This window comes from Rattus norvegicus, chromosome 17, assembly GCF_036323735.1.
Source record: "Rattus norvegicus strain BN/NHsdMcwi chromosome 17, GRCr8, whole genome shotgun sequence".
In the NCBI taxonomy this organism is placed as follows: Eukaryota; Metazoa; Chordata; class Mammalia; order Rodentia; family Muridae; genus Rattus; species Rattus norvegicus.
Window position 1 is genome coordinate 2,338,785 of NC_086035.1, and position 240,514 is coordinate 2,579,298.

At 41.3% G+C, this 240,514-nt stretch overlaps 2 protein-coding genes and 2 pseudogenes across 15 annotated transcripts; all 4 read left to right on the top strand.

Moving 5' to 3' along the window:
- Window positions 1-19,045: 19,045 nt before the first annotated feature.
- Window positions 19,046-47,570, top strand: Zfp715-ps4 (zinc finger protein 715, pseudogene 4; annotated as a pseudogene).
- Window positions 47,571-70,485: 22,915 nt separating this feature from the next.
- Window positions 70,486-130,356, top strand: LOC134478814 (zinc finger protein 431-like). 9 transcript variants are annotated; one of them, XM_063276861.1, is made up of 5 exons: window positions 84,148-84,286; window positions 88,090-88,897; window positions 119,368-119,494; window positions 119,894-119,954; window positions 121,579-130,356. In XM_063276861.1, the coding sequence occupies exons 2-5, from the start codon at window positions 88,832-88,834 to the stop codon at window positions 123,092-123,094; spliced, it is 1,770 nt and encodes a 589-aa protein (XP_063132931.1). In that variant the 5' UTR covers window positions 84,148-84,286; window positions 88,090-88,831; the 3' UTR covers window positions 123,095-130,356. The 9 variants fall into 9 exon arrangements, with proteins under 9 accessions (XP_038952211.1, XP_038952212.1, XP_038952209.1 ...); XM_063276862.1 differs by having other exon boundaries at window positions 119,371-119,494; XM_039096285.2 differs by lacking the exon at window positions 88,090-88,897 and adding an exon at window positions 84,612-84,681 and having other exon boundaries at window positions 84,154-84,286.
- Window positions 130,357-141,471: 11,115 nt separating this feature from the next.
- Window positions 141,472-142,495, top strand: Nus1-ps1 (NUS1 dehydrodolichyl diphosphate synthase subunit, pseudogene 1; annotated as a pseudogene).
- Window positions 142,496-145,193: 2,698 nt separating this feature from the next.
- Zfp808l2 (zinc finger protein 808 like 2) lies at window positions 145,194-223,972 on the top strand. 6 transcript variants are annotated; one of them, XR_010059026.1, is made up of 5 exons: window positions 145,194-150,025; window positions 217,935-218,058; window positions 218,254-218,314; window positions 219,546-221,519; window positions 223,666-223,972. XR_010059026.1 is itself a non-coding variant. In XM_039096280.2 (5 exons), coding segments are annotated over exons 1-5 (2,241 nt in total). In that variant the 5' UTR covers window positions 145,194-149,947; the 3' UTR covers window positions 182,271-201,557. The 6 variants fall into 6 exon arrangements, 5 of the variants coding, with proteins under 5 accessions (XP_038952208.1, XP_063132927.1, XP_038952203.1 ...); XM_039096280.2 differs by lacking the exons at window positions 217,935-218,058; window positions 218,254-218,314; window positions 219,546-221,519; window positions 223,666-223,972 and adding exons at window positions 172,312-172,435; window positions 172,631-172,691; window positions 173,922-175,897; window positions 182,269-201,557; XM_063276857.1 differs by lacking the exon at window positions 223,666-223,972 and having other exon boundaries at window positions 219,546-221,673.
- The last annotated feature ends 16,542 nt before the right edge of the window (window positions 223,973-240,514 follow it).

A 240,514-nucleotide genomic window follows, 5' to 3' on the forward strand; every position in this document is an offset into this window, starting at 1 on the left:
GAGAAAATTGCTCCCCAAAATGGCTTGCGTGGGCTGAAATGGCTGGGTGAGGCCATGTGTATGCATATCTACAGACTGTGTATGCGGAGCTTAAGACCTGTCTCAGTGCACCAGTACCCGATGCTGGGAGATGAATGGCTTAGTGCTGTTCTACTTGGAACATATCACTGCTGCCAGCTGGGCACTAACAATTATCACCCAATCCAGGACTTAAACTGTGATAGAGTGGCTGATGTCTTGCCTTTGAATAGTGTCCCAAAAGATGGGACCACTGGTCAGCTGCCATGGACTAGATTCTCTACCGGTTGGGGACAATCTGGTCACCTTGCTGCCCAATCCGGATCTGGAGTCACTGCAACACGAGTGTCAAGCACTGGCAGAAGCCCATGGGTGGAGGAAAGACCTCTGCGACTGGCTGATTGACCCCTGCTGAAAGCCGAGGCTACCTTGTCCACAGACGGGAACAGTTCTCTTCATGAAGGTCAGAGATAAGTGGGTGCTGCCATGGTGGACAACACAATGTCATCTAGGATGGCTGAACCTCAACCCCCCAGTACATCAGTGCCACAGATGCCTTTGCCATCTCTTAGATAACCTGGTGAAGCCAACAACTATGAGTACTATTCATTGCTCAGGATATCAGGAGGGAAGAGATTCAGTGGCATTGGGCAGTAACAAAGCAGATAAAGTGGCTTGGGAAATGGCTATGCAGGAGCCTATCCTGGTTGAAGGCCTGCAAGAGACAGCCACTGAGAACTAGGATCGGACTAAGGGATGGCCTCACTTAGAATGTAAAACAGAAGAAAAGGCCCAAATTGCTTAAACGAAAAAAAAAAAAAGACAATGACGCACTTGAGGGGAAAGCTATACTCCCCAGAGAACAAAAAAAGACTCACTTTACCAAATACAGAAATGGACTCATTTAGGAGATAAAAAGTTTGTCCAAGTAGTTAAGTGTATGTAATAGACTTTAAGATTTTAGCCAGAGAGGCAGTAGAAAGTATAAGGTATGACAATAAGTGAATGCTTAGCAAGCAAACAGGGCAAAGAGACCTAGAGAGTTTAGTGAAAAGTCGAAGTGAACTTCATTGAGATAAAACCAGAAAAATATAATCACAAGTATCTCCTAGTGCTTGTAGATACTTTTTCAGGAATAGATAGAAGCTTTCCTCACCAAACGAGAGACAGCCTCTGCAATCATCAAGAAGATACTGGAAGAAATCTTCCCCAGGTCTGGAATGCCCAAGGTAATCTGGTCAGACAACGGCCCTACTTTCGTTGCCAAGGTAAGCCAGGGTGTGGCCAAGTATTTAGAGGTCGATTGGAAATTACATTGTATTTACAGACCTCAAAGTTCAGAACAGGTAGAGTAAATAAATAGAACTCTAAAAGAGACCCTGACCAAATTGACCATGGAGACTGGCACAGACTGGGTGGCACTCCTTCCTTCTTGCTCTCTTCAGAGCAAGAAATACCCCTTCCAGATTCAGCCTTACCCCCTTTGAGATCTTTTATGGGCCCTCAGCCCCCCTGACTGTATTAGATGATGTTACTGAACCAACATGTCATAGTGCCATAGTAATAATGATTTGTGTGCCAGGCTAAAAGACCTACAGGTGATACAGAAAGAAATCTGCTCACAGCTGACAGCAGCCTATGCCCCGGAGACCCCTGAGACATCTCATCAGTTCCAGGTCGGAAGCAGCTACACTGAGCCCAGACACTTGAGCATCGCTGGAAAGGACTGTACCTGGTGCTACTGACCACCCTGACAGCCGTCAATTCTCAGCCCTCACCAGCCACATACTAGCTGTTGGGGCTGAGAGCTGAGACCTAGAGGGACACTCAGATCTTCAAAAAGCTCCCTAGATTACACATCAGATAAGTGGATACATCAGAAACTGACTGGGAGGTTGCTATAATGCTCACTTGAGGAGTGTGCTTTAGAAACAAGAATTTCATGTTTGCCCTCGTTCCATCGGGATAGGTGTGGAAATAGGCTTGATTTCTATTGCAAATGATGTAACATTGCATATGTTAGTACTCCTAACACTTCTTGGGACTGTGCCTCAGGGATCACAACCTGTATGAGTTTAGAAGTTCTGAAAGACAGTCATGACCTTGGTGTATAGATTCAGATAGTGTCCAGATTGGAATCCTGATGCTAAAGACTTAGTAAGACACAAAAAGAAGGAGTTGAGAATTACTTAGGGCTAAGGCTATCTAGGTGCTGCAAGGGCAGCACAAGGACATCTGCTGTTGCAATGCAAGGCTTATAGAGAATTCAGAACTGCCATTCAGGAGTGATTAAAGACTCCATGAATAAATTTAGAGAAAGGTTAGATAAAAGACAGAAAGACAGAGAAGCACATCAGGAATGGTTCGAGAGCTGGGTTAGTAGATCTCCTTGGATAACTACTCTGATATCTTCCCCTATGGGACCCTTCTTAGTTTTGCTTCTGCTCCTGATTATAGGTCCATGTATGTTAAAGAAACTAGTTAATAGGCTTGACTCCTACAAAAAGATAGAGACGCTTAACAAGGTTGGTTTGAGTCTTGGTTCACTCAGTCTCCCTGGATGACTACCCTACTCTCTGCTACAGCTGGGCCATTATTAATAATTTTCTTGGTTTTAGTTTTTGGACCCTGTGTGACTGAGACAACAGTACCAGTCAGTTAGGACAACTGGGGAGGCCAAATACAAGACTTGATATCAAAATTCTAAGATTAGAATTATTTAGTAGAAGGAGAAGGGAATGAAAGGAGAATTATACGAATTCTAGGTTTGGAGATACAAAATTAAAAGAATAAACCCCAAAAGGCCACAGATACAAAATTAAAAGAATAAACCCCAAAAGGTCACAGACCGAGGGCTAAGCCCTACAGCCAGGACTAGCAGGCCATAAAGATAAAGGAGCACAGGAAACACTGTCTAGGCAGGACTGGCAAGCCATAAAGATAAGGAAAGAATGCAGAACAGACCAGGAGTACCGGATCTGACTCACAGGCCACCTGGCAGGAAGAGATAAGCCCCCAGCCCCCGACATCCAGGACGCCCCAAACCTGCCAATGTGTGTAGCTATGCCTTATTACCTCATCATGTGAAATAGCCAATCATATGTGAACATGTCTATGTGCCTCGTTTGAATCCACCAATCCCTGTAACTATGCATCTGCTTCTGTACGCCCGCTTCTGCTTCCCCAATCCCTATAAAAGCCCCATGCTGGAGCTGCTGGGCGCGCAAGTCCTCCGAAGAGACTGTGTGCCCGCAGGTACCTGTGTTTTCCAATAAACCCTCTTGCTGATTGCATCCGAGTGGACTCGGCTCGGTCATTGGGCGCTTGGGACTCCTCCTGAGGGAAAGGTCCTCTTTGGGGGTCTTTCACCAATAATTCCTACCACGTGGGGCTGATGTAGTCAGTTGCAAACCACTGTAGTCATGGTCAGTAATTTTGATGAAATTACTCTGTTCTCAGTGTGCAGAATTGTTTGATAGAGCCCTCTTTCTTTTGTTCATTGTATGGTAGTTCCTGCTGACTTCATGGGAGTGTTGCATTTCTTTCCATTTTTCCCTGTAGGTAGTCTACAGCTGCTGTTCTTCAGAAACTTCCCTTAGCATCCGCCTTAGCCCCTCAGTACCCCACCCGAGGTTTTATACTTTCTACCTCCTTTTTTTTTTTTTAATTAACTTCAGTATTTCTTATTTACATTTTGAATGCTATTCCGTTTCCCGGTTTCCGGGTAAACATCCCCCAAATCCCTCCCCTTCTCTATGGGTGTTCCCCTCCCCATCCTCCCCCCATTGCCGCCCTCCCCCCAACAATCACGTTCACTGGGGGTTCAGTCTTAGCAGGACCCAGGGCTTCCCCTTACACTGGTGCCCTTACTAGGATATTAATTGCTACCTATGAGGTCAGAGTCCAGGGTCAGTCCATGTATAGTCTTTAGGTAGTGGCTTAGTCCCTGGAAGCTCTAGTTGCTTGGCATTGTTGTTCATATGGGGTCTCAAGCCCCTTCAAGCTCTTCCAGTTCTTTCTCTGATTCCTTCAACGGTGGTCCTATTCTCAGTTCAGTGGTTTGCTGCTGGCATTCGCTTCTGTATTTGCTGTATTCTGGCTGTGTCTCTCAGGAGAGATCTATATCCAGCTCCTGTCAGCCTGCACTTCTTTGCTTCATCCATCTTGTCTAATTGGGTGGCTGTATATGTATGGGCCACATGTGGGGCAGGCTCTGAATGGGTGTTCCTTCTGTCTCTGTTTCAATCTTTGCCTCTCTATTCCCTGCCAAGGGTATTCTTGTTCCCCTTTTAAAGGAGTGAAGCATTCACATTTTGATCATCTGTCTTGAGTTTCATGTGTTCTATGCATGTAGGGTAATTCAAGCATTTGGGCTAATAGCCACTTATCAATGAGTGCATACCATGTGAGTTTTTCTGTGATTGGGTTACCTCACTCAGGATGATATTTTCCAGTTCCAACCATTTGTCTATGAATTTCATAAAGGCATTGTTTTTGATAGCTGAGTAATATTCCATTGTGTAGATGTACCACATTTTCTGTATCCATTCCTCTGTTGAAGGGCATCTGGGTTCTTTCCAGCTTCTGGCTATCAAAAATAAGGCTGCTATGAACATAGTGGAGCATGTGTCTTTTTTATATGTTGGGGCATCTTTTGGGTATATGCCCAGGAGAGGTATAGCTGGATCCTCAAGTAGTTCAATGTCCCATTTTCTGAGGAACCTCCAGACAGATTTCGAGAATGGTTGTACCAGTCTGCAATCCCACCAACAATGGAGAAGTGTTCTTCTTTCTCCACATCCTCGCCAGCATTTGTTGTCACCTGAGTTTTTGATCTTAGCCATTCTCACTGGTGTGAGGTGAAATCTCAGGGTTGTTTTGATTTGCATTTCCCTTATGACTGAAGATGTTGAACATTTCTTTAGGTATTTCTCAGCCATTCGGCATTCCTCAGCTGTGAATTCTTTGTTTAGTTCTGAACCCCATTTTTTAGTAGGGTTATTTGGCTCCCTGCGGTGTAACTTCTTGAGTTCTATGTATATTTTGGATACAAGCCCTCTATCTGTTGTAGGATTGGTAAAGATCTTTTCCCAATCTGTTGGTTGCCATTTTGTCCTAACCACAGTGTCCTTTGCCTTACAGAAGTTTTGCAGTTTTATGAGATCCCATTTGTCGATTCTTGATCTTAGAGCATAAGCCATTGGTGTTTTGTTCAGGGAATTTTTTCCAGTGCCCATGTGTTCAAGGTGCTGTCCTAGTTTTTCTTCTATAAGTTTGAGTGTATCTGGTTTGATGTGGAGGTCCTTGATCCACTTGGACTTAAGCTTTGTACAGGGTGATAAGCATGGATTGATCTGCATTCTTCTACATGTTGCCCTCCAGTTGAACCAGCACCATTTGCTAAAAATGCTATCTTTTTTCCATTGGATGGTTTTGGCTCCTTTGTCAAAAATCAAGTGCCCATAGGTGTGTGGGTTCATTTCTGGGTCTTCAATTCTGTTCCATTGGTCTAGCTGTCTGTTTCTGTACCAGTACCATGCAGTTTTTGATCACTATTGCTCTGTAATACTGCTTGAGTTCAGGGATAGTGATTCCCCCTGAAGTCCTTTCATTGTTGAGAATAGTTTTAGCTATCCTGGGTTTTTTGTTATTCCAGATGAATTTGCAAATTGTTCTGTCTAACTCTTTGAAGAATTGGATTGGTATTTTGGTGGGGATTGCATTGAATCTGTAGATCACTTTTGGTAAAATGGCCATTTTTACTATATTAATCCTGCCAATCCATGAGCATGGGAGATCTTTCCATCTTCTGAGGTCTTCTTCAATTTCTTTCTTCAGAGTCTTGAAGTTCTTATTGTACAGATCTTTTACTTGCTTGGTTAAAGTCACACCGAGGTACTTTATATTGTTTCGGTCTATTATGAAGGGTGTCATTTCCCTAATTTCTTTCTCGGCTTATTTCTCTTTTGTGTAGAGGAAGGCTACTGATTTATTTGAGAAAATTTTAAACCCAGCCACTTTACTGAAGTTGTTTATCAGCTTTAGTAGTTCTCTGGTGGAACTTTTGGGATCACTTAAATATACTATCATATCATCTGCAAATAGTGATATTTTGACTTCTTCTTTTCCAATCTGTATCCCCTTGATTTCCTTTTGTTGTCTGATTGCTCTGGCTAGAACTTCAAGAACTATATTGAATAAGTAGGGAGAAAGTGGGCAGCCTTGTTTAGTCCCTGATTTTAGTGGGATTGCTTCAAGTTTCTCTCCATTTAGTTTAATGTTAACAACTGGTTTGCTGTATATAGCTTTTACTATGTTTAGGTATGGGCCTTGAGTTCCTATTCTTTCGAGGAGTTTTATCATGAAGGGGTGTTGAATTTTGTCAAATGCTTTCTCAGCATCTAATGAAATGATCATGTGGTTTTGTTCTTTCAGTTTGTTTACATATTGGACCACGTTGATGGTTTTCCGTATATTAAACCATCCATGCATGCCTGGGATGAAGCCTACTTGATCATGGTGGATGATTGTTTTGATGTGCTCTTTGATTCGGTTTGCCAGAATTTTATTGAGTATTTTTGTGTCGATATTCATAAGGGAAATTGGTCTGAAGTTCTCTTTCTATGAAGGTCTGATAGAATGCTGCACTAAACCCGTCTGGACCTGGGCTCTTTTTGGTTGGGAGACCTTTAATGACTGCTTCTATTTCCTTAGGAGTAATGGGGTTGTTTAACTGGTTTATCTGTTCCTGATTTAACTTCCATACCTGGTATCTGTCTAGGAAATTGTCCATTTCCTGCAGATTTTCAAGTTTTTTGAATGTAGGCTTTTATAGTAAGATCTGATGATTTTTTGAATTTCCTCTGAATCTTTAGTTATGTCTCCCTTTTCATTTCTGATTTTGTTAATTTGGACACACTCTCTGTGTCCTCTCATTAGTCTGGCTGAGAGTTTATCTATCTTGTTGATTTTCCAAAGAACCAGCTTTTGGTTCTGTTGATTCTTTCTATGGTCCTTTTTGTTTCTACTTGGCTGATTTCAGCTCTGAGTTTGATTATTTCCTGTCTTCTACTCCTCCTGGGTGTATTTGCTTCTTTTTGTTCTAGAGCTTTTAGGTGTGCTGTCAAGCTGCTGACATATGCTCTCTCCTGTTTCTTTCTGCAGGCACTCAGAGCTATGAGTTTTCCTCTTAGCACAGCTTTCATTGTGTCCCATAAGTTTGGGTATGTTGTACTTTCCTTTTCATTAAATTCTAGGAACTCTTTAATTTCTTTCTTTATTTCTTCCATGACCAGGTTATCGTTGAGTAGAGCATTGTTCAATTTCCACGTATATGTGGGCATTCTTCCCTTATTGTTATTGAAGAGCAGCTTTAGGCCGTGGTGGTCTGATAGCACGCATGGGATTATTTCTATCTTTCTGTACCTGTTGAGGCCCGTTTTTGACCAATTATATGGTCAGTTTTGGAGAAAGTACCATGAGGAGCTGAGAAGAAGGTATATCCTTTTGCTTCAGGATAGAATATTGTATAAATATCTGTTAAGTCCATTTGGTTCATGACTTCTCTTAGTCTGTCTACGTCTCTGTTTAATTTCTGTTTCCATGATCTGTCCATTGATGAGAGTGGGGTGTTGAAATCTCCTACTGTTATTATGTGAGGTGCAATGTGTGTTTTGAGCTTTAGTAAGGTTTCTTTTCCGTATGTAGGTGTCCTTGTATGTGGGGCATAGATATTTAGTTTTGAGAGTTCATCTTGGTGGATTTTTTCTTTGAATATGAAGTGTCCTTCCTTATCTTTTTTGATGACTTTTAGTTGAAAATTGATTTTATTTGATATTAGAATGGCTACTCCAGCTTGCTTCTTCCGACCATTTGCTTGGAAAGTTGTTTTCCAGCCTTTCACTCTGAGGTAGTGTCTGTCTTTGTCTCTGAGGTGCGTTTCCTGTAGGCTGCAGAATTCAGGGTCCTCATTGCGTATCCAGTTTGTTAATCTATGTCTTTTTATTGGGGAGTTGAGACCATTGATGTTGAGAGATATTAAGGAATAGTGATTATTGCTTCCTGTTATAATCATATTTGGATGTGAGGTTATGTTTGTGTGCTCTTCTTCTCTTTGTTTTGTTGCCAAGACGATTAGTTTCTTGCTTTTTCTAGGGTGTAGCTTGCCTCCTTATGTTGGGCTTTACCATTTTTATCCTTTGTAGTGCTGGATTTGTAGAAAGATATTGTGTAAATTTGGTTTTGTCATGGAATATCTTGGTTTCTCCATCTATGTTAATTGAGAGTTTTACAGGATACAGTAACCTGGGCTGGCATTTGTGTTCTCTTAGGGTCTGTATGACATCTGTCCAGGATCTTCTGGCTTTCATAGTCTCTGTCGAAAAGTCTGGTGTGATTCTGATAGGTCTGCCTTTATATGTTACTTGACCTTTTTCCCTTACTGCTTTTAATATTCTTTCTTTATTTTGTGCATTTGGTGTTTTGACTACTATGTGTCGGGAGGTGTTTCTTTTCTGGTCCAATCTATTTGGAGTTTGTAGGCTTCTTGTATGCCTATGGGTATCTCTTTTTTTAGGTTAGGGAAGTTTTCTTCTATGATTTTGTTGAAGATATTTACTGGTCCTTTGAGCTGGGAGTCTTCACTCTCTTCTATACCTATTATCCTTAGGTTTGATCTTCTCATTGAGTCCTGGATTTCCTGTATGTTTTGGACCAATAGCTTTTTCCACCTTACATTATCTTTGACAGTTGAGTCGATGATTTCTATGGAATCTTCTGCTCCTGAGATTCTCTCTTCTATCTCTGGTATTCTATTGGTGATGCTTGTATCTATGGTTCCTTGTCTCTTTGTTTGGTTTTCTATATCCAGGGTTGTTTCCATGTGTTCTTTCTACATTGCTTCTCTTTCCATTTTTAATTCCTTCAATTGTTTGATTGTGTTTTGCTGGAATTCTTTCAAGGATATTTGTGATTCCTCTCTGTAGGCTTCTACTTGTTTATTTATGTTTTCCTATGTTTCTCTAAGGCAGTTCTTCATGTCTTTCTTGAAGTCCTCCAGCATCATGATCAAATATGATTTTGAAACTAGATTTTGTTTTTCTGGTGTGTTTGGATATTCCGTGTTTGCTTTGGTGGGAGAATTGGGCTCCGATGATCCCATGTAGTCTTGGTTTCTGTTGCCAGGGTTCCTGCGCTTGCCTCTCGCCATCAGATTATCTCTAGTGTTACTTTGTTCTGCTATTTCTGACAGTGACTAGACTGTCCTAGAAGCCTGTATTTTAGGAGTGCTGTAGACCTGTTTTCCTGTTTCCTTTCAGCCAGATATGGGGACAGAGTGTTCTGCTTTCGGGCGTGTAGTTTTTCCTATCTACAGGTCTTCAGCTGTTCCTGTGGGCCTGTGTCTTGAATTGACCAAGCAGGTCGCCAAGTTTGTCTTACCTGTGGTCCCGAGGGTCAAGTCTGCTCGTGGGGTGTTGCTTATGAGCTCTCAGCGGGGGCAGCAACCAGGAAGATCTGCACCGCACTTTCCGGGAGCTTCTGAGCACCAGGGTTCCAGATGGCGTTTGGTGTTTTCCTCTGGAGTCAGAGATGTGGGCAGAATGCAGTCTCTTCTGGTTTCCCAGGCGTGTCTGCCTCTCTGAAGGTTCAGCTCTCCCTCCCAAGGGATTTGGGTGCAGAGATCTGTTTATCCAGTTGGTCCCTTCAGGTTCCGGCGGTGTCTCAGATGCAGTGGACTTGCTGCTCTTGTGCCCTTATCCCCCTTGCTTTCTTCTTGATTAAAGTTTCTAAATTCTTCAATTTAAGTGTAGTACCACAAGAGAGTTTTAAAATTACCTATTTGAGTCATGGAATGAACTGCATTGCAGTAACAGGGAGAGGATTTGCATGTGGAGCATGGCTTCTGCTCTCAGACCACAACAGTAGAAACAGTGTCCTGTGTACAGTGGAGAGTGAAACAGGATCAGTAATAGCTAGCTCACAGACTCATTAATGTTTAACGTACTCAGCTGCAGGCCTTGCCATTTTAAAGAAAGACCTGATTGACCAAGGCTTGGTGATTTTGTTATTTCCTACCAAGTGTTAATTCATACGTTTTAATGTAAAACACACAAGATTGGTGGGTGTACAATTTGGAGCGATTAGGTTGATGCAATGAATGTTGAATTTCCAGTTAGGGTACTGTCCTATGTGGATATGTGCTGTCCTCATTGACATAGTTCAGTCAGTTCGATGTTTGAGACAGACCACTCATTGGCTGCAGCTGTATGTCTCAGGTTATGGGACTCAGCCCCTAACAGTCTTCATAGGGGAAAGATCAAAAGTAATTTAGTAATGCCACAGCCTCTGCCAGGGAATGCCTCTTCTTTTTCAAAGTTAATTTATCTTTGCATTTTTTCAATGACATTTATTTTCCTCTAAAGACCATTCTTGGCATGACTTTTTATTTTTCATTTTTCTTTAATTTTTTATTATATATTTCTTTACTTACCTTTCAAAGGTTATTTCCCTTCCCGGTGTCCTGTCCATAATCCCCCATTCCCTTCCCTCCCCATCCCCCATACATGTATTCCCCTTATAAATCCTTGTATTGCCCTCCCCCATATTCCCCTGCACTGGGGTTCCAACCTTGGTAAGATCAAGGGCTTTCCCTTCCACTGGTGCCCCACCAAGGCTATTCTCTGCTACATATGCAGTTGGAGCCCTGGGTCAGTCCAGTAGTGGTTTAGTCCCTAGAAGCTCTGGTTGGTTGTTGTTTTTATGGGGTTGCAAGCTCCTTCAACTCTTTCAATACCTCCTCTAATTCCTCCAAGGGGGCCCTATTCTCAGTTTGGTGGTTTGCTGCTAGCATTGACCTCTGTATTGGACATGCTCTGGATGTGCCTCTCAGGAGAGATCTATAGCCAGTCCCTTTCCGCATTCATTTTCTAGCTTCATCAATCTTATCTAGTTTTGGTGGGTGCATATATATGGGCCACAGGTGTGTCAGGCTCTGAATGGCCATTACTTGAGTCACTGCTCTAATCTTTGCTTCCATATCACCTCCTATGAATATTTTCCCCATTTTAAGAAGGAATGGGGTGTTGGGGATTTAGCTCAGTGGCAGAGCGCTTGCCTAGGAAGCACAAGGCCCTGGGTTCGATTCCCAGTTCCAAAAAAAAAAAAAAAAAAAGAAAAAAAGAAAAAGAAAAAAAAGAAAAAAGAAAAAAAGAAGGAATGGGAACATCTGCATTTTGGTCATCCTTCTCCTTGAGCTTACTGTGGTCTGTAGATTGCATCTTGGGTAATTTGAGCTTTTTGGCTAATATCCACTTACCAATGAGTGCATACCAAGTGTGTTTTTGTGTGATTGAGTAACCTCAGTCAGGATGATATTTTCTAGTTCATTTCATTTGCCTATGCATTTCATGAAGTCATTGTTTTTGATAGCTGAATTCATTGTGTAGATGTACCACAATTTTTTAATCCATTCCTCTGTTGAAGGGCATCTAGGTTCTTTCCAGCTTCTGGCTATTATAAATAAGGCTGCTATGAACATAGTGGAGCATGTGTCTTTGTTATATGTTGTAGGATCTTTTGAGTATATGCCCAAGAGAGGTATAACTTGGTCCTCAGGTAGTATAATGTCCAATATTCTGAGGAACCTCCAGACTGATTTCCAGAGTTGGTTGTACCAGTTTGCAGTCCCACCAACAATGAAGGAGTATTTCTCTTTCTCAACATCCTCGCCAGCATCTGCTGTCGCCGGAGTTTTTTATCTTAGCCATTCTGACTGGTGTGAGGTGGAATCTCAGGGTTGTTTTGATTTGCATTTCCCTGATGACTAAGGATGTTGAACATTTCTTTAGGTGCTTTTTGGCCATTCGATAATCCTCAGCTAAGAATGTTTTGTTTAGCTCTGTACCCCTTTTTTAATAGGGCAATTTGGCTCTCTGGAGTGTAACTTCTTGAGTTCTTTGTGTATTTTGGATATTAACCCTCTGTCAGATGTAGGATTGGTAAAGATCTTTTCCCAATCTGTTGGTTGCCGTTTTGTCCTAATGACAGTGTCTTTTGGTTTACAAAAGCTTTGCAGTTTCATGAGGTCCCATTTGTCTATTCTTGATCTTAGAGCATAAGCCATTGGTGTTTTGTTCAAGAAATTTTCCCCAGTGCCCAAGTGTTCGAGACTCTTCCCCACTTTTTCTCCTATTAATTTGAGTGTATCTGGTTTGATGTGGAGGTCCTTGACCCACTTGGGCTTAAGCTTTGTACATGGTGATAAGAATGGATCGATTGGCATTCTTCTATATGTTGACCTCCAGTTGAACCAGCACCATTTATTGAAAATGCTATCTTTCTTCCATTGTATGAGTTAGCTCCTTTGTCAAAGATCAAGTACCTATAGGTGTGTGGGTTCATTTCTGGGTCTTCAATCTGTACCACTGATCTACCTGCCTGTCTCTGTACCAATACCATACAGTTTTTTGACTATTGCTCTGTAATACTGCTTGAAGTTAGGGAAGGCGATTCCCCCAGAAGTTCTTTTATTGTTGAGTATAGTTTTCGCTATCCTGGGTTTTTTGTTATTCCAAATGAATTTGCACATTCCTCTTTCTGTCTCTATAAAGAATTGAGTAGGAATATAATGGGGATTGCATTGAATCTGTAGATTGCTTTTGGCAAAATGGCCATCTTTACTATATTAATCCTGCCAATTCATGAGCATGGAAGTTCTTTCCATCTTCTTGGATCTTCTTCAATTTCTTTCTTCAGAGACTTGAAGTTCTTGCCATACAGATCTTTCACTTGCTTGGTTTAAGTCACACCAAGATATTTATGTTATTTGGAACTATTGTAAAGTGTGTCATTTCGTTAATTTCTCTCTCAACCTCTTTATCCTTTGTGTAGAGGAAGGCTACTCATTTGTTTGAGTTAATTTTATACGCCGACCCTTTGCTGAAGTTGTTTATCAGGTTGACTAGTACTCCGGTAGAACTTTTGGAGTCACTTAAGTACACTATCGCATCATCTGCAAATAGTGATATTTTGATTTCTTCCCTTCCAATTTGTATCCCTTTGACCTCTTTTCAGTGATTGCTCTGGCTAGGACTTCGAGTACTATATTGAATAAGTAGGGAGATTGTGGGCAGCCTTGTCTAGTCCCTGATTTTAGTGGGATTGCTTCAAGTCTCTCTTCATTTAGTTTGATGTTTGCTACTGGTTTGCTGTAAATTGCTTTTACTATGTTTAGACATGGGCATTGAATTCCTGATCTTTCCAGGACTTTTCTCATGAAGGGGTGTTGAATTTTGTCAAATGCTTTCTCAGCATCTAATGAAGTGACCATGTCGTTCTTATCATTGAGTTTGTTTAAATAGTGGGTTACATTGATGGATTTTCGTATATTTAACCATCCCTGCATCCCTGAGATGAAGCCTTCTTGATCATGATGGATGATTGTTCTGATATGTTCTTGGATTTGGTTTGCAAGAATTTTATTGAGTATTTTTGCGTCGATATTCATAAGGGAACTTGGTCTGAATTTCTCTTTCTTTGTTGGGTCTTTGTGTGGTTTTGCTATAAGAGTAACTGTGGCTTCATAGAAGGAATTTGGTAGTGCTCCATCTCTTTCAATTTTGTGGAATAGTTTGGACAGTATTGGTATGAGGTCTTCTATGAAGGTCTGATAGTGTTCTGCACTGAACCCATCTGAACCTGGGCTCTTTTTGGTTGGGAGACTTTTAATAACTGCTTCTAATTCTTTTGGAGTTATGGGGTTGTTTAGATGATTTATTTGTTCCTGATTTAACTTTGGTACCTGGTATCTGTCTAGAAAATTGTCCATTTCCTCCAGATTTTCCAGTTTTGTTGAATATAGGCTTTTGTAGTAGGATCTGATGATTTTTTAAAATTTCTTCAGATTCTGTTGTTATCTCTCCCTTTTCATTTCTGATTTTCTTAATTTGGATACACTCTCTGTGACCTCTGGTTAGTCTGGCTAAGTGTTTATCTATCTCGTTAATTTTCTCAAAGAACCAGCTCCTGAGTTTGGTGATTCTTTGTATAGTCCTTTTCTTTCCTATTTGGTTGATTTCAGGTCTGAGTTTGATTATTTCCTGACTTCTACACTTTTTGGGTTTATTTATTTCTTTTTGTTCTAGAGCTTTAAGGTGTGCTGTCAAGCTGCTGGCATATGCTCTCTCATGTTTCTTTTTGCAGGCACTCAGAGCTATGAGTTTTCCTCTTAGTACCACTTTCATTGTGTCCCATAAATTTGGGAATGTTTTATCTTCATTTTCATTAAATTCTAAGAAGTCTTTAATTTCTTTCTTTATTTCTTCCTTGACCACGTTGTCATTGAGTTTAGCATTGTTCAACTTCCATGTATATGTGGGCTTTCTGTCATTATTGTTGTTATTGAAGACCAGTCTTAGTACATGGTGATCTGAAAGGACGCTTGGGATTATTTCTATCTTCCTGTATCTGTTCAGGCCTGTTTTGTGACCGATTATATGGTCAATTTTTGAGAAGGTTCCATGAGGTGCTGAGAAGAACGTATATCCTTTTGCTTCCAGGATGGAATGTTCTATAAATATCTGTTATATCCAATTGGTTCATAACTTCTGTTAGTTTCTCTATGCCTCTTTTTATTTTCTTTTTCCATGATGTATCCAGTGATGAGAGTAGGATGTTGAAATCTCCTTGTATTATCGTGTGAGGCGCAATGTGTGCTTTGAGCTTTAGTAAGGTTCCTTTTATGAATGTAGGTGCCCTGGCATTTGGAGCATAAATATTTAGGATTGAGAGTTCATCTTGGTAGATGTTTCCTGTGATGAATATAAAGTGTCCTTCCTTATCTTTTTTAATGACTCTTGGATGGCAACTTCAGCTTGTTTCTTCAGACCATTTGCTTGCAAAATTGTTTTCCAGCCATTTACTCTGAGGTACTGTCTGTCTTTGTCTCTGAGGTGTGTTTCCTGCTTGCAGCAAAATACTGGGTCCTCCTTACATATCCAGTCTGTTAGTCTATGTCTTTTTATTGGGGAGTTGAGACCATTGATGTTGAGAGATATTAAGGAATAGTGATTATCGCTTCCTTTTATTTTCATTGTTAAAGGTGGAATTATGTTTGTCTTTCTTTTGGTTTCATTGCAGGGAAATTATATTCTTGCTTTCTGTACAGTCTAGTTTCTCTCCTTGTGTTGGAGTTTTCCATCTATTGTCCTTTGTAGGGCTGGATTTGTAAAAAGGTATTGCATAAACTTGGTTTTGTCATGGAATATCTTGGTTTCTCCATCTATGTTAATGGAAAATTTTGCTGGATACAATAACCTGGGTTGGCATTTGTGTTTTCTTAGGGTCTGTACAACATCTCTCCAGGATCTTCTGGCTTTCTTAGTCTATGGTGAGAAGTCTGGTGTAATTGTTATAGGTCTGCCTTTATATGTCACTTGACCTTGTTTCCTTACTGCTTTTAAAACTCTTTCTTAGTTTTGTGCATTTAGAGGGCATTGGATCCCATTACAGATGGTTGTGAGCCACCATGTGGTTGCTGGGAATTGAACTCAGAACCTCCAGAAGAGCAGTCAGTGCTCTTAACCGCTGAGCCATCTCTCCAGCCCTACAAATTCTTTTCTTATTTCTATACTTAGGGTGTGGCATACGTATGTCAGACACCAGCCGTATATAAAATGTTAAACCAAATAAGGATCAATGATGCCACTTGAAGCTCAAAGCATCCTTGGATTTTATCTCTAAAACTCACATAGTTGAAGTAGATAATAGACATCTGTGAGGTGTTTTCTCACTGCTACCTATGTTATGTTAATCTTTTTCATCTGTTATAAATAATTTCCTTTTTTTCCTTTTCCTTCATTTTTATTATTTTATTTTGAAGAGTATTTTCACTCTCGTCTCTGGCTGGCCTACCTGTTGTATAATCTCAAAGAATTTTGCCCACCTTGCCTGAGAATACCAGCATTAGAGGTGAACATGTCAGAGCTTGATGAGTCAGTTCTTTTGATTGGCTTAATGGGGATGAGTGGCTGAGTCTATCTGGTTAGGGTAGCAAAGACAGAGCCTGTGGTCCTAAGTCTAGCAATAGATGTCTACCATGAAATGCAGCCCTCTTCACTTCAGCTCCACTGTCTTTCTTTCTTTCTTTTTTTTCTTTAAAGATTTATTCATTTCATGTATGTGAGTACACTCTAGCTGTCTTCAGACACATCAGAAGAGCATCAGATCCCATTACAGATGGTAGTGAGCCACCATGTGGTTGCTGGGAATTGAACTCAGGACCTCTGGAAGAGCAGTCAGTGCTCTTAACCACTGAGCCATCTCTCCAGTCCCTCCACTGTCTTTCTAATTAGGAGCAATATTGTTTTGCTTTATCATGTCTGTTATAAGTCACCAAAGGACTAGGGCAGAGTTCTGTCCTTTTCTACAGATGGTGAAACCCAGACTCAGAATGCTCTGTCATTACTGCATAGATATGTGGAACTGCTCATGTTGCTCATGCTGTGATTCTAATGACTCACTAAAGTGGAAGCCACCTCAGCCAGACCTGGTGGCACAGGCCTGTAATCACCGTGCTTGGAAAGTGGAGACAGCCATTTCAGGATTTCGAGGTCATCCAAGGTGCAAGTGATCAACGGGGTATGCTGCTAGTCCTAGAGAAACAAGGCAGAATGTGATTGGCTCAGGCTTATATCCATAGACTTCCCTGCAGCTCCAGAGGTTCAGGGTAATGGTAATGGTAATGACACCATTAAGTGTTAGCTGAGGTACTTACACTCTAATTTTTGTATACTTGATAATGTTTCCTGTTTGAAAAACCCTGGTTACTTCAGGGCCAGGTTACTGCAAGTGGGAAATTTTTCCTCAGGCCAGTATGAGCTCCCTAATGGCACGTTCAATGCAAAGTGTTTATCCCTGAAATCATGTACACACCAAACAGTACCTCACAAAGCAGGTGTTATGCATTTATTTGTGCATACTTTTTCACACATGGTTAACAAGAAATTGGAAAGGAAGGATTTCAGGGTGCATAAGGAAGAGATAAGGAAGGAAAAAAGGTAATACGATATATTGAGATCAAGATGTATAAAAATAAAATTTAAATAAAAATGTGCTCAGATAGCACAGCAGTTTGATAAGGCACTGTTAGAGGGGCAGGAGGCCAATTCCCAAAACTCCGTGGTTACTATCTCTGTAAAGGATCTGCTTCCCCCTGCTGGTCTAAGCGTATACTGTGCACAGGCACATGGGGGCAAAATACCCATACATACAAAATAAAATTCAAAAAGAATACCTTAAAACACTGGAATTCTCTGCAGTGAAGTCATGGTCCTGAGAGAGAGCAGTCAGGGCTAGTGGAAATGTAATTCTTTATGTCCTGCATTGAGGCATCTATTACCTTCCTCTGAACCACCTTGCTCAGGAGGAAAAGCTACTTTACCTTGAGGTTAGAATAGCTCAGCACAGGTGTTCAGGTAAGAACAGTAACCATTGCAGTGTCATGTGACTGTTCCTTGATGTATTCTGTATTTGTGTTCTGTGTCCTTTGTATATGGGAGGGTTGTGGAATTGAAACATCTTTTAAGTCTATCTTTTTGATCAAAACATTAAGGACTAGTATGAGATAGTTTTGCTGTGTAAATCTCCATCTGCCTCAGTGACTAAACTTGCAAGATCCTATTCCCATTCAAATTGTTCAAAGCATCACCTAGAGCCCAAACTTAAAAGAGTCTTATGGATGACAGCACACGTGGAACTCAAACTCTGTCCTAGGATGCCTCTTCTTTGGGCATCAGCCAGAGGTGAATGAGTGATCTCTCCCTGGGAAAGGATGTTAATTCTACACCAGCTGTGCATCCAGCCTTTTAGAACATTGTTTCTGAGACAAGCGTTCCCATGGCGAGTCACAGAGCCCTCATTCCACTATGTTATTTCCCAGGTCAGTAACATTGCTGTCCTACTGATAACACCAGCTGAATCTTAAGTTAACATCTGTACCACCACTGTGTTTTAAAAGTTCACATTTGAATCATATAATCAACTGTTTATTGCATCCAGAGGGAAAGGATTTGCATGAGGGGCATAGCCTCTGCATTCAGACCAGAATAGGAGGAAGTTTATTGGGTACACTACTGGGGCGGTGGGCACAATCAGCTACTGGAGCAGCCATTTTAAAAAAGGACCTGATCATGGCAGGGTGGTGATTTAGTAATTTTACAGAATGTATTAATTCATGTTGGGTGAATGAAAACAGACTAGATCCGTGGGTGTAGGATTTGTGATGTCAGTGAAGCCCATGAGTATTCAAATTGCACTCAGGTTACTGTCCTGGGGAGATATGTGCAGTCAGCACTGACATAGAGAAGTCAGCTCAGAAATGTGAAACACAGGCCTTCATTGCCCGTAGTTGTTTGTGGCAAGTTCCAGGTCCCAGCAGCCAACGCTCCAGATAGAGACAAGGTCAAACGGTATTTGATAAATGCTTTTCCAGGAAAAGGGCCGCTCTTTTTCTAAGTCAGAATGCCTATGTGTTTTTCAATTCTATTTATGTTTGTAAAAAGTCCTCCACTGGTTCCCTTTAATGCAGCACTGCTCTGAACTCTTACTTGTTTGCATTCTGTGATGTGTCCCAGGCACAAGAATTTCTTTCCCCTTTTTACAAGTTCTGCTTAGGACAAGGTCTGCTGAAGCCCAGGCTGAGTCATGCTACGTAATAGAGAATTGCTTTGAAGCTTTAGTCCTGTCTCTAAGGCCACATGATGGGAGGACAGTCCTGCATCTCTTCTAGGCTTGGCTCTGAAGGTGAAAGTTTTCCTGTATTGGCAGTACTTGACATTAGCAATGAGTAGTGATGTCATCCATTTCCCTTGGTCGATAATCACCCTGACTGACCATTACTCTGGACCACAGACCAGGCAATGAAGAATCTGGAAAGTGTATTGCCAGGGCGTTAAGTTTGGAATCGATGTGTGGGGTGGGAGCATCGTCATAGAAGCAAGGGTAGGGGGGTGGGGGTATAAGAGAGGGGGAAAAGGAGATAACATTTGAAATGTAAATACATAAAATATCTAAGAAAATAAAATAAAGTAGAAACAAATGTAAAGAAAGAAGAATATGGACAAAGACCTGAACTTACTGTGAACTGTTGTTGACACTAATGCAGCTAGTTCAAATTATTCTAGTTACACGAGTTCAGTTCCCTAAAACCAAACAGATGGGCACTCTGAGGGATTGTTATTATTTGTAATATTCAAGATGGGAAATCTCTTCTTTAATCTGGAAGTATTGATTGACAAGAAAAAATTAGTCTAGGCCATAGCTTGTGGTGGGCGCTTCCATGTATAAAGGATATTGAAGTTGGTAGTTCTTTCTCTTCTTCCCCTACACTGGCTAGAAAGATCATTTTATTTTTCTGGCATTTGCATCTCCTTCTCTTTAATTCTGGCATATGGTAAAGACGAGCTGAAACACACAGCTACTGCTGTATTCTTCAAATTTCCATTGGTACACAGTTTTTGTTTTACTAGTTGGACCACATTCTGCGAGCCATTCTTATATATCCACTCCATGCACACATAGACAGATCCACTGTATTAGTTCTGTTCATCTGGAAAACCTTTACTAACACAGATATGATGTTTCACCTTCCACTGAGGAAGATGTGCTTCTAACATTAGTGCTCTGTAGCGGTCGGCATCCATTCCCCGCTTTTCTCCCAGGGTTGTTTGCAGTCTCACATGTAGCAGTTGAATATTAGCTGCAATTTTCCCGACGTCAGCGTACAATCAGAGAAACAAACATCACACTTTGTGTCCTAAAGTCTCTCTTTAATTGTTACTATCCTTGGAACCTATACTTTAGTCTGCTCCAAGCTGAATACTGTACCTTGCAAGTTATCCCTCTTGATTGAGGAGCAGCAACAGCAGCAAGAGCAGGAGGAAGAAACTCCTGCTGAGTGCTGGAAGGCAGAAAGATAGGTTATTGGAAGACACACAAAAGAGATACTAAAATAAAGATTTTGCAGCTCTGAGAAGGATAAGCTCCTGGACTAGAATCCTGGGCCAGGAAACGCTATGCTGTGTGCCTTCATCGCACTCTAATCCTACGGGAGGGGTCCATGTCACTCAAGATTCACTGGCCAATCAGGGCCTCCAGGCTGGCCCTCCACTAGTAGAAGAGGAGTGTACTTCCTGCTTCCCTGTTTCCAGCAGCGGACTTACCGGAGTTGCTTAGCCGGCATGAATGATTGGCCTGATGTGTTTTGATGTCTGCTGACCGGTGTCTTATGGACGTGCTGGCAATCTACTAAGTCGGGACATGGTGAGCAGGTGCCCACTGCCCAAAACGAGAAGGAGCGGGCGGCTCAGCCGCCGGACTCGGTGTGGTGGGATGCAGGGGGCCAACCCTGGCTGTTCTTTCTTTTTGGTTTCTTTTGAGGCAGCGGAGAGGAAGAATGTCCGCGGGGGCAAGACTTGGTCTTGCGAGATATTTAGGGTTGCTGTTTTACCTATTTTAAGTCTAAGGCGCTTTGCAGCTGTAGCTGACTTTCCTGAGTTCCTCAGAGGCCAGACTGTAAACTGCAATCTCTGGTGTGTAGCCCCTCACCTTAAAACAGCAGGGGGTTAAGTAGCTTTTCTTCTATCTCCAGGGAACTGGGCTGCTCTAACTTCCAGCCTGGTAGTTGAAGTCACAGGGAGAAAAGTGACACACTTTGAAAGGTGACTTTAATGTTTATTTCCAAGTTTTTCTCAAACGTTGTCTACTAAAAGGGAATCGGGTAATTGAGTAAAGGATTGATTGCTAGATCCTTTCCCTCAAGTCCAGATGCACTCACTTGATAGGCTTGGGGGAAGTTTGGAGCAGTAAACTTCTATGAGCCAGGAGAAGAGAGACACCCTCAGAGAAGAAAGACTTTTATACAAGCAAATATGGATAAACTCACCTAAGTTCTATACAAAATCGTATGTTTTGCGGAGGTTGGCTTGATCAATGCATATTGAATTTCCAATTGGAGGGTACCCCTTTGCAGCTGTGTCCGATCCACTTGCACAATTACTCAACTTATTGGGTTGAGAAGAATGTCGTACGTTCCAGCTGTGTGTTATGTTACATATCTAGCACCTAACATTGCACATAGGGTCCAGGTCAAAGCCATTCTCTCTGCCAGGGAATGGCCCTTACTTATTCAAAATTGGTACGGATATGTGGGGATTTTCTTATTATTAATAATGTTTTTCTTTTGAAAGAGTCAACGATTGATTTCACATTTTATATTTCATTTCTTATTAATTCGTTCATTTTTATTGGTTATTTGATTTATTTACATTTCAAATGTTATCCCTCTTCCTGGATTCCCCTCTGCAAACCACCTATGATATCCCTCCCCCGCACCCCCACCAACTCTCCTGCCTCACCTCCCTAGGAGTCCTCTACGTTGGGGCAGAGTCTCCAGAGGACCAAGGGCCTTCCCTGCTCCCATTGATGTCAGATAAGGCCATCCTCTGGTATGTGAACAGCTGGGGCCATGGATCCCTCCATGTGTTCTCTGGTTGGTGGTTTATCCCTGGTAGCTCTAGGGGAATCTGGGTGGTGATAATGTTGTTCTTGCTATGGGGTTGCAAACCCCTTCAGCTTCTTCAGTCTTTCCCCTAAGTCCTCTCTGCTGTCCTAGTGCTCACTCAGTCCGATGGTTGGCTGTGAGCATCCACATCTGTATTGGTCAGGCTCTGGCCGAGCCCCTCAGGGAGCAGCCATAGCAGGTTCCTGTGAGTTCATGCTTCTTGGCATCAGCAATAGTGTCTGGGTTTGGTGTCTGCAGATAAGATGGATCCGCATGGGGGGGCAGTCTCTGGATGGCCTTTCCTTCAGTCTCTGCTCCATTCTCTGTCCCTGCATTTCCCTTAGACAGGAACAATTGTGTGTTAATATTTTTGAGATGTGTGTGTGGCCCCATCCCGCAACTGGGTCTGCATATGGTCTCTACAGGTTCTCTTTCCCCTTTGTTGGGTATTTCAGCCAATGCCATCCCAGTTGTGTGCTGGGAGCCTCTTGCTTTCCTAGCATCTAGGGCTTTCTAGTGGCTACTCCCAGTTCCTCATTCCCCACTGCTACACACTCCCCTTCCATTTCCTGACTCTCTGTACTTCTTTCCTATCTCTCCCCCAACTAATGCTCTCCCACCCCCACTGCCCGCCCAGCCTTTCCCTCTCCGTCTTTCTGCCTTCTGTAATTATTTTATTCCCTCTTCTAAGTAGGACTGAAGCATCCACATTGGTCTTCCTTCTTGCATTTCATATGGTCTGTGAGTTGTATCGTAGGTATTCTGAGCTTTTTGTCTAACCTCTAGTTATCAATGAGTACATACCATATTTATTCTTTTCTGACTGGGTTACCTCACTCAGGAAGATATTTTCTACTTCCATCCATTTGCCTGTGAGTTTCATGATGTCATTGTTTTTAATAGCCGAGTAGTACTCCATTGTGTAGATGTACCACATTTTCTGTATCCATTCCTCTGCTGAGGGACATCTGGGTTCTTTCCAGCTTCTGCTATTATCAATAAGGCTGCTATGAACATAGTGGAGCATGTACCTTTGTTATATGTTGGAACATCTTTTGGGTATATGCCCAGGAGTGATATATCTAGGTCTACAAGGACGACTATGTCCAATTTTCTGAAGAACAGTCAGAGTGATTTCCAGAGTGTTTGTACCGTCTTGCAAACCCACCAACAATTGAGGAGTGTTTCTCTTCTCCACATCCTTACCAGCATGTGCTGTCACATGAGGTTTTGATCTTAGCCATTCTGACTGGTGTGAGGTAGAATCTCATGGTCATTTTGATTTTCATTTCTCTGATGACTAAGAATGTTGAACATTTTTTTAAATGAAATTTCCCTCTCACTTTTTAAAATTTTTTTAAAAGATTTTACTATATATCAGTACACTGTAACTGTCTTCAGGCACACCAGAAGCGGGCATCTGCTCTTATTTCAGATGGTTTTGAGCCACCAGGTGGTTGCTGGAATTTGAACTTGGGAACTCTGGAAAATGCAGTCAGTACTCTTAAGCACAGAGCCATGTCTCCAGCCCCAGTGTTTGGATTGTTAATACTTAAATGACTGATTTGGTTTGAGGCTCTCACAATTTTCTCATATATTCTTGTCTCTGCCTCCTAATTTGCTTATTGTCAGCATTTCAGACCACATGATCATTTGATAGAGATGCAATTTAGGGGTTGCCTCTGATTCATCATTTGAGAATTCTTTGTTTAGCTCTGTACCCCCAAAGGAAGTTGATAACATTGCTGTTGTGACAGTATTTAACATTAGGGATGAACAGTGCCTTTGTTGTGAAGTCAAAAGATAATTTCTAAGAAATGACGGTCTGGTTCCTAGGACTTGTGAACACTGCATTCCACATTTTGGTTTGCCTGCTACATTTTACTAATTGTTTAGAAACTGATAGACAGGCGGTGATGGGAAGCACTCTTGAGAGAAAGATCAGTAGCCACTGACGGTAAGAAATAAACAGATTAGAGGGCAATTTGAGGTATTTTTGTGGTGGCTGTGAAGTCTCTGTTCTTTTTAAATTTTTCACACATACAATCATAGGTAATAATGGTCAAGTTGACATTATGCCTGGCAGAGTCTCCTTAAGTGTTTGATGAAAGCCTGACTATATTTTGTGCTTTTGTTCATGGCTTTTTCTCTCTGTTCCCTCATATGTCAGCAAGACTGCACGCAGTCTTGATTATTGTATCTTTGTGTCTTACTGTGTCTGTGTGTTTTCTATTTCTTTATTATCTTATTGATAACTCTTGTGTTCTATAAGATGGCACATACCCTGGGATCAGCTTCCCCCTCATAAATTGTTGGAATGTGTCGGCGCCAGCACCGACACAATACCGAGAATAGGGCGAAAGCCTAAGGGATTCAAGAAACACACACACACACACACACACACACACACACACACACACACACACACACACACATATACAGGTTATCTTGTCAAGCCAGGAGAGGAAGAGAGGAAGAGAGAGAGAGAGAGAGAGAGAGAGAGAGAGAGAGAGAGAGAGAGAGAGGAAGAAGGAGGAGGAGGAGGAGGAGGAGGAGGAGGAGGAGGAGGAGGAGGAGGAGGAGGAGGAGTGGAAGAGGGGAAGGAAGAGTGAGAGTCTCCTGTAGCTTTATTCACCACTTATATACCCAAGTCTCCAGGTAGAAAATAACTGGGAAGCACAGTGGGAAACCCTGGCTTGGGACTCCTTTAACAAAAGACCCAGTAGGAGACCTGAATTAATTAGGGAGAAATCCGAGAAGACCAGCCTAAATCTCAAGGATAAAGGCTGAGGAAGCAAAAGGCAGAAGTAAATTGACCACCACCCAGGTGTGGTCCGGGTGTGTCAGTTCCACATGCATCAGCCTGGCTCAGCAGAGGTAATGCAGTGGAGACACCAGGTGTTTACTACTTGGTCTTTTCTTCCTGTGCCGTAAATACGTGGGAGAAGCCTCTGTTCAACAATCCCATGACTTCTTAACTGTGGCCATGCAGTTACAAAGCAGCCAGGCCCAAATCCAATATGGCTCACTACAGAATGTTTTTATAAATACATTTTTTAAAAGAATTATTTATTTTATGTCTATGTGTACACTGTAGCTGTCTTCAGATAAACCAGTAGAGGGCATCAGATCCCAGTACAGATGGTAGTGAGCCACCCTATGGTTGCTGGGAATTGAATTCAGTCTACCTGGAGAAGCAGTCAGTGCTCTTAACCACCGAACCATCTTACCAGTGCCAATTGTTTGATATTTTAATTCATAGTTTTTCTTAAATCTGAGTTGCTGTCTCCATCCTGTCTGAGATTCAACCAGTGAGCTCTTTGGTCTTCTTGTTGCCATGTGCCTACATTGCTGTCATGGACTCTAATCCTTTAGAAGTGCAAGTCCAATTCAGTGCTTTCAATAATGATTCCTCTTGGCCATGGCCTATTTTATGATATCAGTGAAAATTAACCATACAGTAGGGTTGTGTGGATGATCGGGACACAATAAATTTCCCCTTCCAACTACACAAACCAGGGAGGACTTTCTTCTACATTAGCTGTAGAGCAGTTAGCATCAGAGCAAATCCTTTAAGGGTTGGAGTGATCCCAAGATTGACAAGTCTAGGCTGCCTTGAGGAATAATCCTGTTAAGAACATTCTCCTTGGGCTAGAGAGATGGCTCAGTGGTTAAGAGCACCCCACTGCTCTTCCAGAGGTCCTGAGTTCAATTCCCAGCAACCACATGGTGGCTCACAACCATCTATAATCAGGTCTGGTGCCCTCTTCTGGTGTATCTGAAGACAGCTGCAGTGTACTTATATATAATAAATGAATAAATTAATCTTTAAAAAAAATAACATTCTCCTTTACTAATAATGAGACCAACGTCAAATGACTTCTCAGCTCTCTCTTCTGTAGCAGATTCCGATGCTAGGAATATTTGTTGAGAGGTGCTTGCTTAAACACAGACTGCTATCTACTATACTTTTAATATGTGTTATACATTATAGTGTGCTCATCAAATCAAAGTCAGCTGGGGTTCTAAATCAGACCCTGTCTCAAACAAAGGAAATAATCAGAACTGTATTTGTGATAGGCCAGCATATTTTGGTTTTTCTTTCCTTTACTAATTAATCTTAATGGTAAAATTTGATTCCAAAGTAAAAGTTACCTTTTTTTTTTTACTTGTTCTTCATGTACATTCTTGTGATTTCCACATCATACATGGTTTCCAGTGTTCCTGGTATGTTCTGTTACCTGGGTGATAGTGAACTAAGTTACTAACTGAAAAAAGATTCTACTTCTGTAAGCACATGCTATGTACCTAGGCCTTGAGCTTGACTATAAAAGCCATCCCCTGCTTTTTCATAACTTGATTTATTTCTTTTATGTATTCAGTTTACATCCTGAACACTGCCCTCCTCCCGGTTACCCCCTCCCATAATTCGTCGCCCAGCTGCCTCTCCTCTTCTCCCTGAGTCGATAGGCCACATTGCATTACGCAGATCTTTTATTTCGTAGGACTAGTGTAACTACAGTATCTTGGTTTCATACTAAGTTCAATGTTTTATTCAGATTCTTGATAGCCTGGTGTGTAGACCCAAAAATGGGCCAGTCAGACGCTCATCAATCATCTAAAATTGATTACCTTACTGTTCACTCGTAATATTAAGTATTGTCAAAGAAGGGAAATTATCAACTTCCTTTTATTCTGTCCCTTTCTGGACTGTGACTTTACCGCTTTCAAAGTTCCTGGAGTAGACATTGATATTAAGCTGTGATGAAAACAGTACAGAATCTTTGATGTAAAGGATTTTCCAATGCCTGGGAAATAGTGAATCACACTAAGTAGAGTTTACCTCAGGGAGAGACTGCCTCCCTCAGGTAAGTAGCATGGTAATCAAGCATCTTAGAGATTAGGATGCTAGGATGCACATGGTTGTTCACCCGGATTGTCAGAAAATATGGCTTCAGAAGGTAACACAGGAGACAGCCCTGATTAACCAACAGCCAGTAGGCCCATCCCCAGATCACAGAGCAGCCCTTTAACAAGCAGCTTCATGGAGCATTGCAGTGTCACAACCACCACTAAGGCCTGGTGTGCCATAAAGGACCGCTTTTCTTCTTGAGAAAAGCAAAGTTCCGCGAGGTGGGCAGGACATCAGGTGACACCATTTGAAAAGGAAAAACACTGTTGTGGTGAGGATTGGCCTGATTGAGCAAGGCTTTCCATGAGGACTTCATGGATAGAGAATTACATAGCTCCTTCTCAAACTCAGCCACATCTTAGAGCCTGTAAGGGCGTGGGGCCTAGGACCTGGGGCCTTTCCCTAAGGCCTTGAGGTATGTATTAAAAAAGCAGAGCTTCTTCTCTAAAACCAGGCATATGCTTTTGAGATCTGTTAATGGTCTGGGCCAGGTCCTTTGGAGAGGGGTTGTCTCTGATGCTGAGATTCCAAAAATTGCTACCACATGGGGCTGAAGACATCAGTTCCAAAGTAATGGAGGCTTGGTCTTTAATGTTAATGAGATGGCCCTGTACTCAGTGAGCAACATTGTTTGATCAGATCCCTCCTTTATTTGTCCATTGTATGATTGATTCTGCTGACTTCATGGAAATCTCCCATTTCTTTCCATTTTCCTTGTAGGTAGTATAAATGCTGCTGTTCTTAAGAAGGTTCCTTAGCAGAAGCCTTAGCTCCTTGCTACCCCACCCCAGCTTTCATACTTTCCATCTCCTACTTTTTCTATCTTTTGAATCCTCTGAAGCATTCCACTTAGGATTCTGTCCTTGAAGAATGGCCCGCTCTTTCAGAGTATTGGTGTAGTTAAGAAAAGATGGGTGAAATATATTTCCTATGTAAATCTCCTAACTGCCAAGTGGCTAAAACAAGTAGTCACCACTCTATCCTTAAATTGTTCAGAATCAACCTTAGGGTGTCTGTGAATTGTTGTCTTTATGCAGGTGAGGGCTAAATGAGTCCATTTGTGCATTTGGGAAAGTGAGTCTTTTGTTTATTCTCTGGGGAGTATACCTTTACCCTTGAGTGTGCCACTGCCCTTCCTCTTCTAAGCAATTTGGGCCCTTTCTTCTGCTGTATCTTCTAAATGAGCCCATCCTTTAGTCTAATCCCGGTTCCCAGCAGGTGTCTCTTGTTGGCCCAAAACTGGGATAGTCACTTGCCTAACCATTTCTGGAGCCACCTGATCTGCCTGGTTATTGTCCAGTGCCAATGAGTCTCTTCCCATCTGATGTCTTGGGTAATGAATGCTCACAGTTGTTACCTTCATCATGACATCCAACAGACCCAAGATTTTTGCTTTGAAAGACCCCCAGAGCAGGGAGACCCTCACTCAAGTCTCGAGATGATGCATCCCCCCAAGAAGTCACGTGAGACCGTCCTTGCTGTAATAAACATGAGGTTTATTGATAGGAACCAGTGCACTGGGGTCGAGACTCATATCCCATGCAGGGGCAGTGGAGTTCGACCCCAACATGCTGGGAGAAAGGGTATTTAAAGGGAGAAACCACAACCCAAGGGGGCAGGGGTAGTGTCATTGGAAAATCACAAGAAGCTTCCTGTCAAGATTGCTTAACTTTTTGTTCCCTTTAGTTCCTAGGAGAAGCTTCCTGCTTCTCAAGGCTGTTTGTTCTTTTAAGATTTTAATCTAACTTAATGGTCAGCTAGTTCCTGGAAGAAGCCACCTCTTATCTTTACTAGGTTGGGATCACCTATCTAAGGGCCTTATCTTAAACCCTTTTATCTGGATGCTGGGAGAGCAGGCTCAAGAAATGGGATCTTTTACTTACTTACAGGTAGAGGGCAGGGTCTGGAATTTGAGGTATTTAGGGCTTCTTAGGGGTGAGATTCCATTTTTCAACTTCTGACTTTTTGGCTGTATTTTTTATTCTTTCAGCTTCTTTTTCTACCTTGGTATATAGCCCGTGGACGGGAGCTGTGGCAAAGGCATCTGTGCTGATGTGCTGAGGGATAGAATGCTAAAGAATGGAAAGTTCCTGCCTATTTGAAGGCAGATTGCTTGGGTGGGATCTTGTGGTCTTTTCTGGATGTCTTGAGGCAAAGTCAGAAGTTGAAAAGAACCCAGATGTCTTCAACAGAGGAATGGATACAGAAAATGTGGTACATTTACACAATTGAATATAACTCAGTTATTAAAACAATGACTTCGTGAAATACTTAGGCAAATGGATGGAACTAGAAAATATCATCCTGAGTGAGGTAACCCAACCACAAAGGAACACACATGGTATGCACAACTGATAAGTGGATATTAGCCCAAAAGCTCAGAATACCCAGAATACAATTCACTGACTATCTGAAGCTCAAGAAGGAGGAAGACCAAAGTGTGGATGCTACAGTCTTTCTTAGAAGGAGGAACAAAATACACACAGGAGGAAATAAGGAGACAAAGTGTGGAGCAGAGACTGAAGGAAAGGCCATCCAGAGACTGACCCATCTGGGGATCCATCCCATATACAGTCACCAGACTCAGACACTATTGCAGATGCCATGAAGTGCCTGCCGACAGGAGCCTGATATAGCTTTCTCCTGAGAGGCTCGGCCATAGCTTGACAAATATAGAGTTGAAGGCTCACAGCCAACTACTGGACTGGGTCCGGGGTCCGCAATGGAGGAGTTAAAGAAAGATTTGGAAGAGCTGAAGGGGTTTGCATCCCCACGGAAAGAACAACAATATCAATGGAGCTGACCCCCCCCCCCAGAGCTCCCAGGGACTAAACAACCAACAAAAGAGTACACATGGAGTGACCCTTTGCTTCAGCTACATATGTAGCAGAGAATAGCCTTGTTGGACTTCAGTGGGAGTAGTGGCACTTGGGCCTGCGAAGGCTTGATGATTCAGTGTAGGGTAATACCAGGAAGGCAGGTGAGAGTGGGTGGGTTTTTCAGAGCACCCTCAGAGAAGCAGGGGAGGGGCTATGTGATAGGGTGTTTCTGAAGGGGAAAACAGGAAAGGTGATAACATATGAAGTGTAAATAAAGATAATATCCAGTAAAAGAAGAGAAAAGAAAAAAAAAAAGAAAAGGAACCTTCTACAGAAGATTCCTTGAGACACAGAGCACTCAGGATGAGGATACATGCACTTCAGGTCAAATGACTGCAGTCAGTTCCTTAAACTGAAACAGGTGTGCACTCTGAGGGATTTTTCTTATTGGAATATTTACTATGGGAACCCATCCCCCTTTTTTTGAAGCTCATGAGTTGATAAGAAAAATCTTTATCTAGGCCATATCTTCTGGTGGAAGCTTACATATGTAAGGATGATGAAGATGGGAACTCTTTTTCTTTCTCTTCCTGCCATACTCTGGCAAGAGAGATCACTATTTTTCTAGCATTAGAGGTGTTAGGAATTCTGGAATATGCTGAAGACCAGCTGAGACATATAGACACGACTGTATTCTTCAGCTTGCCATTGTTGCAGTCATTGTCTTACTCGTGGACAACATTCCATGAGACATTTCTCTATATCCACTTCATCCATACATAGAGAGAGCCATGCTTTGAGTTCTGTTCATCTGGAAAACCTCTGCTAATGCAGATATGTGTTTTCACCTCCCACTGAGGAATATGTGCTGGCTACCAATAGTGCTCCAGTATGATTGGCATCCACTTCCTGCTTTTCTCCCAGGGTGGTCTAGAGTCTCATATTGAAAGAGCAAGATAAACGCCATCTGGAGAATCATTTTGAAGGGAAAGATAAACCCCATTTATCTCCACTGAGGCAACTCTGTTGTATCCATTTGTAAGACCAGGCCTAATTTAAAAAACAGCCATAAAGCACCAGCTTAAGAAGTAGAGCCTAATTAATATAGAGAAAGTCCTGAGACACCAGCTCTAGGAACAGACCATAAAACCTAGAACAAATTCATAAAACCATACACCCAGAGACCAGCCAGGGGATAACCACAAAAGATGGGAAATATTCCTTCTCAGAATAGGCCATCTGCACTGGGCAGCCCTATTTCATTATATGATTAGAAGTTCATGACGGAGGCATGCAGACCACTGACAACCTGTGGCTCCAGAGTGTCATTTGTCTGAGGTTGCTATTTCAAATCATGATTGACCCCTGAATGGTGATTGTTTCTGCACAATAACCCTCTTTGTTTTTGTATACTATCAGAGTCTGCGGTCTTCAACAATTTTCAGACCCTTACATCGTATAGCAGATGAATATTAGCTACAATTTTCCTTATGCAAATGTGAAATTACAGAAACAAACATCATATTTTGTGATCTAAAAGATCTCTTTAATTATTAATATCCTTGGAACCATTCTGCCAAGGGGTCATGTAGTGAATATTGGACTTTAGAAGCTATCCATCTTGATTCAAGGGGGTTTAGCATGAGTGGAGGAGGAGGGGCAGAAAGAGGGTGGTAGAAAAGAAGAGGAAGGGGAAAAAGAACAAGAAGAGGAACAAAAATGACAAGGAGTAGGAGAAAAAGAAGATGAGGAGGAGAAGAAATACACCAGGAAGAAGAGGAGCAGCGCTAGGAAGAGGAAGATGAGGACAAGGAGTAGAAAAAGGAGGGGGAATAAATTCCTGCTTAGTGGTGGAAGACAGAAAGGTCGGCTATTGGAGGACAGACAAATGGGATACTGAAACACAAATCTTGCAGATCTAAAAAGGGTCATCTCCTAGAGTACACTGATGGGCCAGAAAACTTGCTACTCTGTGCCTTTACTGCACTCTAATCCTAATGGAGGTGCTCATGTCACTCAAGATTCACTGGCCAGTCAGGGCATTTTTAACGACCCTCCAATCAGGAGAAAAGGAGTGTTGTTCCGGGTTCTTTTTTTCCTGCTGCAAGTTCCACTCTATTACAGAGGAGGCTTGAATGGTTGGTGGGACATGCTTTGAACTCTGCTGCTGAGTGCCTTACCGGAGTGCCAACCCTGAACTACCAAGTCCAATCATCGTGAGCATGTGACCACTGCCCCTAACCTGAATTAGCAGTGGACTGAGAAGGGGGAGGCAGGGAGGCGGTCCTCCCATGCATGGGCTTGGTGGTTACTAGCAGCCATCTTGTAGATTCCGTGTGGTCCTAGTCATTAGGTGTTCTCATGTGTTCAGTTTGGGAGCTGCATCTGTGCAAAGCCTTTGGAGCAAGGGGTTTCTGTCAGAAACATCATGGACAGAATGCCAAATGCGGAGATCTAGCTTCTCAGTGTCCTCCAGAACTTGTCCCTTGCCATTTTAAATCAATTTGGAGTGAATTTTGTGGGTGTTATTAACCACACCTCAAAGGCTGGGTAGCACTGGAATTTAATCTGTTAAGGGAACAGGAGAATCTATGATGTAGGATCTTCCAGTGCTTAGGAAATAGAGGCACTGTGGATTGCTCTGGTGCTGTTTGTACTTTGATGTTAATTCCACTTCCCCCAGAGGGGCTGCCTAGGATGAGGAGTATTCCCATATTCAGGTGACTTCGTTGGATACTTGTCCCCATTTTAACATGTAAAATATAGGCTACATCAGGTTATTGGGCTGGGGAGGGGAAGGTGGAGCTGAAAAGCTTTAGGGAGAAGGAGAGACATGAGGGAAGATGGGGAAGGAAAATGGAAGTGAAGCAGGTGGCCTACAGCATGTGTATTGGTCCCCAGAGCAATGGCCTTGCTTCTTCTTGATTTAAGTTTCTAAATTCTTAAGGTAAAGGGCAGTACCACAATCGAGTTTTAAAATTACCTATTTGAGTCATGGACTGTACTGTGCTTTGCAGTAACAGGGAAAGGATTTGTATGTGGAGCAGGACTTCTGCCCTCAGAACAGTGCAGGAGGACCAGTGTCCTGTGTACAGTGCAGAGTGAAACAGGGTAGGCAACAGCTAGATCACAGACTAACTGAAGTTTAAAGCCTTGATCTGCAGGGCTCACCTTTATGAATAAAGTCCTGCCTGACTTAGGGTGTGTGACTTTGTAATTTCCTAACGAGTGTTAATTCATACCTTTTAATGTAAACACACAAGATTGGTGGGTGAGACTCTGGGACCCACTCCTGGAAGACAGTCTTACAACACCTTCCAAGATGTTCCAAGAGTGGACAGTAGGAAGGAGAAAGGACCTTTCATTAGTGTTTTCTGAGGTCTCTGTCCTTGGCATGGGGGGGGGGGGGTAACTACAAACAAAGAGGATGCTGTGTATGAATTGACTTCACTGACAACCTCGTGTGGAAGTGTGGATCACAGGAGACCTGTTTTGTCTCAGTTGCTTGACCAGCATACCTCCAATAGGGGAGATGCTAAGTTCTTAAGACTTAGCTGTGTGGTTCAAGCTAATGAGGGATATGGGGAGGCCGAGCAGTCAGACACACCCGTGGGAGACAGCAAGCAGTGTGTTCTAGCATTCTCCTTAGACACATCCATTAGGAAATCTGAGGGAGATCACAGTCCCACCGTGGTGAGTGTGAGGACCCCAGACCCCAGACGTGGAAGAGTACACTGGTGGATCTATCAGAGTCTAATGTGTTAGAGTAGGATGAGCTGTGATCCACACTGTTTTGTTGGTATATGTGTGGGTCTGGGGAGATGCACTGGGCTTTCTTTCCTCAGTGAGAGGGCATTCCTTGAGGAGGGGAGAATCTGGATTTCTAGCCATTGCTGTGTTGCTGCCATTCTCTCTATGCAGTGCACACACTGAAGCTTATAGTGTGTGGTACACAGACTTGTAGGGAATATTGAGGTCCAGTTTGTAGTAGTTCCAATTAAAATAACTCGACAAGTTCCGTAGGAGTGAAATCAAATTTGTGGCTTATCCAGAACAAAATTAGTTTCAAATGACCATCAAGTGCTGAAAGGAAAGCATAAATTAAAATGCAAGGAGATTATCACCTTTAAACAGAAGATCCTTTCTATGGACTTGAAATCTTAGAAGATGCCATGAGAGTAACACGCTTTCCTACTAACCCTCCAATTAATGGAAGGAGTAGGCAAAGTTATTCTTGTCCCAGTAAAAGATTCTACAACTGTTATTCATCTGTGATGGGGTCCAGCCCAGTTTAGAAGCCAGACTCAACAAGACCACTTATTTCTTGTGGGTTGGAAACAAGAAGGATGCAAAGGTCATGGATGCTTGCTCTGTGGTTTCAATTAAGCACTCTTCCAGCCATCTGTGTTCTGCAGAGTCAGAGCCCCAATGATGGGCCAGGGTGAGTTCATTACTTGAGGTCATGAGGATGAAGCTTCAGTTGTATTTCCTGACCACATGACGTTGAGATACAAAACATGAGACATCTGCTATGGAGAGCTGCATACACAATGTAGAAGTAACCAAAACAACAGCTATGTTACAAGTTGCCCCTTAAAATGTAAGCCACATATGTCTGAGACAGAGCCATAGGACTTGCCTTTTGACCTGCAGGTTTCTCGCCTTGCTCCATCTACTGATGTACCCATCCCTGTTTATTGGAATGGGAAGTGATATTCTGTGCCATTTTTGTCTTTTATTGTATACTTTTTTGTTTACCTTTCAAATGTTATTCCCTTTCCAGATTCCTGGACGTAAGTCCTCTATCCTATCCTCCTCTTCTTCATTGTAAGGGTGTTCCGCACCCCAACCACCCTCCCTTCCCACCCTCCTGACTTTCCCTTACACTGGGGGTCAGGTGTTCACCCTTCGTAGGACCAAGGGATTTTCCTCCTCTTGTTGCCCAGCAAGGCCATCCTCTGCTACATTATCAAGCTGGAGCCATGCGTTAGTTCATGTATAGTCTTTGGTAGTGGTTTAGTCCCTGGGAACTCTGTTGTTGTTATGGGGTGGCAAGCCCCTTCAGCGTTTTCAATCCTTTCTCTAATTCCTCCAACAGGGATCCCATTCTCAGTTCAATGGTTTGCTGCTTGCATTTGCCTCTGTATTGGACATACTCTTGCTGTGCCTCTGAGGAGACAGCTATATTTGGCTCCTGTCAGCATGCAGTTCTTAGCTTCATTAATCTTAGTTTTGTTGGATATATATGGCTCTGAATGGCTGTTCCTTCTGTCTCTTCTCCAAACATTTCTTCCATATACCCTCCTTTTAAGAAGGAGTTAAGCATCCACACTTTGCTTGTCCTTCTTGAACATCATGTGGTCTGTGGATTGCATCTTGGGTAATTGGAGCTTTTGGGCTAATATACACTTATCAGTGAGTGCATACCATGTGTATTTTTCTGTGATTGGGTTACTTCACTCAGGATGATATTTTCTAGTTCAATCCATTTGCCTACAACTTTCATGAAGTCAATATTTTGATAGCTGAGTGGTACTCCATGGGGTAGATGTACCACATTTTCTGTATCCATTCCTCTGTTGAAGGTCATCTGGTTTCTTTCCAGCATTTGCTATTATAAATAAGACTGCTGTCAACATAGTAGAGCATGTGTCTTTTTCGTATGTTGGAGCACCTTTTCCGTATATGCCCAGGAGAGCTATACTGGGTCCACACGTAGTGGAATGACCAATTTTCTGAGGACCTTTCAGATTGATTTCGAGCGTGGTTGTACCAGTTTGCAATCCCACCAACAATGGAGGAGTGTTCCTATTTTTCCACATCCTCTGTTTCTCCACATTCTCCCCAGCATTTGTGGTCACCTGAGGTTTTGATCTTAGCCATTTTGAGTGGTGTGAAGTGGAATCTTAGGGTTGTTTTGATTTTCTTTTCCATTATGAGTAAGGATTCCAATGTGACTAAGCTGAGTATTCTTTATTCAGCTCTGTACTCCATCTTTAATAGGGTTATTTGACTCCCTGGGGTCTAATTTCTTGAATTCTCTGTATATTTTGCATATTAGCCTATCAGATGTAGGATTGGCAAAAATCTTTTCCCAATCTGTTGGTTGCCGTTTTGTCCTATTGACAGTGTCCTTTGCCTTATATAAGCTTTGCAGTTTTATGAGCCCCACGTGTCGATTCTTGATCTTGGAGCTTAAGCCATTGGTGTTTTGTTCAGGAAATTTTCCCCAGTGCCCATGTGATCGAGACTCTTCCTCACTTTTTTCCTATTAGTTTCAGTGTATCTGGCTTTATGTGGAGGTCCTTGATCCACTTGGACTTAAGCTATGGACAGGGTGATAAGACTGGTTCCATTTGCATTCCTGTACATGCTGACCTCCAGCTGAACCAGCACAAATTGTTATAAATGCTATCTTTTTTCTATTGAGTGGTTTTAGCTTTTTTGCCAAAGATCTAGTGACTATAGGTGTGTGGGTTCATTTCTCGGTCTTCAGTTCTGTTCCACTGATCTACCTGCCTGTCTGTGTACCAATTCCATACTGTTTTTTTCGCTATTGTTCTGTAATACTGTTTGAAGTCAGAGATGATGATTCCCACAGAAGTTCTTTTATTGTTAAGGATAGTTTTCGCCAGCCTGGGTTTTTTGTTATTCCAAATGAATTTGCAAATTGCTCTTTCTAACTCTATGAAGAACTGAGTTGGAATTTTGATGGGGATTGCATTCAATCTGTAGATTGCTTTTGGGAAGATGGCCATTTTTAACCTATTAATCTTTCCAATCCATGAGCATGGGAGATCTTTCCATCTTTTGAGATCTTCTTCACTTTCTTCCTTCAGAGACTTTAAGTTCTTTCACTTGCTTGCTTAGAGTCACACCAAGGTATTTCATGTTATTTGGGACGATTGTGAAGGAATGCCTTTTATCTCATTTCTTTCTCAGTCTGTTTATCCTTTGAGTAGAGGAAGGCTACTGATTTGTTTGAGTTACTTTTATACCAAGCTACTTTGCTGAAGTTGTTTATCAGGTTTAGTAGTTCTCTGGTGGAAGTTTTGGGGTTACTAAAGTATATTATCATATCATCTGCAAATAGTGATATTTTGACTTCTTCCTTTTCAATTTGCATTCCCCTGACCTCCTTTTGTTGTCCGATTGCTCTTTCTAGGACTTCGAGTAGTATGTTGAACAGGTAGGGAGAGATGGGGCAGCCTTGTCTAGTCCCCGATTCTAGTGGTATTGCTTCAAGTTTTCTCCATTCAGTTTAATGTTGGCTACTGGTTTGCTGTGTATTGCTTTTACTATGTTTATGTATGGGCCTTGAACTCCTGATCTTTCTGGGACTTTTATTGTGAAGGGGTGTTGAATTTTCTCAAATGCTTTCTGAGCATCTAATGAAATGATCATGTAGTTTTTTTCTTTGAGTTTGTTTATATAGTGGATTACGTTGATGGATTTCTGTATGTTGAAACATCCCTGCATCCCTGGGATGAAGCCTACTTTATCATGATGGATGATCATTTTGATGTGTTCTTGGATTAGGTTTGTAAGAATTTTATTGAATAATTCTGTGTCAGTATTCACAAAGGAAATTTGTCTGAAGTTCTCTTTCTTTGTTGGGTTTTTATGTGGTTTGTGTCTGTTTGTATTTTGTGGAATAGTTTGGACAGTACTGGTATGATATCTTCTATGAAGGTCTGATAGAATTCTGCAATAAATCCATCTGGTCCTGGGCTCTTTTTGGTTGGGAGACCTTTAATGACTGCTGCTGTTTCTTTAGGAGGGATAGGATTGTATAGATGGTTTAGCTGATGCTGATTTAACTTTGGTATGTGGTACTTGTCTAGAAAATGGTCCATTTCCTCCAGATTTTCCAGTTTTGTTGAATATAGGCTTTTATAGTGGGATCTGATGATTATTTTAATTTCCTCAGATTCTGTTGTTATGTCTCCCTTTTCATTTCTGATGTTGTGAATTTGTATACACTCTCTGTGCCCTCTGGTTAGTCTGGCTAAGTGTTAATCTGTCTTGTTGATTTTCTGAAAGAACCAGCTCCTGATTTTGTTGATCTTTGTATGGTCCTTTTCGTTTCTGCTTGGTTGATTTCAGCCCTGAGTTTGATTATTTTCTGCCTTCTACTCCTCTTGGGTGTATTTGCTTCCTTTTGTTCTAGAGCTTTTCTGTGTGCTGTCAAGCTGCTGATTGATGTATGCTCTCTCCTATTCCTTTTTGGAGGCACTCAGAGCTGTGAGTTTTCCTCTTAGAACTGTTTTCATAGTGTCCCATAAGTTTGGATATGTTGTGCCTTCTTTTTCATTAATTTCTAAAAGGTCTTTTATTTCTTTCTTTATTTCTTCCTTATTATCATTGAGTAGAGCTTTGTTCAACTTCCATGTATATGTGGGCTTTCTGTCATTATTGTTGTTATTGAAGACCCGCCTTAGTCTATGGCGATCTGATTGGATGCATGGGATTATTTTAATCTTTTTATATCTGTTGAAGTCTGTTTTGTGACTGATTATATGGTCAATTTTGGAGAAGGTACCATGAAGTCCTGAGATGAAGGTATAGTCCTTTGTTTTAGCATGAAATGTTCTATAAATATTTCTTCAGTCCATTTGGTTCATAACTTCTGTTAGTTTCTCTATGTTTCTGTTTCATTTGTATTTCCATGATCTATCCATTGATGAGAGTGGGGTTCTCCTACTATTATTGTGTGAGGTGCAATGTATGCTTTGAGCTTCAGTAAGTTTTTTTTTTTTGTTTGTTTGTTTTAATAAGAATGTAGGTGCCATTACATTTGGAGCATAGATATTTAGGATTGAGAGTTTGTCTTGGTGGATTTTTCCTTTGATGAGTATGAAGTTTTCTTCCTTATTTTCCTTGAAAACTTTTGGTTGCAAGTCAATTTTATTCGATGTTACAATGGCTGCTCCAGCTTGTTTCTTCAGATCAATTGCTTGGAAAGTTGTTTTCCAGCCTTTTACTCTGAAGTAGTGTCTGTCTTTGTCTCTGAGTTGTGTTTCCTGTATGTAGCAACATGCTGGGTCCTCTTTACATATCCAGTCTGTTAGTCTACATCTTTTTATTGGGGAGTCGAGTCCATTGATGTTAAACTATATTAAGGAATAGTGATTTATGTTTCCTGTTAGTTTTGTTGTTAGAGGTGGAATTATGTTTGTTTGGTTCTCTTCTTTTGGGTTCATTGCATGAGATTTTTCTAGGATTTAGTTTTCTTACATGTGTTGGAATTTTCCACATATTGTCCTTTGTAGGGCTGGCTTTTTAGAAAGAAATTGTATAAATTTCATTTTTTCATAGAATATCTTGGTTTCTCCATCTATATTAATTGAGAGTTTTGCTGGATACAGTAGCATGCGCTGGCATTTGTGTTCTCCTAGTGTTCTTATGACATCTGCCCAGGATCTTCTGGCTTTCATAGTCTGTGGTGAGAAGTCTGGTGTAATTCTTATAGGTCTGCCTTTATATGTTACTTGACCTTTTTTCTTTATTGCTTTTAATATTCTTTCTTTGTTGTGTGCATTTGGTCTTTTAAGTATAATGTGACAGGAGCAATTTCTTTTCTGGTCCATCCTATTTGGAGTTTTGTAGTCTTCATGTATATTTATGAGCATCTCTTTCTTTAGGTAAGGGACGTTTTCTTCTATAATTTTGTTGAAGATATTTAATGGCCCTTTAAGTTAGGAGTCTTCACTTTCTCCTATACCTATTGTCCTTAGGTTTAAACTTCTCATTGTGTCCTAGATTTCCTGGATGTTTAGGACTATGAGATTTTTACATTTTGCATTGTATTTGATGGTTGTATCAATATTTTCTATGGTATCTTCTGCCCCTGGGATTCTGTCTTCTATCGCTTGTATTCCGTTGGTGACACTTGCAACTACGACTCCTGATCTCTTTCCTAGGTTTTCTATCTCCAGGGTTATCTCCCTTTGTGCTTTCTTTATTGTTTCTATTTCCATTTTTAAATCATGGATGGTTTTATTCAATTCCTTTACCTGTTTGGTTGTATTTTCCTGTAATTCTTGAAGGGATTTTTGTGTTTCCTCTTTGAGGGCTTCTACTTGTTTACTTGTCTGTGCTGTATTTCTTTAAGGGAATTATTTATGTTCCCCATCATCATCGTAAAATGTGATTTTAAATCCAAATCTTGCTTTGCCCGTGTGTTTGGAAATCCAGAATTTGTTTTGCTCAGAGAACTGGGCTCTGATGATGCCAAGTAGTTTTGGTTCCTGTTGATAAGGATCCTGTGCTGGTTGTCTCTGGTATTAGCTTGTGTTGCTGTCTCTGACAGTGGCTTGACCGTCCTGTAGGCCTGTTTTCTTTCAGCTGAATCTGGGAACAGAGACCTACCTACTCCTGGGTTTGTTTGACCTGAAGCCTCCAGGCGGGTTGCTGGCACAGAAGTGTTGGTCTTACCTCTGCTCATGGTGTGTAGGCTATCCTGGTGACTGGCTTTCAGCTTTTGGCACAAGCAGAAACTGGAAGGTTCCTGCCCCTGACTGCTTCTAGGTCCCTGTGCCCAAAGGGCACAGATGGCTCTAAGCAATTTCCTCTTGGGTGAAGAATGTGGGTGGAAAGTAGTTGGTTCCCCTGAGTTCTCAGCATTGTTTGCACTTTGAGGGTCCAGTTTTCTCCCCTCCAGGTTTTGTGTAGAGGGAGCTTGGGACCAGTTCAGTTCATCTCCAGGCTCCAGCAGAAACTGCTAGCAGGTTCCTGCCACTGACTGCAGCTCTATTCCTGTACCCAGAGTCTACTATGCAAGTTCCCCTTGGGCCAGGAATGTGATAAGAAGTGGACAGAATTGGCGTTCTCTCCTGAGATCTCAGATTTGCCCTCATTTCTGGGAATTTATCGCTCTCCCCTATGGGATTTGGGTGCTGGGACATGTGGGATTCATTCAGTTCAGTTCTGGGCACAGCCAGAAGCCAGAAGTGTCCTGTCCCAGAAGTCTTCTGGCTTGTGTGTCCTGAGGCCACCGGACGGGTTGCTTGGAGCAGAAAAGGCGATCTTACCTCTGCTCTCAGGTGTGACTCCTTGCGACTGCCTTTCAGCTCTCAGCACAGGCAGAAACTCGAAGGGTCCTGTCCCTGACTGCTCCTAGGTCCCTGTGCCCAGGGGGCAGAGATGTCACTAGGAGGTTTAATCTTTGGTCAGATAGGTGTGCAGAAAGTAGTTGTCTCCTGTGAGTTCTTGGGATTGTCCACACTTCTGAGGGTCCAGCTGTCCCACCCACAAGATTTGGGTGGAGGGATCTCTGGTACTGGTTCAGTTCAGTTCCACTTCAGTTCAGGAATCAGCAGGTTCCTGCCAGTGACCACTCCTATATTCCTGTATCCAGGGGACACTATGCAAGTTCCTTTTGGTTGAGGAATGTGAACAGAAGTGGGCAGAAGTGGCGGTCTCCCCTGAGGTCTCAGGATTGTCCACACTTCTGGGAATTCAGCTCTCTACCCCATGGGATTTGCCATTTTATGTGATAAAGATATAACTTGCTTTCAGACTTTAGAGTATGTGACAGTCTAAAGATTGTCTTGAGGGTGACAGGAGACTTTGGACATTTGAACACTGTACATGCTGTAACAGACTTTAAGGGTCCTTGATGTTATATTAAATGCATTTTTGTCATGGAATGACCATGAACCTATAGAGAGCATGGTCTAGCGTAGTTAGGTGGATGAAAGAGCATCTAGATAATATGTTGACTTTAAACATTTGTCTCTTGTTGGTGGACTTGTTGGTGAGAATATGTGGAGAAGGACTCCTACAAGAGGCAATTCCTTTTTTGGATGAGATTTGAGTGTCTATAGACTTAATCAATATCCACTTATTTCTGTTATTCTGTTTTCCTTGAAATTCATCCTTCAGCTTCCTTCTCATGTCCTTCCTTCCTCTCCCGCCTTCCTTTTAATAGACTCTGTCCTTAAATCATATGAGATACAGAAGAAGCAATGCTAAGCTATTTTGCTTAACTAATATTTTCATATTTTTCAAATTTGGCTTGTTTTTGAAGACAGTTTCTCTTTGTGGCCGTGGGTATCCTCAAGGTAGGCCTATATGCTAGTCATGAATGTAGGGATCAAATTGAATCTGGGTTCTAATGCTGGAATCATATGTGGGCCAACGTGCCTGGCCTTTCTTTTTTATTGATATAAATGGGCCTGGAATGAAGGTGTCTTTATATGTCAAGCATATGCTTTTGTGCTGAACTTACCCCACATTTTGATTTTTGAAATTTCTTAGTCATTATCATTCTATTTCCTAGGATACCATGTACTCATGTTGTTAATACTTCTGAGTCCTCTCAGTCATTGCAGGGCATTCACTGATCTTCTTTCTACCTGTCTTGTTTGTTGTGACTTTATGTTAGAAAAACTATGAGTCTTTTGCCTATATGCATGAATATACACCTCAGGTGTGTCTAGTCCTCAGAGTAGCCAGACAATGGTCTGACACCTGCTGAAAGTAGAATAATGGATGGCTGTGATCCTGCTGTAAATACAAGCAATTCACCTCACTTATTTGTAGGACCTGCAAGAGCTCTTCCTGAAGCATGTAGCCTTTTCACTACCCTGCCTTAAGTTCCTGACAGGTACACTTCCAGTCCCTGCCCTGGTTCCCTTGTATGGGGGAACAGTGTCACACAATAGAACACACACACACACACACACACACACACACACACACACACACACCACACACACTAATATGTTTATCCTGACTTATATCTCATCCAAGCTTCCCACAGCTAGTGTGTCCTCTCCGTTACTCTTTGCTCTACGCTCTATATCTGCCCTTAGCTTAGTTGCCCAGTTACCTTTTCACTGCTGACCACCATAAATCTACTCTCAGCCTAATTGCATCTCTAATCTCCAACCTGGGGTTGCGGGCAATGAACACTCCTCTGGACATCTTACATGGTTGTCGGCTCTCTCTCCAAAGCAAGACAAATCTCTCTTTTCTGTCTCCTGCTTCTCTTTCCTCACCTTTTGGAACCTGGAATTCTCACCTTTTCTACCCTTTCCATTGGCTGCTGTCAATGGGTCTTGATCGATTAAAATCCAATTAGAGACAAGGAACTGCAGAATTTACATGCAGATTCCCAGTCAAAGCATGAGATCCATGCCCTGTACTTCACTGCTGAGCCCTCCATCCTGCACTGTGTTGTTTACATCTAATCAACTTTCATATAGCTAAGATTTTCTTCTGCCTAATTGTAAAGTTCTTTTTTTTTACCCCCGGAGCTTAGGACGGAACCCCGGGTCTTGGGCTTGCTAGGCAAGCGCTCTACCACTGAGCTCAATCACCACCCCCCTGCCTAATTGTAAATCTTTAAACATATATTCCCTTTTGGTAATATCTTGTTAATCTTACAATTTGTACCTATGGACCTCAGGTTTCTGGAAGATGACTACAGAACTGGATTTTATGTATAATGCTCTTATAGATTTAAGGAAAAACCTGAGGTCTTTCTATATTTCTGGTTTGGTTAGTCAATTCTGGTAGAGAATACAGGGTCTTACTATGTACCTTTGGCTGTTCTAGAACTCATTATATACCCCACACTGGCATCCGACTCAACGTGATAATTCTGCTTCTGTCTTCTGACTGCAGTGTTAAAGGCACAGGACAATAGACCTAGCTTTTAACTGATTTTTAGAGTCAGTAATTGTTAGTGTTAATACAATTTCTTCGATGTGTGGTAAGCACTATTGATCTTGTAGAGCTTGTGTCCTCTTTACATATGTAGGTGTCATTTCACTAGAAAGGCTACATCCTATTGAACAGGCTGTGACATGACAGGGTTGAACCTCATTTCCTTCAAGTATGTATTGGTAGTTACAGTAGAACTTCAGAGTCAAGAAATAAGTCTGATAGTCCCCATAATTATATGAACACATTGTCTATGAAGAACACATGCCCAATGTTGTCTCTATCATGCTTTCTTTTGTACGCATGTATGGGATACTCAAGAAGACAGTGACTTATGAGGATGTGCATGTGAACTTCACTCAGGAAGAGTGGACTTTGCTGGATCCCTTCCAGAAAAAGCTCTACAAAGATGTCATGCTGGAGACCTACAGGAACCTCAATGCTATAGGTAAGAGTATAAATTCCCTTTCCTGTTTTAAAATTGGAGAAAACACTTTCTTTCTTTTGAAGCACTTCTGTAATTTCAATTGAGATGGGTAGAGAATTTGGCGAGTAAAGCATGCATGACTTTAAGATTCACTGAACATTGTAACTTACATTTTCCATAATTTCCATTCATCGTTTTTCTTACTCTATTTTAGGCTTTAATTGGGAAGACCAAAATATTGAGGAACATTGTCAAAGATCTAGAAGACAGAGGAGGTACTTCTTATATGCAAGCTCATACGAATATGCCTCTGAAGAAATTTTAATGTGTGCTGAAAGTTTGAAAGTAAAGCTACAGTGTAAATAAGAACTGCTTTAAATATCTTGGTGATTGATACAATCTAACAAAACCATGGTATTCCGTGTGCTTTTATCTGATTTGTTTTTGGAATGCAATTTTTTAAGAAAGTGGACTTGGAAACAATGCCTTAGTGTATATCACCATTTGAAAGACAGCCCTGTTACAACTACACTGTACAACTGGCAATACATATCTGCTAATTTTGTAAAAGCTCCACATGTTGAATAGTTGACAAATACATGTTGAAAAGCTTCTAATAAGCTTATTCAGATATTAATAGTGATATTGTTAGATTTAGTGAAATTGGCAGATTATTTGTTGTAAGAAGGATATTGTGCATTAACCTCCATCCCTATATCACTTGTCTATGAAGAACAAAGTGTTGAATTATGTGAATGAAAGGTGTTCATCTTCCTTTCATAGATATGTCATATATCATAATGAACACAAACCATGTATATAAAAGGGATTTTGAAGGAAACAATGTACCTCTCTATGTCTATCTATCTATCCATCTATGTATCTATCTATCTCTATCATATCCATCCATCCTTCCATCCTTCCATCTATTTATCTTTCTACCTATCTTTCTATCTATGTATCTCAATCTTTTTCTGACACTCTCTCTCCCATAAAAATGTGAAGATATATAGTGGGTGGCTGTTATACCAGACTGTTTCTACATGATAAATGTTTTACAATTAATTATTTTTCCAACTTCATTGGCAATACATATGGAACCTCAATTTGTAATACATTCTCTTGAGTACTAGGAATGGAGAAATGCTTCTGTTTCTCCTGCATTTCTCCCAAATGTAGTATGAACAACACTACAGTAAATATTGGAATACACTTAGTGCGTTAAAGCTCTGAGCTACTTTGCTTTTCTTCAAATTTGGGAAAAACCTTTTATAGAAAAAGGATATGTAAACCTGAGGTATGCAATAAATGCTCCGCCATCTCTGGGATCTTGGAAGTTGCAAAACAGCCCATAGTCAAGGGAAAGCTTGGATGTAAACGAAGTGAAAAAAATTAAGGCCAGATGCCTCTTTATATTTAGAGAAACAGTAACATTAAATCATCCAGATGAAAGTGTTCATCAGTGTGGTAAACCTTTCACATGTGCATATTATCTTCTCAGGCATGAAGGAAGTCAGAGTGCAGAGGTTCCCTCCGAATATACTCACTGTGGAAAACCCTTTGCTTTACATGCTCACAGTCATGCTCAAAGGAATGAAAGGATTCATTCAGAAAAGAAGCCCTCTGAAGTTATTCAGTGTGTTGAAGCCTTTGCTCCTTACACAGTTCTCCAAATACATAAAAGAACACAAGCTGCACAGAAACCTTATGAAAGTAGTCAATGTGGTAAAGTTTTTGCAAATTACAGTAAGCTTAAAAAGCATGAAAGACTTCATACTGAAAAGAAACCCTACAAATATAATGAATGTGATAAAGCTTTTTCACGACCCAGTAGATTCCAGACGCATCAAAGAGTTCACACTGGAGAGAAACCCTACAAATGTAGTGAATGTCATAAAGCCTTTTCACACCACCATAGCCTACAGACACATAAAAGAGTTCACACTGGAGAGAAACCCTACAAATGTAATGAATGTGATAAAGCCTTTTCAGAACACAGTAGCCTCCAGAAGCATAAAAGAGTTCACACTGGAGAGAAACCCTACAAATGTAGGGAATGTGATAAAGCCTTTTCAGGACACAGTGGACTCCAGACGCATCAAAGAGTTCACACTGGAGAGAAACCCTACAAATGTAATGAATGTGATAAAGCCTTTTCACAACACCATAGCCTACGGAAGCATATAAGAATTCATACTGGAGAGAAACCCTACAAATGTAATGAATGTGATAAAGCCTTTTCAGACCACAGTAGCCTCCAGTCGCATAAAAGAGTTCATACTGGAGAGAAACCCTACAAATGTAATGACTGTGATAAAGCCTTTTCACGACCCAGTAGCCTCCAGCAGCATAAACCAGTTCACACTGGAGAGAAACGCTACAAATGTAATGAATGTGATAAAGCCTTTTCACGACACAGTAGCCTACAGAAGCATAAAAGAGTTCACACTAGAGAGAAACCCTACAAATATAATGAATGTGATAAAGCCTTTTCAGAACACAGTGGACTCCAGACGCATAAAACAGTTCACACTGGAGAGAAACCCTTCAAATGTAATGAATGTGATAAAGCCTTTTCACGACCCAGTAGACTCCAGCAGCATAAAAAAGTTCACACTGGAGAGAAACCCTACAAATGTGATGAATGTGATAAAGCCTTTTCAGAACACAGTAGCCTCCAGATGCATAAAAGAGTTCACACTGGAGAGAAACCCTACAAATGTAATGAATGTGATAAAGCCTTTTCACACCAAAATAGCCTACGGAAGCATAAAAGAATTCATACTGGGGAGAAACCCTACAAATGTAATGAATGTGATAAAGCCTTTTCACAACCGTGTAGCCTCCAGAAGCATAAAAGAGTTCACACTGGAGAGAAACCCTACAAATGTATTGAATGTGATAAAGCCTTTTCAGTACACAGTAGCCTCCAGAAGCATAAAAGAGTTCACACTGGAGAGAAACCCTACAAATGTAATGAATGTGATAAAGCCTATTCAGACCACACTAGCCTACGGAACCATAAAAGAATTCATACTGGAGAGAAACCCTACAAATGTAATGAATGTCATAAAGCCTTTTCACGACCCAGTAGCCTCCAGCAGCATAAACCAGTTCACACTGGAGAGAAACCCTACAAATGTAATGAATGTGATAAAGCCTTTTCAAAACACAGTAGCCTCCAGACACATAAAAGAGTTCACACTGGAGAGAAACCCTACAAATGTAATGAATGTGATAAAGCATTTTCACGACCCAGTAGACTCCAACAACATAAAAGAGTTCACACTGGACAGAAACCCTACAAATGCAATGAATGTGATAAAGCCTTTCCTGTACACAGTAGCCTCCAGATGCATAAAAGAGTTCATACTGGAGAGAAACCCTACAAATGTAATGAATGTGATAAAGCTTTTTCAGACCACACTAGCCTACCAAACCATAATAGAATTCATACTAGAGAGAAATCATAGAAATGTAATGAATGTGATAAAGCTTTTCACGACCCAGTAGACTCAAGAGGCATAATAGAGTTCATACTGAAGAGAAACTCTACAAATGTAATGAATGTGATAAAGCCTTTTAAAAACACAATCGTATCCAGATGCATAAAAGGATTCATACTGGAGAGAAACCCTACAAATGTCATGAATGTGATAAAGCCTTTTCACGACCCAGTGGACTCCAGATGCGCAATAGAGTTCATACTGGAGAGAAACCCGACAAAAGTAGTGAATGTGATAAAGCCTTTTCAGTACACAGTAGTCTCCAGATGCATAAAAGGATTCATACTGGAGAGAAACCCTACAATGTCATGAATGTGATAAAGCCTTTTCACGACCCAGTATCCTCTACAGGCATAAAAGAGTTCATACTGGGTAGAAATCCTACAAATGTAATGAGTGTGATAAAGTCTTTTCAGACCACGGTAACATTCGGAGGCATACTGAAGACAAACCCTACAAATGTAGTAACTGTGGTGAAGACTTTGCTCCACACAATAGACTCCTGATACATGAAAGGATTCATACTGGAGAGAAACCCTACAAATGTAATGAATGTGATAAAGCCTTTTCAAAACTCAGAGACTCCAGATTCATAATAGAGTTCATACTGGACCGAAAGCCTACAAATGTAATGAATGTGATAAAGCCTTTTCAAAACTCAGAGACTCCAGATTCATAATAGAGTTCATACTGGACCGAAAGCCTACAAATGTAATGAATGTGATAAAGCCTTTTCACAACCCAGTAGACTCCAGGTACATAGAAGAATTCATACAGGAGCAAAACCCATCAAAAGTAGTGAATGTGTTAAACCCTTTTCACAACAAAATAGTCTCTAGACACATAGAGTTCATACCAGAGAGAAACCCTACAACCTTAAGCAATGTGATAAAGCCTTTCACAGCACAGTAATCTCCAAATACATTAAAGAACACACACAGGAGAGATACCCTCCAAATGTAACCAATGTGACAAAGTCTTTTCCCAACATAATAGTCTCCAAATACATAGAAAAATACATACTGGAGAGAAACCCTACAAATTAATCATTGTGATAAAAGCTTTCCAATCCACACTCATCTTTTTTTGTTTGTTTGTTTTGTTCTGTTTAGAGTTAAAGACAGATTTTATTTTAAATTCTGATTTACCAAATTAGCTTTTCCTACCAACTCTCAGAGCAGAGACTTTCACAGGATTCACAATCTTTTGTTTATTGGCTGCCTTTGTGGGGGTCTTGGCAGCCACCATTGCTGTCTTTAATACCCGCTTACCCTTTTTTGCTTTCTTGTCAGCCCTTCTAGCCTGGTCTCAATCAGCTTTCCTGACTCCCGTTTTCTGATTCTCCTTAGCATTATATCAACAAGAGACACACAGGGATGACTCCCTGGAACGTGACTGTACTGCGGGTTCTCTTCTTTTGAATTTCTTCAGCCTATGTTTCGTGTGTGTGTGTGTGTGTGTGTGTGTGTGTGTGTGTGTGTGTGTGTATCTGTAGAGGACAGTCTAGTTCATCTGCCTAGGATTCCTTTTGGAAAGGAATGCAGACTCACTTTTGCCCGTAAGAAAACTGGAAAACCTTCCAGTCTCTCTTGGCATAATGCTACCCATGTCCCAGGTAGATCTTGTACCCGCTGAAACTGAACAGCTCAGCCTTCACGGTCATAGATGCTCACCTGCCAGGGAAAGACAGCACAGAGCACAGTCATCTTAAAAGCATGGGGGAGTGGGTGATGTCATTAAGCAGGTGAAGGCAGGTACAAGATAGGACGAGGCCTGTCATTGGATGAGAGGGAAGGATGAGTGGCAGAAAGGTTTGAGGGAAGAGGATCTTATCAATTGGATCAGAGGTTATTGTGTGTTGTTTCCTGTGGGGAATTAAGTTTAATAGAGTATGTGTCAGCTGGGATACTAAGCCACCATGGAATTGAGATGTATATTTCTGGCATGGTGACAGCCTGCCTTGGGGACTGCATTGGTAGAGAGATCGTTGCCAGGCTCAGAGAGAGGCCATAGACAGTGTTACAGGGGCTAAAGCAAAGCGGGTGTGAGGCTTTGCTGATTGAGATTAAGATATCTACCAGATAACTAGGGGCACTGTGGTGCTGACCAAGTGGGGGTAAAAGACAGCATTCCATTTTTTATAATTTTGCAGCAACACATACACCTGGAGAGAAGCCATTGGTGTTTCGTTCAGTAAATTTTCACCTTTTCCCATGTATTTGAGGCTCACCCCCAAGTTTTCTTCTATTAGTTTGAATATCTGGTTTTATGTGGAGTTCCTTGATCCACTTGTATTTAAGCTTTGTCCAGGGTGATAAGAATGGGTCAATTTGCATTCTTCTACATGTTAACCTTCAGTTGAACCAGCACCATTACTTAAAATGTTATCTTTTTTCCACCTGATGGTTTTAGTTCCTTTGTCAAACATCAGTTGACCACATGAGTGTGGGTTCATTTCTGGGTCTTCAATGCTGTTCCACTGATCTGCCTGTCTCTGTACCAATACCATACAGTTTTTATCCCCTTTGCTCTGTAGTACTGATTGGGGATGATGATTTCCCCAGAAGTTCTTTTATTGTTGAGTATTTTGTATGCTATTCTGGTTTTTATTTTTTATTTTTTTTTTGTTATTCGAAATGAATGTGCAAATTGCTCTAAATCTTTGAATAATTGAGTTGGAAATTTGGTAGAGATTTCATTGAATGTTAGATTTCTTTTGGCCAAATGGCCATTTTTACAATATTAATCTTGCCAATCTGTGATCTTTCCATCTTCTGAGATCTTCAATTTTTCTTCAGAGGCTTAATGTTCTTGTCATGCAGACATTTCACTTGCTTGGTTAATGTCACAATGTATTTTATATTTTTGTGACTGCTGTCGAGGGTGTCATTTCCCAAGGACACATGCTGCTCTATTTTTATCAAAGCCTTATTTAAAAGAACTCAAATGGCCTCGAACACAGGAATGGATACAGAAAATGTGGTAAGTTTACACAATGGGGTACTACATGGCCATTAAATACAATGACTGCATAAAATTCTTAGGCAAATGGTTGGAACTATAAAATATCATAGTAACTGAGGTAACTCAGTCACAAACCAACACACATGATATCCACAAACTGATAAATGGATATTATCCCAAAAGCTCAGAATACCCACAATAAAAGTAACACATCCTATGAAGCTCATGAAGAAGGAAGAGCAAAGTGTGGATGCTTCAGTCCGTAGAAGGGGAAACAAAATACCCACAGAAGGAAATAAGGAGACAACGTATGGAGTAGAGACTGAAGGGAAGACATCAAGAGAATACTCCACCGGGTGTTCACCCCACATACAGTCACCAAACAGATACTATTGCAGATGCCAAGAAATGCTTGCTGACTGGAGCCTGATAAAGCTGTCAGGTGAAAGGCTCAGCTAGAGCCTGGCAAATACAGAGGTGGATTTTTAAAGCAAACCATTGGGCTCAGTACGGGGTCCCCAATGGAGGAGTCAGAAACAGGATTGGAGGACCTAAAGAGGTTTGCAACCCCATAGGAAGAACAATAATATCAGCCAAGTTGATCCCACAGAGCTTCCAGGCACTAAACGCCCCACAAAAGAGCACAGGTGGAGCCACCCATGGCTCCAGCTACATCTGTAGCAGAGGATGACCGTATTGGAAATCAGTGGGAGGAGAGACCATTGGTCCTCTCAAGCTGCAATGCTTCAGTGTAGTGGAATGCCAGGAAGGCAAGCAAGAGTGGGTGGGTTTGTGGAAGCACCCTCAGAGAAGCCAGGGAGGGGCTATGTGATAGTGGGTTTCTGGAGTAGAAACTGGGAAAGGGGATAACGTTTGAAGTGTAAATAAAGAAAATATCCTTTGACAGAAAAGGAAAAAAAGAAATGGAGTCTTCTTTAGAATGTCACAGCCTTCAGACACACAGCACTCATGATGAGGTAAAATGCCTTTCACTGCAATCAACTACCTAAACTGAAAAAGGTGGTTAAGGTGAGGTCTTTTTCTTATTTGGAATATATAACATGGCAAAACCCCTCTTTTTTTCTGGAGCTTTTGAGTTCACAAGAAAAATCTTTATCTAGGCCATATCTTCTGGTGGAAGCTTACATATGTAAGGATGATGAAGATGGGAACTCTTTCTTTTTCTTCCTGCCATACTCTGGCAAGAGAGATCACTATTTTTCTAGCATTCAAGGTTCCGTGTTAGGAAATCTGGTATATGCTGAAGACCAGCTGAGACATATAGACACGACTGTATTCTTCAGCTTGCCATTGTTACACAGTCATTGTTTTACTCGTGGACAACATTCCATGAGACATTTCTCTACATCCACTTCATCCATACATAGAGAGAGCCATCCTTTGGGTTCTGTTCATCTGGAAAACCTCTGCTAATACAGATAATGTGTTTTCACCTCCCACGGAGGAAGATGTGCTGTCTTCTAATAGTGCTCCACTGAGATTGCCATCCATATCCTACTTTTTCCCCAGGTTGTCTTGATTCTCATATTGAAATAACGAGATAATCCCCATTTCTGGAGAATTATTTTGAAAGGGAAAGATAAACCTTTTTTATCTCCACTGGAGCAACCCTTGTATCCATTTGGAACACCAGGCCTCTCTGAAAAAACAGCCATAAAGCACCATCTTCAGGATAGACCACAATAGAGAAAGTCATGAGACACCAGCTCTAGGAACAGACAATAAAATCTAGAACAAATTCATAAACACCCCTCGCTCCAGAGACCAGTCCAGGTATAAGTACAAATATGGGAAATACCTTTTCTCCGAATGGGCCATTTGCACTGGGCAGCCCTATTTCATTACATGGTTAAAAGTTCATAACACAGGGATGCAAAACACTGACAACGTGTGACCTCATAGCATCCACCAAAGAAATATTTTATTATGCTAGAGATTTTCCCTGGTTCCCTATAAAATGATTTTGTGCTTTTCCTGGGGGTGGTATTTCAAAGAATGGTTGACCTCTGTATGAAGACCATCTCTGTACAATGAGCCCTCTTTGCTTTTGCATACTATCTAAGTCTGGGGTCTGCCTTCAGTGATATTCAGACCCTTACATTATATAGCAGATGAATAGTAGCTACAGTTTTCCTGATGTAAGTGTGAAGTTACAGAAACAAACATCATATTTTGTGTCCAAAAAGCTCTTTTAGTTAAGAAGACCCCATCTTACAAGGGGTCATATAGTGAATCATGGACTTTAGAAGCTATCCATCTTGATTCAAGGAGGTGTAGTTTGAGTGGAGGAGGAGGGAGAGGACAAAGGGGTGGTAGAAAAGAAAAGGAAGAGGAAGAGTGAAAAGAACAAGAAGAGGAACAAGACAACAAGAAGGAGAACAAGATGAGGAAGGAGGAGGAAGAAAAGGCAGAGCAGAAGAAACTGAAGAGGAGGAGGAAGAGCGTGAGAAGGAAAACAGGAGCAGTGTATATGGAAGAGGAGAATGAGGACAAGAAGAATGGGTGGGAGGACGAGGGGGAAGAAATTTCCTGCTGGAAGATAGAAAGGTTGGATAACGGAGGACAGGCATATTTGATACTGAAACACATATCTTGGGGATCTTAAAAGGGTCAGCTCCTGGACTAGAATGCTGGCCCAGGAAACCTTAAGCTAATGTGTCTCTTCAGCACAATCCAACCCTAAGAGAGGTGCTTATGGCACTCAAGATCCACTGGCCAATCAGGGCCTCTAGGAAGACCCTGCAATCAGAAGAGGAGGGATCTTACAGGTGCCTTGTTCCTACAGCAAGTTCAGCTCTCTTGCTGAGGATGCTTCTAAGGTTGGTATAGTGTGTTTTGACCTCTTCTGCTGAGTGCTTTCCAGGAGTGCAGGCCTGAGCGACTAAGCCTCATTGTGGTGAGCATGTGACCACTGTCCCTAACCTTAATTATCAGAGGACTGTGAATGGGGAGGTGGCGAAGTGACCCTCCTGTGTGCAGGGTGTAAATTAGCAGCCACCTTTGAGGTTCTTGTGGTCCTAGCCACTAAGTGTTCTTACGGGCTTCACAAGAATAACTTCAGTATGGGAGCCTCATCTGCACAAAGCATTTGGAGCAAGGGATTTCAAGTAGAGAAGCATCTTTGGCATGATTCCAAATTCGGAGATCTTGTTTCTCAGCATCTGAACCTTTCCTTCAGTATTCCTTGCTTATTCAAAATTTCTCTGTTGACCATTTTCTGTATAGTACTGTACCCTATACTTTAATTGGGATATTTGAGTTGTTTCTGTCTAACCTCTTGAGTTCTTCAGAAATTTTTAATACTAACCCTATGTAAGATAAAGCGTTAGTGAATATTCTGTTTCAATCTTTAGGCTGCTGTTTTGTCCTACTGACAGTGACCTTTACTTTAAAGATATTTTGTAGTTTCATGAAGTCCCACTTTTCAATTGCTGATGTTGGTGCCTGAACCATTGCCATTCTTGTCAGGAAATTGCGTCTTGAGCACTTGTGTCTGATATTATGTTGAGGTCCTTGATTCAATAGGTTTGTGGTTGATGTTTACATGTGTTCTTGGGTTCAGTTGGGGGGGGGGTGTGTTTGTGTGTGTGTGTGTGTGTGTGTGTGTGTCTGTTGTGGCTTCATTTTCATTGAATTCTGGAAAGTCTATAATTACTTTCTTATTTCTTCACTGACATGGTGATCAGAGCAAAAAGAATATTTAGTTTGAGAGAAGTTTTAGGCTATCTGTTCTATTCATGGACAGAAGTTTCCCTACTACAGCTGTGTGTTTTTCACCTTCCCACTGCGGAAGTTGTTGCTAGGTAATGATAGTGCTCCAAAATCATTTTCATCCATTTCCTTCTTTTCTCCCAGTGTCAGGAGTCTCTAGGTAGCAGCTGCAGTTGTCCTGATACCATCGTGAAGTCACAGGAACAAATGCCATATTTTATATCCTAAATCTCTTTTTAATTGGAATCTTCTTAGAACAGTTCTCCTGTGAATGTGATAGTTCACCCTCCTGCAAGTTGAATAGTGTATTGTGAAATATATCCACCTTGATTCCTGGAGGAAGAAGAGAACATGCCTGCTGAGTGCTAATGCTGTCTTCATTTTAGATGTTAACCATAGTATAACTGTAAGTAAGCATAACCATAGTAACTACAAGTATTGAAGAAAAGTATAAGTTTTTTTTTAAAGATTTATTTATTTATTTTGTATATGAGTACACTGTAGCTGTCTTCAGACACACCAGAAGAGGGCATCGGATTCCATTACGGGTGGTTGTGAGCCACCATGTGGTTGTTGGGATTTGAACTCAGGACCTTTGGAAGAGCAGTCGGTGCTCTTAACCACTGAGCCACCTCTCCAGCCCCAGAAAAGTATAAGTTGATAATGAATTTGCAAGAAAAAATGTTGAAGTGCTATCTCTTTTAATGTGTTATTGCATTATTAGAGAGAAACACTTATTCAGAACAATTTTCTCAGAACCACAATGAGTTCCAGACAACTGTCGCAGTGGGTATAGCTGGTTGCTCATAAACCTCATGACATAATTTCAGTTTCCAGTAGACGCATATTATCTATGAATTCTTTTCTCATTTCTGTAGTTAGAGTCTGGCATAGGTATGTCACACAGTGGCAGTATATAAAATGTTAAACAAAATAAGGAACAATGATGTCACTTGAAGCTAAAAGCATACTTGGATCTTTTCTGTAGAATGCACATAGTGGAAATGGACACCTGTAGGATGCTTTTTTCTCACTGCTACCTATACCCATGGCAGAGGTGTATATGCACAAACACAGTTGATGTTGGGAGTGGCTAAAGATGGCACTGACATCTAGTGGTCGTTTGTGGTATACAACCATTATAGCTGGCATTTACAAGGCCAGGGTGATATGCATGCTAATAAGGTATTTCATACTCCACCAATCCCCAGAGGATATGTTTACAGCTACTGTCTGTCTTGTACTTAAGGCGAGTGCCTTTGTTCCCCGGTCCCCCATATCAAGAATGAGGTGTTCCTGCAATAAAGGCTGTTGAGAAGATCCAACGGTGTTGCGTCTTCCTTGCTGGTCGAGGTGGGCGCTTCAATTGGTGGCCAAAGTACGGGGACCTGAGAAAATTCTCTTTTGTCGTTTGGATTCAGAACTATCCAGCCTAAGGACGGTCGACATCAGTAAGTTCTCAGAAGAGGCATTTAGCTTCCGGATAAGGGACGATAAGCCTCCCGGATAATAGGGATTATTAAATTTCTCTAATGGGACAATAAGGTTCTCTGGAGTAAGCAGAGACGATGAAAACATTGGTTTGGAGGCAAAGGGGTTTGTGGAACAAGGCAATGTTGTCTTTCTCATTTTATCCTTTGTGGGTTGGACTAGTACTTTTGCCTTATACTCTTTTTGTGTTGTGGTGTTGCTACTGTTTGAATTGCCACCGACCAGGGCACGAATGCATTTGCTGGGAAGAGCCCACTAATGATGAGCCACAAGATCGTGTGTAAATAAACACGCCAGCTCGCCCTGCTCGTAAATAGGTCGTAAAGCATGGGGAACTCACACTCCACCCTGCTCCTGTCAGCTCTTCAGGAGCTTCTTGGTCAGCATAAGCTTAAAATCGAAAAGAATATCCTGTTGATTTTCTTGATGAATGTAACCGTTGTGCTCCATGGTTTATAGTGTCAGAGTCGTTCACCTTAAGAGCATGGGACAAGTTAGGAAAAGATCTGGATAGGGAAACAACAGAGGGCAAGCTTAAACCAGGGACAAAGCCACTTTGGCGTATGGTTTGTGCCTGTTTAGAAGATAAACGATGTGAAGAAGCTCTTAGGACAGGTCAGAAAATCCTTACAGAGCAACAAGAGAGTATGTCAGAAGGAGAGAAAGTTTTGAAGGAAGGAAAGAAAAGAAAAGGAGAAAAAGAAGTAAAGGAAAAGACAGAAAAGACCAAGGAGAGGATAGACAGAGACAGAGGTAATAATCAGGACTTAGAGACAAAGAAAATCTATCCCTCATTAAAGGCATTGACCTTGGGAATGTCTAGTGACTCAGAGCTTAGTGATAATGACTTAGTTGACCTTGAGGAAGAATCCGCTTGGTATGAGAAAGAGATTTATCATCCTGACTGGCCACGTGCCAACACTATGCAGATCAAGCCAAAGAATTAGATAAGAAACCAATTGTACCAAAGGCACCCCCTGCACCTCCGTATAATTTTCAATGTAAAAGGATGGTGAAGCCTGAAGGAGGTACTTCTTTTTGCCCAGAAGTATGGAAAGAGTTACGATTGAGTTTTCCAGTTTTTCTGGATGCAAACGGGCAGCGACATCATGAACCTGTTGACTTTAAGACAATAAAGCAATTAGCAGAGTCAGTTAAAACCTATGGAGTCAATGCAGCTTTTGTTATCGTTCAAATTGAGGCTCTTGGCAGATACTGTCTCACCCCTGGAGATTGGGGGAGTTTAGCTAGAGTTTGCCTCTCTCCGGCTATGGAGTAAGTGTAGTGAAAGAAAATTTAATTTCATAGACCCTGCTCTAGTAGCGGTGTATTGGTTGATAGCCAACGTTAATTTTTAAAGCATAGTGTTTTATCTGTGCTTGTGCTCCCAGCCCACACAGTAGGGGGGAGTGAAACTAGCTGCAGAGCTGCTGCAGCCAGCATGGAGACTTCTCAGTCTCACCCAATTTTTCTGGCTCTTCAAGAGCTGTTTGAAAGAAAAAGGCTTAGGATAGAGAGATTTCTTCGTGAGTGTGATTGCCATTGCACCCTGGTTCGCAGTCTCTGGGAATCTCATGGTGGACAGCTGAGATAAGCTGGGGAAAGATTTAAATTTTGCTTGGGAACAAGGAATCTTAAAGGCGGAGTTTCAGCCGGTATGGTACCTAGTGCATAGCTGCCCAGAAGATCAGAAGTGCTGTCAGCAGGCTATAAAAAAGGGACAGGCTGTGTTAAAAATGCTACCGGAGGAATGGTCTGAAAAGGCTGAGAGTGAGGTGGGGGAAGACTCTAAGGAAAACAAGAAGAAGAAAAGAATTTCTGCTTTTAGTGGCCTGACCTTCAACATTTGCTCACAGAAGGAGAGCGCTCATTAAGAGAAGTTCTTTCAGGGAACCTACCATATCTGCTGGCCTTATTCCAAGAGAGGAGTCAGTCTCCAGCATTAAGTTAGTCATCATTAACATGGAGAGTGCCTTTGATCCTATCCCCTCAGCAGCCAGTTCCTGCCTCTATGGTCAAAATGCCCCAGGTTTGGGGACAGGGGAGCCCTTAAGTAGTTTCAGAAAAAGTGTGCAACAGACTGTGAATAACTTTGTCTTTCTAGACAGAACAGCCTTTACTCTAACAAGATAAGAGGAGAAAGTCTTGGCACCGGCTCTTCAGCTTACTCCAATTAGAGGCTGTGGCTAAGGTCAAGATTAATGTTTTCTTTTCCATGGGCCTTTAGCCCACTGAGACAGTTTTGATAAAGGGCTGCTACTGAGGTCCTGAAAGTCCCAGGTGAACTGCTTACAATTCTTTTGTCAGCCACTTGACGAAAGAATCATTTAAAAACATTAAATGACTTTTAAAAGTTACTAGGCAGCATAAATTGGATTCGACCCTGTATTAAAATGCTTAATTTAGATTTACAACCACTCTATGAGATCCTGAAAGGGGATTCTCAGCTTACTTCACCCCGTGCTTTAACCAAGGAAGCACGATTATCTTTAAGGAAAGTAGAAGAAAGACTGTAAAAAGCAATGCTAAGAAGGTACAAGGAAAAAGAGGATCTTCTTTTGTGTATCCTGAGAACTTTTCGTCAGCCTACAGGAGTGCTATGGCAACAAGGACCACTTCTGTGGATTTATCCCCATATTTCTCCTAATAAGACCCTTGAATATTATCCTTCTGCTGTTGCACAGCCTGCTATGTTAGATGTTAAATCTTGTACTCAGCATTTTGGTATTTTACCCAAGAAAATTATTATACCATATACTGCAACTCAGGTGGAAACACTGTGTGCCTTAATAGATGATTGGGCCATATTACGCTGCAGTTTTGATGGAGAGTTCGACAATCATTATCCTAAGGATCCTTTGTTACAATTTTTTACTGAACATCCAGTCATCTTTCCTAAGGTCACTGTCTCAGAGCCTTTGTCTGGAGCGTTAGATATTTATACAGATGGCTCCAAAAGAGGTGTAGGTGCCTATATGGTTGATTCTCAAGAACCAGTATTAATTCAATACAGTCCAGGCACCCCCCCAAATTACAGAATGTAAAATTGTATTGGAAGTTTTTAAAAGATTTCATGATTCTTTTAATTTAATGTCTGATTCTGCTTATGTAGTTAACTCTGTGCACTCACTTGAAATTGCAGGGCCAATTAGATCGACTAGTACTGTATGTCAAATTCTTTTAGAATTACAAAAATTGATCTGGGCCAGAAAAAATAAAATTTTCATACAACATATTCGAGCTCATACTAATTTGCCTGGTCCCATGGCCAGTAATAATGCCCTGGTGGATGCTAGTACTCGTAGAGAATTTATTTTTCATGCAGCTCCAGTTGATCTCGCTAGAGAATTTCATCAAAAGTTTCATGTTCCTGCTTTCACTCTTCAACAAAAATTTAAAATCTCTAGAGCTGCAGCTCGTGATGTGGTATTAAGTTGCCAGAATTGTGTTCAATTTCACCACCCTCCTCAGGTGGGAATTAACCCTCGTGGTCTGCTCCCATTAAGACTTTGGCAGATGGATGTCACACACATATCTCAATTTGGAAATTTAAAATATGTTCATGTTTCTGTTGATACCTGTTCCGGTATTATGCATGCCACTCTGATGACTGGTGAAAAGGCTCGTAATGCCATTAGTCATTGCTTAGAGGCGTGAGCAGCCTGGGGAAAGCCTGAGAGTCTCAAGACAGACAACGGGCCTGCCTACACTACAAAGTCCTTTGAGGCATTTTGCCAAACTATGGAGGTCAAACACACTACAGGATTACCATACAATCCCCAAGGTCAAGGAATTGTGGAAAGAGGGCATTATACTTTAAAAGAGCTCTTACAAAAACAAAAAGGGGAAATTGCCTATGGCAGAACACCAAGAGAACAGTTGTCTTTAGCTCTTTTTACTCTAAATTTCTTAATTTTGGATGCGCATGGCCGCTCTGCTGTGGATCGCCAAGCTGCTACTAAACTTATGACTAATGCAGAAGTAAAGTGGAAGGATGTCTTAACTGATAAATGGTGTGTCCCAGATCCTGTAATTTCGAGATCTAGGGGAACTGTTTGTGTTTTTCCACAGAATCAAGACAATCCAATCTGGGTGCCTGAACGTTTGACTCGCAAACTGCCTCCTGCTATTCCTGAAGATGAGACTACGAACCCTACTATTACTACTGGGAATGGTAATCCAGCTTGATTCACTCACGCTGTGGGCTATTGCCAGATCCTGGCCAGTACTTATGCCAGTTCATAGCAATTCTACTGTCTTGCCAACCTTTTTCTCCACATCCTGTTTGCGTGATGTTCCTTGTATAGTGCCAAATGGTATACTGCCACTAATCTTTCTTTGTTACATACATTATGTTTCAGTCTTAAAAATTCCTCCCAGCCTTGTATATGGCTGCGAAGGACAACATTGGCTAATTGGTTAGATCCTGTGAGTAATAGTGCTATGGGCACTGGAACCATCCTGGCTGCTTTGAGTCAAATTACCCAAGGAGCCTCTTCAGGCAGTGGAGACACATCAATCAAGAAGTCTGCTAAGTTGAACATTACAATTTGATTATGATGCATAATTGTAGTTTTCCATCACCCCCGGGGCAAGGCATTCACACACTGGATAACTCTACCTGTCGTAGAGTCCTACCTACTTGCCCCCCATATCAAGCCTTTCCACCTAAATTTACCCCATGTCAGAGTCCATTCCAAAGAGCTATACAATTCCTACCAGGATTTGAATTTTCCCCTCCTCTTGGCAATGTACAGTATAATCGGAAAACAAATAAGACTGGCAGGCGTAATTTTTGGCCTTGGTATCAATGGGTATTATCAAATGAGCAGGGAGCATACACATCTCTAATTCCTTTTGCTCAATTATTAGGTGAAGAATTTACATTGTATAATATTTCAGCCACTAGAGCAAATAACAAAACCAGATTAGTAAATGTAAAGATTGATGGCCTTTTAGCAAATAATACTGCCGTTGGTGCTTCAGTATGTGTTAGACCACCTTTCTTCTTTCTGATAAGCACTAATGTAAGCGATGATTCTTTAAACTGTAATAACTCTGATGTAGTCTGTTATTCAGCTGAATGCTGGGATACCACAGTGATGGTCAAGATTCCCTCCTTTGTGCCTACCCCTGTAGTAGCAAATCCAGATGATTTTCCCATACTTCATTTATTAAGAACCAAAAGGGATTTTGGTATTACGGCAGCTATAATTTCAGCCATTGTACTATCAGCCGCTGCAGCAACAACAGCCGCAATTGCTATGACTAATCAAGTACAGACGGCTGAGACTATCAATCAGATTGTGGAAAGAACCGCAGTGGCATTAGAGATACTAGAAGAATTTAATGCCCACTTGGCATCTGGCTTTCTATTAGCTAACCTACGAATGGATTTAATTCAAGAACAAATTGAGGCATTATATCATATGACACAGCTGTCCTGTGTTTCCTCTCTTAGAGGCTTATGCATTACTCCTTTGCAAGCTAACCTTTCTCAGTATTCTCAACAGAGCAAAGAAATCTCGAATTATCTGAAAGGAAACTGGTCCATGAAAGCGGAGCAATTATCGAGACAATTGCTGATGCAGATTGCTGTCCTTAACAACACTAGAATGGAACCCATCACGTTTGGAGATTTCACCTCATGGATTACCAATGCTTTCTCCTTTTTTAAAGAATGGGCTGGCATGTTTGCCTGGGGGGCCGTTGTCCTCTTGGGATGTGGCGTATGTCTATGGCTTTTTTGACGATTACAACGAGAGCATGCCAGAAACAAAGCGATTATTTACAAGGCTATGGCTGCCATTGAAAGTTTGCTTCTCCCAGTATATGGCTGGCCTCTTTGAAAAATTAAGAGTTTGCCCTAGATCGTATTTTGTCACTGTCATGTGAAGCCATTGTTCCAGAGACGGGCAACTTTCCTCGGGCTCAGACCAACCTAAGACACGGGGCCCAGTGGCGATAGGATTACCCAAGGACAGGTAAGGTCGAATCTTGGAGAGGAACGACCTAAGGCAGGAGCAATGACATGTATTGACGTGACACCCTGATCTAGGCCACTCATAGACAGAGGTGCCTACGCCCCGTTTGAACATTCGGGCTGGTCAAATGCCCCTCTGCCCAGTTTCTCCCCCAAATAAACACACACATATAGCCCAGAACAGTGTGTTACAACATAAGTCATCTCTAGTCATTGGGGTGCAGTCCTAACTGCAAGAGTGGCTTGCCATGGCTGAGCTGTGCACTCTGTGAGGCATGTCTGATCTCTCTCAGACCACTATTTCCATCAAATGGTTTCATTTTTATAATACAATAAAGGGGGAGTTGTTGGGAGTGGCTAAAGATGGCACTGACATCTAGTGGTCGTTTGTGGTATACAACCATTATAGCCATGTCCCTGGCTTTCTTCTGGCATTTACAAGGCCAGGGTTATATGCATACTAATAAGGTATTTCATACTCCACTGATCCTCAGAGGACATTTTCACAGCCACTGTCTGTCTTGTACTTAAGGCGAGTGCCTTTGTTCCCCGGTCCCCGTATCAAGAATGAGATGTTCCTGCAATAAAGGCTGTTGAGAAGAATCCAACGGTGTTGCGTCTTCCTTGCTGATGGGCGCTTCAACTTGAAACATTTTTTTATGTAGAGGAAATAAACAATGCAAAGAATATGCCCCATTTTTGAGAAAATATGAAATGATTTTTCCTGTTATTATTATTATTATTATTATTATTATTATTATTATTGCAAGGTTTCAGTAGGTATTACTAAACATCAAACCCATGAGGCTTAATCTGTAAGTTTTACCTTGCCATTCATTCTTTGATTCAAAGCTAAGTCTTGAAAAAACATCTCAGTTGGCCTTTGGGCTGCATTCGTGTAATCCCAGGACATGGGGAGGGTGGTGGGCCAGTCTCTCTGAATTTGAGGCACAGTGCTGTACTTTGTAGTGACATACTTTATAGCCAGATTCTGTCTCAAGAATGAAATCTGAAAAGAAAGAGCATACCTTATTTTATTGACATTCCCTAATAGAATCTGAGTGTTTTCTGGACTCATTTGGCAGCAGTGGGAGCCCACAATGCATGTCAGGTGTACCTCTGATGTGAGTTGTGCTTCGTGTAAGGAGAGAACAGGAGCATGCATACATGAAGATTGACATGCTAAATGGGATCCTATTCGAGTTCCTTGATGACTAAAAAACATTCATTTTGGAACTCTGTTGGTAACTCTAGGTGACATCAAGTCTGTCATCAGGGTACCATGGACCTCAAACAGAAATCACTCTAAAACTATGGAAGTCAGGTATTTAGAAAGAACAATGGGGGCTGGAGAGAGGGCTCATCAGTTAAGAGCACTGACTGCTCTTACAGAGGTCCTGAGTTTAATACCCAGCAATGGCACAGTGGCTCACAACCGTTTGTAATGGGATCAGATGACTACTTCTGGTGTGTCTGAAGATAGTGACGATGTACTCATATTTAAAAAGTAAATAAATCTTTAAAAAAAGAAAGAATCATGGAGTATTGATCAACTACTAGGGGGTGGGCATTGTATATTAAAGAGGAAGAAAAGGCCCTCGACCCCAATGTTTAGGGTGGACCTGAACACCAGCTACTTTCCATTGTAATCACTGTGTCTACTCAGATGTGGTGGGTCAGTCCTGTCCAGTTCTTCCCCTCCTCTTTTTCTTTCGCAACAACTACACAGATCTATCTGTGTTAGCACAATGCATAGCCTCTGTGGCATTCTCCAATTAAAACTTAAAGGCATTAGAGGCCACCCAATGGTCCCTGTAAATTGCCTGCATGGTAGGAATTAGGTAGTCAAAATCTACATTAATATTTCTCCTTTTGCTTATGGCCTAATAGAACACTGGACCCCATATCCTTAGAATTTCCCTTGGAATGTCATTCGCAAATATGACTGATTCCTCTAGGTAAGGACTTCTGTGCATAACGAAAGTTTATTCCTTAACTGAATACATTTCAGGGGGAAAAGCAACTAAAATTCAGTTAAAGAATTAGGAAAGGGAGAAAATTGCTGTACCAAATGAGTCACACTGAGCAAATACATTAATCTTTTTTCAATTCTCATTAATAATTTTGTTTTGTTCCTGTTATTCATTTTTGTTGTTTTATTTGAAAGTGAATTCTTACCAGTAGTCTTTTGCTGCCTTGGAACTCTTGCCTGTTCTAGAACATCAGAGAATTCTGCCCACCCTGCCTCCAAAATACCAGCATTATAGGTGAACTTGTCACACCTAGATGGGTCAGTTCTTTTGAGTCTATCTGGTTAGGGTAGCTAAGACACAGACTATGGTCTTAAGTCTAGCAATAGATGTCTACGCTGAAGTGCAGCCCTTCAACCTTCAACTCCAATGTCTTTCAAATTAGGAGGAATTTTGTTTTTGCTTTATTATAATGTTTGTTATGAGTCACCAAAGACCTAGGGCAGAGTTCTGTCCTTATTATACAGATGGTGAAACCCAGACTCAGAGTGCTATGCCATTACTGAATAGATATGTGGACCTGCTCATCTTGTTCATGCTGTGATTCTAATGACTCAGTAAATGAAGTGGAAGGCAAGGCAACTGCCAGGAGCCAAGTCCTTACTCACTCTCTCTCTCAGGAATGTTTCAGGAATGTGAAGCCCACTTACACCCTCTGGGACATAGAAGCCAGATGTCCATTCTTATCACTTTTACAGCTTCTGTCTCCAGCATCTGTTCTTATCAGTCCATACCTGCAAATTACGGTTTAGGGCTTTAGGGTGGGTGGTGGCAGTGATCTATCAGTCTTGGGTCATGGGTGACCTTCCCACCTGCTTGTCTTTATAAGCTGCTGTTTTTGTTCATTAAAGTTTGAGAGCTTGATCAGAATACATACTTGCTCTCCTTCCTTGTTCCTCCTGTCCTCCATTCTTCCGCCCCCTCTCAGGTCTCCTCTGAACCACCGAAGGCCGGGGCACTCAACCAGATATGGTGGCACAGGCCTGTAATCACAATGCTTGGAAAATGGAGACAGTAGTTTCAGGATTTTACAGTCATCCAAGGTGAAAGTGATCAATGGGGTATGGTGCTAGTCCTAGAGAAACAAGGGAGACTGTGATTGGCTCAGACCAATATCCATAGTGTTCCCTGCAGCTCCAGAAGCTCAACGTCCTGAAACCAGTAAGTGTTTGGTAAGGAAACATTTTCTATTATTGATATTTCTTGCCCAATTCAACCTAGGACAATTCAGGATCAGTGTAGGATCCTAGTAGGAGTTCAAGGGCAACAATTTTACTCAGGATTGGATGAGTTTACTAGTGTCATATAGAAAGCAAATTATTCATCCCTGAAAGTATAAATCAGGGCTGCACCGGCAGGTTTTATTGATATATTTGTGCATTATTTTTCATCCTTAACAAGATGAAATTGAAAAAAAATGGGGACAGATAAAGAAAAAATAGAGCAAAGTCAAAATAATGCAATATATTTTTATGTAATGTGTATAAAAGTACATTTTATATGAAAATGTGTCCAAATACACATCTTAGCACTTTAAGATAAACTGGTCTTTGTTACAGTAGACAAGGAGTCTTATTTTCAAAACTACTTGGTTGCTAACTATAATTACGAAGTACCTGCTGCCCACTTCTGGTCTCAGCTTATACTGTTCTCAGACCCATGTAGTCAAGATACCAATACATATAAAATAGCATTTAAAAGGAATAGCTCAGAAAACTGGAATTCTCCAAACTGAAGTCATTGTCCTGAGAAATAGAGCAGTCAGGGATAAATGAAATATAATTCATTCTTGTCCTGCATTGATGCATCCATTGCCTTCCTCTGAACCAGCTTGTTCAGGAAGAAAAGCTGCTTTACTATGATATTAGGATAGCTCAGCAGAGTTGTTCATGTAAGAGCAGTAACCACAGTACTATCAGGTGACTTTTCCATGATGTATTCTCTGCCTGTTCTCTGTCCTTTGTATGTGTGAGAATTGTGGCATTGATACATCATTTAATGCTATCATAGAGATCTTACTTCATGATTAAAATGTAAGTCTGTGCTGAAAACCACCATCTTCCTCAGATGCTAGACTTGCAGAGTCCTTTCCCTATTGATGTGGTTCTAAGGATGACGTTGGGCCTAAAACTCAGAAATAAGTAGGAATGATAGCATATGTGGAATGCAAAATCTGTTCCTGTTTGGTTCTCTTTGAACTGAATACACACTCTTTTTAAAGATATTTTTAAAGTAATTATTTAGTGTTGGGCAGTAAATCCCTTATCAAACACATATTAATGCTAGAGCAGCTGTACCTGCAAACTAGAAAGATGTTTCTGAGAAAAGCTCTACCACAGCCATGTGTCCCTGATCCCAGTTGTTGCTCCTGAGGGCCACAAATATTGTCTTCTTCATTAGCAAGCTAAATTATTAAATTAACTGCCCACACCACTACTCAGTTTTAAAATTCCCTCTTGGAGCCATGTAGACAACATTCATTGAAGCAAGAGGAAAAGGATCTGCATGTGGAGCATGGCTTCTACCTTCAGACCACAGTAGGAGGACTAGTTTCTGGTGTAAATCATGGAGACAAATAGGGCAAGCAAACAACTGTTAGCACCAAGATTATATAGAATTACCAGGTTGTGGCCACGGTGAGTGATTCTGTAATTTCCCAGCCTGTATTAATTTGTGTTCTGTGAGTGAAAGGATATCACAGTAGTGGTCATACAAACTGGGAAGATTAGCTTGATCCAATTAATATTGAATTTCCAACTGGAGGGCACTAATGGAGATATGTCCAATGCACTTGCAAATATACTTCAGCTCAGACTGTTTCAAAACAATATGATGTTCTGTGGAGCTCTAGTTACATATAGATCATTGTGAGCTGCCATGTAAATGTTAGGGATAAAGCCTGCTTCTATAGTTAGTGCTTTTTACAACAACCCACTTTGAACATAGTGAAGTATGATCTCATGCACAAGGTATTTGGGACAAGAGGAGCAGCTTTGAAAAGAGCTGCAAGCATGTAGAGGAGTTGACCTACAAGTGAGCTATGTGTGCTTCAGTGACAGAGTTGGCAGAATAAGGATAGCTAAGTACACTGTAGTTAGGCGACTTCATCATAATCTCAAGAAGCTGAACAATGATCTTCCTGACTCCATGTTTTCCTGCTGGATTTAGTCTTGCTTTGGTCTGTTCCATCCTTAGCATGCTTTGACTCATTGTGAAGTAATACCGTTTATTCTTCACACTGTATGGCGGAAACCTAGCACTCTTGTTGAAGGTCATGGAAGATTGTGGGAGTGTAAGAGGTAGTTTGCACTCTCTAAGATTTTAGCAAAATGTGGTGTTGAAACGGGAATGTGTCCCATTCACTCATATCTAAAAATACGTACTTTCCAGTACCTGGAAGACTGTGGAAAGGAATAGAGATGTGAGCACATGTGTATCATGTAGATGATTTAAGAACATTTATAAGCCTATGACCATACAGGTGTGCTGCCTATTTCCTTTTTGAGTTTCAAAATGTGAACTCTATTTTCTTCTCATTTCCATGAGTTTTCATTTTCTTCGAGGACTCTAAGCCTTTGGATGTAGAAGTCCAATTTAATTCTTTCAATTATAATTTGCCTTGGCCATGATGTGTTTTATGACAATACTAAATGTTAACTATACAGAAAGGTTTTATGAACAGTGAGAGCACAGTACACCTCCCCTTCCAATGAGAAACCATGGAGGGTATTTTGTAAATCGAGTTTCAGAGCAGTTAGCTTAAGTCCATTCCCTTTGAGAGTAAGAGCAACCCCATGATAAACAAGTCTAGGTTGCTATGGAGAATCAATTCTCTTAAGAACATAATGCTTTATTCTAAACAGGCCAATAACAAATTACTTTTCAGGTCACTCTTCTGTAGAAGATTATCATGCTAGAAATAGTGGTTCAATTGCATGGCATAAATATATACTGCTATTTCAGTATCTATACTGCGTTCAGTATCTATTATATATTTTAGTGTGCTTAGTGAATCAAGGTCAGCAGGAGTTCTAAATGAGACTCTGTCTCATACAGAGGAGACAGATCAAACATATTTGTGACAGCCTAGCAGACTACACTGTTTCTACAAGTTACTAATTAATCACAATGTAAAATTTAACTTCCAAGTTAAAATCCAACGTTTTTTTTAACTTGTTCTTCCTCTATAATCTTGTGATTTCCACATCATAAATGATTTCTACTATTTATGGTATGTTTTAAAACTTGGCTGATATATAACTAAATTAATACCTGAAAAGAATCTCCTTTTGTCATCACGTGCTATAATACTGAGCCTTGATTTTGACTATTAAAAGACTCTACTTGGGTTCGGTCCCCAGCCCTGAAAAAAATAAAAAGAAAAAGAAAAAAAGAAAGGCTCTACTACTTTTAGTCAGTGCTACCTTATATACTGGGAATGAAATCTCAAAGGTCTGATAGAAAGTTTAGGACTCTGTCTTTTGGGGGGTATATTCTATCCTAGGTTGTCTATTCTTGATCATGTTTCTTGTCCTATGTGTTCTAGAGCATGTCGGGGGTCATGATTTCCTTGATGGGTCCCTGAAGAATGGAAAGGAAATCTTGGGAAGACATGAGAATGAAAACCTCATGAAAATTGTCTTTTTCAACCTGGATCAGAATTCAGGGCACCTAACACCAGGCGAATCATTGCCAGCATACCTAAAACACATTGCAATAAGGCAAAAGTTTTCCAGGCAACTGTCTATCCAATCAGTCCAACTCCTGGGGCAAATATACAGCCAAGGAAGTACCGAGACAGAAACCCTTTTTCCAAAAGCATATTACCAGGGAATAGATAGTCTAGCTTAACGATGTATGATCAAATGTGGTCTCTGACAAATAACAAAGAGGACGGCAGACCATAAAATACATGTCACATTTTACATAAGGTTAAGTGACAGTTCGGAAGGGGCAAAGCATGGGTTAATCATTCTTGGGAATTTGGGTGACATCTACCTTTATATCAAGGTAGGGGGCTTCTTCCACCACAAAAAGCAAAAAGCTGAACATGTAAATAAAAAAAAAATACACTTGCAGCATTTAGATTCCAGGCAGGCACTTGATCTCCATCTCTAAGGAGGGAGGCCCCTTCTTCATTTTCCTAATAATTGGTGGATGCATTATGATCTGCAAATCCTATTGCTTATTAAAGTTTGGAACTCCTCCTCAAGTTGGAGAATTAGGCTCAGGCAGTGAATTTCTTTTTGGCTAATCAGTGCAACATGGTCAGTCCTTCAACCATATACACATAACCAGTAGAAATGCAGTCAAAAATTTTATTTATATGTTTGAGCATTTATATTGACACATACATAACAAAGAAGAAATTGGTGGGGAAGAATCTAGGATTGAGCAAAAAGAAAGAAGGGCATAAATTGTTGAGGATATTTGATTATGGTTCCTAGAAAGAGTAGTTGTAGTAAAAAACCAAAGCTTAGGAAGATATTGCCTTTTCAGATGCAGCTGGGTGTGTCCTGAAAAGATGTGGTTTGGTTGTGTGTCTGAAAGTCTCACTAGAGAAGAATTCTAAAGAGAGGAATGTTCTTGCCTATTTTAAGACAAATTGCTGGAGAGGGATCTTGTTTCTTTGCTGTCAGACTTGAGGCCATGTCAGCTGGATGCATTGAGGTGCTCATCAGTTAAGTTGAAAACTGTTGACTCCCTACAGACTGTGCTTGGATCCTCACAGCAGAACCACTAATTGCAATGACCTGCTACAGCCTGACAAAGGTATAGTGAGGAAGATAGAGTCGTCTTTAGCAGCAATTAGACATTCGAGAGCCCTCTTGGTGGGCAGTCTCTTTTGACTCTATCTCTGTCTCTTGGCTTAGAAGAACATCTTGGAAGAAGAGGGGTGAGAAATAGCAGGACACAGATGAAACAGGATGTGAGGAAAGGGAGCAGAGGAGCTTCCATGAGTTCTGATGACCTCAAGAGAAAGGTCGCCTACCTAGGTAAAAGGTCATGGATGAAGGAGAGTTCTGAGCACCTAGCAGTTTAGTTGTATATTCAAGCTTATAAATAGATATTTCTCATATACATAGGAAAATTAAGTTTACTCTCTAGGTTAGCAGGTTTGGAAATACATAATAGGAAGATGTAAAAAGGTAAAGGTTACACACAGTGATGTATTATATTTCAACTGTATAAATATTAATTTTAAATGAAAATATACTAAATAATGATATGACTAAGTTTTGAACATTGAATGTTGTTACACAAGACACAGGTTGCATTCCTAGAGAACATATGGCAGTACTCCTGCTGCTCTGACTGCAATCTCTCGGATATATTCCCCTCCTCTGACCCTTGTACAAACAAGTGCCAGAAAAACACTCATATACATAAAATAAAAATAAAGTATAAAAAAACGGAGTCTTCTATGCAGATGTCACAGCCTTGAGACAAACAGCACTAAGGATGAGGTCAGATGCCCTTCACTTAAAATTACTCTAGTTAATTACCTAAAACTGAAACCAGTGGACACTATGAGGGCTTTACATTATTTTTAATACTTAGCATGGAAAACCCTCTTTAATGTGGAGCTTTTGGATTTACAAGAAAAATCTTTACATTAGCCCACAGCTTCTGTTGGCAGGCCACATACAGAGAGGATATTTAAGAGGGCTAACAATGGTGCTCCTTAGTGATCAGCAACCATTTCCTGCTCTTCTCCCCGGGTTGTCGGAAGAATCTTATTGAAAGGGCAAGATAAGCACCATTTCTGGAGAATCATATTGAAAGGTAAAGATAAACTCCATTAATCTCCATACGGACCTCATTTGTCTCCATTTGGAAGACCAGACCTGATTTCCTAAAGAGCCATTAAGCACCAGCTTCAGAAGTAGACCCTAAGTCCCTGAAAGTAAGTCATAAGGGAGGAGCTCTAGGAACAGACCCTAAAGTCCAGAACAAGATTATAAACCTCCACTGCCAGAGACCAATCTTGTTATAACCACAAAATAGTAGAAATATGGTATATCAGAATGCCCGATCTGCACTGTGCAGCCCTATTTCACCATATGATTAAAAGTCCATGACACTGAAATTCAGACACTGACCTGTCACCCCCTAGCACACAGCAATGACATTGTAGATTACCTAATTCTTCTAGACGGTTCCACCTGTTCCTGGGATCGACATTTCAAAGAATGGTTAACACCCACAAACGGGTGTTTTCTACATAATTAAGTGCTTCTTATTTTTGCATATTATCTGGGCCTAGGGTTTTCTTTCAGTGATTTTCAGACCATCACAACATGTGGCAGGTGAATATCAATTCCTCCTTTCCTGACATCAGTGTGAAATCACAGAAACGAATTAATTCCTATGGTGTCCTACAATAGCCCTGTAACTGTCACTATCCTTGGAATCCTTCTGCCTGTGGGTCCTATACTTCCCTCTGCTAAAAGGTGAAAAATAGACTGTGCAAGCAATTCACCTTGATTCAAGAGCAGAAACAGAGGACGTTTGGGGGAGGGGAGGAAGAGGAAGAGGAAAGGGAGAGGCAGAAGCAGCAGGACCAGGAGGCGAATGAAGAAATTCCTGCTGAGTGTTGGAATGTAGAAAGACAGGTTATTGGAGGACTGGCACAAGTGACATTGAAACAAGAGTCTTGACCATCAGAAAAGTGTCAGCTCCTACACTAGAATCCTGGGGCAGGAAAGCATTTACTGTGTACTTTCAATGCACTCTAACCCTAAGGGCGGTGCTCACGTCACTCAAGATGCAGCAGCCAATCAGGGTCTTCAAGAACACTGTCCACTTAGAAGGGGCAGGAACTTCCGAATGCTTTCCTGCCTTCTGTAGGTTCCTCCCATTCTTAGCCTAATGTTGGTGGACATGTCACTCAAGATTCACTGGCCAATGAGGACCTCCAAGAAGACCTTCCGATCAGAAGAGCAGGTACTTCTGAGCACTTTGGTCTCTGCTGCAGGTTCATCGCCATTGAAGAGCAACCATAATGGATTGGTTTGATGTGGTTTGACCTCTGCTTCTCTGTGCCTTAGCGGAGTACGGACGGGTGAATTGCAATTGAATCGCAATATGGTGAGCCTGGGACCACTCCCCCTAACCTGAAGGGAAGGTGACTTGAGAAGCGGGAGTCCGGGTGGCAGGCCCAACCCTTGTATGGAGTGGAAACTAACAGCCCCCTGTGTGGTTCCCTATGGTCTGAGCCGCTAGATGTATTCAGCGGTGACATCTGAATAACTTCATTTTGGGAGGTGCATCTGCGCGAACCTTTGGAGCAAGGGCTTGCATGTAGAAATATCCTTAACTATATGCCAAATTCGGAGAGGCCTGGTTTGTCTGGTATGTTGTAGAAGGTGTGCCCTTGCTGCTTAAGATCCGTTTGGAGTTAATTTTGTGGAGACTGTAAAACCCATCTCACCCACTGTGTAACGCTCCAAATTTAAGCTGTGATGAGATTAGAATCTGTGATTTAAAGGATTATCCAAAGTTTGGAAAATAGTAGGACACAAGGAATAAAATTTAGTTGAGGGAATGACTCCCTTTAAAACATCCCACGGGGTTGGGGATTTAGCTCAGTGGTAGAGCGCTTGCCTAGGAAGCGCAAGGCCCTGGGTTCGGTCCTCAGCTCCGAAAACAAACAAACAAACAAACAAACAAAAACGCAAAAAACAAAAAACAAGAAAAAAAACCCAAACCCTTATAAAACATCCCACTGAGAAGTAGTATGTTAACCAATCATGTCAGAGATTAGGATGCTAGGATACACATGTTTTTTTCTCAGGGTTGTGGGGAAATATGGCTCCAGATCATATAAAAGAAGAGAACCTTAATTACCAAACACCCACAATGTCCATGACCGGGTCAAAGACCAGCCTATTAAAAAACTGCTGAATGGAGCATTGTGGGGTCGTAACTAACACGAAGGCCTGGTGTGCCATAAAGGACTGCTTTTCTTCTTGAGAAAAGCATAGTTCTGTCCCATGGACAAGACATCTGGTGAAGCCATTCGAAAAGGAAAAGCACTGTTGTGGTGCAGAATGGCCTGATTGAGCAAGGCTCTCCGTGAGGCCTTCATGGATAGAGAATTACATGGTTCCTTCTGAAACTCAGCCATATCCTTGACAGAGCATGTAACAGCCTGGGTCCTAGAACTTGGAGCCTTTAGTTAATGCCTTGATGTATTTATTAAAAAAACAAAAACAAGAAATAGAGCTCCTTCTGTAAAACCAACCATGTGCTTGGGAGAGCTGGTAATGGTCTGGGGCCAGGTCCTTTGGAGAGGGGATATCTCTGATCCTGAGATTCCAATAATTCCTACCACGTGGGTCTAATGGAATCAGTTCCAAACCCCTGTAGTCATGGTCAGTAATTTTGATGAAATTACTCTGTTCTCAGTGTGCAGAATTGTTTGATAGAGTCCTCTTTATTTTGTCCATTGTATGGTAGTTCCTGCTGACTTCATGGGAGTGTTGCATTTTTTCCATTTTCCCCTGTAGGTAGTCTACAGCTGCTGTTCTTGAGAAACTTCCCTTAGCATCCGCCTTAGCCCCTCACTATCCCACCCGAGGTTTTATACTTTCTACCTCCTTTTTTTTTTTTTTAACTTTTGCATCCTGTGTTGTCTTCCACTTAGGACTGTGTCTCTGAAGAATAGCCTGCTCTTTCAGGGTTTTGGTGTTGCTAAATAATTGATATAATGTGTGTTCTATGTAAATCTCCCAACCACCAAGTGGCTAAACCAAGTTGTCTCCATGCCATCCTTAATAACCAAGTATGTAAAACCCAAAGAGACATAGGATAGTGGCATAAGTGGACTGCAAATCTCTACTACCCTGGCTCTTCTTTCAGCATCAGGGAGAATTAGGTGAGTGTCCTTGTTACAGAGATTTCTTTATCTTCGTTAATATTTTAATTGTGTCTTTGCTGATTTGTACCCTGGAAAGACATTAATTCTAGACAGCTCTATTTTCAGCCCTTTAGCAACACGTTTCTGACACAGACTGTGTTGCCTCAGGGGGCACTGACACTGATCCCAACGTGTTGCTCCCTACAGTAATGACCTTGCTTTCTTCTTCTTCTTCTTCTTCTTCTTCTTCTTCTTCTTCTTCTTCTTCTTCTTCTTCTTCTTCTTCTTCTTCTTCTTCTTCTTCTTCTTCTTCTTCTTCTTCTTCTTCTTTCTTTTTTTTTTAATTAACTTGAGTATTTCTCATTTACATTTCGAATGCTATTCCCTTTCTTGGTTTCCGGGCAAACATCCCCGTAATCCCTCCCCCTCTCCTTCTTTATGGGTGTTCCCCTCCCCATCCTCCCCCATTGCCGCCCTCCCCCCAACAATCAGGTTCACTGGGGGTTCAGTCTTAGCAGGACCAAGGGCTTCCCCTTCCACTGGTGATCTTACTAGGATATTCATGGCTACCTATGAGGTCAGAGTCCAGGGTCAGTCCATGTATAGTCTTTAGGTAGTGGCTTAGTCCCTGGAAGCTCTGGTTGCTTGACATTGTTGTTCATAAGGTGTCTCGAGCCCTTCAAGCTCTTCCAGTTCTTTCTCTGATTTCTTCAATGGGGGTCCTATTCTCAGTTCAGTGGTTTGCTGCTGGCATTCGCCTCTGTATTTGCTGTATTCTGGCTGTGTCTCTTAAGAGAGATCTACATCTGGCTCCCGTTGGCCTGCCCCCTTTGCTTCATCCATCTTGTCTAATTGGGTGTCTGTATATGTATGGGCCACATGTGGGGCAGGCTCTGAATTGGTGTTCCTTCTGTGTCTGTTTTAATCTTTGCCTCTCTATTCCCTGCCAAGGGTATTCTTGTTCCCCTTTTAAAGAAGGAGTGAAGCATTCACGTTTTGATCATCCATCTTGAGTTTCATGTGTTCTATGCATCTAGGGTAATTCAAGCATTTGGGCTAATAGCCACTTATCAATGAGTGCATATCATGTGTGTTTTTCTGTGATTGGGTTACCTCACTCAGGATGATATTTTCCAGTTCCAACCATTTGTCTATGAATTTCATAAATGCATTGTTTTTGATAGCTGAGTAATATTCCATTGTGTAGATGTACCACATTTTCTGTATCCATTCCTCTGTTGAAGGGCATCTGGGTTCTTTCCAGCTTCTGGCTATTATAAATAAGGCTGTTATGAACATAGTGGAGCACGTGTCTTTGTTATATGTTGGGGCATCTTTTGGGTATATGCCCAAGAGAGGTATAGCTGGATCCTCAGGTAGTTCAATGTCCAATTTTCTGAGGAACCTCCAGACTGATTTCCAGAATGGTTGTACCAGTCTGCAATCCCACCAACAATGGAGGAGTGTTCCTCTTTCTCCACATCCTCGCCAGCATTTGTTGCCACCTGAGTTTTTGATCTTAGCCATTCTCACTGGTGTGAGGGTTGTTTTGATTTGCATTTCCCTTATGACTAAAGATGTTGAACATTTCTTTAGGTGTTACTCAGCCATTCGGCATTCCTCAGTTGTGAATTCTTTGGTTAGTACTGAACCCCATTTTTTAATAGGGTTATTTGTCTCCCTGCGGTGTAACTTCTTGAGTTCTTTGTATATGTTCGACATAAGCCCTCTATCTGTTGTAGGATTGGTATAGACCTTTTCCCAATCGGTTGGCTGCAGTTTTGTCCTAACCACAGTGTCCTTTGCCTTACAGAAGCTTTGCAGTTTTATGAGATCCCATTTGTCGATTCTTGATCTTAGAGCATAAGCCATTGGTGTTTTGTTCAGGAAATTTTTTCCAGTGCCCATGTGTTCGAGACGCTGCCCTAGTTTTTCTTCTATTAGTTTGAGTGTATCTGGTTTGATGTGGAGGTCCTTGATCCAGTTGGACTTAAGCTTTGTACAGTGTGATAAGCATGGATCGATTTGCATTCTTCTACATGTTGACCTCCAGTTGAATCAGCACCATCTGCTGAAAATGCTATCTTTTTTCCATTGGATGGTTTTGGCTCCTTTGTCAAAAATCAAGTGCCCATAGGTGTGTGGGTTTATTTCTGGGTCTTCAATTCTGTTCCACTCGTCTATCTGTCTGTCTCTGTACCAATACCATGCAGTTTTTATCACTATTGCTCTGTAAAACTGCTTGAGTTCAGGGATAGTGATTCCCCCTGAATTCCTTTTATTGTTGAGAATAGTTTTAGCTATCCTGGGTTTTTTGTTATTCCAGATGAATTTGTAAATTGTTCTGTCTAACTCTTTGAAGAATTGGATTGGTATTTTGATGGGGATTGCATTGAATCTGTAGATCGCTTTTGGTTGAATGGCCATTTTTACTATATTAATGCTGCCAATCCATGAGTATGGGAGATCTTTCCATCTTCTGAGGTCTTCTTCAATTTCTTTCCTCAGTGTCTTGAAGTTCTTATTGTACAGATCTTTTACTTGCTTGGTTAAAGTCACCCCGAGGTACTTTATATTGTTTCGGTCTATTATGAAGGGTGTCGTTTCCCTAATTTCTTTCTCGGCTTGTTTCTCTTTTGTGTAGAGGAGGGCTACTGATTTATTTGAGTTAATTTTATACCCAGCCACTTTGCTGAAGTTGTTTATCAGCTTTAGTAGTTCTCTAGCGGAACTTTTGGGATCACTTAAATATACTATCATGTCATCTGCAAATAGTGATATTTTGACCTCTTCTTTTCCGATCTGTATCCCCTTGATCTCCTTTTGTTGTCTGATTGCTCTGGCTAGAACTTCAAGAACTATATTGAATAAGTAGGGAGAGAGTGGGCAGCCTTGTTTAGTCCCTGATTTTGGTGGGATTGTTTCAAGTTTCTCTCCATTTAGTTTAATGTTAGCAACTAGTTTGCTGTATATAGCGTTTACTATGTTTAGGTATGGGCCTTGAATTCTTATTCTTTCCAGGACTTTTACCATGAAGGGGTGTTGAATTTTGTCAAATGCTTTCTCAGCATCTAATGAAATGACCATGTTGTTCTTATCATTTAGTTTGTTTAAATAGTGGGTTACATTGATGGATTTTCGTGTATTAAACCATCCCTGCATCCCTGGGATGAAGCCTACTTGATCATGATGGATGATTGTTCTGATATGTTCTTGGATTCGGTTTGCAAGAATTTTATTGAGTATTTTTGCGTCGATATTCATAAGGGAACTTGGTCTGAAGTTCTCTTTCTTTGTTGGGTATTTGTGTGGTTTTGGTATAAGAGTAACTGTGACTTCATAGAAGGAATTTGGTAGTGCTCCATCTCTTTCAATTTTGTGGAATAGTTTGGACAGTATTGGTATGAGGTCTTCTAAGAAGGTCTGATAGTGTTCTGCACTGAACCCATCTGAACCTGGGCTCTTTTTGGTTGGGAGACTTTTAATAACTGCTTCTAATTCTTTTGGAGTTATGGGGTTGTTTAGATGATTTATTTGTTCCTGATTTAACTTTGGTACCTGGTATCTGTCTAGAAAATTGTCCATTTCCTCCAGATTTTCCAGTTTTGTTGAATATAGGCTTTTGTAGTTGGATCTGATGATTATTTCAAATTTCTTCAGATTCTGTTGTTATCTCTCCCTTTTTTTTCTGATTTTCTTAATTTGGATACACTCTCTGTGACCTCTGGTTAGTCTGCCTAAGTGTTTATCTATCTCGTTAATTTTCTTAAAGAACCAGCTCCTGCGTTTGCTGATTCTTTGTATAGTCCTTTTCTTTCCTACTTGGTTGATTTCAGCTCTGAGTTTGATTATTTCCTGACTTCTACTCTTTTTGGGTTTCTTTCTTTCTTTTTGTTCTAGAGCTGTAAGGTGTGATGTCAAGCTGCTGGCATATGCTCTCTCCTGTATCTTTTTGCAGGCACTCAGAGCTATGAGTATTCCTCTTAGTACCACTTTCATTGTGTCCTATAAGTTTGGGAATGTTTTATCTTCATTTTCATTAAATTCTAAGAAGTCTTTAATTTCTTTCTTTATTTCTTCCTTGACCACGTTGTCATTGAGTAGAGCAATGTTCAACTTCCATGTATATGTGGGCTTTCTGTCATTATTGTTGTTATCGAAGACTAGTCTTAGTGTGTGGTGATCTGAAAGGACGCTTGGGATTATTTCTATGTTCCTGTATCTGTTGAGGCCTGTTTTGTGACCGATTATATGGTCAATTTTGGAGAAGGTTCCATGAGGTGCTGAGAAGAAGGTATATCCTTTTGCTTTCAGCATGGAATGTTCGATAAATATCTGTTATATTCAATTGATTCATAACTTCTGTTAGTTTCTCTACGCCTGTTTTTAATTTCTTTTTCCATGATGTATCCAGTGATGAGAGTAGGATGTTGAAATCTCCTAGTATTATCCTGTGAGGTGCAATGTGTGCTTTGAGCTTTAGTAAGGTTCCTTTTATGAATGTAGGTGCCCTTTCATTTGGAGCATAGATATTTAGGATTGCGAGTTCATCTTGGTGGATGTTTCCTGTGATGAATATAAAGTGTCCTTCCTTATCTTTTTTAATGACTCTTGGATGGCAACTTCAGCTTGTTTCTTCAGACCATTTGCTTGCAAAATTGTTTTCCAGCCATTTACTCTGAGGTAGTGTCTGTCTTTGTCTCTGAGGTGTGTTTCCTGCTTGCAGCAAAATACTGGGTCCTCTTTTCGTATCCAGTCTGTTAGTCTATGTCTTTTTATTGGGGAATTGAGTCCATTGATGTTGAGAGATATTAAGGAATAGTGATTGTCGCTTCCTTTTATTTTCATTGTTAAAGGTGGAATTATGTTTGTCTTTCTTTTGGTTTCATTGCAGGGAAATAATATTCTTGCTTTCTGTACAGTCTAGTTTCTCTCCTTGTGTTGGAGTTTTCCATCTATTTTCCTTTGTAAGGCTTGATTTGTAGAAAGGTATTGCATAAATTTGGTTTTGTCATGGAATATCTTGGTTTCTCCATGTATGTTAATGGAAAATTTTGCTGGCTACAGTAACCTGGGTTGGCATTTGTGTTTTCTTAGGGTCTGTACAACATCTCTCCAGGATCTTCTGGCTTTCTTAGTCTATGGTGAGAAGTCTGGTGTAATTGTTATAGGTCTGCCTTTATATGTCACTTGACCTTGTTTCCTTACTGCTTTTAAAATTCTTTCTTTGTTTTGTGCATTTGGAGGGCATTGGATCCCATTACAGATGGTTGTGAGCCACCATGTGGTTGCTGGGAATTGAACTCAGAACCTCCAGAAGAGCAGTCAGTGCTCTTAACCACTGAGCCATCTCTCCAGCCCTACAAATTCTTTTCTTATTTCTATACTTAGGGTGTGGCATATGTATGTCAGACACCAGCAGTATATAAAATGTTAAACCAAATAAGGATCAATGATGCCACTTGAAGCTCAAAGCATCCTTGGATTTTATCTCTAAAACTCACATAGTTGAAGTAGATAATAGACATCTGTGAGGTGTTTTCTCACCGCTACCTACACCCATGGCACAGGTGTATATCCACAAACACAGTGTAAACATTTTTATATGGAGGGATTACAAAGGAAAGAACCCAGTTTTTGAGAATACATGAAAAGATTTGCCAGTTTAAATTATTGTTATAAAATATCAGTACATATTACCGAACATCAAAAGTATGAGGTTTCCTTTTTAAATCTTAGTTTATCATTCATCCATTCTTTGATTCAAATGTAAGACATAGGAAAACCTCAGTGTGTCTTCGAGGTACATACCTGTAAGTCCAGGACATGGGCACGGTGGCAGTCCAGTCTCTGCGCTTTAGACCATGGTTGTGTACATAGAGAGTTCTTGGACAGCCGTCCTATAGAATGACATCTGTATCTAGATGAAAGAGCAAACCTCCTTTTACTGAAAGTCCCTAAAACAATGTGCCTGGCTTCTGGACTTATTTGGCAGCATTGGGAGCCCACAGCAATGCCTGGGAGGTAAACCTCTGATGTAATTTATGCTTCCTGTAGGGAGAGAAAAGGAACATGTATGTATGAAGATTTGTTTGCTGAATGGGATTGTATTCTGATTCCTTGATGCCTGCAAAACTTACAGTTAGGAACTCTGAGTGGTGGTGACTCTCGGTGACATCAAGGCTGTCCTCAGGGGACGATGGACCTCAAACAGAAGTCACTCTCATAAGTCTGTGGAAGTCAAGCCTTTAGAAAGAACCATGGAGTATGGATGAAGTATTGGGGGTGGGGCTTTGGATGTAAAAGCAAGAGGAAGAAAAGGCCCTCCAGAGTGCAATACTTGGGGCGGACGTGAACACCAGCTGCCTTCCATTGTACTTTCTATATCCACTCAGCTGTGACGAGTCAGTCCTGTCTGATTCTTCACCTCTCTTTTTTCTTGGCACGTACACAGAGATGTCAGTGATAGCCCCCTGCATACTCAGCATGGCAGTCTCCAATTAGACCATAAAGTCTTTCAGTCCCACAAGGTCATACCTATAACCTGCCCTCCTGGTAGGAAGTAGATATTCTAAAGATTCATTCATGTCTCTCCCTTTGGTTATGCTGTAGTGTAAGAGTGGACCCCATGAGCTTTGAATTTCCCTTGGAGTCTCTGGAAAATGACTGATTCCTCTAGGTATGAACTTCTCCGCATATCTTCCCATTTACTGAATACTTTTCAGAGGCAAGAAGAGCTAGAATTCTGTTAAGGACTTAGGAATAGGAGAAAATTCCCTGTTCCAAATGAGTCACGCGGAGTAAATATGTTAATCTTTTTCATCTGTTATAAATAATTTCCTTTTTTCCTTTTCCTTCATTTTTATTGTTTTATTTTAAAGAGTATTTTCACTTAGTCTCTGGCTGGCCTGGAACTCCTACCTGTTGGATAATCTCAAAGAATTTTGCCCACCTTGTCTGAAAATACCAGCATTAGAGGTGAACATGTCAGAGCTTGATGAATCAGTTCTTTTAATTGGCTTAATGGGGATGAGTGGCTGAGTCTATATGGTTAGGGTAGCAAAGACAGAGACTGTGGTCCTAAGTCTAGCAATAGATGTCTACCATGAAATGCACCCCTCTTCCCTTCAGCTCCACTGTCTTTCTTTCTTTCTTTTTTTTTCTTTAAAGATTTATTCATTTCATGTATGTGAGTGCACTCTAGCTGTCTTCAGACATACCAGAAGGGCATCAGATCCCATTACAGATGGTAGTGAGCCACCATGTGGTTGCTGGGAATTGAACTCAGGACCTCTGGAAGAGCAGTCAGTGCTCTTAACCACTGAGCCATCTCTCCAGTCCCTCCACTGTCTTTCTAATTAGGAGCAATATTGTTTTGCTTTATCATGTCTGTTATAAGTCACCAAAGGACTAGGGCAGAGTTCTGTCCTTTTCTACAGATGGTGAAAGCCAGACTCAGAATGCTCTGTCATTACTGCATAGATATGTGGAACTGCTCATGTTGCTCATGCTGTGATTCTAATGACGCACTAAAGTGTAAGCCACCTCAGCCAGACCTGGTGGCACAGGCATGTAATCACCGTGCTTGAAAAGTGGAGACAGCCGTTTCAGGATTTCAAGGTCATCCAAGGTGAAAGGGATCAACGGGGTATGGTGCTAGTCCTAGAGAAACGAGGCAGAATGTGATTGGCTCAGGCCTATATCCAGAGACTTCCTTGCAGCTACAGAGGTTCAGGGTAATGACACCATTAAATGTTAGCTGAGGTACTTACACTCTAATTTTTGTATACTTGATAATGTTTCCTGTTTGAAAAACCCTGGTTACTTCAGGGCCAGGTTACTGCAAGTGGGAAATTTTTCCTCAGGCCGGTATGAGCTCCCTAATGGCACATCCAATGCAAAGTGTTTATCCCTGAAATCATGTACACACCAAACAGTACCTCAAAAGCAGGTGTTATGCATTTATTTGTGCATACTTTTTCACACATGGTTAACAAGAAATTGGAAAGGAAGGATTTCAGGGTGCATAAGGAAGAGATAAGGAAGGCAAAAAAGTAATACGATATATTGAGATCAAGATGTATAAAAATAAAATTTAAATAAAAATGTGCTCAGATAGCACAGCAGTTTGATAAGGCACTGTTAGAGGGGCAGGAGGCCAATTCCCAAAACTCCGTGGTTACTATCTCTGTAAAGGATCTGCTTCCCCCTGCTGGTCTAAGCATATACTGTGCACAGGCACATGGGGGCAAAATACCCATACATATAAAAAAAAATTCAAAAAGAATACCTTAAAACACTGGAATTCTCTGCAGTGAAGTCCTGTTCGTGGGAAAGAGAGCAGCCAGGGCTAGTTGAAATGTAATTCTTTTGTCCTGCATTGAGGCATCTATTGCCTTCCTCTGAACCAGCTTGCTCAGGAGGAAAAGCTACTTTACCTTGAGGTTAGAATAGCTCAGCACAGGTGTTCAGGTAAGAACAGTAACCATTGCAGTGTCATGTGACTGTTCCTTGCTGTATTCTGTATTTGTGTTCTGTGTCCTTTGTATATGGGAGGGTTGTGGCATTGAAACATCTTTTAAGTCTGTCTTTTTGATCAAAACATTAAGGACTAGTATGAGATAGTTTTGCTGTGTAAATCTCCATCTATCTCAGTGACTAAACTTGCAAGTTCCGGCTCCCATTTAAATTGTTCAAAACATTATCTGGAGCCCAAACTTAGAAGAGTCTTATGGATGACAGCATATGTGGAACTCAAACTCTGTCCTAGGCTGCCTCTTCTTTGGGCATCAGCCAGAGGTGAATGAGTGATCTCTCCCTGGGAAAGGATGTTAATTCTACACCAGCTGTGCATCCAGCCTTTTAGAACATTGTTTCTGAGACAAGCGTTCCCATGGCGAGTCACAGAGCCCTCATTCCACTATGTTATTTCCCACGTCAGTAACATTGCTGTCCTACTGATAACACCAGCTGAATCTTAAGTTAACATCTATACCATCACTGTGTTTTAAAAGTTCACATTTGAGTCATATAATCAACTGTTTATTGCATCCAGAGGGAAAGGATTTGCATGAGGGGCATAGCCTCTGCATTCAGACCAGAATAGGAGGAAGTTTATTGGGTACACTACTGGGGCGGTGGGCACAATCAGCTACTGGAGCAGCCATAAGGAAAAAGGACCTGATCATGGCAGGGTGGTGATTTAGTAATTTTACAGAATGTATTAATTCATGTTGGGTGAATGAAAACAGACTAGATCCGTGGGTGTAGGATTCGTGATGTCAGTGAAGCCCATGAGTATTCAAATTGCACTCAGGTTACTGTCCTGGGGAGATATGTGCAGTCAGCATTGACATAGTGAAGTCAGCTCAGAAATGTGAAACACAGGCCTTCATTGCCCGTAGTTGTTTGTGGCAAGTTCCAGGTCCCAGCAGCCAACGCTCCAGATAGAGACAAGGTCAAACGGTATTTGATAAATGCTTTTCCAGGAAAAGGGCCGCTCTTTTTCTAAGTCAGAATGGCTATGTGATTTTCAATTCTATTTATGTTTGTAAAAAGTCCTCCACTGGTTCCCTTTAATGCAGCACTGCTCTGAACTCTTACTTGTTTGCGTTCTGTGATGTGTCCCAGGCACAAGAATTTCTTTTCCTTGTTTACAAGTTCTGCTTAGGACAAGGTCTGCTGAAGCCCAGGCTGAGTCATGCTACGTAATAGAGAATTGCTTTGAACCTTTAGTCCTGTCTCTAAGGCCACATGATGGGAGGACAGTCCTGCATCTCTTCTAGGCTTGGCTCTGAAGGTGAAAGTTTTCCTGTATTGGCAGTACTTGACATTAGCAATGAGTAGTGACGTCATCAATTTCCCTTGGTCGATAATCACCCTGACTGGCCATTACTCTGGACCACAGACCAGGCAATGAAGAATCTGGAAAGTGTATTGCCAGGGCGTTAAGTTTGGAATCGATGTGTGGGGGTGGGAGCATCCTCATAGAAGCAAGGGTAGGGGGCGGGGGTATAGGAGAGGGGGAAAAGGAGATAACATTTGAAATGTAAATACATAAAATATCTAAGAAAATAAAATAAAGTAGAAACAAATGTAAAGAAAGAATATGGACAAAGACCTGAACTTACTGTGAACTGTTGTTGACAGTAATGCAGCTAGTTCAAATTACTCTAGTTACACGAGTTCAGTTCCCTAAAACCAAACAGATGGGCACTCTGAGGGATTGTTATTATTTGCAATATTCAAGATGGGAAATCTCTTCTTTAATCTGGAGGTATTGATTGACAAGAAAAAATTAGTCTAGGCCATAGCTTGTGGTGGGCGCTTCCATGTATAAAGGATATTGAAGTTGGTAGTCCTTTCTCTTCTTCCCCTACACTGGCTAGAAAGATCATTTTATTTTTCTGGCATTAGCATCTCCTTCTCTTTAATTCTGGCATATGGTAAAGACGAGCTGAGACACACAGCTACTGCTGTATTCTTCAAATTTCTTCCAATACAGTTTTTGTTTTACTAGTTGGACCACATTCTTCGAGCCATTCTTATATATCCACTCCATGCACACATAGACAGATCCACTGTATTAGGTCTGTTCATCTGGAAAACCTTTACTAACACAGATATGATGTTTCACCTTCCACTGAGGAAGATGTGCTTCTAACATTAGTGCTCCGTAGCTGTCGGCATCCATTCCCTGCTTTTCTCCCAGGGTTGTTTGCAGTCTCACATGTAGCAGTTGAATATTAGCTGCAATTTTCCCGACGTCAGCGTACAATCAGAGAAACAAATATCACGCTTTGTGTCCTAAAGTCTCTCTTTAATTGTTACTATCCTTGGAACCTATACATCAGTCTGCTCCAAGCTGAATACTGTACCTTGCAAGTTATCCCTCTTAATTGAGGAGGAGCAGCAACAGCAGCAAGAGCAGGAGGAAGAAACTCCTGCTGAGTGCTGGAAGGCAGAAAGATAGGTTATTGGAAGACACGCTAACGAGATACTGAAATAAAAATCTTGCAGCTCTCAGAAGGGTAAGCTCCTGGACTAGAATCCTGGGCCAGGAAACGCTATGCTGTGTGCCTTCATCGCACTCTAATCCTACGGGAGGGGTTCATGTCACTCAAGATTCACTGGCCAATCAGGGCCTCCAGGCAGGGCGTCCACTAGTGGAAGAGGAGTGTACTTCCTGGTGCCCTGTTTCCAGCAGCCGATTTATCTGAGTTGCTTAGCGGGCTTGAATGATTGGCCTGATGTGTTTTGATGTCGGCTGCCGGGTGTCTTATGGACGTGCTGGCAATCTACTAAGTCGGGACATGGTGAGTAGGTGACCGCTGCCCAAAACGAGAAGGAGCGGGCGGCTCAGCCGCCGGACTCGGTGTGGTGGGATGCAGGGGGCCAACCCTGGCTGTTCTTTTTGGTTTCTTTTGAGGCTGCGGAGGGGGAAGAATGTCCGCGGGGGCAAGACTTGGTCTTGCGAGATATTTAGGGTTGCTGTTTTACCTATTTTGAGTCTAAGGCGTTTTGCAGCTGTAGCTGACGTTCCTGAGTTCCTCAGAGGCCAGACTGTAAACTGCAATCTCTGGTGTGTAGCCCCTCACCTTAAAACAGCAGGGGGTTAAGTAGCTTTTCTTCTATCTCCAGGGAACTGGGCTGCTCTAACTTCCAGCCTGGTAGTTGAAGTCACAGGGAGAAAAGTGACACACTTTGAAAGGTGACTTTAATGTTTATTTCCAAGTTTTTCTCAAACGTTGTCTACTAAAAGGGAATCGGGTAATTGAGTAAAGGATTGATTGCTAGATCCTTTCCCTCAAGTCCAGATGCACTCACTTGATAGGCTTGGGGGAAGTTTGGAGCAGTAAACTTCTATGAGCCAGGAGAAGAGAGACACCCTCAGAGAAGAAAGACTTTTATACAGGCAAATATGGATAAACTCACCTAAGTTCTATACAAAATCATGTTTTGGGGAGGTTGGCTTGATCAATGCATATTGAATTTCCAACTGGAGGGTACCCCTTTGCAGCTGTGTCCAATCCACTTGCACAATTATTTCAGCTCAGTGGGTTGAGGAGAATGCCGTAAGTTCCAGCTGTGTGTTATGTTACATATCTAGCACCTAACATTGCACATAGGGTCCAGGTCAAAGCCATTCTCTCTGCCAGGGAATGGCCTTTACTTATTCAAAATTGGTACGGATACGTGGGGATTTTCTTATTAATAATGTTTTTCTTTTGAAAGAGTCAACGATTGATTTCACATTTTATATTTCATTTCTTATTAATTCGTTCATTTTTATTGGTTATTTGATTTATTTACATTTCAAATGTTATTCCTCTTCCTGGTTTCCCCTCTGCAAACCCCCTATGATATCCCTCTTCCTCGCCCCCACCAACTCCTGCCTCACCTCCCTAGCATTCCCCTAAGTTGGGGCAGAGTCTCCACAGGACCAAGGGCCTTCCCTGCTCCCATCGATGTCAGATAAGGCCATCCTCTGGTATGTGAACAGCTGGGGCCATGGATCCCTCCAGGTGTTCTCTTTGGTTGGTGGTTTATCCCTGGTAGCTCTAGGGGAATCTGGGTGGTGATAATGTTGTTCTTGCTATGGGGTTGCAAACCCCTTCAGCTTCTTCAGTCTTTCCCCTAAGTCCTCTCTGCTGTCCTAGTGCTCACTCAGTCCGATGGTTGGCTGTGAGCATCCACATCTGTATTGGTCAGGCTCTGGCCGAGCCCCTCAGGGAGCAGCCATAGCAGGCTCCTGTCAGCTCATGCTTCTTGGCATCAGCAATAGTGTCTGGGTTTGGTGTCTGCAGATAACATGGATCAGCATGGGGGGGGGGCAGTCTCTAGATGGCCTTTCCTTCAGTCTCTGCTCCATTCTCTGTCCCTGCATTTCCCTTAGACAGGAACAATTGTGTGTTAATATTTTTGAGATGTGTGTGTGGCCCCATCCCGCAACTGGGTCTGCATATGGTCTCTACAGGTCTTTATTTCTTCCTTGACCAGGTTATCATTGAGTAGAGCATTGTTCAATTTCCACGTATACGTGGGCGTTCTTCCCTTATTGTTATTGAAGAGCAGCTTTAGGCTGTGGTGGTCCGATAGCACGCATGGGATTATTTCTATCTTTCTGTACCTGTTGAGGCCCATTTTTGACCAATTATATGGTCAATTTTGGAGAAAGTACCATGAGGAGCTGAGAAGAAGGTATATCCTTTTGCTTTAGGATAGAATGTTCTATAAATATCTGTTAAGTCCAATTGGCTCATGACTTCTCTTAGTCTGTCTACGTCTCTATTTAATTTCTCTTTCCATGATCTGTCCATTGATGAGAGTGGGGTGTTGACATTTCTTACTATTATTGTGTGAGGTGCAATGTGTATTTTGAGCTTTAGTAAGGTTTCTTTTACGTATGTGGGTGCCCTTGTATTTGGGGCATAGATATTTAGGATTGAGAGTTCATCTTGGTGGATTTTTCCTTTGATGAATATGAAGTGTCCTTCCTTATCTTTTTTGATGACTTTTAGTTGAAAATTGATTTTATTTGATATTAGAACGGCTACTCCAGCTTGCTTCTTCCAACCATTTGCTTGGAAAGTTGTTTTCTAGCCTTTCACTCTGAGGTAGTGTCTGTCTTTGTCTCTGAGGTGTATTTCCTGTAGGCAGCAGAATGCAGGGTCCTCATTGCGTATCCAGTTTGTTAATCTATGTCTTTTTATTGGGGAGTTGAGGCCATTGATGTTGAGAGATAATAAGGAATAGTGATTATTGCTTCCTGTCATATTCATATTTGGATGTGAGGTTATGTTTGTGTGCTTTTCTTCTCTTTGTTTTGTTGCCAGGATGATTAGTTTCTTGCTTCTTCTAGGGTATAGCTTGCCTCCTTATGTTGGGCTTTACCCTTTATTATCCTTTGTAGTGCTGGATTTGTAGAAAGATATTGTGTAAATTTGGTTTTGTCATGGAATATCTTGGTTTCTCCATCTATGTTAATTGAGAGTTTTGCAGGATACAGTAACCTGGGCTGGCATTTGTGTTCTCTTAGGGTCTGTATGACATCTGTCCAGGATCTTCTGGCCTTCATAGTTTCTGGCGAAAAGTCTGGTGTGATTCTGATAGGTCTGCCTTTATATGTTACTTGACCTTTTTCCCTTACTGCTTTTAATATTCTTTCTTTATTTTGTGCATTTGGTGTTTTGACAATTATGTGACGGGAGGTGTTTCTTTTCTGGTCCAATCTATTTGGAGTTCTGTAGGCTTCTTGTATGCTATGGATATCTCTTTTTTTAGGTTAGGGAAGTTTTCTTCTATGATTTTGTTGAAGATATTTACTGGTCCTTTGAGCTGGGATTCTTCACTCTCTTCTATACCTATTATCCTTAGGTTTGATCTTCTCATTGAGTCCTGGATTTCCTGTATGTTTTGGACCAGTAGCTTTTTCTGCTTTACATTATCTTTGACAGTTGAGTCAATGATTTCTATGGAATCTTCTGCTCCCGAGATTCTCTCTTCCATCTCTTGTATTCTGTTGGTGAAGCTTGTATCTACAGCTCCTTGTCTTTTCTTTTGATTTTCTATGTCCAGGGTTGTTTCCATGTGTTCTTTTCTTGATTGCTTCTATTTCCATTTTTAATTCCTTCAACTGTTTGATTGTGTTTTCCTGGAATTCTTTCAGGGATTTTTGCGATTCCTCTCTGTAGGCTTCTCCTTGTTCTCTAAGGGAGTTCTTTATGTCTTTCTTGGAGTCCTCCAGCATCATGATCAAATATGATTTTGAAACTAGATCTTGCTTTTCTGGTGTGTTTGGATATTCCGTGTTTGCTTTGGTGGGAGAATTGGGCTCCGATGATGCCATGTAGTCTTGGTTTCTGTTGCTTGGGTTCCTGCGCTTGCCTCTCGCCATCACATTATCTCTAGTGTTACTTTGTTCTGCTATTTCTGACCGTGCCTAGACTGTCCTATAAGCCTGTGTGTCAGGAGTGCTGTAGACCTGTTTTCCTGTTTTCTTTCAGCCAGTTATGGGGACAGAGTGTTCTGCTTTCGGGCGTGTAGTTTTTCCTCTCTACAGGTCTTCAGCTGTTCCTGTGGGCCTGTGTCTTGAGTTCACCAGGCAGGTTTCTTGCAGGGGAAAAGTTGGTCCTACCTGCGGTTCCAAGGCTCAAGTTTGCTCGTGGGGTACTGCCTAAGTCCTCTCCGCTGTGGCAGCAACCGGGAAGATCTGCGCCGCTCTTTCCGGGAGCCTCCGTGCACCAGGGTTCCAGATGACGTTTGGTGTTTTCCTCTGGCGTCTGGATGTGCACAGAGTGCAGTCTCTTCTGGTTTCCCAGGCATGTCTGCCTCTCTGAAGGTTTAGCTCTCTCTCCCACGGGATTTGGGTGCAGAGAACTGTTTATCTGGTGTGTTTCCTTCAGGTTCCGGCGGTGTCTCAGGGGCAGGGGTCCTGCGGCTCCTGGGCCCTCCCCTACGGGAACCCAGAGGCCTTATACAGTTCCCTCTTGGGCCATGGATGTGGGCAGGGGTGGGCAGTGTTGGTGGTCTCCTCCGCTCTGCAGCCTCAGGAGTGCCCACCTGATCATGCGGTGAGGTCTCTCTCCCACGGGGTTTGGGAGCAGAGAGCTGCTGCAGGCCGGGATCCGCGGGTGTGGGACTTCCGGTAAACACAGGAAGTGCCCGGTCCTAGAAGAATTTTGCCTCTGTGTGTCCTGAGTTCACCAGGCAGGTTTTTTTGCAGGGGAAAAGTTGGTCCTACCTGCGGTTCCAAGGCTCAAGTTTGCTCGTGGGGTACTGCCTAAGTCCTCTCCGCGGCGGCAGCAACCGGGAAGATCTGCGCCGTTCTTTCCGGGAGCCTCCGTGCACCAGGGTTCCAGATGGCCTTTGGTGTTTTCCTCTGGCGTCTGGATGTGCACAGAGTGCAGTCTCTTCTGGTTTCCCAGGTGTGTCCGCCTCTCTGAAGGTTTAGCTCTCCCTCCCACGGGATTTGGGTGCAGAGAACTGTTTATCCAGTCTGTTTCCTTCAGGTTCCGCTGGTGTCGTGTTTTCTATTTCTTTATTGTCCTATTCATTACTCTGTGTTGTATAGGGTGGCACATACCCTGGGATCAGCTTCCCCATCATTAATTGTTGTAATGTTTTTATATATACATTTTTTAAAAGAATTATTTATTTTATGTCTATGCGTACACAGTAGCTGTCTTCAGATAAACCAGTAGAGGGCATCAGATCCCAACACAGATGGTAGTGAGCCACCCTGTGGTTGCTGGGAATTGAATTCAGTCTACCTGGTAAACCAGTCAGTGCTCTTAACCACCGAACCATCTTACCAGTGCCAATTGTTCGATTTTTTAATTATTAGTTTTTTTTTAATCTGAGTCGCTGTCTCCATCCTGTCTGAGATTCAACCTGTGAGCTCTTTGGTCTTCGTGTTGCCATGTGCCTCCATTGCTGTCACGGACTGTTGCAGTTTGTTGAAGTTTCCTCTCCAACCCGATCGGCCAGTACAAAGAAAACACAACTCAATTAATATGAAAACAATCTAGCGTCTAGATTGGGCAGATCCAACCTACACTGTCCTATTCCTAGCTCCCAAATCCCTCATCCCTTGCACCTTTTATTTGCCAGGTCTCCAGCTTCTCCCAAGACAACTCTCTCCTGGCTTCTCTCCTTTCCCTCTCCCGACTCCTCCCCCTCATGACTCCTCCCCCTCTTGACTCCTCCCCTCTCCTGACTCCTCCCCTCTCGCTCCCGACTCCTCCCTCTGCCCAAATCTTGAGCTCTTGCCTTTATTTTACAAATTCAGAGAGAACTCCAAGGCAAACCACAACATTTTCCCCTTTTTGTCCAGTTAAAAAACCTTTTCCCTATACATATGTGAACTAAGTATTATTACCATTCTGCAATTTATAAAACCAACAATACAGTCATCACCCAGTCCATCAATTTTGTTCATTAACCATGTCATCTATACTAAAAACTATACCTGACTATATCCTGGTTCTAGATCCCATGCCACCTGAAAACCACCCTAACAGATTTATCATCTTTCTCAATACTAAACCGCTTGGGTTGTCTATGAGACTACCAGTCTCCAACCACATCAGAAATCCAAGAATGATTAATATTACCTGAAAATATGGGAAGCACAAAACATGGCTTCCAAGCTTAGCCAATTTATAGAGACTGCTGATCACCTGGACAGTCCTCCTATTCCTTAATATGTCAGAGCATCAGTCTTCAGCCTTCTGGCCCAGGATCATCTGACAGACCTTTGTAATGCAGATTTTGAAGGGCTGATCACCCTGCCTTGGCAGAGATTATCAGTCGCCTATTCTGCATAATTTGTCCTTTTCTGGACAGTGTTTTGTCTATAGATGAATTGAAGCAATTTGCCCAGTGGCTGTGTCACCACGATTTGAGCAACTCCATTGATGCTCAATTTCTTCTTCGAGTCTAAGGGGTCCTGTCAGGGGCAGACAGGTCTCTAGTCAAATGATCTAGACGAAAAAATGTCCATAAACGGGTTATTCTGTGGACTTCTGACGCCCTTGAAGATTTCCTGTCTACATAGGCGTTTCTGAACTGTTAAGCATAGACTACCGTTGGCCCTCTCTAATCAAAGTATTTCCAAAAACCCATCTAAACTGACTCAGAACCATGACTTTGCTATCTGGTCTTTAGCTGGTACTAGTCAATCAACTAAAAACAATGTATAATAGCAGTTATAGGACTGGGTCTAAGATTTGTATTCTTAGATGCATAGTGGAGGCACAATGCTTATGTTAAAGTAGCAATATTAATCTCAATTATAAATCAATAAGAAAGTATACCAATGAAAACCTCGCATTTGTGTAAAATGCATTCTATACCAATGAAAAGATTGCAGCTTCAACTTTGTATCAATTACAAACATTTCTATCAATGTAAGATATAGCTGTAAAATTTTGTTTTAGAGTAAGTTTGCTAATCTATCCCTGTTTGTCTATTTCTCTAACTTCTATGAATTACTATATCACCCCCCCCTTTTTTTAAAAGTAAGGATAGAAAAGAGGAAAGGAAAGGTAGCAACCCCTGAGTTTAAATTCTCTAGTTCCCCCTGCCCAAAGCTACATTTGTATAGTATCCCTTAAAAGAAAACATATCCACAACTCTTAGAATAACCAGAACCATCCACCCCAACAGAAGGAACTGGGACGATGATCTTCCTCGTCTGTTTCCAGCTGAATTGGGGTGAAGAATTCCCTTCTGGGGCCCAAGGGGAATTAGGAAGAGTTGGCTTTGTCGAAGTAGAGCTAGCTGGGATTTGCCTGCCAGTCACTCTGCTGAGAAAGTTCATCGCTTAGCTGACATCTTGACTATGACAGTCTGAAGGGCTGGATAAGTAAGCTGGCCATTCTGGGAAAGTTCTGAAAGCAAGCCTTTAAATGAAGCAGCTTCAGTGTCATTGAGGGGAATCAAGCACGAAGGTCCCGGAATCTCAGCATCCCAGAGTGTGGGTCATTTCAGGGCTGTCTTTCTCTTCTTTCATCCTGCAGCACACAAAACTGTACAAGCATCATATAGTTCTGTAAGCGCATCCACATGGAGTAAGCAGGGTGCACAGCTTAGAAAATAAAGATCAACAAAGAAAGGTGACTGCCTTTCTCCAGGTTAGTTTGATCATATAATCAAACCGTAACATAATTTTGTCATACATGCCATTTTACAGGATGCATGTAATAACAAGTTATGAGAAATTCGTACTCAAAATGTTACTGGCTGTTTATAGACACTTTAGCCAGTTCATACACGGAGACCTAGACATCCTCATATATACATCACCTATTTGTTGATTGTCTTAGTCTCCCTTTTCTTCTGTGTTGCCAAGGACTTCAGGAGGTCTCCCCTTGTCATGTCTGATCTTTATCAGCTAGGAAGGAACCCACAGCTTTTCTTCTCCTGTAGAAACATAGGCATAACCCCTTCCCCAGCGTAACACATTTCCCATTTTCCATTCTGACGTCAGAATATCCTTAATATAAGCAGGCTGGTTTAGTTCAGTAGTCTTTTCCACAATCCAGTGTCTTTCAGCAGCTGTGCTGTTTTGTTTATCAGCATTAAAAAATTTAAGGTTAATAAAGCACTATGTAGCCTATCTCTGGGAGTTTTTGTTGCCCCTTTTTGCCTGTTAAGCATCTCCTTTAGACTTCGATTAGATCTCTCCACAATCGCTTGTCCTATAGGATTGTGTAGTATACTTGTAACATGTTTTATATTATAATATTCAAAGAAGTGCTTAATCTAGTTTGATTTATATGATGGACCATTGTCCGTTTTAATTTGTATGGGTATTCCCATTATAGCCATAACTTCTAACAAATGTGTAATTACAGAATCGGCCTTTTCTGACGCTAAGGCAGTTGCCCATTGAAATCCTGAATATGTATCTATAGTATGGTGTATTTATTTCAGCTTACCAAACTCTGTAAAATGGAGAACATCCATTTGCCAAATTTCATTTCTTTGGGTGCCCTTAGGGTTAGTTCCTGTAGGCAATGGAGTTTGACTATATAACGAGCAAGTAGGACATTGCCTCACAATCTCCTTGGCTTGTTGCCAAGTGATAGAGAATTCTTTCTTTAAGCCTTTGCTATTAACATGGTGTTTTTTATGGAATTCTGAAGCCTCTAGTGCACTTCCTATCAGTAGCTGGTCAATTTCATTATTACCTTGTGCCAGAGGGCCTGGCAGACCTGTATGGGATCTTATGTGTGTTATATATAGTGGGTAACTCCTATTTCTGATCTTTTGTTGTAGCTGAATAAATAGTGATGTCAATTCAGAATAGTCCTGAATAAGTTCAGCAGTCTCTATGTGTAAAACAACCCTTTCTGCATATTGAGAGTCAGTTACTATATTAAGAGGCTCTTGAAAATCTGACAACACCATGAGTATTGCATACAATTCAGATTTTTGAACTGATTTATAGGGACTCTCAGTCACCTTGCTTACATTTTCTGATTTATATCCTGCCTTTCCTGACTTACTGGCATCAGTGTAAAATGTAGGGGCTCCAGATATTGGAGTTCCCTTTATTATACGAGGGAGGATCCAGTTAGTTCGTTTTATGAACTGAAGTCGCTTGCTTTTAGGGTATCTGTTGTTAATCTCTCCTAAGAAGTTACTGCATGCTCTTTGCCAATGTTCATTTTGTACCCACAAAGAGGCAATTTCTGCATTAGTAAAAGGTACCACAATTTCAGCCGGATCCATTCCAGCTAATTGTCGAAGTCTCAATTTTCCTTTAAGTATCAATTCAGAGACCTTCTCAATGTAGGTTTTCAGTTTCTTACTCTGTTTATGTGCTAAAAATATCCATTCTAAGATATAATCTTCCCTCTGCATGAGGATTCCTGTAGGGGAATGAGTAGAGGGTAAGATGACTAATATGCAGGCCATCTTTGGATCAATACGATCTAGATGTGTGTCCTGCAATTTCCTTTCTACCAAAGCTAGCTCTTTCTCAGCCTCAGCTGATAGTTTCCTTGGGCTGTTTAAATCTTTATCGCCTTGTAACGTTTGAAATAAATTGCTCAACTCTTGAGTGGTCAAGCCAATCACAGGCCTCAACCAGTTAATATCTCCCAGTAGTTTCTGAAAATCATTAAGTGTCCTTAATTGATTTCTTTTGATTTGCACCTTTTGTGGCCTAATCCTTTGTAGACTCACTTTATACCCTAGATAATTAATAGAATCCCCTCTTTGTATTTTCTCAGGGGCGATTCGTAATCCCCAGCAAGGTAAGGTTTTTTTCCCTTCATCAAACATTCTTTCCAGGATATTTATATCTGAATCAGACAATAAAATGTCATCCATGTAATGATAAATAATAGATTGGGGAAATTGTTTGCGAATCATCTCCAATGGCTGCTGTACAAAATATTGACACGAGGTAGGGCTATTCAACATTCCTTGTGGCAGGACTTTCCATTGATATCTTTTTATGGGGCGACCTCTATTGAGGGTAGGCACTGAAAAGGCAAACCTTTCCTTATCGCCTTCATGTAGAGGAATAGTGAAAAAACAATCTTTTAAGTCAATCACTGTAATAGGCCACCCCTTAGGCAACAAAGAAGGCAGTGGGATCCCAGGCTGCAGGGAACCCATCGGCCGAATAATCTTATTAATTGCTCTGAGCTCTGTCAACACCCTCCATTTGGCAGACCTTTTTTTAATGACACATACTGGAGAATTCTAAGGGCTGGTGGACTCCTCTATGTGCTGAGCCTCCAGCTGCTCCTGGACTCATCAATCATCTAAAATTGATTACCTTACTGTTCATTCGTAATATTAAATATTGTCAAAGAAGGGAAGTTATCAACTTCCTTTTATTCTGTCCCTTTCTGGACTGTGATGTTACCACTTTCAAAGTTCCTGGAGTAGACATTGAAATTAAGCTGTGATGAAAAGAGTACAGAATCTTTGATGTAAAGGATTTTCCAATGCCTGGGAAATAGTGAATCACACTGAGTAGAGTTTATCTCAGGGAGAGACTGCCTCCCTCAGGTACGTAGCAGGGTAACCAAGCATCTTAGAGATTAGGATTCTAGGATACACATGGTTTTTCACCCGGATTGTCAGAAAATATGGCTTCAGAAGGTAACACAGGAGACAGCCATGATTAACCAACAGCCACTAGGCCCAACGCCAGATCAAAGAGCAGCCCTTTAACAAGCAGCTTCATGGACCATTGCAGGGTCACAACCACCACTAAGGCCTGGTGTGCCATAAAGGACCGCTTTTCTTCTTGAGATAAGCATAGATCCGCCAGGTGGGCAGGACATCAGGTGACACCATTTGAAAAGGAAAAACACTGTTGTGGTGTGGACTGGCCTGATTGAGCAAGGCTTTCCATGAGGACTTCATGGATAGAGAATTACATAGCTCCTTCTCAAACTCAGCCACATCTTAGAGCCTGTAAGGGCCTGGAGCCTAGGACCTGGGGCCTTTCCTTAAGGCCTTGAGGTATGTATTAAAAAAGCAGAGCTTCTTCTCTAAAATCAGGCATATGCTTTTGAGATCTGTTAATGGTCTGGGGCCAGGTCCTTTGGAGACGGGTTGTCTCTGATGCTGAGATTCCAAAAATTGCTACCACATGGGGCTGAAGACATGAGTTCCAAAGTAGTGGAGGCATGGTCTTTAATGTTAATGAGATGGCCCTGTAGTCAGTGAGCAACATTGTGAAAGACCCCCAAAGAGGACCTTTCCATCAGGAGGAGTCCCAAGCGCCCAATGACCGAGCCGAGTCCACTCGGATGCAATCAGCAAGAGGGTTTATTGGAAAACACAGGTACCTGCGGGCACACAGTCTCTTCGGAGGACTTGCGCGCCCAGCAGCTCCAGCATGGGGCTTTTATAGGGATTGGGGAAGCAGAAGCGGGCGTACAGAAGCAGATGCATAGTTACAGGGATTGGTGGATTCAAACGAGGCACATAGACATGTTCACATATGATTGGCTATTTCACATGATGAGGTAATAAGGCATAGCTACACACATTGGCAGGTTTGGGGCGTCCTGGATGTTGGGGGCTGGGGGCTTATCTCTTCCTGCCAGGTGGCCTGTGAGTCAGATCCGGTACTCCTGGTCTGTTCTGCATTCCTTTCCTTATCTTTATGGCTTGCCAGTCCTGCCTAGACAGTGTTTTCTGTGCTCCTTTATCTTTATGGCCTGCTAGTCCTGGCTGTAGGGCTTAGCCCTTTTGGGGTTTATTCTTTTAATTTTGTATCTGTGGCCTTTTGGGGTTTATTCTTTTAATTTTGTATCTCCAAACCTAGAATTCGTATAATTCTCCTTTCATTCCCTTCTCCTTCTACTAAATAATTCTAATCTTAGAATTTTGATATCAAGTCTTGTATTTGGCCTCCCCAGTTGTCCTAACTGACTGGTACTGTTGTCTCAGTCACACAGGGTCCAAAAACTAAAACCAAGAAAATTATTAATAATGGCCCAGCTGTAGCAGAGAGTAGGGTAGTCATCCAGGGAGACTGAGTGAACCAAGACTCAAACCAACCTTGTTAAGCGTCTCTATCTTTTTGTAGGAGTCAAGCCTATTAACTAGTTTCTTTAACATACATGGACCTATAATCAGGAGCAGAAGCAAAACTAAGAAGGGTCCCATAGGGGAAGATATCAGAGTAGTTATCCAAGGAGATCTACTAACCCAGCTCTCGAACCATTCCTGATGTGCTTCTCTGTCTTTCTGTCTTTTATCTAACCTTTCTCTAAATTTATTCATGGAGTCTTTAATCACTCCTGAATGGCAGTTCTGAATTCTCTATAAGCCTTGCATTGCAACAGCAGATGTCCTTGTGCTGCCCTTGCAGCACCTAGATAGCCTTAGCCCTAAGTAATTCTCAACTCCTTCTTTTTGTGTCTTACTAAGTCTTTAGCATCAGGATTCCAATCTGGACACTATCTGAATCTATACACCAAGGTCATGACTGTCTTTCAGAACTTCTAAACTCATACAGGTTGTGATCCCTGAGGCACAGTCCCAAGAAGTGTTAGGAGTACTAACATATGCAATGTTACATCATTTGCAATAGAAATCAAGCCTATTTCCACACCTATCCCGATGGAACGAGGGCAAACATGAAATTCTTGTTTCTAAAGCACACTCCTCAAGTGAGCATTATAGCAACCTCCCAGTCAGTTTCTGATGTATCCACTTATCTGATGTGTAAGTCTAGGGAGCTTTTTGAAGATCTGAGTGTCCCTCTAGGTCTCAGCTCTCAGCCCCAACAGCTAGTATGTGGCTGGTGAGGGCTGAGAATTGACGGCTGTCAGGGTGGTCAGTAGCACCAGGTACAGTCCTTTCCAGCGATGCTCGAGTGTCTGGGCTCAGTGTAGCTGCTTCCGACCTGGAACTGATGAGATGTCTCAGGGGTCTCCGGGGCATAGGCTGCTGTCAGCTGTGAGCAGATTTCTTTCTGTATCACCTGTAGGTCTTTTAGCCTGGCACACAAATCATTATTACTATGGCACTATGACATGTTGGTTCAGTAACATCATCTAATACAGTCAGGGGGGCTGAGGGCCCATAAAAGATCTCAAAGGGGGTAAGGCTGAATCTGGAAGGGGTATTTCTTGCTCTGAAGAGAGCAAGAAGGAAGGAGTGCCACCCAGTCTGTGCCAGTCTCCATGGTCAATTTGGTCAGGGTCTCTTTTAGAGTTCTATTTATTTACTCTACCTGTTCTGAACTTTGAGGTCTGTAAATACAATGTAATTTCCAATCGACCTCTAAATACTTGGCCACACCCTGGCTTACCTTGGCAACGAAAGTAGGGCCGTTGTCTGACCAGATTACCTTGGGCATTCCAGACCTGGGGAAGATTTCTTCCAGTATCTTCTTGATGATTGCAGAGGCTGTCTCTCGTTTGGTGAGGAAAGCTTCTATCTATTCCTGAAAAAGTATCTACAAGCACTAGGAGATACTTGTGATTATATTTTTCTGGTTTTATCTCAATGAAGTTCACTTCGACTTTTCACTAAACTCTCTAGGTCTCTTTGCCCTGTTTGCTTGCTAAGCATTCACTTATTGTCATACCTTATACTTTCTACTGCCTCTCTGGCTAAAATCTTAAAGTCTATTACATACACTTAACTACTTGGACAAACTTTTTATCTCCTAAATGAGTCCATTTCTGTATTTGGTAAAGTGAGTCTTTTTTTGTTCTCTGGGGAGTATAGCTTTCCCCTCAAGTGCGTCATTGTCTTTTTTTTTTTTTTCGTTTAAGCAATTTGGGCCTTTTCTTCTGTTTTACATTCTAAGTGAGGCCATCCCTTAGTCCGATCCTAGTTCTCAGTGGCTGTCTCTTGCAGGCCTTCAACCAGGATAGGCTCCTGCATAGCCATTTCCCAAGCCACTTTATCTGCTTTGTTACTGCCCAATGCCACTGAATCTCTTCCCTCCTGATATCCTGAGCAATGAATAGTACTCACAGTTGTTGGCTTCACCAGGGTATCCAAGAGATGGCAAAGGCATCTGCGGCACTGATGTACTGGGGGGTTGAGGTTCAGCCATCCCAGATGACATTGTGTTGTCCACCATGGCAGCACCCACTTGTCTCTGACCTTCATTCATGAAGAGAACTGTTCCCGTCTGTGGACAAGGTAGCCTCGGCTTTCAGCAGGGGTCAATCAGCCAGTCGCAGAGGTCTTTCCTCCACCCATGGGCTTCTGCCAGTGCTTGACACTCGTGTTGCAGTGACTCCAGATCCGGATTGGGCAGCAAGGTGACCAGATTGTCCCCAACCGGTAGAGAATCTAGTCCATGGCAGCTGACCAGTGGTCCCATCTTTTGGGACACTATTCAAAGGCAAGACATCAGCCACTCTATCACAGTTTAAGTCCTGGATTGGGTGATAATTGTTAGTGCCCAGCTGGCAGGAGTGATATGTTCCAAGTAGAACAGCGCTAAGCCATTCATCTCCCAGCATCAGGTACTTACTGGTGCACTGAGACAGGTCTTAAGCTCCGCATACAGTCTGTAGATATGCATACACATGGCCTCACCCAGCCATTTCAGCCCACGCAAGCCATTTTGGGGAGCAATTTTCTCATGAGCAAGGGATGGGGGCAGTCAGGGATGACTATGAACTAGTGGGTTACCCGGCCCACACCAAGGTCCACTGTTCTTCGGGCAGTCCATAAGTATTGTTTGTTGCCAGTAGGCCCCTGTACCCAAGGTCTTTGGATACTGGCCCACTGGAGCATAGGAGCACAGAGCATTGGGTCCCTGTATCCATAAAACAACTGGGTAGGCTTCCCTCCTATCTCTGCACATAGCCAGCACTCCAGGACCGAAAGGCTCTCCAGTGTCCCCTCTTGTTCTTTCTGGGGCAGTCCCTGACCCAGTGTCTTTTGTTTTCTTTGCATTAGGCACACTGATCTTTAGCCAGGAATTCTCTTCTGTTGCCAGGTACTGTCTTCCTAGGTTCCCTAACTACTGTGGCCAGTATATGTTCCTCTCTTGTCTTTTATCTCTCTTTAGCTCTCTAGCTTCCTCTTCTTTTTGTCTCTTTTCTTCCCTAGCTTTCTGCTCTTTTTACCTTCTTTTCTCTTTCTCTTTGTTTAACGTTACTTTCTCTGTAACTTATACTAACTCTCAGCAACTTAGCTTAACCCTTCAAATTTCTGTATCTTTCTCTTCATACCCTTTCCTTATCTTAGCCAGATTGGTGGGGCATTTTCCAGCCCCTAGGAGACCCACCCTTGGAGCCTGGAGGCAGACCTGGAGCACTCCCTACCTTCAGGCGTATTGAAGTCAACAGTCAGGAGCCTTCCATCCATGTCTGGAACATTCTTTCTGGCCTCTAGCAGGATTCTGTCTTTCCTTGGTGGTAAAGAAGTTCTGTAACAGTTACTAACAAGCATCTCACGTGGGATGGTGAGAAAACAAGAGGAGAGAGGTCCACTGAAGAGGACAAATAGCATTTAGTCACACAGCTAAACCAGGAGGCCTTTTTTTGGACAAAAAGGCCAGTGTAAATATAAGCACAAGCTTTGCTCGCCTAGCTGTTACCGGCTGTCTCTCTGGGCTTAGATTTTCCCTTAAGGAGTACCTACCTCCCTTCAGTGTCAGCTTGGTGGCTTTGTCTCTCAAGAGAACTAGCCTCCAAATGACACTAGGCTTTTAGTAACAACTAATAACAAAAGGATGGAGAGATGGTTAGAACCTGGTTGCTAGATGCCAGGTGGCTGAAAAAAGAATCGTAACCAGTTCACCTGGGGCTATCAGGACCTCAGTAGCAGCCCTTTACCAAACCGTCTCACTGGGTTTAAAAGCCCATGGAAAAGAAAACATTAATCCTGACTGGCAAAACAAAGTTCTTCACAGTTGTAGATTCTTTAGAACTATTTTAGGGGCTCTTTTTGTCCCCCAACCTGGGGCATTTTAACCATAGGGGCAGGAACTGGCTGCTGTGGGGATAGGACCAAAGGCACTCTCCATGTTAATGATGATCAGCGAGAAAAGTAATTTAATGTTGGAGACTGACTCCTCCCTTGGAATAAGGACAGCATATAAGGCAGGCTTCCTTAAAGAACTTCTCTTAATGAGCGCTCTCCTTCTGTGAGCAAATGTCAGAAATTCCTTTGTTTTCCTTATAGTCCTCTCCCACCTCGCTCTCAGCCTTTTTAGATAGTTCTTCCCGTAGCATTTCTAACACCGCCTGTCCCTTTTTTTATAGCCTGTTGACAGCATTTCTGATCTTTTAGGCAGCTACTCACTAAGTGCCATACCGGCTGAAACTCCGCCTTTAAGATTCCTTACTCCCAAGGAAAATTTAAATCTTTCCCAGTTCATCACAGCTGGCTGCGAGCACAAGCACAGATAAAACACTATGTTTTTGTTTTGTTTTTCTTTCCTTTTTTTTAGAGCTGGGGACCGAACCCAGGGCTTTGTGCTTGCTAGGCAAGAGCTCTACCACTGAGCTAAATCCCCAACCCCCAAAACACTATGTTTTAAAAATTAACTTTGGCTATCAACCAACACACTGCCACTAGAGCGGGGTCCACAAAATTAAGTTTCTTACTCACTAAGCGTTAAGGGGACCAAGTAAAACTCTTCGACGAACAAAGCAAACAGTTTCATGATTTCAAACACAGTCATCGGTCCAAGATTTTAAACACAGTCGTCAGTCCAAATTCAAACACGAAACAAAAGTCAAAAAGACACTAACAGACACCAACACGTCCAGAAAACCACAGTCAGGTCACAAAGAAGACAAACAATTCCAACAGTCAAACAAGTAACAAACAGACGCGCCGCGCGGCTTTGGTACCAAACTGAAACCAAGAATTCAGACGGAGTCAGTGAGGGTCTTGGATCCTCTACTCCAATAAAATTCAGACGGAGTCATCAAGGGTGCGGATCCCTCTGAAAACGGACGGAGGTGCCACGGATCCGGATCTCCCTCTCCTCCAACCACCCTTGGAACGTCTTCCAGGGCTGCGGGGGAGAAGTCCGAGCTCGTCAGCTCCTTCTCTGGCCCGCCCAGATAGTCCCCAGATCTGAGCCTATTGATCGATCGTTCACAGGTCAAGACACAACAGACAAGACAAACGCCGGCCGGCTTACCTCCCGGTGGGTGGTCGGTGATCTCTGGGCAGAGGGTCTCCAAACCCCGGGCGAGCCCCCATAATGAAAGACCCCCAAAGAGGACCTTTCCCTCAGGAGGAGTCCCAAGCGCCCAATGACCGAGCCGAGTCCACTCGGATGCAATCAGCAAGAGGGTTTATTGGAAAACACAGGTACCTGCGGGCACACAGTCTCTTCGGAGGACTTGCGCGCCCAGCAGCTCCAGCATGGGGCTTTTATAGGGATTGGGGAAGCAGAAGCGGGCGTACAGAAGCAGATGCATAGTTACAGGGATTGGTGGATTCAAACGAGGCACATAGACATGTTCACATATGATTGGCTATTTCACATGATGAGGTAATAAGGCATAGCTACACACATTGGCAGGTTTGGGGCGTCCTGGATGTCGGGGGCTGGGGGCTTATCTCTTCCTGCCAGGTGGCCTGTGAGTCAGATCCGGTACTCCTGGTCTGTTCTGCATTCCTTTCCTTATCTTTATGGCTTGCCAGTCCTGCCTAGACAGTGTTTCCTGTGCTCCTTTATCTTTATGGCCTGCTAGTCCTGGCTGTAGGGCTTAGCCCTCGGTCTGTGACCTTTTGGGGTTTATTCTTTTAATTTTGTATCTGTGGCCTTTTGGGGTTTATTCTTTTAATTTTGTATCTCCAAACCTAGAATTCGTATAATTCTCCTTTCAATTGTTTGATCAGATCCCTCCTGAATTTGTCCATTGTATGGTTGAATCTGCTGACTTCATGGAAGTCTCCCATTTCTTTCCATTTTCCTTGTAGGTAGTATAAATGCTGCTGTTCTTAAGAAGCTTCCTTAGCAGAAGCCTTAGCTCCTTGCTACCCCACCCCAGCTTTCATACTTTCTATCTCCTACTTTTTCTATCTTTTGCATCCTCTGAAGCCTTCCACTTAGGATTCTGTCCTTGAAGAATGGCCAGCTCTTTAAGATTATTGGTGTAGTTCAGAAATGATTGGTTAGGGTTGGGGATTTAGCTCAGTGGTAGAGCGCTTGCCTAGCAAGCACAATGCCCTGGGTTCAGTCCCCAGCCCAAAAAAAAAAAAAAAGAAAAGAGAAAAAAAAAAAAGAAATGATTGGTGAAATATATTTGCTGTGTAAATCTCCTAACTGCCAAGTGGCTAAAACAAGTAGTCACCACTCTATCCTTAAATTGTTCCCAATCAACCTTAGGGTGTCTGTGAATTGATGTCTTTATGCAGGTGAGGGCTAAATGAGTCCATTCGTGCATTCTGAAAGTGAGTCTTTTGTTTATTCTCTGGGGAGTATAGCTTTACCCTTGAGTGTGCCACTGCCCTTCATCTTCTAAGCAATTTGGGCCCTTTCTTCTGCTGAATATTCTAAATGAGCCCATCCTTTAGTCTAATCCCTTCCCAGCAGGTGTGTCTTGCTGGCCCAAAACTGGGATGGTCCTTTGCATAACCATTTCTGGAGCCACCTGATTTGCCTGGTTATTGTCCAGTGCCACTGAGTCTCTTCCCATCTGATGTCTTGGGTAATGAATGCTCATAGTTGTTTCCTTCATCATGACATCCAAGAGACCCAAGATTTTGGCTTTGAAAGACCCCCGGAGCAGGGAGACCCTCACTCAAGTCTCGGGATGATGCATCCCTCCAAGAAGTCACGTGAGACCGTCCTTGCTGTAATAAACATGAGGTTTATTGATAGGAACCAGTGCACTGGTGTCGAGACTCATATCCCATGCAGGGGCAGTGGGGTTCGACCCCGACATGCTGGGAGAAAGGGTATATAAAGGGAGAAACCACAACCCAAGGGGGCAGGGGTAGTGTCATTGGAAAATCACAAGCTTCCTGTCAAGATTGCTTAACTTTTTGTTCCCTTTAGTTGCTAGGAGAAGCTTCCTGCTTCTCAAGGTTGTTTGTTTTTTTAAGATTTTAATCTAACTTAATGGTCAGCTAGTTCCTGGAAGAAGCTTCCTCTTATCTTTACTAGGTTGGGATCACCTATCTAAGGGCCTTATCTTAAACCCTTTTGTCTGGATCCCTGGAGAGCAGGCTCAAGAAATGGGATCCTTTACTTACTTACAGGTAGAGGGCAGGGTCTGGAATTTGAGGTATTTAGGGCTTCTTAGGGGTGAGATTCCATTTTCAAACTTCTGACTTTTTGGCTGTATTTTTTATTCTTTCAGCTTCTTTTTCTACCTTGGTATATAGCCCAGCGGACGGGAGCTGTGGCAAAGGCATCTGTGCTGATGTGCTGAGGGATAGAATGCTAAAGAATGGAAAGTTCCTGCCTATGTGAAGGCAGATTGCTTGGGTGGGATCTTGTGGTCTTTTCTGGATGTCTTGAGGCAAAGTCAGAAGTTGAAAAGAACCCAGATGTCTTCAACAGAGGAATGGATACAGAAAATGTGGTACATTTACACAATTGAGTATAACTCAGTTATTAAAACAATGACTTCGTGAAATACTTAGGCAAATGGATGGAACTAGAAAATATCATCCTGAGTGAGGTAACCCAACCACAAAGGAACACACATGGTATGCACAACTGATAAGTGGATATTAGCCCAAAAGCTCAGAATACCCAGAATACAATTCACTGACTATCTGAAGCTCAAGAAGGAGGAAGACCAAAGTGTGGATACTTCAGTCTTTCTTAGAAGGGGGAACAAAATACACACAGGAGGAAATAAGGACACAAAGTGTGGAGCAGAGACTGAAGGAAAGGCCATCCAGAGACTGACCCACCTGGGGATCCATCCCATATACAGTCACCAGACTCAGACACTATTGCAGATGCCATGAAGTGCTTGCTGACAGGAGCCTGATATAGCTTTCTCCTGAGAGGCTCGGCCATAGCTTGACAAATATAGAGTTGGAGGCTCACAGCCCACTACTGGACTGGGTCCGGGGTCCGCAATGGAGGAGTTAAAGAAAGATTTGGAGGAGCTGAAGGGGTTTGCATCCCCACAGGAAGAACAACAATATCAATGGAGCAGACCCCCCCCAGAGCTCCCAGGGACTAAACAACCAACAAAAGAGTACACATGGAGTGACCCTTTGCTTCAGCTACATATGTAGCAGAGAATGGCCTTGTTGGACTTTAGTGGGAGGAGTGGCACTTGGGCCTGCGAAGGCTTGATGATTCAGTGTAGGGTAATACCAGGAAGGCAGGTGAGAGTGGGTGGGTTTTTCAGAGCACCCTCAGAGAAGCAGGGGAGGAGCTATGTGATAGGGGGTTTCTGAAGGGGAAAACAGGAAAGGTGATAACATATGAAGTGTAAATAAAGATAATATCCAGTAAAAGAAGAGAAAAGAAAAAAGAAAAGAAAAGGAACCTTCTACAGAAGATTCCTTGAGACACAGAGCACTCAGGATGAGGATACATGCACTTCAGGTCAAATGACTGCAGTCAGTTCCTTAAACTGAAACAGGTGAGCACTCTGAGGGATTTTTCTTATTGGAATATTTACTATGGGAACCCATCCCCCTTTTTTTTGTGGAGCTCATGAGTTGATAAGAAAAATTTTTATCTAGGCCATATCTTCTGGTGGAAGCTTACATATGTAAGGATGATGAAGATGGGAACTCTTTTTCTTTTTCTTCCTGCCATACTCTGGCAAGAGAGATCACTATTTTTCTAGCATTAGAGGTTCCGTGTTAGGAATTCTGGAATATGCTGAAGACCAGCTGAGTCATAAAGACACTGAAAGACCCCAGCTTAGCAGCAGTAACGCCATTTTGCAAGGCTGTACTTAAGATGACTGGTTCAGGGAAAGGTTAGAACACTGAGTACACAGGGGCTGCCAAGCAAGATATGTTTGGTTGAAGGCCTGGCAACAGGACGACTGCGGTTGAGAACCTGACAATGAGAAAAGCCCTGGGAGAGGTCCCACACCCTGGTGGGGGGCCGAGTCAGCCTTTATGTTTCAGGAAGGTAGCTAGGAAACTTGCCCCTGGGCTGAACCCTTGGGGGGGCCGAGTCAGCCCTTATGTTTCAGGAAGGTAGCTAGGAAACTTGCCCCGGGGCTGAACCCTTGGCCACATTAGAATCCACCAATTATATCCCTGTAACCATGCATCTGCTTCTGTATGCTTGCTTCTGCTCCCCAAAATCCTATAAAAAGCCCATCCTTGGTTCCGTGGGGCGCGCCAGTCCCCCGAATGACTGAAGCGCCTGCAGGTGCCTGTGCCTGTGTATCCCGACAATAAACCAAATCCTCTTGCTGATTGCATCCTGTGGTGTCTCGGTCTGGTCTTTAGAGTTGGAGGGTCTCCATCCCGAGGGAAAGTTCTCCCTGAGAGCTTTTCAACACGACTGTATTCTTCAACTTACCATTGTTGCAGTCATTGTCTTACTCGTGGACAACATTCCATGAGACATTTTTCTATATCCACTTCATCCATACATAGAGAGAGCCATGCTTTGAGTTCTGTTCATCTGGAAAACCTCTGCTAATGCAGATATGGGTTTTCACCTCCCACTGAGGAAGGTGTGCTGGCTACCAATAGTGCTCCACTGTGATTGGCATCCACTTCCTGCTTTTCTCCCAGGGTTGTCTAGAGTCTCATATTGAAATGGCAAGATAAACGCCATTTCTGGAGAATCATTTTGAAGGGAAAGATAAACCCCATTTATCTCCACTGAGGCAACTCTTTTGTATCCATTTGTAAGACCAGGCCTAATTTAAAAAACAGCCATAAAGCACCAGCTTAAGAAGTAGAGCCTAATTAATATAGCGAAAGTCCTGAGACACCAGCTCTAGGAACAGACCATAAAACCTAGAACAAGGGGCTGGAGAGGTGGCTCAGCGGTTAAGAGCACTGACTGCTCTTCCAGAGGTCCTGAGTTCAAATGCCAGCAACCACATGGTGGCTCACAACCATCTGTAATGAGATCTGATGCCCTCTTCTGGTGTGTCTGAAGACAGCTACAATGTACTCATATATAATAAATAAATAAAATATTAAAAAAAACATTTAAAAAAAAAACCTAGAACAAATTCATAAAACCATACCCCCAGAGACCAGCCAGGGGATAACCACAAAAGATGGGAAATATTCTTTCTCAGGATAGGCCATCTGCACTGGGCAGCCCTATTTCATTATATGGTTAGAAGTTCATGAGGAAGGCATGCAGACCACTGACAACCTGTGGCTCCAGAGCGTCATTTGTCTGGGTTTGCTTTTTTTTTTTCTGTTTTTTTTCTTAACTTTTTTTTTTAATAAAATTTTTTATTTTATTATTATTTTTTTTTTATTAACTTGAGTATTTCTTATATACATTTCAAGTGTTATTCCCTTTCCCGGTTTCCAGGCAAACATGCCCCTCCCCCCTCCCCTGGGGTTGCTATTTCAAATCATGATTGACCCCTGAATGGTGATTGTTTCTGCACAATAACCCTCTTTGTTTTTGTATACTATCAGAGTCTGGGGTCTTCAACAATTTTTAGACCCTTACATCGTATAGCAGATGAATATTAGCTACAATTTTCCTTATGCAAATGTGAAACTACAGAAACAAACATCATATTTTGTGTCCTAAAAGCTCTCTTTAATTATTAATATCCTTGGAACCATTCTGCCAAGGGGTCATGTAGTGAAAATTGGACTTTAGAAGCTATCCATCTTGATTCAAGGGGGTTTAGCATGAGTGGAGGAGGAGGGGCAGAAAGAGGGTGGTAGAAAAGAAGAGGAAGGGGAGAAAGAATAAGAAGAGGAACAAAAATGACAAGTAGTAGGAGAATAAGAAGATGAGGAAGAGGAGGAGAAGAAATACACCAGGAAGAGGAGGAGCAGCACTAGGAAGAGGAAGATGAGGACAAGGAGTAGAAGAAGGAGGGGGAATAAATTCCTGCTTAGTGGTGGAAGACAGAAAGGTCGGCTATTGGAGGACAGACAAATGGGATACTAAAACACAAATCTTGCAGATCTAAAAAGGGTCATCTCCTAGAGTACACTGATGGGCCAGAAAACTTGCTACTGTATGCCTTCAGCGCACTCTAATCCTAATGGAGGTGCTCATGTCACTCAAGATTCACTGGCCAGTCACGGCGTTTATAACGACCCTCCAATCAGGAGAAAAGGAGTGTTGTTCCGGGTTCTTTTGTTCCTGCTGCAAGTTCCACTCTACTACAGAGCAGGCTTGAATGGTTGGTGGGACATGCTTTGAACTCTGCTGGTAAGTGCCTTACTGGACTGCCAACGCTGAACTACCAAGTCCAATCATCGTGAGCATGTGACCACTGCCCCTAACCTGAATTAGCAGTGGACTGAGAAGGGGGAGGCAGGGAGGTGGTCCTCCCATGCATGGGCTTGGTGGGAACTAGCAGCCATCTTGTAGATTCCTTGTGGTCCTAGCCATTAGGTGTTCTCATGTGTTCCCTTTGGGAGCTGCATCTGTGCAAAGCCTTTGGAGCAAGGGATTTCTGTCAGGAACATGGGCAGGATGCCAAATGCGGAGACCTAGCTTCTCAGTGTCCTCCAGAACTTGTCCCTTGCCATTTAAAATCAATTTGGAGTGAATTTTGTGGGTGTTCTAAAACACACCTCAAAGGCTGGGTAGCACTGGAATTTAATCTGTTAAGGGAACAGGAGAATCTATGATGTAGGATCTTCCAGTGCTTAGGAAATAGAGGCACTGTGGATTGCTCTGGTGCTGTTTGTAGTTTGATGTTAATTCCACTTCCCTCAGAGGGGCTGCCTTGGATGAGGAGTATTCACATATTCAGGTGTCTTTCCTTGGAAACTTCTCCCCATTTTAACATGTAGAATATAGGCTAGAGCAGGTTATTGGGCTGGGGAGGGGAAGGTGGAAGTGAAAAGGTTTAGGGAGAAGGACAGAAGTGAGATAAGGTGGAGGAAGGAAAATGGAAGTGAAGCAGGTGGCCTACAGCATGTGTATTGGTCCCCAGAACAATGGCCTTGCTTTTTTGATTTAAGTTTCTAAATTCTTAAGATAAATGGCAGTACCTCAACCGAGTTTTAAAATTACCTATTTGAGTCATGGACTGTACTGTGCATTGCAGTAACAGGGAAAGGATTTGTATGTGGAGCAGGACTTCTGCCCTCAGAACAGTGCAGGAGGACCAGTGTCCTGTGTACAGTGCAGAGTGAAACAGGGTAGGCAACAGCTAGATCACAGACTAATTGAAGTTTAAAGCCTTCATCTGCAGGGCTCACCTTTATGAATAAAGTCCTGCCTGACTTAGGGTGTGTGATTTTGTAATTTCCTAAGGAGTGTTAATTCATACCTTTTAATGTAAACACACAAGATTGGTGGGTGAGACTCTGGGACCCACTCCTGAAAGACAGTCTTACAACACCTTCCAAGATGTTCCAAGAGTGGACAGTAGGAAGGAGAAAGGACCTTTCATTAGTGTTTTCTGAGGTCTCTGTCCTTGGCGTGGGGCGGGGGTTGGGGGGTAACTACAAACAAAGAGGATCCTGTGTATGAATTGACTTCACTGACAACTTCGTGTGGAAGTGTGGATCACAGGAGACCTGTTTTGTCTCAGTTGCTTGACCAGCATACCTCCAGTAGGGGAGATGCTAAGTTCCTAAGACTTAGCTGTGTGGCTCAAGCTAATGAGGGATATGGGGAGGCCGAGTAGTCAGACACACCACTGGGAGATAGCAAGCACTATGTTCTAGGATTCCCCTTAGACACATCCATTAGGAAATCTGAGGGAGATCACAGTCCCACCGTGGTGAGTGTGAGGACCCCAGACCCCAGACCCCAGACGTGGAAGAGTACACTGGTGGATCTATCAGAGTCTAATGTGTTAGAGTAGGATGAGCTGTGATCCACACTGTTTTGTTGGTATATGTGTGGGTCTGGGGAGATGCACTGGGTTTTCTTTCCTCAGTGAGAGGGCATTCCTTGAGGAAGGGAGAATCTGGATTTCTAGCCATTGCTGTGTTGCTGCCATTCTCTCTATGCAGTGCACACACTGAAGCTTATAGTGTGTGGTACACAGACTTGTAGGGAATATTGAGGTCCAGTTTGTAGTAGTTCCAAATGAAATAACTCGACAAGTTCCGTAGGAGTGAAATCAAAGTTTGTGGCTTATCCAGAACAAAATTAGTTTCAAATGACCATCAAGTGCTGAAAGGAAAGCATAAATTGAAATGCAAGGAGATTATCACCTTTAAGCAGAAGATCCTTTCTATGGACTTGAAATCTTAGAAGATGCCATGAGAGTAACACGCTTTCCTACTAACCCTCCAATTAATGGAAGGAGTAGGCAAAGTGATTCTTAGTCCCAGTAAAAGATTCTACAACTGTTATTCATCTGTGATGGGGTCCAGCCCAGTTTAGAAGCCAGACTCAACAAGACCACTTATTTCTTGTGGGTTGGAAACAAGAAGGATGCAAAGGTCATGGATGCTTGCTCTGTGGTTCCAATTCAGCACTCTTCCAGCCATCTGTGTTCTGCAGAGTCAGAGCCCCAATGATGGGCCTGTTGAGTTCATTACTTGAGGTCATGAGGATGAAGCTTCAGTTGTATTTCCTGACCACATGATGTTGAGATACAAAACATGAGTCATCTGCTATGGAGAGCTGCATACACAATGTAGAAGTAACCAAAACAACAGCTATGTTACAAGTTGCCCCGTAAAATGTAAGCCACATATGTCTGAGACAGAGCCATAGGACTTGCCATTTGACCTGCAGGTTTCTTGCTCCATCTACTGATGTACCCATCCCTGTTTATTGGAATGGGAAGTGATATTCTGTGCCATTTTTGTCTTTTATTGTATACTTTTTTGTTTACCTTTCAAATGTTATTCCCTTTCCAGATTCCCGGACGTAAGTCCTCTATCCTATCCTCCTCTTCTTCATTGTAAGGGTGTTCCCCACCCCAACCACCCTCCCTTCCCACCCTCCTGACGTTCCCTTACACTGGGGGGCGGGTGTTCACCCTTGGTAGGACCAAGGGATTTTCTTCCTATTGTTGCCCAGCAAGGCCATCCTCTGCTACATTATCAAGCTGGAGCCATGGGTTAGTTCATGTATAGTCTTTGATAGTGGTTTAGTCCCTGGGAGCTCTGTTGTTGTTATGGGGTGGCAAGCCCCTTCAGCGTTTTCAATCCTTTCTCTAATTCCTCCAACAGGGATCCCATTCTCAGTTCAATGGTTTGCTGCTTGCATTTGCCTCTGTATTGGACATACTCTTGCTGTGCCTCTGAGGAGACAGCTATATTTGGCTCCTGTCAGCATGCAGTTCTTAGCTTCATTAATCTTATTTAGTTTTGTTGGATATATATGGCTCTGAATGGCTGTTCCTTCTGTCTCTTCTCCAAACATTTCTTCCATATACCCTCCTTTTAAGAAGGAGTTAAGCGGGCTGGAGAGATGGCTCAGCGGTTAAGAGCACCCGACTGCTCTTCCAGAGGTCATGAGTTCAATTCCCAGCAACCACATGGTGGCTCACAACCATCTGTAAAGAGATCTGATGCCCTCTTCTGGTGTATCTGAAGACAGCTACAGTGTACTTATATATAATAAATAAATAAATCTTTAAAAAAAAAAAAGAAGAAGGAGTTAAGCATCCACACTTTGCTTGTCCTTCTTGAACATCATGTGGTCTGTGGATTGCATCTTGGGTAATTGGAGCTTTTGGGTTAATATCCACTTATCAGTGAGTGCATACCATGTGTATTTTTCTGTGATTGGGTTACTTCACTCAGGATGATATTTTCTAGTTCAATCCATTTGCCTACAACTTTCATGAAGTCAATATTTTGATAGCTGAGTGGTACTCCATGGGGTAGATGTACCACATTTTCTGTATCAATTCTTCTGTTGAAGGTCATCTGGTTTCTTTCCAGCATTTGCTATTATAAATAAGACTGTTATCAACATAGTAGAGCATGTGTCTTTTTCGTATGTTGGAGCACCTTTTCCGTATATGCCCAGGAAAGGTATACTGGGTCCACACGTAGTGGAATGACCAGTTTTCTGAGGACCTTTCAGATTGATTTCGAGCGTGGTTGTACCAGTTTGCAATCCCAACAACAATGGAGGAGTGTTCCTCTTTCTCCACATCCTCGCCAGCATTTGTGGTCTTAGCCATTAGGTTTTGATCTTAGCCATTCTGAGTGGTGTGAAGTGGAATCTTAGGGTTGTTTTGATTTTCTTTTCCATTATGAGTAAGGATTCCAATGTGACTAAGCTGAGTATTCTTTATTCAGCTCTGTACTCCATCTTTAATAGGGTTATTTGACTCCCTGGGGTCTAATTTCTTGAATTCTCTGTATATTTTGCATATTAGCCTATCAGATGTAGGATTGGCAAAAATCTTTTCCCAATCTGTTGGTTGCCGTTTTGTCCTATTGACAGTGTCCTTTGCCTTACATAAGCTTTGCAGTTTTATGAGCCCCAAGTGTCGATTCTTGATCTTGGAGCTTAAGCCATTGGTGTTTTGTTCAGAAAATTTCCCCCAGTGCCCAGGTGATCGAGACTCTTCCTCACTTTTTTCCTATTAGTTTCAGTGTATCTGGCTTTATGTGGAGGTCCTTGATCCACTTGGACTTAAGCTATGGACAGGGTGATGAGAATGGTTCCATTTGCAATCCTGTACATGCTGACCTCCAGCTGAACCAGCACAAATTGTTATGAATGCTATCTTTTTTTCTATTGAATGGTTTTAGCTTTTTTGGGAAAGATCTAGTGACCATAGGTGTGTGGGTTCATTTCTCGGTCTTCAGTTCTGTTCCAGTGATCTACCTGCCAGTCTGTGTACCAATTCCATACAGTTTTTATCGCTATTGTTCTGCAATACTGTTTGAAATCAGAGATGATGATTCCCACAGAAGTTCTTTTATTGTTAAGGATAGTTTTCGCTATCCTGGGTTTTTTGTTATTCCAAATGAATTTGCAAATTGCTCTTTCTAACTCTATGAAGAATTGAGTTGGAATTTTGATGGGGATTGCATTCAATCTGTAGATTGCTTTTGGGAAGATGGCCATTTTTAACCTATTAATCTTTCCAATCCATGAGCATGGGAGATCTTTCCATCTTTTGAGATCTTCTTCACTTTCTTTCTTCAGAGACTTGAAGTTCTTTCACTTGCTTGGATAGAGTCGCACCAAGGTATTTTATGTTATTTGGGACTATTGTGAAGGAATGCCTTTTCTCTCATTTCTTTCTCAGCCTGTTTATCCTTTGAGTAGAGGAAGGCTACTGATTTGTTTGATTTACTTTTATACCAAGCCACTTTGCTGAAGTTGTTTATCAGGCTTAGTAATTCTCTGGTGGAACTTTTGGGGTCACTAAAGTATATTATCATATCATCTGCAAATAGTGATATTTTGACCTCTTCCTTTCCAATTTGCATTCCTTTGACCTCCTTTTGTTTTCCGATAGCTCTGGCTAGGACTTCGAGTAGTATGTTGAACAGGTAGGGAGAGATTGGGCAGCCTTGTCTAGTCCCCAATTCTAGTGGGATTGCTTCAAGTTTCTCTCCATTCAGTTTAATGTTGGCTACTGGTTTGCTGTGTATTGCTTTTACTATGTTTATGTATGGGCCTTGACTCCTGATCTTTCCGGAACTTTTATTGTGAAGGGGTGTTGAATTTTCTCATGCTTTCTGAGCATGTAATGAAATGATCATGTAGTTTTTTTCTTTGAGTTTGTTTATATAGTGGATTACGTTGATGGATTTCTGTATGTTGAAACATCCCTGCATCCCTGGGATGAAGCCTACTTTATCATGATGGATGATCATTTTGATGTGTTCTTGGATTAGGTTTGCAAGAATTTTATTGAATAATTCTGTGTCCATATTCACAAAGGAAATTTGTCTGAAGTTCTCTTTCTTTGTTGGGTTTTTGTGTGCTTTGTGTCTGTTTGTATTTTGTGGAATAGTTTGGACAGTACTGGTACGATATCTTCTATGAAGGTCTGATAGAATTCTGCAATAAACCCATCTGGTCCTAGGCTCTTTTTGGTTGGGAGACCTTTAATGACTGCTGCTGTTTCTTTAGGAGGGATAGGATTGTTTAGATGGTTTAGCTGATGCTGATTTAACTTTGGTATCTGGTACTTGTCTAGAAAATTGTCCATTTCCTCCAGATTATCCAGTTTTGTTGAATATAGGCTTTTGTAGTGGGATCTGATGATTATTTTAATTTCCTCAGATTCTGTTGTTATGTCTCCCTTTTCATTTCTGATGTTGTGAATTTGGATACACTCTCTGTGCCTTCTGGTTAGTCTGGCTAAGTGTTAATTTGTCTTGTTGATTTTCTCAAAGAACCAGCTCCTGATTTTGTATGGTCCTTTTCGTTTCTACTTGGTTGATTTCAGCCCTGAGTTTGATTATTTTCTGCCTTCTACTCCTCTTGGGTGTATTTGCTTCCTTTTGTTCTAGAGCTTTTCTGTGTGCTGTCAAGCTGCTGATTGATGTATGCTCTCTCCTATTCCTTTTTGGAGGCACTCAGAGCTGTGAGTTTTCCTCTTAGAACTGCTTTCATAGTGTCCCGTAAGTTTGGATATGTTGTGCCTTCTTTTTCATTAATTTCTAAAAGGTCTTTTATTTCTTTCTTTATTTCTTCCTTGTTATCATTGAGTAGAGCTTTGTTCAACTTCCATGTATATGTGGGCTTTCTGTCATTATTGTTGTTATTGAAGACCCGCCTTAGTCTATGGTGATCTGATTGGATGCATGGGATTATTTTAATCTTTTTATATCTGTTGAAGTCTGTTTTGTGACTGATTATATGGTCAGTTTTGGAGAAGGTACCATGAGGTCCTGAGATGAAGGTATATTCCTTTGTTTTAGGATGAAATGTTCTATAAATATTTCTTCAGTCCATTTGGTTCACAACTTCTGTTAGTTTCTCTATGTCTCTGTTTAATTTGTATTTCCATGATCCATTTATTGATGAGAGTGGGGTTCTCCTACTATTATTATTGTGTGAGGTGCAATGTATGCTTTGAGCTTCAGTAATTTTTTTTTTTTTAATAAGAATGTAGGTGCCATTACATTTGGAGCACAGATATTTAGGATTGAGAGTTTGTCTTGGCGGATTTTTCCTTTGATGAGTATGAAGTTTTCTTCCTTATTTTCTTTGGTAACTTTTGGTTGCAAGTTGATTTTACTCGATATTACAATGGTAGTCCAGCTTGTTTTTTCGAATCAATTGCTTGGAAAGTTGTTTTCCAGCCTTTTACTCTGAAGTAGTGTCTGTCTTTGTCTCTGAGTTGTGTTTCCTGTATGTAGCAAAATACTGGGTCCACTTTACATATCCAGTCTGTTAGTCTACATCTTTTTATAGGGGAGACCAGTCCATTGATGTTAAACTATATTAAGGAATAGTGATTTATGTTTCCTGTTAGTTTTGTTGTTAGAGGTGGAATTATGTTTGTTTGGTTCTCTGGTTTTGGGTTCATTGCATGAGATTTTTCTAGGATTTAGTTATCTTCCTTGTGTTGGAGTTTTCCACATATTGTCCTTTGTAGGGCTGGATTTTTAGAAAGATATTGTGTAAATTTTGTTTTGTAATAGAATATCTTGGTTTCTCCATCTATATTAATTGAGAGTTTTCCTGGATACAGTAGCATCTGCTGGCATTTGTGTTCTCCTAGTGTTTGTATGACATCTGCCAGGATCTTCTGGCTTTCATAGTCTCTGGTGAGAAGTCTGGTGTAATCCTTATAGGTCTGCCTTTGTATGTTAATTGACCTTTTTTCCTTACTGCTTTTAATATTCTTTCTTTGTTGTGTGCATTTGGTCTTTTAAGTATAATGTGACAGGAGCAATTTCTTTTCTGGTCCATCCTATTTGGAGTTTTGTAGTCTTCTTGTATATTTATGAGCATCTCTTTCTTTACTTTAGGGACGTTTTCTTCTATAATTGTGTTGAAGATATTTACTGGCCCTTTAAGGTAGGAGTCTTCACTTTCTTCTATATCTACTGTTTTTATGTTTAATCTTCTCATTGTGTCCTAGATTTCCTGGATGTTTTGGACTAGGAGATTTTTGCATTTTACATTATATTTCATGGTTGTGTCAATGTTTTCTATGGTATCTTCTGCCCCTGAGATTCTCTCTTCTATCTCTTGTATTCCGTTGGTGACACTTGCACCTAAGACTCCTGAACTCTTTCCTAGGTTTTCTATCTCCAGGGTTATCTCCCTTTGTGCTTTCTGTATTGTTTCTGTTTCCATTTTTAAATCATGGATGGTTTTATTCAATTCCTTTACCTGTTTGATTGTATTTTCCTGTAATTCTTGAAGGGATTTTTGTGTTTCCTCTTTAAGGGCTTTTACTTGTTTACTTGTTCTGTGCTGTATTTCTCTAAGGGAGTTATTTATGTTCTCCATCATAATCGTAAAATGTGATTTTAAATCCAAATCTTGCTTTTCCAGTGTGTTTGGAAATCCAGAGTTTGTTTTGCTCAGAGAACTGGGCTCTGATGATGCCAAGTATTCTTGGTTCCTGTTGATTAGGATCCTGTGCTGGTTGTCTCTGGTGTTGGCTTGTGTTGCTGTCTCTGACAGTGGCTTGACCCTTCTGTAGGCCTGTTTTCTTTCAGCTGAATCTGGGAACAGAAACCTACTCCTGGGTTTGTTTGACTTGAAGCCTCCAGGCGGGTTGCTGGCACAGAAGTGTAGGTCTTACCTCTGCTCATGGTGTGTAGGTTATCCTGGTGAGTGGCTTTCAGCTTTTGGCACAAGCAGAAACCAGAAGGTTCCTGCCCCTGACTGCTTCTAGGTCCCTGTGCCCAAAGGGCACAGATGGCTCTAAGCAATTTCCTCTTGGATGAAGAATGTGGTTGGAAAGTAGTTGGTTCCCCTGAGTTCTCTGGATTGTTTGCACTTCTGAGGGTCCAGTTTTCTTCCCTACAGGTTTGGGGTAGAGGGAGCTGTAGGACCAGTTCAGTTCAGTTCCAGGCTCCAGCAGAGCCTACTAGCAGGTTCCTGCCAGTGACTGCAGCTCTATTTCTGTATCCAGAGGCTACTATGCGAGTCCCCCGTGGGCCAGGAATGTAATGAGAAGTGGGCAGAAGTGGCAGTCTCTCCTGAGGTCTCAGATTTGTCCTCATTTCTAGGAATTTAGCTCTCTCCCCTACGGGATTTGGTGCTGGGACCTGTGGGATTCATTCAGTTCAGTTCCGGGCACAGCCAGAAACCAGAAGTGTCCTGTCCCAGAAGTCTTCTGCCTTGTGTGTCCTGAGGCCACTAGACTGGTTGCTTGGAGCAGAAGAGGTGATCTTACCTCTGCTCTCAGGTGTGACTCCTTGTGACTGCCTTTCAGTTCTCAGCACAGGCAGAAACTCGAAGGGCCCTGTCCCTGACTGCTCCTAGGTCCCTGTGTCCAGAGGGCACTGATGTCACTAGGAGGTTTAATCTTTGGTCAGATAGGTGTGCAGTAAGTAGTTGTCTCCTGTGAGTTCTTGGGATTGTCCACACTTCTGAGGGTCCAGCTGTCCCACCCACAAGATTTGGGTGGAGGGATCTCTGGTACTGGTTCAGTTCAGTTCCACTTCAGTTCAGGAATCAGCAGGTTCCTGCCAGTGACCACTCCTATATTCCTGTATCCAGGGGACACTATGCAAGTTCCTTTTGGTTGAGGAATGTGAACAGAAGTGGGCAGAAGTGGCGGTCTCCCCTGAGGTCTCAGGATTGTCCACACTTCTGGGAATTCAGCTCTCTACCCCATGGGATTTGCCATTTTATGTGATAAAGATATAACTTGCTTTCAGACTTTAGAGTATGTGACAGTCGAAAGATTGTCTTGAGGGTGACAGGGGACTTTGGACATTTGAACACTGTACATGCTGTAACAGACTTTAAGGGTCCTTGATGTTATATTAAATGCATTTTTGTCATGGAATGACCATGAACCTATAGAGAGCATGGTCTAGCATAGTTAGGTGGATGAAAGAGCATCTAGATAGTATGTTGACTTTAAACATTTGTCTCTTGTTGGTGGACTTGTTGGTTAGAATATGTGGAGAAGGACTCCTACAAGAGGCAATTCCTTATTGGGAAGGGATTTGAGTGTCTATAGACTTAATCAATAACCACTTATTTCTCTTATTCTGTTTTCCGGCAGATTCATCCTTCAGCTTCCTCCTCGTGTCCTTCCTTCCTGTCCTGCCTTCCTTTTAATAGACTCTGTCCTTAAATCATATGATTTACAGAAGAAGCAATGCTAAGCTATTTTGCTTAACTAATGTTTTCATATTTTTCAAATTTGGTTTTGTTTTTGAAGACAATGTTTCTCTTTGTGGCCATGGGTATCCTCAAAGTAGGCCTATATGCTAGTCAGGTCTTCAGTGTACGGATCAAATTGATTCTGGGTTCTGGTAGTGGAATCAAACGTGGGCCAACGTGCCTGGCCTTTCTCTTATTGATATAAATTGGCCTGGAAAGATTGTGTCTTTATATGTCAAGCATATGCTTTTGTGCTGAACTTACCCCACATTTTGATTTTTGAAATTTCTTAGTCATTATCATTCTATTTCCTATGGTACCATGTACTCATGATATTAATACTTCTGAGTCTTCTTAGTCATTGCAGGGCATTCACTGACCTTTTTTCTTTTTTTTTTCTTTTTTTTTTTTTTTTTCGGAGCTGGGGACCGAACCCAGGGCCTTGCGCTTCCTAGGCAAGCGCTCTGCCACTGAGCCAAATCCCCAACCCCTCTGACCTTTTTTCTAACTGTCGTGTTTGTTGTGACTTTATGTTAGAAAGACTATGAGTCTTTTGCCTATATGCATGAATATACACCTCAGGTGTGTCTAGTCCTCAGAGTAGCCAGACAATGGTCTGACACCTGCTGAAAGTAGAATAATGGATGGCTATGATCCTGCTGTAAATACAAGAAATTCACCTCAATTATTTGTAGGACCTGCAAGAGCTCTTCCTGAAGCATGTAGCCCTTTTACTACCCTGCCTTAAGTTCCTGACAGGTACACTTCCAGTCCCTGCCCTGGTTCCCTTGTATAGGGGAACAGTGTCACACAATAGAACACACACACACACACACACACACACACACACACACACACACACACAATGTTTATCCTAACTTATGTCTCATCCAAACTTCCCATAGCTAGTGTGTCCTCTCCGTTACTCTTTGCTCTATGCTCATACCTGCCCTTAGCTTAGTTGCCCAGTTACCTTTTCTTTGCTCACCACCATAAAACTACTCTCAGCTTAATTGCATTTCTAATCTCCTACCTGGGGTTGTGGCCAATGAACACTCCTCTGGACATCTTACATGGTTTTCGGCTCTCTCTCCAAAGCAAGACAAATCTCTATTTCCTGCCTCCTGCTTCTCTTTCCTCACCTTTGGGAACCTGGAATTCTCACCTTTTCTACCCTTTGCATTGGCTGCTGTCCATGGATCTTGATCAATCAAAGTCCAATTAGAGACAAGGAACTGCATAATTTACATGCAGATTCCCAGTCAAAGTATGAGAACCATGCCTTGTACTTCCCTGCTGAGCCATCTCTCCTGCACTGTGTTGTTTACATCTATTCAACTTTCATATTGCTAAGATTTTCTTCTACCTAATTGTAAAGTTCTTTTTCCCCCCCGGAGCTGAGGACCCGAACCCAGGGCCTTGCACTTGCTAGGCAAGCGCTCTACCACTGAGCTAAATCACCACCCCCCTGCCTAATTGTAAATATTTAAACATATATTCCCTGTTGGCAATATCTTGTTAATGTTATAATTTGTACCTGTGGACCTCAGGTTTCTGGAAGATGACTACAGTACTGGATTTTATGTATAATTCTCTCAGGAATTTAAGGAAAAACCTGAGGTTTTTCTATATTTCTGGTTTGGTTAGTCAATTCTGGTAGAGGATACAGGGTCTTACTATGTACCTTTGGCTGTTCTAGAACTCATTGTATACCCCACACTGGCATCCGATTCAATGTGATAACTCTGCTTCTGTCTCCTGACTGCAGTGTTAAAGGCACAGGACAATAGACCCAGCTTTTAACTGATTTTTACAGTTAGTAATGGTTAGTGTTAATATAATTTCTTCGATGTGTGGTAAGCACTATTGATCTTGTAGAGCTTGTGTCCTCTTTACATATTTAGGTGACATTTCACTAGAAAGGCTACATCCTATTGAACAGGCTGTGACATGACAGGGTTGAACCTCATTAATACATTTCCTTCAAGTATGTATTGGTAGTTAAAGTAGAACTTCAGAGTCAAGAAATAAGTCTGATAGTCCCCATAAGTATATGAACACATTGTCTATGAAGAACACATGCCCAATGTTGTCTCTATCATGCTTTCTTTTGTACCCATGTATGGGATACTCAAGAAGACAGTGACTTATGAGGATGTGCATGTGAACTTCACTCAGGAAGAGTGGGCTTTGCTGGATCCCTTCCAGAAAAAGCTCTACAAAGATGTCATGCTGGAGACCTACAGGAACCTCAATGCTATAGGTAAGAGTATAAATTCCCTTTCCTGTTTTTTTTTTTTTTTTAAAGATTTATTTATTTATTATATATAAGTACACTGTAGCTGTCTTCAGATACACCAGAAGAGGGCATCAGATCTCTTTACTGATGGTTGTGAGCCACCATGTGGTTGCTGGGAATTGAACTCATGACCTCTGGAAGAGCAGTCGGGTGCTCTTAACCGCTGAGCCATCTCTCCAGCCCCCCTTTCCTGTTTTAAAATTGGAGAAAACACTTTTTTTCTTTTGAAGCACTTCTGTAATTTCAATTGAGATGGGTAGAGAATTTGGTGAGTAAAGCGAGCATGACTTTACGATTTACTGAACATTGTCACTTACATTTTTCATAATTTCCATTCATTGTTTTTTTCTTACTCTATTTCAGGCTTTAATTGGGAAGACCAAAATATTGAGGAACATTGTCAAAGATCTAGAAGACAGAGAAGGTACTTCTTAAATGCAAGCTCATACAAATATGCCTCTGAAGAAATTTTAATGTGTGTTGAAAGTTTGAAAGTAAAGCAACAGTGTACCTAAGAACTGCTTTAAGTATATTGGTGATCAATACATTCTAACAAAACCATGGTATTCCATGTGCTTTTATCTTATTTGTTTTTTTTTTTTTTTTAAGATTTATTTCTTTTTTTTTTTTTTTTTTGTGGTTCTTTTTTTCAGAGCTGGGGACCGAACCCAGGGCCTTGCGCTTCCTAGGCAAGTGCTCTACCACTGAGCTAAATCCCCAACCTTTTTTTTTTTTTTTTGAGCTGGGGACCGAACCCAGGGCTTTGTGTTTCCTAGGTAAGCGCTCTACTGAGCTAAATCCCCAGCCCCGATTTATTTCTTATATATAGGTACACTGTAGCTGTCTTCAGACACACCAGAAGAGGGCATCAGATCTCATAGATGGCTGTGAGCCACCATGTGGTTGCTGGGATTTGAACTCAGAACCTCTGGAAGAGCAGTCAGTGCTCTTAACCACTAAGCCATCTCTCCAGCCCATCTTATTTGTTTTCAATGCAATTTTTTTAATAAAGTGGACTTTTAAACACTGCCTTAGTGTATATCAGCATTTGAAACACAGCCCTATTAGAACTACACTGTACAACTGGCAGTACATTTCTGTTAATTTTGTAAAAGCTCCACATGTTGAATAGTTGACAAATACATGTTGAAAAGCTTCTAATAAGCTCATTCCGATATTAATAGTGACACTGTTAGATTTAGTGAAATAGGCAGATTATTTGTTGTAAGAAGGATGTTGGGCATTAACCTCAATCCCTACATCTCCTGTCTATAAGAACAAAATGTTAAATTATGTGAATGCAATGTGTTTGTCTTCCTTTCATAGATATGTCATATATCTTGATGAATGCAAACCATGTATATAAAAGGGATATTGAAGGAAACAGTGTACCTCTCTCTCTGTTTATCTATCTATCCATCTATGTATCTATCGATCTTTATCTATCATATCTATCCATCCATCCATCCTTCCATCTATTTATCTTTCTACCTATCTTTCTATCTATGTATCTCAATCTTTTTCTGACACTCTCCCATAACAATGAGAAGATATATAGTGGGTGGCTGTTATACTAGACTGTTTCAACACGATAAATGTTTACAATCAATTATTTTTCCAACTTCATTGGCAATACATATGGAACCTCGATTTGTAATAAATTCTCTTGAGTACTAGGAATGGAGAAATGCTCCTGTTTCTCCTGGATTACTTCCCAAATATAGTATGAACTACACTACAGTAAATATTGGAAAACACTTAGTGTGTTAAAGCTCTGAGCTCTTTTACTTTTCTTTAAATTTGGGAAAAACCTTTTATAGAAAAAGGATATGTAAATCTGAGCTATGTAATAAATGCTCTGCCATCGCAGGCATCTTGGAAGATGCAAAACAGCCCATAGTCAAGGGAAAGCTTGAATGTGAACGAAGTGAAAAAAAATTTAAGGCCAGATGCCTCTTTATATTTAGAGAAACAGTAACATTAAATCATCCAGATGAAAGTGTTCATCAGTGTGGTAAACCTTTCACATGTGCATATTATCTTCTCAGGCATGAAAGAAGTCAGAGTGCAGAGATTCCCTCCGAATATACTCACTGTGGAAAACCCTTTGCTTTACATGCTCACAGTCATGCTCAAAGGAATGAAAGGATCCATTCAGAAAAGAAGCCCTCTGAAGTTATTCAGTGTGTTGAAGCCTTTTCTCCTTACACAGTTCTCCAAATACATAAAAGAACTCAAGCTAGACAGAAACCTTATGGATGTAGTCAACGTGGTAAAGTTTTTGAAAATCACAGTAAACTTAAAAAGCATGAAAGACTTCATACTGAAAAGAAACCCTACAAATGTCATGAATGTGATAAAGCCTTTTCACGATACAGTAGCCTCCAGAAGCATAAAAGAGTTCACACTGGAGAGAAACCCTACAAATGTCATGAATGTGATAAAGCCTTTTCACAACTCAGTATACTCTACAGGCATAAAAGAGTTCACACTGGAGAGAAACCCTACAAATGTAGGGAATGTGATAAAGCCTTTTCACGACCCAGTGGACTCCAGTTGCATAATAGAGTTCATACTGGAGAGAAACCCTACAAATGTAAGGAATGTGATAAAGCCTTTTCACAACACAGTAGCCTGTGGAGGCATAATAGAATTCATACCAGAGAGAAACCCTACAAATGTAGGGAATGTGATAAAGCCTTTTCAGGACACAGTCGACTCCAGATGCATAATAGGGTTCATACTGGAGAGAAACCGTACAAATGTAATGAATGTGATAAAGCCTTTTCACGACCCAGTATACTCTACAATCATAAAAGAGTTCACACTGGAGAGAAACCGTACAAATGTAATGAATGTGATAAAGCCTTTTCAGAATACAGTAACCTCCAGACGCATAAAAGTGTTCATACTGGAAAGAAACCCTACAAATGTAATGAATGTGATAAAGCCTTTTCACGACCCAGTAGCCTCCAGAAGCATAAAAGAGTTCACACTGGAGAGAAACCCTACAAATGTCATGAATGTGATAAAGCCTTTTCACAACCCAGTATACTCTATAGGCATAAAAGAATTCATACTGGAGAGAAACCCTACAAATGTAATGAATGTGATAAAGCCTTTGCAGACCACAGTAGCCTATGGAAGCATAAACGAGTTCACACTGGAGAGAAACCATACAAATGTAATGAATGTGATAAAGCCTTTTCAGAACACAGTAACCTCCAGACGCATAAAAGAGTTCACACTGGAGAGAAACCCTACAAATGTAAGGAATGTGATAAAGCCTTTTCAGACCACAGTAGCCTCCGGACGCATAAAAGAGTTCACACTGGAGAGAAACCCTACCAATGTAGGGAATGTGATAAAGACTTTTCAGGACCCAGTAGCCTCCAGATGCATAATAGAGTTCACACTCGAGAGAAACCCTACAAATGTAGTGAATGTGATAAAGCCTTTTCACAACACAGTAGCCTCTGGAGGCATAATAGAATTCATACCAGAGAGAAACCCAGAAATGTAATGAATGTGATAAAGCCTTTTCAGACCACAGTAGCCTACTGAGGCATAAAAGAATTCACACTGAAGACAAACCCTACAAATGTAGTGACTGTGGTGAAGCCTTTTCACAACACAATAGACTCCTGATGCATAGAAGGATTCACACTGGAGAGAAACCCTACAAATGTAAGGAATGTGATAAAGCCTTTTCACAACACAGTAGACTCTAGATGCATAGAAGAATTCATACAGGAGCAAAACCCATCAAATGTAATGAATGTGTTAAGGCCTTTTCACAACAAAGTAGTCTCCAGACACAGAGTTCATACTGGAGAGAAACCCTACAAACGTAAGCAATGTGATAAAGCCTTTCACAACACTGTAATCTCCAAATACATTAAAGAACACACACAGGAGAGATACCCTCCAAATGTAACCAATGTGACAAAGCCTTTTCCCAACATAATAGTCTCCAAATACATAGAAAAATACATACTGGAGAGAAACCCTACAAGTTAACAATGGTGATAAAAGTTTTCCAATCCACATTCATCTTTTTTTGTTTGTTTGTTTTATTCTGTTAAGAATTAAAGACAGATTTTATTTTAAACTCTGATTTACCAAATTAGCTTTTCCTACCAACTCTCAGAGCAGAGACTTTCACAGGATTCACAATCTTTTGTTTATTGGCTGCGTTTGTGGGGGCCTTGGCAGCCACCATTGCTGTCTTTGATACCCGCTTAGCCTTTTTTGTTTTCTTCTCAGCCCTTCTAGTCTGCTCTCAATGAGCTTTCCTGACTCCGGGTTTCTGATTCTTCTTAGCATGATATCAGCAGGAGACACACAGGGATGACTCCCTGGAACATGACTGTACTGAGGGTTGTTTTCTTTTGAATTTCTTCAGCCTGTGTTTCGTGTGTGTGTGTGTGTGTGTGTGTGTGTGTGTGTGTGTGTGTGTGTGTTTCTGTAAAGGGCCTTCTAGTTCATCTGCCTAGGATTCCTTTTTGAAAGGAATGCAGACTCACTTTTCCAGTAAGAAAAATGGAAAACTTTCCAGTCTGCCTTGGCATAATGCTACCCATGTCCCAGGTAGATCTTGTACCCACTGAAACTGAACAGCGCATCCTTCACGGTGACAGATGCTCACCTGCCAGGGAGAGACAGCAAAGAGCACAGTCATCTTAAAAGGCATGGTGAGTGTGTGATGTCATTAAGCAGGTGAAGACAGGTACAAGATAGGACGAGGCCTGTCATTGGATGAGAGGGTAGGATGAAATGCAGAAAAGTTTGAGGGAAGCGGATCTTATCAATTGGATCAGAGGTTATTGTGTGTTGTTTCTTGTGGGGAATTAAGTTTAATAGAGTATGTATCGGCTGGGACCTAAGCCACCATGGAATTGAGATGTATATTTCTGGCAAAGCCTGCCTTGGGGAATGCATTGGTAGACAGATTGTTGCCAGGCTCAGAGAGAGGCCATAGGCAGTGTTATAGGGGCTAGAGCAAAGGAGGTGAGAGGCTTTGCTGATTGAGATTAAGATATCTACCAGATATCTTGGGACACTGTAGTGCCGACCAAGTGGGGGTAAAAGACAGCATTCCATTTTTATAATTTTACAGCAACACATACACCTGCAGAGAAGCCATTGGTATTTTGTACAGTAAATTTTCCCCTTTTCCCATGTATTTGAGGCTCATCACCAAGTTTTCTTCTGTTAGTTTGAGTATCTGGTTTTATGTGGAGTTCCTTGATCCACTTGAATTTATAGGTTTGTAAAATGTGATAAGAATGGGTCAATTTGCATTCTTCTACATCTTAACCTCCAGGTGAACAAGCACCATTTGTTGAAATGTTATCTTTTTTCCACCTGATGGTTTTAGTTCCTTTGTCAAACATCAGTTGACCACATGAGTGTGGGTTCATTTCTGGGTCTTCAATTCTGTTCCACTGATCTGCCTGTCTCTGTACGAATACCATACAGTTTTTATCCTCATTGCTCTGTAGTACTGCTTGGGGATGATGATTTCCCCAGAAGTTCTTTTATTGTTGAGTATTTTGTATGCTATTCTGGTTTTTTTGTTATTCCAAATGAATTTGCAAATTGCTCTTTAGTCTTTGAATAATTGAGTTGGAAATTTGGTGGAGATTTCATTGAATCTGTAGATTTCTTTTGGCCAAATGGCCATTTTTGCAATATTAATCTTGCCAATCCCTGAGCATGGGAGATCTTTCCATCTTCTGAGATCTTCAATTTTTCTTCAGATGCTTGAAGTTCTTGTCATGTAGACATTTCACTTGCTTGGTTAATGTCACAACAATGTATTTTACATTTTTGTGACTACTGTCAAGGGTATCATTTCCCAAGGACACATGCTGCTCTATGTTTATCAAAGCCTTAGTTAAAAGAACTCAGATGGCCTCGAACACAGGAAGGGATACAGAAAATGTGGTAAGTTTACAAAATGGAGTACTACATGGCCATTAAATACAATGACTGCATAAAATTCTTAGGCAAATCGTTGGAACTATAAAATATCATAGTTACCGAGGCAACTCGGTCACAAACAGACACACATGATATCACAAACTGATAAATTGGAATTAGCCCAAAAGCTCAGAATACCCACAATAAAATTAACACATCCTATGAAGCTCATGAAGAAGGAAGACCAAAGTGTGGATGCTTTAGTCCGTAGAAGGGAAAACAAAATACCCAGAGAAGGAAATAAGGAGACAAAGTATGGAGTAGAGACTGAAGGGAAAACATGAAGAGAATACTCCACAGGGTGTTCACCCCACATACAGTCACCAAACAGATACTATTGCAGATGCCAAGAAATGCTTGCTGACTGGTGCCTGATAAAGCTGTCAGGTGAAAGGCTCAGCTAGAGCCTGGCAAATACAGAGGTGGATTTTTAAAGCAAACCATTGGGCTGAGTACGGGGTCCCCAATGGAGGAGTTAGAAACAGGATTGGAGGACCTAAAGAGGTTTGCAACCCCATAGGAAGAAGAATAATATCAACCAAGCTGATCCCACAGAGCTTCCAGGCACTAAATGCCCAACAAAAGAGCACACGTGGAGCCACCCATGACTCCAGCTACATATGTAGCAGAGGATGGCCCTATTGGAAATCAGTGGGAGGAGAGACCCTTGTTCCTGTCAAGCTGCAATGCTTCAGTGCAGTGGAATGCCAGGAAGGCAAGCAAGAGTGGGTGGGTTTGTGGGAGCACCCTCACAGAAACAGGGGAGTGGCTATGTGATAGTGGGTTTTTGGAGTAGAAACTGGGAAAGGGGATAACATTTGAAGTGTAAATAAAGAAAATATCCTTTGACAGAAAAGGAGAAAAAGAACTGGGGTCTTCTTTAGAATGTCACAGCCTTGAGACACACAGCACTCAGGAATGAGGTAAAATGCCCTTCATGTCAAATTGCTGCAGTCAATTACCTAAACTGAAACAGGTGGTTAATGTGAGGTCTTTCTCTTATTTGGAATACATAACATGGCAAAACCCCTCTGTTTTTCTGGAGCTTTTGAGTTCACAAGAAAAATCTTTATCTAGGCCATATCTTCTGGTAGAAGCTTACATATGTAAGGATGATGAATATGGGAACTTTTTCTTTTTCTTCCTGCCATACTCTGGCAAGAGAGATCACTATTTTTCTAGCATTCCAGGTTCCGTGTTAGGAATTCTGGAATATGCTGAAGACCAGCTGAGACATACAGACAGCACTGTATTCTTCAGCTTGCCATTGTAACACAGTCATTGTTTTACTCGTGGACAACATTCCATGAGACATTTCTCTATATCCACTTCATCCATACATAGAGAGAGCCATCCTTTGGGTTCTGTTCATCTGGAAAACCTCTGCTAATACAGATAATGTGTTTTCACCTCCCACTGAGGAAGATGTGCTGTCTTCTAATAGTGCTCCACTGAGATTGCCATCCATATCCTACTTTTTCCCCAGGTTGTCTTGATTCTCATATTGAAATAACGAGATAATCCCCATTTCTGGAGAATTATTTTGAAAGGGAAAGATAAACCTTTTTTATCTCCACTGGAGCAACCCTTGTATCCATTTGGAACACCAGGCCTCTTTGAAAAAACAGCCATAAAGCACCATCTTCAGGATAGACCACAATAGAGAAAGTCATGAGACACCAGCTCTAGGAACAGACAATAAAATCTAGAACAAATTCATAAACACCCCTCGCTCCAGAGACCAGTCCAGGTATAAGTACAAATATGGGAAATACCTTTTCTCCGAATGGGCCATTTGCACTGGGCAGCCCTATTTCATTACATGGTTAAAAGTTCATAACACAGGGATGCAAAACACTGACAACGTGTGACCTCTTAGCATCCACCAAAGAAATATTTTATTATGCTAAAGATTTTCCCTGGTTCCCTATAAAATGATTTTGTGCTTTCCCTGGGGTTGGTATTTCAAAGAATGGTTGACCTGTGTATGAAGACCATCTCTGTAAAATGAGCCCTCTTTTTTTTTTTTTTTTTTGCATACTATCTAAGTCTGGGGTCTGCCTTCAGTGATATTCAGACCCTTACATTATATAGCAGATGAATAGTAGCTACAGTTTCCTGATGTAAGTGTGAAGTTACAGAAACAAACATCATATTTTGTGTCCAGGAAGCTCTTTCAATTGGGAAGACCCCATCTTTCAAGGGGTCATATAGTGAATAATGGATGTTAGAAGCTATCCATCTTGATTCAAGGAGGTATAGCTTGAGTGGAGGAGGAGGGAGAGGACAAAGGGGTGGTAGAAAAGAAAAGGAAGAGGAAGAGTGAAAAGAAGAACAAGAAGAGGAACAAGACAACAAGAAGAAGGAGAACAAGATGAGGAAGGAGGAGGAAGAAAAGGCAGAGCAGAAGAAACTGAAGAGGAAGAGGAGGAGGAAGAGTGTGAGAAGGAAAAGCAGGAGCAGTATATATGGAAGAGAAGAATGAGGACAAGAAGAATGGGTGGGAGGAGGAGGGGGAAGAAATTGCTGCTGGAAGATAGAAAGGTGGGATAATGGAGGACAGGCCTATTTGACACCGAAACACAAATCTTGGGGATCTTAAAAGGGTCAGTCCTGGACTAGAATGCTGGCCCAGGAAACCTTAAGCTGATGTGTCCCTTCAGCACAATCTAACCCTAAGAGAGGTGCTTATGGCACTCAAGATCCACTGGCCAATCCGGGCCTCTAGGAAGACCCTGCAATCAGAAGAGGAGGGATCTTACAGGTGCCTTGTTCCTACAGCAAGTTCAGCTCTCTTGCTGTGGATGCTTCTAAGGTTGGTATAGTGTGTTTTGACCTCTTCTGCTGATTACTTTCCAGGAGTGCAGGCTGAGCTATTAAGCCTCATTGTGGTGAGCATGTGACCACTGTCCCTAACCTGAATTATCAGAGGACTGAGAATGGGGAGGTGGCCAAGTGGCCCTCCTGTGTGCAGGGTGTAAATTAGCAGCCACCTTTGAGGTTCTTGTGGTCCTAGCCACTAAGTGTTCTTATGGGTTTCACATGAATAACTTCAGTATGGGAGCCTCATCTGCACAAACCATTTGGAGCAAGGAATTTCAAGTACAGATGCATCTTTGGCAAGATTCCAAATTCGGAGATCTTGTTTCTCAGCATCTGAACTTTTCCTTAAATATTACTTGCTTATTCAAAATTTCTCTGTTGACCATTCTCTCTTTAGTACTGTACCCTATACTTTAATTGGGATATTTGAGTTGTTTCTGTCTAACCTCTTGAGTTCTTCAGAAATTTTTAATACTAACCCTACGTAAGATAAAGCGTTAGTGAATATTCTGTTTCAATCTTTAGGCTGCTGTTTTGTCCTACTGACAGTGACCTTTACTTTAAAGATATTTTGTAGTTTCATGAAGTCCCACTTTTCAATTGCTGATGTTGGTGCCTGAACCGTTGCCATTCTTTTAAGGAAATTGCGTCTTGAGTACTTGTGTCTGATATTATGTTGAGGTCCTTGATTCAATAGGATTGTGGTTGATGTTTACATGTGTTCTTGGCTTCAGTTTGGTGTGTGTGTGTGTGTGTGTGTGTGTGTCTGTTGTGGCTCCATTTTCATTGAATTCTGGAAAGTCTATAATTACTTTCTTATTTCTTCACTGACATGGTGATCAGAGCAAAAAGAATATTTAGTTTGAGAGAAGTTTTAGGCTATCTGTTCTGTTCATGGACAGAAGTTTCCCTACTACAGCTGTGTGTTTTTCACCTTCCCACTGCGGAAGTTGTTGCTAGGTAATGATAGTGCTCCAAAATCATTTTCATCCATTTCCTTCTTTTCTCCCAGTGTCAGGAGTCTCTAGGTAGCAGCTGCAGTTGTCCTGATACCATCGTGAAGTCACAGAAACAAATGCCATATTTTGTAACCTAAATCTCTTTTTAATTGGAGTCTTCTTAGAACAGTTTTCCTGTGAATGTGATAGTTCACCCTCCTGCAAGTTGAATAGTGTATTGTGAAATATATCCACCTTGATTCCTGGAGGAAGAAGAGAAGATGCCTGCTGAGTGCTAATGCTGTCTTCAATTTAGATTGTAACCATAGTATAAATACAAGTAAGCATAACCATAGTAACTATAAGTATTGAAGAAAAGTATAAGTTGATAATGAATCTTATTTGCAAGAAAAAATGTTGAAGCGCTATCTCTTTTAATGTGTTATTGCATTCTTAGAGAGAAACACTTATTCAGAACAATTTTCTCAGAACCACAATGAGTTCCAGACAACTGTCGCAGTAGGTATGGCTGGTTGCTTCTAAACCTCATGACATAATTTCAGTTTCCAATAGACGCATATTATCTATGAATTCTTTTCTCATTTCTATAGTTAGAGTCTGGCATAGGTATGTCACCCACTGGCAGTATATAAAACATTAAACAAAATAAGGAACAATGATGTCACTTGAAGCTAAAAGCATACTTGGATCTTTTCTGTAGAATGCACATAGTGGAAGTGGACAATAGACACCTGTAAGATGCTTTTTTCTCACTGCTACCTATACCCATGGCACAGGTGTATATGCACAAACATAGTTGATGTTGGGAGCGGCTAAAGATGACACTGACATCTGGTGGTTGTTTGTGGTATACAACCATTATAGCCATGTCCCTGGCCTTCTTCTGGCATTTACAAGGCCATGGTGATATGCATGCTAATAAGGTATTTCATACTCCACCAGTCCCCAGAGGACATTTTCACAGCCACTGTCTGTCTTGTACTTAAGGCAAGTGCCTTTGTTCCCAGTTCCCCCATATCAAGAATGAGGTGTTCCTGCAATAAAGGCTGTTGAGAAGAATCCAACGGTGTTGTGTCTTCCTTGCTGGTCGAGGTGGGCGTTTCAACTGGTGGCCAAAGTAGGGGGACCTGAGAAAATTCTCTTTTGTCGTTTGGATTCAGAACTTTCCAGACTCAGGACGGTCGACGTCTGTAAGTTCCCAGAAGGGGCCATTAGCTTCCGGAGAAGGGACAGTACGGTTCCCGGATAAGGGACGATAAGTCTCCTGGATAAGGGACGATAAGGCTCCCGGATAATAGGGATTATTAAATTTCCCTAATGGAACAATAAGGTTCTCTGGAGTAAGCAGAGACGATGAAAGCCTTGGTTTGGAGGCAAAGGGGTTTGTGGAACAAGGCAATGTTGTCTTTCTCATTTGATCCTTTGTGGGTTGGACTAGCACTTTTGCCTTATACTCTTTTTGTGTTGTGGTGTTGCTACTATTTGAATTGCCACCGTCCAGGGCACGAATGCATTTGCTGGGAAGAGCCCACTAATGATGAGCCACAAGATCGTGTGTAAATAAACACGCCAGCTCGCCCTGCTCGTAAATCGATTGTAAATAAGGTCTTAAAGCATGGGGAACTCACACTCCACCCTGCTCCTGTCAGCTCTTCAGGAGCTTCTTGGTCAGCATAAGCTTAAAATCGAAAAGAAAATCCTGTTGAGTTTTTTTGATGAATGTAACCATTGTGCTCTGTGGTTTATAGTGTCAGGGTCGCTCACCTTAAGAGCATGGGACAAGTTAGGAAAAGATCTGGATAGGGAAACAACAGAGGGCAAGCTTAAACCAGGGACAAAGCCGCTTTGGCATATGGTTCGTGCCTGTTTAGAAGATAAACGATGTGAAGAAGCTGTTAGGACAAGTCAGAAAATCCTTACAGAGCAACAAGAGAGTATGTCAGAAGGAGAGAAAGTTTTGAAGGAAGGAAAGAAAAGAAAAGGAGGAAAAGAAGTAAAGGAAAAGACAGAAAAGACCAAGGAGAGGATAGACAGAGACAGAGATAATAATCACGACCTAGAGACAAAGAAAATCTATCCCTCATTAAAGGCATTGACCTTGGGAATGTCTAGTGACTCAGAGGTCAGTGATAATGACTTAGTTGACTTTGAGGAAGAAGCCGCTCGGTATGAGAAAGGGATTTATCATCCTAACTGGCCACTTGCCAACACTATGCAGAAACAAGCCAAAGAATTAGATAAGAAAGCAATTGTACCAACGACACCCCCTGCACCTCCGTATAACTTTCAATGTAAAAGGATGGTGAAGCTTGCAGGACGTACTTCTTTTTACCCAGAAGGTATGGAAAGAGTTACGATTGAGTTTTCCAGTTTTTCTGGATGCAAACAGGCAGCTGAAAGACCCTCAGAGAGAATCTTCCTTCAGGAAGGAGATCCCCAAGCCCAATGACCAGGCCAAGACCTCCGGAAGCAATCAGCAAGAGGGTTTATTGTACACAGGTATCTGCAGATATCTGTGGGCGTCTCAGTCAACTCGGGGGACTGGCATGCCCACGGAGCCAGGGATGGGTTTTTTATAGGGTTCTGCGGAGCAGAAGCAAGCATACAGAAGCAGATGTAGGGGTACAGGGACATAATTGGTGGATTCTAATTAGGCAAGGGTTTAGCCTGGGGGGCAAGTTCCCTGGCTGCCTTCCTGGAACATAACGGCTGACTCGGCCCCCCACTAGGGTGTGGGACCTCCCCGGGGTGGCCCTCCACCTCCCCCTTTGTTGCCAGGCGCTCAAACACGAACATCCTGTTTGGCAGTTGCCTCGTTCCCAGTGTTCCAACCCTTCCCTGAACCACTCATCCAAGCACAGCCTTGTAAAATGGCGTTACTTCTGCTAAACCGGGGTCTCTCACAGCAACATCATGAACCTGTTAGGTGTTTCTGAGCCATTCGGCATTCCTCAGCTGTGAATTCTTTGTTTAGTACTGAACGCCATTTTTTAATAGGGTTATTTGTTTCCCTGCGGTCTAACTTCTTGAGTTCTTTGTATATGTTCGATATAAGCCCTCTATCTGTTGTAGGATTGGTATAGACCTTTTCCCAATCTGTTGGCTGCAGTTTTGTCCTAAGCACAGTGTCCTTTGCCTTACAGAAGCTTTGCAGTTTTATGAGATCCCATTTGTCGATTCTTGATCTTAGAGCATAAGCCATTGGTGTTTTGTTCAGGAAATTTTTTCCAGTGCCCATGTGTTCGAGACGCTGCCCTAGTTTTTCTTCTATTAGTTTGAGTGTATCAGGTTTGAAGTGGAGGTTCTCGATCCACTTGGACTTAAGCTTTGTACAGGGTGATAAGCATGGATCAATTTGCATTCTTCTACATGTTGCCCTCCAGTTGAATCAGCACCATTTGCTGAAAATGCTATCTTTTTTTCCATTGGATGGTTTTGGCACCTTTGTCAAAAATCAAGTGCCCATAGGTGTGTGGGTTCATTTCTGGGTCTTCAATTCTGTTCCACTCGTCTATCTGTCTGTCTCTGTACCAATACCATGCAGTTTTTATCACTATTGCTCTGTAAAACTGCTTGAGTTCAGGGATAGTGATTCCCCCTGAAGTCCTTTTATTGTTGAGAATAGTTTTAGCTATCCTGGGTTTTTTGTTATTCCAGATAAATTTGTAAATTGTTCTGTCTAACTCTTTGAAGAATTGGATTGGTATTTTGATGGGGATTGCATTGAATCTGTAGATCGCTTTTGGTAGAATGGCCATTTTTACTATTAATGCTGCCAATCCATAAGCATGGGAGATCTTTCCATCTTCTGAGGTCTTCTTCAATTTCTTTCTTCAGAGTCTTGAAGTTCTTATTGTACAGATCTTTTACTTGCTTGGTTAAAGTCACACCGAGGTACTTTATATTGTTTCGGTCTATTATGAAGGGTGTCATTTCCCTAATTTCTTTCTCGGCTTGTTTCTCTTTTGTGTAGAGGAAGGCTACTGATTTATTTGAGTTAATTTTATACCCAGCCACTTTGCTGAAGTTGTTTATCAGCTTTAGTAGTTCTCTGGCGGAACTTTTGGGATCACTTAAATATACTATCATATCATCTGCAAATAGTGATATTTTGACTTCTTCTTTTCCAATCTGTATCCCCTTGATTTCCTTTTGTTGTCTGATTGTTCTGGCTAGAACTTCAAGAACTATATTGAATAAGTAGGGAGAGAGTGTGCAGCCTTGTTTAGTCCCTGATTTTGGTGGGATTGTTTCAAGTTTCTCTCCATTTAGTTTAATGTTAGCAACTGGTTTGCTGTATATGGCTTTTACTATGTTTATGTATGGGCCTTGAATTCCTATTCTTTCCAGCACTTTTATCATGAAGGGGTGTTGAATTTTGTCAAATGCTTTCTCAGCATCTAATGAAATGATCATGTGGTTTTGTTCTTTCAGTTTGTTTATATAATGGATCATGTTGATGGTTTTCCATATATTAAACCATCCCTGCATGCCTGGGATGAAGCCTATTTGATCATGGTGGATGATTGTTTTGATGTGCTCTTGGATTCGGTTGTCAGAATTTTATTGAGTATTTTTGCGTCGATATTCATAAGGGAAATTGGTCTGAAGTTCTCTTTCTTTGTTGGGTCTTTGTGTGGTTTAGGTCTAAGAGTAATTGTGGTTTAATAGAAGGAATTCAGTAGTGCTCAGTTTCAATTTTGTGGAATAGTTTGGATATTATTGGTATGAGGTCTTCTATGAAGGTTTGATAGAATTCTGCACTAAACCCGTCTGGACCTGGGCTCTTTTTGGTTAGGCAACCTTTAATGACTGCTTCTATTTCCTTAGGAGTTATGGGGTTGTTTAACTGGTTTATCTGTTCCTGATTTAACTTCGGTACCTGGTATCTGTCTAGGAAATTGTTCATTTCCCGCAGATTTTCAAGTTTTGTTGAATGTAGGCTTTTATAGTAAGATCTGATGATTTTTTGAATTTCCTCTGAATCTGTAGTTATGTCTCCCTTTTCATTTCTGATTTTGTTAATTTGGACACACTCTCTGTGTCCTCTCGTTAGGCTGCCTAAGGGTTTATCTATCTTGTTGATTTTCTCAAAGAACCAACTTTTGGTTCTGTTGATTCTTTCTATTGTCCGTTTCGTTTCTACTTGGCTGATTTCAGCTCTGAGTTTGATTATTTCCTGTCTTCTACTCCTCCTGGGTGTATTTGCTTCTTTTTGTTCTAGAGCTTTTAGGTGTGCTGTCAAGCTGCTGACATATGCTCTCTCCTGTTTCTTTCTGCAGGCACTCAGAGGTATGAGTTTTCCTCTTAGCACAGCTTTCATTGTGTCCCATAAGTTTGGGTATGTGGTACCTTCCTTTTCATTACATTCTAAGAAGTGTTTAATTTCTTTCTTTCTTTCTTCCTTGACCAGGTTATCGTTGAGTAGAGCATTGTTCAACTTCCACGTATATGTGGGCATTCTTCCCTTATTGTTATTGAAGAGCAGCTTTAGGCCGTGGTGGTCTGATAGCACGCATGGGATTATTTCTATCTTTCTGTACCTGTTGAGGCCCTTTCTTTGACCAATTATATGCTCAGTTTTGGAGAAGGTACCATGAGGAGCTGAGAAGAATGTATATTCTTTTGCTTTAGGATAGAATGTTCTATAAATATCTGTTAAGTCTATTTGGTTCATGACTTCTCTTAGTCTGTCTATGTCTCTGTTTAATTTCTGTTTCCATGATCTGTCCATTGATGAGAGTGGGGTGTTGAAATCTCCTACTAATATTGTCTGAGGTTCAATGTGTGTTTTGAGCTTTAGTAAGGTTTCTTTTACGTATGTAGGTGCCCTTGTATTTGGGGCATAGATCTTTAGGATTGAGAGTTCATCTTGGTGGATTTTTCCTTTGATGAATATGAAGTATCCTCCCTTATCTTTTTGATGACTTTTAGTTGAAAATTGCTTTTATTTGATATTAGAATGGCTACTCCAGCTTGCTTCTTCTGACCATTTGCTTGGAAAGTTGTTTTCCAGCCTTTTACTCTGAGGTAGTGTCTATCTTTGTCTCTGAGGTGTGTTTCCTGTAGGCTGCAGAATGCAGGGTCCTCATTGCGCATCTAGTTTGTTAATCTATGTCTTTTTATTGGGGAGTTGAGACCATTGATGTTGAGAGATACTAAGGAATAGTGATTATTGCTTCCTGTTATATTCATATTTGGATGTGAGGTTATGTTTGTGTGCTCTTCTTCTCTATGTTTTGTTGCCAAGACGATTAGTTTCTTGGTTTTTCTAGGGTGTAGCTTGCCTCCTTATGTTGGGTTTACCATTTATTATCCTTTGTAGTGCTGGATTTGTAGAAAGATATTGTGTAAATTCGGTTTTGTCATGGAATATCTTGGTTTCTCCATCTATGTTAATTGAGAGTTTTGCAGGATATAGTAACCTGGGCTGGCATTTATGTTCTCTTAGGGTCTGTATGACATCTGTCCAGGATCTTCTGGCTTTCATAGTCTCTGGTGAAAAGTCTGGTGTGATTCTGATAGGTCTGCCTTTATATGTTACTTGACCTTTTTCCCTTACTGCTTTTAATATTCTTTCTTTATTTTGTGCATTTGGTGTTTTGACTATTATGTGTCGGGAGGTGTTTCTTTTCTGGTCCAATCTATTTGGAGTTGTGTAGGCTTCTTGTATGCCTATGGGTATCTCTTTTTTAGGTTAGGGAAGTTTTCTTCTATGATTTTGTTGAAGATATTTACTGGTCCTTTGAGCTGGGAGTCTTCACTCTCTTCTATACCTATTATCCTTAGGTTTGATCTTCTCATTGAGTCCTGGATTTCCTGTATGTTTTGGACCAGCAGCTCTTTCCGCTTTACATTATCTTTGACAGTTGAGTCGATGATTTCTATGGAATCTTCTGCTCCTGAGATTCTCTCTTCTATGTCTTGTATTCTGTTGGTGATGCTTGTATCTACGGCTCCTTGTCTCTTTCTTTGGTTTTCTATATCCAGGGTTGTTTCCATGTGTTCTTTCTTGATTGCTTCTATTTCCATTTACAATTCTTCAATTGTTTGATTGTGTTTTCCTGGAATTCTTTCAGGGATTTTTGTAATTCCTCTCTGTAGGCTTCTACTTGTTTATTTATGTTTTCCTGTGTTTCTCTAAGGGAGTTCTTCATGTCTTTCTTGAAGTCCTCCAGCATCATGATCAAATATGATTTTGAAACTAGATTTTGTTTTTCTGGTGTGTTTGGGTATTCCGTGTTTGCTTTGGTGGGAGAATTGGGCTCCGATGATGCCATGTTGTGTTGGTTTCTGTTTCCTGGGTTCCTGCGCTTGCCTCTCGCCATCAGATTATCTCTAGTGTTACTTTGTCCTGCTATTTCTGACAGGGGCTAGACTGTCCTAGAAGCCTGTGTGTCAGGAGTGCTGTAGACCTGTTTTCCTGTTTTCTTTCAGACAGTTATGGGAACAGAGTGTTCTGCTTTCGGGCATGTAGTTTTTCCTATCTACAGGTCTTCAGCTGTTCCTGTGGGCCTGTGTCTTGAGTTCACCAGGCAGGTCGCTTCGAGCAGGATGGTTTGTCTTACCTGTGATCCCGAGGGTCAAGTCCGCTCGTGGGGTGTTGTTTATGAGCTCTCAGTGGGGGCAGCAACCAGGAAGATCTGTGCCGCCCTTTCCGGGAGCTTCTGTGCACCAGGGTTCCAGATGGTGTTTGGTGTTTTCCTCTGGAGTCAGAGATGTGGGCAGAGTGTAGTCTCTTCTGGTTTCCCAGGCGTGTCTGCCTCTCTGAAGGTTCAGCTCTCCCTCCCAAGGGATTTGGTGCAGAGATCTGGTTATCCAGTTGGTCCCTTCAGGTTCCCGCAGTGTCTCAGATGCAGCGGACTTGCTGCTCTTGTGCCCTCATCCCTCTTGCTTTCTTCTTGATTAAAGTTTCTAAATTCTTCAATTTAAGTGTAGTACCACAAGAGAGTTTTAAAATTACCTATTTGAGTCATGGAATGAACTGTATTGCAGTAACAGGGAGAGGATTTGCATGTGGAGCATGGCCTCTGCTCTCAGACCACAACAGTAAAACAGTGTCCTGTGTACACTGGAGAGTGAAACAGGATCGGTAATACCTAGGTCACAGACTCATTAATGTTTAAAGTACTCAGCTGCAGGCCTTGCCATTTTAAAGAAAGACCTGATTGACAAAGGCTTGGTGGTTTTGTAATTTCCTACCAAGTGTTAATTCATACGTTTTAATGTAAAACACACAAGATTGGTGGGGTGTACAATTTGGAGCGATTAGGTTGATGCAATGAATGTTGAATTTCCATTTAGGGTACTGTCCTATGTGGATATGTGCTGTCCTCATTGACATAGTTCAGTCAGTTCGATGTTTGAGACACAGACCACTCATTGGCTGCAGCTGTGTGTGTCAGGTTTTGGGACTCAGCCCCTAACAGTCTACATAGGGGAAAGATCAAAAGTAATTTAGTAATGCCACAGCCTCTGCCAGGGAATGCCTCTTCCTTTTCAAAGTTAATTTACCTTTGCATTTTTTCAATGACATTTATTTTCCTCTAAAGACCATTCTTGGCATGACTTTTTATTTTCCATTTTTCTTTAATTTTTTATTATATATTTCTTTTCTTACCTTTTGAAGGTTATTTCCCTTCCCCGTGTCCTGTCCGTTATCCCCCATTCTCTTCCCTCCCCATCCCCCCATACATGTATTCCCCTTATAAATCCCCGCATTGCCCTCCCCCCATATTCCCCTGCACTGAGGTTCCAACCTTGATAAGACCAAGGTCTTTCCCTTCCACTGGTGCCCCACCAAGTCTATTCTCTGCTACATATGCAGTTGGAGCCCTGGGTCAGTCCAGTAGTGGTTTAGTCCCTGGAAGCTCTGGTTGGTTGGCATTGTTGTTTTTATGGGGTTGCAAGCTCCTTCACCTCTTTCAATACTTCCTCTAATTCCTCCAAGGGGGCCCTATTCTCAGTTCGGTGGTTTGCTGCTAGCATTGACCTCTGTATTGGACATTGTCTGGATGTGTCTCTCAGGAGAGATCTATAGCCAGTCCCTTTCCACATGCATTTTCTAGCCTCTTCAATCTTATCTAGTTTTGGTGGCTGCATATATATGGGACACAGGTGTGTCAGATTCTGAATGGCCATTACTTGAGTCACTGCTCTAATCTTTGCTTGCATATCACCTCCTATGAATATTTCCCCCATTTTAAAAAGTGATGGGAACATCTGCATTTTGGTCATCCTTCTCCTTGAGCTTACTGTGGTCTGTAGATTACATCTTGGGTAATTTGAGTTTTTGGCTAATATCCACTTACCAATGAGTATATACCAAGTGTGTTTTTGTGTGATTGAGTAACCTCAGTCAGGATGATATTTTCTAGTTCATTTCATTTGCCTATGCATTTCATGAAGTCATTGTTTTTGATAGCTGAAGTCATTGTGTAGATTTACCACACTTTTGAATCCATTCCTCTGTTGAAGGGCATCTAGTTTCTCTCCAGCTTCTGGCTATTATAAATAAGGTGCTATGAACATAGTGGAGCATGTGTCTTTGTTATATGTTGGAGCATCTTTTGGGCATATACCCAAGAGAGGTATAGCTGGGTCCTTAGGTAGTATAATGTCCAATATTCTGAGGAACCTCCAGACTGATTTCCAGAGTGGTTGTACCAGTTTGCAGTCCCACCAACAATGGAGGAGTATTTCTCTTTCTCAACATCCTCGCCAGCATCTGCTGTCGCCAGAGTTTTTTATCTTAGCCATTCTGACTGGTGTGAGGTGCAATCCCAGGGTTGTTTTGATTTGCTTTTCCTTGATGACTAAGGATGTTGAACATTTCTTTAGGTGCTTTTTGGCCATTCGATAATCCTCAGCTAGGAATGTTTTGTTTAGCTCTGTACCCCTTTTTTAATAGGGCGATTTGGATCTCTGGAGTCTAACTTATTGAGTTCTTTGTGTATTTTGGATATTAACCCTCTATCAGATGTAGGATTGGTAAAGATCTTTTCCCAATCTGTTGGTTGCCGTTTTCTCCTATTGACAGTGTCTTTTGCTTTACAAAAGCTTTGAAGTTTCATGAGGTCCCATTTGTCTATTCTTGATCTTAGAGCATAAGCCATTGGTGTTTTGTTCAGGAAAATTTCCCCAGTGCCCAAGTGTTCGAGACTCTTCCCCACTTTTTCTTCTATTAATTTGAGTGTATCTGGTTTGATGTGGAGGTCCTTGACCCACTTGGGCTTAAGCTTTGTACATGGTGATAAGAATAGATCAATTGGCATTCTTCTATATGTTGACCTCCAGTTGAACCAGCACCATTTATTGAAAATGCTATCTTTCTTTCATTCTATGAATTTAGCTCCTTTGTCAAAGATCAAGTACCTATAGGTGTGTGGGTTCATTTCTGGGTCTTCAATCTGTTCCACTGATCTACCTGCCTGTCTCTGTACCAATACCATACAGTTTTTATGAGTATTGCTCTGTAATACTGCTTGAAGTCAGGGAAGGCGATTCCCCCAGAAGTTCTTTTATTGTTGAGTATAGTTTTCGCTATCCTGGGTTTTTTGTTATTCCAAATGAATTTGCACATTGCTCTTTCTGTCTCTATAAAGAATTGAGTAGGAGGGGCTGGGGATTTAGCTCAGTAGTAGAGCGCTTACCTAGGAAGCGCAAGGCCCTGGGTTCGGTCCCCAGCTCCGAAAAAAAAAAAAAAACCAAAAAAAAAAAAAAGAATTGAGTAGGAATATTGATGGGGATTGCATTGAATCTGTAGATTGCTTTTGGCAAAATGGCCATCTTTACTATATTAATCCTGCCAATTCATGAGCATGGAAGATCTTTCCATCTTCTTAGATCTTCTTCAGTTTCTTTCTTCAGAGACTTGAAGTTCTTGCCATACAGATCTTTCACTTGCTTGGTTAAAGTCACACCAAGATATTTATGTTATTTGGAACAATAAAGGGTGTCATTTCCTTAATTTCTTTCTCAGCCTGTTTATCCTTTGAGTAGAGGAAGGCTACTCATTTGTTTGAGTTAATTTTATACCCCGACCCTTTGCTGAAGATGTTTATCAGGTTGACTAGTACTCTGGTAGAACTTTTGGAGTCACTTAAGTACACTATCGCATCATCTTCAAATAGTGATATTTTGATTTCTTCCCTTCCAATTTGCATCCCTTTGACCTCCTTTCACTGTCTGATTGCTCTGGCTAGTACTTCGAGTACTATATTGAATAAGTAGGGAGATTGTGGGCAGCCTTGTCTAGTCCCTGATTTTAGTGGGATTGCTTCAAGTTTCTCTCCATTTAGTTTGATGTTAGCTACTGGTTTACTGTATATGGCTTTTACTATGTTTAGATAGTAAACATAAATTCCTTAAATTGCTGATCTTTCCAGGACTTTTGTCATAAAGGGGTATTGAATTTTGTCAAATGCTTTCTTAGCCTCTAATGAAATGACCATGTCGTTCTTATCATTGAGTTTGTTTAAATAGTGGGCTACATTGATGGATTTTCGTATATTAAACCATCCCTGCATCCCTGGGATGAAGCCTACTTGATCATGATGGATGATTGTTCTGATATGTTCTTGGATTCGGTTTGCAAGAATTTTATTGAGTATTTTTGCGTCGATATTCATAAGGGAACTTGGTCTGAAGTTCTCTTTCTTTGTTGGGTATTTGTGTGGTTTTGGTATAAGAGTAACTGTGGCTTCATAGAAGGAATTTGGTAGTGCTCCATCTCTTTCAATTTTGTGGAATAGTTTGGACAGTATTGGTATGAGGTCTTCTAAGAAGGTCTGATAGTGTTCTGCACTGAACCCATCTGAACCTGGGCTCTTTTTGGTTGGGAGACTTTTAATAACTGCTTCTAATTCTTTTGGAGTTATGGGGTTGTTTAGATGATTTATTTGTTCCTGATTTAACTTTGGTACCTGGTATCTGTCTAGAAAATTGTCCATTTCCTCCAGATTTTCCAGTTTTGTTGAATATTGGCTTTTGTAGTAGGATCTGATGATTATTTCAAATTTCTTCAGATTCTGTTGTTATCTGTCCCTTTTCATTTCTGATTTTCTTAATTTGGATACACTCTCTGTGACCTCTGGTTAGTCTGCCTAAGTGTTTATCTATCTCGTTAATTTTCTTAAAGAACCAGCTCCTACTGTGCCCGAGCGCCACAGGAGTATGACGGGGCTGTAAGAGCTGGTGTGGCGGGTGCTGCACTTGCTGTTCTGCCTGTACCGCACGCTCACCTCCTGGCTCTGCGTTCGCTTCGGCACTTGGAACTGGATCTGGCGGCGCTGCTGTTGCGCCGCCTCCGCCGCGGTCCTAGCGCCGCTCGGCTTCACGCTCCGCAAGCTCCCGGCCGTCGGCAGGAACCGGCGTCATCACCGGCACCCCCACCGGGGACCCGGACCAGCCGCCACCCAACCCCGGCTGCGCTGGCGCGTGGACGGCCGTTCCCTGCAGAAGCTGCCGGTGCACATGGGCCTGGTGATCACCGAGGAAGTGCAGGAGCCCAGCTTCTCAGACATCGCCAACCTCGTGGTGTGGTGTATGGCCATGGGGATCTCCTACATTAGCGAATACGACCACCAAGGTATTTTCAAGAGAAATAATTCCAGATTGATGGATGAAATTTTAAAACAACAGCAGGAACTTTTGGGCCAAGATTGTTCCAAATACTCACCAGAGTTTGCAAATAGTAACGACAAAGACGATCAAGTTTTAAATTGCCCATCGGCAGTGAAGGTGCTGTCCCCAGAAGATGGAAAAGCCGACATTGTGCGAGCCGCCCAGGACTTTTGCCAGTTAGTAGCCCAGCAGCAGAGGAGGCCGACAGAGCTGGGTGTAGAGCTGCTCGACAGCTTACTGAGTTCACATGGCTTCCCTGATCCTGACTTAGTGTTGAAGTTTGGTCCTGTGGACAGCACGTTAGGCTTTCTTCCCTGGCAAATCAGATTGACTGAGATCATCTCTTTGCCTTCTCACTCAAACATCAGCTATGAGGACCTTTTCTCCGCCCTCTGGCAGTATGCAGCTTGTGAACAGCATCTGGGGAAGTAATGGTCCCTGCTTGCATAATTTGACTTCAGGCTTTTGGAGAAAAGGACCCAAGTGACTGATGTTTACAAAGTACCTATAAAACTCTGTACACACCTAAAAAAAACAAAACAAACAAACAAAAAAAAAAAAAACAAAAAAACCAGCTCCTGCGTTTGCTGATTCTTTGTATAGTCCTTTTCTTTCCTACTTGGTTGATTTCAGCTCTGAGTTTGATTATTTCCTGACTTCTACTCTTTTTGGGTTTATTTCTTTCTTTTTGTTCTAGAGCTGTAAGGTGTGATGTCAAGCTGCTGGCATATGCTCTCTCCTGTATCTTTTTGCAGGCACTCAGAGCTATGAGTTTTCCTCTTAGTACCACTTTCATTGTGTCCTATAAGTTTGGGAATGTTTTATCTTCATTTTCACTAAATTCTAAGAAGTCTTTAATTTCTTTCTTTATTTCTTCCTTGACCACGTTGTCATTGAGTAGAGCTTTGTTCAACTTCCATGTATATGTGGGCTTTCTGTCATTATTGTTGTTATCGAAGACCAGTCTTAGTGCGTAGTGATCTGAAAGGACGCTTGGGATTATTTCTATGTTCCTGTATCTGTCGAGGCCTGTTTTGTGACCGATTATATGGTCAATTTTGGAGAAGGTTCCATGAGGTGCTGAGAAGAAGGTATATCCTTTTGCTTTCAGCATGGAATGTTCGATAAATATCTGTTATATCCAATTGATTCATAACTTCTGTTAGTTTCTCTACGCCTCTTTTTAATTTCTTTTTCCATGATGTATCCAGTGATGAGAGTAGGATGTTGAAATCTCCTAGTATTATCCTGTGAGGTGCAATGTGTGCTTTGAGCTTTAGTAAGGTTCCTTTTATGAATGTAGGTGCCCTTGCATTTGGAGCATAGATATTTAGGATTGAGAGTTCATCTTGGTGGATGTTTCCTGTGATGAATATAAAGTGTCCTTCCTTATCTTTTTTAATGACTCTTGGATGGCAACTTCAGCTTGTTTCTTCAGACCATTTGCTTGCAAAATTGTTTTCCAGCCATTTACTCTGAGGTAGTGTCTGTCTTTGTCTCAGTGTTTCCTGCTTGCAGCAAAATACTGGGTCCTCTTTACGTATCCAGTCTGTTAGTCTATGTCTTTTTATTGGGGAATTGAGTCCATTGATGTTGAGAGATATTAAGGAATAGTGATTGTCGCTTCCTTTTATTTTCATTGTTAAAGGAGGAATTATGTTTGTCTTTCTTTTGGTTTCATTGCAGGGAGATTATATTCTTGCTTTCTGTACAGTCTGGTTTCTCTCCTTGTGTTGGAGTTTTCCATCTATTTTCCTTTTTAGGGCTGGATTTGTAGAAAGGTATTGCATAAATTTGGTTTTGTCATGGAATATCTTGGTTTCTCCATCTATGTTAATGGAAAATTTTGCTGGCTACAGTAACCTGTGTTGGCATTTGTGTTTTCTTAGGGTCTGTACAACATCTCTCCAGGATGTTCTGGCTTTCTTAGTCTATGGTGAGAAGTCTGGTGTAATTGTTATAGGTCTGCCTTTACATGTCACTTGACCTTGTTTCCTTACTGCTTTTAAAATTCTTTCTTTGTTTTGTGCATTTGGAGGGCATTGGATCCCATTACAGATGGTTGTGAGCCACCATGTGGTTGCTGGGAATTGAACTCAGAACCTCCAGAAGAGCAGTCAGTGCTCTTAACCGCTGAGCCATCTCTCCAGCCCTACAAATTCTTTTCTTATTTCTATACTTAGGGTGTGGCATATGTATGTCAGATACCAACAGTATATAAAATGTTAAACCAAATAAGGATCAATGATGCCACTTGAAGCTCAAAGCATCCTTGGGTTTTATCTCTAAAACTCACATAGTTGAAGTAGATAATAGACATCTGTGAGGTGTTTTCTCACTGCTACCTACACCCATGGCACAAGTGTATATCCACAAACACAGTTGAAACATTTTTACATGGAGGGATTACAAAGGAAAGAACCCAGTTTTTGAGAATACATGAAATGATTTGCCAGTTTAACTTATTGTTATAAAATATCAGTACATATTAACGAACATCAGAAGTATGAGGTTTCCTTTTTAAATCTTAGTTTATCATTCATCCATTCTTTGATTCAAATGTAAGACATAGGAAAACCTCAGTGTGTCTTCGAGGTACATACCTGTAAGTCCAGGACATGGGCACGGTGGCAGTCCAGTCTCTGCGCTTTAGACCATGGTTGTGTACATAGAGAGTTCTTGGACAGCCGTCCTATAGAATGACATCTGTATCTAGATGAAAGAGCAAACCTCCTTTTACTGAAAGTCCCTAAAACAATGTGCCTGGCTTCTGGACTTATTTGGCAGCATTGGGAGCCCACAGCAATGCCTGGGAGGTAAACCTCTGATGTAATTTATGCTTCCTGTAGGGAGAGAAAAGGAACATGTATGTATGAAGATTTGTTTGCTGAATGGGATTGTATTCTGATTCCTTGATGCCTGCAAAACTTACAGTTAGGAACTCTGAGTGGTGGTGACTCTCGGTGACATCAAGGCTGTCCTCAGGGGACGATGGACCTCAAACAGAAGTCACTCTCATAAGTCTGTGGAAGTCAAGCCTTTAGAAAGAATCATGGAGTATGGATGAACTATTGGGGGTAGGGCTTTGGATGTAAAAGCAAGAGGAAGAAAAGGCCCTCCAGAGTGCAATACTTGGGGCGGACGTGAACACCAGCCGCCTTCCATTGTACTTTCAATATCCACTCAGCTGTGACGAGTCAGTCCTGTCTGATTCTTCACCTCTCTTTTTTCTTGGCATGTACACAGAGATGTCAGTGATAGCCCCCTGCATACCCAGCATGGCAGTCTCCAATTAGACCATAAAGTCTTTCAGTCCCACAAGGACATACTTATAACCTGCCCTCCTGGTAGGAAGTAGATATTCTAAAGATTCATTCATATCTCTCCCTTTGGTTATGCTGTAGTGTAAGAGTGGACCCCATGAACTTTGAATTTCCCTTGGAGTCTCTGGAAAATGACTGATTCCTCTAGGTATGAACTTCCCCGCATATCTTCCCATTTACTGAATACTTTTCAGAGGCAAGAAGAGCTAGAATGCTGTTAAGGACTTAGGAATAGGACAAAATTCCCTGTTCCAAATGAGTCACGCGGAGTAAATATGTTAATCTTTTTCATCTGTTATAAATAATTTCCTTTTTTCCTTTTCCTTCATTTTTATTGTTTTATTTTAAAGAGTATTTTCACTTAGTCTCTGGCTGGCCTGGAACTCCTACCTGTTGGATAATCTCAAAGAATTTTGCCCACCTTGTCTGAAAATACCAGCATTAGAGGTGAACATGTCAGAGCTTGATGAATCAGTTCTTTTAATTGGCTTAATGGGGATGAGTGGCTGAGTCTATATGGTTAAGGTAGCAAAGACAGAGAATGTGGTCCTAAGTCTAGCAATAGATTTCTACCATGAAATGCAGCCCTCTTCCCTTCAGCTCCACTGTCTTTCTTTCTTTCTTTTTTTTTCTTTAAAGATTTATTCATTTCATGTATGTGAGTACACTCTAGCTGTCTTCAGACACACCAGAAGGGCATCAGATCCCATTACAGATGGTAGTGAGCCACCATGTGGTTGCTGGGAATTGAACTCAGGACCTCTGGAAGAGCAGTCAGTGCTCTTAACCACTGAGCCATCTCTTCAGTCCCTCCACTGTCTTTCTAATTAGGAGCAATATTGTTTCGCTTTATCATGTCTGTTATAAGTCACCAAAGGACTAGGGCAGAGTTCTGTCCTTTTCTACAGATGGTGAAACCCAGACTCAGAATGCTCTGTCATTACTGCATAGATATGTGGAACTGCTCATGTTGCTCATGCTGTGATTCTAATGACTCACTAAAGTGGAAGCCACCTCAGCCAGACCTGGTGGCACAGGCCTGTAATCACCGTGCTTGGAAAGTGGAGACGGCCGTTTCAGGATTTCGAGGTCATCCAAGGTGAAAGGGATCAATGGGGTATGGTGCTAGTCCTAGAGAAACAAGTCAGAATGTGATTGGCTCAGGCCTATATCCATATACTTCCTTGCAGCTCCAGAGGTTCAGGGTAATGACACCATTAAGTGTTAGCTGAGGTACTTACACTCCAATTTTTCTATACTTGATAATGTTTCCTGTTTGAAACACCCTGGTTACTTCAGGGCCAGGTTACTGCAAGTGGGAAATTTTTCCTCAGGCCGGTATGAGCTCCCTAATGGCACATCCAATGCAAAGTGTTTATCCCTGAAATCATGTACACACCAAACAGTACCTCACAAAGCAGGTGTTATGCATCTATTTGTGCATACATTTTCACACGTGGTTAACAAGAAATTGGAAAGGAAGGATTTCAGGGTGCATAAGGAAGAGATAAGGAAGGCAAAAAAGTAGTACAATATATTGAGATCAACATGTATAAAAATAAAATTTAAATAAAAATGTGCTCAGATAGCACAGCAGTTTGATAAGGCACTGTTAGAGGGGCAGGAGGCCAATTCCCAAAACTCCGTGGTTACTATCTCTGTAAAGGATCTGCTTCCCCCTGCTGGTCTAAGCATATACTGTGCACAGGCACATGGGGGCAAAATACCCATACATATAAAAAAAAATTCAAAAAGAATACCTTAAAACACTGGAATTCTCTGCAGTGAAGTCGTTGTCATGAGAAAGAGAGCTGTCAGGGCTAGTTGAAATGTAATTCTTTTGTCCTGCATTGAGGCATCTATTGCCTTCCTCTGAACCAGCTTGCTCAGGAGGAAAAGCTACTTTACCTTGAGGTTAGAATAGCTCAGCACAGGTGTTCAGGTAAGAACAGTAACCATTGCAGTGTCATGTGACTGTTCCTTGATGTATTCTGTATTTGTCTTCTGTGTCCTTTGTATATGGGAGGGTTGTGGAATTGAAACATCTTTTAAGTCTATCTTTTTGATCAAAACATTAAGGACTAGTATAGTTTTGCTGTGTAAATCTCCATCAGCCTCAGTGACTAAACTTGCAAGATCCTATTCCCATTTAAATTGTTCAAAGCATCACCTGGAGCCCAAACTTAAAAGAGTCTTATGGATGACAGCACACGTGGAACTCAAACTCTGTCCTAGGCTGCCTCTTCTTTGGGCATCAGCCAGAGGGGAATGAGTGATCTCTCCCTGGGAAAGGATGTTAATTCTACACCAGCTGTACATCCAGCCTTTTAGAACATTGTTTCTGAGACAAGCGTTCCCATGGCGAGTCACAGAGCCCTCATTCCACTATGTTATTTCCCACGTCAGTAACATTGCTGTCTTACTGATAACACCAGCTGAATCTTAAGTTAACATCTGTACCACCACTGTGTTTTAAAAGTTCACATTTGAGTCATATAATCAACTGTTTATTGCATCCAGAGGGAAAGGATTTGCATGAGGGGCATAGCCTCTGCATTCAGACCAGAATAGGAGGAAGTTTATTGGGTACACTACTGGGGCGGTGGGCACAATCAGCTACTGGAGTAGCCATTTAAAAAAAGGACCTGATCATGGCAGGGTGGTGATTTAGTAATTTTACAGAATGTATTAATTCATGTTGGGTGAATGAAAACAGACTAGATCCGTGGGTGTAGGATTTGTGATGTCAGTGAAGCCCATGAGTATTCAAATAGCACTTAGGTTACTGTCCTGGGGAGATGTGTGCAGTCAGCATTGACATAGAGAAGTCAACTCAGAAATGTGAAACACAGGCCTTCATTGCCCGTAGTTGTTTGTGGCAAGTTCCAGGTCCCAGCAGGCAACACTCCAGATAGAGACAAGGTCAAACGGTATTTGATAAATGCTTTTCCAGGAAAAGGGCTGCTCTTTTTCTAAGTCAGAATGCCTATGTGTTTTTCAATTCTATTTATGTTTGTAAAAAGTCCTCCATTGGTTCCCTTTAATGCAGCACTGCTCTGAACTCTTACTTGTTTGCATTCTGTGATGTGTCCCAGGCACAAGAATTTCTTTCCCTTTTTTACAAGTTCTGCTTAGGACAAGGTCTGCTGAAGCCCAGGCTGAGTCATGCTACGTAATAGAGAATTGCTTTGAACCTTTAGTCCTGTCTCTAAGGCCACATGATGGGAGGACAGTCCTGCATCTCTTCTAGGCTTGGCTCTGAAGGTGAAAGTTTTCCTGTATTGGCAGTACTTGACATTAGCAATGAGTAGTGACGTCATCAATTTCCCTTGGTCGATAATCACCCTGACTGACCATTACTCTGGACCACAGACCAGGCAATGAAGAATCTGGAAAGTGTATTGCCAGGGCGTTAAGTTTGGAATCGATGTGTGGGGGTGGGAGCATCCTCATAGAAGCAAGGGTAGGGGGGCGGGGGTATAGGAGAGGGGGAAAAGGAGATAACATTTGAAATGTAAATACATAAAATATCTAAGAAAATAAATAAAGTAGAAACAAATGTAAAGAAAGAAGAATATGGACAAAGACCTGAACTTACTGTGAACTGTTGTTGACACTAATGCAGCTAGTTCAAATTACTCTAGTTACACAAGTTCAGTTCCCTAAAACCAAACAGATGGGCACTCTGAGGGATTGTTATTATTTGCAATATTCAAGATGGGAAATCTCTTCTTTAATCTGGAGGTATTGATTGACAAGAAAAAATTAGTCTAGGCCATAGCTTGTGGTGGGCGCTTCCATGTATAAAGGATATTGAAGTTGGTAGTTCTTTCTCTTCTTCCCCTACACTGGCTAGAAAGATCATTTTTTTTCTGGCATTAGCATCTCCTTCTCTTTAATTCTGGCATATGGTAAAGACGAGCTGAGACACACAGCTACTGCTGTATTCTTCAAATTTCCATTGGTATACAGTTTTTGTTTTACTAGTTGGACCACATTCTGCGAGCCATTCTTATATATCCACTCCATGCACACATAGACATTTCCATTGTATTAGTTCTGTTCATCTGGAAAACCTTTACTAACACAGATATGATGTTTCACCTTCCGACTGAGGAAGATGTGCTTCTAACATTAGTGCTCCGTAGCTGTCGGCATCCATTCCCTGCTTTTCTCCCAGGGTTGTTTGCAGTCTCACATGTAGCAGTTGAATATTAGCTTCAATTTACCCGACGTCAGCGTACAATCAGAGAAACAAATATCACACTTTGTGTCCTAAAGTCTCTCTTTAATTGTTACTATCCTTGGAACCTATACTTTAGTCTGCTCCAAGCTGAATACTGTACCTTGCAAGGTATCCCTCTTGATTGAGGAGCAGCAACAGCAGCAAGAGCAGGAGGAAGAATCTCCTGCTGAGTGCTGGAAGGCAGAAAGATAGGTTATTGGAAGACACGCTAAAGAGATACTGAAATAAAAATCTTGCTGCTCTGAGAAGGGTAAGCTCCTGGACTAGAATCCTGGGCCAGGAAACGCTATGCTGTGCGCCTTCAGCGCACTCTAATCCTACGGGAGGGGTTCATGTCACTCAAGATTCACTGGCCAATCAGGGCCTCCAGGCAGGGCGTCCACTAGTAGAAGAGGAGTGTACTTCCTGGTGCCCTGTTTCCAGCATCCGATTTATCTGAGTTGCTTAGCGGGCTTGAATGATTGGCCTGATGTGTTTTGTTGTCGGCTGCCGGGTGTCTCATGGACGTGCTGGCAATCTACTAAGTCGGGACATGGTGAGTAGGTGACCGCTGCCCAAAACGAGAAGGAGCGGGCGGCTCAGCCGCCGGACTCGGTGTGGTGGGTTGCAGGGGGCCAACCCTGGCTGTTCTTTCTTTTTGGTTTCTTTTGAGGCAGCGGAGGGGAAGAATGTCCGCGGGGGCAAGACTTGGTCTTGCGAGATATTTAGGGTTGCCGTTTTACCTATTTTAAGTCTAAGGCGTTTTGCAGCTGTAGCTGACTTTCCTGAGTTCCTCAGAGGCCAGACTGTAAAGTGCAATCTCTGGTGTGTAGCCCCTCACCTTAAAACAGCAGGGGGGTTAAGTAGCCTTTCTTCTATCTCCAGGGAACTGGGCTGCTCTAACTTCCAGCCTGGTAGTTGAAGTCACAGGGAGAAAAGTGACACACTTTGAAAGGTGACTTTAATGTTTATTTCCAAGTTTTTCTCAAACGTTGTCTACTAAAAGGGAATCGGGTAATTGAGTAAAGGATTGATTGCTAGATCCTTTCCCTCAAGTCCAGATGCACTCACTTGATAGGCTTGGGGGAAGTTTGGAGCAGTAAACTTCTATGAGCCAGGAGAAGAGAGACACCCTCAGAGAAGAAAGACTTTTATACAAGCAAATATGGATAAACTCACCCAAGTTCTATACAAAATCATATGTTTTGGGGAGGTTGGCTTGATCAATGCATATTGAATTTCCAACTGGAGGGTACCCCTTTGCAGCTGTGTCCAATCCACTTGCACAATTACTTCAGCTCAGTGGGTTGAGAAGAATGCCATATGTTCCAGCTGTGTGTTATGTTACATATCTAGCACCTAACATTGCACATAGGGTCCAGGTCAAAGCCATTCTCTCTGCCAGGGAATGGCCTTTACTTATTCAAAATTGGTACGGATATGTGGGGATTTTCTTATTAATAATGTTTTTCTTTTGAAAGAGTCAACGATTGATTTCACATTTTATATTTCATTTCTCATTAATTCGTTCATTTTTATTGGTTATTGGATATATTTACATTTCAAATGTTATCCCTCTTCCTGGTTTCCCCTCTGCAAACCCTCTATGATATCCCTCCCCCGCACCCCCACCAACTCCTGCCTCACCTCCCTAGCATTCCCCTACGTAGGGGCAGCGTCTCCACAGGACCAAGGGCCTTCCCTGCTCCCATCGATGTCAGATAAGGCCATCCTCTGCTATGTGAACAGCTGGGGCCTTGGATCCCTCCAGGTGTTCTCTTTGGTTGGTGGTTTATCCCTGGTAGCTCTAGGGTAATCTGGGTGGTGATAATGTTGTTCTTGCTATGGGGTTGCAAACCCCTTCAGCTTCTTCAGTCTTTCCCCTAAGTCCTCTCTGCTGTCCTAGTGCTCACTCAGTCCGATGGTTGGCTGTGAGCATCCACATCTGTATTGGTCAGGCTCTGGCCGAGCCCCTCAGGGAGCAGCCATAGCAGGTTCCTGTGAGTTCATGCTTCTTGGCATCAGCAATAGTGTCTGGGTTTGGTGTCTGCAGATAAGATGGATCCGCATGGGGGGGCAGTCTCTGGATGGCCTTTCCTTCAGTCTCTGCTCCATTCTCTGTCCCTGCATTTCCCTTAGACAGGAACAATTGTGTGTTAATATTTTTGAGATGTGTGTGTGGCCCCATCCCGCAACTGGGTCTGCATATGGTCTCTACAGGTTCTCTTTCCCCTTTGTTGGGTATTTCAGCCAATGCCATCCCAGTTGTGTGCTGGGAGCCTCTTGCTTTCCTAGCATCTAGGGCTTTCTAGTGGCTACTCCCAGTTCCTCATTCCCCACTGCTACACACTCCCCTTCCATTTCCTGACTCTCTGTACTTCTTCCTGTCTCTCCCCACAACTAATGCTCTCCCACCCCCACTGCCCGCCCACCCTTTCCCTCTCCCTCTTTCTGCCTTCTGTAATTATTTTATTCCCTCTTCTAAGTAGGACTGAACATCCACATTGATCTTCCTCCTTGCATTTCATATGGTCTGTGAGTTGTATCGTAGGTATTCTGAGCTTTTTGTCTAACCTCTAGTTATCAATGAGTACATACCATATTTATTCTTTTCTGACTGGGTTACCTCACTCAGGAAGATATTTTCTACTTCCATCCATTTGCCTGTGAGTTTCATGATGTCATTGTTTTTAATAGCCGAGTAGTACTCCATTGTGTAGATGTACCACATTTTCTGTATCCATTCCTCTGCTGAGGGACATCTGGGTTCTTTCCAGCTTCTGGTAGTATCAATAAGGCTGATGTGAACATAGTGGAGCACGTACCTTTGTTATATGTTGGAACATCTTTTGGGTATATGCCCAGGAGTGATATATCTAGGTCTACAAGGACGAATATGTCCAATTTTCTGAAGAACAGTCAGAGTGATTTCCAGAGTGTTTGTACCGTCTTGCAAACCCACCAACAATTGAGGAGTGTTTCTCTTCTCCACATCCTTACCAGCATGTGCTGTCACATGAGGTTTTGATCTTAGCCATTCTGACTGGTGTGAGGTAGAATCTCATGGTCATTTTGATTTTCATTTCTCTGATGACTAAGAATGTTGAACATTTTTTTAAATGAAATTTCCCTCCCACTTTTTAAAATTTTTAAAAAGATTTTACTATATATCAGTACACTGTAACTGTCTTCAGGCACAGCAGAAGAGGGCATCTGATCTTATTTCAGTTGGTTTTGAGCCACCAGGTAGTTGCTAGAATTTGAACTTGGGACCTCTGGAAGAGCAGTCAGTGCTCTTAAGCACTGAGCCATATCTCCAGCCCCAGTGTTTGGATTGTTAATACTTAAATGACTGATTTGGTTTGAGGCTCTCACAATTTTCTCATATATTCTTGTCTCTGCCTCCTAATTTGCTCATTGTCAGCATTTCAGACCACATGATCATTTGATGGAGATGCAATTTAGGGGGTGCCTCTGAGCCATTCGATTTTCCTCATTTGAGAATTCTTTGTTTAGGTCTGTACCCCAAAAGGAAGTTGATAACATTGCTGCTGTGACAGTACTTAATATTAGGGATGAACAGTGCCTTTGTTGTGAAGTCAAAAGATAATTTCTAAGAAATGAAGGTCTGGTTCCTAGGACTTGTGAACACTGCATTCCACATTTTGGTTTGCCTGCTACATTTTACTAATTGTTTAGAAACTGATAGACAGGCGGTGATGGGAAGCACTCTTGAGAGAAAGATCAGTAGCCACTGACGGTAAGAAATAAACAGATTAGAGGGCAGTTTGAGGTATTTTTGTGGTGGCTGTGAAGTCTCTGTTCTTTGTAAATTTTTCACACATACAATCATAGGTAATAATGGTCAAGTTGACATTATGCCTGGCAGAGTCTCCTTAAGTGTTTGATGAAAGCCTGACTATATTTTGTGCTTTTGTTCATGGCTTTTTCTCTCTGTTCCCTCATTATGTCAGCAAGACTGCACACAGTCTTGATTATTGTATCTTTGTGTCTTACTGTGTCTGTGTGTTTTCTATTTCTTTATTATCCCATTGATAACTCTGTGTTCTATAAGATGGCACATACCCTGGGATCAGCTTCCCCATCATAAATTGCTGGAATGTTTCTAAAAATACATTTTTTAAAAGAATTATTTATTTTATGTGTATGCATACACTGTAGCTGTCTTCAGATAAACCAGTAGAGGGCATCTGATCCCAACACAGATGGTAGTGAGCCACCCTGTGGTTGCTGGGAATTGAATTCAGTCTACCTGGAAAAGGAGTCAGTGCTCTTAACCACCGAACCATCTTACCAGTGCCAATTGTTTGATATTTTAATTTATAGTTTTTTTTTAATCTGAGTCGCTGTCTCCATCCTGTCTGAGATTCAACCAGTGAGCTCTTTGGTCTTCGTGTTGCCATGTGCCTCCATTGCTGTCACGGACTGTTGCAGTTAGTTGCAGTTTCCTCTCCAACCAGATCGGCCAGTACAAAGAAAACACAACTCAATTAATATGAAAACAATCTAGCGTCTAGATTGGGCAGATCCAACCTACACTGTCCTATTCCTAGCTCTCAAATCCCTCATCCCTTGCACCTGTTATTTGCCAGGTCTCCAGCTTCTCCCAAGACAACTCTTTCCTGGCTTCTCTCCTTTCCCTCTTCCGACTCCTCCCCCTCCTGACTCCTCCCCCTCCTGACTCCTCCCCCTCCTGACTCCTCCCCTCTCGCTCCCGACTCCTCCCTCTGCCCAAATCTTGAGCTCTTGCCTTTATTTTACAAATTCAGAGAGAACTCCAAGGCAAACCACAACATTTTCCCCTTTTTGTCCAGTTAAAAAACCTTTTCCCTATACATATGTGAACTAAGTATTATTACCATTCTGCAATTTATAAAACCAACAATACACTCATCACCCAGTCCATCAATTTTGTTCATTAACCATGTCATCTATACTAAAAACTATACCTGACTATATCCTGGTTCTAGATCCTATGCCACCTGAAAACCACCCTAACAGATTTATCATCTTTCTCAATACTAAACCGCTTGGGTTGTCTATGAGACTACCAGTCTCCAACCACATCAGAAATCCAAGAATGATTAATATTACCTGAAAATATGGGAAGCACAAAACATGGCTTCCAAGCTTAGCCAATTTATAGAGACTGCTGATCACCTGGACAGTCCTCCTATTCCTTAATATGTCAGAGCATCAGTCTTCAGCCTTCTGGCCCAGGATCATCTGACAGACCTTTGTAATGCAGATTTTGAAGGGCTGATCACCCTGCCTTGGCAGAGATTATCAGTCGACTATTCTGCATAATTTGTCCTTTTCTGGACAGTGTTTTGTCTATAGATGAATTGAAGCAATTTGCCCAGTGGCTGTGTCACCACGATTTGAGCAACTCCATTGATGCTCAATTTCTTCTTCGAGTCTAAGGGGTCCTGTCAGGGGTAGACAGGTCTCTAGTCAAATGATCTAGATGAAGAAATGTCCATAAACGGGTTATTCTGTGGACTTCTGACGCCCTTGAAGATTTCCTGTCTACATAGGCGTTTCTGAACTGTTAAGCATAGACTACCGTTGGCCCTCTCTAATCAAAGTATTTCCAAAAACCCATCTAAACTGACTCAGAACCATGACTTTGCTATCTGGTCTTTAGCTGGTACTAGTCAATCAACTAAAAACAATGTATAATAGCAGTTATAGGACTGGGTCTAAGATTTGTATTCTTAGATGCATAGTGGAGGCACAATGCTTATGTTAAAGTAGCAATATTAATCTCAATTATAAATCAATAAGAAAGTATACCAATGAAAACCTCGCATTTGTGTAAAATGCATTCTATACCAATGAAAAGATTGCAGCTTCAACTTTGTATCAATTACAAACATTTCTATCAATGTAAGATTTGGCTGTAAAATTTTGTTTTAGAGTAAGTTTGCTAATCTATCCCTGTTTGTCTATTTCTCTAACTTCTATGAATTACTATATCACCCCCCCTTTTTTTAAAAGTAAGGATAGAAAAGAGGAAAGGAAAGGTAGCAATCCCTGAGTTTAAATTCTCTAGTTCCCCCTGCCCAAAGCTACATTTGTATAGTATCCCTTAAAAGAAAACATATCCACAGCTCTTAGAATAACCAGAAACATCCACCCCAACCAAAGGAACTGGGACGACGATCTTCCTCGTCTGTTTCCAGCTGAATTGGGGTGAAGAATTCCCTTCTGGGGCCCAAGGGGAATTAGGAAGAGTTGGCTTTGTCGAAGTAGAGCTAGCTGGGATTTGCCTGCCAGTCACTCTGTGCTGAGAAAGTTCATCGCTTAGCTGACATCTTGACTATGACAGTCTGAAGGGCTGGATAAGTAAGCTGGCCATTCTGGGAAAGTTCTGAAAACAGGCCTTTAAATGAAGCAGCTTCAGTGTCATTGAGGGGAATCAAACACGAAGGTCCCGGAATCTCAGCATCCCAGAGTGTGGGTCATTTCAGGGCTGTCTTTCTCTTCTTTCATCCTGCAGCACACAAGACTTACAAGCACCATATAGTTCTGTAAGCGCATCCACATGGAGTAAGCAGGGTGCACAGCTTAGAAAATAAAGATCAACAAAGAAAGGTGACTGCCTTTCTCCAGGTTAGTTTGATCATATAATCAAACCGTAACATAATTTTGTAATACATGCCATTTTATAGGATGCATGTAATAACAAGTTATGAGAAATTCGTGCTCAAAATGTTACTGGCTGTTTATAGACACTTTAGCCAGTTCATACACGGAGACCTAGACATCCTCATATATACATCACCTATTTGTTGATTGTCTTAGTCTCCCTTTTCTTCTGTGTTGCCAAGGACTTCAGGAGGTCTCCCCTTGTCATGTCTGATCTTTATCAGCTAGGAAGGAACACACAGCTTTTCTTCTCCTGTAGAAACATAGGCATAACCCCTTCCCCAGCGTAACACATTTCCCATTTTCCACTCTGACGTAAGAATATCCTTAATATAAGCAGGCTGGTTTAGTTCAGTAGTCTTTTCCACAATCCAGTGTCTTTCAGCAGCTGTGCTGTTTTGTTCATCAGCATTTAAAAAAATTAAGGTTAATAAAGCACTATGTAGCCTATCTCTGGGAGTTTTTGTTGCCCCTTTTTGCCTGTTAAGCATCTCCTTTAGACTTCGATTAGATCTCTCCACAATCGCTTGTCCTATAGGATTGTGTAGTATACCTGTAACATGTTTTATATTATAATATTCAAAGAAGCGCTTAATCTTGTTAGAGATATATGCTGGACCATTGTCTGTTTTAATTTGTATGGGTATTCCCATTATAGCCATAACTTCTAACAAATGTGTAATTACAGAATCTGCCTTTTCTTATGCTAAGGCAGTTGCCCATTGAAATCCTGAATATGTATCTATAGTATGGTGTATGTATTTCAGCTTACCAAACTCTGTAAAATGGAGAACATCCATTTGCCAAATTTCATTTCTTTGGGTGCCCTTAGGGTTAGTTCCTGTAGGCAATGGAGTTTGACTATATAACGAGCAAGTAGGACATTGCCTCACAATCTCCTTGGCTTGTTGCCAAGTGATAGAGAATTCTTTCTTTAAGCCTTTGCTATTAACATGGTGTTTTTTATGGAATTCTGAAGCCTCTAGTGCACTTCCTATCAGTAGCTGGTCAATTTCATTATTACCTTGTGCCAGAGGGCCTGGCAGACCTGTATGGGATCTTATGTGTGTTATATATAGTGGGTAACTCCTATTTCTGATCTTTTGTTGTAGCTGAATAAATAGTGATGTCAATTCAGAATAGTCCTGAATAAGTTCAGCAGTCTCTATGTGTAAAACAACCCTTTCTGCATATTGAGAGTCAGTTACTATATTAAGAGGCTCTTGAAAATCTGACAACACCATGAGTATTGCATACAATTCAGATTTTTGAACTGATTTATAGGGACTCTCAGTCACCTTGCTTACATTTTCTGATTTATATCCTGCCTTTCCTGACTTACTGGCATCAGTGTAAAATGTAGGGGCTCCAGATATTGGAGTTCCCTTTATTATACGAGGGAGGATCCAGTTAGTTCGTTTTATGAACTGAAGTCGCTTGCTTTTAGGGTATCTGTTGTTAATCTCTCCTAAGAAGTTACTGCATGCTCTTTGCCAATGTTCATTTTGTACCCACAAAGAGGCAATTTCTGCATTAGCAAAAGGTACCACAATTTCAGCCGGATCCATTCCAGCTAATTGTCGAAGTCTCAATTTTCCTTTAAGTATAAATTCAGAGACCTTCTCAATGTAGGTTTTCAGTTTCTTACTCTGTTTATGTGCTAAAAATATCCATTCTAAGATATAATCTTCCCTCTGCATGAGGATTCCTGTAGGGGAATGAGTAGAGGGTAAGATGACTAATATGCAGGCCATCTTTGGATCAATACGATCTAGATGTGTGTCCTGCAATTTCCTTTCTACCAAAGCTAGCTCTTTCTCAGCCTCAGCTGATAGTTTCCTTGGGCTGTTTAAATCTTTATCGCCTTGTAACGTTTGAAATAAATTGCTCAACTCTTGAGTGGTCAAGCCAATCACAGGCCTCAACCAGTTAATATCTCCCAGTAGTTTCTGAAAATCATTAAGTGTCCTTAATTGATTTCTTTTGATTTGCACCTTTTGTGGCCTAATCCTTTGTAGACTCTCTTTATACCCTAGATAATTAATAGAATCCCCTCTTTGTATTTTCTCAGGGGCGATTTGTAATCCCCAGCAAGGTAAGGTTTTTTTCCCTTCATCAAACATTCTTTCCAGGATATTTATATCTGAATCAGACAATAAAATGTCATCCATGTAATGATAAATAATAGATTGGGGAAATTGTTTGCGAATCATCTCCAATGGCTGCTGTACAAAATATTGACACAAGGTAGGGCTATTCAACATTCCTTGTGGCAGGACTTTCCATTGATATCTTTTTATGGGGCGACCTCTATTGAGGGTAGGCACTGAAAAGGCAAACCTTTCCTTATCGCCTTCATGTAGAGGAATAGTGAAAAAACAATCTTTTAAGTCAATCACTGTAATAGGCCACCCCTTAGGCAACAAAGAAGGCAGTGGGATCCCAGGCTGCAGGGAACCCATCGGCCGAATAATCTTATTAATTGCTCTGAGATCTGTCAACACCCTCCATTTGGCAGACCTTTTTTTAATGACACATACTGGAGAATTCCAAGGGCTGGTGGACTCCTCTATATGCTGAGCCTCCAGCTGCTCCTGGACTAGCTGTTCTAATGCCTGTAGTTTTTCTTTTGCCATAGACCACTGATCAATCCAGATGGGTTGGTCAGTCAGCCACCTTAGTGGCAAAGCTGTTGTTGTCTTAACAGCAGTGGCTCCTTGGGGTAGCACTAAATTGTCAGCCTCTGCTGTATCTTGCTTATGGACAGCTTGGACAGTCTCTAACTGTCCTTGATAACATTCCCTGACTGATTTAAAGTTTTTATTAGGAGCCTGATGAATTTCAGGGCCAGACCCTGAAACTGAAGGGATATTAATTTGAGTTTTCCACTGCTGTATTAGATCTCTTCCCCATAAGTTAATGGCTATATCAGCCACGTATGGCCTTAATTTTCCTACCTGACCTTCTGGTCCTATACATTTAAGCCACCTGGTGCTTTGTTTTATTTGGGATAAAGTGCCAACACCTTGAAACTGCATATCCACTCCTTGAAGTGGCCAACTAGTGGGCCAAGATTTTGGAGAGATGATGGTAACATCTGCTCCAGTATCAACCATTCCTTCAACTTCAATATTGTTTACCAGTATTTTTAGTTTTGGCCTTTGGTCCTCTATAGATGTTTGCCAAAATATTCGTTTTTTGCTCCCTTTGAGGCTTTTGTAATTGTCCATAGGACTTCCCTCAGCCTCCTCTGGTCCCAGAATATCTATTTTTGAAGTCGTGCCCTTTAATTGTTCTGAGGAAGAGAACTCTCCCTGCCTGGCATTGGGGCCTTCGAGAGGCCCCCCTGGGAGTTTTTTGGCAGGATGCGGCCCCATCTGTCTGTTATTGCTCTACATTCCTTAGTCAAATGTCCACCTCTGCCACATCTTTGACACATTCCAGGAGGCATAGTCCCCCTTTTGGTATTACTTTGGTTTTTCTTGCAGTAATATCTGAGATGACCCTGCTCACCACAATTAAAACATTTGAAATCTTGAGTCATCTCTAGCTGCCCAGTGGCAGCTTCTCCTATCACAGTCATATCAGGAGAACAAGATCCAACAATAGCTGTATATCTAATCCACTCATCTATTGGTGCGGACCTCGCCTTCAGTGGTCTGATTACTTCCCTGCATTCGGTATTTGCATTTTCAAAGGCTAAAGACTCAATTATCGCCTTTCTTGCCGCTGAATCTGATACACTCCTTTCCACAGCTGAGGTAAGCCTTTGTAAAAAGTCAGGGAAGGTTTCTTTAGGACCTTGTATGACTTGAGTGAATGTTTCAAGTCTTTTCCCTGATTCTGCGACTTTGTCCCAGGCCTTTAAGGCTGACAATCGACGCCATGCCAGAGTTTCTTCATCATATACAGCCTGCATCTCTACTTCAGCAAAGCGGCCTTCACCAAGCAGTTGATCTGTGGAAATCTCTCTGCCCCTAGCTCTGTTTTGTCGTGCTATCTCCCTCACTTCTTCTCTCCACCACGAAATCCATTGTAAATTTTCAGCAGGCTCTAGAATTGCTCTTACCATATCTTTCCAGTCTTGGGGGATTACTCTATTTTTAATAGCCCAAGAAATCAAGATTTGTTTTACAAATGGTGAATGCATTCCAAAATTAGTTACGCTTTCCTTAAATTTCCTCAATTCTAACACATCCATGGGTTGCCATTCAAATTCTTCATAACCCTGTGGATGATCATCATCTGCAGGCCTTTGTTGTACACTAACTGGATAGACTAAAGTTTGTTTCCTAATAACCTTAGGTTGGCTTTCCCTAATTTTATCTTCTGTCTCTACCTGAGTTTTTTCTTTAGTTGTAATTTTAAATTCCTCTCTTAAAATCTGTACCCATGCTTCATATCTCTCCTTCTGTCTTTCCCCCTGTTCCTTGAGTTCCTGAATTCTCTGTTCAAGGCTTTGCTTCCACACTTTGAATTTTTCTTTATATTGTACTTCTAATAATCTGCTATCCATTATCTTTTGATTGATTAATTTTAAAAAGTTATTCTCCAAGTCTTGCTTCCAAACCTCATTACTTTCTCTCTGCTGTTCAGTATGACCTGTGAGCTGTTGTATGTTCTGTACTAACATCCTCTCTAGTTCTGTCTACCACCTTCATTTTCATCTTTCTGTCTCTTATTCTGATCTATAATTTCCTGTGTCTTCAATTCTAGTGTTCCTTCTAGGCTACATTGCCAAGACTTAATTTTCTCTTTCTGTTGTTCATGTTGTTCCATAATTACCTGTATCTTCTGTTCTAAGCTCTGCTTCCATAATCTTAGCTTCTCTTTATGTTGTAATTCTGATATTGCAGCCTCTGCCTTATTTTGATTTGCTAGTTTTAGTAAGTTATCCTCTAGACTTTGCTTCCAGATTCTATCTCTATCTCCCTGCTGTTCAATTTGATGTATGAGTTGTCGAATTCTTTTTTTGTAGCGTCTCTTCTAGCTCCTGTTGCCAAGACATACGCTTATCTCTCTGTTGTTCAGAGTCATCTATAAATTTCAGAAATTTCTGTTCTAGCAGTACTTGTAATTTCTTTTCTAAGGCTAGAAATTTGCTATTTAGGGCCCTGTCTTTTGAGAAGATATAGTAAATCAGAAGAATGAATATTGCAATACCGGTAAATGATAAAGTGTCTATTTCCTCAAAATTCACAACCGTCAGACCATTCAAAATATCATCCCATAAGGCCCAAAAGATATTCATTGTGTTTCTCATCTTTAAGTATCAAAAGGTTATATATCTCTCTTACATCAAAGTAGTACCTGATCCAAAGCCCTTTATACCTTTTTCTCCCTCCGCCTCTTTGGGTTGTCTCCGGCTTTGCTTGGTCGTGTGGTGATCTCAGGAATCCTGTTCAATGTGTTGGCTAGAAAACTCCCTCACAGGCAGTTGTGCTCTAGGTTCTTCTGTCCCTTTCCTCGATTCTAGATGATGCCCTCGGCTGTAGCTCTCTGTCTGGGGTTTGGGGCAGGGAGCCTCTCTGCATTTCTCCGTAGACCCCTCAGACCCAGTCAACTCCCAATCCACCAGTACTCCTGCCTAGATCTCTATCAGAGCCCTATTCTGGGGGTGAGAGGGAAGTAAAATTTTATCTCAGGTTAGTTGAGTTCTAATAGATCCGTTGGGCGCCATTTTGTTGCAGTTTGTTGCAGTTTCCTCTCCAACCCGATCGGCCACTACAAAGAAAACACAACTCAATTAATATGAAAACAATCTAGCGTCTAGATTGGGCAGATCCAACCTACACTGTCCTATTCCTAGCTCCCAAATCCCTCATCCCTTGCACCTTTTATTTGCCAGGTCTCCAGCTTCTCCTTCTCCCAAGACAACTCTCTCCTGCTTCTCTCCTTTCCCTCTCCCGACTCCTCCCCCTCCTGACTCCTCCCCTCTTCTGACTCCTCCCCTCTTGCTCCCGACTCCTCCCTCTGCCCAAATCTTTAGCTCTTGTCTTTATTTTACAAATTCAGAGAGAACTCCAAGGCAAACCACAACAATGGACTCTAAGCCTTTAGAAGTGCAAGTCCAATTCAATGCTTTCAATAATGATTCCTCTTGGCCATGGCCTATTTTATGATATCAGTGAAAATTAACCATACAGTAGGGTTGTGTGGATGATCGGAACACAGTAAATTTCCCCTTCCAACTATACAAACCAGGGAGGACTTTCTTCTACATTAGCTGTAGAGCAGTTAGCATCAGTGCAAATCCTTTAAGGGTTGGAGTGATCCCAAGATTGACAAGTTTAGGCTGCCGTGAGGAATAATCCTGTTAAGAACATTCTCCTTTACTAATAATGAGACCAACATCAGGTGACTCCTCAGCTCTCTCTTCTGTAGAAGATTCCGATGCTAGGAATATTTGTTGAAAGGCGCTTGCTTAAACACAGACTGCTATCTACTATACTTTTAATATGTGTTATACATTATAGTGTGCTCATCAAATCAAAGTCAGCTGGGGTTCTAAATCAGACCCTGTCTCAAACAAAGGAAATAATCAGAACTGTATTTGTGATAGGCTAGAATATTTCGGTTTTTCTTTCCTTTACTAATTAATCTTAATGGTAAAATTTGATTCCAAGGTAAATGTTACCTTTTTTTTTTTTTTTTGACTTGTTCTTCATGTACATTCTTGTGATTTCCACATCATACATGGTCTCCAGTGTTCCTGGTATGTTCTGTTACCTGGGTGATAGTGAACTAAGTTACTAACTGAAAAAAGATTCTACTTCTGTAAGCACATGCTATGTACCTAGGCCTTGAGCTTGACTATAAAAGCCATCCCCTGCTTTTTAATAACTTGATTTATTTCTTTTATGTATTCAGTTTACATCCTGAACACTGCCCTCCTCCCGGTTACCCCCTCCCTTAATTCTTCGCCCAGTTGCCTCTCCTCTTCTCCCCTGAGTCGATGGGCCACATTGCATTATGCAGATCTTCTATTTCGTAGGACTAGTGTAACTACAGTATCTTGGTTTCATACTAAGTTCAATGTTTTATTCAGATTCTTGATAGCCTTGTGTGTAGACCCAAAAATGGGCCAGTCAGACGCTCATCAATCATCTAAAATTGATTACCTTACTGTTCATTCGTAATATTAAATATTGTCAAAGAAGGGAAGTTATCAACTTCCTTTTATTCTGTCCCTTTCTGGACTGTGATGTTACCACTTTCAAAGTTCCTGGAGTAGACATTGATATTAAGCTGTGATGAAAAGAGTACAGAGTCTTTGATGTAAAGGATTTTCCAATGCCTGGGAAATAGTGAATCACACTGAGTAGAGTTTACCTCAGGGAGAGACTGCCTCCCTCAGGTACGTAGCAGGGTAACCAAGCATCTTAGAGATTAGGATGCTAGGATACACATGGTTTTTCACCCGGATTGTCAGAAAATATGGCTTCAGAAGGTAACACAGGAGACAGCCATGATTAACCAACAGCCACTAGGCCCAACGCCAGATCAAAGAGCAGCCCTTTAACAAGCAGCTTCATGGACCATTGCAGGGTCACAACCACCACTAAGGCCTGGTGTGCCATAAAGGACCGCTTTTCTTCTTGAGATAAGCATAGATCCGCGAGGTGGGCAGGACATCAGGTGACACCATTTGAAAAGGAAAAACACTGTTGTGGTGAGGACTGGCCTGATTGAGCAAGGCTTTCCATGAGGACTTCATGGATAGAGAATTACATAGCTCCTTCTCAAACTCAGCCACATCTTAGAGCCTGTAAGGGCCTGGGGCCTAGGACCTGGGGCCTTTCCCTAAGGCCTTGAGGTATGTATTAAAAAAGCAGAGCTTCTTCTCTAAAATCAGGCATATGCTTTTGAGATCTGTTAATGGTCTGGGGCCAGGTCCTTTGGAGACGGGTTGTCTCTGATGCTGAGATTCCAGAAATTGCTACCACATGGGGCTGAAGACATGAGTTCCAAAGTAGTGGAGGCATGGTCTTTAATGTTAATGAGATGGCCCTGTACTCAGTGAGCAACATTGTTTGATCAGATCCCTCCTTAATTTGTCCATTGTATGGTTGATTCTGCTGACTTCATGGAAGTCTCCCATTTCTTTCCATTTTCCTTGTAGGTAGTATAAATGCTGCTGTTCTTAAGAAGCTTCCTTAGCAGAAGCCTTAGCTCCTTGCTACCCCACCCCAGCTTTCAAACTTTCTATCTCCTACTTTTTCTATCTTTTGCATCCTCTGAAGCCTTCCACTTAGGATTCTGTCCTTGAAGAATGGCCAGCTCTTTTAGATTATTGGTGTAGTTAAGAAATGATTGGTGAGGGTTGGGGATTTAGCTCAGTGGTAGAGCGCTTGCCTAGCAAGCACAGTGCCCTGGGTTCAGTCCCCAGCTCCAAAAAAAAAGAAAAGAGAAAAAAAAAAAAAAGAAATGATTGGTGAAATATATTTGCTGTGTAAATCTCCTAACTGCCAAGTGGCTAAAACAAGTAGTCACCACTCTATCCTTAAATTGTTCCCAATCAACCTTAGGGTGTCTGTGAATTGTTGTCTTTATGCAGGTGATGGCTAAATGAGTCCATTTGTGCATTTGGGAAAGTGAGTCTTTTGTTTATTCTCTGGGGAGTATAGCTTTACCCTTGAGTGTGCCACTGCCCTTCCTCTTCTAAGCAATTTGGGCCCTTTCTTCTGCTGTATATTCTAAATGAGCCCATCCTTTAGTCTAATCCCGGTTCCCAGCAGGTGTGTCTTGCTGGCCCAAAACTGGGATGGTCCTTTGCATAACCATTTCTGGAGCCACCTGATTTACCTGGTTATTGTCCAGTGCCACTGAGTCTCTTCCCATCTGATGTCTTGGGTAATGAATGCTCATAGTTGTTACCTTCATCATGACATCCAAGAGACCCAAGATTTTGGCTTTGAAAGACCCCCGGAGCAGGGAGACCCTCACTCAAGTCTCGGGATGATGCATCCCCCCAAGAAGTCATGTGAGACCGTCCTTGCTGTAATAAACATGAGGTTTATTGATAGGAACCAGTGCACTGGGGTCGAGACTCATATCCCATGCAGGGGCAGTGGAGTTCGACCCCCACATGCTGGGAGAAAGGGTATTTAAAGGGAGAAACCACAACCCAAGGGGGCAGGGATAGTGTCAGTGGAAAATCACAAGCTTCCTGTCAAGATTGCTTAACTTTTTGTTCCCTTTAGTTGCTAGGAGAAGCTTCCTGCTTCTCAAGGTTGTTTGTTCTTTTAAGATTTCAATCTAACTTAATGGTCTGCTAGTTCCTGGAAGAAGCTTCCTCTTATCTTTACTAGGTTGGGATCCCCTATCTAAGGGCCTTATCTTAAACCCTTTTATCTGGATCCTAGGAGAGCAGGCTCAAGAAATGGGATCCTTTACTTACTTACAGGTAGAGGGCAGGGTCTGGAATTTGAGGTATTTAGGGCTTCTTAGGGGTGAGATTCCATTTTTAAACTTCTGACTTTTTGGCTGTATTTTTTATTCTTTCAGCTTCTTTTTCTACCTTGGTATATAGCCCGTGGACGGGAGCTGTGGCAAAGGCATCTGTGCTGATGTGCTGAGGGATAGAATGCTAAAGAATGGAAAGTTCCTGCCTATTTGAAGGCAGATTGCTTGGGTGGGATCTTGTGGTCTTTTCTGGATGTCTTGAGTCAAAGTCAGAAGTTGAAAAGAACCCAGATGTCTTCAACAGAGGAATGGATACAGAAAATGTGGTACATTTACACAATTGAGTATAACTCAGTTATTAAAACAATGACTTCGTGAAATACTTAGGCAAATGGATGGAACTAGAAAATATCATCCTGAGTGAGGTAACCCAACCACAAAGGAACACAAATGGTATGCACAACTGATAAGTGGATATTAGCCCAAAAGGTGAGAATACCCAGAATACAATTCACTGACTATCTGAAGCTCAAGAAGGAGGAAGACCAAAGTGTGGATGCTTCAGTCTTTCTTAGAAGGAGGAACAAAATACACACAGGAGGAAATAAGGACACAAAGTGTGGAGCAGAGACTGAAGGAAAGGCCATCCAGAGACTGACCCACCTGGGGATCCATCCCATATACAGTCACCATATTCAGACACTATCGCAGATGCCATGAAGTGCCTGCTGACAGGAGCCTGATATAGCTTTCTCCTGAGAGGCTCGGCCATAGCTTGACAAATATAGAGTTGGAGGCTCACAGCCAACTACTGGACTGGGTCCGGGGTCCGTAATGGAGGAGTTAAAGAAAGGATTGGAGGAGCTGAAGGGGTTTGCATCCCTACAGGAAGAACAACAATATCAATGGAGCAGACCCCCCCCCAGAGCTCCCAGGGACTAAACAACCAACGAAAGAGTACACATGGAGTGACCCTTTGCTTCAGCTACATATGTAGCAGAGAATGGCCTTGTTGGACATCAGTGGGAGGAGTGGCACTTGGGCCTGCGAAGGCTTGATGATTCAGTGTAGGGCAATACCAGGAAGGTAGGTGAGATGGGTGGGTTTTTCAGAGCACCCTCAGAGAAGCAGGGGAGAGGCTATGTGATAGGGGGTTTCTGAAGGGGAAAACAGGAAAGGTGATAACATATGAAGTGTAAATAAAGATAATATCCATTAAAAGAAGAGAAAAAAGAAAAGAAAAGGAACCTTGTACAGAAGATTCCTTGAGACACAGAGCACTCAGGATGAGGATACATGCACTTCAGGTCAAATGACTGCAGTCAGTTCCTTAAACTGAAACAGGTGTGCACTCTGAAGGATTTTTCTTATTGGAATATTTACTATGGGAACCCAGCCCCCTTTTTTGTGGAGCTCATGAGTTGATAAGAAAAATCTTTATCTAGGTCATATCTTCTGGTGGAAGCTTACATATGTAAGGATGATGAAGATGGGAACGCTTTTTCTTTTTCTTCCTGCCATACTCTGGCAAGAGAGATCACTATTTTTCTAGCATTAGAGGTTCCGTGTTAGGAATTCTGGAATATGCTGAAGACCAGCTGAGACATATAGACACGACTGTGTTCTTGAACTTGCCATTGTTGCAGTCACTGTCTTACTTGTGGACAACATTCCATGAGACATTTCTCTATATCCACTTCATCCATACATAGAGAGAGCCATGCTTTGGGTTCTGTTCATCTGGAAAACCTCTGCTAATGCAGATATGTGTTTTCACCTCCCACTAAGGAAGATGTGCTTGCTACCAATAGTGCTCCACTGTGATCGGCATCAACTTCCTGCTTTTCTCCCAGGGTTGTCTAGAGTCTCATATTGAAACGGCAAGATAAACGCCATTTCTGGAGAATCATTTTGAAGGGAAAGATAAATCCCATTTATCTCCACTGAGGCAACTCTTTTGTATCCATTTGTAAGACCAGGCCTAATTTTAAAAACAGCCATAAAGCACCAGCTTAAGAAGTAGAGCCTAATTAATATAGAGAAAGTCCTGAGACACCAGCTCTAGGAACAGACCATAAAACCTAGAACAAATTCATAGAACCATACCCCCAGAGACCAGCCAGGGGATAACCACAAAAGATGGGAAATATTCTTTCTCAGGATAGGCCATCTGCACTGGCAGCCCTATTTCATTATATGGTTAGAAATTCATGACGGAGGCAGGCAGACCACTGACAACCTGTGGCTCCAGAGCGTCATTTGTCTGGGGTTGCTATTTCAAATCATGATTGACCCCTGAATGGTGATTGTTTCTGCACAATAACCCTCTTTGTTTTTGTATACTATCAGAGTCTGTGGTCTTCAACAATTTGAGACCCTTACGTCGTATAGCAGATGAATATTAGCTACAATTTTCCTTATGCAAATGTGAAATTATAGAAACAAACATCATATTTTGTGTCCTAAAAGCTCTCTTTAATTATTAATATCCTTGGAACCATTCTGCCAAGGGGTCATGTAGTGAAAATTGGACTTTAGAAGCTGTCCATCTTGATTCAAGGGAGTTTAGCATGAGTGGAGGAGGAGGGGCAGAAAGAGGGTGGTAGAAAATAAGAGGAAGGGGGAAAAAGAACAAGAAGAGGAACAAAAATGACAAGGAGTAGGAGAAAAAGAAGATGAGGAAGAGGAGAAGAAATACACCAGGAAGAGGAGGAGCAGCACTAGGAAGAGGAAGATGAGGACAAGGAGTAGAAGAAGGAGGGGAATAAATTCCTGCTTAGTGCTGGAAGACAGAAAGGTCGCCTATTGGAGGACAGACAAATGGGATAGTGAAACACAAATCTTGCAGATCTAAAAAGGGTCATTTCCTAGAGTACAATGATGGGCCAGAAAACTTGCTACTCCGTGCCTTTACTGCACTCTAATCCTAATGGAGGTGCTCATGTCACTCAAGATTCACTGGCCAGTCAGGGCGTTTTTAACAACCCTCCAATCAGGAGAAAAGGAGTGTTCTTCCGGGTTCTTTTGTTCCTGCTGCAAGTTCCACTCTGTTAAGGAGCAGGCTTGAATGGTTGGTTGGACGTGCTTTGAACTCTGCTGCTGAGTGCCTTACCGGAGTGCCAACCCTGAACTACCAAGTCCAATCATGGTGAGCATGTGACCACTGCCCCTAACCTGAATTAGCAGTGGACTGAGAAGGGGGAGGCAGGGAGGTGGTCCTCCCATGCATGGGCTTGGTGGGAACTAGCAGCCATCTTGTAGATTCCGTGTGGTCCTAGCCATTAGGTGTTCTCATGTGTTCAGTTTGGGAGCTGCATCTGTGCAAAGCCTTTGGAGCAAGGGGTTTTTGTCAGAAACATCATGGGCAGGATGCCAAATGCGGAGACCTAGCTTCTCAGTATCTTCCAGAACTTGTCCCTTGCCATTTAAAATCAATTTAGAATGAATTTTGTAGGTGTTGTAAACCATATCTCAAAGGCTGGGCAGCACTGGAATTTAATCCATGATGGGAACAGGAGAATCCATGATGTAGGATCTTCCAATGCTTAGGAAATAGTAAGAGGTACTGTGGATTGCTCTGGTGCTGTTTGTATTTTGATGTTAATTCCTGAGGTCTCAGATTTGTCCTCCTTTCTGGGAATTTAGCTCTCTCCCCTTCGGGATTTGGTACTGGGACCTGTGGGATTCATTCAGTTCAGTTCCGGGCACAGCCAGAAGCCAGAAGTGTCCTGTCCCAGAAGGCAGAAGCCTTGTGTGTCCTGAGGCCACTAGACTGGTTGCTTAGAGCAGAAAAGGTGATCTTACCTCTGCTCTCAGGTGTGACTCCTTGTGACTGCCTTTCAGCTCTCAGCACAGGCAGAAACTCGAAGGGTCCTGTCCCTGACTGCTCCTAGGTCCCTGTGCCCAGGGGGCAGAGATGTCACTAGGAGGTTTAATCTTTGGTCAGATAGGTGTGCAGTAAGTAGTTGTCTCCTGTGAGTTCTCGGGATTGTCCACACTTCTCAGGGTCCAGCTGTCCCACCCACAAGATTTGGGAGGAGGGATCTCTGGTACTGGTTCAGTTCAGTTCCACTTCAGTTCAGGAATCAGCAGGTTCCTGCCAGTGACCAGTCCTATATACCTGTATGCAGGGGACACTATGCAGGTTTTTGGTTGAGGAATGTGAACAGAAGTGGGCAGAAGTGGCGGTCTCCCCTGAGGTCTCAGGATTGTCCACACTTCTGGGAATTCAGCTCTCTACCCCATGGGATTTGCCATTTTATGTGATAAAGATATAACTTGCTTTCAGACTTTAGAGTACGTGACAGTCTAAAGATTGTCTTGAGGGTGGCAGGAGACTTTGGACATTTGAACACTGTACATGCTGTAACAGACTGTAAGGGTCCTTGATGTTATATTAAATGCATTTTTGTCATGGAATGACCATGAACCTATAGAGAGCAAGGTCTAGCGTAGTTAGGTGGATGAAAGAGCATGTAGATAGTATGTTGACTTTAAACATTTGTCTCTTGTTTGTGGACTTGTTGGTGAGAATATGTGGAGAAGGACTCCTACAAGAGGCAATTCCTTTTTGGGATGTGATTTGAGGGTCTATAGACTTAATCAATATCCACTTATTTCTGTTATTCTGTTTTCCTTGAAATTCATCCTTCAGCTTCCTTCTCATGTCCTTCCTTCCTCTCCCGCCTTCCTTTTAATAGACTCTGTCCTTAAATCATATGAGGTACAGAAGAAGCATTGCTAAGCTATTTTGCTTAACTAATATTTTCATATTTTTCAAATTTGGCTTGTTTTTGAAGACAGTTTCTCTTTGTGGCCGTGGGTATCCTCAAGGTAGGCCTATATGCTAGTCATGAATGTAGGGATCAAAGTGAATCTGGGTTCTAATGCTGGAATCAAATGTGGGCCAACGTGCCTGGCCTTTCTCTTTTATTGATATAAATGGGCCTGCAATGAAGGTGTCTTTATATGTCAAGCATATGCTTTTGTGCTGAACTTACCCCACATTTTGATTTTTGAAATTTCTTAGTCATTATCATTCTATTTCCTAGGGTACCATGTACTCATGTTGTTAATACTTCTGAGTCTTCTCAGTCATTGCAGGGCAGTCCCTGATCTTCTTTCTACCTGTCTTGTTTGTTGTGACTTTATGTTAGAAAGTCTATGAGTCTTTTGCCTATATGCATGAATATACACCTCAGGTGTGTCTAGTCCTCAGAGTAGCCACACAATGGTCTGACACCTGCTGAAAGTAGAATAATGGATGGCTGTGATCCTGCTGTAAATACAACAATTCACCTCACTTATTTGTAGGACCTGCAAGAGCTCTTCCTGAAGCATGTATCCTTTTCACTACCCTGCTTTAAGTTCCTGACAGGTACACTTCCAGTCCCTGCCCTGGTTCCCTTGTATGGGGGAACAGTGTCACACAATAGAACACACACACACACACACACACACACACACACACACACACCGCACACACTAATATGTTTATCCTGACTTATATCTCATCCAAGCTTCCCACAGCTAGTGTGTCCTCTCTGTTACTCTTTGCTCGACGCTCTATATCTGCCCTTAGCTTAGTTGCCCAGTTACCTTTTCACTGCTCACCACCATAAAACTACTCTCAGCCTAATTCCATCTCTAATCTCCAACCTGGGGTTGCGGGGAATGAACACTCCTCTGGACATCTTACATGGTTTTCAGCTCTCTCTCCAAAGCAAGACAAATTTCTCTTTCCTGTCTCCTGCTTCTCTTTCCTCACCTTTGGGAACCTGGAATTCTCACCTTTTCTACCCTTTCCATTGGCTGCTGTCAATGGATCTTGATCGATCAAAGTCCAATTAGAGACAAGGAACTGGAGAATTTACATGCAGATTCCCAGTCAAAGCATGAGATCCATGCCCTGTACTTCACTGCTGAGCCCTCCATCCTGCACTGTGTTGTTTACATCTAATCAACTTTCATATAGCTAAGATTTTCTTCTGCCTAAGTGTAAAGTTCTTTTTGTTTCCCCTGGAGCTGAGGACCGAACCCAGGGTCTTGGGCTTGCTAGGCAAGTGCTCTACCACTGAGCTCAATCACCACCCCCCTGCCTAATTGTAAATGTTTAAACATATATTCCCTTTTGGTAATATCTTGTTAATGTTACAATTTGTATCTGTGGACCTCAGGTTTCTGGAAGATGACTACAGAACTGGATTTTATGTATAATGCTCTTATAGATTTAAGGAAAAACCTGAGGTATTTCTATATTTCTGGTTTGGTTAGTCAATTCTGGTAGAGGATACAGGGTCTTACTATGTACCTTTGGCTGTTCTAGAACTCATTATATACCCCACACTGGCATCCGACTCAATGTGATAATTCTGCTTCTGTCTCCTGACTGCAGTGTTAAAGGCACAGGACAATAGACCCAGCTTTTAACTGAGTTTTAGAGACAGTAATTGTTAGTGTTAATACAATTTCTTCGATGTGTGGTAAGCACTATTGATCTTGTAGAGCTTGTGTCCTCTTTACATATGTAGGTGTCATTTCACTAGAAAGGCTACATCCTATTGAACAGGCTGTGAAATGACAGGGCTGAACCTCATTAATACATTTCCTACAAGTATGTATTGGTAGTTACAGTAGAACTTTAGAGTCAAGAAATAAGTCTGATAGTCCCCATAATTATATGAACACATTGTTTATGAAGAATACATGCCCAATGTTGTCTCTATCATACTTTCTTTTGTACCCATGTATGGGATACTCGAGAAGACAGTGACTTATGAGGATGTGTATGTGAACTTCACTCAGGAAGAGTGGGCTTTGCTGGATCCCTTCCAGAAGAAGCTCTACAAAGATGTCATGCTGGAGACCTACAGGAACCTCAATGCTATAGGTAAGAGTATAAATTCTCTTTCCTGTTTTAAAATTGGAGAAAACACTTTCTTTCTTTTGAAGCACTTCTGTAATTTCAATTGAGATGGGTAGAGAATTTGGTGAGTAAAGCGAGCATGACTTTAAGATTTACTGAACATTGTCACTTACATTTTTCATAATTTCCATTCATTGTTTTTCTCTTACTCTATTTCAGGCTTTAATTGGGAAGACCAAAATATTGAGGAACATTGTCAAAGATCTAGAAGACAGAGAAGGTACTTCTTATATGCAAGCTCATACAAATATGCCTCTGAAGAAATTTTAATGTGTGTTGAAAGTTTGAAAGTAAAGCAACAGTGTAAATAAGAACTGCTTTAAATATATTGGTGATTGATACATTCTAACAAAACCATGGTATTCCGTGCGCTTTTATCTGATTTGTTTTTGCAATGCAATTTTTTAAGAAAGTGGACTTGGAAACAATGCCTTAGTGTACATCACCATTTGAAAGACAGCCCTATTACAACTACACTGTACAACTGGCAATACATTTCTGCTAATTTTGTAAAAGCTCCACATGTTGAATGGTTGACAAATACATGTCAAAAAGCTTCTAATTAGCTTATTCAGATATTAATAGTGATATTGTTAGATTTAGTGAAATGGGCAGATTATTTGTTGTAAGAAGGATGTTGGGCATTAACCTCCATCCCTATATCACTTGTCTATGAAGAACAAAGTGTTAAATTATGTGAATGCAATGTGTTCATCTTCCTTTCATAGATATGTCATATATCATAATGAACACAAACCGTTTATATAAAAGGGATTTTGAAGGAAACAATGTACCTCTCTGTCTGTCTGTCTATCTATCCATCTATGTATCTATCTCTATCTATCATATCCATCCATCCTTCCATCCTTCCATCTATTTATCTTTCTACCTATCTTTCTATCTATGTATCTCAATCTTTTTCTGACACTCTCTCTCCCATAACAATGAGAAGACATATAGTGAGTGGCTGTTATACTAGACTGTTTCAACATGATAAATGTTTTACAATTAATGATTTTTCCAACTTCATTGACAATACGTATGGAACCTCAATTTGTAATAAATTCTCTTGAGTACTAGGAATGCTGAAATGCTTCTGTTTCTCCTGGATTAATTCCCAAATATAGTATGAACAACCCTACAGTAAATATTGGAATACGCTTAGTTGGATTAAAGGTCTGAGCTCCTTTGCTTTTCTTCAAATTTGGGAAAAACCTTTTATAGAAAAAGGATATGTAAATCTGAGCTATGTAATAGATGCTCTGCCATCTCAGGGATCTTGGAAGATGCAAAACAGCCCATAGTCAAGGGAAAGCTTGAATGTGAACGAAGTGAAAAAAATTAAGGCCAGATGCCTCTTTATATTTAGAGAAACAGTAACATTAAATCATCCAGATGAAAGTGTTCATCAGTGTGGTAAACCTTTCACATGTGCATATTATCTTCTCAGGCATGAAAGAAGTCAGAGTGCAGAGATTCCCTCCGAATATACTCACTGTGGAAAAGCCTTTGCTTTACATGCTCACAGTCATCCTCAAAGGAATGAAAGGATCCATTCAGAAAAGAAGCCCTCTGAAGTTATTCAGTGTGTTGAAGCCTTTGCTCCTTACACAGTTCTCCAAATACATAAAAGAACTCAAGCTAGACAGAAACCTTATGGATGTAGTCAACGTGGTAAAGTTTTTTCAAATCACAGTAAACTTAAAAAGCATGAAAGACTTCATACTGAAAAGAAACCCTACAAATGTAATGAATGTGATAAAGACTTTTCACAACTCAGTATACTCTACAGGCATCAAAGAGTTCACACTGGAGAGAAACCCTACAAATGCAATGAATGTGATAAAGCCTTTTCACGACATAGTAGACTCAAGAGGCATAATAGAGTTCATACTGGAGAGAAACCCTACAAATGTAATGAATGTGATAAAGTCTTTTCAATACACAGTAGCCTCCAGAGGCATAAAAGCGTTCACACTGGAGAGAAACCCTACAAATGTAATGAATGTGATAAAGCCTTTTCACAACACAGTAGACTCAAGAGGCATAATAGAGTTCATACTGGAGAGAAACCCTACAAATGTAAGGAATGTGATAAAGCATTTTCACAACACCATAGCCTCCAGATACGTAAAAGAGTTCACACTGGAGAGAAACCCTACAAATGTAATGAATGTGATAAAGACTTTTCACGACACAGTGGCCTCCAGAAGCATAATAGAGTTCACACTGGAGAGAAACCCTACAAATGTAATGAATGTGATAAAGCCTTTTCAGACCACAATAGCCTATGGACGCATAAAAGAATTCATACAGGAGAGAAACCCTACAAATGCAATAAATGTGATAAAGCCTTTTCACGACCCTGTAGACTCCAGAAGCATCAAAGAGTTCACACTGGAGAGAAACCCTACAAATGTAATGAATGTGATAAAGTCTTTTCACGACTCAGTAGACTCCAGACACATAAAAGAATTCACACTGGAGAGAAACCCTTCAAATGTAATGAATGCGATAAAGCCTTTTCACAATCCAGTAGCCTCCAGAGGCATAAAAGCGTTCACACTGGAGAGAAACCCTACAAATGTAATGAATGTGATAAAGCATTTTCACAATCCAGTAGCCTCCAGACACATAAAAGAGTTCACACTGGAGAGAAACCCTTCAAATGTAATGAATGTGATAAAGCCTTTTCACGACACAGTAACCTCCAGAAGCATAAAAGAGTTCACACTGGAGAGAAACCCTTCAAATGCAATGAATGTGATAAAGCCTTTTCAGTACACAGTAGCCTCCAGAAGCATCAAAGAGTTCACACTGGAGAGAAACCCTACAAATGTAATGAATGTGATAAAGCCTTTTCAGTACACAGTAACCTCCAGAAGCATAAAAGAGTTCACACTGGAGAGAAACCCTACATATGTAATGAATGTGATAAAGCCTTTTCAGGACACAGTAGCCTCCTGACACATAAAAGAGTCCACACTGGAGAGAAACCCTACGAATGTAATGAATGTGATAAAGCCTTTTCAGACCACAGTAGCCTCCAGATACACAAAAGAGTCCACACTGGAGAGAAACCCTACAAATGGAATGAATGTGATAAAACCTTTTTATACCACACTAGCCTCCAGATACATAAAAGAGTTCACACTGGAGAGAAACCCTGCAAATGTCATGAATGTGATAAAGCCTTTTCCCGACCCAGTATCCTCTACAGGCATAAAAGAGTTCATACTGGGGAGAAACCCTACAAATATAATGAATGTGATGAAGTCTTTTCAGACCACGGTAACATTCAGAGGCATAAAAGAATTCATACTGAAGACAAACTCTACAAATGTAGTGACTGTGGTGAAGCCTTTTCGCAACACAATAGACTCCTGATACATGAAAGGATTCATACTGGAGAGAAACCCTACAAATGTAAGGAATGTGATAAAGCCTTTTCACGGCCCAGTAGACTCCAGATTCATAATAGAGTTCATACTGGAGAGAAAGCCTACATATGTAATGAATGTGATAACGCTTTTTCACAACCCAGTAGATGCCAGGTACATAGAAGAATTCATACAGGAGCAAATCCCGTCAAACGTAGTGAATGTGTTAAACCCTTTTCACAACAAAATAGTCTCTAGACACATAGAGTTCATACCAAAAGAAACCCTACAAAAGTAAGCAATGTGATAAAGCCTTTCACAACACAGTAATCTCCAAATACATTAAAGAACATACACAGGAGAGATACTCTCCAAATGTAACCAATGTGACAAAGCCTTTTCCCAACATAATAGTCTCCAAATACATAGAAAAATACATACTGGAGAGAAACCCTATAAGTTAAAAATAGTGATAAAAGTTTTCCAATCCACATTTATCTTTTTTTGTTTGTTTTGTTCTGTTTAGAGTTAAAGACAGATTTTATTTTAAACTCTGATTTACCAAATAAGCTTTTCCTACCAACTCCCAGAGCAGAGACCTTCACAGGATTCACAATCTTTTGTTTATTGACTGCCTTTGTGGGGGCCTTGGCAGCCACCATTGCTATCTTTGATACCTGCTTAGCCTTTTTTACTTTCTTGTTCCTTCTATCCTCCTCTCAGTGAGCTTTCCTGACTCCTGTTTTCTGATTCTTCTTAGCATTATATCAGCACGAGACACACAGGGATGACTCCCTGGAATGTGACTGTACTGCGGGTTCTTTTCTTTTGAATTTCTTCAGCCTGTGTTTCGTGTGTGTGTGTGTGTGTGTGTGTGTGTGTGTGTGTGTGTGTGTGTGTGTGTGTGTGTGTTTGTGTGTGTGTGTGTGTGTGTGTGTGTGTGTGTGAGTGTTTCTGTAGAGGACAATCTAGTTCATCTGTCTAGGATTCCTTTCGGAAAGGAACGCAGACTCACTTTTGCCAGTAAGAAAACTGGAAAACCTTCCAATCTGTCTTGGCATAGTGCTGCCCATGTTCCAGGTAGATCTTGTACCCCCTGAAACTGAACAGCTCAGCCTTCACAGTCATAGATGCTCACCTGCCAGGGAAAGACAGCACAGAGCACAGTCATCTTAAAGGGCATGGAGGAGTGAGTGATGCCATTAAGCACGTGAAAGCAGGTACAAGATAGGACGAGGCCTGTCATTGGATGAGAGGGAAGGATGAGTGGCAGAAAAGTTTGAGGGAAGAGGATCTTATCAATTGGATCAGAGGTTATTGTGTGTTGTTTCTTGCGGGGAATTAAGTTTAATAGAGTATGTGTCAGCTGGGATACTAAGCCACCATGGAATTGAGATGTATATTTCTGGCATGGTGACAGCCTGCCTTGGGGACTGCATTGGTAGACAGATTGTTGCCAGGCTCAGAGAGAGGCCATAGGCAGTGTTATAGGGGCTAGAGCAAAGAGGGTGAGAGGCTTTGCTGATTGAGATTAAGATATCTAACAGATAACTAGGGTCACTGTGGTGCTGACCAAGTGGGGGTAAAAGACAGCATTCCATTTTTTATAATTTTGCAGCAACACATACACCTACAGAGAAGCCATTGGTATTTTGTTCAGTAAATTTTCACCTTTTCCCATGTATTTGAGGCTCATCCCCAAGTTTTCTTCTATTACTTTGAGTATCTGGTTTTATGTGGAGTTCTTACATCCACTTGAATTTAAGGTTTGTACAGGGTGATAAGAATGGGTCAATTTGCATTCTTCTACATGTTAACCTTCAGTTGAACCAGCACCATTGATTGAAATGTTATCTTTTTGCCACCTGATGGTTTTAGTTCCTTTGTCAAACATCAGTTGACCACATGAGTGTGGGTTCATTTCTGGGTCTTCAATGCTGTTCCACTGATCTGCCTGTCTCTGTACCAATACCATACAGTTTTTATCCCCATTGCTCTGTAGTACTGCTTGGGAATGATGATTTCCCCAGAAGTTCTTGTATTGTTGAGTATTTTGTATGCTATTCTGGTTTTTTTGTTATTCCAAATGAATTTGCAAATTGCTCTAAGTCTTTGAATAATTGAGTTGGAAATTTGGTGGAGATTTCATTGAATCTGTAGATTTCTTTTGGCCAATTCTCAATTTTTGCAATATTAATCTTGCCAATCCCTGAGCATGGGAGATCTTTCCATCTTCTGAGACCTTCAATTTTTCTTCAGAGGCTTAATGTTCTTGTCATGCAGATATTTCACTTGCTTGGTTAATGTCACAACAATGTATTTTATATTTTTGTGACTACTGTCAAGGGTGTCATTTCCCAAGGACACATGCTGCTCTATGTTTATCGAAGCCTTATTTAAAAGAACTCAGATGGCCTCAAACACAGGAATGGATACAGAAAATGTGGTAAGTTTACACAATGGAGTTCTACTTGGCCATTAAATACAATGACTGCATAAAATTCTTAGGCAAACTATGATATAAAATATCATAGTTACTGAGGCAACTCGGTCACAAACAGACACACATGTTATCCACAAACTGATAAATTGGAATTAGCCCAAAAGCTCAGAATACCTACAATAAAATTAACACATCCTATGAAGCTCATGAAGAAGGAAGACCAAAGTGTGGATGCTTCAGTCCGTAGAAGGGGAAACAAAATACCCAGAGAAGGAAATAAGGAGACAAAGTATGGAGTAGAGACTGAAGGGAAAACATCAAGAGAATACTCCACAGGGTGTTCACCCCACATACAGTCACCAAACAGATACTATTGCAGATGCCAAGAAATGCTTGCTGACTGGAGCCTGATAAAGGTGTCTCGTGAAGGGCTCAGCTAGAGCCTGGCAAATGCAGAGGTGGATTTTTAAAGCAAACCATTGGGCTGAGTACGGGGTCCCCAATGGAGGAGTTAGAAACAGGATTGGAGGACCTAAAGAGGTTTCCAACCCCATAGGAAGAATCCCACAGAGCTGATCCCACAGAGCTTCCAGACACTAAATGCCCAACAAAAGAGCACACGTGGAGCCACCCATGACTCCAGCTACATCTGTAGCAGAGTGTGGCCCTTTTGGAAATCAGTGGGAGGAGAGACCCTTGGTCCTGTCAAGCTGCAATACTTCAGTGTAGTGGAATGCCAGGATGGCAAGCAAGAGTGGGTAGGTTTGTGGAAGCACCATCAGAGAAGCAGGGGAGGGGCTATGTGATAGTGGGTTTCTGGAGTGGAAACTGGGAAAGGGGATAACGTTTGAAGTGTAAATAAAGAAAATATCCTTTGACAGAAAAGGAGAAAAAGAAATGGAGTCTTCTTTAGAATGTCACAGCCTTCAGACACACAGCACTCAGGATGAGGTAAAATGCCTTTCACGTCAAGTTACTGCAGTCAACTACCTAAACTGAAACAGGTGGTTAATGTGAGGTCTTTTTCTTATTTGGAATATATAACATGGCAAAACCCCTCTTTTTTTCTGGAGCTTTTGAGTTCACAAGAAAAATCTTTAGGCCACATTTTCTGGTGGAAGCTTACATATGTAAGGATGATGAAGATGGGAACTCTTTCTTTTTCTTCCTGCCATACTCTGGCAAGAGAGATCACTATTTTTCTAGCATTCAAGGTTCCGTGTTAGGAAATCTGGTATATGCTGAAGACCAGCTGAGACATATAGACACAACTGTATTCTTCAGCTTGCCATTGTTACACAGTCATTGTTTTACTCGTGGACAACATTCCATGAGACATTTCTCTATATCCACTTCATCCATACATAGAGAGAGCCATCCTTTGTGTTCTGTTCATCTGGAAAACCTCTGCTAATACAGGTAATGTGTTTTCACCTCCCACTGAGGAAGATGTGCTGTCTTCTAATAGTGCTCCACTGAGATTGCCATCCATATCCTACTTTTTCCCCAGGTTGTCTTGATTCTCATATTGAAATAACGAGATAATCCCCATTTCTGGAGAATTATTTTGAAAGGGAAAGATAAACCTTTTTTATCTCCACTGGAGCAACCCTTGTATCCATTTGGAACACCAGGCCTCTTTGAAAAAACAGCCATAAAGCACCATCTTCAGGATAGACCACAATAGAGAAAGTCATGAGACACCAGCTCTAGGAACAGACAATAAAATCTAGAACAAATTCATAAACACCCCTCGCTCCAGAGACCAGTCCAGGTATAAGTACAAATATGGGAAATACCTTTTCTCCGAATGGGCCATTTGCACTGGGCAGCCCTATTTCATTACATGGTTAAAAGTTCATAACACAGGGATGCAAAACACTGACAACGTGTGACCTCTTAGCATCCACCAAAGAAATATTTTATTATGCTAGAGATTTTCCCTGGTTCCCTATAAAATGATTTTGTGCTTTCCCTGGGGTTGGTATTTCAAGAATGGTTGACCTGTGTATGAAGACCATCTCTGTAAAATGAGCCCTCTTTTTTTTTTTTGCATACTATCTAAGTCTGGGGTCTGCCTTCAGTGATATTCAGACCCTTACATTATATAGCAGATGAAATTAGCTACAGTTTTCCTGATGTAAGTGTGAAGTTACAGAAACAAACATCATATTTTGTGTCCAGGAAGCTCTTTCAATTGGGAACACCCCATCTTTCAAGGGGTCATATAGTGAATCATGGACTTTAGAAGCTAAACATCTTGATTCAAGGAGGTGTAGTTTGAGTGGAGGAGGAGGGAGAGGACAAAGGGGTGGTAGAAAAGAAAAGGAAGAGGAAGAGTGAAAAGAACAAGAAGAGGAACAAGACAACAAGAAGAAGGAGAACAAGATGAGGAAGGAGGAGGAAGAGGCAGAGCAGAAGAAACTGAAGAGGAAGAGGAGGAAGAGCGTGAGAAGGAAAAGCAGGAGCAGTATATATGGAAGAGGAGAATGGGGACAAGAAGAATGGGTGGGAGGAGGAGGGGGAAGAAATTTCCTGCTGGAAGATAGAAAGGTGGGATAACGGAGGACAGGCATATTTGATACTGAAACACACATCTTGGGGATCTTAAAAGGGTCAGCTCCTGGACTAGAATTCTGGCCCAGGAAACCTTAAGCTGATGTGTCTCTTCAGCACAATCTAACCCTAAGAGAGGTGCTTATGGCACTCAAGATCCACTGGCCAATCAGGGCCTGTAGGTAGAGCTTGAAATCAGAAGAGGAGGGATCTTACAGGTGCCTTGTTCCTACAGCAAGTTCAGCTCTCTTGCTGAGGATGCTTCTAAGGTTGGTATAGTGTGTTTTGACCTCTTCTGCTGAGTGCTTTCCAAGAGTGCAGGCCTGAGCTACTAAACCTCATTGTGGTGAGCATGTGACCACTGTCCCTAACCTGAATTATCAGAGGACTGAGAATGGGGAGGTGGCCAAGTGGCCCTCCTGTGTGCAGGGTGTAAATTAGCAGCCACCTTTGAGGTTCTTGTGGTCCTAGCCACTAAGTGTTCTTATGGGTTTCACATGAATAACTTCAGTATGGGAGCCTCATCTGCACAAAACATTTGGAGCAAGGGATTTCAAGTAGAGATGCATCTTTGGCATGGTTCCAAATTCGGAGATCTTGTTTCTCAGCATCTGAACCTTTCCTTAAGTATTCCTTGTTTATTCAAAGTTTCTCTGTTGACCATTCTCTGTTTAGTACTGTACCCTATACTTAAATTAGGATATTTGAGCTGTTTCTGTCTAACCTCTTGAGTTCTTCAGAAATTTTTAATACTAACCCTACGTAAGATAAAGCATTAGTGAATATTCTGTTTCAATCTTTACGCTGCTTTTTTGTCCTACTGACAGTGACCTTTACCTTAAAGATATTTTGTAGTTTCATGAAGTCCCACTTTTCAATTGCTGATGTTGGTGCCTGAACCATTGCCATTCTTTTAAGGAAATTGCATCTTGAGTACTTGTGTCTGATAATATGTTGAGGTCCTTGATTCAATAGGATTGTGGTTGATGTTTACATGTGTTCTTGGGTTCAGTTTGGGTGTGTGTGTGTGTGTGTGTGTGTGTGTGTGTGTGTGTGTGTGTGTGTGGTGGCTTCATTTTCATTGAATTCTGGAAAGTCTATAATTACTTTCTTATTTCTTCACTGACATGGTGATCAGAGCAAAAAGAATATTTAGTTTGAGAGAAGTTTTAGGCTATCTGTTCTGTTCATGGAGAGAAGTTTCCCTACTACAGCTGTGTGTTTTTCACCTTCCCACTGCGGAAGATGTTTCTAGGTAATGATAGTGCTCCAAAATCATTTTCATCCATTTCCTTCTTTTCTCCCAGTGTCAGGAGTCTCTAGGTAGCAGCTGCAGTTGTCCTGATACCATCGTGAAGTCACAGGAACAAATGCCATATTTTATATCCTAAATCTCTTTTTAATTGGAATCTTCTTAGAACAGTTCTCCTGTGAATGTGATAGTTCACCCTCCTGCAAGTTGAATAGTGTATTGTGAAATATATCCACCTTGATTCCTGGAGGAAGAAGAGAACATGCCTGCTGAGTGCTAATGCTGTCTTCATTTTAGATGTTAACCATGATATAACTGTAAGTAAGCATAACCATAGTAACTATAAGTATTGAAGAAAACTATAAGTTGATAATGAATCTTATTTGCAAGAAAAAATGTTGAAGCGCTATCTCTTTTAATGTGTTATTGCATTCTTAGAAAGAAACACTTATTCAGAACAGTTTTCTCAGAACCACAATGAGTTCCAGACAACTGTCGCAGTGGGTATAGCTGGTTCCTTCTAAACCTCATGACATAATTTCAATTTCCAATAGACGCATATTATCTATGAATTCTTTTCTCATTTCTATAGTTAGAATCTGGCATAGGTATGTCACACACTGGCAGTATATAAAACGTTAAACAAAATAAGGAACAATGATGTCACTGGAAGCTAAAAGCATACTTGGATCTTATCTGTAGAATGCACATAGTGGAAGTAGACAATAGACACCTGTAAGGTGCTTTTTTCTCACTGCTACCTATACCCATGGCACAGGTGTAGGTGCACAAACACAGTTGAAACATTTCTTTATGCAGAGGAAATGAACAATGCAAAGAATATGTCCCATTCTTGAGAAAATATGAAATGATTTTCCTGTTTAAATTATTATAGCAATGTTTCAGTAGGTATTACTAAACATCAAACCCACGAGGCTTAATCTGTAAGTTTTACCTTGCCATTCATTCTTTGATTCAAAGCTAAGTCTGAAAAAACATCTCAGTTGGCCTTTGGGCTGCATTCGTGTAATCCCAGGACATGGGGAGGGTGGTAGGCCAGTCTCTCTGAATTTGAGGCACATTGCTGTACTTTGTAGTGACATACTTTATAGCCAGATTCTGTCTCAAGAAGGAAACCCGAAAAGAAAGGTCATACCTTATTTTATTGACATTCCCTAATAGAATCTGAGTGTTTTCTGGACTCATTTGGCAGCAGTTGGAGCCCACAACAATGCATGTCAGGTTTAAGTCTGATGTGAGTTGTGCTTCGTGTAAGGAGAGAACAGGAACATGCATACGTGAAGATTGACATGCTGAATGGGATCCTATTCGAGTTCCTTGATGACTAAAAATCATTCATTTTTGAACTCTGTTGGTAACTCTGGGTGACATCAAGTCTGTCTTCAGGGTACCATGGACCTCAAACAGAAAGCACTCTAAAACTATGGAAGTCAGGTATTTAGAAAGAACAATGGGAGCTGGAGAGAGGGCTCATCAGTTAAGAGCACCGACTGCTGAGTTTAATACCCAGCAATGGCACAGTGGCTCACAACCATTTGTAATGGGATCAGATGACTTCTTTGGTGTGTCTGAAGATAGTGATGGTGTACTCATAGTTATAAAGTAAATACATCTTAAAAAATAAAAGAAAGGGGGCTGGGGATTTAGCTCAGTGGTAGAGCGCTTACCTAGGAAGCGCAAGGCCCTGGGTTCGGTCCCCAGCGCCGAAAAAAAGAACCAAAAATAAATAAATAAATAAATAAATAAATAAATAAATAAATAAATAAATAAAAGAAAGAATCATGGACTATTGATCAACTACTAGGGAGTGGGCATTGTATATTAAAGAGGAAGATGCTTAGGGTACACCTGAACACTAGCTGCTTTCCATTGTAATCTCTGTATCCACTCAGATGTGGTGGGTCAGTCCTGTCCAGTTCTACCCCTCCTCTTTTTCTTTTGCAACAACTACACAGATCTATCTGTGTTAGCACAATGCATAGCCTCTGTGGCAGTCTCCCATTAAAACTTAAAGGCATTTAGTGGCCACCCAATAGTCCCTGTAAATTGCCTGCATGGTAGGAATTAGGTAGTCAAAAACTACATTAATATTTCTCCTTTTGCTTATGGTCTAATAGAACACTGGACCCCATATCCTTAGAATTTCCCTTGGAATGTAATTCTTAAACATGACTGATTCCTCTAGGTAAGGACTTCTGTGCATAACAAAAGTTTATTCCTTAACTGAATACATGTCAGGGGGAAAAGCAACTAAAATTCAGATAAAGAATTAGAAAAAGGAGAAAATTGCTGTTCCAAATGAGTCACACTGAGCAAATACATTAATATATTTTAATTTCTCATTAATAATTTTGTTTTGTTCTTTTTATTCATTTTTGTTGTTTTATATGAAAGTGTATTCTTACCAGGAGTCTCTGGCTGCCCTGGAACTCTTACCTGTTCTAGAACATCAGAGAATTCTGCCCACCCTGCCTCCAAAATACCAGCATTATAGGCGAACTTGTCACAGCTAGATGGGTCTTTTCTTTTGAGTCTATCTGGTTAGGGTAGCTAAGACACAGACTGTGGTCTTAAGTCTAGCAATAGATGTCTACCCTGAAATGCAGCCCTTCAACCTTCAACTCCAATGTCTTTCAAATTAGGAGGAATTTTGTTTTTGCTTTATTATACTGTTTGTTATGAGTCACCAAAGGACTAGGGCAGAGTTCTGTCCTTATTATACAGATGGTGAAACCCAGACTCAGAGTGCTATGCCATTACTGAATAGATATGTGGACCTCCTCACCTTGTTCATGCTGTGATTCTAATTACTCAGTAAATGAAGTGGAAGGCAAGGCAACTGCCAGGAGCTAAGTCCTTACTCAGCCTCTCTCTCAGGAATGTTTCAGGAATGTCAAGCCCACTTACACCCTCTGGGACATAGAAGCCAGATGTCCATTCTTATCACTTTTACAGCTTCTGTCTCCAGCATCTGTTCTTATCAGGCCATACCTGCAAATTACGGTTTAGGGCTTTAGGGAAGGTGGTGGCAATGGTCTCTCAGTCTTGGGTCCTGGGTGATCTTCCCACCTGCTTGTCTTTTTTTTTTTTTTTTTTTTGGTTCTTTTTTTCCGGACCACCTGCTTGTCTTTATAAGCTGCTGTTTTTGTTCATTAAAGTTTGAGAGCTTGATCAGAACACAGACTTGCTCTCCTTCCTTGTGCCTCCTGTCCTCCATTCTTTCGCCCCCTCTCAGGTCTCCACTGAACCACCGCAGACCGGGGCACTCAACCAGATATGGTGGCACAGGTCTGTAATCACAATGCTTGGAAAATGGAGACAGTAGGTTCAGGATTTTACAGTCATCCAAGGTGAAAGTGATCAATGGGGTATGGTGCTAGTCCTAGAGAAACAAGGCAGACTGTGATTGGCTCAGACCAATATGCATAGTGTTCCCTGCAGCTCCAGAAGCTCAAGGTCCTGAAACCAGTAAGTGTTTGGTAAGGTATTTATCAGGAAACGTTTTCTATTATTTATATTTCTTCCCCTAGACAACCTAGGACAATTCAGGATCAGTGTAGGATCCTAGTAGGAGTCCAAGGGCAACAATTATACTCAGGATGGGATGAGTCCACTAGTGTCATATAGAAAGCAAATTATTCATCCCTAAAACTATAAATCAGGGCTATACCGGTAGGTTTTATTGATATATTTATGCATTATTTTTCATCCTTAACAAGAAAAATTTGAAAAAAATGGGGACAGATAAAGAAAAAATAGAGCAAAGTGAAAATAATGCAATATATTTTTATGTAATGTGTATAAAAATACATTTTATATGAAAATGTGTCCAGATAGACAACTTAGCAGTTTAAGATAAACTGGTCTTTGTTACAGTAGACAAGGAGTCTTATTTTCAAAACTACTTGGTTGTTAACTATAATTACAAAGTTTCTGCTGCCCACTTCTGGTCTCAGCTTATACTGTTCTCAGACCCATGTAGTCAAGATACCAATACATATAAAATAGCATTTAAAAGGAATAGCTCAGAAAACTGGAATTCTCCAAACTGAAGTCATTGTCCTGAGAAATAGAGCAGTCAGGGATAAATGAAATGTAATTCATTCTTGTCCTGCATTGATGCATCCATCACCTTCCTCTGAACCAGCTTGTACAGGAAGAAAAGCTGCTTTACTATGATATTAGGATAGCTCAGCAGAGTTGGTCATGTAAGAGCAGTAACCACAGTACTATCAGGTGACTTTTCCATGATGTATTCTCTGCCTGTTCTCTGTCCTTTGTATGTGTGAGAATTGTGGCATTGATACATCATTTAATGCTATCATAGAGATCTTACTTCATGATTAAAATGTAAGTCTGTGCTGAAAACCACCATCTTCCTCAGATGCTAGACTTGCAGAGTCCTTTCCCTATTGATGTGGTTCTAAGGATGACGTTGGGCCTAAAACTCAGAAATAAGTAGGAATGATAGCATATGTGGAATGCAAAATCTGTTCCTGTTTGGTTCTCTTTGAACTGAATACACACTCTTTTTAAAGATATTTTTAAAGTAATTATTTAGTGTTGGGCAGTAAATCCCTTATCAAACACATATTAATGCTAGAGCAGCTGTACCTGCAAACTAGAAAAATGTTTCTGAGAAAAGCTCTACCGCAGCCATGTGTCCCTGATCCCAGTTGTTGCTCCTGAGGGCCACAAATATTGTCTTCTTCATTAGCAAGCTAAATTCTTAAATTAACTGCCCACACCACCACTCAGTTTTAAAATTCCCTCTTGGAGCCATGTAGACAACATTCATTGAAGCAAGAGGAAAAGGATCTGCATGTGGAGCATGGCTTCTACCTTCAGACCACAGTAGGAGGACTAGTTTCTCGTGTAAATCATGGAGACAAATAGGGCAAGCAAACAACTGTTAGCACCAAGATTGTGTAGAAGTACCAGTTTGGGGCCACGGTGAGTGATTTTGTAATTTCCCAGCCTGTACTAATTCATGATCTGTACAAATTGGGAAGATTAGCTTGATCCAATTAATATTGAATTTCCAACTGGAGGGCACTATTGGAGATATGTCCAATGCACTTGCAAATTTACTTCAGCTCAGACTGTTTCAAAACAATCTGATGTTTTGTGGAGCTCTAGTTACATATAGATCACTGTGAGCTGGCATGTAAATGTTAGGGATAAAGCCTGCTTCTATAGTTAGTGCTTTTTACAACAACCCACTTTGAACATAGTAAAGTATGATCTCATGCACAATGTATTTGGGACAAGAGGAGTAGCTTTGAAAAGAGCTGCAAGCATGTAGAGGAGTTGACATACAAGTGAGCTATGTGTGCTTCAGTGACAGAGTTGGCAGAGTAAGGATAGCTAAGTACACTGTAGTTAGGCGACTTCATCATAATCTCAAGAAGCTGAACAATGATCTTCATGACTCCACGTTTTCCTGCTGGATTTAGTCTTGCTTTGGTCTGTTCTATCCTTAGCATGCTTTGACTCATTGTGAAATAATACCGTTTATTCTTCACACTATATGGCGGAAACCTAGCACTCTTGTTGAAGGTCATGGAAGATTGTGGAAGTGTAAGAGGTAGTTTGCACTCTCTAAGATTTTAGCAAAATGTGCTGTTGAAACGGGAATGTGTCTCATTCACTCATATCTAAAAATACTTATTTTCCAGTACCTGGAAGACTTTGGAAAGGAATAGAGATGTGAGCACATGTGTATCATGTAGATGATTTAAGAACCTTCATATGCCTATGACCATACAAGTGTGCTGCCTATTTCCTTTCTGAGTTTCAAAATGTGAACTCTATTTTCTTCTCATTTCCATGGGTTTTCATTTTCTTCCAGGACTCTAAGCCTATGGAAGTAGAAGTCCAATTTAATTCTTTCAATTATAATTTGCCTTGGCCATGATGTGTTTTATGACAACACTAAATGTTAACTACACAGAAAGGTTTTGTGAACAGTGAGAGCACAGTACACCTCCCCTTCCAATGAGAAACCATGGAGGGTATTTTCTAAATCGAGTTTCAGAGCAGTTAGCTTAAGTCCATTCCCTTTGAGAGTAAGAGCAACCCCATGATAGACAAGTCTAGGCTGCTATGGAGAATCAATCCTGTTAGGAACATAATGCTTTATTCTAAACAGGCCAATAACAAATTACTTTTCAGGTCACTCTTCTGTAGAAGATTATCATGCTAGGAATAGTGGTTCAATTGCATGGCATAAATATATACTGCTATTTCAGTATCTATACTGCGTTCAGTATCTATTATATATTTTAGTGTGCTTAGTGAATCAAGATCAGCAGGTGTTCTAAAAGAGACTCTGTCTCATACAGAGGAGACAGATCAAACATATTTGTGACAGCCTAGCAGACTACACTGTTTCTACAAGTTACTAATTAATCACAATGTAAAATTTGACTTCCAAGTTAAAAGCCAACTTTTTTTTTACTTGTTCTTCCTCTATAATCTTGTGATTTCCACATCATAAATTATTTCTACTGTTTATGGTATGTTTTAAAAATTGGCTGATATATAACTAAATTAATACCTGAAAAGAATCTCCTTTTGTCATCACGTGCTATAATACTGAGCCTTGATTTTGACTATTAAAAGACTCTACTTGGGTTCGGTCCCCAGCCCTGAAAAAAATAAAAAGAAAAAAAAGAAAAAAAGAAAGGCTCTACTACTTTTAGTCAGTGCTACCTTATATACTGGGAATGAAATCTCAAAGGTCTGATAGAAAGTTTAGGACTCTGTCTTTTGGGGGGTATATTCTATCCTAGGTTGTCTATTCTTGATCATGTTTCTTGTCCTATGTGTTCTAGAGCATGTCAGGGGTCATGATTTCCTTGATGGGTCCCTGAAGAATGGAAAGGAAATCTTGGGAAGAGATGAGAATGAAAACCTCATGAAAATTGTCTTTTTCAACCTGGATCAGAATTCAGGGCACCTAACACCAGGCGAATCATTGCCAGCATACCTAAAACACATTGCAATAAGGCAAAAGTTTTCCAGGCAACTGTCTATCCAATCAGTCCAACTCCTGGGGCAAATATACAGCCAAGGAAGTACCGAGACAGAAACCCTTTTTCCAAAAGCATATTACCAGGGAATAGATTGTCTAGCTTAACGATGTATGATCAAATGTGGTCTCTGACAAATAACAAAGAGGACGGCAGACCATAAAATACATGTCACATTTTACATAAGGTTAAGTGACAGTTCGGAGGGGGCAAAGCATGGGTTAATCATTCTTGGGAATGTGGGTGACATCTACCTTTATATCAAGGTAGGGGGCTTCTTCCACCACAAAAAGCAAAAAGCTGAACATGTAAATAAAAAAAAATACACTTGCAGCATTTAGATTCCAGGCAGGCACTTGATCTCCATCTCTAAGGAGGGAGGCCCCTTCTTTATTTTCCTAATAATTGGTGGATACATTGTGATCTGCAAGTCCTATTGTTTATTAAAGTTTGGAACTCCTCCTCAAGTTGGAGAATTAGGCTCAGGCAGTGAATTTCTTTTTGGCTAATCAATGCAACATGGTCAGTCCTTCAACCATATACACATAACCAGTAGAAATGCAGTCAAAAATTTATATGTTTGAGCATTTATATTGACACATACATAACAAAGAAGAAATTGGTGGGGAAGAATCTAGGATTGAGCAAAAAGAAAGAAGGGCATAAATTGTTGAGGATATTTGATTATGGTTCCTAGAAAGAGTAGTTGTAGTAAAAAACCAAAGCTTAGGAAGATATTGCCTTTTCAGATGCAGCTGGGTGTGTCCTGAAAAGATGTGGTTTGGTTGTGTGTCTGAAAGTCTCACTAGAGAAGAATTCTAAAGAGAGGAAAGTTCTTGCCTATTTTAAGACAAATTGCTGGAGAGGGATCTTGTTTCTTTGCTGTCAGACTTGAGGCCATGTCAGCTGGATGCATTGAGGTGCTCATCAGTTAAGTTGAAAACTGTTGACTCCCTACAGACTGTGCTTGGATCCTCACAGGAGAACCACTAATTGCAATGACCTGCTACAGCCTGACAAAGGTATAGTGAGGAAGATAGAGTCGTCTTTAGCAGCAATTAGACATTCGAGAGCCCTCTTGGTGGGCAGTCTCTTTTGACTCCATCTCTGTCTCTTGGCTTAGAAGAACTTCTTGGAAGAAGAGGGTGAGAAATAGCAGGACACAGATGAAACAGGATGTGAGGAAAGGGAGCAGAGGAGCTCCCATGAGTTCTGATGACCTCAAGAGAAAGGTCGCCTACCTAGGTAGAAGGTCATGGATGAAGGAGAGTTCTGAGCACCTAGCAGTTTAGTTGTATATTCAAGCTTATAAATAGATATTTCTCATATACATAGGAAAATTAAGTTTACTCTCTAGGTTAGCAGGTTTGGAAATACATATTAGGAAGATGTAAAAAGATAAAGGTTACACACAGTGATGTATTATATTTCAAATGTATAAATATTAATTTTAAATGAAAGTATACTAAATAATGATATGACTAAGTTTTGAACATTGAATGTTGTTACACAAGACACAGATGCATTCCTAGAGAACATATGGCAGTACTCCTGCTGCTCTGACTGCAATCTCTCGGATATATTCCCCTCCTCTGACCCTTGTACAAACAAGTGCCAGAAAAACACTCATATACATAAAATAAAAATAAAGTATAAAAAAAAACGGAGTCTTCTATGCAGATGTAACAGCCTTGAGACAAACAGCACTCAGGATGAGGTCAGATGCCCTTCAGTTAAAATTACTCTAGTTAATTACCTAAAACTGAAACCAGTGGACACTATGAGGGCTTTACATTGTTTTTAATACTTAGCATGGAAAACCCTCTTTAATGTGGAGCTTTTGGATTTACAAGGAAAATCTTTATATTAGCCCACAGCTTCTGTTGACAGGCCACATACAGAGAGGATATTTAAGAGGGCTAACAATGGTGCTCCTTAGTGATCAGCAACCATTTCCTGCTCTTCTCCCCGGGTTGTCGGGAGAATCTTATTGAAAGGGCAAGATAAGCACCATTTCTGGAGAATCATATTGAAAGGTAAAGATAAACTCCATTAATCTCCATATGGACCTCATTTGTCTCCATTTGGAAGACCAGACCTGATTTCCTAAAGAGCCATTAAGCACCAGCTTCAGAAGTAGACCCTAAGTCCCTGAAAGTAAGTCATAAGGGAGGAGCTCTAGGAACAGACCCTAAAGTCCAGAACAAGATTATAAACCCCCGCTGCCAGAGACCAATCTTGCTATAACCACAAAATAGTAGAAATATGGTATATCAGAATGCCCGATCTGCACTGTGCAGCCCTATTTCACCATATGATTAAAAGTCCATGACACTGAAATTCAGACACTGACCTGTCACCCCCTAGCACACAGCAATGACATTGTAGATTACCTAATTCTTCTAGACGGTTCCACCTGTTCCCTATAAGAAAGTGTGTGTGTGCCTTTCCTGGGATCGACATTTCAAAGAATGGTTAACACCCACAAACGGGTGTTTTCTACATAATTAAGTGCTTTTTATTTTTGCATATTATCTGGGCCTAGGGTTTTCTTTCAGTGATTTTCAGACCATCACAACATGTGGCAGGTGAATATCAATTCCTCCTTTCCTGACATCAGTGTGAAATCACAGAAACGAATACCTATTGTGTCCTACAATAGCCCTGTAACTGTCACTATCCTTGGAATCCTTTTGCCTGTGGGTCCTATACTTCCCTCTGCTAAAAGGTGAAAAATAGACTGTGCAAGCAATTCACCTTGATTCAAGAGCAGGAACAGAGGACAGTTGGGGGAGGGGAGGAGGAGGAAGAGGAAAGGGAGAGGCAGAAGCAGCAGGACCAGGAGGCGAATGAAGACATTCATGCTGAGTGTTGGAATGTAGAAAGACAGGTTATTGGAGGACTGGCACAAGTGACATTGAAACAAGAGTCTTGACCATCAGAAAAGTGTCAGCTCCTACACTAGAATCCTGGGGCAGGAAAGCATTTACTGTGTACTTTCAATGCACTCTAACCCTAAAGGCGGTGCTCACGTCACTGAAGATGCAGCAGCCAATCAGGGTCTACAAAAACACTTTCCACTTAAAAGGGGCAGGAACTTCCGAATGCTTTCCTGCCTGCTGTAGGTTCCTCCCATTCTTAGCCTAATGTTGGTGCACATGTCACTCAAGATTCACTGGCCAATGAGGACCTCCAAGAAGACCTTCCGATCAGAAGAGCAGGTACTTCTGAGCACTTTGGTCTCTGCTGCAGGTTCATCGCCATTGAAGAGCAACCATAATGGATTGGTTTGATGTGGTTTGACCTCTGCTTCTCTGTGCCTTAGCGGAGTACGGACAGGTGAATCGCAATTGAATCGCAATATGGTGAGCCTGGGACCACTGCCCCTAACCTGAAGGGAAGGTGACTTGAGAAGCGGGAGTCCGGGTGGCAGGCCCAACCCTTGTATGGAGTGGAAACTAACAGCCCTCTGTGTGGTTCCCTATGATCTGAGCCGCTAGATGTATTCAGCGGTGACATCTGAATAACTTCATTTTGGGAGGTGCATCTGCGCGAACCATTTGGAGCAAGGGCTTGCATGTAGAAATATCCTTAGCTATATGCCCAATTCGGAGAGGCCTGGTTTGTCTGGTATGTTGTAGAAGGTGTGCCCTTGCTGCTTAAGATCCGTTTGGAGTTAATTTTGTGGAGACTGTAAAACCCATCTCACCCACTGTGTAACGCTCCAAATTTAAGGTGTGATGAGATTAGAATCTGTGATTTAAAGGATTATCCAAAGTTTGGAAAATAGTAGGACACAAGGAATAAAATTTAGTTGAGGGAATGACTCCCTTTAAAACATCCCACGGGGTTGGGGCTTTAGCTCAGTGGTAGAGGGCTTGCCTAGCAAGCGCAAGGCCCTGGGTTCGGTCCTCAGCTCCCAAAACAAACAAACAGACAAACAAACAAAAACGCAAAAAAGAAAAAACAAGAAAAAAAACCCAAACCCTTATAAAACATCCCACTGAGAAGTAGTATGTTAACCAATCATGTCAGAGATTAGGATGCTAGGATACACATGTTTTTTTCTCAGGGTTGTGGGGAAATATGGCTCCAGATCATATAAAAGAAGAGAACCTTAATTAACAAACACCCACAATGTCCATGACCGGGTCAAAGACCAGCCTATTAAAAAACTGCTGAATGGAGCATTGTGGGGTCGTAACTAACACGAAGGCCTGGTGTGCCATAAAGGACTGCTTTTCTTCTTGAGAAAAGCATAGTTCTGTCCCATGGACAAGACATCTGGTGAAGCCATTCGAAAAGGAAAAGCACTGTTGTGGTGCAGAATGGCCTGATTGAGCAAGGCTCTCCGTGAGGCCTTCATGGATAGAGAATTACATGGTTCCTTCTGAAACTCAGCCATATCCTTGACAGAGCATGTTACAGCCTGGGTCCTAGACTTGGAGCCTTTAGTTAATGCCTTGATGTATTTATTAAAGAAACAAAAACAAGAAATAGAGCTCCTTCTGTAAAACCAACCATGTGCTTGGGAGAGCTGGTAATGGTCTGGGGCCAGGTCCTTCGGAGAGGGGATATCTCTGATCCTGAGATTCCAATAATTCCTACCACGTGGGGCTAATGGAATCAGTTCCAAACCCCTGTAGTCATGGTCAGTAATTTTGATGAAATTACTCTCTTCTCAGTGTGCAGAATTGTTTGATAGAGCCCTCTTTCTTTTGTCCATTGAATGGTAGTTTCTGCTGATTTCATGGGAGTGTTGCATTTTTTCCATTTTTCCCTGTAGGTAGTCTACAGCTGCTGTTCTTGAGAAACTTCCCTTAGCATCCGCCTTAGCCCCTCACTATCCCACCCGAAGTTTTATACTTTCTACCTCCTTTTTTTTTTTTTTTAACTTTTGCATCCTGTGTGGTCTTCCACTTAGGACTGTGTCTCTGAAGAATAGCCTGCTCTTTCAGGGTTTTGGTGTTGCTAAATAATTGATATAATGTGTGTTCTATGTAAATCTCCCAACCACCAAGTGGCTAAACCAAGTTGTCTCCATGCCATCCTTAATAACCAAGGATGTAAAACCCAAAGAGACATAGGATGGTGGCATAAGTGGAATGCAAATCTCTACTACCCTGGCTCTTCTTTCAGCATCAGGGAGAATTAGGTGAGTGTCCTTGTTACAGAGATTTCTTTATCTTCGTTAATATTTTAATTGTGTCTTTGCTGATTTGTACCCTGGAAAGACATTAATTCTAGACAGCTGTATTTTCAGCCCTTTAGAAAAACATTTCTGACACAGACTGTGTTGCCTCAGGGGGCACTGACACTGATCCCAATGTGTTGCTCCCTAGAGTAATGACCATGCTTTCTTCTTCTTCTTCTTCTTCTTCTTCTTCTTCTTCTTCTTCTTCTTCTTCTTCTTCTTCTTCTTCTTCTTCTTCTTCTTCTTCTTCTTCTTCTTCTTCCTTTTTTTTTTTAATTAACTTGAGTATTTCTTATTTACATTTCGAATGCTATTCCCTTTCTTGGTTTCCGGGCAAACATCCCCCTAATCCCTCCCCCTCTCCTTCTTTATGGGTGTTCCCCTCCCCATCCTCCCCCCACTGCCGCCCTCCCCCCAACAATCACGTTCGCTGGGGGTTCAGTCTTAGCAGGACCAAGGGCTTCCCCTTCCACTGGTGATCTTACTAGGATATTCAATGCTACCTATGAGGTCAGAGTCCAGGGTCAGTCCATGTATAGTCTTTAGGTAGTGGCTTAGTCCCTGGAAGCTCTGGTTGCTTGACATTGTTGTTCATAAGGTGTCTCGAGCCCTTCAAGCTCTTCCAGTTCTTTCTCTGATTCCTTCAATGGGGGTCCTATTCTCAGTTTAGTGGTTTGCTGCTGGCATTCGCCTCTGTATTTGCTGTATTCTGGCTGTGTCTCTTAAGAGAGATCTACATCTGGCTCCCGTCGGCCTGCCCCTCTTTGCTTCATCCATCTTGTCTAATTGGGTGTCTGTATATGTATGGGCCACATGTGGGGCAGGCTCTGAATGGGTGTTCCTTCTGTCTCTGTTTTAATCTTTGCCTCTCTATTCCCTGCGAAGGGTATTCTTGTTCCCCTTTTAAAGAAGGAGTGAAGCATTCACGTTTTGATCATCCGTCTTGAGTTTCATGTGTTCTATGCATCTAGGGTAATTCAAGCATTTGGGCTAATAGCCACTTATCAATGAGTGCATACCATGTGTGTTTTTTTGTGATTGGGTTACCTCACTCAGGATGATATTTTCCAGTTCCAACCATTTGTCTATGAATTTCATAAAGGCATTGTTTTTGATAGCTGAGTAATATTCCATTGTGTAGATGTACCACATTTTCTATATCCATTCCTCTGTTGAAGGGCATCTGGGTTCTTTCCAGCTTCTGGCTATTATAAATAAGGCTGCTATGAACATAGTGGAGCACGTGTCTTTGTTATATGTTGGGGCATCTTTTGGGTATATGCCCAAGAGAGGTATAGCTGGATCCTCAGGTAGTTCAATGTCCAATTTTCTGAGGAACCTCCAGACTGATTTCCAGAATGGTTGTACCAGTCTGCAATCCCACCAACAATGGAGGAGTGTTCCTCTTTCTCCACATCCTCGCCAGCATTTGTTGCCACCTGAGTTTTTGATCTTAGCCATTCTCACTGGTGTGAGGGTTGTTTTGATTTGCATTTCCCTTATGACTAAAGATGTTGAACATTTCTTTAGGTGTTTCTCAGCCATTCGGCATTCCACAGTTGTGAATTCTTTGGTTAGTACTGAACCCCATTTTTTAATAGGGTTATTTGTCTCCCTGCGGTGTAACTTCTTGAGTTCTTTGTATATGTTCGACATAAGCCCTCTATCTGTTGTAGGATTGGTATAGATCTTTTCCCAATCTGTTGGTAGCAGTTTTGTCCTAAGCACAGTGTCCTTTGCCTTACAGACGGCAAAGCTTTGCAGTTTTATGAGATCCCATTTGTCGATTCTTGATCTTAGAGCATAAGCCATTGGTGTTTTGTTCAGGAAATTTTTTCCAGTGCCCATGTGTTCGAGATGCTGCCCTAGTTTTTCTTCTATTAGTTTGATTGTATCTGGTTTGATGTGGAGGTCCTTGATCCACTTGGACTTAAGCTTTGTACAGGGTGATAAGCATGGATCAATTTGCATTCTTCTACATGTTGACCTCCAGTTGAATCAGCACCATTTGCTGAAAATGCTATCTTTTTTCCATTGGATGGTTTTGGCTCCTTTGTCAAAAATCAAGTGCCCATAGGTGTGTGGGTTTATTTCTGGGTCTTCAATTCTGTTCCACTCGTCTATCTGTCTGTCTCTGTACCAATGCCATGCAGTTTTTATCACTATTGCTCTGTAAAACTGCTTGAGTTCAGGGATAGTGATTCCCCCTGAAGTCCTTTTATTGTTGAGAATAGTTTTAGCTATCCTGGGTTTTTTGTTATTCCAGATGAATTTGTAAATTGTTCTGTCTAACTCTTTGAAGAATTGGATTGGTATTTTGATGGGGATTGCATTGAATCTGTAGATCGCTTTTGGTTGAATGGCCATTTTTACTATATTAATCCTGCCAATCCATGAGCATGGGAGATCTTTCCATCTTCTGAGGTCTTCTTCAATTTCTTTCTTCAGAGTCTTGAAGTTCTTCTTGTACAGATCTTTTACTTGCTTGGTTAAGTCACACCGAGGTACTTTATATTGTTTCGGTCTATTATGAAGGGTGTCATTTCCCTAATTTCTTTCTCGGCTTGTTTCTCTTTTGTGTAGAGGAAGGCTACTGATTTATTTGAGTTAATTTTATACCCAGCCACTTTGCTGAAGTTGTTAATCAGCTTTAGTAGTTCTCTGGCGGAACTTTTGGGATCACTTAAATATACTATCATATCATCTGCAAATAGTGATATTTTGACTTCTTCTTTTCCAACCTGTATCCCCTTGATTTCCTTTTGTTGTCTGATTGTTCTGGCTAGAACTTCAAGAACTATATTGAATAAGTAGGGAGAGAGTGGGCAGCCTTGTTTAGTCCCTGATTTTGGTGGGATTGTTTCAAGTTTCTCTCCATTTAGTTTTTTTTTTTCTTGGGGGGGGGGGGCTGGGGACCGAACCCAGGACCTTGCGCTTCCTAGGCAAGCACTCTACCACTGAGCCAAATCCCCAACCACCTCCATTTAGTTTAATGTTAGCAACTAGTTTGCTGTATATAGGGTTTACTATGTTTAGGTATGGGCCTTGAATTCCTATTCTTTCCAGGACTTTTATCATGAAGGGGTGTTGAATTTTGTCAAATGCTTTCTCAGCATCTAATGAAATGACCATGTCGTTCTTATCATTTAGTTTGTTTAAATAGTGGGTTACATTAATGGATTTTCGTATATTAAACCATCCCTGCATCCCTGGGATGAAGCCTACTTGATCATGATGGATGATTGTTCTGATATGTTCTTGGATTCGGTTTGCAAGAATTTTATTGAGTATTTTTGCGTCGATATTCATAAGGGAAATTGGTCTGAAGTTCTCTTTCTTTGTTGGGTATTTGTGTGGTTTTGGTATAAGATTAACTGTGGCTTCATAGAAGGAATTTGGTAGTGCTCCATCTCTTTCAATTTTGTGCAATAGTTTGGACAGTATTGGTATGAGGTCTTCTAAGAAGTTCTGATAATGTTCTGCACTGAACCCATCTGAACCTGGGCTCTTTTTGGTTGGGAGACTTTTAAATAACTGCTTCTAATTCTTTTGGAGTTATGGGGTTGTTTAGATGATTTATTTGTTCCTGATTTAACTTTGGTACCTGGTATCTGTCTAGAAAATTGTCCATTTCCTCCAGATTTTCCAGTTTTGTTGAATATAGGCTTTTGTAGTAGGATCTGATGATTATTTCAAATTTCTTCAGATTCTGTTGTTATCTCTCCCTTTTCATTTCTGATTTTCTTAATTTGGATACACTCTCTGTGACCTCTGGTTAGTATGCCTAAGTGTTTATCTATCTCGTTAATTTTCTTAAAGAACCTGCTGCTGCGTTTGCTGATTCTTTGTATAGTCCTTTTCTTTCCTACTTGGTTGATTTCAGCTCTGAGTTTGATTATTTCCTGACTTCTACTCTTTTTGGGTTTATTTCTTTCTTTTTGTTCTAGAGCTGTAAGGTGTGATGTCAAGCTGCTGGCATATGCTCTCTCCTGTATATTTTTGCAGGCACTCAGAGCTATGAGTTTTCCTCTTGTACCACTTTCATTGTGTCCTATAAGTTTGGGAATGTTTTATCTTCATTTTCATTAAATTCTAAGAAGTCTTTAATTTCTTTCTTTATTTCTTCCTTGACCACGTTGTCATTGAGTAGAGCATTGTTCAACTTCCATGTATATGTGGGCTTTCTGTCATTATTGTTGTTATCGAAGACCAGTCTTAGTGCGTGGTGATCTGAAAGGACGCTTGGGATTATTTCTATCTTCCTGTATCTGTTGAGGCCTGTTTTGTGACCGATTATATGGTCAATTTTGGAGAAGGTTCCATGAGGTGCTGAGAAGAAGGTATATCCTTTTGCTTTCAGCATGGAATGTTCGATAAATATCTGTTATATTCAATTGATTCATAACTTCTGTTAGTTTCCCTACGCCTCTTTTTAATTTCTTTTTCCATGATGTATCCAGTGATGAGAGTAGGATGTTGAAATCTCCTAGTATTATCCTGTGAGGTGCAATGTGTGCTTTGAGCTTTAGTAAGGTTCCTTTTATGAATGTAGGTGCCCTTGCATTTGGAGCATAGATATTTAGGATTGAGAGTTCATCTTGGTGGATGTTTCCTGTGATGAATATAAAGTGTCCTTCCTTATCTTTTTTAATGACTCTTGGATGGCAACTTCAGCTTGTTTTTTCAGACCATTTGCTTGCAAAATTGTTTTCCAGCCATTTACTCTGAGGTAGTGTCTGTCTTTGTCTCTGAGGTGTGTTTCCTGCTTGCAGCAAAATACTGGGTCCTCTTTTCGTATCCAGTCTGTTAGTCTATGTCTTTTTATTGGGGAATTGAGTCCATTGATGTTGAGAGATATTAAGGAATAGTGATTGTCGCTTCCTTTTATTTTCATTGTTAAAGGTGGAATTATGTTTGTCTTTCTTTTGGTTTCATTGCAGGGAGATTATATTCTTGCTTTCTGTACAGTCTAGTTTCTCTCCTTGTGTTGGAGTTTTCCATCTATTTTCCTTTGTAAGGCTGGATTTGTAGAAAGGTATTGCATAAATTTGGTTTTGTCATGGAATATCTTGGTTTCTCCATCTTTGTTAATGGAAAATTTTGCTGGCTACAGTAACCTGTGTTGGCATTTGTGTTTTCTTAGGGTCTGTACAACATCTCTCCAGGATCTTCTGGCTTTCTTAGTCTATGGTGAGAAGTCTGGTGTAATTGTTATAGGTCTGCCTTTATATGTCACTTGACCTTGTTTCCTTACTGCTTTTAAAATTCTTTCTTTGTTTTGTGCATTTGGAGGGCATTGGATCCCATTACAGATGGTTGTGAGCCACCATGTGGTTGCTGGGAATTGAACTCAGAACCTCCAGAAGAGCAGTCAGTGCTCTTAACCGCTGAGCCATCTCTCCAGCCCTACAAATTCTTTTCTTATTTCTATACTTAGGGTGTGGCATATGTATGTCAGACACCAGCAGTATATAAAATGTTAAACCAAATAAGGATCAATGATGCCACTTGAAGCTCAAAGCATCCTTGGGTTTTATCTCTAAAACTCACATAGTTGAAGTAGATAATAGACATCTGTGAGGTGTTTTCTCACTGCTACCTACACCCATGGCACAGGTGTATATCCACAAACACAGTTGAAACATTTTTACATGGAGGGATTACAAAGGAAAGAACCCAGTTTTTGAGAATACATGAAATGATTTGCCAGTTTAACTTATTGTTATAAAATATCAGTACATATTACCGAACATCAAAAGTATGAGGTTTCCTTTTTAAATCTTAGTTTATCATTCATCCATTCTTCGATTCAAATGTAAGACATAGGAAAACCTCAGAGTCTCTTCGAGGTACATACCTGTAAGCCCAGGACATGTGCACGGTGGCAGTCCAGTCTCTGCGCTTTAGACCATGGTTGTGTACATAGAGAGTTCTTGGACAGCCATCCTATAGAATGACATCTGTATCTAGATGAAAGAGCAAACCTCCTTTTAGTGAAAGTCCCTAAAACAATGTGCCTGGCTTCTGGACTCATTTGGCAGCATTGGGAGCCCACAGCAATGCCTGGGAGGTAAACCTCTGATGTAATTTATGCTTCCTGTAGGGAGAGAAAAGGAACATGTATGTATGAAGATTTGTTTGCTGAATGGGATTGTATTCTGATTCCTTGATGCCTGCAAAACTTACAGTTAGGAACTCTGAGTGGTGGTGACTCTCGGTGACATCAAGGCTGTCCTCAGGGGACGATGGACCTCAAACAGAAGTCACTCTCATAAGTCTGTGGAAGTCAAGCCTTTAGAAAGAATCATGGAGTATGGATGAACTATTGGGGGTAGGGCTTTGGATGTAAAAGCAAGAGGAAGAAAAGGCCCTCCAGAGTGCAATACTTGGGGCGGACGTGAACACCAGCCGCCTTCCATTGTACTTTCTATATCCACTCAGCTGTGACGAGTCAGTCCTGTCTGATTGTTAACCTCTCTTTTTTCTTGGCACGTACACAGAGATGTCAGTGATAGCCCCCTGCATACCCAGCATGGCAGTCTCCAATTAGACCATAAAGTCTTTCAGTCCCACAAGGTCATACCTATAACCTGCCCTCCTGGTAGGAAGTAGATATTCTAAAGATTCATTCATATCTCTCCCTTTGGTTATGCTGTAGTGTAAGAGTGGACCCCATGAGCTTTGAATTTCCCTTGGAGTCTCTGGAAAATGACTGATTCCTCTAGGTATGAACTTCTCCGCATATCTTCCCATTTACTGAATACTTTTCAGAGGCAAGAAGAGCTAGAATTCTGTTAAGGACTTAGGAATAGGAGAAAATTCCCTGTTCCAAATGAGTCACGCGGAGTAAATATGTTAATCTTTTTCATCTGTTATAAATAATTTCCTTTTTTCCTTTTCCTTCATTTTTATTGTTTTATTTTAAAGAGTATTTTCACTTAGTCTCTGGCTGGCCTGGAACTCCTACCTGTTGGATAATCTCAAAGAATTTTGCCCACCTTGTCTGAAAATACCAGCATTAGAGGTGAACATGTCAGAGCTTGATGAATCAGTTCTTTTAATTGGCTTAATGGGGATGAGTGGCTGAGTCTATATGGTTAGGGTAGCAAAGACAGAGACTGTGGTCCTAAGTCTAGCAATAGATGTCTACCATGAAATGCACCCCTCTTCCCTTCAGCTCCACTGTCTTTCTTTCTTTCTTTTTTTTTCTTTAAAGATTTATTCATTTCATGTATGTGAGTGCACTCTAGCTGTCTTCAGACACACCAGAAGGGCATCAGATCCCATTACAGATGGTAGTGAGCCACCATGTGGTTGCTGGGAATTGAACTCAGGACCTCTGGAAGAGCAGTCAGTGCTCTTAACCACTGAGCCATCTCTCCAGTCCCTCCACTGTCTTTCTAATTAGGAGCAATATTGTTTTGCTTTATCATGTCTGTTATAAGTCACCAAAGGACTAGGGCAGAGTTCTATCCTTTTGTACAGATGGTGAAAGCTAGACTCAGAATGCTCTGTCATTACTGCATAGATATGTGGAACTGCTCATGTTGCTCATGCTGTGATTCTAATGACTCACTAAAGTGTAAGCCACCTCAGCCAGACCTGGTGGCACAGGCATGTAATCACCGTGCTTGAAAAGTGGAGACAGCCGTTTCAGGATTTCAAGGTCATCCAAGGTGAAAGGGATCAACGGGGTATGGTGCTAGTCCTAGAGAAACGAGGCAGAATGTGATTGGCTCAGGCCTATATCCATAGACTTCCTTGCAGCTCCAGAGGTTCAGGGTAATGACACCATTAAGTGTTAGCTGAGGTACGTACAGTCCAATTTTTCTATACTTGATAATGTTTCCTGTTTGAAAAACCCTGGTTACTTCAGGGCCAGGTTACTGCAAGTGGGAAATTTTTCCTCAGGCCGGTATGAGCTCCCTAATGGCACATCCAATGCAAAGTGTTTATCCCTGAAATCATGTACACACCAAACTGTACCTCACAAAGCAGGTGTTATGCATTTATTTGTGCATACTTTTTCACACATGGTTAACAAGAAATTGGAAAGGAAGGATTTCAGGGTGCATAAGGAAGAGATAAGGAAGGCAAAAAAGTAATACAATATATTGAGATCAACATGTATAAAAATAAAATTTAAATAAAAATGTGCTCAGATAGCACAGCAGTTTGATAAGGCACTGTTAGAGGGGCAGGAGGCCAATTCCCAAAACTCCGTGGTTACTATCTCTGTAAAGGATCTGCTTCCCCCTGCTGGTCTAAGCATATACTGTGCACAGGCACATGGGGGCAAAATAAAATACCCATACATATAAAAAAAAATTCAAAAAGAATACCTTAAAACACTGGAATTCTCTGCAGTGAAGTCGTGGTCATGAGAAAGAGAGCAGTCAGGGCTAGTTGAAATGTAATTTTTTATGTCCTGCATTGAGGCATCTATTGCCTTCCTCTGAACCAGCTTGCTCAGGAGGAAAAGCTACTTTACCTTGAGGTTAGAATAGCTCAGCACAGGTGTTCAGGTAAGAACAGTAACCATTGCAGTGTCATGTGACTGTTCCTTGATGTATTCTGTATTTGTGTTCTGTGTCCTTTGTATATGGGAGGGTTGTGGCATTGAAACATCTTTTAAGTCTGTCTTTTTGATCAAAACATTAAGGACTAGTATGAGATAGTTTTGCTGTGTAAATCTCCATCTATCGCAGTGACTATACTTGCAAGTTCCGGCCCCCAATTAAATTGTTCAAAGCATTACCTGGAGCCCAAACTTAAAAGAGACTTATGGATGACAGCGTATGTGGAACTCAAACTCTGTCCTAGGCTGCCTCTTCTTTGGGCATCAGCCAGAGGTGAATGAGTGATCTCTCCCTGGGAAAGGATGTTAATTCTACACCAGCTGTACATCCAGCCTTTTAGAACATTGTTTCTGAGACAAGCGTTCCCATGGTGAGTCACAGAGCCCTCATTCCACTATGTTATTTCCCACGTCAGTAACATTGCTGTCCTACTGATAACACCAGCTGAATCTTAAGTTAACATCTGTACCACCACTGTGTTTTAAAAGTTCACATTTGAGTCATATAATCAACTGTTTATTGCATCCAGAGGGAAAGGATTTGCATGAGGGGCATAGCCTCTGCATTCAGACCAGAATAGGAGGAAGTTTATTGGGTACACTACTGGGGCGGTGGGCACAATCAGCTACTGGAGTAGCCATTTTAAAAAAGGACCTGATCATGGCAGGGTGGTGATTTAGTAATTTTACAGAATGTATTAATTCATGTTGGGTGAATGAAAACAGACTAGATCCGTGGGTGTAGGATTTGTGATGTCAGTGAAGCCCATGAGTATTCAAATTGCACTTAGGTTACTGTCCTGGGGAGATATGTGCAGTCAGCACTGACATAGTGAAGTCAGCTCAGAAATGTGAAACACAGGCCTTCATTGCCCGTAGTTGTTTGTGGCAAGTTCCAGGTCCCAGCAGCCAACGCTCCAGATAGAGACAAGGTCAAACGGTATTTGATAAATGCTTTTCCAGGAAAAGGGCCGCTCTTTTTCTAAGTCAGAATGCCTATGTGTTTTTCAATTCTATTTATGTTTGTAAAAAGTCCTCCACTGGTTCCCTTTAATGCAGCACTGCTCTGAACTCTTACTTGTTTGCATTCTGTGATGTGTCCCAGGCACAAGAATTTCTTTCCCCTTTTTACAAGTTCTGCTTAGGACAAGGTCTGCTGAAGCCCAGGCTGAGTCATGCTACGTAATAGAGAATTGCTTTGAACCTTTAGTCCTGTCTCTAAGGCCACATGATGGGAGGACAGTCCTGCATCTCTTCTAGGCTTGGCTCTGAAGGTGAAAGTTTTCCTGTATTGGCAGTACTTGACATTAGCAATGAGTAGTGACGTCATCAATTTCCCTTGGTCGATAATCACCCTGACTGACCATTACTCTGGTCCACAGACCAGGCAATGAAGAATCTGGAAAGTGTATTGCCCGGGGGGTTAAGTTTGGAATCGATGTGTGGGGGTGGGAGCATCCTCATAGAAGCAAGGGTAGGGGGGCGGGGGTATAGGGGAGGGGGAAAAGGAGATAACATTTGAAATGTAAATACATAAAATATCTAAGAAAATAAATAAAGTAGAAACAAATGTAAAGAAAGAAGAATATGGACAAAGACCTGAACTTACTGTGAACTGTTGTTGACACTAATGCAGCTAGTTCAAATTACTCTAGTTACACAAGTTCAGTTCCCTAAAACCAAACAGATGGGCACTCTGAGGGATTGTTATTATTTGCAATATTCAAGATGGGAAATCTCTTCTTTAATCTGGAGGTATTGATTGACAAGAAAAAATTAGTCTAGGCCATAGCTTGTGGTGGGCGCTTCCATGTATAAAGGATATTGAAGTTGGTAGTTCTTTCTCTTCTTCCCCTACACTGGCTAGAAAGATCATTTTTTTTCTGGCATTAGCATCTCCTTCTCTTTAATTCTGGCATATGGTAAAGACGAGCTGAGACACACAGCTACTGCTGTATTCTTCAAATTTCCATTGGTATACAGTTTTTGTTTTACTAGTTGGACCACATTCTGCGAGCCATTCTTATATATCCACTCCATGCACACATAGACAGATCCATTGTATTAGTTCTGTTCATCTGGAAAACCTTTACTAACACAGATATGATGTTTCACCTTCCCACTGAGGAAGATGTGCTTCTAACATTAGTGCTCCGTAGCGGTCGGCATCTATTCCCTGCTTTTCTCCCAGGGTTGTTTGCAGTCTCACATGTAGCAGTTGAATATTAGCTGCAATTTTCCCGACGTCAGCGTACAATCAGAGAAACAAGTATCACGCTTTGTGTCCTAAAGTCTCTCTTTAATTGTTACTATCCTTGGAACCTATACTTTAGTCTGCTCCAAGCTGAATACTGTACCTTGCAAGTTATCCCTCTTGATTGAGGAGCAGCAACAGCAGAAAGAGCAGGAGGAAGAAACTCCTGCTGAGTCCTGGAAGGCAGCAAGATAGGTTATTGGAAGACACACAAAAGAGATACTGAAATAAAAATCTTGCAGCTCTGAGAAGGATAAGCTCCCTGACTAGAATCCTGGGCCAGAAACGCTATGCTGTGTGCCTTCAGCAAACTCCAATCCTGCAGGAGGGGTCATGTCACTCAAGATTCACTGGCCAATCAGGGCCTACAGGCAGGCCCTCCACTAGTAGAAGAGGAGTGTACTTCCTGGTGCCCTGTTTCCAGCAGCTGATTTACCGGAGTTGCTTAGCTGGCTTGAATGATTGGCCTGATGTGTTTTGATGTCGGCTGCCTGGTGTGGAGCAGAGACTGAAGGAAAGGCCATCCAGAGACTGACCCACCTGGGGATCCATCCCATATACAGTCACCAGATTCAGACACTATCGCAGATGCCATGAAGTGCCTGCTGACAGGAGCCTGATATAGCTTTCTCCTGAGAGGCTCGGCCATAGCTTGACAAATATAGAGTTGGAGGCTCACAGCCAACTACTGGCCTGGGTCCGGGGTCCGCAATGGAGGAGTTAAAGAAAGGATTGGAGGAGGTGAAGGGGTTTGCATCCCCACAGGAAGAACAACAATATCAATGGAGGAGACCCCCCCCCCCCAGAGCTCCCAGGGACTAAACAACCAACAAAAGAGTACACATGGAGTGACCCTTTGCTTCAGCTACATATGTAGCAGAGAATGGCCTTGTTGGAATCAGTGGGAGGAGTGGCACTTGGGCCTGCGAAGGCTTGATGATTCAGTGTAGGGTAATACCAGGAAGGCAGGTGAGATGGGTGGGTTTTTTAGAGCACCCTCAGAGAAGCAGGGGAGGGGCTATGTGATAGGGGGTTTCTGAAGGGGAAAACAGGAAAGGTGATAACATATGAAGTGTAAATAAAGATAATATCCAGTAAAAGAAGAGAAAAAAGAAAAGAAAAGGAACCTTGTACAGAAGATTCCTTGAGACACAGAGCACTCAGGATGAGGATACATGCACTTCAGGTCAAATGACTGCAGTCCGTTCCTTAAACTGAAACAGGTGTGCACTCTGAAGGATTTTTCTTATTGGAATATTTACTATGGGAACCCAGCCCCCTTTTTTGTGGAGCTCATGAGTTGATAAGAAAAATCTTTATCTAGGCCATATCTTCTGGTGGAAGCTTACATATGTAAGGATGATGAAGATGGGAACGCTTTTTCTTTTTCTTCCTGCCATACTCTGGCAAGAGAGATCACTATTTTTCTAGCATTAGAGGTTCCGTGTTAGGAATTCTGGAATATGCTGAAGACCAGCTGAGACATATAGACACGACTGTATTCTTCAACTTACCATTGTTGCAGTCACTGTCTTACTTGTGGACAACATTCCATGAGACATTTCTCTATATCCACTTCATCCATGCATAGAGAGAGCCATGCTTTGGGTTCTGTTCATCTGGAAAACCTCTGCTAATGCAGATATGTGTTTTCACCTCCCACTAAGGAAGATGTGCTGGCTACCAATAGTGCTCCACTGTGATCGGCATCAACTTCCTGCTTTTCTCCCAGGGTTGTCTAGAGTCTCATATTGAAACGGCAAGATAAACGCCATTTCTGGAGAATCATTTTGAAGGGAAAGATAAACCCCATTTATCTCCACTGAGGCAACTCTTTTGTATCCATTTGTAAGACCAGGCCTAATTTTAAAAACAGCCATAAAGCACCAGCTTAAGAAGTAGAGCTTAATTAATATAGAGAAAGTCCTGAGACAGCAGCTCTAGGAACAGACCATAAAACCTAGAACAAATTCATAGAACCATACCCCCAGAGACCAGCCAGGGGATAACCACAAAAGATGGGAAATATTCTTTCTCAGGATAGGCCATCTGCACTGGCAGCCCTATTTCATTATATGGTTAGAAATTCATGACGGAGGCAGGCAGACCACTGACAACCTGTGGCTCCAGAGCGTCATTTGTCTGGGGTTGCTATTTCAAATCATGATTGACCCCTGAATGGTGATTGTTTCTGCACAATAACCCTCTTTGTTTTTGTATACTATCAGAGTCTGTGGTCTTCAACAATTTGAGACCCTTACGTCGTATAGCAGATGAATATTAGCTACAATTTTCCTTATGCAAATGTGAAATTACAGAAACAAACATCATATTTTGTGTCCTAAAAGCTCTCTTTAATTATTAATATCCTTGGAACCATTCTGCCAAGGGGTCATGTAGTGAAAATTGGACTTTAGAAGCTGTCCATCTTGATTCAAGGGGGTTTAGCATGAGTGGAGGAGGAGGGGCAGAAAGAGGGTGGTAGAAAATAAGAGGAAGGGGGAAAAAGAACAAGAAGAGGAACAAAAATGACAAGGAGTAGGAGAATAAGAAGATGAGGAAGAGGAGAAGAAATACACCAGGAAGAGGAGGAGCAGCACTAGGAAGAGGAAGATGAGGACAAGGAGTAGAAGAAGGAGGGGGAATAAATTCCTGCTTAGTGGTGGAAGACAGAAAGGTCGGCTATTGGAGGACAGACAAATGGGATACTGAAACACAAATCTTGCAGATCTAAAAAGGGTCATCTCCTTTAAACAGAAGATCCTTTCTATGGACTTGAAATCTTAGAAGATGCCATGAGAGTAACAAGCTTTCCTACTAACCCTCCAATTAATGGAAGGGGTAGGCAAAGTCATTCCTAGTCCCAGTAAAAGATTCTACAACTTTTATTCATCTGTATGGGGTCCAGCCCAGTTTAGAAGCCAGACTCAACAAGACCACTTATTTCTTGTGGGTTGGAAACAAGAAGGATGCAAAGGTCATGGATGCTTGCTCTGTGGTTTCAATTCAGCACTCTTCCAGCCATCTGTGTTCTGCAGAGTCAGAGCCCCATTGATGAGCCTGTTGAGTTCATTACTTGAGGTCATGAGGATGAAGCTTCAGTTGTATTTCCTGACCACATGATGTTGAGATACAAAACATCTGCTATAGAGAGCTGCATACATAATGTAGAAGTAACCAAAACAACAGCTATGTTTAAGTTGCCCCTTAAAATGTAAGCCACGTATGTCTGAGACAGAGCCATAGGACTTGCCTTTGACCTGCAGGTTTCTTGCTCCATCTACTGATGTACCCATCCCTGTTTATTGGAATGGGAAGTGATATTCTGTGCCATTTTTGTCTTTTATTGTATTCTTTTTTGTTTACCTTTCAAATGTTATTCCCTTTCCAGATTCACGGACGTAAGCCCTCTATCCTATCCTCCTCTCCTTCATTATAAGGGTGTTCCCCACCCCAACCACCCTCCCTTCCCACCCTCCTGACGTTCCCTTACATTGGTGGTCGGGGGTTCACCCTTCGTAGGACCAAGGGATTTTCCTCCTATTGTTGCCCAGCAAGGCCATCCTCTGCTACATTATCAAGCTGGAGCCATGGGTTAGTTCATGTATAGTCTTTGATAGTGGTTTAGTCCCTGGGAACTCTGTTGTTGTTATGGGGTGGCAAGCCCCTTCAGCGTTTTCAATCCTTTCTCTAATTCCTCCAACAGGGATCCCATTCTCAGTTCAATGGTTTGCTGCTTGCATTTGCCTCTGTATTGGACATGCTCTTGCTGTGCCTCTGAGGAGACAGCTATATTTGGCTCCTGTCAGCATGCAGTTCTTAGCTTCATTAATCTTATTTAGTTTTGTTGGATATATATGGCTCTGAATGGCTGTTCCTTCTGTCTCTTCTCCAAACATTTCTTCCATATACCCTCCTTTTAAGAAGGAGTTACGCATCCACACTTTGCTTGTCCTTCTTGAACATCATGTGGTCTGTGGATTGCATCTTGGGTAATTTGAGCTTTTGGGCTAATATCCACTTATCAGTGAGTGCATACCATGTGTATTTTTCTGTCATTGGGTTACTTCACTCAGGATGATATTTTCTAGTTCAATCCATTTGCCTACAACTTTCATGAAGTCAATATTTTGATAGCTGAGTGGTACTCCATGGGGTAGATGTACCACATTTTCTGTATCCATTCTTCTGTTGAAGGTCATCTGGTTTCTTTCCAGCATTTGCTATGATAAATAAGACTGCGGTCAACATAGTAGAGCATGTGTCTTTTTCGTATGTTAGAGCACCTTTTCCGTATATGCCCAGGAGAGGTATACTGGGTCCACACGTAGTGGAATGACCAATTTTCTGAGGACCTTTCAGATTGATTTCGAGCGTGGTTGTACCAGTTTGCAATCCCACCAACAATGGAGGAGTGTTCCTATTTCTCCACATCCTCTGTTTCTCCACATCCTCGCCAGCATTTGTGGTCACCTGAGGTTTTGATCTTAGCCATTCTGACTGGTGTGAAGTGGAATCTTAGGGTTGTTTTGATTTTCTTTTCCATTATGAGTAAGGATTCCAATGTGCCTAAGGTGAGTATTCTTTATTCAGCTCTGTACTCCATCTTTAATAGGGTTATTTGACTCCCTGGGGTCTAATTTCTTGAATTCTCTGTATATTTTGCATATTAGTCTATCAGATGTAGGATTGGCAAAAATCTTTTCCCAATCTGTTGGTTGCCGGTTTGTCCTATTGACAGTGTCCTTTGCCTTACATAAGCTTTGCAGTTTTATGAGCCCCATGATTCTTGATCTTGGAGCTTAAGCCATTGGTGTTTTGTTCAGGAAATTTTCCCCAGTGCCCATGTGATCGAGACTCTTCCCCACTTTTTTTTTTTTTAAGATTTATTTATTATATATAAGTACACTGTAGCTGTCTTCAGACACACCAGAAGAGGGCATCGGATCTCATTACAGATGGGTCTCAGCCATCATGTGGTTGCTGGGATTTGAACTCAGGACCTCAGGAAGAGCAGTCAGTGCTCTTACCCGCTGAGCCATCTCTCCAGCCCCTCTTCCCCACTTTTTTCCTATTAGTTTGAGTGTATCTGGCTTTATGTGGAGGTCCTTGATCCACTTGGACTTAAGCTATGGACAGGGTGATAAGAATGGTTCCATTTGCATTCCTATACATGGTGACCTCCAGCTGAACCAGCACAAATTGTTATGAATGCTATCTTTTTTCTATTGAATGGTTTTAGCTTTTTTGCCAAAGATCTAGTGACCATAGGTGTGTGGGTTCATTACTCGGTCTTCAGTTCTGTTCCAGGATCTACCTGCCTGTCTGTGTACCAATTCCATACAGTTTTTATCGCTATTGTTCTGTAATACTGTTTGAAGTCAGAGATGATGATTCCCACAGAAGTTCTTTTACTGTTAAGGATCGTTTTAGGTATCCTGGGTTTTTTGTTATTCCAAATGAATTTGCAAATTGCTCTTTCTAACTCTATGAAGAATTGAGTTAGAATTTTGATGGGGATTGCATTCAATCTGTAGATTGCTTTTGGGAAGATGGCCATTTTTAACCTATTAATCTTTCCAATCCATGAGCACTTTCCATCTTTTGAGATCTTCTTCACTTTCTTTCTTCAGAGACTTGAAGTTCTTTCACTTGCTTGGATAGAGTCGCACCAAGGTATTTTATGTTATTTGGGACTATTGTGAAGGAATGCCTTTTCTCTAATTTCTTTCTCAGCCTGTTTATCCTTTGAGTAGAGGAAGGCTACTGATTTGTTTGATTTACTTTTATACCAAGCCACTTTGCTGAAGTTGTTTATCAGGCTTAGTAATTCTCTGGTGGAACTTTTGGGGTCACTAAAGTATATCATCTGCAAATAGTGATATTTTGACCTCTTCCTTTCCAATTTGCATTCCTTTGACCTCCTTTTGTTTTCCGATAGCTCTGGCTAGGACTTCGAGTAGTATGTTGAACAGGTAGGGAGAGATTGGGCAGCCTTGTCTAGTCCCCGATTCTAGTGGGATTGCTTCAAGTTTCTCTCCATTCAGTTTAATGTTGGCTACTGGTTTGCTGTGTATTGCTTTTACTATGTTTATGTATGGGCCTTGACTCCTGATCTTTCCGGGACTTTTATTGTGAAGGGGTGTTGAATTTTCTCAAATGCTTTCTGAGCATCTAATGAAATGATCATGTAGTTTTTTTCTTTGAGTTTGTTTATATAGTGGATTACGTTGATGGATTTCTGTATGTTGAAACATCCCTGCATCCCTGGGATGAAGCCTACTTTATCATGATGGATGATCATTTTGATGTGTTCTTGGATTAGGTTTGCAAGAATTTTATTGAATAATTCTGTGTCCATATTCACAAAGGAAATTTGTCTGAAGTTCTCTTTCTTTGTTGGGTTTTTGTGTGGTTTGTGTCTGTTTGTATTTTGTGGAACAGTTTGGACAGTACTGGTACGATATCTTCTATGAAGGTCTGATAGAATTCTGCAATAAACCCATGTGGTCCTGGGCTCTTTTTGGTTGGGAGACCTTTAATGACTGCTGCTGTTTCTTTAGGAGGGATAGGATTGTTTAGATGGTTTAGCTGATGCTGATTTAACTTTGGTATCTGGTACTTGTCTAGAAAATTGTCCATTTCCTCCAGATTATCCAGTTTTGTTGAATATAGGCTTTTGTAGTGGGATTTGATGATTATTTTAATTTCCTCAGATTCTGTTGTTATGTCTCCCTTTTCATTTCTGATGTTGTGAAATTGGATACACTCTCTGTGCCCTCTGTTTAGTCTGGCTAAGTGTTAATCTGTCTTGTTGATTTTCTCAAAGAACCAGCTCCTGATTTTGTTGATCTTTGTATGGTCCTTTTCATTTCTACTTGGTTGATTTCAGCCCTGAGTTTGATTATTTTCTGCCTTCTACTCCTCTTGGGTGTATTTGCTTCCTTTTGTTCTAGAGCTTTTCTGTGTGCTTTCAAGCTGCTGATTGATGTATGCTCTCCCCTATTCCTTTTTGGAGGCACTCAGAGCTGTGAGTTTTCCTCTTAGAACTGCTTTCATAGTGTCCCATAAGTTTGGATATGTTGTGCCTTCTTTTTCATTAATTTCTAAAAGGTCTTTTATTTCTTTCTTTATTTCTTCCTTGTTATCATTGAGTAGAGCTTCCATGTATATGTGGGCCTTCTGTCATTATTGTTGTTATTGAAGACCCGCCTTAGTCTATGGTGATCTGATTGGATGCATGGGATTATTTTAATCTTTTTATATCTGTTGAAGTCTGTTTTGTGACTGATTATATGGTCAGTTTTGGAGAAGGTACCATGAGGTCCTGAGATGAAGGTATAGTCCTTTGTTTTAGGATGAAATGTTCTATAAATATTTCTTAAGTCCTTTTGGTTCATAACTTCTGTTAGTTTCTCTATGTCTCTGTTTCATTTGTATTTCCATGATCTATCCATTGATGAGACTGGGGTTCTACTATTATTGTGTGAGGTGCACTGTATGCTTTGAGCTTCAGTAAGTTTTTTTTTTTTTGTTTTTGTTTTTGTTTTTAATGAGAATGTAGGTGCCATTGCATTTGGAGCATAGATATTTAGGATTGAGAGTTTGTCTTGATGGATTTTTCCTTTGATGAGTATGAAGTTTTCTTCCTTATTTTCTTTGATAACTTTTGGTTGCAAGTCGATTTTATTAGATATTACAATGGCTGCTCCAGCTTGTTTCTTCAGATCAATTGCTTGGAAAGTTGTTTTCCAGCCTTTTACTCTGAAGTAGTGTCTGTCTTTGTCTCTGAGTTGTGTTTCCTGTATGTAGCAAAATGCTGGGTCCTCTTTACATATCCAGTCTGTTAGTCTACATCTTTTTATTGGGGAGTCGAGTCCATTGATGTTAAACTATATTAAGGAATAGTGATTTATGTTTCCTGTTAGTTTTGTTGTTAGAGGTGGAATTATGTTTGTTTGGTTCTCTTCTTTTGGGTTCATTGCATGAGATTTTTCTAGAATTTACTTTTCTTCCATGTGTTGAAATTTTCCACATATTGTCCTTTGTAGGGCTGGCTCTTTAGAAAGAAATTGTGTAAATTTCATTTTGTAATAAAATATCTTGGTTTCTCCATCTACATTCATTGAGAGTTTTGCTGGATACAGTAGCATGCGCTGGCATTTGTGTTCTCCTTGTGTTCTTATGACATCTGCCCAGGATCTTCTGGCTTTCATATTCTCTGGTGAGAAGTCTGGTGTAATTCTTACAGGTCTGCCTTTATATGTTACTTGACCTTTTTTCCTTGCTGCTTTTAATATTCTTTCTTTGTAGTGTGCATTTGGTCTTTTAAGTATGATATGACAGGAGCAATTTCTTTTTTGGTCCATCCTATTTGGAGTTTTGTAGTCTTCTTGTATATTTATGAGCATCTCTTTCTTTAGGTAAGGGATGTTTTCACTATAATTTTGTTGAAGATATTTACTGGCTCTTTAAGTTAGAAGTCTTTACTTTCTCCTATACCTATTGTCCTTAGGTTTAACCTTCTCATTGTTTCCTAGATTTCCTGGATGTTTTGAACTAGGAGATTTTTGCATTTTGCATTGTATTTGATGGTTGTGTCAATGTTTTCTATGGTATCTTCTGCCCCTGAGATTCTCTCTTCTATCTCTTGTATTCCGTTGGTGACACTTGCACCTACGACTCCTGATCTCTTTCCTAGGTTTTCTATCTCCCGGGTTATCTCCCTTTGTGCTTTCTTTATTGTTTCTATTTCCATTTTTAAATCATGGATGGTTTTATTCAATTCCTTTACCTGTTTGGTTGTATTTTCTTGTAATGCTTGAAGGGATTTTTGTGTTTCCTCTTTAAGGGCTTCTACTTGTTTACTTGTCTGTGCTGTATTTCCTTAAGGGAGTTATTTATGTTCTCCATCATCATCGTAAAATGTGATTTTAACCCAAATCTTGCTTTTCCAGTGTGTTTGGAAATCCAGAGTTTGTTTTGCTCAGAGAACTGGGGTCTGATGATGCCAAGTCGTTTTGGTTCCTGTTGATAAGGATCCTGTGCTGGTTGTCTCTGGTGTTAGCTTGTGTTGCTGTCTCTGACAGTGGCTTGACCGTCCTGTAGGCCTGTTTTCTTTCAGCTGAATCTCGGAACAGAGACCTACTCCTGGGTTTGTTTGACCTGAAGGCTCCAGGCGGGTTGCTGGCACAGAAGTGTTGGCCTTACCTCTGCTCATGGTGTGTAGGCTATCCTGGTGACTGGCTTTAGCTTTTGGCCCAAGCAGAAACCGGAAGTTTCCTGCGCCTGACTGGTTCTAGGTCCCTGTGCCCAAAGGGCACAGATGGCTCTAAGAAGTTTCCTCTTGTGTGAAGAATGTGGGCGGAAAGTAGTTGGTTCCCCTGAGTTCTCAGGATTGTTTGCACTTCTGAGTGTCCAGTTTTCTCCCCTACAGGTTTTGGGTAGAGGGAGCTGTGGGACCAGTTCAGTTCAGTTCCAGGCTCCAGCAGAGCCTACTAGCAGGTTCCTGCCACTGACTGCAGCTCTCTATTCCTGTATCCAGAGGCTACTATGCAAGTTCCCCTTGGGCCATGAATGTGATCAGAGGTGGGCAGAAGTGGCAGTCTCTCCTGAGGTCTCAGATTTGTCCTCCTTTCTGGGAATTTAGCTCTCTCCCCTACGGGATTTGGTGCTGGGACCTGTGGGATTCATTCAGTTCAGTTCCGGGCACAGCCAGAAGCCAGAAGTGTCCTGTCCCAGAAGGCAGAAGCCTTGTGTGTCCTGAGGCCACTAGACTGGTTGCTTAGAGCAGAAAAGGTGATCTTACCTCTGCTCTCAGGTGTGACTCCTTGTGACTGCCTTTCAGCTCTCAGCACAGGCAGAAACTCGAAGGGTCCTGTCCCTGACTGCTCCTAGGTCCCTGTGCCCAGGGGGCAGAGATGTCACTAGGAGGTTTAATCTTTGGTCAGATAGGTGTGCAGTAAGTAGTTGTCTCCTGTGAGTTCTCGGGATTGTCCACACTTCTGAGGGTCCAGCTGTCCCACCCACAAGATGTGGGTGGAGGGAACTCTGGTACTGGTTCAGTTCAGTTCCACTTCAGTTCAGGAATCAGCAGGTTCCTGCCAGTGACCACTCCTATATTCCTGTATCCAGGGGACACTATGCAGGTTCCTTTTGGTTCAGAAATGTGAACAGAAGTGGGCAGAAGTGGTGGTCTCCACTGAGGTCTCAGGATTGTCCACACTTCTGGGAATTCAGCTCTCTACACCATGGGATTTGCCATTTTATGTGATAAAGATATAACTTGCTTTCAGACTTTAGAGTACGTGACAGTCTAAAGATTGTCTTGAGGGTGGCAGGAGACTTTGGACATTTGAACACTGTACATGCTGTAACAGACTTTAAGGGTCCTTGATGTTAGATTAAATGCATTTTTATCATGGAATGACCATGAACCTATAGAGAGCATGGTCTAGCATAGTTAGGTGGATGAAAGAGCATCCAGATAGTATGTTGACTTTAAACATTTGTCTCTTGTTGGTGGACTTGTTGGTGAGAATATGTAGGAGAAGGACTCCTACAAGAGGCAATTCCTTTTTGGGATGATGTTTGAGTGTCTATAGACTTAATCAATAACCACTTATTTCTCTTATTCTGTTTTCCTTGAAATTCATCCTTCAGGTTCCTTCTTTTGTCCTTCCTTCCTTTTAATAGAGTCTGTCCTTAAATCATATGAGATACAGAAGAAGCAATGCTAAGCTATTTTGCTTAACTAATGTTTTCATATTTTTCAAATTTGGTTTTGTTTTTGAAGACAGTTTCTCTTTGTGGCCATGGGTATCCTCAAAGTAGGCCTATATGCTAGTCAGGCTTTGAATGTAGGGATCAAATTGATTCTGGGTTCTAGTGCTGGAATCAAATGTGGGCCAACGTGCCTGGCCTTTCTCTTTTATTGATGTAATGTGCCTGGAATGAATGTGTCTTTATATGTCAAGCATATGCTTTTGTGCTGAACTTACCATACATTCGATGTTTGAAATTTCTTAGTCATCATCATTCTATTTCCTATGGTACCATGTACTCATGTTGTTAATACTTCTGAGTCCTCTCAGTCATTGCAGGGCATTCACTGACCTTCTTTCTACCTGTCTTGTTTGTTGTGACTTTATGTTAGAAAGTCTATGAGTCTTTTGCCTATATGCATGAATATACACCTCAGGTGTGTCTAGTCCTCAGAGTAGCCACACAATGGTCTGACACCTGCTGAAAGTAGAATAATGGATGGCTGTGATCCTGCTGTAAATACAACAATTCACCTCAATTATTTGTAGGACCTGCAAGAGCTCTTCCTGAAGCATGTAGCCCTTTCACTACCCTGCTTTAAGTTCCTGACAGGTACACTTCCAGTCCCTGCCCTGGTTCCCTTGTATCGGGGAACAGTGTCACACAATAGAACACACACACACACACACACACACATACACACACACACACACACTGTTTATCCTAACTTATGTCTCATCCAAGCTTCCCACAGCTAGTGTGTCCTCTCCGTTACTCTTTGCTCGACGCTCTATATCTGCCCTTAGCTTAGTTGCCCAGTTACCTTTTCACTGCTCACCACCATAAAACTACTCTCAGCCTAATTCCATCTCTAATCTCCAACCTGGGGTTGCGGGCAATGAACACTCCTCTGGACATCTTACATGGTTTTCAGCTCTCTCTCCAAAGCAAGACAAATTTCTCTTTCCTGTCTCCTGCTTCTCTTTCCTCACCTTTGGGGACCTGGATTTCTCACCTTTTCTACCCTTTCCATTGGCTGCTGTCAATGGATCTTGATCGATCAAAGTCCAATTAGAGACAAGGAACTGGAGAATTTACATGCAGATTCCCAGTGAAAGCAGGAGATCCATGCCCTGTACTTCACCGCTGAGCCCTCCATCCTGCACTGTGTTGTTTACATCTAATCAACTTTCATATAGCTAAGATTTTCTTCTGCCTAAGTGTAAAGTTCTTTTTGTTTCCCCTGGAGCTGAGGACCGAACCCAGGGTCTTGGGCTTGCTAGGCAAGCGCTCTACCACTGAGCTCAATCACCACCCCCCTGCCTAATTGTAAATGTTTAAACATATATTCCCTTTTGGTAATATCTTGTTAATGTTACAATTTGTATCTGTGGACCTCAGGTTTCTGGAAGATGACTACAGAACTGGATTTTATGTATAATGCTCTAGATTTAAGGAAAAACCTGAGGTCTTTCTATATTTCTGGTTTGGTTAGTCAATTCTGGTAGAGGATACAGGGTCTTACTATGTACCTTTGGCTGTTCTAGAACTCATTATATACCCCACACTGTCATCCGACTCAATGTGCTAATTCTGCCTCTGTCTTCTGACTGCAGTGTTAAAGGCATAGGACAATAGACCCAGCTTTTAACTGAGTTTTACAGTCAGTAATTGTTAGTGTTAATACAATTTCTTCGATGTTTGGTAAGCACTATTGATCTTGTAGAGCTTGTGTCCTCTTTACATATGTAGGTGTCATTTCACTAGAAAGGCTACATCCTATTGAACAGGCTGTGAAATGACAGGGGTGAACCTCATTAATACATTTCCTACAAGTATGTATTGGTAGTTACAGTAGAACTTTAGAGTCAAGAAATAAGTCTGATAGTCCCCATAATTATATGAACACATTGTTTATGAAGAATACATGCCCAATGTTGTCTCTATCATACTTTCTTTTGTACCCATGTATGGAATACTCGAGAAGACAGTGACTTATGAGGATGTGCATGTGAACTTCACTCAGGAAGAGTGGGCTTTGCTGGATCCCTTCCAGAAGAAGCTCTACAAAGATGTCATGCTGGAGACCTACAGGAACCTCAATGCTATAGGTAAGAGTATAAATTCCCTTTCCTGTTTTAAAATTGGAGAAAACACTTTCTTTCTTTTGAAGCACTTCTGTAATTTCAATTGAGATGGGTAGAGAATTTGGTGAGTAAAGCGAGCATGACTTTAAGATTTACTGAACATTGTCACTTACATTTTTCATAATTTCCATTCATTGTTTTTCTCTTACTCTATTTCAGGCTTTAATTGGGAATACCAAAATATTAAGGAACATTGTCAAAGATCTAGAAGACAGAGAAGGTACTTCTTATATGCAAGCTCATACAAATATGCCTCTGAAGAAATTTTAATGTGTGTTGAAAGTTTGAAAGTAAAGCAACAGTGTAAATAAGAACTGCTTTAAATATATTGGTGATTGATACATTCTAACAAAACCATGGTATTCCGTGCGCTTTTATCTGATTTGTTTTTGCAATGCAATTTTTTAAGAAAGTGGACTTGGAAACAATGCCTTAGTGTACATCACCATTTGAAAGACAGCCCTATTACAACTACACTGTACAACTGGCAATACATTTCTGCTAATTTTGTAAAAGCTCCACATGTTGAATGGTTGACAAATACATGTCAAAAAGCTTCTAATTAGCTTATTCAGATATTAATAGTGATGTTGTTAGATTTGGTGAAATTGGCAGATTATTTGTTGTAAGAAGGATGTTGTGCATTAACCTCCATCCCTATATCACTTGTCTATGAAGAACAAAGTGTTAAATTATGTGAATGCAATGTGTTCATCTTCCTTTCATAGATATGTCATATATCATAATGAACACAAACACAAAATGTATATAAAAGGGATTTTGAAGGAAACTATGTACCTCTCTATGTCTGTCTGTCTATCCATCTATGTATCTATCTTTATCTATCATATCCATCCATCCTTCCATCCTTCCATCTATTTATCTTTCTACCTATCTTTCTATCTATGTGTCTCAATCTTTTTCTGACACTCGCTTTCCCATAACAATGAGAAGACATATAGTGGGTGGCTGTTATACTAGACTGTTTCAACATGATAAATGTTTTACAATTAATGATTTTTCCAACTTCATTGGCAATACATATGGTACCTCAATTTGTAATAAATTCTCTTGAGTACTAGGAATGCTGAAATGCTTCTGTTTCTCCTGGATTACTTCCCAAATATAGTATAAACAACACTACAGTAAATATTGGAATACACTTAGTGGATTAAAGGTCTGAGCTCCTTTGCTTTTCTTCAAATTTGGGAAAAACCTTTTATAGAAAAAGGATATGTAAATCTGAGCTATGTAATAGATGCTCTGCCATCGCAGGGATCTTGGAAGATGCAAAACAGCCCATAGTCAAGGGAAAGCTTGAATGTGAATGAAGTGAAAAAAATTAAGGCCAGATGCCTCTTTATATTTAGAGAAACAGTAACATTAAATCATCCAGATGAAAGTGTTCATCAGTGTGGTAAACTTTTCACATGTGCATATTATCTTCTCAGGCATGAAAGAAGTCAGAGTGCAGAGATTCCCTCCGAATATACTCACTGTGGAAAAGCCTTTGCTTTACATGCTCACAGTCATCCTCAAAGGAATGAAAGGATCCATTCAGAAAAGAAGCCCTCTGAAGTTATTCAGTGTGTTGAAGCCTTTGCTCCTTACACAGTTGTCCAAATACATAAAAGAACTCAAGCTAGACAGAAACCTTATGGATGTAGTCAATGTGGTAAAGTTTTTTCAAATCACAGTAAACTTAAAGAGCATGAAAGACTTCATACTGAAAAGAAACCCTCCAAATGTCATGAATGTGATAAAGCTTTTTCACAACCCATTAGACTCCAGAAGCATCAAAGAGTTCACACTGGAGAGAAACCCTACAAATGCAATGAATGTGATGAAGCCTTTTCACGACATAGTAGACTCAAGAGGCATAATAGAGTTCATACTGGAGAGAAACCCTACAAATGTAATGAATGTGATAAAGTCTTTTCAATACACAGTAGCCTCCAGAGGCATAAAAGTGTTCACACTGGAGAGAAACCCTACAAATGTAATGAATGTGATAAAGCCTTTTCACAACACAGTAGACTCAAGAGGCATAATAAAGTTCATACTGGAGAGAAATCCTACAAATGTAAGGAATGTGATAAAGCATTTTCACAACACCATAGCCTCCAGATACATAAAAGAGTTCACACTGGAGAGAAACCCTACAAATGTAATGAATGTGATAAAGACTTTTCACGACACAGTGGCCTCCAGAAGCATAATAGAGTTCACACTGGAGAGAAACCCTACAAATGTAATGAATGTGATAAAGTCTTTTCACGACTCAGTAGACTCCAGACACATAAAAGAGTTCACACTGGAGAGAAACCCTTCAAATGTAATGAATGCGATAAAGCCTTTTCACAATCCAGTAGCCTCCAGAGGCATAAAAGCGTTCACACTGGAGAGAAACCCTACAAATGTAATGAATGTGATAAAGCATTTTCAGACTACAGTAGCCTCCGGACACATAAAAGAGTTCACACTGGAGAGAAACCCTACAAATGTAATGAATGTGATAAAGCCTTTTCACGACACAGTGACCTCCAGAAGCATAAAAGAGTTCACACTGGAGAGAAACCCTACAAATGTAATGAATGTGATAAAGCCTTTTCAGTACACAGTAGCCTCCAGAAGCATCAAAGAGTTCACACTGGAGAGAAACCCTACAAATGTAATGAATGTGATAAAGCCTTTTCAGTACACAGTAACCTCCAGAAGCATAAAAGAGTTCACACTGGAGAGAAACCCTACAAATGTAATGAATGTGATAAAGCCTTTTCAGGACACAATAGCCTCCAGATACATAAAAGAGTTCACACTGGAGAGAAACCCTACAAATGTAATGAATGTGATAAAGCCTTTTCAGTACACAATAGCCTGCAGATACACAAAAGAGTCCACACTGGAGAGAAACCCTACAAATGTAATGAATGTGATAAAGCCTTTTCAGACCACAGTAGCCTACGGAAGCATAAAAGAATTCATACAGGAGAGAAACCCTACAAATGTAATGAATGTGATAAAGCCTTTTCAGACCACAATAGCCTACGGACGCATAAAAGAATTCATACAGGAGAAAAACCCTACAAATGTAATGAATGTGATAAAACCTTTTTATACCACACTAGCCTCCAGATACATAAAAGAGTTCACACTGGAGAGAAACCCTACAAATGTAATGAATGTGATAAAGCCTTTTCACGACCCAGTATCCTCTACAGGCATAAAAGAGTTCATACGGGGGAGAAACCCTACAAATATAATGAATGTGATGAAGTCTTTTCAGACCACGGTAACATTCAGAGGCATAAAAGAATTCATACTGAAGACAAACCCTACAAATGTAGTGACTGGTGAAGCCTTTTCGCAACACAATAGTCTCCTGATAAATGAAAGGATTCATACTGGAGAGAAACCCTAGAAATGTAAGGAATGTGATAAAGCCTTTTCATGACCCAGTAGACTCCAGGTACATGGAAGAATTCATACAGGAGCAAAACCCGTCAAACGTAGTGAATGTGTTAAACCCTTTTCACAACAAAATAGTCTCTAGACACATAGAGTTCATACCAAAAGAAACCCTACAAAAGTAAGCAATGTGATAAAGCCTTTCACAACACAGTAATCTCCAAATACATTAAAGAACATACACAGGAGAGATACTCTCAAATTTAACCAATGTGACAAAGCCTTTTCCCAACATAATAGTCTCCAAATACATAGAAAAATACATACTGGAGAGAAACCCTACAAGTTAAAAATAGTGATAAAAGTTTTCCAATCCACATTTATCTTTTTTTGTTTGTTTTGTTCTGTTTAGAGTTAAAGACAGATTTTATTTTAAACTCTGATTTACCAAATAAGCTTTTCCTACCAACTCCCAGAGCAGAGACCTTCACAGGATTCACAATCTTTTGTTTATTGACTGCCTTTGTGGGGGCCTTGGCAGCCACCATTGCTATCTTTGGTACCCGCTTAACATTTTTTGCTTTTTTTTGTCAGTCATTATAGCCTGCTCTCAATGAGCTTTCCTGACTCCCGTTTTCTGATTCTTTTTAGCATCATATCAGCACAAGTCACACAGGGATGACTCCCTGGAACGTGACTGTACTGCGGGTTCTTTTCTTTTGAATTTCTTCAGCCTGTGTTTCGTGTGTGTGCGTGTGCGTGTGTATGTGTGTGTATCTGTAGCGGACAGTCTAGTTCATCTGCCTAGGATTCCTTTTGGAAAGGAATGCAGACTCACTTTTGCCAGTAAGAAAACTGGAAAACCTTCCAATCTGTCTTGGCATAGTGCTGCCAATGTTCAAGGTAGATCTTGTACCCGCTGAATGAACAGCTCAGCCTTCACGGTCATAGATGCTCACCTGCCAGGGAAAGACAGCACAAAGCACAGTCATCTTAAAGGGCATGGAGGAGTGAGTGATGTCATTAAGCACGTGAAGGCAGGTACAAGATAGGACGAGGCCTGTCATTGGATGAGAGGGAAGGATGAGTGGCAGAAAAGTTTGAGGGAAGAGGATCTTATCAATTGGATCAGAGGTTATTGTGTGTTGTTTCTTCCGGAAATAAGTTTAATAGAGTATGTGTCAGCTGGGATACTAAGCCACCATGGAATTGAGATGTATATTTCTGGCATGGTGACAGCCTGCCTTGGGGACTGCATTGGTAGACAGATTGTTGCCAGGCTCAGGGAGAGGCCATAGGCAGTGTTATAGGGGCTAGAGCAAAGAGGGTGAGAGGCTTTGCTGATTGAGATTAAGATATCTACCAGATATCTAGGGGCACTGTGGTGCTGACCAAGTGGGGGTAAAAGACAGCATTCCATTTTTTATAATTTTGTAGCAACACACACACCTGCAGAGACGCCATTGGTATTTTGTTCAGTAAATTTTCACCTTTTCCCATGTATTTGAGGCTCATCCCCAAGTTTTCTTCTATTACTTTGAGTATCTGGTTTTATGTGGAGTTCTTTCATCCACTTGAATTTAAGGTTTGTACAGGGTGATAAGAATGGGTCAATTTGCATTCTTCTACATGTTAACCTTCAGTTGAACCAGCACCATTGGTTGAAATGTTATCTTTTTTCCACCTGATGGTTTTAGTTCCTTTGTCAAACATCAGTTGACCACATGAGTGTGGGTTCATTTCTGGGTCTTCAGTGCTGTTCCACTGATCTGCCTGTATCTGTACCAATACCATACAGTTTTTATCCCCATTGCTCTGTAGTACTGCTTGGGGATGATGATTTCCCCAGAAGTTTTTATTGTTGAGTATTTTGTATGCTATTCTGGTTTTTTTGTTATTCCAAATGAATTTGCAAATTGCTCTAAGTCTTTGAATAATTGAGTTGGAAATTTGGTGGAGATTTCATTGAATCTGTAGATTTCTTTTGGCCAATTCTCAATTTTTGCAATATTAATCTTGCCAATCCCTGAGCATGGGAGATCTTTCCATCTTCTGACATCTTCAATTTTTCTTCAGAGGCTTAATGTTCTTGTCATGCAGATATTTCACTTGCTTGGTTAATGTCACAACAATGTATTTTATATTTTTGTGACTACTTTCAAGGGTGTCATTTCCCAAGGACACATGCTGCTCTATGTTTATCGAAGCCTTATTTAAAAGAACTCAGATGGCCTCGAACACAGGAATGGATACAGAAAATGTGGTAAGTTTACACAATGGAGTACTACTTGGCCATTAAATACAATGACTGCATAAAATTCTTAGGCAAATGGTTGGAACTATAAAATATCATAGTTACTGAGGCAACTCGGTCACAAACAGACACACATGATATCACAAACTGATGAAATGGAATTAGCCCAAAAGCTCAGAATACCCACAATAAAATTAACACATCCTATGAAACTCATGAAGAAGGAAGACCAAAGTGTGGATGCTTCAGTCCGTAGAAGGGGAAACAAAATACCCAGAGAAGGAAATAAGGAGACAAAGTATGGAGTAGAGACTGAAGGGAAAACATCAAGAGAATACTCCACAGGGTGTTCACCCCACATACAGTCACCAAACACAGACACAATTGCAGATGCCAAGAATGCTTTCTGACTGGAGCCTGATAAAGCTGTCTCGTGAAAGGCTCAGCTAGAGCCTGGCAAATACAGAGGTGGATTTTTAAAGCAAACCATTGGGCTGAGTACGGGGTCCCCAATGGAGGAGTTAGAAACAGGATTGGAGGACCTAAAGAGGTTTCCAACCCCATAGGAAGAATCCCACAGAGCTGATTCCACAGAGCTTCCAGGCACTAAACGCCCAACAAGAGAGCACATGTGGAGCCACCCATGACTCCAGCTACATATGTAGAAGAGGATGGCCCTTTTGGAAATCAGTGGGAGGAGAGACCATTGGTCCTCTCAAGCTGCAATGCTTCAGTGTAGTGGAATGCCAGGAAGGCAAGCAAGAGTGGGTGGGTATGTTGGAGCACCCTCAGAGAAGCAGGGGAGGGTCTACGTTTAGTGGGTTTCTGGAGTGGAAACTGGGAAAGGGGATAACGTTTGAACTGTAAATAAAGAAAATATCCTTTGACAGAAAAGGAGAAAAAGAAATGGAGTCTTCTTTAGAATATCACAGCCTTCAGACACACAGCACTCGGGATGAGGTAAAATGCCTTTCACGTCAAAGTGCTGCAGTCAACTACCTAATCTGAAACAGGTGGTTAAGGTGAGGTCTTTTTCTTACTTGGAATATATAACATGGCAAAACCCCTCTTTTTTTCTGGAGCTTTTGAGTTCACAAGAAAAATCTTTAGGCCACATTTTCTGGTGGAAGCTTACATATGTAAGGATGATGAAGATGGGAACTCTTTCTTTTTCTTCCTGCCATACTCTGGCAAGAGAGATCACTATTTTTCTAGCATTCAAGGTTCCGTGTTAGGAATTCTGTTATATGCTGAAGTCCAGCTGAGACATATAGACACGACTGTATTCTTCAGCTTGCCATTGTTACACAGTCATTGTTTTACTCGTGGACAACATTCCATGAGACATTTCTCTATATATATCCACTTCATACATAGAGAGAGCTATGCTTTGGGTTCTGTTCATCTGGAAAACCTCTGCTAATACAGATATGTGTTTTCACCTCCCACTGAGGAAGATGTGCTGTCTTCTAATAGTGCTCCACTGAGATTGTCATCCATATCCTACTTTTTCTCCAGGTTGTCTTGATTCTCATATTGAAAGAATGAGATAAACCCCATTTCTGGAGAATTATTTTGAAAGGGAAAGATAAACCTTTTTTATCTCCACTGGAGCAACCCTTGTATCCATTTGGAACACCAGGCCTCTTTGAAAAAACAGCCATAAAGCACCATCTTCAGGATAGACCACAATAGAGAAAGTCATGAGACACCAGCTCTAGGAACAGACAATAAAATCTAGAACAAATTCATAAACACCCCTCGCTCCAGAGACCAGTCCAGGTATAAGTACAAATATGGGAAATACCTTTTCTCCGAATGGGCCATTTGCACTGGGCAGCCCTATTTCATTACATGGTTAAAAGTTCATAACACAGGGATGCAAAACACTGACAACGTGTGACCTCTTAGCATCCACCAAAGAAATATTTTATTATGCTAGAGATTTTCCCTGGTTCCCTATAAAATGATTTTGTGCTTTCCCTGGGGTTGGTATTTCAAGAATGGTTGACGTGTGTATGAAGACCATCTCTGTAAAATGAGCCCTCTTTTTTTTTTTTTGCATACTATCTAAGTCTGGGGTCTGCCTTCAGTGATATTCAGACCCTTACATTATATAGCAGATGAAATTAGCTACAGTTTTCCTGATGTAAGTGTGAAGTTACAGAAACAAACATCATATTTTGTGTCCAGGAAGCTCTTTCAATTGGGAAGACCCCATCTTTCAAGGGGTCATATAGTGAATAATGGACGTTAGAAGCTATCCATCTTGATTCAAGGAGGTGTAGTATGAGTGGAGGAGGAGGGGGAGGAAAAAGGGGTGGTAGAAAAGAAAAGGAAGAGGAAGAGTGAAAAGAACAAGAAGAGGAACAAGACCACAAGAAGAAGGAGAACAAGATGAGGAAGGAGGAGGAAGAAAAAGCAGAGCAGAAGAAACTGAACAGGAAGTGGAGGAGGAAGAGCGTGAGAAGGAAAACAGGAGCAGTATATATGGAAGAGGAGAATGAGGACAAGAAGAATGGGTGGGAGGAGGAGGGGGAAGAAATTTCCTGCTGGGAGATAGAAAGGTGGGATAATGGAGGACAGGCCTATTTGACACTAAAACACAAATCTTGGGGATCTTAAAAGGGTCAGCTCCTGGACTAGAATGCTGGCCCAGGAAACCTTAAGGTGATGTGTCCCTTCAGCACAATCCAACCCTAAGAGAGGTGCTTCTGGCACTCAAGATCCACTGGCCAATCAGGGCCTCTTGGAAGACCCTGCAATCAGAAGAGGAGGGATCTTACAGGTGCCTTGTTCCTACACCAAGTTCAGCTCTCTTGCTGAGGATGCTTCTGAGGTTGGTATAGTGTGTTTTGACCTCTTCTGCTGAGTGCTTTCCAGGAGTGCAGGCCTGAGCTACTAAACCTCATTGTGGTGAGCCTGTGACCACTGTCCCTAACCTGAATTATCAGGGGACTGAGAATGGGGAGGTGGCCAAGTGGCCCTCCTGTGTGCAGGGTGTAAATTAGCAGCCACCTTTGAGGTTCTTGTGGTCCTAGCCACTAAGTGTTCTTATGGGTTTCACATGAATAACTTCAGTATGGGAGACTCATCTGCACAAAGCATTTGGAGCAAGGAATTTCAAGTACAGATGCATCTTTGGCATGATTCAAAATTCAGACATCTTGTTTCTCAGCATCTGTACCTTTCCTTAAGTATTCCTTGCTTATTCAAAATTTCTCTGTTGACCATTCTCTGTTTAGTACTGTACCTATACTTTAATTGGAATATTTGAGTTGTTACTGTCTAACCTCTTGAGTTCTTCAGAAATTTTTAATACTAACCCTACGTAAGATAAAGCGTTAGTGAATATTCTGTTTCAATCTTTAGGCTGCTGTTTTGTCCTACTGACAGTGACCTTTACCTTAAAGATATTTTGTAGTTTCATGAAGTCCCACTTTTCAATTGCTGATGTTGGTGCCTGAACCATTGCCATTCTTTTCAGGAAATTGCGTCTTGAGTACTTGTGTCTGATATTATGTTGAGGTCCTTGATTCAATAGGTTTGTGGTTGATGTTTACATGTGTTCTTGGGTTCAGTTTGGTGTGTGTGTGTGTGTGTGTGTGTGTGTGTGTGTGTGTGTGTGTCTGTTGTGGCTTCATTTTCATTGAATTCTGGAAAGTCTATAATTACTTTCTTATTTCTTCACTGACATGGTGATCAGAGCAAAAAGAATATTTAGTTTGAGAGAAGTTTTAGGCTATCTGTTCTGTTCATGGACAGAAGTTTACCTACTACAGCTGTGTGATTTTCACCTTCCCACTGCTGAAGATATTTCTAGGTAATGATAGTGCTCCAAAATCATTTTCATCCATTTCCTTCTTTTTTCCCAGTGTCAGGAGTCTCTAGGTAGTAGCTGCAGTTGTCCTGATACCATCGTGAAGTCACAGAAACAAATGCAATATTTTGTATCCTAAATCTCTTTTTAATTGGAATCTTCTTAGAACAGTTCTCCTGTGAATGTGATAGTTCACCCTCCTGCAAGTTGAATAGTGTATTGTGAAATATATCCACCTTGATTCCTGGAGGAAGAAGAGAACATGCCTGCTGAGTGCTAATGCTGTCTTCATTTTAGATTGTAGCCATAGTATAAATACAAGTAAGCATAACCATAGTAACTGTAAGTATTGAAGTAAAGTATAAGTTGATAATGGATCTTATTTGCAAGAAAAAATGTTGAAGTGCTATCTCTTTTTTTTTTAAGATTTATTTATTTATTTTATGTATGTGAGTACACTGTAGCTGACTTCAGACTCACCAGAAGAGGGCATCAGATCCCATCACAGATGGTTGTGAGCCACCATGTGGTTGCTGGGAATTGAACTCATGACCTCTGGAAGAGCAGTCAGTGCTCTTAACCGCTGAGCCATCTCTCCAGCCCAGTGCTATCTCTTTTAATATGTTATTGCATTCTTAGAGAGAAACACTTACTCAGAACAATTTTCTCGGAACCACAATGAGTTCCAGACAACTGTCGCAGTGGGTATAGCTGGTTCCTTCTAAACCTCATGACATAATTTCAATTTCCAATAGACGCATATTATCTATGAATTCTTTTCTCATTTCTATAGTTAGAATCTGGCATAGGTATGTCACACACTGGCAGTATATAAAACTTTAAACAAAATAAGGAACAATGATGTCACTTGAAGCTAAATGCATACTTGGATCTTATCTGTAGAATGCACATAGTGGACGTAGACAATAGACACCTGTAAGATGCTTTTTTCTCACTGCTACCTATACCCATGTCACAGGTGTATATGCACAAACACAGTTGAAACATTTTTTATGCAGAGGAAATGAACAATGCAAAGGATATGCCCCATTTTTGAGAAAATATGAAATGATTTTCCTGTGTAAATTATTATAGCAATGTTTCAGTAGGTATTACTAAACATCAAACCCACGAGGCTTAATCTGTAAGTTTTACCTTGCCATTCATTCTTTGATTCAAAGCTAAGTCTTGAAAAAACATCTCAGTTGGCCTTTGGGCTGCATTCGTGTAATCCCAGGACATGGGGAGGGTGGTAGGCCAGTCTCTCTGAATTTGAGGCACATTGCTGTACTTTGTAGTGACATACTTTATAGCCAGATTCTGTCTCAAGAAGGAAACCCGAAAAGAAAGGTCATACCTTATTTTATTGACATTCCCTAATAGAATCTGAGTGTTTTCTGGACTCATTTGGCAGCAGTTGGAGCCCACAACAATGCATGTCAGGTTTAAGTCTGATGTGAGTTGTGCTTCGTGTAAGGGGAGAACAGGAACATGCATACGTGAAGATTGACATGCTGAATGGGATCCTATTCGAGTTCCTTGATGACTAAAAATCATTCATTTTTGAACTCTGTTGGTAACTCTGGGTGACATCAAGTCTGTCTTCAGGGTACCATGGACCTCAAACAGAAATCACTCTAAAACTATGGAAGTCAGGTATTTAGAAAGAACAATGGGAGCTGGAGAGAGGGCTCATCAGTTAAGAGCACCGACTGCTGAGTTTAATACCCAGCAATGGCACAGTGGCTCGCAACCATTTGTAATGGGATCAGATGACTTCTTTGGTGTGTCTGAAGATAGTGATGGTGTACTCATAGTTATAAAGTAAATACATCTTAAAAAATAAAAGAAAGGGGGCTGGGGATTTAGCTCAGTGGTAGAGCGCTTACCTAGGAAGCGCAAGGCCCTGGGTTCGGTCCCCAGCGCCGAAAAAAAGAACCAAAAAAATAAATAAATAAATAAAAGAAAGAATCATGGACTATTGATCAACTACTAGGGAGTGGGCATTGTATATTAAAGAGGAAGAAAAGGCCCTCAACCCCGATGCTTAGGGTACACCTGAACACTAGCTGCTTTCCATTGTAATCTCTGTATCCACTCAGATGTGGTGGGTCAGTCCTGTCCAGTTCTTCCCCTCCTCTTTTTTGCAACAACTACACAGATCTATCTGTGTTAGCACAATGCATAGCCTCTGTGGCAGTCTCCCATTAAAACTTAAAGGCATTTAGTGGCCACCAAATAGTCCCTGTAAATTGCCTGCATGGTAGGAATTAGGTAGTCAAAAACTACATTAATATTTCTCCTTTTGCTTATGGTCTAATAGAACACTGGACCCCATATCCTTAGAATTTCCCTTGGAATGTAATTCTTAAACATGACTGATTCCTCTAGGTAAGGACTTCTGTGCATAACAAAAGTTTATTCCTTAACTGAATACATGTCAGGGGGAAAAGCAACTAAAATTCAGTTAAAGAATTAGAAAAAGGAGAAAATTGCTGTTCCAAATGAGTCACACTGAGCAAATACATTAATATATTTTCATTTCTCATTAATAATTTTGTTTTGTTCTTTTTATTCATTTTTGTTGTTTTATATGAAAATGTATTGTTACCAGGAGTCTCTGTCTGCCCTGGAACTCTTGCCTGTTCTAGAACATCAGAGAATTCTGCCCACCCTGCCTCCAAAATACCAGCATTATAGGCGAACTTGTCACAGCTAGATGGGTCAGTTCTTTTGAGTCTATCTGGTTAGGGTAGCTAAGACACAGACTGTGGTCTTAAGTCTAGCAATAGATGTCTACCCTGAAATGCAGCCCTTCAACCTTCAACTCCAATGTCTTTCAAATTAGGAGGAATTTTGTTTTTGCTTTATTATACTGTTTGTTATGAGTCACCAAAGGACACCAAAGGCAGAGTTCTCTCCTTATTATACAGATGGTGAAACCCAGACTCAGAGTGCTATGCCATTACTGAATAGATATGTGGACCTGCTCATCTTGTTCATGCTGTGATTCTAATGACTCAGTAAATGAAGTGGAAGGCAAGGCAACTGCCAGGAGCTAAGTCCTTACTCAGCCTCTCTCTCAGGAATGTTTCAGGAATGTGAAGCCCACTTACACCCTCTGGGACATAGAAGCCAGAAGTCCATTCTTATCACTTTTACAGCTTCTGTCTCCAGCATCTGTTCTTATCAGTCCATACTTGCAAATTACGGTTAGGGCTTTAGGGAAGATGGTGGCAGTGATCTCTCAGTCTTGGGTCCTGGGTGACCTTCCCACCTGCTTGTCTTTATAAGCTGCTGTTTTTGTTCATTAAAGTTTGAGAGCTTGATCAGAACACAGACTTGCTCTCCTTCCTTGTGCCTCCTGTCCTCCATTCTTTCGCCCCCTTTCAGGTGTCCTCTGAACCACCTCAGGCCGGGGCCCTCAACCAGATATGGTGGCACAGGCCTGTAATCACAATGCTTGGAAAATGGAGACAGTAGTTTCAGGATTTTACAGTCATCCAAGGTGAAAGTGATCAATGGGGTATGGTGCTAGTCCTAGAGAAACAAGGGAGACTATGATTGGCTCAGACCAGTATCCGTAGTCTTCCCTGCAGCTCCAGAAGCTCAAGGTCCTGAAACCAGTAAGTGTTTGGTAAGGTATTTATCACCAAACATTTTCTATTATTGATATTTCTTGCCCAAGACAACCTAGGACAATTCAGGATCAGTGTAGGATCCTCGTAGGAGTCCAAGGGCAACAATTATACTCAGGATGGGATGAGTTCACTAGTGTCACATAGAAAGCAAATTATTCATCCATGAAACTATAAATCAGGGCTGCACCGGCAGGTTTTATTGATATATTTGTGCATTATTTTTCATCCTTAACAAGAAAAAATTGAAAAAAATGGGGACAGATAAAGAAAAAATAGAGCAAAGTCAAAATAATGCAATATATTTTTATGTAACGTGTATAAAAATACATTTTATATGAAAATGTGTCCAGATAGACATCTTAGCAGTTTAAGATAAACTGGTCTTTGTTACAGTAGACAAGGATTCTTATTTTCAAAACTACTTGGTTGCTAACTATAATTATGAAGTACCTGCTGCCCACTTCTGGTCTCAGCTTATACTGTTCTCAGACCCATATAGTGAAGATACCAATACATATAAAATAGCATTTAAAAAGAATAGCTCAAAAAGCTGGAATTCTCCAAAGTGCAGTCATTGTCCTGAGAAAGAGAGCAGTCAGCTATAAATGAAATGTAATTCATTCTTGTCCTGCATTGATGCATCCAACGCCTTCCTCTGAACCAGCTTGTACAGGAAGAAAAGCTGCTTTACTATGATATTAGCATAGCTCAGCAGAGTTGTTCATGTAAGAGCAGTAACCACAGTACTATCAGGTGACTTTTCCATGATGTATTCTCTGCCTGTTCTCTGTCCTTTGTATGTGTGAGAATTGTGGCATTGATACATCATTTAATGCTATCATAGAGATCTTACTTCATGATTAAAATGTAAGTCTGTGCTGAAAACCACCATCTTCCTCAGATGCTAGACTTGAAGAGTCCTTTCCCTAAAGGCCTAAAACTCAGAAATAAGTAGGAATGATAGCATATGTGGAATGCAAAATCTGTTCCTGTTTGGTTTTCTTTGAACTGAATACACACTCTTTTTAAAGATATTTTTAAAGTAATTATTTAGTGTTGGGCAGTAAATCCCTTATCAAACACATATTAATGCTAGAGCAGCTGTACCTGCAAACTAGAAAGATGTTTCAGAGAAAAGCTCTACCACAGCCATGTGTCCCTGATCCCAGTTGTTGCTCCTGAGGGCCACAAATATTGTCTTCTTCATTAGCAAGCTAAATTCTTAAATTAACTGCCCACACCACCACTCAGTTTTAAAATTCCCTCTTGGAGCCATGTAGACAACATTCATTGAAGCAAGAGGAAAAGGATCTGCATGTGGAGCATGGCTTCTACCTTCAGACCACAGTAGGAGGACTAGTTTCTCGTGTAAATCATGGAGACAAATAGGGCAAGCAAACAAGTGTTAGCGCCAAGATTATGTAGCAGTACCAGGTTGTGCCACAGTGAGTGATTTTGTAATTTCCCAGTCTGTATTAATTCATGTTCTGTACAAATTGGGAAGATTAGCTTGATCCATTTAATATTGAATTTCCAACTAGAGGGCACTATTGGAGATATGTCCAATGCACTTGCAAATTTACTTCAGCTCAGACTGTTTCAAAACAATCTGATGTTCTGTGGAGCTCTAGTTACATATAGATCACTGTGAGCTGCCATGTAAATGTTAGGGATAAAGCCTGCTTCTATAGTTAGTGCTTTTTACAACAACCCACTTTGAACATAGTAAAGTATGATCTCATGCACAAGGTATTTGGGACAAGAGGAGCAGCTTTGAAAAGAGCTGCAAGCATGTAGAGGAGTTGACCTACAAGTGAGCTATGTGTACTTCAGTGACAGAGTTGGCAGAGTAAGGATAGCTAAGTACAAGACATCTGGTGAAGCCATTCGAAAAGGAAAAGCACTGTTGTGGTGCAGAATGGCCTGATTGAGCAAGGCTCTCCGTGAGGCCTTCATGGATAGAGAATTACATGGTTCCTTCTGAAACTCAGCCATATCCTTGACAGAGCATGTTACAGACTGGGTCCTAGAACTTGGAGCCTTTAGTTAATGCCTTGATGTATTTATTAAAGAAACAAAAACAAGAAATAGAGCTCCTTCTGTAAAACCAACCATGTGCTTGGGAGAGCTGGTAATGGTCTGGGGCCAGGTCCTTTGGAGAGGGGCTATCTCTGATCCTGAGATTCCAATAATTCCTACCACGTGGGGCTAATGGAATCAGTTCCAAACCGCTGTAGTCATGGTCAGTAATTTTGATGAAATTACTCTGTTCTCAGTGTGCAGAATTGTTTGATAGAGCCCTCTTTCTTTTGTCCATTGTATGGTAGTTTCTGCTGATTTCCTGGGAGTGTTGCATTTTTTCCATTTTTCCCTGTAGGTAGTCTACAGCTGCTGTTCTTGAGAAACTTCCCTTAGCATCCGCCTTAGCCCCTCACTATCCCACCCGAGGTTTTATACTTTCTACCTCCTTTTTTTTTTTTTTAACTTTTGCATCCTGTGTGGTCTTCCACTTAGGACTGTGTTTCTGAAGAATAGCCTGCTCTTTCAGGGTTTTGGTGTCGCTAAATAATTGATATAATGTGTGTTCTATGTAAATCTCCCAACCACCAAGTGGCTAAACCAAGTTGTCTCCATGCCATCCTTAATAACCAAGGATGTAAAACCCAAAGAGACATAGGATAGTGGCATAAGTGGAATGCAAATCTCTACTACCCTGGCTCTTCTTTCAGCATCAGGGAGAATTAGGTGAGTGTCCTTGTTACAGAGATTTCTTTATCTTCGTTAATATTTTAATTGTGTCTTTGCTGATTTGTACCCTGGAAAGACATTAATTCTAGACAGCTGTATTTTCAGCCCTTTAGAAAAACGTTTCTGACACAGACTATGTTGCCTCAGGGGGCACTGACACTGATCCCAACGTGTTGCTCCCTTCAGTAATGACCATGCTTTCTTCTTCTTCTTCTTCTTCTTCTTCTTCTTCTTCTTCTTCTTCTTCTTCTTCTTCTTCTTCTTCTTCTTCTTCTTCTTCTTCTTCTTCTTCTTCTTCTTCTTCTTCTTCTTCTTCTTCTTCTTCTCCTTCTCCTTCTCCTTCTCCTTCTTCCCCTTCCCCTTCCCCTTCCCCTTCCCCTTCCCCTTCCCCTTCCCCTTCCCCTCCTCCTCCTCCTCCTCCTCCTCCTTCTCCTTCTCCTCCTCCTCCTCCTCCTTCTTATTTTCTTCTTCTTCTTCTTCTTCTTCTTCTTCTTCTTCTTCTTCTTCTTCTTCTTCTTCTTCTTCTTCTTCTTCTTTCTTTTTTTTTAAATTAACTTGAGTATTTCTTATTTACATTTCTAATGCTATTCCCTTTCTTGATTTCCGGGAAAACATCCCCCTAATCCCTCCTCCTCTCCTTCTTTATGTGTGTTCCCCTCCCCCTCTCCTTCTTTATGGGTTTTCCCCTCCCCATCCTCCCCCCATTGCTGCCCTCCCCCCAACAATCACGTTCACTGGGGGTTAGTCTTAGCAGGACCAAGGGCTTCCCCTTCCACTGGTGATCTTACTAGGATATTCAATGCTACCTATGAGGTCAGAGTCCAGGGTGAGTCCATGTATAGTCTTTAGATAGTGGCTTAGTCCCTGGAAGCTCTGGTTGCTTGACATTGTTGTTCATAAGGGGTCTCGAGCCCTTCAAGCTCTTCCAGTTCTTTCTCTGATTCCTTCAATGGGGGTCCTATTCTCAGTTCAGTGGTTTGCTGCTGGCATTCGCCTCTGCATTTGCTGTATTCTGGCTGTGTCTCTTAGGAGAGATCTACATCCGGCTCCTATCGGCCTGCCCCTCTTTGCTTCATCCATCTTGTCTAATTGGGTGTCTGTATATGTATGGGCCACATGTGGGGCAGGCTCTGAATGGGTGTTCCTTCTGTCTCTGTTTTAATCTTTGCCTCTCTATTCCCTGCGAAGGGTATTCTTGTTCCCCTTTTAAAGAAGGAGTGAAGCATTCACGGTTTGATGATCCGTCTTGAGTTTCATGTGTTCTATGCATCTAGGGTAATTCAAGCATTTGGGCTAATAGCCACTTATCAATGAGTGCATACCTTGTGTGTTTTTCTGTGATTGGGTTACCTCACTCAGGATGATATTTTCCAGTTCCAACCATTTGTCTATGAATTTCATAAAGGCATTGTTTTTGATAGCTGAGTAATATTCCATTGTGTAGATGTACCATATTTTCTGTATCCATTCCTCTGTTGAAGGGCACCTGGGTTCTTTCCAGCTTCTGGCTATTATAAATAAGGCTGCTATGAACATAGTGGAGCACATGTCTTTGTTATATGTTGGGGCATCTTTTGGGTATATGCCCAAGAGAGGTATAGCTGGATCCTCAGGTAGTTCAATGTCCAATTTTCTGAGGAACCTCCAGACTGATTTCCAGAATGGTTGTACCAGTCTGCAATCCCACCAACAATGGAGGAGTATTCCTCTTTCTGCACATCCTCGCCAGCATTTGTTGTCACCTGAGTTTTTGATCTTAGCCATTCTCACTGGTGTGAGGGTTGTTTTGATTTGCATTTCCCTTATGACTAAAGATGTTGAACATTTCTTTAGGTGTTTCTCAGCCATTCGGCCTTCCTCAGTTGTGAATTCTTTGTTTAGTACTGAACCCCATTTTTTAATAGGGTTATTTGTCTCCCTGCGGTCTAACTTCTTGAGTTCTTTGTATATGTTCGACATAAGCCCTCTATCTGTTGTAGGATTGGTATAGATCTTTTCGCAATCTGTTGGTTGCAGTTTTGTCCTAAGCACAGTTTCCTTTGCCTTACAGAAGCTGTGCAGTTTTATGAGATCCCATTTGTCGATTCTTGATCTTAGAGCATAAGCCATTGGTGTTTTGTTCAGGAAATTTTTTCCAGTGGCCATGTGTTCGAGACGCTTTCCTAGTTTTTCTTCTATTAGTTTGAGTGTATCTGGTTTGATGTGGAGGTCCTTGATCTACTTGGACTTAAGCTTTATACAGAGTGATAAGCATGGATCGATTTGCATTCTTCTACATGTTGACCTCCAGTTGAATCAGCACCATTTGCTGAAAATGCTATCTTTTTTTCCATTGGATGGTTTTGGCTCCTTTGTCAAAAATCAAGTGCCCATAGGTGTGTGGGTTCATTTCTGGGTCTTCAATTCTGTTCCATTGGTCTAGCTGTCTGTCTCTGTACCAGTACCATGCAGTTTTTATCACTATTGCTCTGTAATACTGCTTGAGTTCAGGGATAGTGATTCCCCCTGAAGTCCTTTTATTGTTGAGAATAGTTTTAGCTATCCTGGGTTTTTTGTTATTCCAGATGAATTTGTAAATTGTTCTATCTAACTCTTTGAAGAATTGGATTGGTATTTTGATGGGGATTGCATTGAATCTGTAGATTGCTTTTGGTAGAATGGCCATTTTTACTATATTAATCCTGCCAATCCATGAGCATGGGAGATCTTTCCATCTTCTGAGGTCTTCTTCAATTTCTTTCTTCAGAGTCTTGAAGTTCTTATTGTACAGATCTTTTACTTGCTTGGTTAAAGTCACACTGAGGTACTTTATATTGTTTGGGTCTATTATGAAGGGTGTCATTTCCCTAATTTCTTTCTCGGCTTATTTCTCTTTTGTGTAGAGGAAGGCTACTGATTTGTTTGAGACAATTTTAAACCCAGCCACTTTGCTGAAGTTGTTTACCAGCTTTAGTAGTTCTCTGGTGGAACTTTTGGTATCACTTAAATATACTATCATATCATCTGCAAATAGTGATATGTTGACTTCTTCTTTTCCAATCTGTATCCCCTTGATTTCCTTTTGTTGTCTGATTGCTCTGGCTAGAACTTCAAGAACTACATTGAATAAGTAGGGAGAGAGTGGGCAGCCTTGTTTAGTCCCTGATTTTGGTGGTATTGCTTCAAGTTTCTCTCCATTTAGTTTAATGTTAGCAACTGGTTTGCTGTATATAGCTTTTACTATGTTTAGGTACGGGCCTTGAATTCCTATTCTTTTCAGGACTTTTATCATGAAGGGGTTTTGAATTTTGTCAAATGCTTTCTTAGCATCTAATGAAATGATAATGTGGTTTTGTTCTTTCACTTTGTTTATATAATGGATCACGTTGATGGTTTTCCGTATATTAAACCATCCCTGCATGCGTGGGATGAAGCCTACTTGATCATGGTGGATGATTGTTTTGATGTGCTCTTGGATTCGGTTTGTCAGAATTTTATTGAGTATTTTTGCGTCGATATTCATAAGGGAACTTGGTCTGAAGTTCTCTTTCTTTGTTGGGTATTTGTGTGATTTTGGTATAAGAGTAACTGTGGCTTCATAGAAGGAATTTGGTAGTGCTCCATCTCTTTCAATTTTGTGGAATAGTTTGGACAGTATTGGTATGAGGTCTTCTAAGAAGGTCTGATAGTGTTCTGCACTAAACCTGTCTGGACCTGGGCTCTTTTTGTTTGGGAGACCTTTAATGACTGCTTCTATTTCCTTAGGAGTTATGGGGTTGTTTAACTGGTTTATCTGTTCCTGATTTAACTTCGGTACCTGGTATCTGTCTAGGAAATTGTCCATTTCCCTCAGATTTTCAATTTTTGTTGAATATAGGGTTTCATAGTAAGATCTGATGATTTTTTGAATTTCCTCTGAATCTGTAGTTATGTCTCCCTTTTCATTTCTGATTTTGTTAATTTGAACAAACTCTCTGTGTCCTCTCGTTAGTCTGGCTAAGGGTTTATCTATCTTGTTGATTTTCTCAAGGAACCAACTTTTGGTTCTGTTGATTCTTTCTATGGTCCTTTTTGTTTCTACTTGGCTGATTTCAGCTCTGAGTTTGATTATTTGTTCTAGAGCTTTTAGGTGTGCTGTCAAGCTGCTGACATATGCTCTCTCCTGTTTCTTTCTGCAGGCACTCAGAGGTATGAGTTTTCCTCTTAGCACAGCTTTCATTGTGTCCCATAAGTTTGGGTATGTTGTACGTTCCTTTTCATTAAATTCTAAGAAGTCTTTAATTTCTTTCTTTATTTCTTCCTTGACCAGGTTATCGTTGAGTAGAGCATTGTTCAACTTCCACGTATATGTGGGCGTTCTTCCCTTATTGTTATTGAAGAGCAGCTTTAGGCCGTGGTGGTCTGATAGCACGAATGGTATTATTTCTATCTTTCTGTACCTGTTGAGGCCCTTTCTTTGACCAATTATATGGTCAGTTTTGGAGAAGGTACCATGAGGAGATGAGAAGAATGTATATTCTTTTGCTTTAGGATAGAATGTTCTATAAATATCTGTTAAGTCTATTTGGTTCATAACTTCTCTTAGTTTGTCTATGTCTCTTTTATGTCTGTCTATGTCTATGTCTTTGTTTCCATGATCTGTCCATTGATGAGAGTGGGGTGTTGAAATCTCCTACTATTATTGTGTGAGGTTCAATGTGTGTTTTGAGCTTTAGTAAGGTTTCTTTTACATGTGTAGGTGCCCTTGTATTTGGGGCATAGATATTTAGGATTGAGAGTTCATCTTGGTGGATTTTTCCTTTGATGAATATGAAGTGTCCTTCATTATCTTTTTTGATGACTTTTAGTTGAAAATTGATTTTATTTGATATTAGAATGGCTACTCCAGCTTGCTTCTTCTGACCATTTGCTTGGAAATTTGTTTTCCAACCTTTTACTCTGAGGTAGTGTCTGTCTTTGTCTCTGAGGTGTGTTTCCTGTAGGCAGCAGAATGCAGGGTCCTCATTGCGTATCCAGTTTGTTAATCTATGTCTTTTTATTGGGGAGTTGAGACCATTGATGTTGAGAGATACTAAGGAAAAGTTATTATTGCTTCCTGTTATATTCATATTTGGATGTGAGGTTATGTTTGTATGCTCTTCTTCTCTATGTTTTGTTGCCAAGATGATTAGTTTCTTGCTTTTTCTAGGGTGTAGCTTGCCTCCTTATGTTGGGTTTACCATTTATTATCCCTTGTAGTGCTGGATTTGTAGAAAGATATTGTGTAAATTTGGTTTTGTCATGGAATATCTTGGTTTCTCCATCTATGTTAATTGAGAGTTTTGCAGGATATAGTAACCTGGGCTGGCATTTATGTTCTCTTAGGGTCTGTATGACATCTGTCCAGGATCTTCTGGCTTTCATAGTCTCTGGTGAAAAGTCTGGTGTGATTCTGATAGGTCTGCCTTTATATGTTACTTGACCTTTTTCCCTTACTGCTTTTAATATTCTTTCTTTATTTTGTGCATTTGGTGTTTTGACTATTATGTGTCGGGAGGTGTTTCTTTTCTGGTCCAATCTATTTGGAGTTGTGTAGGCTTCTTGTATGCCTATGGGTATCTCTTTTTTAGGTTAGGGAAGTTTTCTTCTATGATTTTGTTGAGGATATTTACTGGTCCTTTGAGCTGGGAGTCTTCACTGTCTTCTATACCTATTATCCTTAGGTTTGATCTTCTCATTGAGTCCTGGATTTCCTGTATGTTTTGGACCAGCAGCTCTTTCCGCTTTACATTATCTTTGACAGTTGAGTTGATGATTTCTATGGAATCTTCTGCTCCTGAGATTCTCTCTTCTATGTCTTGTATTCTGTTGGTGATGCTTGTATCTACGGCTCCTTGTCTCTTTCTTTGGTTTTCTATATCCAGGGTTGTTTCCATGTGTTCTTTCTTGATTGCTTCTATTTCCATTTATAATTCTTCAATTGTTTGATTGTGTTTTCCTGGAATTCTTTCAGGGATTTTTGTGATTCCTCTCTGTAGGCTTCTACTTGTTTATTTATGTTTTCCTGTGTTTCTCTAAGGGAGTTCTTCATGTCTTTCTTGAAGTCCTCCAGCATCATGATCAAATATGATTTTGAAACTAGATTTTGTTTTTCTGGTGTGTTTGGATATTCCGTGTTTGCTTTGGTGGGAGAATTGGGCTCCGATGATGCCATGTTGTGTTGGTTTCTGTTGCCTGGATTCCTGCGCTTGCCTCTCACCATCAGATTATCTCTAGTGTTACTTTGTCCTGCTATTTCTGACAGTGGCTAGACTGTCCAAGAAGCCTGTGTGTCAGGAGTGCTGTAGACCTGTTTTCCTGTTTTCTTTCAGACAGTTATGGGAACAGAGTGTTCTGCTTTCGGGCTTGTAGTTTTTCCTATCTACAGGTCTTCAGCTGTTCCTGTGGGCCTGTGTCTTGAGTTCACCAGGCAGGTCGCTTGGAGCAGGATGGTTTGTCTTACCTGTGATCCTGAGGGTCAAGTCTGCTTGTGGGGTGTTGTTTATGAGCTCTCAGCGGGGGCAGCAACCAGGAAGATCTGTGCCGCCCTTT

What these genes read in the sequence shown, in the direction of transcription:
- LOC134478814 (XM_039096281.2), top strand. Translation starts at nt 84,209, where the DNA reads ATGATTGGCCTGATGTGTTTTGATGTCGGCTGCCGGGTGTCTTATGGA. An exon ending in CAGGAACCTCAATGCTATAG is followed by an intron (nt 119,495 to 119,893) that starts GTAAGAGTATAA and finishes ACTCTATTTCAG; the next exon opens with GCTTTAATTGGGAAGACCAA. An exon ending in AGATCTAGAAGACAGAGAAG is followed by an intron (nt 119,955 to 121,578) that starts GTACTTCTTAAA and finishes TTATCTTCTCAG; the next exon opens with GCATGAAAGAAGTCAGAGTG.
- Zfp808l2 (XM_039096275.2), top strand. Translation starts at nt 149,948, where the DNA reads ATGATTGGCCTGATGTGTTTTGTTGTCGGCTGCCGGGTGTCTCATGGA. An exon ending in CAGGAACCTCAATGCTATAG is followed by an intron (nt 172,436 to 172,630) that starts GTAAGAGTATAA and finishes ACTCTATTTCAG; the next exon opens with GCTTTAATTGGGAAGACCAA. An exon ending in AGATCTAGAAGACAGAGAAG is followed by an intron (nt 172,692 to 173,921) that starts GTACTTCTTATA and finishes TTATCTTCTCAG; the next exon opens with GCATGAAAGAAGTCAGAGTG.